We start from the raw sequence: 242,217 nt of genomic DNA, 5'->3' as shown, positions 1-242,217 counted from the left end.
AACTATGTGTATACATCATTAACATAAAATGAAACTAATGAAACTAATGAAAGTATTGTTGATGTGCCTATTTCTTATACGTCGAAACAATAATGAAAACGAGACGAATTAGGATATAAAAAGGATTCTTACATTTGTTCTTGCTCTATTCCTCAATTTTTTTTTTAAATTTTTGAATTGAATTTATTCCACGATCAAACGGTTAAATTATAACACATGTTTTTTTTATTTATAAATTTAACATTAGTTCTTAAACTTTTAAAGTTGGGTCTAATAATAGAATTTTGAAATTTAAAAATGTGTCTAATAAATTATCCTAAACTTTATTAGTATTGTGTTTAATAGGTTTCTAAACTTTCACTTTTGTATCTTAACAAGTTTTTAAACTTTCAATTTTTTGTATCTTAACACGTTTTTAAACTTTCAATTTTGTGTTTAATAATATGTAATTTATAAGACACTTTTTTTAATAAGAGTGTGAGACATTAGACACAAATCAAAAGTTTAGAAAGTTAGGAAGCAAAGTTTAGGTATTCATTGGAGAAGAATAGTTTATATGGCATCTTTTCAATTATATGAATTTATTATTATTATTTTTTTAATGATGAGAGTTATACAAATTTATTTAATATAGCTGTTAAAGTTCAAGAAACAAAATTGTAATTCAAAGATTAAACAATGTGCATTATCCTTCCCTTTTTGGCCGGTTGTGGGCGAGGAGGGATTCGAACCCCCGACACCGTGGTTCGTAGCCACGTGCTCTAATCCTCTAAGCTACAGGCTCCACCCCGTCTCCACTGGATCTGTTCCCGGGGGTACCCTAAAAAAAGGAACCTTTCCTCTCCCCAGCCATTTGCCATTTCGGGTTAAGAAGATGTGAAAGCGCCTCTCTCTCTATAAGAACGGTGCGTTCCAAGGTGTGAAGTGAGAGAGAAAAGTGGGAGAGAAGGGGTTTCATAATTGAGGTTTTGAATAAGACGACCTTTTCATTTGCTATTTAATTTTTATAAGAAAATTGTGATGCCAATAATAATTCAACTGATCAAGGTATTTATCTCGAACCAAAATATCTGAGTTTGAATTTCCGCTTCCACATATTGCACTAAAAAAATGGGTTGCATCCTTTTTTATTATATGTAAAAAAAAGTTTCTTAGATTTTTTAGGTCGACAATTTTGAGAGTGTGATCGAACTAACTATGGTAATAAATGTCTTATTCACTTAAATTCCGCTTAAATTGACACAATTCTGATTATATATTTGATTTTTAGATTTTTTTGTGATGTAATATTGTAAAAAAAATTGAATTAATCCTAGAGGGTTCTCAAACTTTTTATATAGGAATGTTACATTCAATTTTTTTTAATACGAATGTAATTTTTAATATTCGTAATGTTAATTAAATTTAAGAGTATCGTATTATACAAGTAAGATAACAGTTATCAACCATACGATGACGAGGTTGTGAGTTCGATCACCCACCCACATATTGTATTAAAGAAGCCCATACGACGATGAGAATTATAAGTTTGGTATTTAAAAAAAAAACAATTTAGTAAACACAATAATTTGGAATCTTTATTAGAAGGAAAAAAATTAACCACAAAATAGCTCCAACTTATGTGGTGGCCTACGTTTATTGACAAAAATGAGTGGCGATAACATATTTATTAAATATATGTGGCCTATTTTCTGCACCCGGATGTCAACATCCAAATTTCAGGTTCGAACCCTCCCGTAGTCAAAGAAAAAAAATTAAATATTACTTTGGTCCTAAATAAAAGAAAATGCTTTTAACATGTGAAGTTTAATAAATTATTCAAATTTCGTCTACAAGTTAATTTTTTCTGCCAAGTATAATAACAAAAAAATTGGGTGCAATGATGTAATTTTGTTTATGTAGTTTTTCCTTTTTGAATTTCAATAATATATTGGTTAGGGAGATTCGAACCTCTGACATATTAATCGATGATATATATTTTAATTAGTTAAGTTATATTGATTGCTCAGGTTGACAATTTTGCTTTGGTAGTATTTTTAGATCATGTATTATGTCTATAAAATTTGTTATTATTTATTTTAACTCTATATATTTCCTTTTCAAAAAAAAAAAAGACTCTATAATATATCTTTTGTCTCCTTCCTTTATTCTAAATATTTTTTTTAATGAAATCATGTTAAGTTATGCTCGCACATTTAATTTAACACTTAATTTAATCCTATAATTTTTTTTACCATATATCAAATATTTATGGCATAGTCAATAAATTATTCAATATTTATTTTTTGAACATGTATTATTACTTCTTTTTTTTAGATGTAATATTACTCCATTAATACTTATTACTTTCAATTAACTATTAGCTCATGATTAACGTCAATACATTGTTTAGACTTAATAAACTTTAATTACTGCATTTATATGTAGTAAAAAAAATTACTACGTATATAATTGATATCTTATATTATTTTAATAATTTGGTATTGAATTTTATTTCTTAATTAATTGGTCAATATTATTATTTTAATTAATTTATAATTTATTATTAGTTAAATTTAATTATTTTGTAAAAATAATGCTTCCAATCAACATCTTAATGTAATGTTATTTATTTATTAATTTATGATTTAAAAAAAGATATGGAGAGTAATTAATTACGCAGGAAACGTTTGTGAAACGTTAAGTATATGTTCAACTTCTATAATTTATTCTAATTATTTTACCTTTACGAAAAGAAAAAGTATGCATATGTAAAATATTTTGATATTATGAAAGCATGTAAGCAACTTTTCAAACTTAAAATAATTAGTTCAACTGGGTACGAATTATTTAAAAAGTTTAGAATTTCAAGTGATATGATCTTCCACTACTAATAATAAATTATTTAAAATCCATATTTTAATTTTCAAACTTATAATTAAGTATTGCAAAGCAATAATTGTACCCCAATTCTATGACCCAATATTTAATTATTTAAACATGTGACTTTTTTTTAATGGATATTTGTATTTATTATTCGCTGACATAATTCAACGATGAATGGATTATTTATCTTTCTGCTAAAAGAAAAAGGCTCATTTAATTATTTATTATTCGGTGACATAATTCTTATAATCTTATCTTATCCTTCAATGTCGATTCTCCCAGAAGAACGGTGGCCCATTCAGCAAGAAGAAGAAGATGATGATAGAAGGTAGAGAGAGAGAGAGTAGATATTGGGTAAATTTTGATTTAATTTTTTAAATATGAAAGTTAGAAGGTTTATTTTTTTTGCAATTGAAAGTTAGATCTACCATCTTCTACTGATGAAAGTTTGTAAGTTTAACTTTTATGATTGGAAAGTTTAAACATGCAACTTCTTCGTGAGTTGTGAAGATTTACCTTTTACCACTGAAAGTTTAGGGGTGTAATTTTTATACTTGTAAAAATTTAAAATTTAACTTTTACCACGGAAAGTTTAGATCTTCGAGGGCGTAATTGTAAAATCATTATACTCGAGGGATGATTTGTAGTATTTGCTCTTAAAAAAAACTAAAAAGAGCTCCTAAACACATTTTTATTTATCTTTACTAAAAAAGAAAAAACAATATAAATAATAAATAGGAAATGAGAAACGAGAAATAAAAAAAGAATCAGGAAGGTCACCTTACTCGATTTTTGACTGAAAACTCGTGTTGTGACAAAAATAATAAGTTGGAATTGCTATTCTCCCACCCAAGGCAAAGGGAGCCTACGAGTTAATGAGAAAGTTTGGGATGGACCCATAGAAGAACATAGAAGAGGGGTGATCCGACACTTCGACACCTAGTTGACTGGCGGCACCTCAGTGCTAGGCCGACCAGAGCTCGACGCTTGCCCGACCAGCGCCTCGAAACTATACCAATTAGCAACGCTTTTGTGTCGGCCAACCAGCCCAATAACAGATTGATTGCCCTATCTCATCTCATATGAAATGTTATCTATAAAGCCCAAACTATTAAAAAATAACAACTAACAAGATATCTCATCGAGAATAGAATTCGATTCTTATATCGAGAATAGGTATGCTAAAAACACTACTTAAAGCTAAGCTTCATGCTCCATTTCACCTTACCAACTCCAGGGAAACTCCGAATACAAACCTAGATCGTTTGTACAGACAGACTTTTGAGGTGCTAAGATCCAAAGTCGAGAGGGAAACAGCCCAGATCGTACGCTAAGGTCCCTAAACACCCTCATTGGTTGTCCACAAATTCCATTATCAAGAAGTGTATCCACGGCTTCTTGGACCAATTTCTCCTGACACATTACTAATTCTCCTGGCGTAGATCTACTTGTTGTTAATAGATCAATAAGAGTATTATTCCGACTCTAACCCGGGTAAGGTTCTAAAAATCGCTGATAATTTCCTGTTCACTGTACTGATAAGAACAACAGAAAGCAAAGGCTACACGGGAAAAGCCTCTTGTTTGTATAGGGTTCCAAACCTGCGCACCCCTAAACTAAAAGCTATTGCCTCATGTACGTGGCTAGCAGCACCACGTTGATATTTTACTTCTGCTTGTTTTGTAGATCTACGTCGATCTTTTTGGTGCAAATCTTTGGCAGATTCTCTGAATTAAATTTCCGCATCCACACTTGGTATGTCGTACTAATATATGGGTAGGTCCCTATAGGTCCCTAATAATTTGAGTGAGTAGTATCAAAAACCATCCCACGATGGGAAGCATCCCTAATTTCTGTGTCATATATTTAAAACTAGACAACGACCTCGTTGTCTATAATTAATTTGCAAGGTTGTAGCTTTTATTATTATTATTATTTCTTTTTTTTTTTTTACGTATTCGCTGGCATATTTTACAAAAAATATTTTCAGACAAAAGAAATTTCTTTGTTGTTCTTTTATTATTTATACAGCACATACGAAAATTTCCCATATAAAACTATAAATTAATTAACCTAACGTTAAATCATTTGTACATGGTATAAAGTTTTCAATACTATTGTGAAATTTAAAAACATTATCAACTACTTGTTTAGTTGGTTTGAAATTTTTGTATATTTTCTATTGAAAATGAGGTGAAAGCCTGAAATACATCATTTTATTCTTGAAGTATATACTATTTTTAAATTTTATTATTGGTATTTTAAGTTAAAAATTTAGTAAAAAATTTGTTAACGACACTGTTGAAATTGAATAAATAAACTGTATTTGACATTTAAAAAGATTATTTTAAACATGGCATTTATGAGTCAATGTTTCGTTGTACTTGGGTATGTAAATTTATTAAGAAAATTTGGCAAAATGTGTTTCTAGATTTGGAGTTTGTCCTACGGAAAGATAGATGGTTTTGATTGCAAATAATATTCAGGTGCTTACCGAGCAATGTCTATCTTCTTGCTTATTGATCGTTACCTAATAAAAAATTTACAATTTTTTAGTATTTTGGTCAAAACAGAAAAAATAAATTTTTTTCTACAATTTTTTCTCCTAATTATAAAAAAAATTAATAGTGCTCGATAAAAGATGGGTGTTAAACAATAAACACTCACATATTTTCGTACAATATATTTTTGATCAAGAATTTAAATGAAAAAATAGTAATTTAAATGAGCAAAGAGAGAGAAGAAGAATGAAAAAAAAATCCTTGAAGGTTTGGTGAACAACTAAGTTTTGCAAAGTCACATAAGTAAACAATTGGAGAGAAATGGTGCTTTAAGAGTGGTTAGAAATGGATCCCATGTCTTGGCAAATTGACATTTCTTTCTTTTTCATTTTGGATATAATAAATTATTTTTTAAATTATAATTTAAATAATAGAATAGAGACTCGAACCGACAACTTTCAAAATAGTTAACATAAACATAATTCAACTGATCAAAGCATATATCTCTAACCAAAATGTAGTGAATTAGAATGATCTCACGTATTGTTGTATTAAAAAAAATTGTAAAAGAGTTATATTAACATCTTAATTAATCGAGCTATTTTAAATAGGTAATAGAAAATATCTTTTAGATATTTTAATTATGCCATTTTATGGCCCTACGTATTTTAATCAATTTTTGTTTTTATATTTTAAAAAATAGTGAAATTATAGATAAATTAAATTCATCTTTCAATATAAAAATTTTAAAATTATTCGGACGTGACATGTGAATTTCTTTTACTTATATATATATATTTTTTCCCTATTTCAAAAAGCATAAGTCTCTCTCTTTTCTAGCTTCATTCTTATCTTTAAAAGTTTATAAACAAATAATTAAAAATCATTTTTCGTTTCTTTACCTAATTCGCAATATACCATGAATTAAAATTATAATGAAAAAATAAAAAAGAAAAATAAAACTCCCTCCCTCTCCACCACAAACCCAAACAACCCAAAAAAGTCATGCAACCTGACAGCTGGACACGGAACAGAAGAATAGTATTAGTACCTTTCAATTTTATATTTTTCAAAATTTAAATTCTAAAAAAAACAATTATTTTATAATTTCTATATTTTTTGTTTTCAAAATCTATTGCCAAACACGTTGCCTTTTCAAATTCTAGATTTAAGATCTAATTTTCAAATAATGCTATCCAAAATTCATTTTCAAATTCAGGTAAAAAAAAAAAGAAAACAATAAAAACATACCAATAAAACGAGGCTGAAAAAATTGTGGTTAAAAGTTTAAAAAATAAATTAATTTTAAGGTCTACTTATAAAGCTCAAAGTCATTGCAATGGTCACAGAAATTTATTAGTCCACAATGCTGAGCGAATCAGTAGAGGATAAGAGAATTTGACATGAGATGAAACTCATGTCTCTCTCAAAGTTATTTTCTTAATGCACTTAATTATTTATTACTTTGGTTTCAATGTATCTCTAGTAGAAAAATAATAATAGTTTGATCAAGAATTTGACCAAGTCTCCAAGTTTCGGATCGACAAGGACGGGCTAAACCATGAGTTTTGGATGCCATGCAAAGGACCTGTAAAACAGAGTAGAAACTCCGACGTTAAAATCAGCAAATACTCAAGTCAACTCGAGAGAGAATTGGTTTGATCGCGTACCTTGAAATGGGGAGGATGAGTCTATTTATAGGCGACTCCTTTGACAACCGTCCCGACAATGCTTCAACGACTCTTTAAAGTCGCCGTGAACCTCGATATGTTGTCGTAAAATTTGTTGGAGTATGGGACTGAACTGAGGTAAGACTACCAGGCTTGCTGAAGCAAAAACGACATACTAGAACGCTCAGATCGGCTCGGCCACACAAGGCGTTGACTCACATTGGAGTGTTGCACCTTGCCATGCATATTATTATCTGAAATCCAAACATCATAGGCCACTTGTAAGTGTGAAAATCCACCTCCAAAACACGTTATTTTTTAGAGGAAATATATGAGAATTACTAATTCTTAAGGTAGGTGGCTATCATGAGGTTTAAATTCATACCCTTTCAATTAATCCTAGTTCATTTAGACCAATGAGCCACTCATGATGGTTATATCTCTGTATATATATGTACATATATTTATTATGCTAATACTGGAAGACATTTATTTTATTTTTTGTTACAAAGTAAAATAGATTAACGTCTATTGATGTATGATTCTGACTTACGTGTCATGTCAATAGACCATCGCATACATTAAGTAGACATTTTTAGGGTTAAATACAATAAAGTTCAATTTTTATATTTTTAAAATAAAGAGAGAGATTATTTTTCTTTTTTATTTAATATAATATGAGGAGATAAGAATAAAAATGGAATAAACTCCAATTGAAAATAAACTTAACAGTAGAAATGATAAGGTGTAATGATTTCATTTGTTGATGGGTCTGCATGCGGCAGATCTGGGTGTGACGATATCGGGAAAGCCGACCTGTCACGTCGGCCTCAACGACGAATAGGTAGGGGAGCCGTACGATGGCGTGCCATGGAGCATGGATTGGACTGGTCATTGCAAGCGACCAGCGGTCCCTAACAAAGTTCCTCGTCGAGCAGGGAAATACGCTGATGGGACGTATATCTGCCCACCAATCGTTATAAATACACCATTCGATCTTGACTTCAGGTATGAAAAACCTGTATGATGCTTACCTATTAAACTCAGCTCGAATACTAACTTGGACGTCAGAGTGGTCGTCTCTTTGTAGATACCCAAAAAACCGCTTAAGGGTTCGAGGCCGACCTCCGAGGGCACCCTCCGATTAGCATCAACACCATTTATTCATTTACTTTTTTTTTTGGGGCTCTCCCATTTATTTATTATAAGTTGGATGATTTTTGCCCACTTATTTATTATAAGTTATGTTATTTTGGACCATTTACATTTTGGAAACAAATAAACTATATGATACCAAGTGGTTCTTTTTATGATTTGTGGGGATTTCTATATAATATATATATATATATATATATATCGCGTTTGTGGAAGAAACGTGAATATCCATTTCAATTTAATAATTTTTACTTTTTCTAAAAAGAGGACTAATCACACTCATTGATGTTTTAGTTCGTAAATCAACAATTAATGTCTCTATTATGTTTGTTTGACTTTTATTATTTTTCCAGTTGCTTACGATGACGTGCATTTCCAAATCGCCAAGTATTATTTAAAAAATATATATATATATAAATTTAAGTCCACTTAACATAATTGATTACAGCATATATCATCAATTAATATACAAGAAATTTGAATTGTGACTCGAAATATTTATTGTAGTAAACTTAAAAATGATTAAAGTATTTACATTTTAATGGTTATTTATTTTCTATATATATAATTTCGCCAATTTTTAGTTTTGGTACTTTATATTTATTTTTTTTAAATTGTGTAGGAGAAAATATGGTGAAATTATAAAAATTTTCATGATTACAGCATATATCATCAATTAATATACAAGAAATTTGAATTGTGACTCGAAATATTTATTGTAGTAAACTTAAAAATGATTAAAGTATTTATATTTTAATGGTTATTTATTTTCTATATATATAATTTCGCCAATTTTTAGTTTTGGTACTTTATATTTATTTTTTTTAAATTGTGTAGGAGAAAATATGGTGAAATTATAAAAATTTTCATGGATTTTTTTAGTACGACATGTTGGAAAGTGAATTCGATCTCACAACCTTGTACTAAGAGGTCAATTACCGTTGAGCTATATTCGATGAATATATTTTATATAATATATTATTTTCATTATCAAATAATATAAAGGAATATAATTTTTGTAATTAAGTGCTGGGATTATGGAAGGTCAGAAATAGAACTATTACAAATAAAAAACTTTTGAAAATTGAAGATAAAAAATAAAATTAGATGGCTATTGAATTATCTCGAGCAGATGGGCTAATAAATGAAATCAACGCTATGTGGCTTAGGCCTTCGAGGCAAGAACTATTTGATCGTTCCTTTACACGGGTTAAAAGCATATAAATAAGTAACACTAATAAATGAATAAACGATGGGATAGAAAAAAACTCAAAATTACAAGGATTATATAGGTTGGCTCTAATCTTGGAATTACATCAAGTCTTTTCAAGCCCCCACGCTCGACTTTCAAAATTCATGGGCCGTCTCGCGAAAATCTTCGATCTAAACCTTCGTATCGACTTTCTTTGTTAGTCTCAACCACGCCTTCGCTATCGCAAGAATATAGCGATCAAATAGCTATTACTCGTTCAGCTGCTTCGCGTATTATGAAAGTCGTATTGTCCAAAGGGGGCATACTGCAAGAGCATGAGTACAAATGAGAATATTACAATGGATATCTCACTAAATATATCGTTATACAATGACTATCTTGCTTATAAGTACTATCTAAAATTACACCATTGAAACTAAATTCATAGATACAAACTTATTTACATACACTACCCACTACCACTCATGTCTCTTTTATCTAGATTATATTTAAATAAAATCTTAACAACAAAAGGACTAAGCCAAATATCATAATCGTTATCGGAAAATAATATTATAATATTTACTTGTTGAAATCTGTAATAGTGTTGAAAATCTTTTTCTTCGTAGAATATGAGTCATTTATTTTGACTCCATTATCCCAACAGCACGTGACAAAATTTTAACCTTTTGGCTACTAAAACTACGACCTTAATGAGAGGCTAAAATATGTTAATAAATGAGTTGGGCCACGTTGTTTAATGTTAATAAATGAGTTGGAGCTGCCACTTTGGATAACCTCTCCCACTCCATTCATGGGGAATTTCACTGTTTCTTATTTAATCCCATGTGACATTTCGTTTTCTCATTAATAGAATTCATTTTTATTTAAAAAAAATATTATTTAATAACTCATTTATTATTTGAAAATTTCAATAATTTGACAATTCTATTATCCAAACACTAAGATACAATATAAAAGAAAAAAAATCGTCAACGTCAGATAAGATAAAAATAAATTGGGTAAAATACATTTTTGTCCATGAATATAAAAGTAAATTTCTATTTGGTCCTCGTCTATCACAAAGTGACAGTTTGATATTTGACATTTAGAAAATAGTAAATTTCTATTAATTATATTAACGGAATGCTGACGTGACATATATTTATTATTTTATATTATTTTTAAATTATATGATTTTTTTTTCTCTTATCAACCTAAGTTTTTGAGTTGAGTGTGATTTATTCATGTTTAACATGGTAAGAAGTCTTGTGTTTATATATATATATATATAATTTTTTTTTTTGAGTACAACGTACCAGGGAGGGGATTCGAACTCACAACCTTGTGGTTGGAGGTATATGTCAATTACCGCTGAGCTACGCTCGCTTTGGCTTGTGTTTGAATCTGTGCATTGTCGTTTTCCCTCCATTTTGTATGGTTTCCACTTGTTGGGTCTTGTTACCTGAAAAATTTGGTAATTCTATGTTATTCTCGAACTGATCGGAGCCTGTGATTTCGAAAAGGCCGTAAGTGGAAGGGATGGCCCGATTTCTGAGTTTTTGGGCCTCGTATGTGGGCCGCGAGGCCCATCATATGTAACTGCGAATAAACGCACGTGCAGGACGCGTGCCACGCCCGCTTCTCTTCAACTCAAAAAATATCGAAAATTTCCTGTCCTCATTGATTGAATATATCATCATATCATAAAAATCAACTTGAAGGATCAGAGTTTTTCCAAAAAGAAAGCACACTGAAAGACAGATCTCTCTCCGCTGAAACTAGTGAACGAGGCGCTTGGCGGGTGAGGCGTGCTCTCAATTTTTCTCTTCGTTTCTTCGTTTTTTTTTTATTTGTACTGTATCTGATTGAGTTGATTCCGGAAATAATTTTTTTTTTTTCGATTCCTCCGATCTCTGTTTCTTTGGAGTTTGTTTTTGTTGTAATCTTTTTATGATCCGTTTGTCTGCCGAGAAATTGTGGAGGCATCGTGTATCGGTCATCGTGAATTTTGATTTCGATTTGTTTCGAAGGGAGTTACCGAAGTAAGCTTGCCTTGCGAGAGTATCCGCCCAGTATGGATGTCTGTTGTTTTGTCTTTTGTTTGAATCGTGTGCTTGTTTTGAAACCAGAAGGGGAGTTTGAAGATAAGGAGGGTGGTTGTGAGAAATGAACATTTGGATGTGTTCCACCCCGAACCACTTAGTTCTTGATAACAGAATTGGGGTGGGGGGATTTCAAACGTGATGGATTCTTTGCTTCTGTTAATCTTTGCCGATTAGACTGTTCCTTTGTTAATTTAGGGTGGGTAATTTGATTCTTGGTGGATTAACAACTATCTTTGCTGGTTGCCTTCAAGAATCACTTAATACTTCATGTACTGTACTGATATTAAGTTGAGTAACTTTGGGGATTTCATGACCCAACGTGTCCATTTGTTGTGCCAAAGATCAACCTATTTATTGATTATTTTATTCCAACTCTACACATGTCTTTGGAATAAATATTACCGAAATGTCAACACATTGAAGGGGGCTCAAAGGGAAAAATTGTTGAAGCGTCATTCCCCCACAGAAATAGTATTAATAACTGCTTGCAAATGGTTTTGTTAGGGGGTTATATTTTGGTGATTCGTGGATTTTTTTTCCTTTCTAATTCCAGCTTGGGAAATGGGGATATATCTGAGCTCCCCCAAAACAGAAAAGGCATCAGAAGATGGTGAGAACAACAGGCTTCGATATGGCCTATCATCTATGCAAGGGTGGCGTGCAACCATGGAAGATGCGGTGAGTTCTGTCCACAGTAATTGCTTCCTTTAATGTTATAGTTGCATCATGTCATTGCTAAGTTGTTTATCATGCTCTGCTTACTGTGGCACATGCAAATTGATAATACATAGAATGAACCTACTTTAGACTATATTATCTCGAGGATGTTGCCATGTATGCATATTGTATACTTCTATTAAAGGAGGTACCCCCCAATACTTAATAAATAATTGCTTTCGGATTATCTTTTGGTTGCGGTACTGTGTGCTGTCACCTGTGTTCTTTATCAGCACATTGGATTAGAAAGTTTGCACCTGAAGATCTAAATGCAATTTAAATTTGTAACTTTAGTTTTACAATTGACAAAACATGCCATTGGATGGAGCACAGTGAACATTAGTTTTATACTTTTCATAATGCAAGAGGCTTTATCCTATGCATTGCTGGACAATGATTACATTTCTTCTCGAATCACTTAAAGATAGTGACTAGCTGTGGGGATGGTTCCTCTGAAATTGAGAATGTCATTAACATTGGAGTACAACTTTCTTTTGAAGTCTCTGAAATTGATCTGCATTGTGCACATTTTAAATGGAGTAGTTGTTGAGATTTATTACGTTTTGGCATTGTGTGTTTGTTAAATATGGGTTGTTCCAATCTCACCCTATGTAAGTTTCAGCATGCAGCCTATCCAGATTTGGACACATCAACTTCTTTCTTTGGCGTTTATGATGGCCATGGAGGTTAGCACTTGTTATTTGAGTAGCATCTCTCTCTCTCTCTCATTTTACCATTAATGATTTGTGATACTTGATTAAAATGTTCTTGCTCTTCTGTGATTTTTTTTTTGTCCTCTCATCAAGGTCAATTGAAATGCAGGTAAAGCAGTGTCCAAGTTCTGTGCCAAGTATCTTCATCAACAGGTGCTCAAGCATGAATCATACATGGCTGGAGATTTGGGCAGTTCAGTACAGAAGGCATTTCTCAGGTTATAATCCACTGGCCTTTTTTTTTTAATCTTTTATGTATCTGGTATCCTCAGTGGTCTCCTATTTTCCCGTTTCCTGGATTAAGCAGTTGGGAAATTCCTTTCTTTCACTGACAGGGATTAAATAACATGTGCATTATGTTTGTTTGTGATTTCTAGTTTCTACTGTTATAGCCTGCCCAAAGTTTTCTAGTTGTGAATTTCATTTGATGTACTAGTGATGTGTGGTCATTTGTTAAAAGAATAATTAACTATTAAGTAAAAGAAAATGGGAGTGAAGTCTCTAAATTCCAATATGATGTGGTTCTTCTTACTTAACCTCTTCCAGCTTTGATGATTGAAAGGCCTGTTTGTGTCAAAACTGCATGCCTGTAGCCTGCCTTCATATTTTGCCACTATAAAATGGTGCAGAATGGATGAGATGATGCGTGGACAAAGAGGATGGAGAGAATTAGCTATTTTGGGAGACAAAATGGACAAGATTTCTGGTATGATAGAAGGGCTTATATGGTCTCCTAAGAGTAATGAAGCTAACAATCATGTGGATGATTGGCCTCTGGAGGAGGTATTTATACGCACAATTCCCAGTAGCTATGGTGGATTTTCTTTCCTTTTCTGTTTTGAGGTGGACATGCGTTTATAGAAGAGGTAGTCCTCCTCTTTCCTCTGTGTCCAGATGGACGCAATTTGCAGTTCACTAACTGTATTTCTTTAGCATTACTTCTTAGTAACTTGGGTTAGTCTTAGGTTAAATTTTTTTTTTATGAAACAATTATACATTTATGATTGGTCATGGATTCAATTAAAGTGAGGAGGTGATGTTGCTAACTAGGGACCTCACTCTGACTTTCATGGACCAAATGCTGGAAGCACAGCTTGTGTTGCAATTATAAGAAGTAACCAACTTGTGGTGGCAAATGCTGGTGATTCGCGCTGTGTCATTTCCAGAAAGGGCCAGGTATGTGTCAAAAGAGATTTCTCTATTGATTTACATGCTCTTACAATTTACACTTGCTTATATCTTCCCGATTAAACTCTGAAAATATTAACCAATTAGATGGTGTCAAGATGTGATTAGAAGTCTGAGGACAATAACCAATCAGATCTGTCAAGATGTAGTTATTATCAGGCTTTTATTGTTGGTTGTATAATATATTTTCAAATTTTTTTGGTTCTATGTGAGTTTGGACTTGTGGCATTCAGTAAGGAGAGAGAGGTGAATAGGGACAGGCAGGCAATTAAATATGTTAATTGAAAAGATGTGGAACTCTCAATTTTCTGTCCCACTGTTTCTTAACCAGATTACTCCATGCATTTCTCACTTGAAACACAATTAGTTGTGAGTGAAGAAGTAGATAGATATGTGGATATATAATAATTCTGGTAGTAATACCCAAATATGACTTTTTTTTGTTTGTTTTTTTGGAGAAGGATATGATTTTTGTTAATGTCATGAAAAACACCGTAAAATATGGAAAATAATCTGAATAATCAAGAAATTTCATGGGCGTCTAGTGCTCCACTTAACTTCTTCTTCACAGGCATATAATCTATCTAAAGATCACAAGCCTGATCTTGAGGTTGAGAAGGACAGGATCCTGAAAGCCGGTGGTTTCATCCGAGTAGGTCGTGTCAATGGAAGTCTCAACTTGGCACGAGCTATAGGTATGCATATGTTTGAATTCTCAATACATATTGAGAATTTACTTCCTTCTCTGATTATTATTGATTTAGAATCCTGCTATTACAGGAGATATGGAATTTAAGCAGAATAAAACCATGCCCGCAGAAAAGCAGATTGTAACTGCTAATCCTGATGTAACAACTGTACGTGTTATAATGGCTTCAATAATTCAGTCAGAGTGTAATGTTATTATATGTACTTTCGTTATCGTTTTTATGCAGCTAACAACATTATTTTTAGTTCAAGATAGGCTCATATAGATGTAGCAAACTGGTAGTTCATGATTAAATTTTTGAGAATTTACATTAACATCAGTTAGGCTGTGCTAGATCATTCAATGAAGATAAAGATTCATTGAAGATAAACTGGTAGTTTATGATCATTTTTTACCGCATCATTTTTTCTCATGATTGCAACTTTTTAAATTATTAGGTTGAGCTTTGCGAGGACGATGAGTTTCTTGTTCTTGCCTGTGATGGGATCTGGTAAGTTTTGAGTTTTTTGCTTTTAGGGGCAAAATATAAAGTCCAATAGACTCAGAATAATTTTTATTTAGGACTTAAAAAGTAATTAGTTAGTTGAGGTGCGTGCAAGATGACATTCTCCTTCTCTATTACAGGGATTGCATGTCCAGCCAACAATTGGTCGACTACATTAGAGATCAATTAAAAACGGTAAGTTCTTGTTAAGAACTGCGTGTTAAAGATTTATACTGATTCCAATTTGTCAAATATGCAGGAAAGTAAACTCTCAGTTGTTTGTGAGAGAGTATTTGACAGATGCTTGGCACCTACAGCTGGTGGTGAAGGATGTGACAACATGACTATGATCTTGGTTCAGTTTAAGAAACCTTTTAACCAAAGTGCTACTTCTCCTGAGGAGCAGCCTTCATCATCCAATCAACCGCCTGGTCCAAGTGAAAGCTCTTCAAAGACTGAATAGACAGATGATACAAGTATACGACTCACAGGCTCAGACCTAGTTGCCATTGGTGCCGTTATTCGATGAAGCTCGCCGATCAGTTTAAGATTCCAGTGAGTAAATTTTCCTTGATAATGCACTTATTTTCCATTAGTCGATTGCTTGTTAAAGACTGAACTTGTTTTGTAAAGTAAAATTCTCTTGTGAAACGTCTTGCCAATTTTATCTCTATCTCTATCCCAGCAAATTTTCTCATTCCCCATGGCTTTTCATTTTCTCACGTATGAGAAGTTGAAATTTTTTGTCTTTTGTAATGGATAATTGAAGTGAATCTAGTGAATTGGTCACTTTAACAAACTTTTAATTGTGTAATGTTATGACTCATAATTAGTAAAAGTTTAATTTTTGAACTTCTCGCCTATGTGACTATGAACTTGAGTTGTGAAGAACAAGAGGATAAAAATTGTACCTTTATTTTCATCATTGATGTTTACTGGAAATGAATATTTGATTTGTTGGTTCTACGCAAAAACCAAAAATAAAAATTGATTTTTGTAAGAATATGATTTCCAAATAATATAGGGCTGTCATTTTAAACTCGTATCCCCTTCTTTTCAATTTCTTTTAATATTGCATTTTTATTTCGAGGAGTTCTACATTTAATTTAAATTAACTTTGATTTCAAATGCTAGTAATCCAAAAACTACTGCAATACATCTCGTTTGCTTTTGGTAAACATGACTGGAAAAAACATATTCCAAATTTTAAATTTCCATTTCAAGTTGTTTCTATTTTGATTCTTCTTCGCTCCTATTCTCATTAAGTAGACAATGGTAGCGCAAGTGTGCTCCAAAGAGATAGTTTCGAATATTTTGATAGAAATTTCGAGTTTTCTCCCATAGATTACCTTTTTTCTTGCTCTAAATTTTTGCTAATTCACTCCTACTATACCATGCAAGTTTATTATTAGTGACTTTTAATATTTATTGATGGTGAGAGATTAAATTAAAATTTGTTAAAATATTAAAGACTAAATTGAAACTTTTTAAATATAGTAGGAACTATATTTAAAAAAATTTATATCATAAATATTAAATACTAAAAGGGACTACCGTAGCTCAATGGTAATTGACATATATCTCCAACAACGAGGTTGTGAGTTCGATCTCCCATCCCACATGTTGTACTAAAAAAACTAGAAGGGACTAAAATGTATATTAATCCTGTGGTTTAAATTTGATAGTGAAGAACAATTTAAGACCAAGAAAACACTATGAGAGATGTGAATTTTGCAAGATACGAATCTGCCAACAAGCTGATAAAAGAAAGAAGTGACCTAGGTTCGGTATTATGGGAAGAACAGATGGAAGGAGCAAGAACTCGAGACTACTCTTCTCGTACAACATGTATAACTATGAGCTTCAATGTAGTATAACTATGAGCTTCAATGAAGATTTATCCACGCCTATCTAAGTATAGCTCAATCTATAATGTATCTATTACCTGTTTTAACTATGAGCTTCAATGAAGATTTATCCACGTCTATCTAAGCATAGCTCAATCTATAATGTACCTATTACCTTTTCCAAGATTTGAACGCTGATTGGATTGATGATAAAACATAATTCTAAGTCTTGACCAACGACGAAAGTTCGAACCCTCATCCCACCCCGTCCCACATTTGACATCTCCAGACCAGATCACTACTTTAACAGTACAGGTAAATGAGGGAAACCAAGGACGAAATTCTGCAGCTTTGAGGAGCTAAAAGAAAAGATTATAGAAATGCATGAAAGAAATGGTTAGATGTATATTGCAGAATGAACCGATGAAAAACTTAATACACTCTACACATCTTCTACAACTACAAACATTATCATCAAGTCCTTCAGTGTTTGTTACTTCGAAACTTTATTGTTGTCTTTCAGTTATAAACATCCAACTAAAATCTTGATTCTGAGCACACTCTAAGTGAACAGTTCCATGAAATTCATGTCAAGACAAAAACTAGGATAGAAAGGGGAGTATAAAGGGACTAGATCGTAATATCGTATAAAAAGGAACAAAAATTCGGTTCTTTATTGCATAACCATAAGTGTACCTTGGTGAGTATAACTTGCTTGTCCCGTTTAATGTCAGCAGAGGGAGGGGAAAAAATGCTAAATATAGAAGGAGCTATTACAAAATTTTTAAGCCAACCAAGTGCTCCAAAGAACCTCCTCTATCAGAAGAAAGACAAAAAGAAAGAAAATCATTTAGCTTGAGATGAACCTGAAGAGAGTCTCTGGCTTCGTGCTTTGTCAGCTCTTTCCATGTAATCTTGATGAGACTGATGTTTTGATCCTGTAAACAATTAAAGGGTGAGACCGATACGTCATTTAGATTTACAACCTCCTAGAAGTCGTATCCAATTCAAATAAAGACTTAGAACTATTGAACCACATTGTTTATAAATATATATATATATATATATATATATATATATATATATATATAAGGGTAAAGGCAAATAGATCTATTGGGTGTAGATCCGAACACTAAAAACGAACAGTTGTAATAGTTTTACTTGAGTAGGGGGTCTGAAAGATAGTTCTCATACTATGATTCCCAAACCATTTTTAAGAGGTATTTTGGGTGACTTCTACTGAAATTGCTATTCAAGAGCCTAACCTATAATTCTATCAGAAAGAAGAGCTTCAATTGAGCTAAAAACAAGTCCACCAAAAACGAACTAGAAGTGAACTGAGAAACAACTTTTTAAAGACATGATCACCCAAATAGGTTGTTGTAAAGCACCTCCCATAGAGCGCCAAGGCATCACTTTTTTTTACTTCTATGAGGAAGCTTTCTGAAGTTTGAAAAATCAGTATCAAAATCCTTAATGATATTGCCCTGATATGCTACCGTTTCTCAATCCAAATTACAGGAGCACCCAATCAGAGAAACCTACAATTTCCAAAACCTAACCCAGTCAGTGCCATGAGGCAAACAAGATTAAGCATACGCGTAGCCTATTGAAACTGCCTAGATTCTGAATCCCTAAAATTACACTTGGAAAACGTGAACATACTTCCAAACGTCCACTATTGCAATCCAAATTAAGAAGTAAGTTTAGAATATAACTCCATTCAAGAACTGAAATCTTCTTATTGCAAAATCAACAGAGGGTTTCACTTCTCCAATTCTCGAGAAAACAAAAACGATGACTTGAAAACTTCAGTTCTGTTTTCGTTTTCCCACGTATAGCCAGAAACAAAGGTCGAGTAACAGATACAAAAGTTAGTGAAGGAAACAAATAACGAACCTCGACTCATGAGGACCCAAGGGATGCCGAAAATTATGCTAATGACGGCGATGCCGGCCGCGACGTGCTTTTTGTCGCCGCTGTACAAGAAGTGCTCCATTCTCGATCTAAAACCAGCTCCTCCTCCTCCACTGGCACCGCCGATTTTGCCCTCGCCGCCCATTTTTTCCGCCTATAGTCTGTGGAACTCCTGCACTTCCGGATTGATTGCTCAATGCTCAGCCAACCTTTGGGGAGCGTTTGGTTACGATGATTTTCGTGTCCAAACTTGGGACTAAATTGACTCCATCTACCTTCTTCTATGTACCTGCCTAAGCCTAATTATAAAAATGTTAAATTACAACTTTAATCCTAACATTTATTTTAATTAATTTATAAAATTTTGATCTTAATTTTAAAGATTAAAGAGTTCAACAATATTATTTTTTCAGTACAATAAATGAAAAAAATTGAAATTGAAACTCGAATCTATATGGAAGAAGCAAAAGAATAAAATCCCTTGAATTAGTTAAAATAAGATTCGATAAAAAAAAAACAATAATAATGTCTCTTTTATAAGCATATGCCATCAATTATTTTTTATACCAACTTTTATTTAATCTTACTCGCTTTTGTATTGTGATTTCTAAAAAAATTTGGAAGTTTTAAAATTTATGTTCATTTTTATACCATTTTATTAGTAAGTTTTTCACTCTTCCTAATCTTGATAACATATTTGACCATTATCTATTTTTCCTAATTTTGATAACATATTTGGCCATTGTTATCCAAATTTAAAAAACAGAGACAATATTTTGAGACCTATTTTCTTTTCTTCAAAATTTGATATGAATTTTGAAAATAATTATTAAAACTATATAACGAAACAAATAACAAATAAGTGAAAGTAATGTTTTTAAGTTTAATTTTAAAAAACATAAAACTAAAACTTTGTCAAATCAATATTAAAATTAACCAATAATAAATTTATATTACATTCTTAGTAGGTTAGTAAAAAATTAGAGTAGGAAAGTCATTAATTTTTCTTTAAGAGCTGATACGAACATTGATTAAAGTATTTATCTAGGATCAAAACGTAATGAGTTCAAATTTACTAAAAATTTTTTCTAAGAAGTTGAAAAAAAAATTCTGAACTCTCTTTTAATGTGACCTAGTTATGTATCCAAATTCCGTGGATCCGACTTTCCCCACTATAAAGCTCTGGATGTTCAAATTGTGTACCCCAAATTCTACCGAGCAGCCATATTCTTCTGTATGTTGCATTCGTTTTCATGGTAATCCATGGCATATCTTTCTGCCATTTCAAGAAGGCTCTGCAGAAACTATCCATCGCCATTCCATCGACTCCTTCAGCTCATCCATTTCCACATCCCCGACTCGCCCTCTCAGGCATTTCATCGAACACTTCTCCTGCCTTCTCTGTCCGCTCGTAGATTCTCAGCCCCTCCATTTTTCTCCCAAAAACTTGACCACCCACTTCGAGGAAGATTCCGAAACCACCATCCAGACGAAACGCGTAGTAGCCAATTCTTCGAATTGGTCAAACGGGCCGCCCGTTCACCCTCGGAAGAAGAGGCTATTACTGCATTGGAGGAGGTTGAAATCCAGGCAGATCCGGATTTGGTGAATTCGGCAATTTGGGTGTTGAGGGATGATTGGAAACAGTCGTTTCTGGCCTTCAAATGGGGTGAGAAATGGGGCTCTGTTGATGGAAGTTCTTGTAACTTGATGATCTGGGTGTTGGGAAACCATAAGAAATTCGGTACTGCTTGGTGTTTGATTAGAGAATTCCTGGGTTCCTTGATTGATGCTAGGCAAGCAATGCTTATCATGATTGATAGGTAATATTTCTTTTCCATAGACATTCCTTTTTCGCCATTCTGACATGCCATTTTGTAATGTGCATTTAGATTTTAGTGTGTTTGCTGTTTGGCATGCTTATGATGGCTTAGTTAAAATTGGTAGTATTTGGTTAAAATTTTGAAGAGTGACCAATTAAAAGTTGTTTTAAAAATTTTCTATAATCCAGAGTGGTTTAAGAAATTCTAAAATTAGATGAAAATCATGCTTTTAGTGGAAGTATTTCACTAATTTTCTCCCAAAAGTTGAAAACACATTTTATACAGGGAAGTGATGTGGAGAGCAAGTTTGTGAGAGAATGACTTTGACTTGCTTCTGTAAGCTTGTATATATATGAGTCTTTTTTTTAAGTCTTTCTAAACTATGAACTTAGGAGACACTAATGTCTGCCTAGTTGGGGTTGTATTTTAGTTTTCCCATGAGCAAGAAGCTTTTGGTTGAATTAGTAGTAGCATTTCATTTTTAATTTGTGAGTTTTCTTAGATAGAAGGATGATTAACTATATTTCTGTGAGACGTGTGGAATAGGCTTTATAGATGCATTCTGTTAATTGGTTATTCACTGGTGTAAGTAATAAATGGGAAAATTAAGGGAGATTAACATCCATAGTTATTTTTCTTAGCTCTTGCTTTATTTTGAAATTTGCAAACTGCTAATTTTAAGGCTCTTCCTGGTTTAAGGTATGCATATGCAAACGAGGCAAGTAAGGCCATTAAGACATTCCATATGATGGAGAAGTTCAGATTGACTCCGGATCGAGAGGCATTCCATGCCCTGCTCGATTCCCTCTGTAAATACGGGAACATCGAAGAGGCCGAAGAGTTTATGCTTGTGAACAAGAAGCTTTTTCCCTTGGAGACAGAAAGCTTTAACATTATTCTTAATGGTTGGTGCAATGTATCTGTTGATGTGTTTGAAGCAAAGAGAATCTGGAGAGAAATGTCTAAATGTTGTATTGTGCCAGATTCAGCTTCTTACACCCACATGATTTCCTGTTTTTCGAAAACTGGCAACCTTTTCGACTCGCTTAGACTCTATGATGAGATGAAGAAAAGGAATTGGGTTCCAAGCCTTGAAGTCTATAACTCTTTAGCCTATGTGCTGACCAGGGAGAATTGTTTCAGTGAAGCTCTCAAAATCCTTGAGAAAGTAAAGGAAGTAGGTTTGCAACCGGACTCCACTTCGTACAACTCGCTTATACGTCCTCTGTGCGAGGCGGGAAAGCTCGATGAAGCAAGAGATGTACTGACCATGATGATGGAGGAGAGAATCGGTCCAACGACCGAAACCTACCATTCTTTTATTCAGGGTGCAGGTTTCGAAAGGGGCTTTGAACTTCTCAAGCAGATGAGCAAAGATGGTTTAGGTCCTTCTGAGGCTACCTTTGTTATAATGCTTAACAAGTCATTTGAATCAGAGCAACCAGACTATGCATTGAAAACATGGGAAGTAATGAAGCGATACGACGTATCACCTGATTCTGAACATTACTCAGTCTTGATACAAGGCCTAGCGACGTGTGGTCAGTTAACACAGGCCAGAGAATTCTATGACGAAATGATATCCCGCGGATTTATCGCGCATCCAAAGATTAAACTGCTCCTGAAGGAACCAGAGGTAGATAGCATTGAAGAAGCAAGGCAGCAAGTGGTGAGACAGAAGAAGAAAGGTAAGATTTTTCATCATAAAAAAGGGAGTATGATGAGATTGAAATCTCACAAAAAACAACCTAGAGAAGATGCATCATTTGAATAGTTAATTTACCTGTATATATGTGCACTTTAGTAGATTTTTCTATTTAATGATATTATTTATTCCGATAGTACTACTGTATATGAGCTATTTATCTACCTGATTTTCATTTGATAGGAATTTCGAGACACTAATAGTAATTGTATATTAATAATTAGTTAAGGAATTTGTCCCTAAGCGGGAGAGAAGGGATAAAGGCAAGAGCCTCATACTTGAATTAGGATAGCCAAGAGTGGGAGGCTCGATAGAGTTATTGTATTATTCCTTTATTTTAAAGAGAATTGAGGGTTGGAACGAGCTTATAACAAGAATTCGATCGTAGATTTATGTCTAACATGAATAAATATCACATCATTACGAAAGTACGGAGAAGAGATCTTGTTGTCTTAATAAATCTACTTTTTTCACTCGTGGAATTAAGAATGATTGAGAGATATTTTAACCACCTTATTCACAGTTTGCTTGTATAGAGGTAAGATTTCGACTCTTTATGGCGATTAAGAAGAGGTTCTTTTTGACGTCTTATTATACGGATCTTAGAATTGGTTTATTCATTTCTTCAATGGGGAGAATTTTGATAGTTGATCGAATCAAGATGGTTCAAGAAACGATTTTAAATTCTGTTATCTAAAAGATTGAAAATAATTTTAAATTATCTATTTGATTTGATACGGGAAGGATTTGAAATGAACTTGACTAAAAAAATTTATTTGGATGTCTACCCAAATTTTTGAGTACTAAGACCCTATGCCGGGGTGACAACTCTAAACCCATTTTTCTTCTCCTTTGATACACGAAGCTCGAAAATAAATGAAAATTAGGTGGGCACCACAATTGTTGAATTTCAAAAAAAAAAAAACACTAATATAGCATTTTAATTCTGATTTTTTATGCGAAATGTCAAAATTAAAATATAACAAAATTAAATTGGCAATTACCATAAAATTCTACCAACTTTGTAAAATCCGACCATCTTAACAACGGAAAAATATAATATAAAATTAAAAGTCAAACAATAGAATCCATTTCATTTTAAATTCATCCATAAGAGTTGAAATTTGAATCATTGTTCATATTATCCGACTAGGAATACGAATTCAAGGAAAAATCCTCGATACTAAAAAAAATATAGTTACATATATAAAAGAAATTATATTGAGAATAAAAGAAATAGGGTATTTCTATAGTACTAGAAATTTTTTTCTTTGAGAAAGGGAGGGAATAGCTGTTAAAGCATTCATTCCCTTTGACACGAAATTCTGTCAAAGAAAGACATATTATACGACAGCGTTTAATTGTGGTTGGTGTAGTAGTCGGATGACGACAAAGGTTGATACCTATGTTGTCTCTTTCGTAGATTCCTTTGTTGGATGGAACTCAATTGGCCATTATAAAAAGCTCATAAATTCACTACATGCACAACCTTTTCAAAGCATGGTAAGAAATTTAAGAGAATATTCCTATAAATTGAATTTAATGCATGAGTTTAGGATAGTACAAATGAATAAGTAAGAAAAAAAAAAGCTAGTTCATTTGGTTCAAATATTATATATTATTTCAAAAGATTAGATATTCGGATTTCAAATGTAGAGGATTGAGTTCTTTTTTAGTACAAAAACTATAAGAGTGAAAGATTGAACCTTCGACTTCAAAAAAAATAATCGATATCACCCACTTAACTAGGCTTAAAAAATGAATTTCAAAAGCTTAGATTTGTATAACTTTTGAAACTGATCTTTCGAGTCAATCCAAACATTTTTTTCTCTTTAATTTTTTTTTTCACCCTTTTGTTAGAAGCCTTTTTAAGATAAAAGGAAATAAAAGAAAAAGGAAAAAAGATGTTTATAGGGTTATAGGATGGTAAAGTGGTTGCCAATGCTTGAAGTATATACAAGAACATGGCTCACCTTTTACCACAAGTGGTTGCTTCTTTTTAGGATTGAAAAGGAAAGGCAATTGGCCCATCTCATCTCATCCAACAATCAACCAAAATTCAAACTCAAAAGGAGCCATTTTTCTTCTACCTTTTTGTTCTTTAACAAATACTTTTCAATTTTAGATAATGAAAAACCATGCCCCTATGTTTAGAAAAATATTCTTTTTATAATTGGTATCTAATTTTTTTTTGTTTATTTCATATACTAAAAAGAAGAAGAAGAAACCTGGTTCCCAAGGAATAGCTTGGATGGATCGAGCCATATGGACGTAAATACCCCATGTATTAGGACATAAAGGCCAAAGGGCTGCAAAATAGAGCAATGGATCTTCGGCCAAATTCGATAATACCCCATGTATTAGGACATAAAGGCCAAAGGGCTGCAAAATAGAGCAATGGATCTTCGGCCAAATTCGATTTTGAATGACACGACTCTTTCGATCTTTGTGCTGGCATTTGAGTTGTCTCTTCTCCTCTTTCAATCGACACACTCGACACAGATAGACTTCGGTGGCTCCGGCTTCTGCCTCTATCAGGCAGCAACAGTCCCACCTCCACAACCAATCCACTGTCGACTTCTGGGTAATAAAAAAATATATTCTAAAGAAACCTCTTTTCCAAATTATTTAAAATGCTCCAAAAACCATATAAGTGAAATTGAGTGAATATACGATTTGAGCATATTACTAGTAGTTATAGGTTTGAATCTCTACCGACTTCTTTTTGCGATGTAATGTTTAAAAGAAAAACATGGTACATTGTAAATATTTAGTAAGTTTTAATATAATATAATATATATATATATAAAAGAATTGACTTAGTTATTAACTAGTTAATTTATTTATTATACCTAATTATAACATTAATGCACTACCTAACTAATCAAGCTACACAAGTCATAAAGCTCTAACTAAATTAAGAAAATAATTGAATCTAATGAAAAGATTTAGTAGTTTAAAAGATGTTTAAAAAGTGCTTAAACCCAGCTAAAAACTTTCAATATCATCCGAAGAATCGGTTCAATTTGGTTCATCGGTTTTTCTATGCACCCCACCGTATTATGAAAAGTCAAATTTGCCCAAAATCAAGGGCTAGTTTTTAGATAATCTTGAGGGCTTAGACGTCCATATCAAACCATCATTATCTTTCATCATCATCTCACTTAATTAATAGAAAGAAAAAGTCTAGATGATAATATTTCAATTAATTGTTCTCTTCATTTTCAATAGATTTGAATGATTATAATTTGAAAATCCAGATAGGAAACTTTATAAAAAATACCACATTTCTCATTAAAAAAATTAATTGGATAAGTACAAGTTTATAATGACCAAAATTTTCTACTTCATTTCATCGAGAAGTGAACTTTCTGCTCAGTGAAGGATGGGAATAAAACTAAACAGAAATTTTCAACACTAATTTAACATCATATTTCCAATAGAGAGAGCACAAAGTTAAGAATCATCACGCTAGATTTCCAGCCAAAGGGAAGGGGAGAAAAAATAAGGTAAAATCAAGAGAACGGAACCTTTACGGCCGTTCAGTTGACAAGGGCTTAAGTTCTCATAATCATATTGGCTTAGAGGTCTAAGATTCGAACATTCTGGGGAGCTTAATACCAAAAATCCTTGAGTCTCCCGAGTCCAAACTTTGGAGTGGGCGCGAGTGCCCCTGGATATAGGGGAGCAAAGCTCGGACTCATGATTATTAAAAAGAAAAAAAAAACAGAGGCTCTACTCAGTATTGAGTTTCTGTTTTCTTCTTGATCTGCTGAACCATTTTGAAGGTGGAGAAGGAGAAAACTCAAATGGGATTTGTGGAAGCTCCATTTCTCCTTTCAAAATCTTCACAATCTCTCCTATTTCTGGCCTCATTTCTGGCATCTTCTGCAAACAAATTAAAGCCAAGTTTATGCATAAACTTGCTTGCTCCTTGTTGTACTCATCTTTCAACCGCTCGTCCACGAGCTCCAAGATGTTCCCCGACTGTGCCAAGTGCCTGCACCAGCTTATAAGGTTTGCCTTCTCGAGCTTCATCGGCGATGCCAGAACGTGCAACGGTCTTCTTCCTGAGACTATCACGAGGATTAGGACTCCCAAACTGTATATATCAGCCTTCTCCATCAGAAATCCACACCCACCATATTCCGGTGCTACATAACAAAGAGTCCCTCTCATGCTGGTTGTGCTGCTGAGTTCTCTGCTGTACAAATCTCCACTACACATGTCACTGCCTATGGATTGGCTGTTCTTCTTCTTCCAACCCCTTCTGAAGCTGAACTCGCCGTTGGGGTCGGATTGGTTCGAGTTCTGCTGTCCTGAGCGCTTTCGTCGAAGGAAGTAGAACCGTTTCCCCAAACCGAAATGAGGCAGTTGTAGGCTTTTGTTCCATTTGCTGCAGGCTGCGGCCTCTACATTCTTTGCCTTGTTGCTTTTCCTGCTTATCTCAGCAAAGTTCTCCTCCTTCCACCATTCCCTCATCTTCTTCTGTTTCTTCTTGTTATTCCTAGTTTTCGACTCTTTACAGTCCAACTCAGGTGGACAATTTTCGAACAACTTCGAACCACCGTTCACGCCATCCAAATTCTCCAATGGAACAGAACAATTGCAATTGGTTTTCTCAGGGTTGTTCTTACTCTCCTCATCCCAATCAGGGTTTGTTGTTGGGTAAATCTGGCTTCCAATCCACTCCATAACATAATCTTTACTACACAACTCGCCGCTCCCGTCCTGTCGCCACCACCAATCCTTCCCCCATTGTTTACCATTCCCTCCATCCCCAACAACACTCAAAGAAGCCGAAGAATTCAACTCCTTACCATGTTCAATCCCACAGTCATAAGGAACAAAACGATTACTCCAATCATCTCCATTAACATCCAAACTGGAAACCTCCTTCCCTTTCCCACTCCCCTGTTTCCCATCCCCCTCATTTGAAATATTGGCATTATAACTCAGAGAATTCAGATTCAAGGCCTTAACATTATAACAGGTTCTACTGTTTTTAGAAGAAGAAGAAGCCTGCAAAGCAAGAGCAAAATCTACCTCAGTGTTGCTCTCCACTGGAGTGCCAATGGCTGGAGTTTCAGTAGCCAAAGTCCCAGAATAGTCTTGGCTCTTCCACAGCTCCTGGCTGAACAAATCAACCCCAAATTCGCCTTCAACTTTGATTCTCGACAACCCAAAGTCCGAAATCTTGGCCCTGTGCTCCAAATCAAGAAGCACATTACTGGGCTTGATATCGCCATGGATGACTGGTGGATCACACCCAAGATGGAGAAACTCCAAGGCTCTGGAAACGTCTAAAATGATCTCGAACCTTCTTTCCCAGCACAATCCGCCATACCCATCTGAGAAGAGCGACTCCTGAAGGCTTCTATTGGGCATATACTCATAAACGAGGACTCGTTTGTTCTTCTCGACGCAGTACCCCAAAAGGGTCACCAAAAATGGGGATCTCAACCCACCAAGAATCTGCAATTCGTTTTGGAACTCTCTCTCTGTTTCGAGAGAAATCGAGTCCAATCGCTTAATGGCGATCGATTTCCCATCTCTCAAGACTCCTCTGAACACAGTCCCGGAGCCCCCCTTGCCGATTATGTTGGCGGAATCGAAATGGTTGGTGGCCCTTTTGAGTTCTCTGTAAGAGAATCGATGGAGCTTGAGAGGAGCACTGGAATCGAAGGGAAGGGTTTTGGCTCGGTCGACAAAGGAATGCCAGAGATGGTACAGGAAATAGAGGAGGGAGAAGAAGATGACGACGGAGGCGGAGATGGTAAGGGCCAAGAACAAGACCTTCGTTCTGGACAAGAAAACCGGCGGCGAGTCTCCGGCAGCGGCGGCGGCGGGGCTGGAAGCTAGAGGTCTAGAGGGCATTTTTCAGTGGTTTGTGCAAATGGGTCTCCTAGAAAATTGGATTTGATGGTATAAAAACAGAGAAATCGAAGACTGGCACCTCATTTCATCGTCCTGTTTCCAATTTTAACGAAAATTTCCCTCTCAATTGTGAGTTCATGGAGTTGGGTTTTTGCTGTAGAGTTGGATAATTCACAAACTTGACAGGGATTCGTGTTCGAACAGTTGAATTTTGGGGGGTTGTGGGATTATAATAATGGGTGAATCCGTGATTAGGAAATGAAGAGTGATGGTGGAGGGTCCCAAATCCAATGTGCTTTTGACTAAAGAGAGAGTATTTTTGCAGGGAAAAATCATCAGACTTTTTTAATTTTGAAAGAAAAAACCATGGAAATAAATAATAATGTCAGAAGGGGAAATGAAAATGGAGGGAAGAGGGAAGAGGGAAGAGGGAAGAGGGAAGAGGGAAGAGGAATATATGGATTACAGCAGAGAAGGGGACGAAGGTAAGTCTTTACAAGCAGAAACTTTGTCTTACGCGCCATCATGGTGTTGGCTCTCACACGTTCATTGGACCATGTTAAAAGTTTACATCTTTTCTTTTTTTAATAATTCAATCAATCTTTTCTTTTTCTTTTCAATATTTTTATTTAGGTTAAATTATAAATTTTGCTATCTACTTAAAAATTTACTAGCCAATCCAAGTTTAGCTCAGCAAATCCAAGTTTAGCTCAGCAGTAATTATTGGTATATGATTTTAATTAAGATATCATAAGTTCGAATCATCTCATCCCCACTTATTGCACTAAAAGATTTTTTAGATCAACATGTGGGTGGTAGGAATTCAAAATTCTGACCTTTTAATCACTTGTCACAACTCTCGATAAATAACTTTTTTTTTAAGTTGCTATAAGCTCGTGATGTTTCCTTACTTTCATTCAATAATGATTGAGACTTTCTTTACTATTTTAGAGCATCTATCATGCAGTGTACCGTAGGAGATAATCTAGCTTTAATCAATTTTCTTCCTCTAGTTAAAGATTAAAATATGGATATTAGCTCTGTTTTGCGTTAGTTGATAGTTCACTTGACTCTTCTATTAGTCTCTCGAGAACCTTCTTTCCATGCCTCCTTTTCTTTACACTACACGCCTCTGAAAAATATCAAATAGGAAATAGTTCACCACTAACAACAATAGGAAAGGGCTCTCTTTGAGGGGGAGGATTTAACTATCAACTTGAATTCCACTTTATCAAAGTCTAATCTTTATGTGATAGGCGCTCATCCATTACTTGAAGTGTTTTTTCTTGAGCTAATCCTCTTGAGTGTGATCTTAGTTTGTTGTTAAACAAAGACTAATACCTTAATTAAGTCAAGACACGATCTCTTTTCAATTGAGAAACGAAAAAGATCATTTCGTTTCAATTTTAGTAAGTAGCCAAAATCTAGACCAAACCACTTAAACACGACTTATGATTTTCAAAGTACAAAAGACTTATACATAAATTATAGAGAACTCTAGATAAATGGTAAGATGTACTAACCACACAATCCTTCAACTATGCTCGAGTTGGCATGTGACATATTAATTTTCAAGTTGACATTTGGTTTTATAATCATTCAACTGATAGATATATTGACGTAAAATTGAAGCTTTATAGCCAAATAAATTTTTTTCAAAATATATGTATTAATTGGACATTGACAGAACTTCTCAATTTTAAGTTTTTATTTAGGATGATTTTGGTTACTCTCCTTTTTCACTTTACTTTTTTGGATCATTTTAAAAATTTTAGTCCATTTTCATTTTTGATTCGTTAGTTAGAATCCACTGGTTCCTATACTAAAAGTAATAGTATAGATATGATATATAGTCAACAAATCATACCACATAAAATTTTCAATTACTAAAAAAAAAAAAATTGCGTGGACTATACATGAAATTTAATGGTAGTTCGTTGAAGGATTAAAATCAATATTTTAGAAGTTAATTAAAAGTTAAACAACGAATTTGGTTTTTATTGTTTGAGCTTAATTTTAATTTAGCGTCCATATATAATTTTTTTAAGTTTTAGTATTAGTTGCGCTAGGTTAAATCCTACCCCTCGAAAATCTTTCTCTTTTTTTTTTGAGTCTTTTATGAACTCTAATGTAATAGCAAAATAGACCATATTAGCTCATTACTATATTTGTAAAAAAATTGTATGGATTAGAGGTTTGACTAAATCATGAAGTTAAATTGAAATTTAGTCAAATCATCGAGATCATAAATGTACCTTTCTATGCTTATTAATTTTAGTTTCTAAACTTTCGATATTTTGTCCCATTGTTCAACAAAATGTATAAAAAAAAAACATTTGGATCCTTGTTATTAATTTTTTTTTTTATATAAATCATCAATAAAAGTTTGGACATGAATGTGCCGGATGATTAACAAGTATTCAAAATGATATATATTAGGCTAAGTTTCAAATTTTTATAATGAATAAATACTTGAATCTAAGCGAAGGTCATCAATTCAACATGATTCGTGTGGTCTCTTGATCTCTTTCTTAATGAACCGAATTTCAATACTACATTCATCACAGAGATACGACCATCGTCTCTTTAGATTGCATATCCCTTTAGATCGTTCTATTTATATTTGAAAATACCCTATTATTCTACTCGTTTTAAGAGACATTCTTAATGGACCTCTAAAAATGAACGTCCCATGGATTCTCGTTTTACCTTTCACTCAATATAAAAAAACCTTACCATTGTCTAACATGCTGACATTCCGACTAACAAACTAAAGTAATTTGTATCTAAAGTTGAGAGAAAAAAAAAACTTTAGGAAAATCGGTTCAAAATTTTAACTTTTCAGTAAAAAAAAAAACAATAAATTAAAATTGAAGTGAGTGATTCATGGCCTTGGATTCCTTAGTGCCTTTTTTACTTTGGCACTATCACATGCCAAAAAGCTTTGGCAATTGTACATTGAATAATTAAAAGGAATAAAAGGGATTGGTTGGGTCAAAGGATAGCAATAAATTCAAAATAGCCAAAGAGGATTTAAAAAAAAAAGAAAAAAGAAAAAATTTGCTAGATTTTCAATTATAACTCTTCAACATCTTTTTTTAGTAACAAGATTATGTTAGTAAAATAAGAAAAAAGTTAAAACCACTTGAAATAGATTTTTGAAGTTCAATTTCAATAAATGTTCAACTGAAAACATTCAATTAACTTAAATATATTTTTTGAGTTCAAATAATTTTGTTAAGAAAATAAAATAATTAAGGGTCATGTGGGCTATAAAATATAGATATAGACTTATTAACCCTATAAATATTTAATGATTTTACTTTTCAAATTCATCATCCTCAATCTCTTCTACCAAGGTTTGACATTGAATGTTGTGAAATTTTAAATAGAAGTTGTTGTAAATGACTAATTTTAGTTACAAAATAGTAATTATTCTAATTCTAAATAAATATAGCATTATTTGATAATTATAGAATTTTATTTAATAAAGAGTATTATTGATGCATCTGGTCAACCTACTAGTGTTTTCCATATGGGTCTAAATTCCTTCTATATATGTATATGTAATTTAATTTCTTTTAAATATTATATATATATACACTAAAATATTGTTGCATATGATTATTCATATTTATATTAATCTCTCACTTTACTTATAAATTCCAACAGAATTAAGTGGAAGACACTCGTTAATGAAATAATTGAACTAAAAAAAATCTCTCACTTTTCTTCTTCCTTCTAAATTTTTTCCCCTTTTTGTCCTTATCTATCCTAATATTGGCCCTCTAAAAAAAGCTAGACAGGAGAAAGAGATGAAGCATTGAAAGGAGAAAAAAGGAAAAAAAAAAAAAAAAAAGAAAGGACTTTTTGGGGGAGGATTTATAAAAGACTAAAAAAAGGAAAACTATATATAATAATATTAATCATTAAATCTCTATACCAAAAAGATACATATATCTTGAAAGTATAGGGCTATATAATCTTTTTATATAGAAGGCTTAAAACTCTATAAAGTTTCCTTTTCATAGCTATGATTCACAATGTCACATGTAATCTAGTGCTACGAATAAAGAAGAGAGAAATTGCGGCCCTCCCCTTAAAGCTTCATTTCTATTTGAAAATAATATTATTTCTCGAGAATTTTGTTCCGAGCAACATTAAAAATTTGACAACTATTTATTATTTTTTTAAAATGAAAAAAATCGTCAATTCAAACCTAGTTCAATAGATAAGACATTTTATAATCATTTTCAAGTTTATCGATGATTTTATGCTTCATTACGTAACCATCGAATTCAAAAGAAAAAGAAAACAACAAAAAATCTCTCTCCCCTCGTTGGATCAAATATCTTCTAGAGAGATGGTTTGGTGCCCCCTTTTAACCATCTGAGCAGATAAAAAGAAATTATTTAAACTTGTGGTATAAAGTAATCAACCTTCATTCAACCATGATCAAAACTTTTGAATGCAAACGGAAAGGCTTTAGATAACTTAACCGTAATTGACATATATCCACAATCAAAATGTTGTAAGTTTGATTTCTCACTCTATATGTTGTACTTTAAAAAATTAATAAATTTGAGAGTTCGAACATTCCAAACATTGAATGAATAGTATTAATACATTGATAATTTCACTGTTAACTTAACAATAAAATGTCGTATACTCAACTAAAAAACATTTGACAAAGGCTAGAACAATAAATATATACTCACAACTTTGAACTTAAGATGCATATCTCCGACCAAAAAGTCGTGAGTTTGAATTTCAATCTTACATGTTATTGTATTAAAAAAAGAAAAAAACTCTTTGTTCATTTTCGGGTTGGGTCCAGGGCACAAGAACATTTCCCCTCTCCTCCTTGGCACCTTTCTCCTCTCCTCCTTACCCATTTGTTGTTCTTTTCTAATTTTGTTTTGCTTTGTCGGGGTCTTAATTTATGTTGTAACTTTAAAGAAGACGATCTAATACGGGAAGTTGATGTTGATGTTGTTGGGTGCCCTTTGAGGTTCCCTCTCCCCTCCGACCTCGATTATATCGAATCGCGGTCTCACTTGCCCTCCGATTTTCTCGGGGCATATATGTGTATATATGTATGTACTCACAAAGTGGAAGTGCTAATAATTTCACTATGGTTAATAGTTACAGGTTTCATTCCTAAACTTTAAGAGTTTTATTTAATAAATTTATGAACTTTACGGAGTATCTAATAGATGGCTAAACTTTCAACATTGTGTTTAATGGGTCCCTATACTTTAAAAAATGTCTAACCAAGTAGGTGAACTTTTAATTTTGTATCCAATAGGTTCTTGAACTTTAAAAACTATCTCATAAGTTAGAAATTTATTTAAAACAAGATTGAAAGCTCAAACATCCATTCATCGTACACTTTTTAAATTCAAATACTTATTAAACACAAATCGAAAGTTCAAAAGCATATTAAACATTTTTTAAGCCCATGGCTAATTAGATACAACTTCATTTGAAGGTTGAGAATCAAATTTAAAATCTAATCTTTTTACTATATTTATTCAAACTTAAGATTTAGTCGGATGAAATAATTGAAAGTTGGAAGGAAAGAAGTAAAGCTTGAAAGAAGAATGAGGGCCCAGTAGGAATATTCCTTGGTGAAGGCAAGAAGTGATGTGAGGAGAATAAGGAGAATATGAAGTTGCTAATTCCAATTCCAAACGAATGGTTCTTTTTCTTTTTTCTTTTTTCTTTTTTCTTTTTTTTTTCTTTCTTATTGTCTGCTTCCTCTGATGTGTGCTTTGTTGGTAGTGAACAATAGAACATGCTTCTGCTCTCTCTCACTGCTCACCCAACTCAGAAATAACATGTTACCTGCCATTTTCATCAATAAATATATATATATATATATATATATATATATCAATCTCTCTCATGGGTAGTAAAAGAGTATAATTGGAATTAAGGTATCTATCTAGCTCGTAATTAGTTGATATATTCGAGGTTACAACTTGAGTCTATCAAGATATTAACAACCTCTGTTACAAGTGTTAGAGATTCAAATCCCCGTTATTTTTTATTTGAATTGTTATATATAAAGAAAAAGAAAATAGCTAGGCTTGGAGTCATTTTTTTAAGGGCGAAATTGTAAAAAGCTATTCGAAAAATTATTATGGGTTATCATTTACAAGATATTTAGATTTAGATTCTATATATTTTCAATCCAACATTGAGTGATCGTAGTTGTATTTATTTTATGATCTTTAAAACACTTTAGAAAAATGATATGAATAGTTGAGATGACGTGTCATTATTATATTTTGACCTTTTCAGGGTGGTGTGGGAATTTTTTCCCCTTGATCGATTAACACGAAAAACATGTACTAATAACCTATAGAAAATATGAGCAAATCAAGTGAAGATGGATATGGTTTGATAGGGCCAAATGAAATGTGACATGTTTGTGCAATTGGACCAACCTTCATGATTTTTCTTTTATTGGATAACTTTTTTATGATTTTATATCTCAATTATGTGGGAGAAAATATTTTATATATATATAATAGGGGAGTGGAGATTATAATTTATCTTTTTCTCTCTCTCTAACTCATAAAACCATGTGTCAATGATATAAGGGATGAAAGTGAAAGGTTAAAGTGAACCCATTAACTAATGTCTCTCAACTCTCAACCAATCCATAAAAGAAGGGAATTGAGATTCTTGCCCAAAATTTAGGCATAATAATTGATTTTCTTGCTAATGTTGTCTATACATCTTTTTCTTTTTACTTTACATGATTGATCCAATATTTGAGATAATTAATAGATATATAAATTATTCATAGTTGTTATAGGTATTTGCCTTTTTTCCCTTTTTACCGTATACATTTTTAGCTTGATTCCTAAATTTTGTGTATTCGTAGTCCTGTTAATCATTTATAATAACTCAAATTATTTATGAAAACAGAATACTTCACATAACCACCATGAATTGACCTAATAATTATTTAATGTGAAAACAAGTATAAGGACTTGGGAATGGTTTCAAATTCTAGTGGTCATCTGCTTAAAATATTAAAATGTTACTAATTTTTTAATAACCAAATCTTATTGGATTAAGCACTCTTCTCATGAGATTAGTTGTCCTACTTGTAAGATAGTATAAACAATTACAGATATGTTATAAAACAATAACCTAAAACCTAACTTACCTATGAGGCAGACATATAATAATCAGATAAATATATAAAAGATGGGCTAATATCGAAACTTTTGTTACATAATTTATCAGAAAAAGTCATAACTATGGACAAATAATTGTTTATAAAAATCATAAACTAAACATTAGGTAAATATTTCATTGGTCAAGCAAGAAGGTTATCTTTTTCAAAAATTAAGAAAATTAAGTAATTTATTAAATTTAATCCAATCATGTGGCATTACACATATTAATTGTACATTTTTTGTATGGGTTGTACATTTTAATTTTTGTTCTTTGTATTCGTGAATGAAATGATGATACACCTGCATGGTTTATGGAACAAGATTCCAATAAAATATGATATGTTTCTATCTCTTTTTATCAATTATCAATATTTTGACACTAAGGTTCTATTTACCTAACCAGAATCAAAATTTTCATTCCTCGATGATGATCACTAAATTGTAGGAACGAAATTAATCGCGGGACTCCCTCAAACTTTATAATCCCTTATTCTAAAAATGTGTAATCTAATTCATCTCCTCCCGGTTTATCAATCTCATTCTCGTTTCTTATTTGGTGAACTCATACATTTATATAATTACCTTACGACTTTTAATATTTAGTTTTTATTTATATGCCATTATTTACATGATGCATGACCAGATCATGGGTTTAAAATATCGCTCGAGATATCGATATGTCGTGAGGTTCCTCATCGCCAGCGTCTCGAGATTTCGAGATATCAACTGCAGCTCTACCGAAATTTTGCTCCCTTTAACAAAGTTAGGCAAAAGCCTTATGTATTAAGGCCCAGTTACATTGACTGAGGCCCAGTTTGATGATGGTTCGTAGAACAGAGAAGACTTGCAAATTTATAGAAGTTTTAACTCTCTCTCACAGTTACACACATTCTTCAATCTATTCTTTTTATTTTTTTAATTATTATTTTATGTATATATTTTAATTAAAATGCTATAATTTATTTGTTCTATTTTTCTCGTTTTGAGATACAAGAATTTAAATATCAATGTCAATGAAAAACTTGCATTAAACAAAAATGTCAATAGAAAAAAAAAACTCAATTTTAGAAAATATTTTTACCTTTATTTTGTTTCGTATCAATACACAAAATGATAAATAGAGAGCTACGTCCATATCTTAATTTTTCTAAAAGAAAATGGTATCTTAATTAAGAAACAACTATATTTCTTATTAGTTAATTCAAATAATTTTGTACTTAAAAAAATCAAATAATTTTCACTATTTTTTTCTATGTTATTTAATTTTCAGAATTATCGTTAACCATTTTTATATAAATGTATCTTATACATTGCGACTAAAAAATAGTTAATTATAACCTATTTAACTACTAGTAAAATTTCATTTCATGATTTAAATAATTTTAATCAGTTGCTTTAACTTTTATGATATTTCTATTTTTATCTTCAAATCGATATTTCTATAAAATTGAGATGTCTACCGGCCACACGGACCGAACCATTTTTTCTCTTTACTCTTTTTATCTTACAACTTTTCTTTTAATAATTAGTTTTTATGCGTTGATTTTCTTTTAACTGAAGTGAGTCAAAGTGACTATCATTTTTTTTTTCAATTTCAATTTATTCTAAAACTTTCCCTTTATTTATTTTTATTTTTATTATTATTATTTTTTTCAGAATTTCATCCCTCGCTCCACTCCAACAAAGCCGCCGCCCCCCACCGGTGCACCGTAGCCGTTGTCGCCGCCACGAGAATAACGCAGCCGCCGTGCCGCCACCGCCGTACTGCAACCACTTGGAAGTCACTGCCATGGTCGAGAAAGCTCCGTCGTCAACGGAGGTCGCGGCAAAGGACAAAAGACGCAAGAGAAAGAGACCGAAGAAAAATCTTCTATCAACAGATGCGGAAGAATCGGAACTTCGAAATCCAGTGAATGGTGAAGAAGAAAGAGAAGGAGATGCTGAAGGTGAAGTATCAGAGGCGAAAGTGAAAGAAGAAAAGAAGAAGAAGAGGAAGACGAAAACGAAGAAGAAGGGTGAGTTGGAGGAAAGACATGATCAAAATGCTAACAATGATGAGGGAGCGCATGATGTGGAAGGGGAAGAGGAGAAGGATGAGCAGAAAAGCAACGACAAAAAGAAGGTTAAGACTGGTGGATCGGGAATTATGAGTACCGTTTCATTTGATTCGCTTGAGTTGTCGGAGAAAACTCTCCGGGCGATTAAGGACATGAGATTTGAGCACATGACTCAGGTGAGATTCCTGCTTGGTCGATTTAGTGCCATATTTGCGAGAATTTGTAGTTTTCTGATGCGAGAATTTGTACAATCTACTTCTTGGCGTTGTTTAGTAGCTTAAATTTCATTTCAATTAAGGGAAGAACTTCTGCTAATAATTATTTATCCTGAAATATGCTTGTTGCAAGTACTATTTTGAGGTCATGAACGGGAATCCTGAAAAACATTTATGCGCGTAAACTCGTTGTATGCAGTGCTTTGATGTTGGCTACCCTCGAATATGTGTTGGAGTTCTTTTAATGAATTTTGCGCTGGTTGGAACATTCATTTTCATTTTCTTAGATGGTTATATTTTAGTAGCAATCTTATATATGGACTTGCATGTTCTCAATTCTTCCTGACATTGTGAATGCAGATTCAAGCCAGAGCAATTCCGCCTTTTCTGATTGGCAAAGATGTTCTTGGCGCCGCAAGAACTGGTTCTGGGAAAACACTTGCCTTTATTATACCAGCTGTGGAGCTGCTGCATCACATCAGCTTCACTCCTCGTAATGGAACTGGTGTTATTGTTATTTGCCCAACAAGGGAGCTTGCAATGCAGGTTGGAAAATTTTTCCTTGGCACGCATTTCTCTTTTAATATTAGTGCTGAAGGAGCTGCAAGTATTATTTTTTCTAAAATACCTGCTCCAGTTTGTATTAATTAAAAAATAAGTGTAATTTCATAAAGATGAAATAGTACACATAGCTATAGGGGCTCAAAAATGTAAATTTTCCCACGACTCAGGACCAACTCCCTAGATTTATCTTCAACAATTATATTTTTCTAGGAAGGAAACAAGAATTTCATTGATGATTTAGAAGTTCCTAGAAAGAAAATAAAAATCTCCCTTTAAGCACACTGCAGAAAGCAACCCACAAAAATAAAATCCATTGAAGAATATTATGAATGCCCCTCTTAGAACAAAAAAGGGAAAAAAAAGGATGTTTCTATGCTAAAAGGATTGCCCAAAAAAGCAAAGTCAAACGTGCTTTTAGTACTCACAAGAAGAAGCTTGATCATTTTTTTTTTTTTGAGAAGAAACAGATTTCATTAATGTAATGAAATAGAATAGATGTACAAAAGGGGAAGATCTCAAACCAATGGAGTTACAAAAAAGCTCTCCAATTGGTTAATAGAGAGACAAAGCTATAGTGCTTAAAGATGGGGAACATTTGCACCATGAAACAACCAAAGACACTATAGATTCAAAAAGACTGCCAGTAGGTTGCTCCCTTCCATGGAAAATCCGGCGGTTTCTTTCCAACCATGTCGACCAGAGCAGAGCCCTAACAAAATGCTTCCACAGGGTTTTTGCTTCACTGTTGAAGGGGTGTTCCACTAGTGTGGAGGATAGAAATTTCCATGGAAGAAGCTTGATCATTAAGAACCTTTTTCTTGTTGTTTCCCTTCAACCTTCCATCTCATCTCTTGATATTGTTACTGACCGACCATTTTTAATGATTCAGACACATGATGTGGCAAAAGAGCTTCTCAAATATCATTCACAGACACTTGGCCTTGTTACCGGTGGTTCTAGCAGACAAGCTGAGGCTGATCGTATTACAAAGGGAGTCAATCTATTAGTTGCAACCCCTGGTCGACTTCTTGACCATCTTCAACATACCAAGAATTTTGTATATAAGAATTTGAAGGTGATGTGATCTATTTCTCATTTTCCTGGTACTATTGATGTATTTTGGTGAAAATATTTTCATCTTCTACTGTGGAAAGAATGGATTATTGATGTATATAAAAAATTAGTGTTATGGCCTTGTTGCTTCCAAAATATTGTCCGCTTCTCATGTGCTCTGTTATTTCTTGTTTCTTTTAACCTCGGTTTTTTGGAAAAGAAACTATTTCATTGATAATAGGCTCATATATCAATTAAATCGGGTTTTATGATTAACGGGTAAAGAATGTCAAATTTTCATTTCTATTCTTAGTGACTTGAATTCCCATATTGTCACTCAGGAAATGTTTGGTTATTTACTTGTACGTCATCCTGAATCTTATAAACGTGTCATGACATTCTTTTCCCTCTGAACTTCAACTGCAGTGCCTCATAATTGATGAAGCAGACAGGATATTGGAAACCAATTTTGAGGAGGAAATGAAACAAATTATAAAGATCCTACCAAAGGTGAAATTGATCGTAGTTGCTGCCTTTTGCGATATTATAATTCAGTTTTTTTTTTTTCAAAACTGTAGTGTTAATTATTACATGTTGCCAGATAACCTCTTATGCCTTAGCAAATGGGGTTGAAGTAGTTAGGGTAGGGGTGCGTTATTGTTAATATTATTATTTATGGTGGTGGTCATTATTTTCCTTGTGAATGTAATGTGTAATCTTATTGTAGTGTAATTTGCATCTAACTTGCAGAATAGGCAGACTGCTTTGTTCTCAGCAACCCAAACACAAAAGGTTTGTGTATTGCATTCAACTCTTATACTTCTTAGTTCTTATCCCCTTGTGTTTTCTTCTTTCTTCTTTTCTACCATCGCTGTATATACTATTATCACTTTATGAACTTCTATTTCTTTGTTCATGTTGATTGATATCAGTTTACTCCCTCCCCACTGATCCTCCGAAAAAAAAAAAAAACAGGTCGAAGATCTTGTCCGCTTGTCATTTCAGTCAACTCCTATTTATATTGATGTGGACGATGGGAGAACAAAGGTAAAATAATCTACTGTTACATATATATTTATATTGTATATTTTTCCCTGCGTTTGGTTTATTGTATGACATATCTATATCTGTTGTTGTAGGTCACCAATGAGGGGCTGCAACAAGGTTATTGTGTTGTGCCCAGTGCTAAAAGATTCATTCTTCTATATTCCTTCTTGAAGAGAAATTTATCTAAGAAAGTTATGGTCTTCTTCTCGTCTTGTAACTCGGTAAAGTTTCACGCCGACCTTCTTAGATACATTAAGGTCGATTGCTTGGATATTCATGGAAAGCAAAAGCAGCAGAAGAGAACTTCTACCTTCTTTGCCTTCAACAAGGCTGAGACAGGGATCCTACTATGTACTGATGTTGCTGCACGTGGACTTGACATTCCTGCTGTCGTAAGTTATCTTAACTTTTAGTTTTGTCAATGCATTTCTCCAAATGAAAACAATTAAACAAGCGGAAAAAAAACCGTAAAAAAATGGAAATAATTAAAGTCGTATTACCTTGGTGTTTATATTATCTTACAAATCATGATAACAGTTATTTTTCGTACGTGATTGGATGGAAATAGCTACACTGTGCCACGTTCTTCTTATATTTTTGGCTTGATACGCGGGACTATATTTTAGCTTTGAGGTTCTTGGATAGTGGAAGTGTTCATACACACCACCGTTTGGATCTCATTAAATGAGCTTCTATTCCGTTAGCATAACCCTGAAAAAATGAAGAAAAGAACTAAATTTGTTTAAAGATTTCAATTATTATAGATTAGATAACATTTGTATTTACTTCATAGCTGGCATCTAGAATCTGCTTTCATAGTGGATCATCGTATTGAAAAATGCTCTTCTTAAAATTACTGAGACAAAGCATAATAATGGTGTTACATGTATCAAAACCATTTAACTCAATATGTGTGCTTCAATGTTTGCCCTTTGTATTTCGCAGGATTGGATTGTGCAATATGATCCTCCAGATGAACCCAAGGTGCGTGCTACTCCTTAATTGCGTTCACATCTCATTTAGTATCCTTGTAATTCACTTACATTTATTTCTTTTAGGAATATATTCACAGAGTTGGTCGAACAGCTAGAGGTGAAGGTAGCAAAGGAAATGCCCTACTTTTCTTGATTCCCGAAGAGCTTCAATTTCTTCGCTATCTGAAGGTCCGGTATTTGCCCTAAAAATTTATGTTGAATTGTATGCACTGTTGGTGTCATGTTACCTTCTTCTGAAGGGTTAAGTATTATCTGAGGAAGGGCAGAAACAAACAAGACTCAGAAGTCCATAGTTTTGTTAATGTCAAGCATGATATTTTAAACTCGTGCTCTTTAACCGAGCTCGATTGTTCATAGGGACTTGTTTTCATGTGGGGGATTAAAATGGTTTCACTAACATTCTGCCCTTTATAATCTCAAGTATTCTTCACGTTTAATTGTCAGGCAGCAAAAGTTCCCGTCAAAGAGTATGAGTTCAGTGACAAGAAACTAGCCAACGTGCAGTCTCATCTGATAGGTTCTTTTTATCCTCTTTCAGCCACAAACTCATATGAAATATCAAACAACTAATCCTGTGATTCCATTGATTCTAATCGTGGACTATCTTGAATGATGCAGGAGAAGCTTGTAGGCAGTAACTATTATTTGAACAAGTCGGCCAAGGATGCTTACAGATCCTATTTATTATCTTACAATTCACACTCCATGAAAGACATTTTTAATGTTCACCGCCTCGATCTGCAGGTACTGATTAATTTCTTGTCATATATTCCATTACAATTTCCAGTCAGGATTCAGTGGTGAAATCTTGGCATGCATGCTTATTGAAGTAATCTGTGTTTGTATGTACATCACTAGTAAAATCTGGAATTTGGTGTATGTTCACTTGTCACCTTAAAATTGTATGTGAACACGACAGGCTATTGCAGCTTCCTTCTGCTTTTCCAACCCTCCAAAGGTGAACCTTAGCATTGACAGCAGTGCCTCGAAATTCAGGAAGAAAACGCATAAAGTCGAAGGGAACGACAGGAATAGGTTCAGTGAAAGCAACCTTATGGGAGGAATGACAATGTCGAGAAGGATGAGAGACAATTTGTAAGATACTAGCTGTGAACTGATCTATGAATTGACTTTGTTCAAATTTCATAGTTGAGAAAATTATTATCCAGTCCTTAGTGATTCATTTATGTGCTGGTGTGTTCCTAAATTAGTCTGGTACCCAGATGCGATTTTGTATCCCAATATTCATAGCATAGGAAAAATTTTGAATATGTCAATTTAGTCTATCTCATGTTATAATAATTTAATTATTTGTGACTTTTTATTAACGTTAAATCAATTATTATTTGACTTAACCTAAGCGAATTTCAACTAGTTAAGCATCGATCTTCAACTAAAAGTTCGTAAGTTCAAATCTCTGTCTCCAGTTGTATTTAAAAAAAAAAACTTTTATAAGATGAATTGAAGGGATGTTGTAGTTGATTATTTATTGATTAAAATAAATTTGTGGAAAATTATTAAAATTTTAAAAGGAGACATTTCACATACCTAAATTTAAATATCCCGATCCATATACGCCCAAACCATCTCATTACTTATTCAACAAAATAATAATAATTATTATTATTATATTGGTCTTTTTTTTTAATTAATAACAAAGTCTGCATTTTCTCTTTTTCTTTTTTACCAAAAAAAAATGTCAGTGGTATTTGAATCCAGTGCTCTCACCCGAACCAGAACTAGAGTATGGTGCCTTAGACCACTTTACCATCCTGGCCATATATTCTGCATTTATTTGTTAATTAGATATTTAATATAATTAAAATTGGTTGCCAAAAATATATTACTTAACTGACTCGATATATGTGAATTAGTTTTTTTTTTTGAGAAGACGTTATTAGTTGATTAATGATATATCATAATCTAGTTGATGTCGTAGATAAATAAGACTACATTAGCGAATAATAACAGATTAACAGATGATATCATGTATTTAGTTATATTTTTACTTTTTAAATATAAAAAATAGTTAATCAATGTGTAGAGCAGTAAATCTATGATTGATACCAGTAAATTAATCATAGATAGAAGTTAATTAGTGATTGAATGTAAAATTCATAAACAAAAATTAGCCTGGAACAATTAGTTTAGAAGACATCAGCATAACTATTACTTTATCTTCTTAAAAACGAGAGGTTCAAATCCAAAAAAAAAAGTTAAATGATTGTATATATTATCATTTCATTCAGTTGAATAACGTGGTTCTTTGACTAAGATCAAACCCTCCAAAAGGCCTGATTTGTACTTTTCAAGCATAATATGGTGAAGGAAAATCAAACCCGTCTCGATGACGAATAACACAACGAAATTCATTACGACTAAGAAAATGTACAAGATTATTTTACCTTGAATTCCAGGGGAGGATGACTTGAATTCAAGTTTGTGTCAGTCTTCTGAAGCAGGTGGATTGAATAGAGATGTAGTTTTAAGATAGAAGTTTCCCTGCAGTGACTGTTCAAGAGAAAGCCATGAGAGTCTTAGAAAGAGGCCATCTGATAGAACAAGGAAACGTGATTGATATCTCATGTTCAGGGTCATCGACGCGTGTTTCCCGATGAAGATGTAAGTGTTTTATGAAAGATAAATCCACCCTCGAGCTGCTCAACTACGCCATGCCGAAGATAGTTCAGAGTCAACATCTTCTTCCCACCAAGTGGCAGCCTGCAAAAGGAGATATCATGAGTTACAAAACTATCTCCAACAAAGCCTGCCACAGTTTAAGGATTATTTTACTAAAAGAATGCACATATAACTGAATAAAAAACATAGACAGCAAAATAGGATGTGCAGATTTCTCCTTAAACTGCTGGTAGGTTAGCTCCATTGGTTTGATAATAATTTCGTTCTTAGTTTTCTGTTTTTAAAAGTTATGTTTGCTTCCTCACAACTTAAACACATTTGAGTTCTAAGCCAAATTTCAAAACGTTTTTAAAAGCTATTTTTGTTACTTTTCAAACTTTGGCTTAGATTACAAAAATATTAAAAAATGGTAGATAACGAACCAAAGAAACTCGGAGGTGATAGTAGTATTTATAAGCTTAATTTTCAAAAACATAAATAAAAAAACAAAATGGGCATCAAATGTGCATGAAGATTAACATTAGCAATAAGTTAACACCATATAGGTATAAGACAAATATCGAAAGGAAACCTTGTAGCCTCTGCGGAGAAATTCTAATGAGCTTCCTTGTTCCTCCTGTAGTCCAAGGACCCTTAATAGCTCATCTTTTGTCTAAATAACAAGCAACAGTTAGTCCAAAAACATCAGACAAATGGTTAATAGCTAAAACTAAAAGTACTGCTGTTTCTATACATACTTCACCAAGGGTGAACCTTGTCTCACTCTCTGCAATGCAAGCATAAGAATTATCTGCTTGTTTTAGCATCACTTGCCAAGGCCCTATTATGAAGGATGAAAAGATATAGAGATATAAAGATCACATGTTCCATAATCCATATCCATGAGAACAGATTTTTATGTGAAAATCCAGAGTGGAAAAGATTAGCTACTAAAACTTAAGTGTGCAGTGAACTGATTTAGGACCGATAAAGACATCGAGAAAACCAAAGAACAAAATTCTCTAACAGGCAGTTCGATAAAATAGTATACACACCAGGGTATAGACGAAACAGTGCTCCACTGTAATTAACAATATAAGGTGCTATTGCTACTGTCTTGGTACCCCTCCCCCCAAAGAGAACAAAGAGTAGAGAATTTAGTCAACAAATATAAGAATATAATTAAACAAGGATACCAAGATGAGATCCAAAACCTTAGAGTACTCTCTGATTCGAATATAGAACACTGGGATGAACTGAGAGAGAAATCGATGGTGCAAATCTTTGGGAGGGAATCCCAGTAAGCCCAAGTCTGCACTGTGAATTTTGAAACTTCTGATCAGTAGTTGCAAATATGAACCCAATATCTATCAATAATGGATGAGAAGGAGGACCATTACCGCAAGGTTTCAAGTTCTAGATTAAAAAGCAGGGTGGGTGTTGACGAAGCAAAAGTTTCCTGCACATCCCAAAATGAGTCACCTAATGGTGTAAAGACAGAAACCAATTGCAATAAGCCACGTGAAATTAACTTTAAAACATAACGTATTGTGTGTGGAAATGCCACTTAGAAAGTCATGAATAGATCTTAATTAGTACTTCCACACCCCAATATGCAAGTTGCTCAGAAAGAAAGACAAAAGGTATTATATAACCATCGATGCCACCATGAAGAATGGCATGATGGCACAAACAGTTCTGTCCTCCACAATATCAGTATTCAGTAGATAGCTGAATCATAATCAGTAGGAGGAATAAATTTTCAGATTTTTTTTTAATTTTTTAATAATTTGTGCTCGAGAAGACAAACTGAAATGAGAACATTATAACCATTTTGAGAAGAAAAAGATGTAACTTTTAGTCAGAAGCTAAATCAAGGTAGGCAACGGGTTCAAAAGTTGCTATCTTGCAATTATCATAGACATCATACCACATACTTCTCTATCAAAGCAAGTTCACGCGTGCTACAATTAATAAATATGTACAGTGATGGAGGGTCAGTAGATGTCCAACGACCTGTGATTCAGATGGATTGTAAAGAGTGAGAAATCATTAAATGATAATGGTAATCTTAGAAAGAAGCAGGTAATGAAATAAAAGATAACAATATAACATATAACATAGGACTGAAGGAAAAAAACATATGATTGAAGAAGAAAAAACAAGTTTATATCCACAAAAGTGAAGTGGAATACATAGGAAGAGGCAGGTCCTTTAAGTTTCTAAACAGTTTCCTCATATAATGATTAAATCAAGTTAATCACTCTTTTCTTTTCTAGTCAGTCCTTCTTTTCTTTCCCTTTGACTCTTTCTTCTTTTTCCTGTCATTTCACTTTTCTGCATCAAGTTTATTACTGTCTATGAATATAAATTGCAGTCTTGCCGTAATGGTTCAGGTCATTAAGATATGTCATATATTTGCACAATGCATTTAGTAGCGAAATATACGGCCATGACACGCACAAAATAAAAAATAAAAAATAAAAAAGAGAGAGAAGACAAGAATGTTTCTAACAGATCAAAATCAAGGGATCTGTTAGACCCATGTGTATATAACCAACCTGCATTCTCATCTTCAAAATCAAAATCAAGGGTGTTTCTAACAGATCTAAAGAAGGATGTGACAGGTCCAGCAGGCACATCATCCAGGGAACTTACAGTTATTCCATCAATCTGAACGATCAGAAGGGAAAAATAATATCAAATGAGCACATAAAATGGAGACCAAGATCTAAATTGTCTGGATAAGCATGCTATTGATTAACCACATCATTTATTACCAGTAATAATGGTGCATCATCAGATATCACAAATTTATTTATTTATATCTAAAATACACTACCGATCTATAAAATATTTGGTAGCTAGAACATCCAAAGTAAGTGGCATCAATTTTGAATTCATGACCTGATCTAAGTACCTCTGATAGTATTCAACACTGCTCGCCTTTATTCACTAAATGTTTCTCGTAATATCTAAGCTGAAACATTAGACTTTTGCCTTTTCTTTATGGCCGAAGCCACAAACTAATAAAGGGCCCCATAATGGTGTGAACAAATAAAAAAGCCCTTAAATGAAGCAGTTGTGGCTTTGGGATGGATGCTTTTTTCACTGTCTTTTGGAAGGTTTGACTTGAGACAAATAGAAGAATTTTTGATGGAGTAGATAGGTTTTTTTGCAGATCTTGTGATGTCCCTCTTCTTGGAGTGCTATTTCCAAATCCTCCAGACCTCCATAATTATTTCTCCTACTTCATAATTGCCAACCATCGCTATAAATTATAATATCTTCACTTGGTTTTCATCTTCCCTCACTTTTGGTACTCTTCTATTGTTAACGAAATGTTTTGCTTCTTACCAAAAAAAGTCAAGCAGTTGTGATCTGCATTAGACAAAAAATAAATACAAGTTTATAATAGTTAACTTGTTACCGAGTCAAGAGCTGTTTTGAATAGCTGTGAAGCTCTACGCTTCTCTGGCTTATCTGGAAACACCTAATGTCATCACACGAGATTTTAACGGCTGCACATACTTGAGAAGAGGTTTGCTGGTAATACAAATTTATATAATTGCTTACAATGCAAGATCTAGTTCCTCTATTTTCTTGAAGATTCCTTGCAACAGCCAGGGCAAGTTGAATATTGGCATCGATGAACTCATCTGAAGATCCCTTGACATATTTAGAAATATCCTCAAATCAAATGAACATGTGCTATCAACAATCCAGAATATAGAAAAGAACCTAAACTAACATGGCTTGGAATGTAACCACCAACACATCAACTGTCAAATCTCAGGTGAGAATTTCATTTAATGGTAACCTTTTACTCCCAAAATTCATTTCAGCTGTTTTCGCAGCAAGGAATATTATATTTTATGTTCACAACTTGCTCACACGAGAAATATGCAAACATAAATTCTTTGGACACATTATAAAATGGCCCTATGTTGACTGAGTTCATGAATTCAGGTCAACAACAACAGACAGTATGAGCTGCTAGGTTGTTAAATTCACGATTAGCTACTAAATAAGTAAATATGCAATCAGATCTGGTTTCCCTTCTTTTCTTTGAGGTTCGTTGCAAGCTGATTATTTGCATCAATGAAATCATCTAAGGATCCCTTTACGTACGTATAAATATCCTCAACACAAAAAAGAATGCGGTATCAACAATACATAATATGCAAAAATCTAAACTACATGATTCAAATGATAATCTGCAACACGTTGAGGTCGTTTATATATGTAAGCAAAAAATGCCTAGATGGAGAATATTTTCATAAATGAAAGAAAGAAAAGATAACGTTATGAGCAACGAATTTCATTAAAAACATGTAGGAGAAAGATACCTTATACGAGGAAATGTTGCTAGGCAGGGGACTGATGAATGTAGGAAACCCCACCAGACAAAAAAAAAACGAAATAATAAAACAAGGGTTAGAAAATAATGAAAAATCCACTCAAATGACTAATAAATTCTCAAACTAAAATTTACACACAGAAATTTGAACCTTACATTCCAGAATAAACTACGTTTCGACGCTAGAGCGAAGGATATTGTTACTTTCTTGTAAGCTTCAAAGACATTAAAAACCAATTCACTTATACAGACTACGCTAAGAATCTTAATTACCACATTCAATTTCTCTGCGAAAAGAAAACCCCAAAATAGAATCCACCAGATTACTTTACCAAATGCACCGATTAGCAATACTCGGGGCGGGGGGATTGAAAGAAACGAAGACAAACGTACTGCATGGTAGTATTAACCCTAATGCTAAGTAAAAGATTGTCGGAATGAGTAGTATCTCTCACAAGAAAGAGCAAGATAGTGCTGAAAATCAATAATTTTGTCACTTCAAATCCCACAATATTTTCCTCTCAGCTCCATCCCAACCAAACGCCACAATGCAAGAATTTAAAGAAACCATCAATATTCATATAGAAAGCGAGATATTACGGAAAATCAATCTCCACGCGGATCTTTCCATCTTCCAGAGCATAGGCAAGCGAATTCGCGGCATCGGAGACTAGAACCTCGTAGGTTTTAGGCTTATAAACCGGGACTCCAGCCTTAGGATCGGAACGCTGAGTAACCGGTGCAGCTCGTTCTTTATCAGTGCAGTGTATCCTAAAGCAAAATCTCGAACTCGCGAAAGTTTGAGCGGCAGATAAACTGGATGGAGTACAACGCCGTAGAGCACTGAAGGAAGAAGAAGAAAGTGGAGAGAGGAGAAATTTGTTTCGGATTAGAGAGGGACTGTGCAGTGGTGAGGAGAGAAACGCCATGATCGCCATGGCTAAGCTCTAAGAGTTCTCAGTTGAAGTTCAGTCGCCGGTCGTTTGGATGAGATGATAACGAACTTGAAGACAGCAAGCAGTCTACGACTTTCGCGCGGGTCCTCCTACATTCTCAAATATTTGCATTGACCCCTTCAACTTCTCGAAATTGCAATTGAGACACGGACCGGAATTGACTATTTTTTATTTTAAAATATATTTCAAACAATTAATAAACTATATTTAAAAATGTCAGAAGTGGGATTTGAACCCACGCCCTCTCACGAAGACCAGAACTTGAGTCTGGCGCCTTAGACCACTCGGCCATCCTGACCTTTGATTGTAATTTGACATATAATAATATATAATGTTAACATAAAATATCATAAATATAAATTCCAATAATAGAGATTTTTAACTATCTAAAAGGTATAAAATACTTGTTTATTAATTTAATTTTTAATATAAATATTTTTATTGCCATGATTTTTTAAGAATATCTATAATATTAACATTTTATCTAATATATAGAAATGTATTATATTATTGATAATACATCAAAAATTAATCAAACTTTACTCGTTTAAAAATTAAATATTGATATTGTATTATCCTGTCCTATTTTTATGAACTTCCCTTTTTAATTTTAAGAAGTTATTAGATATCTAACATGAACATAACTCGACAGTAAAAACATATATCTCTTTTTGTTGAAGTCGGAGATGTAAATCCCCGCACACAACACACCCTATATTTAATGTACTATAAAAAATGTTCTATAAAATTTATTAGTTAATAGAAGTATAACTCAAGTATAATATATATGTAAAATATAGTACCATTGTAAGTTTGCTTTTAAAATGTAAAAATATAGGGACCATTTGGCTGCCAGTTTTTGGTAGATTTTTTTTTTTTTTTTTTTGAGAAAAAAAGTGATTAGTGCTTCTAATTTTCAAGCTAAGTTGAAATTATTTGTAGACTTGTTATTTTCAAATGAATAACAATTTCAGTAATTCTTGAAAGCAAGGTAAAAGAAATCAAAGAAAAATAACTTTGACCAAACAGAACATATACAATTACCTCTCTTCTTCAATGCTTTGATATACAGTTACAACTGATGGTAACAGAAGGGGAACAAAATGAAAGAACACCATCAAGATGATATAAACAGAAATCTATGATGTCAACTCACTAAAAAGCAAGAGCTAGAGGCACTTCAAAACTCTGTATGGCCCTTTTAACCGTGCCCATATCGATGTCGATTAGTCGTCCTGTCGCTGATGAAACCGTGATGCATCTCTTTGACTCGGCATCGGGAACAAATAGTTTTGCTTTCTCATCAGAGGAAAACAAAGCAATGCTGCAAACAGAATGGCACCACAGACACATGTCAAGGACAGTTCCTTTTTAAACTTCTAGCAAATGGAAGATTTTAAGGTCAGGAAGCAAACTACTGAGTTCATGTGAAAGAGAAACAAATCAAGACCTCGGTTTTTCGCGAGCAATGGCGAGTTGGATAGCAGCTGTGTTGGTGGCTATTAGACCAGCCGAGTCGTTAATGAGAGCAGCTAGCTGCAGATGGCAGTTAAGAATGGTGTGGTGAGATCATTGACTTTCATCAACTGATTTAACTGTTAGGTGTTAATTCCCTTTCTTTCTTATTCAAGATCGTTCTTCTGCATCCATCTTTTTTGATACTTAAAGAAGATGATGGATCATCATCAATACCTGTCCCGGGGTTGTGATAAATAAGATGCCAGCATCATCCCCGACCTCTTCCTCGACATTCTCTCTTTCTTTTTCATGTGGGATGACAAAAACTGGTTTGAATCCCCTGTTTTTAGATTCAATAACAAAGTGTTATCATCAGAAAAAGAGTGAAAGGAGAAGCAGAATCATGTTACTTTTAATTACCTTCAGGTTATAAGTAAGGAACTGACATAATATCTACCTTATAGTACTGGCTATTTCAGCCCAGGCTTGAATGGGCAGCAAGCTATCAGTATCACCTTTGGACTGCATTGAGGCTTTGGAATCTGATTCGATCCCATGAATCACAATATATTTTCCTTTCTCAGCACCTGCTTTCTTATACTTCTCCTCTACAACCTCCTTCAGTTTTCTCGAAATCAAAACTTTGAGCGGAGGAACAGGATGCCTAGGAACGCTGCGAAATGGCCTCCCCAACCAATCAACCATTTGATGATACCTAAATCATGGAAATTAGCCTTCAAGACATGAAAAGAAGTAATAATTTGAGCTAGCTATTTCTCTTTAGTTCTTCAGTTTTAACTTTTCACTTAGAAACTACTTCTTGTTATCATGATAAAAGCCGTACCTCACTCATTTACTGGTAAAACGTACTCCACATATCAAGTAAGATTAGACGAATAATCTAATGTTTATGAATTTAGAACTTTAAACTATGCACTAAACCTAAAAACTTGGTATATACCAAACCTAAAAGCTTATACCAATAAGTTACGGTATATTTGATCTTTTATACGCATTATCGTTGCCCTCCTTCATGAGTTTGAAAATTATCATGATACCAACTATCAATATTAATTGGAAAGAAAATGACATCACAAAGAATTACTTTATACTATATAAAACTAACATCAAATATGTTAAATGTTAAATCACCTAATGAACCTAAAAGTTTAAATTTAGGGTAAATTTAATCATTCATAAGATATCTAATACTCCTCTCATTTGTGGGCTTGAAAATTTGCAAAAGGCCCAACAAGTCGAAATCAATATTAAACGAGAAGGAGATGACAACCCAAGGGTTCGAACACAGAACCTCCTACTCTGATACCATCTTAAGCATTTTTTTTTTGTTTTTTTTTTTTATATCCATGTGTCCGGCCAGCTTGCGGCCTTCCCTCTAAGCCCTTTGCTATTTACATTGGCCCTTATTGACCACTAGGTCATCCCATAATGGTTACCATCTTAAGCATATTAAATCACCCAAAAACTTAAATTGATGGATTCAGGCGAGGGCTTTCGAATCAAAGCATGGGCATCTGCAACTAAGAGGGAAAGAGTATATAAGATTCTTTTTGATGAATTCTTAGCAAAAACATAAAATATCCTCACATGTTGAACCCTCCCTCAGAAAGATTGGAGCTATCTGGTTTAAATGTTTCAGACAAGAAAAGCCCTGCTCCAGCAGCATTCACATCTGGGTAAATGTAGCTCACTCTATCTCTGGCTGTTGTCATAAACAAAAACACTGCATGCCCAACCCCTGCTAGCTTGGTTGACAAGACCATGTCATAGTACCTACTCTGCAACAAAAACAAGTTGCAGCACTCAAATCAGTCCCAATTTCCTTGAGAAATTTTCTAGTACTACAGTAATACATATTCTTTCCATTCACAATTTGACACATCCTCGTCAAGTAATGTGTTATTTTATTTAAGGAACCCCACACCTCTCTTGAATGCTATTGACATGAAAGTATTTTCATTATTTTAAGCTATCAACTTAAGTTTTTGGATTCATTGGTAATTTTATCATGTTTAAAATTGTATTAGAGCGCTTTTGGGTCCATCTGTGATTTAACATGCTACCATTGTACTGAAATTTTTCTAATTTCTTCGACCATCACAAGACAGGAGTCAGAGGAAAAGAAAAAAGCCATTAATGTCCATTAATATCTAAGTTAAAGAAGCTCAATCCCTAGAACCCGGCTTCAATTTCAATTTTCAAGGTCAGATGTTGCAGAGGAGATGAACCAACCTTGAGCAATCCAACCATGTCAGTGTACTCTGCTGGTTCAGGAAAATAATCATCCGGGTCGTAGACATTAGACCATCTCACATTCTTGTTTAGTTCATAAGTCTGTTTTCCCCTGGCCGAAGCCACCACGTCTATCTGGACTCCCGGGTACCGATCCTTGAGCAATTGAATGGCCGGAAAGAAGAGTAAGTTCTCGTAGACGCCGCCGGAGATCACGCAGCAGCACCGCCGGACATCTCCCCGGAGTTTCAGACCCAGAGAAGCGATCTCCACCATGTAGCCCTGAGGAAATTTCAAGAACCCATAGGGATTATTGGGGTTGTCGGGCGGCCGAGGGTCCTCCTCCTGCTTGCCGTCGGCGAAGAGAGAGCCGTATTCCATGTCCGGATCGTCTCCGTCGTCGAAAGGATCGAACCATGGGTTCTTTTTGGCAGTGGGGATGTGAGATTTTGGTGGTGATGGGGTAGTGGAGAGAGGAGAAATGTCGGGTGGGGCTAGAAAGAGCGGCTTGGTGAAGTGGGTTGAAGGAGAAGAAGGTGGGGAGGCTGAGCTTGGGAGAAATGGCGGGAGGGATTTGGTGGGTAGAGAAGAAGTAGCCATGGCCATGGATTGTAGCTCTTCTGAGTAAGCTTTTTGGTGGGTTTGAATTGAATTTCCATACCGTTTGCTATCAGGCCATGTGATCTTCAGAATGTGTGGAAGAAGGTTGGATAAGACTTTGCACTTCCACCCCTCTGCCGATTTTTTTTTTTTTTTTTTTAATCTCTAAAGCTACAATTTGATCCCCATCTTTAGAAACATATCCTCAAGGGAGAATTTAATGATTAAATAAAAACCTGTCATCAAATTTAGAGACTAAAATTGTATTAAATATTCTACCCGTAACATTTTAAAATTTTATCCGGTGAATAGCAGAAATCATATATTGTTGATATATTAGACTAAACATCTGAATAAAAGTCAGATGAATTTTATTAGATTTTGTTTTTTTTTAATTCATGGATATGTTAAACACCATTCTTAAAATTTTGGGATTAAATATATAATTTAACTAAAAGATATGGATTAAACATGATTCTATAATGAGTAATTAGCAAAATTAGATTTTGTGAGATTGGGTAGGACAATAAATCTAGTCAAACAGTAAGGTCACATGGGTTAAAACAATGACTAAAGTGTAATGGTTGAGGTGTGAAATTTGAATGAAGTTGATATGTCTTTCTTGAGTTGTAAGGTATTAGGGTTTGATGGTTGAATAAATGCATTTTGTGATCAACTAGTGATAATTGCAAAGTTTTTTCTTTTAAGGAAAAGGGTTCTTGAGTTCTCAATAATATTGATTTGAGTTTTGAATTCTCAAAAGGTATGCTTTTAACTTCTGAGTTTTTGGTAATAGGTTTAAAAATTCATCCACTAACGAATTTCTTAAATCATCAAAAGAAATGGAAATGGATGGAGCCAAAACAATAGAAGAGAATGAAGAAGAAATTAAAAAAAATGTTTGGGTGTTGTAGGGGCTTATTGGTCGAGAGCATAAAAATGTGGCGTTGTCATGAAATTGAAGGTTAAAAAAAGGTGCATGCGAATGTCAATTGACGCTGCATGGTCGTAGCGTATGTGATATTTTTTCTTTAAATATGTTTTTTCGTCTAGGTTTTGTTAAGCTGTGTATTAGAATTTGATTTGTGTAGTTGCACAATAATAGAGGTGACTGAGTCAGTGAGTTGGCAGTAGGAGGAGATCGAGATCTCAAGTTGTAGTGTATCGTCAATAACTAATTCTCATGAGTATTTGGTGAGGTTTATCATTCATGTATTCTTAGGATCGTAGTGTTGTAATTCCTAGAAGCTAGGGGACTTTTGTCGAAGTCTATAGAATTGAGAGATTGTTGTATGTCCATTGTACCAAACCTATCATAGTAGAACCCGCTTGTCACAGAATATTGGACATGACTCTTTCTTGTGAACCAATATAAATTATTTGTGTCGTTTTCGTATCTATATATTCTCTTAGTGTGTGGTTGGAACATAATTTTACGGGGTGAAATGGGAAAATAAGGTCACATTGGTTAAAACAATAACTAAAGTACAAGGGTTGATGTGTTAAATTTGAATGAAGTTGACCTGTCTTTCTTGAGTTGTAAGGGGTTAGGATTTATGATGGTTGAATCAATGCATTTTGTGATCAACTAGTGATAATTGCAGAGTTTTTTCTTTTTAAGGAAAAATATTCCATTGGACCTAATAAGATTGATTTGATTTCTAAATTTTGAAAATGTATACTTTAACTTGAATTTTTAGTAAATCTTCAAATGAAACGTGTTAAATCTCAAGTAAAAAATATATTTAGTTCTTGTAGCTTTTACTAGCAATGATTTAGTCTTTGAACTTTAATTTGTAATGATTTAGTCTCTATAGTTTAAAATTTGCAACGATTTAGTCCCTATCCTGAAAAATCTTATCAAAATTAAGTGTCAAGTTTTATCATATAACAATTTAATCTTTGTAATTAATAAACATTGTTGGTCCTGTATTAGTTTTATCAATCTATATATAATAAACTAAACAAAAAAAATCATGATAAAAACTAAATTTTTACGAACTTTAAATTGTAAGGACTAAATTGTTACATGTAAAAGTTCGGTGGCTAAATTGTTACCAATTTGAAAGTATAAAGACTAAATCGTTACTTTAACTAACGTAAATGGACCAAAAGTGTTTTTTAACCAAAATAGTCGCATAGCATATACATATATATATATATAGACACACACTCTCATCTTTAAATTTGACAAGATAAGTAATCTGGTTTGATACTTATTATATATTATTGATTTAAAATGTATATAAATTATTTAAAAAATGTATTTATTTTTTAGGATATAATAAAAATGTAATGAAATGTGATGATTGGTATCTTTGAATTCTTAAAGCATTCTTAATTATATGTAATTATAGCATATCACAATATGATATAGATATATTACCATAATTATGTACGAGATAGCTTTATTACTTTTGTAAATATAATTTTTAGATGAAAATAAAATTTTTTAGTTTTCTAAAATATTTTTTTAATTAACATATATTTGGGAAAAGATCAACCATCAACTTTATTATCGAAAGATCAACCATCAACTTAATCGACAAAAATAATAAATTTAGTCCATGAACTTTAATTTGTAATAATTTAATTCCTATACTTTTAAATTGGCAACAGTTTAATCCCGAACTTTTACATGTATTTTGGTTAGGTTTCTTATTTATAAATTTTTTTTAGTACAATATCTAGGGGTGGGGGATTGAACGCACACCATCTTCTTTGGAGATTATGCCAATTACCACTAAGTTATGTTCGTTTTGACTTCTTATTTATAAACTAAAGAAAAACAATTGTTTAAAAAAATTCTTATGGTGAATTTTTTTGTCAAGCAAAAATTTAATTTAATATTCTTAGTTTTTATGAACATTTTGCTTTGACAAATTTTTTATAACGATTGTTTTTTCTTAATTTCTTTATCAAATAATTAAAAATGTGTTTTTACCAATCAAGTAATTCAAAATATAATTGATAAAATTTTTGAATAGTTATCTTGTAAAAAAGTGTGAAAATTAAATATCAATAAAACACCCTGCAAATATATACTTTTTTTTTCTGGAAAGGGAAAAAAGGAAACTTCACTAAAAATAAGAGTGGTTGATTTTGGCTTCATTACACAGCTAATTAATTTGGGCATGACAGCTAAATAAAAATAGTTTGATATTAATTTACCAAACACGTTACTTCTTTTATTCTTTAAACTAAAATTTACTTCATAGTTGACGACAATTATTTAAGAAGTTAAATTAAACAAAATTGAATTCATTGGGCAGTTTTTCATCTTCTCTTTCTTTCTTTTTTTTTTTTCGTCGTCGTCGTCGTGGTACACTTGATTTTAGTATTTCTCTCTAATATTTCATTTATCCTATACTTAAAGATTATCCATGTATAAGAATTATTATTAACAAATTTCAAATAAAAACATGGTGTAAATTGATTAACTTGTCAAAGTTTAGAGTACATGCGGATTGAAATCTCACGACCTTCTAGAAGAATTCAAATTACTACCGATTACTTTTATGTGATTTGATTTTCCCCCATAACCATTGAAGTTTTAACAGACATGAGAGAGAAATGCAAGAAAATATAAATTTTGGAAAATTAGGTGGGTAGCAAAAATCTTTTATGTATTTTAAAATATGCGAATTATTTTTAATATTTTCAAATATATAAAAATTTTCACTTATATCAAATACTCGTATCAACAGTATATCAGACACTCATATAAATAATATATTATACATATTGCATATACACTCATATTAGTAGTATATCATAGATATATATCATTTGATTAAAGTTATCATTTTAAAATTAGACCTCCGTATATACAAGAAAGTGTTATATTTGAAAAAACTAAATGTAGTTACTATTTTGCTAAATTTACCAAATTTTTTTACCATATTTGCGGGTGCATTTTTTTAATATCAAAGAGTTATCCAAATTTGAAGTGTCATCAGACTGGCCGGTGAGCATCTACTTATTTCTTTGAGAAAAATACGTTTCATTGAGTGACGATCTATCTTGTGCTAACTACAGAGTAGATAAGTTTTTAGGAAATAATGAAGTGTTAATTTTTTTAACCGCGGGTCAAAACTAAGTATTATTTTATTTCTATAAAATTAGACAAATATCACCCAGCTCAACGCTCCCCCCACCCCACCGATTCCTACGTGGCAGTTTACGACTGGTCTGTTATTTTCAATTTCTCTCTCTCGATTCGTTGCTTTCTCCAGCAGGAAGGTCTCTCTCTCTCTCAACCCTCGAAAAAATTTTATCCCACTTTCCCATATTTTCCGTCTCTCTCTCTCTAGATTCTCTCTCTTGTTTCTCTTTTGATTTTCATACTCACAAACACAATCATGGCCGTTCCGAAAATTTCATCATCCACTTCCAGATAAGTGTTTCGCCCTTTGCTTTGAGCTCCTTTTTGTTCATCAATGTGGCTCCATTTTCCGGTCCCACCTAGGGTTCTGTTCTCTCACCTCACTCCCCAAACCCTACTGTTCAAACCCAATGAACTACACCCATTCTTTCTCATTTCTTTAATCTGAATCCAATCCCCAATTTGCCGAATTTTTTCATTGAAATATGTCAGGCCCTCCCAGAATCCGGTCGATGAATGTGGCGGATTCCGACTCCCGGCCGGTTCTTGGGCCTACCGGAAACAAAGCCCGACCTGTCGAGCCCAGAAAACCTGGTGGGAAGCCATTGAAGAAGCTTGAAAAGCCTCACCAGGAGGCTGAATCGAAGGACAAGAGGGTGCCATTGTCGCCGCCTCAATGCGTCTCGGTGCCATCGGTTCTGAGGCAGCAGGACCGCCACCAGGCGATTCTCAATCTCTCGATGAATGCGTCGTGTTCTTCCGATGCGTCGTCTGATTCGTTCAATAGCCGGGCGTCTAGCGCGAGAGGTACGAGGCAGCGCGGTCCCAATTTGAGGAGAAAGCAAAGTACGGTAAAGAGGGCTGAAAAGGCCGTTGAAAAGGTTGGCGTTGAAAGTGTGGTGGTGGTGGTGGATACAGTTGCTGGTTTAGAGCCAAAAAAACGATGTGCTTGGGTAACACCTAATACAGGTACAATGTGTTTAAATTTCTTGAATCTGCTTGTTCATTATGCTGGAACCATTTTTTCCTTTTGTTTCTGTTAGCTAAATGAGTTCAGGTGAAAATGGGTGTTCTTATGTTGACAGCATTGCTCTTTATTCAGAGATGAACAGTGTTGAGTTGAAATCTTCTGTTTAAGTACATGAAGGAATGAAGAACTGCAGTAATAAAATTTTGAGTTTGAATAAGCAATGTACAATTAGATCTTCGATTTAGGTCTAGTGAGTCATAATTTGCGGTTGACTCTAGCAGAGTATTTGCTATTCTGATCACTTATTTTCACTTATCTGGGAGTAGTCGATTCTCATTTCATTCTTCTTCCACCTCCTGCTATCTGATACGGCTCTTTATTACTGACTGTGCCCTGTACACTCAAAGAGAAATCATTGGGAATGGCGGCCATACTGTAGTTGCCACTTGCATGACTGTTACAAAATGTATAGTCCAAAAATCATTTTTTGATCCCTCAACTATGGGAATGGATTAGATGGCTGAATAATTTGCCACACCCTAGTGACCCTTCTCTACTTTTTATCTTCATCCTTACTGATGTGATATATTGTAGGTAATTTCAAACTGAAATCAATAATTGAAGGGGCTGATTTATGTGCTAGGTGTTTCTAGATTGTCTGTTGTCTTAGTTCAACTGTAATTTAGCCGTAAGTTACCTTTTCATTTTTGAAGAGTGGTCGTAATATCAACACTGAATCTTCTTTATCTTCCAAACTTTGTTAAGTCCTTTATTTATCAAGCTTTCATATAATCATATTACAATATTTGTTCACAATGGTTGGCAAAATATAGTTCGTGACTAGCAGAGGCTCTAGTTGTTGTAAAAGATACGATACGGGAATTATTTTATGTTTGTGAGAATTATTCACATATTTTCCCTCAACGCCTAACAATGTCAAGGTTGTACTCAGAAGGGTAAATTTTACTATCTTGTCTTTGTCTCTATCTTCTCTCTAATATAAGTCCATCCCCCTTCCCCCCCCAAAACAAAGAATTCATCTTGTCTCGATCTTCTTATTGACTATTCCAGCTTTTACACTTTTATCTTTTTTTTTTTGTCCATGGATTTTGTATCTAGTTTTGTATTGAGCAAATTTGGTTGCAATGTCAAATGTAATGTGCACCACGTAATATGTTGCTGGTTACTGCTGAAATGGCATATGCTTTACTCGATGCTCCCTTTTACATTCAGACTTTATAGTTTTAACTTCCATCTTTCTAAGACTTATCAAGTTATGTTGAGGCTCTAAAGCATGATTGCTTTTCTTCGTGCACCAGATCCATGTTATGCTGCTTTTCATGATGAAGAGTGGGGAGTACCTGTTCACGATGACAAGTATGTAACTATGTGATGAAGTTTCAGATTTTCTTCTTTCAATCCTTGCACTAAACTGCATTCAACTATTTCGATTTTTAACTTTAAAAAGATGAACATTTGTAGAAAATTGTTTGAACTGCTCTGCCTATCGGGTGCTTTGGCTGAACTTACATGGCCTGCTATCCTTAACAAAAGACATCTATTTAGGTATTACTTTACTTCCGAGTTCATTGTTTTTTCACATTATCATAGTACATGGCTTTTGCTGACTAATAATTATGCTATTTCCAATATTTCGTTGTTTTTTGAATTTTGACATAACCCTGTATAACGTGTGTACTTAAAGGGAAATCTTTTTGGACTTTGACCCAAATGCTGTTTCAAAATTAAACGAGAAAAAGATGGTTGCAGCTGGAAGTGCTGCTACCTCTTTACTGTCAGAACTTAAGGTGCGAGCTATCATTGAAAATGGTCGTCAAATGTGCAAGGTAGTTGCTAGATTCCTCTAGTCAAATTGTTTATTTATTCATTATGTTGCATAAAACGGACATATGGTCTATTTGAATCTGAAATGCGCTCTATTTGAGAACTCATGTGTCTATTCTCAAACCAATCTAAGAAGAGAGAGATGAGAGAAGAAAAGTCTTTAACTCTTATATTTGCCTCCTTTCCATTGTGCTGCAGGTAATCGATGAATTTGGTTCCTTCGACGTGTACATTTGGAACTTTGTCAACCACAAACCGATCATCAGTCAGTTTCGGTACCCACGCCAGGTCCCCGATAAGACCTCAAAAGCAGAGGTGATTAGCAAGGATCTCGTTAAGAGAGGGTTTCGTAGCGTGGGACCGACAGTCATCTATACATTCATGCAGGTGGCAGGGTTAACCAACGACCATCTCATCAGTTGCTTTAGGTTTCCAGAATGTATAGAGACAGCAGAGAGAGGAGAAAAGGATGGTGAAATCAAGCCTATTATTAACGAGAAAATACCAGAGGCTCTGAAAAACTTGGAACTATAAAGAAGCCATGGTCGCCTTTGGACCTTGCCTCAGTGTAATTAGCTACCAGAGTCCTTTCCTTTTTTTTTCTTCTTTTTTTCTTTTCTTCTGTAATGGCTTGTAAATTCCATGATGGGATATCTGCCACTTCCTCGGATGAGGTAAATTCTAGCAATGTTTTTGTGTATAAACTGACTCTCAGCTACAGAAGACAGCCTAGAATCAGTTCTGTTAGTTTACTACTTCAAGCATGTGGTTGGTTATTGCATTTAGAACCATGAGTTCTTGTTGTTAATATTCATTTATAGCTTGATTTTTGTACTATTAGGCGACGTTTGGATCGTTTTCTGCTATACAAGCTCGATACGACGAGGTGCAGAATGAGGATGAAGAAGGCTGAAGATAGTCCAAATGATGGTAGATTAATGTTCAAAGGTAGCAATTATTTGAGTTTACGGAGGCATGAAAACTTTGATATATTTGCTTTTCAGGATAAATTTTCATCTTATTCTATTGCTATTCCTTTACCATCATTGCAAAAGGAAAGGAGAACCTCTCTTATGAGTCTCCTTTTATATGTTGAAAGATAAAAAGGGGCTAACTTAAGAGCAATTTTCAAAAATAGTTTTCTAGTTTTGAAAGAAAATTTAGTGAAAATCTATTTTGTTTTTACTTCTTTTAATTTGCCTTTTTGAATGGCATATTTTATTAATAATTAAAGTTCTCTTCCTAGGAAAAGTATGAAAAGTGAATAATGATATGAGGTGATTATGACATTAATTTCATAAGTTACTTTATCATAGTTTTCTGGAAAGAAACAAAAAAAGAAGCTAGCCTCAATGACTAAAAAACTAATAACATTTCTAGAGATTGAAAGTTTAAATTATAATATTTTATTTAAAATATAAAATAAATGTTACATTTGAATTAAAAAAGTATAATAAACATCATAGCTTTCAATTTTGTATTTAATGATCATAGCTTTCAATTTTGTATTTAATGACCTATTTGACATTTTTTTCTTAACTAGACACAATAAAAAAATGTAAGATTCTGTCGGATAAAAAAACTCAATTTAATATTGATATCTAATAAGTTCCATAACTTCAAAAAGCATTGAATCTTTTAAAGTTGGACTTATGAGACTAAAAAAACAAATTTTAAAACTTATTAGATACGTTTTAACGTCCATTGATCTATTAGACACAATGTTAAATGCATATGATAATTTAACAGGCTATGATAACTATGAGCGGTTATAAGCATGGGGTAGGCACCAAACTTTCTCAAAAACATGTTCGGGGTAGTCCTATCAACTCAAGTTATGACCATGATCAATCACATATGGATAAAAATTTTGGATTAAACTTTTGAAGAGAAACTTGCTTACATGTCACATTCATATTGTTCAAAATAGAAACAACTTGTGACGACAACATTGAAACATATTAAGAGCTTATTTCTACATATTCCAAACTAAGAGAAGACTAAGATTGAATCTTAATGGATTCTGCTGGTTCAGTGCAAGTAGGAATTGGGAGGTGACCTTTCTCTTGCAGGCTCTTAACGGTGTCGTATAGGCACTGCTTCACTGGAGTGAACTCCAATCCCAACTCCTTCAGCTTCTTGTTGGAGAAATTGTATGCTTTTTTCCTTGGGTTCACTTCATCTGAGCACCTAAATTCGTATAACAAACAAACCTCAATTACATAAAACAACTAGCAACAAACTTCCATAATACCACTTTTACAACAACAAAACATACTATTAACCGGGTCTTCTACTTCATCTAACTAATACTTCAACCTATTTTTAATAAGTAACCAAATATGAAATAGAAAGGGAAATATTTTGGGAATCATTTTGTCGTTTTCTAAAGTCACTTGTATCTCAGGGACGAATATTACTATTTTAAATGAGAGTGATTTTAGCAATGACAAAAGTGATTTTGATTGTGCCAAAATCATTTTCAAACATGCTTTAATGTTTGACAATGAAATATAAGTGATTTTAGAAAATAGCACTGTCAAACGTGCCCTTGATCAGCTAAGAAAGCTCTTCCAAATTTTAGACTTTCACTCGAGACTTTGGAAACAGAGAGAAAACTAGACAAGTGTTCAGTTGGTGGAGGGTGGAGACCACAATGAAAGATAATTGGGAAGTCCAACTCCAACATGAAGTGATAAGGATCAGTAGGGAGGTGTTTGGTGGGAAGCTTGTAGCTCCACAGGTATAATATTTGAATATTCTTTGGTTTATTAGCAAACAGTCATCTCTGTCCAATCAATTCTTTTAGAAATTCAGATTAGGGGGTTTAATCATCAATTAATCAGAGTTGGTATACCTACTACACCCCACTTAACCCCAAGAAAATTCCAACACATACCAGTTCCTTTCAAAACCTGCCTGTTAAATTTCGTGCAGTTTACTCTGCCTCCATAGATAATAAAAAAATTAAGGATACGTTTGATAATTATGTTATTTTTAATTTAAGGTTTTTAAAAGATAAGTTTGTTTATTACAATTCTTGTGTGGTGATGATTTACCCTTTGTAATTGTCCTATGTTGTTGAAATCGGAGGCTATCTAGCTAGTTTCAAATTTGGGCCATCAAAACAACCTAAATGATCCCTGGATAATCTAGATTATATCAAGCAAACCTGAAACCAGTCTTTCCAATTAAAAGGATAATGTATAAACTCAGAATATAGACTTGCCTATGCCCTCAAAAACGGAAATAGAAGCATAATTTTTACAATTAAAATTTACCATTCATCTTTAGTATTTCAATCAATTAAATGAGTTTATGCTTGGTGATAAATTAAAACTTATACGAGTGTGTCTAATAGGCAACTTTTAATTTTATGTTAATAAATTCCTGTCACACCTACCTCACACTCTAATGGTATATTATTTAAGTGAACTCTAATTCTGTATTATTTCAGGAACAAAAACTAATATATAGACTCAATGAATCAGAGTTTTAAGAAGTGTTTTTTTTTCATCAATCTTAGCTAGATCCTATTTTTGTATCGAATGCTCTGATTTTAATACTATATTATATGAATGAAGTTCCATTGACAATAAGACAGTTATTTATATTATAAACCATTACTGTGTATCAATTGAACGGACAAAAGAGACAGAATAAGGAAGAAAACTTACTTGGTAGGAATAGGGTATTCCCGGAACAACTTGGCCAGAATCTCAACGACCTCTCCCCGGTGGAGCACACTCTCGGCGCAGAGATACCGGCCGGCGGCCGAGGGAGTCTCGTAGACGAGAATGTGCGCTAGAGCCACATCCTTCACGTCCACGTACGCCTGAACCGAATTGGCGTACGTCTTGGCCGATCCAGTCAAGTACTTGAGTATATGAATTATGCTAGCGTTAATGGTGGATTGCAACAATGGCCCCAGCACCAGCACCGGATTCACCACCACTAAGTCCACCCCCTTCTCCTTCGCCACCTCCCACGCCGCCTGCTCCGCCACAGCTTTCCCGTAGCAGTACCAATTCTGAAAAATCCAGATCGATTCAGAAATTAGCTAGGAATGGAATGTATTCGCAAATGTCTTGGAATGCTTCAATTAGAGCGTAATTGTTGGGAAATCGAACCTTGGTGTTCTTGCAGAACTCGAGATCGCTCCAACAGGACTCGTCTACGATCTCGTCTGGACCCCGGTTGGGGTCCATGTAGACTGCGCCAATCGAGGAAGTAAACACCACGCGACGGACATTGGCTTCGGCCGCCGCGATTATGACATTCTTCGTGCCGTTCACCGCCGGCTCCACCATTTGCTCCTGTAAAACAACAACACAACCGCCATTTCCATTACTTTACCAACTTAATGGATGGTTAGTTCCTTCTGATAAAAGGAAAAGAGGAAAATCATTCACGAATTACGACACACAAAATAACTACCAAATAAGAATTTGTAAACAAAAAAAATTGACAACAAATTCATTTTTATAAATTTTTTTATTTTTATTTTTCTCTTAATTGTAAATATTTATCGATCATAAGGACAATTTCATCCTTCCGATCAAGTATTATCTCGATCGATTAAATTACAAATTTTGTATCTAATTTCCCAAACCAAAAGAGAAATTAGAAATGTTTGATATATCTATCTATATACTCCCAATTTTGGATTCTCGAATTTTAAAAAATATAAAATTTATAATAAATATCCAATAAACAAGCTCAAATTCAATAATTATCTTTTAATTCAACGATGGTGGAGTAGGTGGACGAAGAAGAACCATCAACCGCAATAAATATTTTAGTTAGAAGTAGAATCAGCATATTTTTAAAAGGAAAAAAATCCAATTAGTAATCATTTTTAAATCTATCTGAATATAGTTTAATTGAATTCTTCGATTGGAGGGTTGTTAGTTCTAATTTTTATTCCATATGTTATATTAGAAAAAATTATTAATTATTTTTTTTGAACCTTGAAAACTAGAATAGATCTTAATTTATCTGATGAAAATAAACATTTTAAAATATAAAAGTTTTAAAATTGGTTAAAAGATTCATAAATCATAATTAAAATTACTTGTTTGGGCATGATATGATGTTGCTTGTGGGGCCCAGTGAGGACCAAAACCAAAAAACAGGAGCCAGCCCACTAATGAATATGAATGTGTGAAAGCATCGCATCACATGCACGAAAAAATAAGCTATATCTTCCGAGGATTTTCCATTTTCCTCCAATTCTAATTTTCCCAGGAACCAAACAGAAAACGAAAGCGAAAGCGAACGAGAGAAAATTATATATCACCGGATCGTCAGTCACAGGCGAGGCCGTGTGGAAAACGCCATCGCAGCCATCGATCGCCGCTCTCAGACTCTCGAAATCGAGAAGATCGGCTTTATGCAAACTCAGCCGCTCCGCCGCACCTTCCAGTTCTCTCAAATGGCTGTTCTTCGGATCGTCTGGTAATCAAAATTAACCAGTACAAAAACAACTCCAAATTAATCAAAACCTAAATCCATCGAGAAAAGATCATTTCCGCCGATAATTCGTCGACATTATTGTTTCGTAACATTCATATTGGCGATCGAGAAGATGAAGAAACCTGGATTTCTGACGGTTCCTCTGACGATATAGCCCTTCTCGAGGAGGAGCTTGACGATCCAGGAGGCAATGAAGCCGCCGGCGCCGGTGACGCAGACGGTTCCGGCGGAAGTTGAGGAGCCGTCGACGGGCATGGCTCGAGGAGGGAGGGAGAAAACGGTGTAAGTTAGTGGAATTTGGTTGGTGAAGCAGAGAAGATGGAGTACAGCGAACCACCAAGGACGCTCTGGTCCCCTTTTTATAAGGAAAACTTTGGCGCAATTTAATCACTCACCTAACCCCGGTCATTTTTTTCTCTCTCTCCATTTTTTTACTTCTAAAAATAGTTTTTTCTTTAATATATATATACATTTTTTTTTTTTGTCTTTTAGATTTTTTTTATTCAGTACATACGATTTTTGGTTGGGGATATATAAACAATTGAACCAATCAAGGTAAATTTGAATTTGATATCTATTTATCTTGAGATCAGTTCATAGGTTTGAAAAATGATTAAAAAACTTGGTTAAGTTGATTGATGGAAAAGGTAACATAAAATTTTGCAATGAGGTGGCAATATTTATTAATTTTGTATTTTGTTTATCATATGTAGCATGAATAAAGTTTTTTTTTACCGTGGACTGTTTTGTTATTTATTTATTTAGAATATTGCAAACGTTAGAGTTGAAATTGGAATGCTATACTCTAGTAGAGATGCCTATTAATGTTAGTTGAGCAAAGTATTATTTTGATTTGATTCAAAATCTTTTAAAATTCTCAATTCTAAAACCTAAATGTTTTAAGAATTCTCGATCATATTCTTCTATTAAAAATTCTGTTAATACTACATTAAATTATTATTTTATTAACATAATTAGGACATGTAAAACATGTGACTCAGATGCTACTCGATCTTGTCTCAACAACAAAAATCTATTTCTATTTCTCCCAGTGGTATGTTTGTATGTCTAAATATGCTAATAAAATAAGGTTAAGTTATAGTTTTGTCCTTGAATCTATTTCGAACCCACAATCTATTGGTTGGAGGTATATGTCAATTACTGCTGAGCTAGGCTCATTTTGGCAAAAAATATTTTTGGAGTTAGAAATTTTGGAATTCAATATAGAATTATAGAATTTTATATTATCTTTATTTTTTTGGAAAATGATTGGTACAATAGTCAAGTATTTTTTCTTCATTTAATAAAAACATTAGGTTTTTTGTTTTTTGTGATGGGAATTGCTTGGCTTAGGGCTACCAAAGTCTTAAGATCAAGATTGATATATATAAGTTGGAGTTGGTGGATGAGTGAGAGAGGAGAGAGGAGAGAGGATTCATGGTCTAGTTGTGGAGAAAATTATAGGAAACAAAAATGTGGACCCTAATTTGGCCAAGAACCTCTTTCTTGTTGGGATAACCTTTAAAAATCATAGGACTAAAATATTTTTTCAATTGACAGCATTTACTTTTTTGGTAACTGCTTTTGCTATGACCTAAAAATACCTTTTTTTTTTAATAAAAAAATTGTATTTAAAGAAAACATATGTAATAATGTATTTAATAATAGTTTATAATAATGTTTTTTTTTTCTAATGTCAAATCCTGTATGATAAGACAACAAAAAGATGTTAACCGTACCCTTTGCTTTTGATATTTGTTGGGTATTAACATATTCACTCTAGTTTTTTTTTAATTAAAATTAATAAAACATTCTTTTTTTTATTCATCAAAATTGAAATTGAAATTATGGTTAGCAATTGGATTGAATGAGACCTTCTTAAGATACTTGGACTATGTTTAGTAGTATATTTTTGGAAGTATTTTTTGCTATAATCAGACACAATATTCACTCAAAATCGTCATTTTTAGAAGAAACATAACTGAATAATTTTAATTAAAACAAAGCAAAAATTTGTATTTCACTAAAAGAAAACAAAATTCTATAAAGTGTTTTTAGTCCAAGTGTCTGACTAAAAAATATTTGAAACCACTTTTTTAAAATTATATAATATGATAGTTTAGTAATCAAGACATCAATAATTCTTTTTCTCAATAAATAGATGGTTGAAATTCTTACCACACTTGAACAAAACACAGGGGAAATAAAACAACAAAAATCAAAATTGAATATAAATATGAAAAGAAAACACATAGGAAATGAAACGACAACAAAAATCAAATTTGATTATACAAGCCTTAGTTTTTTATGTTTGTCACGTAAATGCTTATTTAGTAACGAAAAATAAAATTGCATTACCACAATATCCATGGATTCAAAAATTATTAAACAATGTTTTTATTTATGTTTTGAAACCATTAGACATTTTGGTTCTTATTTATAAAATTTTAAAACAAATTTTTTATACAATTAAAGTTTTTTAATATAAACCATTACTACATTTCAAAAAATATATTTAGTGTTATGTCGTGTTAAAATTGTGATCGAAAAAAACGATATATAAAATAAATGAAAAAAATGACTCCTTTTTAAAAATATAGAGACCAAAATAAACGTTTTGAAAAATATAAAAACTAGAATGAGACCAAAATTTATCTAAAATAAAAGGAAGAAAGAGACCGATCAAATTTGAAAGTATAATCTTAACTTTTTTTTTAATTAAAAATAACAAAGCATTCATCATTATTCATTTCGCGATGTGAAGACTTAAAATGATAAATTTATGGAAATAAAAATAGAGATATGACAAATAGACGTACCAGATTGTATTAAGAAGACAATCCAATGGCTGTGGTGAGTCCAAGAAAATGTATACTAAGATATACATTTGTTTGGTCGGAACTTAATCGAACGACCAAGATTTAGACACGCGGCGTTATCTGAAAGGTTGGAAAATTAAATATTTATTGTAATGGGAAAATGCTTCATTACTCACAGCCTTCATCAGATTGTTCCTAACCGTCCGATTAAAATCCGCCAGTAACCGGACGATCAATGATGTCCTTATAGCGAGTATCCTACGATTTCCCATTCTCGGGGGCGTGGCGAGGAGACTTGATGCCACGTGTTCATCATAAAGAAATGACCAACTGGTGTCTGCCGAATTCTAATCCAATCAACATTCAGCACAAATTTTAGCCATAAAAAAAAAGGAAAGATAATTAATTCAATTACATATATACAATAGTAAATATATGTTAAATTTTGGCCATAGAAAGAACAGAAAAAAATAGCAAAAACATGCATTTTGATATATAGCATTAATTTAAAATTTTACAAAATTGACATAAATTACAAATTTATACAGACCAATCAAAAACCACTTTTATGATATTAAAATAAAAAAGTACTAATATTTTTATAACTTCCCTTTTTTCATTCTCCTTCAGTACAGCAAACCCTATCTGTATTAATCGCATTATGTTTAGAATTTTACAAAAATAGTAAAATTCAAATTTTATTTAAAAAAAAATTCAGGACAGATTTTGGGGGTGTTTTTTTATTAATAATGTTAATAATAAAAGTTATTTTAAAAATATTGTATTTTAATTAAAAATTTTAAAATATAGTATGTTTTGAAATTTTTATTTTGCAACGTGGCGCCACGCTGGACGCCACGTAAATTTGTTTTAAATTTAGGAGGTAAGAGACGACCATCCGGTCGGTTCATTTTTGGAAAAAAATAAAATAAACTGTGTTATATTATATATTATTTAGTAGTTTAAATGTAAAAAACTGCTTAGTGGTGCAGTGGGTGTACGGGGATGGAAGAAATATTAGAGTAGTAGTATATCCACAAAACTACTAAATAATATATAATATAACAAATTTTTTTTTTTCAAAAAATGAACCGACCATAAGAGTTTTTTACGTTAAAACCACATGGTCGTCTCTTACATTCAAATTTTTAAAAATTTTACGTGGCGCCCATATGGCGCCACGTCTAAATGGTCGTCTCTAGACGACCAACCTTCTGTTTTTTAAAATTACAATATTTTTAAAATAAGTTTCAAAACCTACAATATTTTTAATTAAACAACTATATTTTTAAAATAAATTTCATTTGGAACAATATTAAAAAAAACCCAGATTTTGGCCATAAAAACAAGGATAATTAATGCAATTACAATATTAAAGATATGTTATTACATTTATAGCAATGTGTTTAAACTTTTACAAAATTAGTAAAATTGATTTTTTTTTTTTTACAAGATGTAAAATTTAAATTTAACTCTCTTTTTAGGAATAAATTCAACTCATTTAAATCACATAATGAAGATTTAATTCGAGTGCCTCCTAGTGAATAAGATATACATTACCCGTAAGTTTATAATTCAATTCCTCACCTTAACATGAGCTAAAAAAATGTTTATTAATAGTTTAGGCTTCATTTGATAATATTTTGCCTTTAATTTTATTTTTAAAAATTAAGCTTAAAAAAACATTGGCACCTTCTTTTCATTATTACTCATCTGCTTTGTTACATAATTTTAATAAATATTTTCAAAATCTAGTTCAAGTTTTAAAAATATAAAAAGAAAATTCAAAAGCTTTTTTATTTTTGAAATTTACTTAAAAATTCAAATATGTTTTCGAGAGTTGGTGAAAAACTTATCCATAAAATTGTATAAAAATAAGCATAATTTATAAAAACTAAAAACCAAAAACAAGCAAATGCTCCTTAATAAAAATAAAAACAAAACAAAACAGATGACTCTTTTTTTTTTCTTTTTTGAATTTGGTTTTTTAAGGAAATGAGTAAGATTCCTTAGCCTCATGGTGAATAAATTAAAAAGTTAATCTTAATTTGTTTGCTAAAAAAATGAATTTTAAGAACATTAATAATGATATAATAAATTTCAAATCCTATCCTTGCACGTTAACTCATGCATAAATATTACCCCTCTAAGTGTTTTTTCTTTATTTATTTAATTATGGATCCTCACGCTTTTAGAAAATTATATGTTTTACCCTCAAATAACTTTAATATCAAATCAAAACACCAGAAATTATAGCTTTGACAAAAGCAATATTGCTAGGGAGTTCAAATAAAGGATCTTCTTTTTAATTATTATTAGAGTAAAATATATTTTTGATCTCTCATGTTTAGATTTTATTTCTTTTTGGTCTTTGAGATTAAATTTAATTTCAACTTAGTCTTTAAAGTTTTAAAAGTGATATGGTTCAAATTTAGTTTCTAATTGGCCTTTGAAATTTGAATTTGATTTTTAATTGGTCTTTAAATTAAGTTAATCGATAGTTGACCTAACAATATTTTTTATTCTTTTTTGTCTATGTAGCAAAGTCTAGTCAATATATGTTTAACTATTTCATGTCATTTTATTATGTTAGCTAACAACCAATTCAAGTTAAGATTTGATTAGAAACCAAAATCAAACTTTAGAGACCAATAAAAACTAAATTTGACTAAATATGTTGTTTTTGAAACTTAAAGGATCAAATAGAAACTAAATTTAAATATCATGAATCAAAAGTGATGGTTTTTTTAATACATGAACTGAATAGAAACCAAGTTCAAACATCAAGACCAAAAATGTATTTTACTCTTATTATTATTCATAAAAATGCAATGTCAATTTATAATTTCAAAAAAATGGAAAGAATCGTGCACAAAGACATGTAAATAAGTAATAGTTTCAAGGTTGAATTGCAAGTCGAACTCTCAAACTTTATAAATACATAAAAATCTCTACCCTTTCAATTTTGTCTCATAAGCACGGCTCTTTTACTCTATTAAACTCCATTAATATAATACTTATACGACACATTATTATTTAAAGATTACACTACTGCGACTGCGGTGTGGCAATTTCAACTTGCCACACATGATAAATTGGGGCAAATTTTAGGATAAAGTTTAAAAAACAAGGCTATGGCAAAATTACTCCATCGTAAGGTATTTATTGAGATATCTATGTATGAATTAAATTTATCTTAATCCATCAATTTAAGCTTTTGGATTCATTGATCGTTTATTTATGTTTAAGATAGTATCAAAGTAAAAAATCTTATATTCAAACCTCTGTGTTATCATTTCCTCTTCATTTATATTCATTTTCACTCTCCCTCCTCAACCTACGCAGTTAGTAGACCCCTAATCTAATGAAAAAGATTGATTTAATTGACCCAAGAAAATAAATGACAGTTAGTTTTACCTGTAAACTTTAGTAACGTTTAGTTCCGATAGGTCGATTAGTTACTAATTTTTTACCAAAAACCAAACCGAACTGACTATTCACATCCCTAGCTGATAATGAAGTTCCAACTTGTCTCCATACTTTTGAAAGAAGAATGTGTAGGTTAGGTAAGGGCTTTGAGATCCAACGTCATATAAAAGATGACATGAACTTCTGTTCATTTAAAGTCGGACTCAATTGAAAATTATACTGTTTGAATGTAGCTTTATAATTAATTCTTACCAACCCAGTTGGGCCATCCATCAACATCCCCATTCTCAACAAGACACGAATAAAACTTGTTCTGGGTTTTAGAAAAATATAGGGCTTTAGAGACTTCAAACTTACATTCTCTGTGAAGCACAGGAACAGCCATAGATTCCGGTGAGGGAGCAAGGAATTTCGGTATAAAACCGCCCCGTTTGTGAGATCGGATCTATGTCAATGAATCAAGCATTATAACTTTCATTATCTGCAGATACCAGAAAGAACTAGCTTTGACATAAAACTGTCTGCTTTTGTTTCTTCATTCTACAACTGATTATACACATGGAGGTTTATATATTATGAAGGCTGTACTGCTTTTACAAGACTGGTTAGATTAGATGAAGAGTGGTTTCTTTTCTACTTCTAAAGACAAAAAAAAAGAGGAACTAAGCTTAGTCTATAAACTTTCCTAATTGGCAAAATGATGGTACGACGTTCTCGACATTATCGTACCTCTAATACTGGTGAATTTGTGGTGTCAAGACATTCTGCTTCGTTTACTAGGGCTTTACTCCCGGCCCAATTTCTGCTTGGACTTCAAAGTAGTCCTTAGTCTATTGTTTTTTATCATGTCTATGAGTTTGTCATTTCCTTTTGAGCTGTTATCAACGCTCCCTGAATTGTCCGGTGATTCATCAGAGATAACAGGCTTCTCGAGCATGGAACTATCGGCAGCTTTGCCACTTGCCGTCGCCGATTTAGCTTTAGAATTCCTCTTGGCTGAAGCTCTACCCCTATAATTCCATCAAAATTTGATATAACTTGGGGACCAAATAAGAATGTGTGAAATGAATAATGTAAACAATTAGCAATCAAGCAAGCAGGAGCAACCTTCTGGTTGAAAAACTGGTCTTTTCTTCCTTGGCTGCTGATTCTGACTTAATTTTCCTTTTTCTCTTTCCCAGTCTACTCTAAATTAAAACAAACTCTCATGTCATAACAACATAAAAAGTGGGGGAGAGAAAACATAGGTAATCAAGGAAAGGAAATATTTTAACATAATGCATGAAAAATATTTGTGTGGTTTAGTTATGGAAATAATTAATATAGCCACTAAAAGGTTTCAGAATTGTTAATGAAAAATCAGAGGAAAGATTTCAGATGTTTCAAGTTGTTGTACAGGGGAGGAAGCAATTTAGCTAACAATCACGGGAAGTCGATTTTCAGGTTACTTGCTTCCAAATGCCTAAAATGAACAAACGTCTTATATCAAATTATGATCATATAATAATGAAGCTTACATATCAGATGAAGCTTCAGGTTCTGGGACATCCATCTCCTCATCCTTTGTCAGCATAACAAGAAGAAATAGGAGAAACCAAATTTAAAATGGCAATAAACAACTCACAGGGAAAGATGCTAAAATAATTAAAAGTGAGACACCTACCCCAACTGGCAGAGCAGCACCGCCAATTAGCTCGTATCGCTGCTTTTTGAGGTTTAATACTTCCTCGTCACCATCATCATAAGACACCTATGCAAGAAATAAAAAGGAACGAAGAAATCAGAAACTACAAAAAGAGGAAATAGTGGAAGAGAAAAGAAAGGTAGCTTTTATGGAGGACATGTCAAGGTCCAGAATGGATGGTTCAATTCATCTGAGTATCATCCAATGATTGTTGCATCAGCAAGGAATGATTTTGTCCAAGTTGACATTACTACAAGGACAAAGGAGGGGCAGAAAGCAGTATGGTCAATGGATTGAGGCTGTGAGAAGAGAACGAATGACTGGTTACTTAACCAAAGGCACGGTTATATGTGAAGGTGTTCATAATATGAACTGGTTTACAAAATATGCAAATGCATACACTCAGAAACGAAAGGGCTTTACAAAAAAGAGACAAATGGTTGAACTTTGAAGGCAGGGTATAGGGTCATCTTGCCTTGTGCTTTTTATTGACAGGGTCAAAGCTATGAACAACACCTTCATAGAACCTGCAGGACAATAAAATAAAAGACAGGTTGATTGCTATATAGAAACTTAATTTTTATCAGCTATTGATAGTAAGGTAATGTTCTTTTATTGTAAATTGGGTAATGGTATCATGCTCGAAGCCAATGTTCTTATGTTACTTCGTTTCGTCTTCAATTTAAAGTTATGTAACGGATCTATTCAACTAGTGGTTCATGTAACTATCACAACTTGACAGGCTGGTTACATGATTTTTTGGCAGTGATCAATTGTAGTCTAAATTGCTAAATTTTTGTTTGAATTCCACTTTTCCAGGACAAGATGGTTCGGCAAGTTTGTGAAGTACTCACTTTCTGTCCAGGGGCCACCAAACCTTTATTCTTCTACCAACCAGTTCCTCTCCAGCAACTGATATGTCCATTACCTGAAACCAACTTAAAAAATAAAAGTTAGCAGCAACTACAAAACTAAATTTGAAAACCAATCTAAGACGTGCAATTGAGTGAGGAATAATTATATATTGTTTAAAGTCTAAGAAGCACCAAAACTTCAGTTTTTGAGTAACATGTTCATATCTGACACTACAACACTTACTGGACACTTGTTAGCCCATTATAAATATGCCTAGCTGTACGAAGTAAATATAGATCCAACACTTGATAGGCACGTATCAAGTATTTGTTAAAGCATAATAAATAGACATAAATAGTAATATACAATAAAATAATAAATCTTTAGAGAGAAATACATTAAACTCATTTTTTAAGCATAGAAATGCATAAGCTTTGAATTTCCTTCTAGTATAAAAATGATATATATTTTCTGAAAACTGTATAATTTAATATACATGTCCTTGCTGTGTCCAATGTCCATGCCCTAGATTTTTAAAAAATGGCGTGTCATCATGTCCATGTCATGTCGCATTCGTGTCTTGTTTCTATATCCGTGCTTCTTAGATGTTTTTCTATTATGGAATCATCAAAGTACGAGATGCATTCTTTGCGTGTGTTAAAGTTGAGGTACTACAATCCTTAAGCATGTGATATAATAGCAAAGCCTAAGTCATAATTTTCTCCGTTGCCACTGCAGGGTGCTCAAGTAAGCATTGCCAACAAACCAGAAACAATAGCCTTCTTAAGTTACGCAGCAAAAATAAAATTCTACAACTTAGGTTTCCAAGAATGGTACTTCAATCAAATTCTCACCATGAACTTCAGTGATGATGTCATATGAAAAAAGAAAACAGAGATAAAAAAATTCATTAGAAAGTACCCTTACAGCATATCAGTGCCATAGCTTTGAGGGAAGGTTCCAAAATTCTTACCTCTTTTTCCACAATGGCATCCTTCCTTGTATCATTTTCCTTGGGGGTTTCTTCCAAGCAATCATCACTGTCTAACTTGGTAGATCGGGAAACTTTCTTCTATTAAGTGGATAAGAGTGTGTAGAAGCACGATTAAGCAATGTCACAGAAGAATAAAGGAGACAGATTTTTAGTAAATGTACACTTCAAGTCTTAAACATGTAGTTTAACAATGAATAATTAATTAGGAAAGAAATTTTTGTTGTACCTCAAAGGTTGATGATTTGTGAACATTCTTATCCATATTAGTATCCACAGATTTCACTATAACATCCTTTTGGACTAATGACCCATCCCCATTGGTGCTCTTCACTCTCAACTTCATAACCAAATGCACTGGCCGTTTCTCTTTCCGATCAGAGGGAACAGAAACTTTCTCTTCTGAAATGACACATCCGGGATTAAGGGTTGCTTTATCCTTCTTAGACTTAACAACTTTAGATTTCCTTGACCTTGCCTGAGCTTTTTCTTCCATCTTTATCATGTTCTCATATACCACTTCATCTTTAGATTTTATAGGTTTTGCTTCAACATTTGCAGAAGACTCCTTTTCTACCAATGTTGGCAAAGAAGCCATTTCCACTTTTGGGCTGGCAGAATGAGAAAATTTAGTTTCATGGTCAATAGACTTTCTGCGATTAGATAGCTTGGACTTTTCCCGTCCTTTTCCAATCCAATAATGATCATAGCCTTCATCTGGGTTCATTAAGGAGTTGGGTTTCCTGCCTCTTTTTTGTGGGACGGAGTCTAATGTGTTTTCTGCCTTCGTAGAGTCTAAACTGTCCGGTTTTTTGGTTTCTATCATTTTTGACTGTTTACTATGTTTTCGTGATTTTCTTGAAGATTCCTTCATTGTGTTGTCATTACTAGCTGCAATTGTACCGTTGGATATCAATGATTCTGAAACACCATCAGTTCGAGGATTCTCTCCACAACTTACATTTGGTGTATGCCTCTCTGGCACCTATTTGGCATGAATATACATCAGTATGTAATGTTTAATTGCAGTTGCAGCTGATGCAGAGTTTTTTTTTTTTGTTTTTATCATGGTCAGAAAATATTGTATAACATATAGATAAAGAAACATACCGGCATTGACTCATTTGAATTTGTGCCCTTTTCTAAGCTCTTTTCATTTTCCTGAAGCATGCAATCAAATGTTAAACAAGCAGGAACCAAAGAAACTCAAATATCATAAAGTTACATAGTTCTGTTGTAGTTTCAGATGAAGATATTTCAGTTGGTCCATTGAATAACTTCTATTAGTTATTGCAATTAATTGCTAACGATGCACTGTTCCCCTTTAGTCACTATCCTTCTTTAGTTTATCTCAAAAACAAAAGATAAGGGAAGGTGGATGACCTCAATTTGATTTCTTTAGAATACCACGTTTAAATGAATGCAGATAGTTTTGTGGATAAAAAGGAAAAAAGACATGAGATCGGTTGTTCAGATAAAATATCTCAGATATTTCATTGTTTCTCCCTTCTCAAGCTTCTCACACAGTTAATGGCAAATAATCGGTAAAACTTCATTAGCAGCATAATCATGACATGAAATACACAGGTAATCTGGCAGATCTTAGTAGTGCCGAAGGCGGCAAGAAAATATAAAATAATTCTCTAGTATTGTTAAATTCAACTAATAAATGGTTTCATGATGAAGTTATAGTAGGCTTCAAAGATAATATGACAATTAAATCCCACTAACAATCGGCTTTATAATGCAATTCAAATGCATATGATAATTCTGAAAAGATAGCACCAATTTAAGTCCATCCAACTCAGAAAACATTTCTACATTAGTAGGTAGAACTCACCAAATACTTCCCAGCATCAATGCTGTTGGTTTCCTTTTGGCATATAGAACTGACTATAGGAGCATAGTCATCCAAAGTAGCACCAAGAGACTTAACTGCACCCATAAGATAGGGCTGGAGCTTAGTAGCACAGTTGGAGATGACCTTTTCTCCCAATTTCCATGAAATAGAAGCCGCTTCCTAAAATAATGGGTGAACCAATCAATTGACAATAATATAAAAGAAATAGTGTTGCAAATGGCCAACAAGGGAGATGAAGACAGCAAAAACAAAACAAGAAAAAAGAAAAATACCCAATTTTCCTTTCGGACACTAGCTAAAATAGGGCTGAGAAGATCTGAGGTGATTTCCTCACTTTCATCTAATACATTAGTCATAATTGCTTCCATGGCTGAAAAAACAGCAGGTGGATGGTTGGACCTTAGAATTTGGAGAAAATAAATCAAGATTAGAAGAAGAAAACAGAACTTAAAATATGATAAATATAACATCGAGATCTGAGCTATCTGACCAAATCAAAATGATATTCCTTCTCAGATCACTACACCAAGACATTCTGAATATTTGCAGGGAACATTTTACTCATCTCAAATTACAATCAATTCTGATAAATAAAGTGCCTAACCAATCAATCATCTTCAGTCAAAGCCTCCCTAAAGATCTAATGTAAACTTTCCATAAATGCCAAAAACTAATGTAAGATCAAGCATTTATTTTACCAACATAATAACCAATTCTAGAATATCTTGCATGCTACTCAAACCATGCTTGTAAGTTTAGTAATGTCTATATTCATAAAAAAATTCTTCATAAATAGTACATCATAAGCTAAGTTTATGGACACATTTTAAAATTAAGTCGCATAGTTTTGGTTTGCAGTGTTTTGTCTAAAAGAACAGGGAAGGACTCAAATCCTCGTTATAGAGGGCAATCCATGATTGCAAACAATAACATGAAAGAGTAAGTAGATGCTCTTGAAAGCTTTTAAGACAGGTTTGCTTAAGAAAAAAGTTACAGTTTTAACTGGTCATAAATTCCACAAAAGCTAACAGAGATGAAAAGAAAATTCTATTAACTACCAGGAAACTAGTTCGAGAAGATATTTGGCTAACTATGGTATAAGATTTTCAACATCGACCATTTTTATGACCTTTACCTGATGAGTTTTAGGAAATTATGGAACATCTCAAGAATCAAATTGTCACACTCGAGATCCAGCATCACCAAGCTGGAACGAACCTTTGCAACAGCATCGAGAATGGATAATGCCCTTGTATAACAGCGATCACCAGACACATTTGACAACTTTTTGAAAGCTTCTACAGTCAACTGAAAAATCACCTGCACAGTAGAAATGGAAGAAAGACCAGAACATGAATTTCAATATCGGTTATAACATGAATATGTTTTTGTGAGGGTTCAAATACTGGAGATAATTGAGCTCCCTAAAAGTTACCTTCATTTTTTCATCATCATACGGGGCATCTGGCGCTGTTATTCTTGTTATCTCAGTAACGCAATATGTTACTGTAACCTTCACATCCTCTTCTGAGTGCTTCAACAGCTTATTGGAAATTAAAGCCTTCATTAAGGGCAGCAGTGCATCTTGCATAGATTGTGAAGGTGACTGCTCCACATTTGTTAAGAGACATTCGGCTTTCTGGACAAATTTGCAGGAGAGGACAATTTTTGTGACAACCACTAAACTAGTATAGAGGACAGAACTTACGTAATTAGACACACAACCCCAAGAAATAACAGAAATGCTTAAACAAATCAAGTCCTAGAGCGAGGGGAAGCGTGGGGGGGAGGGGTGTTCAAACATATTATCAGTATGAACAGTAACAATAAACACTTTTGGAAGGAACACTAATGAAATGCTTCCTCTAACAACATTTTTAGGATTTTCAAAATCACTTACAACTACAAAACCAAATATCATTAAAATTTTGAACCTAATAACCACAAATTATATTCATGTTGAACCCACCCTTCATCTACAAAGCAGCAAAAAAAATGGTAGAGGCCCGATGACAACAAATTGATTTTATCAGTATTCTCTGTCTTAAACAAACATTATGAGAAGGTATAGCGCATCTATCACGAAAGGGATGATTATCTTGCAATAGTTCCCCCTTTTATAACATCTCACTTTCAAATTCTACAAGTCCTACTCGTGTATTTCCCACTTCTTCTTGTCCAAAACTATAATAATTACAGTGAAAGAGGCGTAACCTATTATTCTCCCAATTCATGTCAAGCCATCAATAGATACGAGAAGGCAGTTTCTTGTCAAGTGAAAGGCATAAAACCCATATGAAATCCTCATAAATTAACCAAACCCAGAAGAATTATGTGTAGAAAGAAACATACAGAGCTATTCAAAAGAGAAAAAAAAAAAAAAAAAGGAGAAACGCGTCCTTACATCGAGAGCCTTGAGAAGCGCCTCGGTGGAAGAAGGGGGTTTGAGGAGCTCACTCCCAATTTCCTTCAATTGCTCCTCGAGTTCTTTCTCAGACGAGTTCATTTCCAAAAACCCAGACGAAAAAATCTCTATTCAGGCGTCGAAATGGCTCATTTCAAAGCCCTGAGCAACCCACAACAGATACAGCTATATCTTCTGCACAGGTTTTTTCAGGCTAAGTGTTGGGCATGCAAGAAGAGACTAGCAGAGTAATGGGCAGTTTCGGATTTCTCCCCTTCAATCAATTCTAGTTCAATTTTTGAGCTTCAAATCCGATACTGTTGTGGGTTTCCCATCTCTGGTCCTTTGAAAAAAAAAAATGTTCTTTTTTTTTTCTTTTTAAATTCCCTCGTTTTCTCTCCCCCCTTGGCGCCTTTTTGGCTTCATTTTGGGCGCTGATTTTCAAGCCATTGTTGAATTGAACTGGAGTGTGACCAAATTCGAATCATACTGAATAAAATATCATTAGAATTTAGAACATCCACTGACGACAACCTTGATTCTTGAGAAACTAATTTTCATAATCGTTCTATCGATCAAAATGCTCCTTTTTCTTGTCTTTTTGAGCATCAAAATTTGTTCTGAATCCATGTTTATGTTTCCCACATATTAACTAAAATGGGTTCGGTTTATATTTTTGGTTCCATGCATATAATTTCATATGAATCGCACCATTTGTTTATCACCAAATATTTTGAATTAGTGTACGGCTGTTGCAAGTACAGGAGTTCATTCTTGTCGTGTGAATTGTTTTCATGAACTCTGAAGATTGGTTTTTTTGTTTTCTTTTTTTATTTTTACTCATGAACTACCACCTTTTTTTTTCATCTGAACAAAACTATAATTACATTCGAATTATACATTAGAGACTTGACAATTAGAGACTTGACAATTAGTTTGAAACTATCTCTTTGACCTCGCATAGTAAAATTTTATTCCTAAAATTTAATATACAAAAATTTTGTTTTTAGTTCAAAATTCGTAACCATTTAATCCTTTAAATTTTGTTGTATAAATTCATAATTAGTCCCTATCGTGTTATATATAATTTATAACTTAATCCCTTTTATAAAGTATAAATATTTAAAATTTTAAATCTAATCTACATAGATCAGTAATTCAATACTAATGTACTTTTAAACTAAATGTAACTAAATTGTTATAAATTAAAAATTGATAAATATAAATTTAATTGTTCCAAATTTTAAACTATATAAACTAACTCATTTATTATTTTTTCCCTTAAGAAAGAGACTAAATAATTATACATTAAAATATAAAGACCAAATCGCTATAAATATTACGGATTAAATGTTTAATCCATGAGTAAATTGCTCAATTAAAAACTAGAGATAATTTTCTCGGATCACATAGTCCAAGTTCGTTGTATTAAAAAGAGAAGTTACAATTATGTCAAAAAAAAAAAGTTACAAACAAATGCAGATGCAAATTCTTTCATCAAACAAAGGGAAAACAAAAAATATATACACACAGTTTTAGTATATAAACCCTGTCAAATTAAATATAAAGTTTAGATACTATTTTAATACTTTATACCTATGCTCTTAAAATGTTTATTTTATCTCGTATTTGTAACACAGTGAGTTCATTTGATTTTTTATCTCGCTTTTTCAAAAAAATTTCAAAATGATACTATGCAATATAGTAAAAGATTTCCATTAGGTATATAATATATTAAAAATTTCCAAATCATAAAAATAATCATCATTTAAAACAAAAAAACAGACCTTTTGAAAATAGGACTGAAATCATTCAAAGTTGAAAGTACACTAACCAATATAGTATTTAAACCTAAATATAAACAAAACCACAATTGATCTCAAATTAAATCCATACGAAATCTCAGTTGATCTTGGAACAACGAACTAATAAGAAATTCTATCAATTTTCAAAGGATTTCGTTTGGGCTAAAATTCTCAAAACCCCATCCTCCTTCAACAGCAATAATGGACCTTTTTCATTCAGTAAGCTTCCAATAAGGACATAATTGCCATTCTGTGACTCATTAGAAGCTACCCACACATAAACAATACTAGCAAAAAGAACAAAAAATAGATAACCTAAACAAGAACTCAGCATAAAGAAATGATAAAGATATCAATTCCACTTTTCCCTTGGCAAGGAGACTCTTGATGAATAAATTGTTCTGTTTGGCGGAATGATAATGAGCTCCAAATCAATGGACCTCAGAAGACAAAAACCAGTCTTTTCCAATCAATTTAACACAGAAAACATGTTATAGGATAAAGGTGCTAAGCAGCAACATCAGAGCACCAATCTCTAAACAAACTAACGATCAAAAACTTTCTAAGTAAGACCCAACCACTGTGGTCTCAGAAGACAGAATCAATTTGAACTCACATGCTTCTGGACAATGTGAAGTGCCTCGTGATCCTCGCCGAAGTCCTGGAGATAACAGATTTAACTTTCAAGTTAAACAATATCTTTTAAGAGATGAGGAATACAACATTTTATGTGGAAGTGATGGACAGAAGACAGAACCTTGACTACAACACAAGAGCAGCCAACAACCTTCCTTGCCTTTCCTTCAGAATCAATCTTGCATAGCTGCATTAGACCAAATATGAAGAAACTGACTTATCCAGAAAATTCACAAGAGCTTTTGGTTGTAATATTGGTAGATGTATATTGATTGCTCCTTGATATCATACTTAAACAGATGGTGTAGACTGCAAATATTAGAACTTGTTATCATGTAAGTTCTCATGGTGGTGTTTTTTTATATAAATGGGAGTCGGAGCTTTGCTTCCTATACCCAAAGACAACCACACCCACCCAGTTTTCATGGTGGTGTTAGCAGGACATTTTAGGTGAAAATCAGAATGATTTCCCTAGATTTTGCATAAAGAAATTGTATATATCTTTATATAATCTAGAACATTTACAGCATCTAAATAATGACAAGTGTAGGTTCAATCAAATGAGTGCAGTACATGACATAATGGTTGCAGAGAACAAGAAAGAACAAGCAAAAAGTAAAGTATGTCAAATAATTATATCAAGGTAGAATGTTAAGATATATTATGTCTAAATAAGATCAAAGACTTACACCAGCCCACTCGCCGAGGGTCTTTGCACTTGGAACTGTCATTAAGCTAACATTGTGCTCTGCACAAAGAGCTTTGACTAGTTTCACATAATCAGGCTGGTTGCAGTCTTCTCCCAATACACAAAGCTGAGCAGCATGCTTCTCAATAGCTTTAGCACTCTCGTGTAGGCCTCGAACAAGCCCACCGTGAGCTAATGATTTTCTAAGGACAAGTTGCAAAGCAGTCTCAATGTCCATTGGCTCACCTAGAGCTGGAGCCGGAGCCTCAACCACAACTGCACCTTCATCACTGCAAAAGAAAACAAAACGAGGGTTATAATATTCCTCCATGGCATCCTGCAATGCAATTTGCATAGCCATTGCAGCAAATGTTGAGCCACTAACAGAAGAAGCCTCAAGAGTAGTTCAAAACTAGACAAGTAACCAAGGGATCATTAATCCCTACGAATTATTAACAAAAATCAGCATACAAATCACTATTGAATTTCAAAGCTCTATAGTTCTTATGACCTAACCACAAAACATATAACAAACATCTCAAGGAACAAAGATCAATTGCTTCAACAATCGAGTTTCCACTAACGAACCTCTTTCTTATTCATTAGAACAGCCAGAACTTTAATAGCTGATTACAAGCTGCAGACTCTACTTTAAAAAAGTAAGGCATAAGCTATATCTAAGATATGGAAAGCAAGCAGCCAAAAACAAAAGAAGAGACAAATGCTCAAGAACTCAGAAAACAAAAAAAAAATTACCACCACTTCAATAATTCACACAGAAAAATGGCAATTAACACGGAAGTTAGAAGCTGGAACAAAAAAGTTTTCGCTCACCCTGACATTTTTCTTCTTGATTAGTTCTTTTTTCCTTCCTGACGCAAAAAACTGCAAAAAGAAAAACAAAAATTAGAAAAAAAAATCGATCTTTTGGCTTCGATAATCCACATAGAGGATCAAGAGACAGCATCGGGCATGACGAACTGCGGGAGAGAGGAATCAAGGGAGACGATCGGTGGATTTGTGGATAAGGAGGAGACAAGAGTGGCTGTGCGTGAGAACAACGGTTGCTTACCGGAGATTGAGAGAGATGGCGGCGGCAAAAGGACGGCCGGTGAATGTGGGATCAGTGAGCAGAGAAGAGAGAGATGCTTACCAGAGGAGGCGGCGGCGGCAGAGGACTCTGAGAAGGAGGGAGTTTGTGAAGAAGATTAGGGGTTTATGAAAGTCTTCTGTATAGCATGAATGGGCTGGGCCGTAGTATTGGGCTGGGTTAGTATAAAAGGAAGCTGGGCCATAAGTACTGGGCTTAGTATTTTCATACCCCATAATTGGTTTTGGGAAATCCTAAGTAATGGCCACGTACAAGATATCGTAATAAAATGGCTAAAGTATTTTAAATTGAATATATGGTCATACTTGATTTCCTGAATTTTATGGGAGGGGTAGAATTTCATATTTATCCCTCCACACATTTCATGCAGAGCTCTCGCATCATTTTTCCATTTTACCCTCAACCACTCATATCCCATAAAACAGCAAAATCTCTACATTCCAAAGTTACCAAATCTACATTATCAAACAATCGAATCTACCTATACAATTCAAACTTTTTTAAAATATTATTAATTTGTCTCCAACATAATCTAATTAAAATCTATAAGAAACCTAACTAATTGGGTAGTAAATTTCGTTGCAATCACCATCTCTTAAATATTCTTACACTCATCAATCCCCATTTTTTATCAATCCAACAATCTCAAATTCCTTGAGACATAAAGGGATCAACAAATTGAGCAGAATGATTTTTAAAGTTTGAGTCTCCGATTCCATGATCGAAATTTATTTGGTAAGCATTTAGATTATAAGAATAATTCAATTCAACAATACAAGAACTGAAGATTTGTTTTCTTTTCTTTTATAGTTTTCTGCCACAGTTTGTTGTCATATTTGTTCGAAGTGAATCTCTGTCTAGCTTGATTATTTGGATGTGCAAATTGTGTCATTTGAATATCATTTTAATTTGTGCATTTGAGTCCTAATTTGCAAAAATTAGAAGCAAACATTGGAAGAATTGATATTTAAGGTAATATAATTATTGAGAGTGGAGAAAAAGTAGTAGAAGACGAGGAAGATAATTGGAAAAGAAAACATGTCTCCTTTCTCACGAGACATTATAGTCATAATGAGCAGTCATATGATCTCATCTCGTCTTTTGCAACCAAGAAAAATTTAGGTATTGTGTGTAACTTTATTTATTCTGTCTATACGCCTCTTTACTTACTTTGTCTTTATTCTGTCTAATGCATCTTGTCTTTATTATGTCTATACACTTATTTTATATACGACGTATGAATGAGAAAATATCTTAGCTTCATCATCGTCTGGGTGTTTTACCACGTTTCTAGTTGTCATTGCCTTTATTTATAACTTTTTTTGTAGGTTCTTTTTTTATGACTATGTTTTTTGGTAAGAAGTAAAAATAGTAGATTTTTCAATCTTATTTTTTCTACCCATTTTCCACTTTTATTAGCCCATATATTTTTCATATTTTTTTGCATTTTAATTTTATTTTTATTTTTCAAAGTATTCATTTAACCTGTTTTATTTTTGAAATTTCTAAATCTAGATTTTATTTTTGAAATTTTGAACTTTAAAATTTTGATTCAATATTTTATTTCCAAAAATCAAACTATAGCAAAAAGTTGTTTCAAGGATATTTTTGCTCACAAAATTTAAGGGGTAATGTAGGATAATTTAACTATTTTGGTGGGAGTGTATATTTGTCTATATTAAATTCTACCATAACTGTTCATGTTGTGATATTAGATACTTTTGGCCATTTTTCAGGTCACACTATAGTTGCCCCATTTTTTTTAATCATACCTAACAAATAAGAATGATTACTTTCACTTTTAAATATTATATTTTAATTACAAATTTTTTAAAAGGGCAATTATGTCAAAATAAATCTAATTAATTGTAAATATAACAACAACATTCTAAAGATAAACAAAAAAATCAATCTTTGCCCTCTCACAAAAAATACTAAAATAATTTTGAAATGTTTATCAATCTATTACTAATAGATTCAATCAATGATATAGTTTATTGTTCATAGATTCGTAGCACTAATCTTAAAAAAAAAAAAAAAAGAGTACACTAATCTTAAAAAAAAAAAAAGAGTATCATTGATATACTTTGATTAAATAAATAATGTATGACGGTATAGAGGAATTACATAGATAGGCGAGCAAAAAACTCATTAAAAAATTATCACATTTGCAAAATCATAATCATGTCGCTAATATTGCTATATTTGGCACTTATTTTCGTAAAAAATTTATATCATAACGTGTAATATTTAATAGAAATATTGAGTCAACAGGGTACCATGACTTAATACTATGGTTTTATTAATTGAACAAAACTAAATATAAGATATGAATATTTTTTATATCGAATGAAACTTAAATTTGTTGTTTAATCATGCAGAAATTTAATTAATTAAACCAACAACTACTAAATAACTTTTCTATGAAATTATAAACATTGGCAAAGGTCCACATATCATTTTTTAGAAATAGTTGGTGTAGTATTGACAAAATTAAAATTAAAATTAAAAATAAAACAGCGAAATTCTACAGTGTTGTTTTAAAGTTATAATAATTAAAGGGGTCGAGATGTTAATTTCAAAACAGAAAATCCTAAATCATGCGACTAGATTTCATGACCTCTTGATAAAAACAGGTAGAATTTCTTTTCTTATAAGTGCAGCCCAATTCCTGTAACTTACCTCTATATATATATATTTGGTGTTCATATTTTTCTCCATTAACCCAAATTTGATCACATCGTAAGGAAAATATGTACTCACAAACTTGTACTACCCATGAGTGTTCCTGCAAAATCAGAGCCATGCCCTGAAACCACCAGCATCAGCTTATCAACAGACGAACTTCCATGGCTGCGACAAGTTTCAAAAGACATAAGCACAGAAGTTTCCCTCGATCTAAGGCTCTCTAATGAGGATTTGGTTGGGAGTTTGATGCCAGAAGAACTGAACCTTATTGATTCTTTTGATGCTATTTGTTTGCCAGGCACTTCTAGCCAAGGTAAAGAAGTAGCTAAGCCTCGAGTTTTATCGTGCAATTATTGCCAGAGGAAGTTCTTCAGCTCACAGGCACTTGGAGGCCACCAAAATGCTCACAGTCGACAGAGAAAACTGGCTAAAATAGGCCGTAAATTGGATCACGTGTCAAGTGAGTACAAATTCTCGAGCGTGTCTTCTATTTCTTTGCATGGCTTCAATAGATCACTTGGAATTCAGGCGCATACAATGATTCAAAAGCCTTGTGCTTCCCATGCACCCATTTTTGGTTCCTTTCATCCCTCTGAACTTGATGTCTGGGACAGGCAGCACCTTTACACAAAACTGGCAGCTGGACGGCCCTCGCCAGAGAGTTTTCTGTCGGGAGATTCATCGGTACCGTCGTCAAGCAGGGGAGCAGCAAGGTTTGATGGCGGTTGGATGCTGTCGCCGACTAGTGGTTCGTTGTTTAATCCAAAGCATAAACATGATGAACTGCACGAGCTAGACTGTTTAGACTTGTCTCTCAGGCTGTAACTGTAAGAAGATAGAACAAAACTTCCTCTCCCACAGTTGCTTTCCCCGTTTTGCTTCTTCTTTCCATATTTTACCAGGCACGTAAAATTCTTCTTTCCTCGATTTAGAAAATATTCCGCTGTCCCCTGTAAGGTTTCCTGTAACATGTGAGAAATCCATTTTAGAAATACCAGCAGCATTAGTTGAACGGTTACTTTCAAAACTCAGTTGAGAGTTGCCAAAAATCTAAAGCGAATAATATGAATTTGAAAGTATCAAACTTAGGACTATGCTGTAAACATCACTCTCTCTCTACTTCTACCATTTCCATATTGGAGGTTATAGTCATTAGAAGGAATAAACTTCAATACTACTTTCGATTACACAAAAATCAAACACGTTGACCATTTTTAAGCTGTAAGATTGACTACACGTGTCATCAACAATTTCAGTGGCTCGATGAAATTACGCCAGATCAAAATCAAATGCAAGATCATAGTCTGGATGATAGGAAATATACCAAGACAACAGTTATTTTGCAAAATGAGATTTGGTAATCTTTTCCAATTGGTCCGAATATGTGCATAAATCTGGATAATAGTAATGGACAATATAATTGACACAATTCTTATTCCATGACATGGACAATTACACTTGTGCGCATGGAAGGGGTTGTGTTTGAATGAAAATGGAAGACCCACCAGCAGTTGAAGTAACAGATCATCTCTAATGAAATCAAGCAAGTAGGTTTCTAAATTGCACAAGATCCCCCAGCTGTGCTACCTACCATCAATCATTTTCCATGTAAAATTGTTGTCAAGTCATTATCTCGATCTCACGCCTAGTATACTTTTCAGTTGATAAATCCACCGGTAAGTTCAAATCTAGCAGATATTAACCTAATATTCTTCCATTAGTAAGAAAATATCGTATTCTCGGACAATTCACAATAGAATGGAATAGCAACTGAAATAGTGTTATCAAGACAATCATTGTCATTAAAATCCCATATTACAAGGACTTCCATAGAATAGCAGGACATTGTCAGAATGACTTGAAAATGACTTAAGAAGACGACATGGGTTTTTACCTCATTAGTTGGGTTGTCCATTCATTGCGTTATACCATTCCTAGCTCCGTCATTTTCCCTAGCTATTTGCAGTCTTCCACATTGCCTCAGAGTTAAGAAAAGCATAATGAAGACATTTGTTTTGGAAGTTATCATCAGAGAAAGGTAGAGCCATAAACTTATTGAGTAGGTGAAAAACTAAAATGGTGGTAGTTGCCTGAAGATATGATTCTATTTAGAGGATTTGAGTGCTTCTCCTAATTGGAATGAGATATCACAGCATTATTTAAGTGTTGTTATATGCTGACATTGCTAGTTTGAATGATGAGGAAACCAAAATCTGACAAATTTTAATATACGCACCAACTTCATCCCCTTTATTTTTGTGTAAAATACCTCGTATACTGGATGGTCTACTATTACATTACATTAGGATCAATATTACATACCAGAAATAGATATCCAGTAGCGCCAACAGCAGACAACTATTATGATCTGGAAAAACTTCAGAATAAAAAATTTCAATTAATTTCAATGAATGATTTTACGGTTTCCATCCATCTAATGAACTCAGTTTTGTCTTTGTTGTTCATATATTTATGCAAGAAAACAGCAAGCTCATCGTCCACCCCCCTTGCTTCAAGATATTCATAGAGTGAGTTTTGCAAGTCATCATCCAATTCCCTGTGTGCAAAAAATCATCGTCTTATTAAACAGGAAGAAGATGAAATTTTGATAATTGAGGCAAGAGGATAATATTTAAATAAGAACAATATGCTGAAGATTGCCACCGACATGATATGAGAGTAATTATTTGTTATTACTGTTCATCATACTTAGAATCAAAATAGAGATAATATTGAGGGCCTTGGAAATCATACTTGAATTCAGGGCCAGCATAGGGCTGAGCTGGCATCTTTTCACCTCGACGTAAGAAAAACCTGTCAATTTCAAGACTATCTGGCCAAGCCGAGCACATGATCTCCAAAACATCACTGCTGTCTCCTTTGGTTATGTTGACGATAACAGTAATGTGAAGAAGCACATCCTCCACAGTACCACTACTGCCTCCTGATTTTGGAGCTGGAATAGATCGATCAAACATGGTCACTTCAATCTTTATATTTTCATTCTCCGCATACTTTCTTTCCAATCTGATCCACTGCTCGCCCAGCCTTTCATCAACTGTAAACGCGCCAAATTTTGTGACAGCCTGAAAATGAGAAGATATCTCAAAATCAAAAGCTGGAACCAAAGAAACCACGAGTTCTGAAAAAAGCATCGAAACAATAGTATGTGATCCCAGATCTCAAATACCCACTATTTACTTGCATTTTTACTGGCTGAAAATGAGAGAAATCTCACAACCACGTAACCGTTAAAAGCACAAGACTACAAGTTTCTTTCAATAATCTCCATTTCCACGTAGATGTTAGTAGTTCGAGAAAAAGTATGGCGGCGCCAGTTATTCATTCGATCTTCTACAGCCCTGCTATTCCCCAACTAAGAAAAAATACTGCGAAGGATTATGATCCCAAATCCAAATAACGGAAAACCTCGGAAGAACAACCACTAAATATCGGCAATGGTAAATTTTGGAATCGTTCGTGAAACCTTCGCAGGATGTTAACTCCGTGGCGCTCATGTAGTTAATGATGCTTAATTGTAAGAACGAAACGAACAACCGAAGGCGAAACCCATCCATACATGCGATTATTAATCTAGAAAACTCTTCCAAGTTAATTATAGATCTACCAAGACAAAATTCAAGGACAAAAATAACCCAGTACACCATAAAATTAGCAGTGTTTACAACTGATTAGATTTTTTATTACTTTCTGCGGCAGAGAGAAGAACAGAGAAGCAAACCTGGTTGGGAGGAGACCGTTCGAGTTCATATCGGATTTCGTTACGAAGAAGTCTGAGAATGTTGCCCTCGAAGGCGGATCTACGCATGTCAGATATGTAATGGCGCAGTGTGTTGGAGTAAACGCAGGGGTTTTCCGGTCGGAATGCGATGAGATTTTGTCGTCGCACTTGCGAAATTAGAGTTTTGTGAGAAGAAGAAGAAGAATACGAAGAAAACTGAAGGGATTTTCTCAACGATCGAATCACTCGCGCCATTGTTGCGATTATCTTGAATCGGGAAACAGGAGAGTGTTCCTCAGGGTTTAGGGTTTAAGCAACCGCCGGCGCCTGACGAAAAACAAACTTCCGACTTACCAAATCCTTCAAATGTCACAATATCAAGTGTCCCGTGGTAACTGGGCCGTGGGCCATGGTCCAAGACTTATTTTTCTAAATAAAATAATTGCAAATACAACTTTTTTTTAATAATATTAATTGACAATATGGTAGCTTTTATTAGTAAACCATTTTTATTTGCTTAAATAATAGTAACAAACTTTTTACGCAAAAAAATAATAATAATAGTAACAAAGTGTGTTTTTATTTTATTGATAGTTATTATTGAATCTATGTGTTGAGATAGTCATTATATTCATTTTTATTAAAAATAGGAAACATAAACAAAAATAATGTTACTCGGTCAAAACTATACCATGAAAAGTCTAACTAAAGTGTAAGAGGTTTCTTACCTATATAAATGATAAATCATTAATTGTACAATAGATGTAATTAATGATCCACTAAATTTAGGGATTAAATTGTTACAAATTTTTAAACGTGAAATCTAAATTGCTGCATATTAAATTTCCTAAACTAAATCATTGATTAAAATGAGACCAGTAATACTTCCTAAAAAAAAAAAAAGATAACCTTGCAACCTCTTAATTGGAGGTATATGCCAATTACCGTTGAAATATGCTCATTTTGACGAATTGATATTATTATACGTGTTTTATGTGATATGAAAATATGAGCAATTTTAAAATCTGTGATGTTGGCAATCGCGTCACTCCCTATATCCAAGCCAAACCTAGATTATGATAGTAGTAAAGTAGGTCCAATCTACACCGGAGATAATGCATAAATGTTAGCTAAATGTATAATTTTAGCAATGATTGTTGCCATTGATTATTGATTCAAAGATTAATCTAATTTGGTCGTTGAGAAGCGTTGTTTAATAACCAAGGAACATCCATTAATTACTTAATGCTCAACGAACAAGGCTTTTGCAAATTTAGATTTTTTTTTTCTTTCAACACACTTAGCAATTTAGTTTATTTTAGGATTGGTACATTGATAGGCCATATTTGGGAGATGATTATTATAAAATGATTCATTATACAAAATCTATATTTTTGTCATAAAATATAACTCATTTGCATTTTACCAATATATTATTTTTTATATACATGTAATTATTATTATCAAGATACCGAAATTCAAAATAGAAAAATAGTTGATTTTCGGTTTACATTTTAAATCATTAAATTGATGCACCTTTTCACGTTCTTAAAAAAAACTTCCCGAATATGTAGTTGTCTCTTCCTCTTTTTCATTAGTCTTATTTTCTCTCACTCTTCACCATTGTTTATGGCAAGTCATCTCCTCATCTTCTTAGTGTTATCCATTTCTGTAGTTACCATCTCCGGTAGCCTGTTTTTGATTCACTCACTTTTCACCATTGTTTCCGGTAGCCCGTCTTCTGTCGTTTGCGTTTTAAATATTCTAGGTTTGCTTTTTATTTATGATTTTGGATGTTTGATTTTGGGTATTTAAAAAGCATTCGATTGTAACGTCGTATATATTTGATTATGTAGGTTATTTGCTTTGTTTGTTAATTGTGGAGAAATATAGCCGTATATACTTTATAGTTCATATATAAGTTATAGATTATAACCAGATATAGTTTATATTCCACGTAAGTGTATGTTATAATGACTATAATTTATAGTCAAATATAGTTTATATCTCCATGTAAATGAAAATGTAAGCGATAAACTACCATTGTCGTCTTACCTCATTATGCTGGTAAGTTTACTCTCCTAAAATATAGTGTTATAATTTATAGGCAGACATAGTTTATATTTCATATAAATGTATGTTATAATGAAATATAAATGTATGTTATAATAGCTATAGTTTATAGTCGAATATAGTTTTTATATCCATATAAATAAAAATGTAGGCGATAAACCACCGTTATCGTCTTACTTCATCATGCCGGCAAGTTTACTCTCCTAAAATGTACTTCTATCAAGAGAATATTAGTGAGATTGAGCCAAATATTGCATTTGAAATGTATTGAATTGAGCCAAAAATTGGAATGAAATGAAAAAATATTTTGTAATAAATTTCATGATGTACTAGAATATATTAAGGAATAAATCGGGGATTATGGGATTATGGGAATAAGTGATTTGTGTCTCACAATAATTTAATGTTTACCAAATCAAATTTGGAACATTAATTTTTTTACCTTTAAACAAAAAAAAAAGACATATATTACATTTGGGAAAAGTTTTAAATCCATAAATCTAAAATGGTAAAATTTTAAAACATTAGACATATTATCTCTTTATTTTTATTATGTTTTTGTATATTTGCGAGTGTTGGGACTAACTTACACATACCTCTACTAATCTCTTACCCTACAACATCGGGTGGTATAGCAATTTAGTTTATTAACAACAGTAAAATAAAATATGACCAAATTTAGTAACAAATAAGAAGTGTTCAATTTATTTAAACTATATTACATTACATACCTTTATAATATAATAAAAAAAAGGACAGTAATTTTTTATACTACTCTGCCACGAAGTATTATAATATGTAATATTGTTTTCCAAAAAAAGAAAAAGGTATTATAATATTTGAATAACTATGAATTTAAAATTTTAATTGACAATTTGCAATATTAGTAATTTCATACAAGCTACATTCGAAAAGATAATTGAATAAGGTAAAAGATTACTCTAAAAGTGGAATGAGATATTCAATATCTCTAAGATTTTCGATTATAGTCAAATTATAAATAATCATTTAAAACACGTTACCTATCCCTAAAATTGAAATCTCGATATCTTTTATCTTAATCCTTGATCAAATATACAGTGGCATTAATGTAATATCAGCCAAAACCCAAAGCCTATGAAATTCCTATTCCTAAAAAGAATCGGCCGCGGTCCGGATCAATATATATCTACGGTGTTCAACAACCAGTAGCCGCCGGCGACGCCCGTTAGAATTAGAACTAAGAATTAAGAAACAAGAGTTTTCAATAATCTCTGCACGCATTTGAATTTCAAAATTTCCATTTATCGAGGAGATAGCAATGCGATTTGCTGCTCCGTTTGAATTGAGAAGAAAAATGTCGAAGAAAGCGATCAGTAAAGCCACCGGAGGATCCGAGCCGGTGTACTTGAATGTGTACGATGTGACCTCCATCAATGGCTACGCTTATCGGTTCGGCCTTGGCGCTTTCCATTCCGGACTACAAGGTCAGTAATGGCTTCACTTGATCTTCGTTTTCGACTGGGTTTTTTTCTCCACTTCGCTTTGGCTGAAGCTCTAATGCTCTGCTTTTGCGTTTCCGTGAGTGTAAAATATTAGAGAGTTCTTCGAATTTTGTGTGTTCTGTGAATCGGGAGATGCATCGGCTGAGAAATTTGGCATAGTTTCCGAAATCGTGTTTTTCTTGAATTTTCTCACTTGCCAAACACTTTCTCTTTCACTATCACCTATTTTTATGCGCGTTTTCGTCTCGATTTTGACTTTTTTGGTCAATTAGACTACGAAATAAGCTATCAAACTTTAGCATTTAGCCCGATTTGGCAGATGAATAAGTTTGCGGACTAGCCAGACATTATAATCTCTCGAGATTTTGGTTGGAACCAACTTATTTTCTTTACAGTATGTGAAATTAATGGTCCGATGCTGGTGGAGTTATTCTTCTGCTTCATCTGCCAGATCTTTCAGTTGAATATGCTGAATTCGATTTGATGTTTTTGCTGTGGATTTGAATTGCAGTTCATGGGGTGGAATACGCATTTGGATATCACGAATGCTCAACAACTGGAATTTGCGAAGGAGTGCCGAAACAATGCGATGGGTTTAGATTTAGGAAGACAGTTTTGGTAGGCAAAACAGATATGAAACCAGCAGAGGTGAGAACTTTAATGGTGGAACTTGGCCAAATCTACAAGGGAAATGCTTACAATTTATTCACCAAAAATTGCAACCATTTTTGCAATGATGCTTGCATTAAACTCACGGGGAATTCCATCCCAAAATGGGTTAATCGCCTTGCCAAAATTGGTAAGACAACACATCCTATTAATTCCCATCCTTTTTTGGCTTGTTTGGCTGATCAGATTCTTTTATCTGTATGTGCATTTTTACTGATTTGAAGAAGTTCATTTATGAGCTTAATCTAACTTTCTGATGAATATCAACACAACCCAAATAAGTTTTTGAGTTCATTTTTCTTGATTGTTAATCTGTAGTTATTTACTAGTAAATTGATATGATCCTGCTGGTTCTGGTTAAATTTCCTGTCATATGCTTTGATTTTGTGCTACAACATTTTGGATCAATTTGGGCTGTTTTCTCTTTCAGGCTCTCTTTTCAATTGTGTTCTACCAGTGGCCTCAAATTCCACCAGAATCCGGGACGACCATAGAATTGAAGAAGAGACTGTAACCATGGAGGTAAAGAAGGAATTAACAAGTGAATCAACCAAAACTCCCAGTTCTAATTCTTCTTCCTCTGCAACTTCCTTTCCTCGCTCGACGCTACGCCGAGGAAATTTCCAGACGAGACGAGCTCCTCCCCCATCTCCTCCGCGATCTCCACCTTTTTTTTCTCATTCTCATCTTTATCTCCATGAGGTACAGACATGACTGGAACCTCAACTCCTTGAAATTTTTTGCCATTTCCATTGGAAGTGCCTCAAAGAAGCCGAGACAGTCAAATTTGTTTATCTTTTCCCCTACTGTATTCTTCTTTGTGATCTTGGAAGATCAAATTATAAAATTAGAAGCATTCGTTTGTATGCTTTCAATTACCTTATTTATTTGGCTTATCTTGAATAAAAGATGTGCCTTTGAAATAATGTTTCTTGAGTTATTTCTGCCTCTTTTTTCTTTTGGCATTCATCAGCTCTGAGTGTTCGTTGAAATCACAGTTCATATTCTTGTAATTATAGAAAAAATATGGATTTTTGTTACTTGGAATGTAAGAAATCATAATCTTATTGTCATAGTGAAGAAAAAATCATGGCGTGCACTAACCCAACATTGGACAGCAAGTTACATCAACCAGGAGACAAATGATACATGGGTTTAATCCCTAATAAAATAAACACAAATAAAATTTTGTTAAGATGTCAATTTTCTTAAAATAAATCTAGAACTGAAAAGTTCCCCCCCCCCCCCCCCCCCCCCCCCCCCCAAATATATGTACTTTCAAAATGCAAAACATAAAACAGTAGAAGAATAGTATTTATTGAAATATGGGTTTGATCCATCTATTACTCAAGATGCAAAACATTAAAAAAAATAGAAAATATTAATTTTACATATAAGCATTAGGCAAGACAATCTTATTGATGCATCTATGACCAAGATACTTCAAGTCATTTTAAACTCGGCTGTCCTTTGGGGACTCGATAATCGCATGGATCAATAACATGTAGAAGTGTTAGAGTTTCATCGTATTAATCGTGCTACGCAATGTCTCTAACGCCCTGCAACCACGTGATGAATATCGATGGAATACTAATGAAATGAATGATATTTTCCAAGTCAGATATGTCACATCATCCAAATTATCTTTTCTACGTACTAGACTTCTAATTATGAAGGGGCGTAACGCCCCAAGCCCATGATTCATTCTGTAACGTCCAAGGCCCATAATTTGGAATTCGAATTCGGCATCTTGATCCGAGTCCTAGACTTGGGGCGTTACAGAATGACATCATAGCGAAACCTCTCCCAGTACGATATGGTTCGGGAACGAACCAAGCGGAAACTGGTGGGCATGTGACGTCCGAATAGAGAAGAGGGATACATGAATGAACTGATACCTTATCCGAATGGGAGAAGTCCTGAGATCATGAAAAAATGATCAAGAAAGACTATCTTTCCCAAATATTTTTCTACAAACAATTGAAAAGTTGTGTGGCGGTGAATTTTTACGATCAGAATATGATATTCTCTCTCTCTTTTTTTTTTGTGTCGCATCAGAAAGACGTGTTGTCGATCAAATTTGCCTATTCAATTATTAATTTATTACTTGTTTTGGTCTTCCATGGATGCTCATTTTTAATCACTTTATAGATATTTGAAGTTGCATTGGAGCTACTCTTTTGGCATTTGGCTATTTATTTTGCTTCCTTATTTATTTATTTATTACAATTAATTTTCCATAAATTTATCATTTATCCCATTCCTTCTCTTATAGAATCAATTGTTCTGGATTTTGTTTGGTCTCTATTGCCAAAGTTCTTTCTTTTCATGAAGTAACTGTGGATATTGTCTCAACTAATAGTAGCAAAGAAGAAAGGGTGGACGAAGTTTATAAAGCCCGTTTGAAAAATGTTGTTACTACAAAGTACGTAGAGACGTTAACAACATGATATATACGACAAAACAAACTCATTTTTATAAGTAAGTTGAGCTATATTCAGGTCGACGACAAAACAAACTCAAGTAATCACATATACATTAGTAGTATTATAGAATTACATAAATAGAATGAGTGATAAACGATGGCAGCAATATAATTACGTAGAAATGTTTAAATAGACGTGTAAATTTTTTTTAAAATTACCATTTTTGCCAAATTATTATTTTGTTACTATATCTATATATATGATATGACACCTTCATTGAAATTTTACTGAATAAATTTGTAAAAAAAGTTATTTCCAAAGTTTAGAAATAGCATCCTTTAATTATTATTAATAATTTTAATAAATTTGTGCATGACTTATTTTTCTCTAGGTGTGAATAACATCATTTTTACAACATATATGTATAAATTTAAAAAGTGAAAATAAATCACAAAAGTGTATTTTACAATTATCACTCAAACCACGAGGATATAATATCACAAATATAAGGGGAAACTTCACACATTCGAATCTTTATAGGAAATATGAATCTTTTAATTTAAGTTTGCTCGAATTATTTTATACATACTTTTAGAACAAGGATGAGAAAAATAAGCAGTACAAAACTAGGAAAAATAAGAATAGTAGAAAAATTATTTAAAAACACCTGGGCACAGGACCTTCGGCAAAACTTTGATTGAAAGACCTTAATATATAAAATATCGTCTAAATTTTATTTTTCTTAATTTTTGAGATTCATCTAAGTTTATTGATATATCATTTAAATGAATAATATGACCCATCTATTTAATCTTTCTTGTAACATAATAGGCCTTAAATACGATTACTTTTAATTTTTAAAAGCTTCTTCCAGCGGAAGCAACTATTGCTGGTATTGTTAATAGTATTCAATAAGAAATATACGTCGTTGGAAAAGCGTCTACCTTTATTTCTATAATTTAATATTTTTTAATAGGATAGGACTTCTCTTAATATTTTTAATTCAAAAAATAAATCTAAACCGCTAATATTAGTATCATCTTTTTATGTATTTTCAAGATTAATATAATATATTTTCATATTATCATCATTTAATGACTTTAAAAATTTCATGTCAAAAGACGTGAAATTGTTCAAATCTATTTTGAAGTGAAGAAATTGTTTAATCTATAATATAGTAAAAACAATCAATTCTAAAAGAATCTTGCGGTGATCGTGTTTCTTCAATATCATCATTCTCATCAATTTTTTTTAATCGCTATTTTTTCACGAAATATTGATTGTATTTCTATAACATTTACAATTTCCTTAGTTGAAATCATAACAGTTGTGAATCAATTTTCTCTATACTTATTCTCTAGTTTTTTTTTTCATGATTAGAGGCTTCATTTTCAAAAATCGTATCATTATCTACTATATATTTTTTTCATCTCTTGATTTGTCGATACCTATCATTTCTTCTATTATTTCATCATTTCATTACTTTTACTTTCAATAACAAATTTATTAAGAGCACTTTTTTGATATTCAATAAGTTTTTTTACTCTTCTTTTCTTTTAAGTTTTTCATATCCACCATATTTTTTTTAGACATATTGATAATCTAAGTAAGCAAATTTAAACAAATATCAGATATTGGGTTTTGAGCAATAAAAAAAATATAATTTATAAAAAAAATGTAAAAGTTTTCGTTGTGAAAAAAATAAATAAAAAGATAAAAGAAATATGGAATGTCTCCGGCCTCTCAAAGTAAACTTGGGAGGATTGTGATGAGCTTATATTAATGGGTCGATATTTTTAAGGAAATTTGAAAGAAACGTGAACAAATAGATTAAAGTTAACAAATTTGAAAGTTAAACTAATCAAAATTGAGAAATATTTATGAGCCTATTAATTGTGGATTTTTTGAGTAGTGTGTATTTTCAATGGTTGAGAATCCATATAGATAAATCAAATTTACACAGTCCATCAACTTAAACTTTTTGGTTGAGTAGTGGTTTATTCATCTTTAACATAGTTTCTTCACTCGCGTATAGCTTAATTGTCCCTGCACATGGGCAAGGGCAATATAATAATATATGAAAATGATTTAAAAAATCAATTAAAAACTTAAGAAGATAATTGGAGAGATTCATAATTGGGCCATCGCGATCCAATGGGCCGCGCCAAGCCCACGATCTGACAACCCAATTTCGCCTACGCTCTTTCTATTTTGTTCTGTACTGGTTGGCGCCTTTGTAATTCTGCCATTGCTCTTCCCTCGCTTTCGCCATTGAATTGTTCTTCTCTTTCTTTCGCTGGTACTCATTAATCTTTTCTCTCTTAATCGAATTATGCCGATTTGTTCTCTATTGTTTTTTAAGCAATGCGAAAATTGAAAATAGTAGGTCAGTTCATGTTTCCGAATCTCGTATTTTTGTTGTTACTGATTATGGTTTTTTGAAGTTATATTATAGGTCAGCGTCTACTTCGGCTGGCGCACTCCGATTCAGGCGAAACACTTGAGGTATGAGAGATTAACGTTCGGATATTTGTTCGTCTTCTCATTGTTTTTGAATGTGACGCAACCGCGATGTAATGCACTGTTTTTCTATCATTTCGTAATGTTTTTGACCTAATTTTTGTTTATTGTAGTTCTTCGTTGAGTTTTGTTAGGCGTGTATTATATTTTACTCTAGTACTCTTGGAAAGCTTGATTTGAATTGGAATTTGAAATGGCCCGTCCCTTCTGGCTTGGTTGGCGTGGATGATGATCATTAACTTAATTGTTCCGTTTCTGTTATTTGTGGAATTTAGATCGCGACTTCTTTTTAGATCATATTTTATGGCTGCTTTCTCTCATCAGTTATAAAATGAAAATATAGACATATACACGTAAGAACATTTTCATTTTGAAAAGTAAAACTATGCAACCTTTTAAGTCTAAAGTATGCAGTATTATATTATTGTAGAGATAGGGAGGAGTTTTTGTTCTAATTAATTATAAATACTTTTAACTATAATTTTTTTCTTGTATGAAGTGGCAGAGTGTCTCTTCAAACCTTTGCATATACACAGGGATACCCGTGCCCGTCCCAAGGTCCGGACCCAGAAGATATCTAGGATTTTTGGTATTAAGCTCACTAGAAGGTTCGAACTTGAGACCTCTAAGCCAGTATGACCAAGAAACTAAAACTCTTATCAATTGGACTGACCCTTTGGGGCTATGTTTTCCCCTTGTTCTTTAATGTTTTTCTTATAAGACGATCTAAAATTTGATGTTCCAATATTAGAATTTTCTAAGTATATCAATTTAAAGGGCATGAGTAGGTCCGCAGATGACTTTCAGAATTCAGCCATTTGTTTGTTTCCCATCCAACAGCTGAGGAATGGATCACATAGCATTTTTTTCCTTTGATAATCAGGAGTCGGAGCTTTGTTTCCACACACCCGAAGCCACCCGTGTCTGTCCCAAGACTCGAACCTAGAAGACATCAAGAGTTTTTGGTATTAAGCTCTCTTGAAGGTTCGGATTAGAGACCTCTAAGCCAATATGACCCAGAGACCCCAAGCCCTAACTGGCCTACCTCTCAGTGCGTAGTGGATCACATAGTAGCGACTTACTAAAAATTTTAATTAACCTTAGTGATATTATGAATTATTTATGCAATATGTGGATGGATCCCCTTTCTTTTCATCTTTCCCTACTCACCCGCCGCACCCACACATGCTTGTTTATCCAATTATCCTTCCTGCCTGTGTCTAGCCCTGAAATAGTTTCTTGTAGTTCTATTTGTTTTAAATCATTAAGTTCAACATTCTTCTCTTTTAGTTATTTTGATATGTTGATTCTACTAGAAACAAGTAATTGGATCATGGATGGAAGAACTAATAGCTATGCCAGCCTGATGCACAGTGTCAATAAGTAGCTATTCAACACCTTGTTGAGTCAATATCACAAAATGTGCTAACCAGGAAACCGAGACTTGCGTTAGTGTACTTGCTGGACTATTGAATTTGATTTTCCTTCTTTTTTTAGGTGCGGTTCAATTGAGGGAAGGGTTGGTGTCCGTCATTTGGATGATTCTAATGAAGTAAAATTACTTCTAAATGGCACGGTGAGGACTTAAGTTTATCCTGCCGACTCTTTATACTTTCGCCCATCAAGATAAAAGACTGTGGGGTTAGGAGTTGTCTTTGAATTTTGCTGTAGAATATTTGTCAAATTGACCAGGACCAATGCATATTGTTAACAACAAGCACATGACTTTTTATCTCCCTACATTTCAGAAAAGTGGTGTGAAATCTTATTTTATTGTCCTTTCTTCGATATGCATCTCACTACTTGCAACTTCTTGATCTGATGGTGCTTATACTTTTTAGGACAAAGTCTGCAAACACTGCTTTCAAATCTGAGCACTAATTTTTCTTGGCCACTCCACAGATTTGATGTTTTTCTTTGTTCCATTATTGAAGGGTCCAGTGTCGGAATCTGCTGTGTGGCGCATACACTAATGTCAAGCATTGAATCACCAATACCAAGTAGGAGAAATTAAAGTTGTTTTCTTCCTTCTATGTTTATATTTCTGTTCCTTTTGTTTTTGGAACTATATATGTTAGGCATGCATAAAGGAGGCGCTTTTACCTCGGGGGTCGTGAAAGTTTCTCCTTTTCCTCAAAATTTCCAAATCATTGAGCAATCTAAACTTCTTTTACAAATTATACTAGTCATATTTTTCTTCCTTTTTGCATGTGAATCAGCCTGTTTGTACTTCCTTTCCATGTCCCTAATCTGACCATTTTCCCATTTCATTTTCATCTTCTATCTGTAAATCACACTATACCCAAAATTTAATTTTTTATATATTCTTAACAATATCCATTCAGGATGATTGTTGGCCAATAGGTCCAATACCTCAAATTGATCCACGTGTATCTGAGATGTTCAGACTTGTATCATTTTACATGTATGTTTGTGCATCTATTTATGTATATATAATTTTGATTTTGTTGCCTTTACATGGCTTATAGTCATAGATGTATTATAAATCGTTTGAATTTAGTAGTGATTTAGCAGTTATGTTTAGATCTTATAGACATGATAGTTATTTCTCACCCAGTAGAGTTATTAATAATTAGTGTTCAGATTTTAAAGACATGATAGCTGTTTTTCCTTTGGAGATAGATTTAAGATGTGATTTTGTCTCTTGAAATGTTTAACAGATATTCATTTGCAATATTTTTTTAAAGAAAAGAGAAAAAAAAAAAAAAACACATCCTGAAAGTAAACCTCATTTTCTATTGTTTTTAGATGCTTTTTTTAGATGCTTATATGCAATATTTCGATCATCACTTTTTCATGTCATCCTTGGAATATAGATGTAGTTAGAGATGAGGAATCTCTCTATGTTTTATTTTTCCTTCTCTCTCTCCTTTTTATTTATTTCTTTATTTTATCGCAGCTAATCTTTATATTATAGCCAAATTTGTTATTTTCGTTATTTTTTTTTAAAAAGTCCGTTGTTATTTTCGTTTGTGAGGTTAAGATTGGATTTTAGTATTGAAAAAGTATCCCTTTCTTATCCTTGGAGTAACGGTCCAGGTCCATTAATTGGGGGAAGATTTTCATGTACATGCCTTTTTCAATTTATATTATTACAAAGTTGCTATTTTTAATTCTCTCATACTCATGACTTTAGGAGGGAAAATAAAAAATCAAATTCTAGCATGGCACTACACCACTACCTATTTTTATTTTATTTTTTAAATTTTAATAGTTAAATAACATGTGATAAGGATTTGAACTTTTGACTTGATGACATATTCATTAACCTGTTTAATTATGTTGAGGTTAATTTTTTTTCCTTCCAATTTTTGATTTAGCTATGTTTGTCTTTTTTTATAAAATTAAAGTAGTAATTTTTGGTTTATATTTTCCCCATTTTTTGACATGATTTTTTTTGTTGTTGCATATTTACTAGGCTTGTTCAGAGGTTGGTCGGCGATGAATCAACGAAACCAATGTTTGGAAATCGACATTTTTTTCTCTTGATATTTTGCATTAGTCAGTTTAGGATTAAACAAAAATTTTTAAATACGCTTTTGAAAGAGAGAGTATTGGTAGGTTTCTAGGAATTTTCATCGCTACGGGGTTGGCCATTAAGAGGTTGCTAGGGTGCTTGGTTGTTGGGAGGTATGTCAACACTAAGGGACACTAAGGGACTGCCTGTTTGGAGGTTTCAAAAAGGTAGTTTGGGATTAAGTTGTTTAGGAGTAAGATGCATGGGAATTAAAGATGTGTTTGGTTGTATATATACATTAAAATAAATGAAAATAATAACGAATCAATTATGTTGCCAATTTAATACAACGGTTAATTGAATAATTAATAATAAGTGTTTTTGAGTTTTTGAAGGGATAGAATTAATTTGTTTCTCAATCATCATTTATAGGTACGAAAGAAAGTTCAAGTTTTTGATAATAGCTAGAATTAAAAGAACAAAGAAACAAAAGGAGAAAAAAAAACCAACGAAAAACAAATAATAACAAAGCATCTAGAAAATTTTGATTTATGGATATGAAATAATTTTGAGCCTTTGAAACAAAAAATTAAAAGAACAGATAAGAAAAAGAAAAAAAAAAGAAAGAAAAAGCACCAAAGAAAAAATAAATAGCATAAAACTAAAGCACAAATCAAGAGAGAGGGCTCAGTTTTAGAGGAAAGAGAGTGAGAGTTTTCAAAGAGAGGGGTTATCAGAAATAGGTTTTAGGTAAATCATTTCAAACTTTCAACCAAACAAGACTTTATATTTATAAATCCATTCCCACCTTTTAAACTCTTAAACCAAATGGGCTCTAAGGGGATTGGGAGGTGTCATGTCGATGGGAGGGGGTTTGGGAGATAGTTGACGGGACGGAGGAGGACTGGAGGAGTCGTGCCACCGAGGGGTTGGGGTTTGAGAAACAAGAGAAAGAAATGGGTCAACCATTGACCGATTGTGGTTAAAAATCGATCAATTCGGTCGGTTTCGATTAATTGGATCAATTTTCTGATCACTTATACACCTGTATAGCTACGACATATATAGTTGCTATAAATATAATTTACTAGAAATTATTTAGAGGACAAATGTGAAATATAAAACCAACATTTTTAGCCTTTAAAATTTAACCAAGAATTCATTTTATTAGAGAAATATATTGCAAAACAGAGACAATTGTCTATAAATCAGCATGTTTTTTTTTTCTTAAATAGAAAACAAAAATCAAACCATTATGAAAGTTATATTGAGCCATTCAATTATTGACAAATAAATCAAAATACAACACTACAAGGATAAGGGACAAATAGATAAACCTAAAAATCAAAAAGTTATTGAAGAAAAGAAAAAGAACACAAAAAAAAAAAAAAGAAGAAGAAGAAAAAAAGAAGAGAAGAAATTCCAAAATAAAAAAAGGAAAGAAAATGAAGGAAGCCCACTCAGCCCAATAAGGACACAGGCTTGGGCCCAAGCTGCCAAGAACAATAGGTACATAAGAAAAAGCAATGGTCAAAGCTAGAAGTCTTAAAAGTAAAAGTGAAGGGTTTTGGAAGTCAAAAAATCATTAAAATCTATGAATGGGCCCACAGAATCTACCATTGTCATACAGAGCTGCATGCATACACAATAATTTAACAATTTTTATCCATTTATTTATTTAACTAACCCCCCCAAAAAAAAAAAAATAATAATTCAAAACCTTGTTTTTTTCTTTGTTTTGAGTATATGTAAAGGAAAGAACTTTAGAATTTTGCAAATTATTTGCATTTTAAAATTCAAGAAAGCGATTGCTTTCTTTGAACTTTGAAAATTTAAATGCATGCCACTGTATTTTAAAATGCCAATCAAATCATTCTAATCCTTTTTTTTCTTTTTAATTTTTCTTGGAATATGGTTATTCAAATTTGGATTATGCTAATCTTATCCAATTTAAAGTTTTATTAGGGTTTGATTTCAGTCTTTTTAGGCATTGCATTCCTCATTTTCCAATATACCATCCTTACTTTTACAATTTCAATAATCATGTCCTAATTAGAAACCTACAAATAAATACATTAAAAAAATTAAATTTATCATAACTTATCTGCATAAATTGGCTGGCCTAATAACAACTTAATGTGGTATATATCTAAATTTACAAAATCATTTTCTTGGTTCGATTTGTGGGAAGATAAAATTTTATCATTATTTGTTAATTTAAAAATTTCGATCTAATGGGTACTTTAAACAATGTCAAGCAAATGAGAAATTTTGATTGGAGTAGCATGATATTGAAAATTATGGTATTGAGTGTGAACTAAATCTAGAAACTTAGAATAATGTGTTAAATTTAAGATCATAATATATAAAATGATGATGAATACAATTTGATGATGATGACTTTTGATACAATAATTAATTATTAAAATTAAAAGCATGCAAAGAGCATACCAATACCAAAACCTCTAGCTGTCTTTTCAAGAGCTTGAAATGTTATCTAAATAAATAAATAAATAAATGTTTATCATTATTTATTAAATTTATTTTTGCTTATTTTAACATTATTCACTCCCTGCTTTTTTGGTTAGTCAAATTCAAACCTATCACTTTGTATTTAATTTTAAAAGGTGATCAAAAGATGAAATTTCTTGAAATTTTTTTGACAATTAGAGGTTTGATTAACAAAAGTTAATTTGCCATTGGCCACATGAAAATGAACTCAATTGGTTGAAATATCTATCTTGGACCATCTCAAATATTATATTTAAAAAAACCTTTTTAATTTGCATTTTTTTTTGTTGCTTTCTGTCGTGAGTTAATTAGGTTGATAAGTGAGTGTGATTTTTTAGAAATAAACTTGTTTGTTAATGGCTTTTTTTAAACAAATTTTCTTTTATGAAAATAATTTTAAAAAACTGTAACAAAATTATAAAGGGTAATTTTCTAAAGTTGTGCTTTTGTTGATGGGATCAAAATATTAAGGACAACCTCTTTTTAATATACTAATACTTGGAGGTTAAACATTCAATTCAACGTACATTCCATGTGATTATTGTTAGTAACATTGAAAAGATGTAGCTCTTGAACGACTAAGTTGCATATTAGCATATTAAAAAAAACGCAATATTTGTGAAAGAGGGCTGCTTTTATAATAGTAACCCAAAAGAATTAAGTTATAGTTTAATTAAAAAGGTTCTCAAAGTTAAAATACTCTAAAAAAAAAAACGTAGGAGCATTTTTTTTTAAGCTCAAACACAAAAATTTAATTACCTAAAAAAAAAAGCACAAAAATTTAATGGTAATTACCAAAACAATCACAAAAGTTTGGAGATCGAAATTTTATATTTAAAAATATAAAAACCAATATATATATTTTTATTTTTCTTATTTATAATTAGTTACCATGGTTTCTTATTTATTATTTGGGTAAAAAAGGTGAAAAAGGCCTGCAACTTTTACAAATTTTCAAATTTAACAGTAAGTATATTATTTTTATTCATAACAAACCAAATAAGTAGAAGAAAATGATTTTCTTTTCCTTTCTCCTCTTTTATTTGGCAACTGTTTCTTAGTATTTTTTCTCCACTTCCCAGATATATTCTCATGATATAATTTGAAAAAAAAAAGAAGCATTTTTCTTCAATTAATTAAGAAAGGCAATTATTATCTTCAGCAATTCAAGAAACCTTAGCTACAAAAATTTATATTTTTTATATAAATATCTGATGTGACAAGACTTTTTAAATCACAAATCCCTATATATTTTATCATATTTGATTCGTTAAGGAATCATTAAAGGGCCACAAATGACAAATTTTCCGAAAAAAAAAAAAGAATAATAATAATCTATAGAAGCCTCACATTAGAGTAATTAAATAAATATTAACATTATATTATTAGTCTATTAAGCAAAAGACTTGTTGGTTCGTACAAATAGAATATTTCCTTACTGTACTTTGAAGGTATGATTCTTTTCGTGGTACGTTATTGTCTATTTTGAACACAATTCTTACCATTTTATTTTTGGTGTCACTCAAAATATCTCATGTGAATAAAACTGTCTTTATCGATATATTATGGATCACTATCTTACTTAACTAATGTGAGACTTTTTCGGCCCACACCTTACAATCTCAACACGAGACCTACAATGAGATTATTGGAGAGATTGATGCAGGAGATATTTAACCAATAAGTAAGACTTCTTTGATAATAATTTTGTTTTTAATTTTCTTCCATAATTTCATCCGCATGTTCATAATTTTTTTATAAACACATTATTTGTTTTTTTACCTCAAATTTCAAAAACAAAACAGTTCTTAAAAACTATTTCTTTTAATTTAATTTTCAAAATTTGACTTTAAACTTTCGAAAACATTTGTAAAAATAGATCACAAAGCAAAGGAACACATATATGAAAGTGGTGCATACAAGCTTAATTTTCAAAAAATTAAACAAAATTTTTTTAAAAAGTCATCAAATTGGGTCTAACTTTGTCAATTGTACTGATTTCAGTTGGGAATGTAAACATATATAGTTTTATATTAGTTAAAAATAAAGATCCTCGATACATCAAAAATCATAACATTTTACTTCTAAACCCTAATATAAATAGAGTACTAAAAGCAAATCAATCAGACTTAAGCATGAAATAGACTAATATATATCATTGTAGGTAGAAATATATGAAGAGACGTATATATTATTTTTATTAGGTTCTTATTGAGCCTAAAACCTGCATGAATTTGATTTCTAGTTTTATTCGAGAAAACTTCATATTAATAGAGAAGCATGGTTGCGTTACTTATATTCCAAGAATCACATCTCGACCTATTTCTCGCCGACGTTAGGAATACAATTCATAGAGTTAACTAGAAAATGATGATAAAATGTGTGACATAGAACATGGAGAACTTAATTATTACAAGGGAGAGAATTAAAATGGAAAACATATGGAGGAAGGAAAATAGATGCAATATATATATATATATATATATATATATATATATAGGCTTGTTGGCCCCTACATGGCTGCTGCATGCGATGCGACGTCGTCTCGTGGTGGGGCTCTTTGCTTCTGCTGCCATATTAAATGCTCAATACTCAGTAGCATGTGGCTTTGTCCAAACCCCCCAACTGACAAAAAAAAAACCCTTTTGCAAAAAAAAAAATAAAATAAATAAGAAGAAGAAGAAAAAAAAAGACAGAAAATTTAACATTACCCCCTTTTTATCTATCCCTATAACTCAACATGAACATGTTCTTATTATAGCTCAACTTATTATAATAAAATTTTCATTAAATTACAAAATGAGTCGTTGGAATGATTTAGTTAAATCTCACAAATCACAGTTATCTTTAAACTAGATTCTTTGAACCGCATGAAAAAGTTCCTTAAATCTTAATTGAGTTAATAATTAGCCTAACAGAAAACATTTTTGTTCATTGTCACATGTGAAAAATGGGTCAATATGGTGACAAACGATGGGTGAAATTTGAGTAAAATATTGGGCCAAATTGAAACTTTAGGGTTTGAGCCAATTTTCTGTAAATTTTTTTAAATTTACTTCGGTCTATTTGGACCAATGAACCAAACTATAATGATTGTAAACCATACAAATTCAACCAATAAAACACTTATCAAAATCAAACTACAAGAGTCTATTTAGTGAGAGCTAGTTTGTTAATGTTCTCATTTATTGTTTCTGTTTCTTATTTTTAATAAAGAAAAATAGATTTGTATAGCCCTAACATTCATGAATTTAAGAATGATCAAATAATATTTATAATTATGTACGTATTGTAACAAATTGGAAACAGAAACAAGAAACAAGAAACAAGAAACTTGTTTTGATTGTTTCCAAAATTTCTATACAATTTTGAGAATGTTTCCAACGAATGAGAAACCAAAAACATATAATTTAGTTGTAAAATACTTAAGTGTCTTAATAACATTTAGAAACGAGAATAAGAAACGGTAACGTTACCAAACTGGCCCTAAGATTCCATTTCTTGTTTTTGTTTCTTCTTTTTTAAAAGAAAAGTAGATACAAGACTCTCCACATCCATAGATTCAAGAATGATAAAACAATATTTTTGTTTATGTTCGGAAACAAATAATTGGGAACGGGAACAAGAAATTACAAGAAACTTATTTTCACCGTTCTAAAAATTTCTATACCATTTTGAGAACGTTTCTAAAACATGAGAAACAAGAAACATAATAGTCGCAAAATATTAGATGTCTTAATAAAATTGAAAAAAAAAAACAGAACATTACTAAATAAATTGCCCAAAAATATAAGTCATGAAATTAGCTTAACCTATTCTAATTTGGCCAAAAGCAAGAGAAACCCTCATCTTTCTCTTTCTTCTTTTTCGTCCCATCTTCCCACTAAATTGAAAGAGGAAACAAATTGAGAGAATTAGGACTAAATCAAATATCGAAATTGGTGAAGGAAAAAAAATCAGATAATACAACAAAATTAAGATAAGGACATCCACAAAAAACAATACAATTAATAATGTTTAGAACATGGTGAAAACGAAATAAAATTTGATAGTTCAATTGATTTTAACAATAGTAAAAAAAAAAAATTCTAAGGAAGGGTATAGGATTGAGAGATTGAGAGAGACATTTGGAAAAACGACATGTTTGTCTGATTACATTGAATTGGTTCTTTGCAGAAACACACATAAGATTACATAAATGGGTCAAAAATAGCAGCTTTAGAGAGGGAGAGAGATTGAAAATAACATATGATAGAGGGATGTAGTTTGACACAATGAAATGTCATATGGAGAGGTTTCGTATGTTTAGAATGGAGATGATGTGAGCCACGAACGAATGTTCGTTACGAAGACAACGGGTACCCAATGATACTCTCAAGTATCTCTTACAATATAGTATGATATTGTCTGTTTTGGATATAACTCAGAACGATTTTATTTTTTGTTTCACTCAAAAGATCTCGTACCAATAAAGACAATTGTCCTCACCTATATAGCATGTCGGACAAGGTTTATTAGTGGATCTATGTCCAACATGGAGGCCCGAATTGGATATCAATCAATTCTTGTGTTTGGTTGTCATAGGGTTCTCTATCATTTGGTCATCTGACCCGAACAAAAAAAATTTGCTAGTCGCAAGAAGTTTGAACAAATATAAAGACAGATCTTTGTTGGTACGTTGTTGATGTTTGGATCTCAAAATTCGATCCCTCATTACCTGATAACCAAAAATAATAATATACTTCTCAGGGTCGGTTGTTTTATTCGCGAATAGGAGAATTCTTGACCCCATAACATTCAAAATACATCAAATTTCCATGAATCTAATTATGAAAACTTTACTTGATGCAGAGTGTCAAGTAAATTCATACTTCATTTTTTCCCCCTCTCACTTTCAAATAGATCATCCATATATGAAAAGGTTAAAAAACTGTAGCAACCAAAAAAAAAAAAATTCAAATGAAAATAAAGAACCAAGGGATAAAATGGGGGACCCATTTCTAATAAATTAAGAGACAAAAGGTTCCAATAAAAAAAAAAAGAGAGAAAAAAAAAAGATCTCTATATATTCATCTCCTTCAACTCCTATCACTCACTTTCTCCTTTTCCTCTTCACTTCCATCACCAACAAAACTCAGAGTTCTTCCGCCATTGCAGCTCCTTTTCAAGCTTCTTCTTCTTCTTCTTCTCCGCCTTCCGACCTCCATGGCCCGACCACAGCAGCGATATCGCGGTGTTCGTCAACGGCATTGGGGCTCTTGGGTCTCCGAAATTCGCCACCCTCTATTGTAATTCTCCTCCTCCACCTTATAGGGAGCGATGAGATTTTACCTTCTAACTATTTAGTATATGAGATAGAATTGTGGGGCAATTACCTCCTGCCTTCATTTTTATGGTTTGGTACTTAAAATTTTCTTGATTTTTTTTTTCAGGAAGACAAGAATATGGTTGGGGACGTTCGAGACGGCGGAGGACGCGGCCCGAGCTTACGATGAGGCAGCGCGGTTGATGTGTGGCGCGAAAGCGCGAACCAACTTCCAATTCAATCCCAATGATTCACAATCATCTTCCAAGCTTCTCTCCGCCGCGCTGATAGCGAAATTACACAAATGCCATTTAGCCTCCCTTCAAATAGCCAAAAAACACATCCACAAACACCCCGGATTCGACCCGAGCTACGCCCCATACGGCGGCTCTCCGACCAGCATTGTCGGGACCACCACGGACGGGTGGCCGCAAGACGAAACTTGGGTGTACTCCGACGAGGGCCAGACTGAGGCCAATAACAACATTCATCAGCAATGCCTTCAGCCTCTTGAAGATGATCATATTGAACAAATGATACAAGAGCTCCTAGACCTCGGATCTTTCGAAATTATTACATAAAATTTTACTTTAATAGTGTTGGGTAGCTCCAATTTCCCCTAGATTTTACTAATATATAAATATAAAAAATGACCCATCTCGAAATATGATGCATTTTGTCACGTTATGAAACTTTTTGTAGTAATATATGAATATGGATCATATGATATGTAAATTTAACGAGATATGTCAACTTTTTGAATGTGGGTTATTTGAAAGTTTGATAATTTATTTAGGAGTGAGAAAAGGGGAAAATTTGGGAAGAACATACATTGATTGATGATGAGTTAGTGGCTGCATTGGATCATGAGAAAGGAAAAAGAAAAGGGTAAAATGGGCATATAAAAATACAAAAAAATTACAAAAACCATTGAAAAAAGAGTAAGAGACAAAAGTTTATGAGAGAGAAAAAGAAAGAAAGAAACAAAAAGAGAGAGAGAGAGAGAGAAGGAAGCATAGTTAAAGAAAATATGGTTCTGTTGTCTCTGTTTTGAATGGCAGTTCAAGTTGTGAGAGATCTTCTGACCAAATCTAAATCCCCTTGCCACAAATTTAATTCAAGTTTTCGACACAAAAAATACTTTCTTTTTTTCTTCAAAGCAACAAATTCCGATTTACAGACATCCACTAGCGTAAGCCAGTCCACATCAATTTCGGGTGATAGAAGAAATTATGAACTCTCTCTTTTTGATTGGTTTATTTGTTTGTTCTGATAAAGTTTACAAGTGCTGCTGATCTCTCTCTCTTCATTCCTTTTGCTTTTGAATCAAGTGATCATATTAATGGAGGAATCCAAGAAATGGGAAATGGAGTGCGGCCAAATATGAACACATGGGGTTTGTCAACAGGAAACATGAAGCTTTCTTTTTAATATATAAATGCATTTTCCTCTCTCTTCAAGACATTCTTCTCTTATTTTATTTTGTTCTTCTCTCTCTCCTCTTTTTGCTTTCCACTTCTTGTAATCAACTTTACAGCTTTGCTTGTTCTTTGAGCAGCTTAATTCCCACCTTTTTGACTCTCTCCCCCACCATGCTTATCCTTCCCTATCAGACAAAGAGGGAAAAAAAAAATTCTCCAAAACGCAGTGTCAAGTTTCTATTTTTCTTCGTGTGTTAACCATGTCCCAAATCGACTAAATGAGAAAAGATGATAATATGAGATTATATATATATAGTTAGAGATACAAATATAATTCCACATCGATAAGAAGTGAGCAAAAAGAAAAAAAAAAGAGTTAAATCTAAAAATAAAATCATGATCATAATCGTTCGGGAAAATCGTGTAATGATTGAAGAAAGGGGATTGATAGATTAGATAGGGGAACAAAATCATCGAATAAAATAAAAATGTTGGTTTTGGAGGGCATATGAAAAAATATTAAATGGAAATGTACTTTGTCGGCTACTTTGGGAAGGGAAGGATATGTGTGTCTATGTAGATAATATTTATGTGTTTATCGATCAGGATTTCGTATTTTATTTATCAGCAGTAAATTTTTGAAATAGAAAAAATATATTTTTAAAAATATTTAAAATTTAGTATTTAAATATCTATTTATAGAAAATATTTGACTTCTAGAGTAGTGCAAAAAAATTTCTAAATAAATAAATTTTTGAATCGCGGTGAGGGATCGCAAAAAATTTTCCTTTATTTAGTGAGAAAAAATGATGCTTTTTTGGGAGTGCATTCCACTCACGCTTGAGAAACAAGTTCCAACAACATAGGACCCACATGTTTGTTTTTTTTTTCATGTTTTAGAGAAAACAAACAAAAAAAAAACATGTGATTTTGTCTTCAATATTTGCCTTCATCATGAATATGTCTGGATTATGTAATGTCACACATTTCCTTTCATTAATTTATATTATGCCCTAAGTTCACCCACACCCATTTCATTTTCCCTAACATAATCATTACTCTAAGATTCATTTTCCCCAATTGATTCATATTATTTTTCTATTTATTTGGGGATTTGCATGCATGCCCATGTTACTTAATATGCTCATCAATTATGGAGCTTTATAGAGAGATGTCTCATTAGTTGGAGTAATGATGATTTGCAATCATAGTGTAATTTTTGCGAGCTTATAATAAAAAGTAATTTGTCTTTTAATGTGTATATCATATAGTTTGATTCTCAATCAAAGAAGTGGCTTAATTTTAGGCGATTTTGTTGGAGTTAAATATGTTTTTAAGATTGGTATAGGCTTTAACCTACTTATGGATCAATCTTCTAAAAAGAATCATATATGGTTTTGTAATATAAGTTTATATATAAGTTTGGATTAGGATTTTGTGTTTTACAAATTATGTTTGTTTGTTTTTGTATTTTAATCTAATTTTATTAAGAACTGATCTGACCCAACTTTTAAAATTTGGCAAAGAAAACGAAAATTAATTTTTTAAATTTTTTTTTAAAATTAGCTGAGATTTTATTTTAGTGGAAAAAATGATCCGTTATCCAATGTGGTCCAAATGTTTTCCAGGTATACATGAATCTGAAAGCAAGGGGCGTTTTCATACCGTTTGGAGAAAGGAAACCACTTGAAAATATTTTGTCTCATATATATATATTTATTTTTTGTTTTAAAATCTGACTGAGAATTTTTATATATGACTTTTTAAAATTTGAAAATAGATTAGTGTATCAAAATAAATATGTTACGGGAGAAAAATTGACAGCCACGTGTCAAATAGCTAAGAGATATACCGACGTAATGGTGTCAGGTCGGCCACAAAAATGAGACGAGCGTAGATGATGAATTTGCATAGTCGATGACTGATTTACGCTGATCACCTCCTCCGACTATCGTTAACTTTGACGTTGGAGTGTTCATTTCTATTTTGTAGGTCACCAATCTAGTGGAAAGGATAAGTCACGTTTTATTTGGACAGATATATCTCTACACCAACAATTTTTTTTTCTTTCAGAAAGTATAATTCAAATTGATAGTTGATTTTATTTTTGTTGCGGCGTGTGTCACTCTCAAAATGGGTATGATGGATAATAATTGCATTATATATAGATAATGAATTAATATTGTGATGTAGAAAGAATATGTGTATATAAGTTCTTATCTCCCTTCACATGGCCTCCCATGTTATCAAAATACATAGCCACCACAAGCACATGGTTTTACCCTTCTTCCCTTTTGGATCCACATGTTCTCCATACACAAATCCTAATCAATCTCTCTCCCTTCCAAAAATATCCTTATAACTTTATTACACAAATCCCACTACCCACTCCTTCAATTCTAAAAATGAGAAATACCATTAAGATAGCAGAGGTTTTCTCGTCACGGAAAATGATTCTCAATCGTTTAAGATTTATTCTCAAGTGTCTTTAGACGAAAATAGATAAAATATCAATCATAAGATAGACTTAAATATGTGGCTATATCCTTGTTCTCCGTCTCGAACAGTGACTCCACAAATTTCCTTACCTCATTTAGGCGTCTAAGAAATTTTGTCAATTTATAGCGTGGTTTTCTTATGCCTTCTTCCTCCATTGTTTTTCTTCCACGTGGTCGTGTGAGCAACTATATGGTTCTATGCCCTAAAAGATTAATAAATAGAAAGATAATATATAGGGGCTCAAATTTATATTACCTATTTTGAACTGTCTTATCCTACCCATGATTTATTCCTAAGGACGGGCCTTAGAGTAAAATAACCGGGGTTTTTAAAGTCATGTATATTACAGGATTTAATGTACTAGCACACGTATCACACATTCACAACAAAATCAAGATTTTGAATTTGTCCATTTATGTTTTTGTTATAATTTTAAAAATAACTATTTAGTGAAAAATAAAATGGAAAAATAGATCCTACTAATTGTGTTTGGTATTTGTATGTGTAATGGATTGGGCCGACCCAACAATCTGGTGAAAGGCCATTAACTTCAGCCCTTCGTAGAATTTCGAGATCATTGTAGATTTTTTTTAATATGGGAGTTGACTTCTTAATAAAATAAATGTGCTAATTACCACTTAATTAAGCTTAGAATCACTATAACTGAGATACACTATTACAAACTAACACCTTTGGAGCCAAATCGAGCATAACTCGAGTGGTTAAGACACCTATCTCTTACCAAAAGGTCATGAATTCGTTAAGTTACCAAATGCTTATGTTTCTAAAAAATTTAAAACAAGAAATAAGAAATTAGGACGTTATCAAATGAACCTTTAGTTATAAAAAAACACATGCAAGAATTTAATAATGAAAAATAAAATTGGACCCCAACACCAATAGATTCAAGAATGATGAAACAATATTTTAATTAATGTTTTGGAACATATCCAAAATAAGAACCGCTAATTTTTGTTTCCAAAATTTATATACAATTTTGAAAATATTTCTAAAAGAATAAGAAACAAAAAACAAAATAGTTGTAGAAACGTTAATAAATAGGTCCTAAATGCCCTAAGTAGAGTTGAACTTATTTTTCAGTCCTATTACTAAGTAGCTGTCCTTGCAATTATTTTTGTAAAACTATAAATTAGGCCCCAAAAATATTGGACATAAACTAAGATTTTGGAAATATATATAGGCTTTGTCTATCAGATCATACACAAACTTCAAATAACAATTTTCTTTATAACTAAACAGCTACTAATTAAGAATGCAAGAGCCAAGAGATCTGCCTCCTCCTAATCACATATCTTCAAGAGACAGCCTCTGATCAAGATAAATCAGAGTTACATAAAAATGGAAAAACAGAAAAGAAGGGAAAAAAAACGCCAAAATCGATCTGCATTTCGACGACACGAGACAGAACATTTTTCTTTTCGACTTTGACCCGTGTAGTATGTGACTGAACCAAGCCACAGATCCAGTTTCCCCCTGTCGTCTAGCAGGTCGAAGCCACTTTCGGATGCAGTGGTTCGGTAACTCTTAGCGATCCTCCGAGCTCTACAGGTACGAGAGGGATGAGCGAATGCAGAACGTCGGTAAGTAGAGGTCGATAGCTCGGTTCTGATTGTACACATAGCACAGCTACAGCAGCAACCTGTTTGAATTTAGCAGCAGATCAGAATGGCTTGAAAAAAGGCAATCAACTGATTGAACAAGAGTAAAGCAATTAACAAACTTGGTATAAGTGCTTCAAATCCATTGTGTCCCTTATTGCGGGATCGACAATTTTCGGTAGCTTTGATCTGTCGCTAAGCTGCGGGATTGCCTGCATTCGGTTGGATGAGACAGTTTAAGACACTGATTGCAGTTTATGTGAGAGGATAATCTGGTGGAAAAAGAAAACATAAGCTACCCATGAAACTAGAGATTGGGATTGAGTAGATCCCATCTTCTCGACGGGCTTTTTACCGGTCAGAAGCTCCAAAAGAACGACTCCGAAAGCATAGACATCGCTTTTATCTGTTAGTTTACCTGAAAAATAATGGTCGTGGGCATAGTTTTTTGTATCAAAAAGTTGGCCCTTGAAAGGTATAGGAAACTTTATAGTTGTCACGGTACCAAAGTCGAAATGCTTCGACATCGAAAGATTGCATACCGTCTAAAAGGTATTCCGGGGCGACATAACCCAAAGTTCCAGAGAGCTTTATGTTTTTATTTTGAGCTCCCAAGTTTACAGTAAGTCCAAAGTCAGAGAGCTGAATCAAGCAAACTGATTGAATGAGAAACCTTTTGGAAGTTTTAACTAAGAACCAAAATTGGGAAGCTCAACTGATCATGTGAAGATCATACCTTGGCATTAAAGTCTGAATCTAGAAGGATATTCGATGACTTTAAATCCCGATGAACGACAGGACGATTTCGGTGCTCATGAAGATATTCCAATCCTCTAACAATGTAAGAAGATGGTGACACTATGTTGAATGTTGATACAGAGTAAAGACAGAGCAATCCAAGTGAATGGTGGATTTACCTTGCAACGTCGACAGCGATCTTCATTCGGAGATGCCAAGTTAAAGCCGAGCCATGAGAAGGTCCTAAGAGATGAAACAAACAATAAAAAGTTGAATCTAAGTCGAATAAGTTTCGAAATTCTCTGCCTTTGCCACTTCATATTTTCATTCTACAACTAAAAGAAAGTCCATACCGTGCAATTGAGACTCCAAAGATCCATTCTGCATCATCTCGTAAACAAGAAACCGCGTTTCGCCATGAATGCAGTACCCCAAGAGTTTGATAACATTTTGATGTCGTATTTTACACAGCCAGTTCACCTCATTCTGCCAAATTACCAATGGAGCTCTTCAAGAAGAAATTCACAAACACGAACATAAAGAGCAAGGAATTAATAAATCAAACTCAGCATATGATTCGTTAACCTCGAATTCTCTTTCGGCATCCGGTCCTTCACTGTCTATTCTCTTCACAGCTGCCAGCATTTTATCATTGAAACATGCTTTGTAGACATGCCCCATACCGCCCTCACCCAAAACATTGCCTTTGCTGAAGTTATCAGTTGCTGCTTCCAACAGTTTATAGTCGATGGTCGAAACGGAACCTTTAAAATTAGCCAACCTCAAGGAATTAAATCTGGCTATGATGGGAGTCATCGACATCCCTTTCGACACCTCTTCGAGTCGATCAAACACATATAAAAGAAGAGTACAACTGTATAAGTACACACATGATGCACATTTACACTAACTGAAAAGTACCAAAAGAGTTTAATCAGACTGAGAAGAGAATACCCAAGTTCTTTTGACATTTTTCATCATCAAGGTTCGACGATTTCCAACGATATATCCAAAAACATATGAGGAACAGCAGTACAGCTCCAAGAAGAGTGGAAGAAATAATCAATGCTATGAGAATTCTCTTGTTCAAATCTTGGTGGTGAACTACTCTAATCTCTGCAGCTCCTGTGTTTTTAACAAAATGAGCTACAAATAACAGAGAAGAAAGCCAGCCAAGGAAACACAAACAAAAACACTAAAATGGGGAAAACAAATTGGGTTTTAAAAAAAAATGCTGTTTTTTAAAGACATTTGGGACCAGCCAGAAACACAAGAAGTTAAAACCTCTTCACTCTATAGCCTCTCTATGTTTCTTGTCCAGATACAAGAACTGTCCCAAAACTTTTTTGACCTTTTCGTCTCGTGCTCTCATTTTGGAATTGAAAAGTCACAACATCCCATCTAAAGCCCCATGAGTAACACCAGTAATTTTCAACCACACCCCACAAAAGAGAGAGAGAGAGGCATTATAGTGGAGTTTCAAATTTCAAATTTCAAAGTTTCAAACTAAACCCAAGGCAAAACTAGAGCCCTGACAGAGGAAATGGAAACCCAGCTGAAGAAATCCATGAAATCAAAAGCATGCAACACAGAAACAAAGGCAAAAACAGAACAAAACAGAAGTAGAAACCTGGGGATTGAGCTTCCATTTTGGTCACAATGCGAGAAATGGGTTCTTCTCTCCCAGAAGCAGAAATGTAGAACCCAGCAATTTCTGGTCTGGCATCAATTATTGGGAACAAAGAATAGAAAACCCACATGGGTAGTAAAATACCAAGAAGATTCATTCCCCCACCTCCAAATCTCTCTCTACACTCTGATTTTCCAAGCTCCTCTCCTCCGTTCTTCAGCCTCTGCCCACAGAACAGACAAACCACTGCTTCAGGGAAACCAAGAAAGCACTTTATTCTTTATTTTTTAGGCTCAAAACTTTCTGGCAGTTATCAAAAGGGTAATTTTTTTTTTTGAAATGGCCATTGTGGGGGGCCCCTGAAAATGTGGGGTTTGTGGAGAGTGGACAAGTTGAAAATTAGACTGCATTAGATTGGTTCATTTCTCTTCTTTTTACTGCTCTATGGACCACCCATGATTTTGAAAAAAAAAATTAATAACATACATTAAATTAAATTTTTTTTTTATTTGTTGAATCTGTCTTCTTTGGTCTTTATTGATTTGTTATCCCCATTTTCTAACATGGAAAGTTGGATTTCGTTTTTATTCAAATTTTGAATTCGTATTAGCTCTCTTCATTGTGTTTGAGAAATCAACACTTAATGCTTAAAAAAGAGGATAAAGTTAAAAGCTTTTTCTTTTCCCATTTAATCACCATCAGTATCTTAAGACTTTACTGGTTCATTTTTTTATTACCAAAATTTGAAAGTTTTTGAACAAATGGTGTATTGGTGTATCTATGATTTAAGAAAACAACGATACCTAATCAAGACCATTGTCATGACCTATATATCTTACATGTACCTTTGCAGTGGCATCAACCTCGATCAAACATTAAACTATACTTCAAAGACATAGTCGAGAACGTTTAGTGTGCTTCTTGACCGTACCGACTCTCAAAGAAATGTACCCACGAGAACTTGTCAAGCATTTGACAAACTCACACCAGGACGATGATGGATGAGAACATACCTAAACAATACTTTACTTTACTGTTGTTCGGGACTTAAAAAACTTATTTATTCAAAAGTAGTAATTATATTTCAACTTTTATTGGGGCAAAAAATAATTAAGTGGAACCTACAATGGCATTAATGTCTGTTGATGAGAAATGAGATAATATGTTGCTTTTACTTGTGACATCTCACAATTCTCATGTGATCACTGTCTACTAATTTCACAACCCATGGCCCAAAATAATACCTTCAAAAAGGCAATTTTGGAGGCTCAAAAATAAATTTGCTTTTTCCCTCCTTTTTCTTTTTGATTTACAAGTATATCTAAAGTGATTGCTACTATAACTAAGAAAGTGAAATTTTATTAATAACTACTATATTAAAAAAAATTTAAATTTTATTTTAATACTCAAACCTTTAAATTTATCTCTGGTTAATCTCTAAACTTTTAAAATAATAATAATTTTGATTGTTGTTGTCGTTAATTATTGGTTTAACCAATGGATAACATTAATTCAAATATATGTATTAACATGAGAATCTACTAAAGTTACTAAAATTTACCATATTCCTTGCAAAAGAGTTTAATTTTCAAAACTATTAGTCAAGCGTGAGCGTCCAACCTATGAAATTTGAAAGGATTGAGGACGAGAATAAAATAAAGAGGGTCACTTCTTTTAAGAACGTGACTCATTCATTAACTTATTCATAAACTCGAGATTTTGTCCAAAATGACTAATCGGTCCGTCGAAAGATGCTTAGCTAAAGCAATGAAGGAGGAAGTTGTCATAAAATTTAGGTGTCGGGTGGCAATAAAATAACCATTACTAAATTAGTTACTAAAAGAATTAAAGACTAAAATAGATTTTTTTAAAAGTTTAGAAGATTAAAATAATTATTTTGAAAGTTTATCAAAATAAAACAATAGAGAGGTCTATTATTATTAGTTTGGTGGATTATAGAGATTGAATTTTTAAAAATATGAATGGGAAATAATTAGCTGGTGTGGGTAATGAAAAAAAAACAAATTAAATAATAAAAGTTGCTTGAATTGAGTGCAATTTACGTTAATAATTAGAAGAAAAAAAATAAAAAAATAAAAAAATAAAACCCAACAAGACAAGAATCTCAAACTTCCTTCACTGACAGATACGCAGTGGGCTACCTGCTCCCACTCAAGCTCTTTTTTGTCTCTTATTATTATTATTTTTTATTTTTTAAATTTCGTTTATTCATTACATTTTATTTATATTTTCTAATTTTAATTTTAATTTTAATTTTTTTTTATAATTAGAAAACATCCATGTGCTTATTATAAATGTGGGAATCTCATTTCATTGCATCATACCCAAATTAGGCTAAACCAACAAACATTTACAACTTTTTTTCCCCTCCATGTTTTGCCCTAACACTATTTCTTTGTGTCTAGGACCCTTGTTTAGGGATGTTTTTAGTAGAATAGACAAAAAGTTTGCAAACGTTTAAAAATTCCAAGCACACTGATTATATAATTCAACGTGCTTTGTTCGCGGGTGAATATAGGACTATAAGTAATATGTATTGTCGTTTGAAGATTATCATAAGTACAAAGCTGGAAGGAAGGAGTACAATGAACGTGTAAGTCTTGTGATATAATAATTCAACCGGATAAATTCACTTATAGTAAAAATAATCTCATATATTTAGTAGGAGTCGAAGAGATTAATTAGTTCTATTGTTGTAATAGGAAATAGAAATAATATAATAAATTTAAATTAGTTATATTTCAAATGGTAATAAATTATTTAACTCACTAATGACTTTCAAAGGGTTATTTAATTAATGGATGGGCAACTTTTATCTTTTGTTGTGTCATAATTAAATTTATAATTCAATTGATAAGATATATGTGCAATTATTAAACATCTTGGAAAAATGAATTAGGATGAGTGTACATTAACTCACTATTATAAATCATTTTAATTGATTAGACATTCAAATTTTCATTATTGTCGTGCATGTATAATCATTTTTTCTCTATTCAACCATTTAAGGTTGAAATTAAACATTCAATCTAATTAATAGGTGTCTTACTGAGTTATGTTCAAGTTGATAATTCATTCCACAAAAATTATCTTATCTTCAAAATATTAAAATTTCATACTATAGTTTTAATAGAGAAATCATTAACCGAAACTTGGAGATATTCTTTAAAAAAAAAAATCATTCAAGTGAAGAATCCAATAAGTGGGTTAGTACAATTTCACATAAATATAATTTCAAATGTATTGATATGAAATATACTTGTTCTTAAAGAAACTAATATGATTGTTTTTGTTAGAATTGGACAACCAAATATTACTTCATCAGAATGTTATACATCAAAACAAGTATATTTTACATTAATACATTTAAAGTTTAGTTTTAAGTAGAAAATATGACTTTATATATATATTTATAGTTTGATATTAGTTTGTTTGACTTTTTTTCAAAAAAAGAAAAAAAAGAAAAAAAATGAAGGTCTATATTTAAACAAAATGGGAGGTTTAGTTTTTCAAAATAAAATTTAGGGTCTACTTTTCAAAATAAAATCTAAGGTCTATTTTTCTTCATAAATTTTAAGATCTATTTTTCAAAAAATTTTATAATTTACTACCCTATTCTCTCTCTCCACCTTATATTTCTCTTCTTTCAACTTTTTTTTTCTTTTAATATCTAACCTACCGCCAAAGCGAGCAGTTCAGCGATAATTGGCATAAACCTCCAACCATGAGGTGGTGAGTTCGATCCCTCACCCCCACATGTTGTACTAAAATATATATATATAACCTACCTCTTTAATCAAATGAGGCTTGACGAAATTATTGGAGGACTAAATTGGACTGAAGGTAAAGAAGGCCCAAATATACGAAGCAGAGGTCAGGTGGTCTAGATCGACTAGGGCTAACCCGACCTCGTCACGCCAACCCCAACAAGGCCTCTCCAATTGTTCTGCGTAGCCCAGTCCAAACCTATCATGTCTTGGTGAAGTCCCAAACAGACCAACAACTCCAGGATCGGATCGATGGCCCACTACAAAATACATAGGTCCAGAAGGCATGATTTCTATAGGTATAAGATTTATGCAAAAAGAACCCTACTTTCATATTCCACTATACCGATAGTAATTTAAGCATCGGAGTCTGTGTGGCTCCATACTGGTATTCATTGCTATTGGTTTTGCAGGATCTACACGGTTCCCATTTCTTCGTTTGGTACTGGCAAAATTGGAAGAAGACTAAATTCGACATCAACCATCATCACACATTATCTTTTCAAATTTTGGTCTTTATTAAAAAAAAAAAGTAGAAATAAAGAATCAACATGTTTCGATTTTATATTTTTCAAAAACTAAAAAAATAAAATTAATCATGAAATACTTTTTGGTTATAGAAACAAACAAATTAAAAATAATTATTTTTGACAATTTTTAAGATTTGAAATGTGTCTTTTTTATTCTAACTAACTTTAAAAAATATATAAAATAATGCTTCATTATATTTTCCAATAAAAAAATTGAAGGTCTATATTTGTTTTTAAAAATTAGAGGTCTATTTTCCAAAATAAGATTTAAGGCCTATTTTTCAAAACAAAATTTGAGGTCTATTATCTTTTATAAAAAAAAGATCCATTTTCCAAAATTTTACAATTCACAAGTAATCCTCTTCTTTTTTCCAACTCATCTCTCTTTGTAACTTTCTTTTTTGTCTCTCATAAATGTTTATTATATTTTAACTATGAAATTTATTTGTGTTTAGGATCATAATAGGAATTTTATCCACTAAACTATATTCAGATTTTAAAATTATATTTCTATTATCAACTTGGAAATATCTCTGAATCAAATTAGGAGTTCAAATTGAAACTCACAAATCTTTCTTTCCGACACTGGTGCGCATTTGAGTCTGCTAAGTGCTTTTGCGATAAGGGTGGATGCATGGAATTTTATGCCATGTATGCTCGTTGTTTGCTTGTTTACTATCATTCATATATGGTCTAATGATCATATGTAAAAAATATTCATTCATTACGAAAGTTCCCTATCTTAGAAATGATAGTCCTTGTCAAACTCTGTCATACAAGATCTAGTCGAGTTCTTGCTATATACACCAAGCCATGGGGTCACTAGCCATACCAAGCCACATGGTGATAGGTTTTATTTTTTCGATATAATATTCTTTTAGAAAAGTTAAAACACAAATATAATATAATTACTTTCATCATCGATCCGAAACAAAATACAATTCAAAGACATCCTAACAAAAAATCCAATGATAGATATTTTTACCTACATATAAGAAAGCTAAAAAAGTACCTCTTTATTTCAAAACAAACACAACAAAAATAAAAATTAGAACAATTAGAGCCCTTGCCATACGCCACTTTGTCTTCTACAAACTACCATTGCCGTTCATGTCATTTTTGTAGTTTTAGCATATTCAAATTTACTTAGAAAATTTAGAGATGTGTTTGACAATATCTTACATGGTTTCACTAGATTAATCACATGTAGTCTGAATAGAAGAACTAATCTGTTGCGACCAACCTGTTTTGGTTGGAAATTTGCAACGATCACCATCATTGGCCTGACTGTATTTAGTCTATGTGGTCTTACACACATATGGTGCCACGTGTTAGACTAGATATTGACCATAACGAAGGGGAAAAAAGTTTTTTTTTTTAACGCTATAAAATTATGTAAAAACTCTCAAAATAAATACAAGAGAGTTGAACAAAATAGTTATTTCTAGAAGCAGGATGATTATTGTAATATTTGATCTATAAGAAAGGATACTAGTGACTTCATAATTAAGTTGAGTTATTAGCATAAAAAATTTACTTATACTAGAAAGTAGAAAATAGGTCATAAAACTAGTATGAAAAAAGTCATTAACTCCCATGTTGAAGAGAGATTAATTTGCCAAATGCCAATCCACTGGTTTAATTGCTTCTGATTTTGGTTAAACATGTTTACCCAATATGAAATAAACAAAAATATTATGTGAAAATTACAACACCCAAAAAGGGAAATTATTATTTTTAATCTGTAATGGGTATTAGCTTAATTAATTATAATTTGAGATTTCATAAACTTATTTTGATTGATCAATCTTAAAAGTTTCATCAAGAGAATTCCTCCAATTTGTCTGCAACACCTCATTATGCTCTCTCCTCCATTTCATTGGCTAGAGAGAGATGTCACTAAAATCACTTTTTTTGGAAATTTAACATAACCAAATTCTGATGGCCCACAAAAATTTTAAATTTCGACTCTTCCGAGTTTGAAGCTTCTTTTTTTTTCTGTGTAAATTATGCAGAGATTGCTCAAATGATCAAAGGATTTTTTTTTTTTCCAGAAGTAATGAAGATCAAATGAACACCTTTGAAATGAAATTACAGTTCTATAATTAATGATTGAAGAGGAACATTGAAATTTGTTTGCATTATCCAATAATTACAATGACTATCTGCAATCTCTTGAGTCTGAGATGTGGGAGAGGCTTGGCTCCAAAGAATATAAGCAAATGCAGATGGCTGTGAATGAATAATATAACAAAAAAGGTAACGGGATTTCGGTCTCTACACGGTTCTATCCTCGACATTTTTGGGTTACTACGGAAGGGAAAGTAAAGGAAAGATGTATGAATATGCATCTGAGAAAATTGGTTTTTGTAATTACAGTTACAGTAACTCAAGCCTATGACAGGGTTAGGATTTAGGAACTACATCTTATTAAGAAGCAAATGCTGTTGTTGTTGTTGATCTTCGTGTTCCTCTCAGTTATGGAAGCCGAATGTCGGTTGGTTTCGGTTTGAATTCGCCTTAGTTCATTCGGTATAAGACCTCGGGGCCAGAATCCTCTTGAAAAGGCAAATTAAGATCGGGTAATAAACGAACAGTCCCAAGAGTTCCCATCTCCTGTAGTTTGCAAGAAACGTTTTGCAGAGTTAATTGGTAGGAAGCATTGACATCATTGCAACCAAAACCAGCAACTCCAATGGTCGTAGTGTCGCATATAGATCTTGATGGTATCGAAGGTTGAGGTTGGTCGGAGTTCACCTCCTTCGAAGTGGCAGGCGATACAGCCGTTTCAGTCACTTGCTGTGATTGGAAATCAAGCTGTAGAATTTCAGAAACAACAATTTAGCTTGTGTCACACATAAAGATCACTAGGTAAAATCTATCATGTTCTTCAGGAAATGACAGTGTTTATATAAAGGCTTCCAATGTCAAAGTCAAACGATATCATGCATTTTCCGCTCTCGAACAAACGACATTGCATCGAACAAGAAAAAATGTGATGGATTGTGAATATGAAAGGGCAACAGTCAAAATCCAACAAGTATAAGTGAAAATAGCAATACACAAATAGTTCAACTTTGGTTAACTGTTCTTTAAAAAGTTACTCTTTTAGTTGTTAAAAGTCACATGTTTCCAAAAGCAACGAAAGTGATCATGGACTTGTAAGTAGTGATTTTATTCAAACAATAATCTTAACCTTTATAAGCTGTCCAATTAGAGCCATATCAGTGAAAAATCCGTTTAGAAAAGTCTATTAAAGAAGCTATTAGATTATCTACTTCAGCTTGTCTCCCAATCAAATGAAATTGCACCTCTCATTCCAATAATACGAGGCAGAAGTAAATGCATGTATCCTGAACGGATTCTATAAGAGAAAAAAGTTGATGCCCGAGTTAAAAACACGCATTCAAGCAATAAGATACAAGGGAAATATGAAAGCGTGGAGGGTTCACCTTCATTTTCTTCAAGCTTCCATTTATAGCCCTCTGTTTTTCCACAGAGAGCCGCAAGTTAGCCAAGGCCTGCACTTATAAAAGGAAAAACTTAGCAAGAAGGGCAGAGGATAGAAAACAACAATTTTCATATTCTTACAAAAAACATACATCTTTCAAGTTCCTCCTTTCCTTTAATAGCAAAATCTCCTCCTCTTTAAGTTCTCCCAGTGTCTGCCATCAACCATGAACACAATCAGCATTATCCAAAACACACTCAAAAGCTAATATGGGAGTGGCCCATGATGCACCCCCAAAAGGGAAATGAATCTAGAATATATAATATATTAACCAAAAAGGGCAGGAAGAAAAAGTTAAAGCAAATGGTGAAAAACAAAAGCAAGAAGAAAAAAAGAGGAATGGGAATGGGAATTTCTTTGGCTGATAAAAACCATACCTTTTTCTTTCTTGGCCTCTTCATTGTTGCTACAACTTCACTCTTACCAGCAATCTACACACACACACCAAAAGTCATGACTCAGACTCTCAGTCAACTTAAAATACAGAGTTTATGAATCATATCCACTAACAATACACAACCAAAACAAGATAAAAAGCATTAAGTTAGAGATGCCCCATTTCACAAGTTGGAATTTTTTTTTTCCCATTTGTGGGCCCCTCAAGAAAATTGATGGTGTTTGAAGATAATAAATCTATTAAACAAGAAGGATTAGTTCCCTAATGATTAAACACAAAAGATTGGGCCATTGGGGTGTTCTCTAAACTTTTGCGCCATGGCCGAAGAATTTAGAATGGGATTTCCGGACACAAAAATTGATGTTGGAAGAAAAGGGGAAAGTATAGGATCACAGGCTGTCATGGAAGAGAACTAAAAGCCCAATTAAATACTACACATCTTTTGACTGTCCCAACGAATCTAATTTCTCTTTAATATAATTATAAAAATAAATAAACAAAACTTTTGTCAGTTTTGGGGGGAAAAAAAGGGAAGGGTCGAGATGAAGCAAAATCTCCAAAACTGCGAACATCTGTCGTTTTAAAAGTGCGTCCATAGGAAAAGCCAAGGTGCGGCCGACCACACTGGAACCCAACTTTCCTTTTTCTTTTTTCTTTTTTTTTTGTTTTTAATTTTAATTATCTAAACCAACATATAAAGCGCACAACCACCAACACCACAATACAGACTTCCTTGCCACGGAAACACGCCACCGATAAAGCGGGGCCCTATTGGGGGGGGGGGGGGGGAGAGGAGGGAAATGACGAAAATGACCCTCCCGGGGACTCTAGGGTTTGACTATTATTTGGGGGATATGTCCGTCCAGGTGGAGTTTCTATTGGGCCAATGGAAGAGCCTTTGACTCCGACACTTTTTATGGGCATCTTTGCCCTCGTTTTGTACCGCCAAAATTACCAAAATACCCCTGGGCCCATTGGCTGAAATGGGTATTCCGGTAATTTTGAAAAGAATGATGGCGGCGGCCGGGAAATATACTGAGACGGTGGTGGTGGGAGGGGGGTAGATCCGTAAATCAATTTGAAGGAAGGGGGGCATTTTCGTCAACGTGATTTTTTTTGTTGGGGTAGCGCCACCGAGTCAGTTGGCGACACATGCCCCACTCAGTGAGTTAGTAAAAAAAAGAGAGAAGAGAAACCGAAACGAACCTTAGATCTCGCGGCGTCGGAGGCCTCAAAACCGTCTCCGAATCCGCCGCTGAGGGAGGTGGCGCCGCCGCCGCCGCCGCTCCAAGCGAGCGGCGTGGTTGGACTGGCTCTGGCGGCATCGGAGTTCTTCAAGGAATCTGGCGCATGCCTGGGAAGAATCGGCTTGGAGCGGGGCTGGCGGACGGTCCAGTCGAGGCGAAGCGGCGGAGCGAGAGGATTGTCCGGCGGAGGGCGGTTGAGACGGAGGAGTAAGTCGACGACGAGCAAATCGTCGGCGAGAGCCACCTGCAGCCATTCGTCGTCGGTCATGGTAAGAGATTGAGGTTCCGATGGCGATGGCGAGAGAGAGAGAAGAAAGAGGGTAGCGTTTGAAAAAAGTGGGGAATGGGGAAAGGGAGAGGTTTATATAGTTGGGCCAACTTTGCCACTGGATCGTCACGTACTTCTCTCTCTCTAAATTCACAACTTTCTCTCTCATATGGCCCCATTACGAAACGTGGCACTAACTCCATGTATTTTCTAACACTCTAAAAAATTAAGTTTAAAAGCATTATTACAAAGATCTCTCTCCAAAATATTGAAAGTTAGAATTTTCAAATCAAAAAACTAATAAAATATATTTTTAGTTCTTAAGTTTACCGAAATTTCAAAAAATACCATAAAAAAGGTAGAGAGAAAGAAGAGAGAGAGGAAGAGATAGATGAAAATAAATAAAAAAATTACGCATAATTTATAAATAGTATAAAATTTATAAAATGTCCAATTCATAGTTCCATATCACCATTCAATCCTGTAATTTCTTATAACTATTTTTTAAAGCTCGGAGACGAAACTGTTATTTTTTGAAATTTAAGAATCAAATAGAAACATATTCTCAAACAATGTATTTTATAAAAAAATATATATATATCAATTTTGGATTATTTTATTTTTATAAATACTTTCAAAATTTAAGTGAAATTTCAAAAAAAAAAATTGATCTTGCTTGAAGAGAAATGAAGTAAGATACAATTAAAAAGAAAAAAAAAACTAAAAAATGAGGGATAACTGGATTTTATATTTATTTGAGAGAAAAAACTGAAAAAGGGGAGAAGGAATATAAGAGAGGGAGCGGTGAGGGGGCATATAAATGTGGCGGGTGGGTGTGGTTTTTAAGTTCGTTACATATGAAGCGCGTGACTCCACTCTTTTTACACGTGCCGCTTATCTACTCCACACGTGCAACTTATCTTGCGCTTCGCTTATTCCCATTTTACAACTCTGCCCCTTGCTTCAAGCCTAAGGAGTAAGGCCTAAGCCTGTCCTGTAATCTCAACTCGCGAATGTGAATATAAATGGCAATAATTAATTTTATTATTTCTCTTTCTTTGCGGTTCTTTACATTCAATTCCCAATTATTATGGTGTTTGAGCTTTTTTTTTTTTTTTTTTTACTGGAATTTAGTGCTGGTAAACGGGATGATTTTTGTTTTGTTTAGATTTTACTAAGAGAAATTTTGTATTTTTTTTAATTCTTTAGAGATGCACATTAAATTTTGGAAATAGACCCAATCCACAGATGTATTAATGTGCACTCCTATTAACCATTGAGTATAGCAAATCGGTTGAAAGTTCAATCCGTCATATTCACAAATTGTTGTACTAAAGAAAAAAAGCACTATTAACTCAACCACATTAATAATCTCAAGTCCTACATTTGACTCTAAAGATGATTTTAATAGAAAGTATTTATAAATAGTAATAAATATTTTTCTATCAATTTTAATTTTTATTTTCCGATTACATGTATTCTTACAAAGAATTTCGTTTGCTTTCTATTTTTAAAATTCAATAGTATTTTGTAATCTATGATTTTAGAATCCCATTTCGAAAACCAAAATATTATTTTAAGTATACCAAAGTTCAAAAATACTTTCAAAAAGTAAAAGAAATTATTGATCAATAATTTTATTCTTAAAATTAAAGTTGTTAAGAAAAGGAATCTTTTCTTTCCTTTATGGAAGAACGGAAAGATTAGGGATTGAATCTTTTCATTTGGAGAGAGAAGATCTCTACTCCTCACATCTCGAAAATAGTTATAGCATTTAACAGCATCCACTTTTGTATAATTTCAAAAACCATATAAAAGTATAATTTTTTATCCTTTTTAATTCAACAATCTAAACATTGGCGCAAAACAAACTTAGCTCAATTCGTTACGGTTTAATGTTTCCCGAGTTAGGAAATTGAGGCGGACACGGATTCCTCGGATTATAAGGGTGGAAAGCTAAAGAGCCATCTATTACGGGTTTAGAATAGAAAATAGTTTCCACCATCTTTCTAATATTCCTTTCCATATATGGGGAATTCCATCTATACAATTACTTTCAAATATAATCTCAGTGTGTACATTCATACCATTATGAGTATAGCTGAAGAAAGAGGGGAATCTCTGAAATGAATTGGGTTTGAAGGGAAAGCAAAAAGGAAGCAACAACAAACTTACCAGACACTATTATAGGAGATGCCATTTAGATCCAAGAGAGATCCATCATTGAAGACCAGACATCCATGGCGCAAGAAAAGGTCCCTTTGATTATCAGTAGGAAGAAGAGAATTGGGTGCCATTATCTCCCTCAGAGATGGCCTTGAGAAAACCATCCATGGAAGAATACTTCCATCAATTTCACAGCAATCCCACAAGTTAATTTCCCTCAATCTTCTGCAATTTCTCACCACCTCCTTCACCCCTTCAGCAGTCACTTTTGAACAGCCCAGCAAGTCCAGATGGATTAAAGAAGGGCATCTTCTTCCAATCACTGCTAATGTTGAATCCTCAATTGCCAGTCTTTGTAATCTAAGTGCTTCCATGGCTGAAACTTCAAAGTCCATCTCCAAATTCTTGATTCCTGTACAGAAATTTAGTTCCAGATGCCTGATCTTGTTGCACACTCTCAGCAGTTCTCCAATGCCTTCTTCTGTGATTCCTGCACAGTGGTTCAGTTTCAACAGCTCCAAATTTGGGAAAATGGAAGCAATTTTTCCCACACCCTCGTTACACAAATTCCTGTTCCCAGATAAATCTAGAGACATAAGTTGAGGGTGGGATAAGTCTGTTGTGTAGTCTTCGTCTTTCTCGAGATTTACATTCTTCATTTTTACCTCAGTTAGAGCAGGGCAGTTTCTTGCTAGAGAGAACAAGGAAGAACAGGTCAGATTCGAGCAATTGCTGAGGTTTATGAATTTTATCAGTGGAAGAAATTTTGATAACTCTTTTACAGACTCATCGGTCAGAAAATTGGCCACTTCAAGATCTAGCCATTCAATCAGAAGATTTTTATACAACACCAACGAAATCCCGGACAACGAGAAGTTGTGGCAATGGGAAAGAATGAGCTTCTTCAATGGCAGACGTGCATTTGCTACTGAATGCAGCAACTCATCCGAGATAAGTGATTCCGAAAGATTAAGAGAAGTCAAAATTTTCAAGGAATCAATAAGATCCGGATGAAGAGAGGGAATTCCAATCCAATTTGCGGAAATTGAACTCAGATTAGGACTCTGGCGCAGGGCCTTAGCAATACCTGATTGAGTAATGAAATCGCAATCACAAATTGCTATTTCCTTTAGCCACACACAGTTCGTTGATAAATCTAGAAGTGACTTATCAGAAATGAACGAATTGCCAGATAAATTTACCTTGCAAAGGCGCGGCAGCCCCTGAACCAGACCGAAAATCCCCAAATCCGTAACCTCCCCACGACCATCGCAAGCGAGAGCGTTCTTCGGATAACTGATATCGAGCTCTTCAAGATTCGGAAACGACCTAGCAATAACAACCAGATCGTCGTCCGGCAGAAATCCAATCTTCGAGCAAAGCAAAACCCTCAAATTCCGCATCTTCGAGCCCAAGACCATCAAACCAGTAACCGGAATTCTCTTCTGATTAGAGATATCGAGCGATTCAACATCCAATCCAGATCCTGCGATTCCAACGAGCAGGCCATCGAGGGCGCCCTTGAAATTCTGAAGATCAATCTTCTTGATTTGCCGGAATCTCGAATAAATCCGGGGAAGTACTGGAACCGTTAATTCGGAGATTCTGAATCTAATTCGAAGCTTATTGGTAATGGAAAAGAATTGCTTGCAGACGAGGGATAGGGATTCGAAATGGTGGCCGTGACGGCGTAGGAGGAGGAAACTGAAGATCAGTTCCCAGCATTCTTCAGGCAACGATGCGAAATTGTCCTCCATCGTCCTCCTGCAACTTGAATTCCAGAGCAAAATCAGAGTGGAAAACAAAAAAAAAATGGAGAAATTTCTTGGAGGAGGTTGAGATTTGAATCTCGAACGACGGAATCGAAGAAGGGAAGTGGGTTGGCGGGCTCCACTGTTAACAATCCCACGATTTTCGCTTTAAGAAAACTGATTCTTAAAATAAAAATTTTAAATTTTCAAAATGGAGCGCAAAAGATTTATTTATTTATTTACATGAAATTTTTATAATTTCTTTTTTTTTCCTGAGTAAATGAAAAACTTTATCAACGAGGGACACGTCATGGTTACATTTGAATTAGGACCTCTACCGACGGATGTAAAAGTCAAGTGCGAAAACACCTATTCGAAAGGATATCAAGGTCAAAACGAGAAGCTCCTTTGGTCGAAATATCAACCTGTGATTACGACTAATCTGAACAAACTGAAGCTCATTGAAACACTTCCAACTCCACAATATCCGACACCAACAGACCTTCCTCCTTTCAAAACATCACCTTCCTATTTACAAATTGAATACCCTCCAAACAATCCGATCAAACCACTAGATTCTAAAAGTTGAGATTGGTAGCCAGACGAAGAGCCTCCCAATTTTTATAATTTCATTCTTAAGAGGAGAATACCAAACCTCAAAAAAATTGGCCAAAGCCAGATCCCAAAGATAAAACTAAAATGAAATAATAGTCTTTTTTTATAGACCATAGTAATAGTATAACTTAACTGGAATTTCTTCGAAATGCTCATTTGATCCAAAGCAGACGAGATTTTTTTTTAAATAATTACTTTTTAAAAACAAATGACAAAAGTAGGGTAGGATCAAAACATATTCCAAAAATAGGGTAGGTAAATCGCAGCCAACGACCGTGATTTCAGAAATCGCGGTCGTTGTGTGCGATTTAGCACGAAATCGCGGCCATAGTTTGACGTGGCTCCACGTGGAGCCACGTCTCAGAAGGAAGAGGCTGCGACTTCCATTCTGACGCGCTGTGACTTGCTAAGGTTTCGATGGGGACAAAATTGTCCCCACCCGTGACCCCTCCCCCATTTTTACTTGTTCTCTCTTTCTTCCATGGTCCCCCCTCCCTCATCCTCCATTGCCGCCGCGTGAGCTCCGCCGCCTCCTCCACCGCCGTCGCCTCCTCCACTGTCGCCGCCTCCTCCTCCTCCACTGTCGCCGCCTCCTCCGCCTCTGTTGCTCCATTTCTGCCGCCGCTGGTAAATTTTTTTTTTTTTTATTAAGTTGATTTTGTTGGTAAATGTTTTTCTATTAGTTTGTTTTGTTTGTATATGTATTTTTTTTATTAATTTTGTTTTGTTTGTATACGTTTTTTTTTAATTATTTTTGTTTGTTTGTATTTATATGTCTTCTTTTTAATTAATTTTTTTTGTTTGTTTGTATTTATATGTCTTTTTTTTATTAATTTTATTTTGTTTGTATGTCATTCTTTATTTGTATATATATTTTTTGTCATGAATTATTTAATTTAGACATAGATGGATTAACATTGGATTATGGTTAACTTTTTTAGATTTATGTTATATGTTATGAATATTGTTGTATGTTTTTTTTTAAATAATTCGTTAACATAGTTATAAATATTGTACAGTTATGTCATTAGATTGTGATGAAATTGTGATACTTGAACCTGGAAATGGATCCGCTTCTGATATTGAGGTGGAAGTGGATGAATTGTTTGGAACTGAATTGTGTTTGAACATTCCAGTAAATTTGAATCCTCCACTCCTAAATGAGGAAGCACCTTCACCGATGTTTACTGAAATAGATTTTGAGATTGTAGACTCTATATGTGAAGAAGGTTCAAAGTTGGAAGAAGGGTCGATGTCTCTAGAAATGTGTGTGGATAACATACATATAGGGTCAAAATTTAGGACCAAAGAAGAACTACAACTTGCTGTCAAGAAATATTGTATTGCACAACATTATCAATTTGTTGTAATTGAATTGAATCAAGATATGTGGTATGTAAAATGCAAACAGTGGAATGATGGTTGCAAGTGGAGACTTCGTGGTCGTCGACGTAAATCTCATGGGATGTTTGAAATCAGTGTACTTGAGGAGATTCATTCATGTTTATATGCCGAGCTTACACAGGATCACTCATAATTGGACTCAAATTTTATGTGCAATGAAATTCAGAATATTGTACGATGTGATCCTATTACGTATGTAGCTTCATTACAAGAAGTCATAAAAAAAGATTTTGGATATTGTGTGAACTACAGACGTATGTGGCAAGCTAAACGAAAAGCACTAATTAAAGTTTTTGAAGATTGGGAAAAATCATATGAAGAGCTCCCATACTGGTTGAATGCTTTAGTGCATTACAATGTCGACACTCGAGTACTCTGGGACTTGATACCTTCGAATAATCCTGGACATCTTATTTTTAGGCGAGTGTTTTGGTCATTTGGTCCTGCAATTGAAGAATTTAAACATTGTAGACCATTAATTCAGATTGATGGTACACATCTGTATGACAAGTATAAGGGAAAATTACTTATTGCCACCACAATTGATGCAAATGGACATATATTCCTTATTGCTTTTGCTATTGTGGAAGAGGAAAATACTTCTAGTTGGTCGTGGTTTTTGTGTGCCTTGCGAAATTTGGTTACCGACCAAGATGAAATTTGTCTAATTTCTGATCGTCATGGAGTTATTTTGGCGGCTATGAAAAATAAGGAAAATGGCTGGAGTGAACCAAGAGCACATCATCGATTTTGTCTCCGTCATGTGGCTAGCAATTTCAACAAAAAATATAATTTGAAGCCCTTAAAAGAGTTCGTGTATCGTGCTGGGTGTCAACACCAAAAGCGTAAATTTGAAAGATATATGAGGGAGTTACAACAATTGAATCCAGATTGTATTGATTTTTTTACTCGTATAAACATTAAAAAATGGACACAAGCACATGATCAAGGGTTTCGATATGGATGGATGACAACAAATCTAGCAGAGTGTATTAATGGTGTTTTCAAGGGAGCTAGAATTTTGCCAATTACTGCATTAGTGAAGTTTACGTTTTTTAAGACTATTACTTATTTCCAGAAACGTAGAGATGATATCAGTGAAGCAGTGGATTGGGGTGAAAAGTATACAAAATATGCTTTAAATAAATTGAGGAGGTGGGAGAAAAGAGCGACAGCACATTCAGCGACTTCAATTGATCGAGAGACACAAACTTTTCAAATCGAAACAGGAATAGATATGTTCTCTCCTTACAAAGGCCAACATACTCAAGTAGTTTACTTGAAGGACAATACATGTACTTGTAACAAGTGGCAATCTTTCAAGATACCGTGTTCTCATGTAATTGCAGTCTGCAATCATGTTCACTTGCCATATTTGCCTTATGTCGAGAAGTATTACGAATTGTCACGGTACCAACTTTGTTATGCATCTCGATTCTACCCTATACAACATAAGGACTATTGGCCGGAAGTGAAGTTTGATGTTATTCATCCGAACTCAAATTTGTTGAGGGAACATGGACGCCCAAAAACTTCTCGCATTCACAATGAGATGGATTGGCGGGAGACGGGTACGACAGTTCATTGTGGAATATGCAAAAAAGGACATAACAAACGTACATGTCCAACTCACAACTCTGGCGCTTCATCTTCGAGACAAATGGGTGATTAAGGTGGATTTCTTTAATTATTTTTTTAACACACTGTTACAAATCTATTAATATTGAAATCAATTCTATATTTTCTATATACAGGTTGAAGCATATGCGGTGATATCGTTCTCAATTAGTGTGGGATTGTTGCTTTGTAATACCTTATATTTTATCACTTACCTGGATTCGTGCTTTGTAATACACTATGCTTTATTGAATCATTTTTTGCTTTGTAATAGTTAGATATTTGGAATTGTAATGTACTATACTTTATGTCATGTTATTTGAAATGAACTTTGATTATAATTGTGTTATTTGTCTTATTATATTTCAGCATTAATTATGGATCCAGGACCTTTGGATTCGCATCAACTATACTTACAACGATCACATCGTTCACAATTAGTGTGGGATGATGGATCTACCATAGTCTTGCAATGTTGAAGAAGAGAGGTCGTAGTATCTCATAACATTTGGCTAGATAATCGTATAGTGTCATATCTACAACAGTCTGGATTTTGGGAGGTTTCACAGATAGGCTTTACTCAGTTAGATTGACATCTTATTACTGCACTGGTGGAGCGATGGAGGCAGGAAACTCACTCGTTTCACATGCCTGGTGGAGAGTGTACTATTACACTACAAGATGTTGCTGTGCAGTTAGGGCTACCTATTGATGGAGAACCCATTACGGGATCCTTGCAATACGATTGGGCCCAGTTATGTGAGGACCTATGGGAGTACGACCTCCTCAACTTAAGGGATCTAGGTTGAGTATTCCTTGGCTAGCGGCACAATTCATTGAATTACCACAAGATGCTGATGAGGTTACGATACAGAGATACGCACGAGCATATATTATGCAGCTTATCGGTGGATTTTTATTTCACGATAAATCTAACACATTAGTTCATCTCATGTTCCTTCCGCTACTGACTGATTTCGAGGAAGCTGGACGATATTCATGGGGTAGTGCATGCCTCGCATGGTTTTATCGAGAACTCTGTCGGGCTAGTCGAGCTGATGCCCTGGATATAGCAGGTCCGTTGATACTTTTACAAGTGTGGGCGTGGGATAGGTTTCCTACAATTGCTCCACAACACCATGTACTTACTCCTGAACAATATGCTGGACGTCCTCTCAGTGCACGGTACATTCATTTCCATTTATTTATATGTGATTTTTAAATTATATGTAACTTAATAAGTTTTACATAATGCAGATGGAATGAAGTTTTGATAGCTTCTGAACAATCTACGAACATGTTGGTTTAATATCGAACATGTTTTTATCGACTTAAGCCCAACGATGTATATTACTTAGAAATAAATAATTATAATTAACTTAATAATAATATTAATTCTTATTTATTAATGATTTCAAATTATCTGGACACCGTACAATCACGACATTATGACTCTATTACCTGAATATTGTCATAATGGGCGAGATATTTGGTTGACTTCAAGCCCTCTTATATGTTTTCATATTATCGAGTGGCATCTACCGAATCAAGTGTTGCGACAATTTGGGCTTTTACAGAATAAACCGTCATATTGTAATACTGACACGAGTCTACATCAGATCGACCTACGAGGAAAACATGATCACAATTGGCAACGTCAACATGCAGCATATATATCATTATGGCGTCAGCGTCGTGAACGGTGTGCATTTAGTGATGCGACAGATATGTCGACCGTGTCAGATGATTATCAACAGTGGTATGATTCTATTACAAGAAAGTATATCACACTTGAATGTGCTTATCACGGTTACATGGTTAGTATTATATTTCTTATATTTTTTAATTACAATATTTAAATCAAATTTAATATTAATAATTATTATATCAATTACAGGATTCCTTTATTAGCAACGTACAAGATTTTGCAATACAAAAAAATCTACCTATTATTAAAAACAATGTGTGATACTTGCATTAGCATAACTGAATCAAATTAAGTTTATCCAAGAGTAGCTTCAAACTTCGAAATGAGGCGTCCTCGTCGTAGGCGCAATCAAGCACAGCCAAATGAAGAAGTTCAAGAAGAAGCACAAGAAGCTGAACAAGTTCAGGAACAAAATGAAGATGCTATAGGAGATGAACAGATTATGAATACTCCTATACAATCACATTTTCTAATGATTCCTACGCCGGGAGTTCATTTAGACACCGCATCTACTTCAGCTCTTCAACCTGACCCATCACCTGTTCAACAAGAACCTTGTCGTGGACGTCGCATAAGAAGGCCACGACAATGTGGTACATGATTATCTATGTTTTGTAATATGTTTAAAAGTTTAAGACAACTTTTTGTATCGAATATGTTTTAAAACTTTTATGCAAAAGTACTTTTAGTTTAATTTCAAAACTTTAAACTTTAATCACATTTTAATCAAAATTTAAAATATAATAACAAAAATTAAAATAATTAATTGCATCTTAATTAAAAATTTCGCAATATTAATAAAAGTAACAATAAAAAAATATATGAAAACTCAATATTAATAAAATAAATTTTACAATATTAATAAAAGTAACAATAAAAAATATATATGAAAACTCACTAAAAAAAGGATGAAAAATGTTTGGAAAATGCATGCGACTTCAGCGGAAAAAAAACAAAGAAAAATGTGTGGAAGTCGCGTGCGTTGGACGCGACTTCAATCAGGAGGAAGTCGCGTGCATTAACTGCCATTTTCGTGGAAGTTACGTCCATCGCCTGAAGTCGCGTCCATCATACGTGTATGTAGATTCATAATAGTATTCATATGACTTGTAATAGAACTTTTTCCGTTTTAAAATTTGAAGTAACTTTTTCGTTTTTTTTATTTATGATTTTCGTTTTCGTTAAATATATTGCCGCGCCGCAACTATTCTTCCTTGGGCCACGGCCCATTTTCTACATAGGCCCAATTTTAAATTTTTTTCCCTTTTTTGTCGGACGCCACTTCCATTTTCACTTTTGAGTGATTTTTACTTGCATTTAATTTTTTATTTTTTTAAAATCACATGTTTCGGTAAAATATCATAATCAAGCAAGATTTTTAAATGTCGATTCCAGATTATCAATTTACCATTTCTTTTACAGTAGTGAAATATTTGAGGTATATACATAAATAGCGTAAACTAAATATATATTTTAAAATATACTATAAAGTTTATATTTTTACCAAAGTAGCATAATCCAAATTATTAAATCCAAACCGACGTAAATATATATGTATACTAGGAAAACTTATACTTATATTATATTTGAAAGATATGAATATTTGTGATTTTTTTAAATAGGAGTGAAATTTCTTGATATTTGTTAAAAAGAAAAAAAAAATCTATTTTGACTCTTTATGAACTACATTCCTTAGCTTTAGTCTCTAATTTTTTTTAGTTCAAAAACACTTTAATAGTTTTAATTTCTTGAAGATAATGAGAGTAAAGTTGAAAGTTATTATTTTTAATTTTTTATTAAAGAAAAATCAGATAGTTTAATGTAGTGTGATGTCGTCGTCTTATTACGGAGAGACGTTGCTCCTATCTTAACATGTTAAACTTTGCTAAAAAAAAAGGTAAATTTCTAAGTTTTTATCTTTCCAAATTTCAATTAATCTCGAGGTATTTCTAAGAATCTTTCACTCCACATATCATTCTTCCACTCAAACCTATGATATAGATTAACCATTTTACTCTATATTTTGAAGTTTGAATTATTATTATTCTTCTTTTTTCTTTTTCTTTTTATTATTATTCTTCTTTTTTCTTTTTCTTTTTTTTTAGAGATTGTATTATTCATTTGATCAATGCAATTTTGATGCAACATATTCAGAAAATGTATTACTTTTTTATTGTCCCTTCGTAATAATACTTTTTGATCTTTTAATTTTAATTTGTTGTTTGGAGTCCTTTCAAATCTTAGAAGGTAGATTTTGGCAATCACAATGATAGAACAGCTTGGAGTTAAAAGTAAATTGTTATTATAATAATTAAACCTTTTTTTTCTTTACTTGAATAAAATGTTAAAAAAAGCTAAATTACAAAAAAGAAAAAAAATTATCAATGAAGTTTGTCCTTGTTTTAAAAATATCTTTATCCTTTGAAAATTTCAATATTATGTTTGCACTTTTATTAATGTTTCAAAAATATCTCTAGAGCAAACATCAGAGTAATATTTTGAACAAAAAATTGACATTGAAGAATTTAAAATGATGTGATCGATTAACATAGTAAATTGAAAGTCTTCTTCCTCCATTGTCAATAGAATTTGCTTCTCCATTGTGTTTACTCAAATTTGTCCTAATCTTTATTTTAAAATCCATACCTTCTTCCATATTTCTTTTTTTTTCATATTTATTTATTATATTTAATAGCCACATCATTTAGATTTTGAAGGTATTTTTGAAACGTTTACAAAACGTCGAGGATATTATTGAAATTTATAGTATATTTTTTAAATAAATTGCAAAGTGGATAGGTATCTTTTTTGTAATTTAGCCTATATTTTTATATTCCATGTTCTTGAATTTAAAATTGACATCCGAGACAAAAGACAAAGAAAAGGGAAATAAATGGATGTGACAAATAATTATTAGATGAGAGGGAATTGCATAATTATTATTATTTTTTTTTTGAAACAGATTGAATATCAGTGGATACACTTGAGATGATTTGGGTTTGTTCAATTTTCAAAAATTGTTTAGGATATTTGATTTGAAATTATAGACATGAGGCTTGAATGATTGATAAAAAAGCAAAATTTATAAGTATTTTTTATTTCTGAAAAAATAAATCAACTCAGCTACAGTTTATAAATTGAATTTGAAAAATAAAATGTGTGTGGAGAGAAAATTGTGGGAAGCAAAAAAATAATAATAATAATAAAAAATCAAATCAAATCAAATGTCAATTCTAGGTTGCTTAGAGGGATGAAAATCAACCTAGTTATCCATGCAGGGATTCTGCTGTCCCTTTTATCCCTTTCTTTTCACACCCCAATATCTTTCTTCTTGGATCCCTTTTCTTTTTTTTTTCCTTTTTAATTTCTCTCATTTTATTCTATATTATTTCCCAACAATTTTTCATTCCAAAATATAAAAACAAAGTGTAATTTTGAAAAAAAAATTACTAAATATACGTTTTAATCTGAATGTTCCAGTGTTTTTTCAATCTAACCCTTATTAGTTATAGATTATCAATTTAGTCCCTTATATTTTAATATTTTTAAAATTAGTTACTTGTTATTGGTCATAATCCTTTGTGAATCGGTAGAAATTAAGAAATAAAAAGCTCTAATAAGTATTGATAGAATTTTCGAATTTTTTTCCTCCCGTTGATCTTTATTCTTATCTAAATGTCCACTAATTCATTTAGTATAAGGTAAGGTAAGTTTATTATTAACCGTTTTTAACATCCACGAGCATCAAACACTCATAATAAATTGAATTAAAAAAACACTTAAACATACCCTAATGAATAAAAAAAAGTAATTTAATAGACTGGATAGAACTGATCAATTACATTTTTAATTCCTATGAGTAAGGTATGGAATGAAACTACATCGTGTTAAATTAAGTTACTACAGGCTAAATACTTTTCCATAATATCTTTCTATTAACTGATCTAAGAATAATTACGTAAAATAAACATGACAATACATATATATATAGAAATAATTTTTTTTTCTAGTTCAACGACATAAATAAACATGACCAATACATGTATAGTTGTAACATTTTATATTCGATTTTTGAATAAAATATAAATCAATAGTTATAATTACAGATTTTCCTTTTGAAAAATAATAATAATAAATTAAAAAATTTTAAAATGGTGAAATAGAAAGGGATTAGGAAGCGTGAAAGAATAGAAATGGGAGATCAGTGCAATTATATACTGACATTTTTATTTTATTTTTTGTCTAACAATAATATTAGGAGACAGTGACTTTGAAATGATTTCTATTGGATTTCCAACAAATTCAAAACATCACTTTGCTAAAACTTTCAAACTCCCTTCTGTCCTTTTTATTCTTCTCCCCTTTTTCCCTTCTCATAAAATAAAGTACACAACTTTTTAACTATACATTAGTTTTCATTTTTTGTCTCTAATATATTTATATTTTTTAATTGCAAAATATAAAATTTGAAGAGAATTAGAGAAATTATTAAAAATAAATAAAAAAAAAGGTCCTACCGGGAGTCGAACCCAGGTCGCTGGATTCAAAGTCCAGAGTGCTAACCACTACACCATAGAACCAGATGTTGACCTTAGTGATAAATTGTAAATAAAACTCTATATAAGTAATATTGCGGCAATTTTCCTTTTATTGTTTAAAAGTAGTTTTTGCAAACCTTTTTTTTCCTTTTTTAGATTATCTTCCAATTTAAACAATTTTAATTGTAGTCGTTATTCCGCTATGTTACAGATGTCCGTCTAAATCAGTTCATCGTGTCAACTCAATCATAATTCAATCGGTTAAAATATTTAGTTTTAAGAAAAAAGTCGTAAGTTCAAATTCTGATTTCACATATGTATTGTACTCATTTGTGACGTCAACATGAACAAAGTTCAGCGGTAATTGATATCTATTCATTCATTTGAAATTGTAGGTCTGAACCAAACACAATTCACAGCAAAATAACAACAAACATCAAAGTCCTTATTTTATGTTATATATATATCATCTTCTATTAGTTTGCTATTCTTCAAAAAGTGCCAATATAGTATGGTTAAAGGTTAAATTACAAATCTTTAGTCTTTAAACTATAAGAAGTGAATAATAGATCCTCCAAATTCAAATTTATAAGTATTCCATAAGTCATCTTTAAAATTAAATTAGTAAACTTTCAATCGATTGTCTAACTCCATGTAGGAAGGAGCGTTATGGGAAATCAATGTTTCGGACCGAATAGAACTTACCTCCGACACTCGACTTTCTCCACTGACTTCTGGTATCACTGGAAGGATCAAAACCACATTCAGGGATAAAGGAGCGGCAAATATGTATGTCATATCTATATTGAATTATATTGATTCTTATCGAGATTTAATTTATTTTCTTGTGGGTTTTTTCTCTTTGTACTTGAAAAGAAAAAGTGAAAGTAAAACTGTGAGGCAAGTTTGGCAATGATGTGGTGTTGATTTTTGCCCAGTTTCGTACCATTTTGCAACTCTCTTCACTATTTTCCATTAATTACTAAACGCCAATCTCTCTCTCTCTTCTCTCTCTCTAAACTCGAAACTAAGAAGAAGAAGAAGATGACGATGATGATGAAGATTTTAGAGGCAAATTCTAAGCCCCGCTTTTCATGGGGGTCTTCTTCTGCAAAAAACAACCCTAATTCCCTCTCTCTCTCTCCTCTTTCTCTCTCTTCTGCAACTGTGTGTCATGGCTGATGGCGACTCAAACTGTCAATTCCCCAAACTTATTTCTCACAATCATCATCCCCCAAAACCCTAATTTCCTTCTACCACTTCCATGCATTTTATATAATATACTTTAATTGTCTTGATTATTCCAAATTTGCCTCTAATTGTTTTTACCAATTTAAATTTTCAATAAAGATTATCGAATCATTAAGTCCTCACATTCTCCATATCTTAAATTTAATCAATTACCCTCTTTTTTACCTCTGTAAAGAATCAATTACCCTCTTAATTCTTAAAGTTACAAAATTATACTATAGTATGCAAAATGTGAACCCAATTCTCTGTTTTGAAGTTTGAAGAACTAAAAAATATTTAGATTAAATTGTACATATCTATGAATTTTATCGTAACCCTTTTTTTCTCTGTTAAATGTCAAGTTAAACTATTAAATATTTTCATGACCAATTCGAGATTTAGAGCAAAATTTTGAACTTCAAATGTTACAGAGAGAACAAAACACCTAATGCAATTGATATAATTTAACCTATAATTTTACTCAAATAACCCCATTTTCCATTTCTTCATTCAACCCCCAAAAAAAAGGCAGAAATATTCAAACTCGTACCCCTTTTTCTCACTACATTCACATCCTTATCCATTTCCAGTACTATTTCAAAGATATTGACACTGAAATTAAAACCCATTTCAAAATTCGTAAAAAAAAAAAAGAAAAAAAAAAGAAGAAGAGTTGAGAAATTTTCATATGGTCCGACCGCCATTGTTGATGCATGAAGAAGCTTCGGTACTGAACAAATGTGCCACCGACGTAACCACTGAACATTTCCTTCCGTTTTTCTGCACTTTCTTCAACTTATTATTATTAATATTAATATTTATATCAGGATTCATTTTCGATAACGTGGACGACGACGATGACGTGGACTGAAGTGGGACAACCAGCGGGATTTCGAAGTTCGTTCGCGCCTTCGATCCCCTCAACCGCCTCGCCGCCGCGTCGTACGCACGCGCCGCTTCCTCCGCCGTGTCAAACGTCCCCAGCCAATGCCGGCACCGTCCGATTCGGTCCCGTATCTCCGCCGACCACCGTCCCCACGGCCTCTTCCTCACTCCTCTGTAGCTCCTCTGCCCCGTAGCCACCGCCGCCTTCTTCGACGCGCTCGCTGCGGATGAAGCGTCGTCGTTTTTGCCCGCCCCGGCGCCGCCTCCACCGAACAGGACGTGCCGCCCGACGACGGCGGCAATTCCGTCGAGCTGCACCGGCGGTGGCTCCGGCAAGAATTGGGTTTCGAAAAAGGCTTCGTAGAGAGACTGAATTGCCATATCGTTAATCATGGCGGAGATGGAGACGAATTGGGGGAGATTAGTGACCATTTTATATTGGAAAATAAAATAATATAATAAAAAAAACATTAAATTTAACTTAATTTTAAAAAAATTATGAAAATATTATTTATAAAAGTCCTATCAATATCGATGAGACCGCAATCTCTCGCATTTATATACTTGTCTTTCCTCTTGCAGGAGGGATATACCCACCAAAAGACGGAAATACCCTTATAATTTGGTGGAAATTACAATGATTACGGTGTTTCTGTTGAGCCATGGAACGGCGTCGTTTGGGAGCTGAGATGTCATGGAGGGTATTTATGGGAATTGAGGAGAGGGATGATCTCGAGGGGGGGAATCGTGGCCGTTGGATTGGGAGAGCGTCATGGTGGCGTCAAGGGAAAAGATTGTTTGACTGCTTGGCTTAATTTGTGGGTGTATTTAAAAATTTAAAGACCTGTTTTTGGTATTAATTAATTGTGATTTGGAAGTGAGATTTGAGTTGGGTACGGGAGAGGCGCACCGTAGTAACCGTGTGGAACCATGTGATGGACCATCATGGAACTGGATGATGCTTTGAATCTGTGATGGACCATAAAAAAATATCGTATATATTTATATGTATATTTAAGTGATTATCGATCGGTACTCCTATTAGACTGAAGAAATATATGGATCGGTAAATATTTAAGTATAGATGCAAAGTGAAAGATTTATGTTGGTCTTGTTCGTTTGCTCACCACCATTGGTCCACTTGTAAGGTAATCAAAATTTTATTGAAATCTTATTTTTTGTCCTCGTAAACCTCTGATTAATCAAAGACTCATTAAAAGTGACAATTTTGTTCACGTTGATATGTTGTATATTAATTGATCACTACAAAATTACTACAAAGGTGGGATGAGAATGAGCACACAGGCTTTAAATATTGACATTAATCACAACACATTTACGAAAAATTAATAACTAAAATGATCGTCTTTTAAAAGCTCCAAAAATAAAATATGCGTTTTGAAAATATATAAAGGGATCTAGAAAAGAAATAGAAATATTCATTTAAACTTAAAATTATCTAGCAATTTATTTTTGTTTGATTTAAATTTCAATTTTTCTTCAAATAATTATATTCTTTTTGTAGTGAAAATTGATTTTTTGTAGGGTAACTATTTTCAAAGAGTTGTGTTTCTTTGTATTGTACCTGAAAATGTACCTTTTTAGAATAAGTAAAAACTGTGCTTCCATTGACAAATGTGAGCAGTGAATAGTAGTTTGAGTACACAGTAACTATATTTTAAGAGGGTCAATTTTCAAAACACAATCCCATCAATTAAACATTTCTCAAAAATATTCTATCAATTAATTAGTTATTATATCTGTTGTTTTATTTTTAACAATATTTTCAAATTAATAAGCCAAAGTTTAAAGAACTAATTATTACTTGACTAGTAGGGTTATTTCACGGGAAATTGGGATTTTTGACCCCTTTCAATAACCACTCTGGATTTTTGACCCCCTTTTGTTTTTTACTTATTCATGACCCCTCCCCTTATTTTATCATGTAAATTGACTAAATTGCCCTCATTTCATAATAAATGCATTTATGATATAATAAATTTCCAACAAACCCACCAACCACCAACTTAACAATTCTCACTTTGTTTTTTCAACTCCAAATCACCACACACACGCAAGTCACGTTTTTTTTCCAATACTCAAGATTTTCTCCACGTGATTGTTGGCCCACATTATCCAATCGATCGGTCCCCACATAATCCGTTATCTCGAATCCATTGTTTTCACAATATAGGTATGTCCATTTCATCATTTTAGAATATTGTACTTCTTCAAACTTGTAATGATACGAAATTTTATCATTTTTCTAGAAAAAAACGTTATTTTACGGAAAACAGAAATGAAGTCTAGAATTTATCTTGGACCGGGATTGGTACGGGATGAGGCCCGAGATGGAATCCAGAAAGTCCATCCTTCTGGAATGGACTTTCAGGGTTTCATCCCGGTCCTAAATCCACCGGGCTTAAAGCCGAGATGGAACCCTGAAAGTCAAAAATTAAAACAAAACAATGGAAGCAACAATAAATCAAACTTCATAATAACCTTGGCTACTTCAGATAGAGCCGAAGTTTGAAAGCTCTGATAGAGAAATTACCTCAATTAGGGAAGGGGGAAAGCTTTGATAGAGACGAAGTGAGGGAGACGAAGAAGAAACGACGGAGATGAACTTTCTTGTTGTGAGGGAGAGACCGGGATGAAGACTGGGATGGACAACGAGATAGTGAATGAGGGAGGGGAAGGACCGAGACAGGGAGGGAAAGTAGGGGAGGGCTGAGTTTGATTTCTTTTTTTAAATTGAGGGTAACTTGGTAATTTTACCAAGCAAAATAAGGGGATGGTTCAAAAATTTGAGGTGGAGGGATCATAAATAGGTAAAAATCAAAAGGGGGTCAAAAGTCAAAGTAGTTATTGGAATGGGTCAAAAATCCCAATTTCCCGTTATTTCACCCTACTTATTAAATAGTCATAGATTGAACATAATAAAACATTAATAATTTGCCAAACCCAAAACTTTCCTTTTTACTGTAGAATATTAAAATACTAGAATTATTCCATTAATCCTTAATTTCTCATTTTTTGTTGAGTGGGTCGACATAAATTGTCGTTCCAGCATTGAAGTGCAGCATTTCCGATGTGTCGTTTCGGAAGAGTTGGTTAAAGCTTTGGGGTTAATTAATTAATTAATTAATTAATTTGACCTTCTCAAAGCATAGATTAAGAACATCACTTTGGAGTACGGTTTAAGAGAATGGAGGGCCTCGAAAATCTAAATGATGTTTTCGGTTTAACTATTGTTTTAATCCTCATGAGTTCATCTTAGTTCAATTTAATTTAATGCTTTTAGTATAAGGTTATTTGCCATATTCAAGGAATATGATAGGATGCATAACATATCATTAAAATAAAATGTCACATCTATTAATAATCTATCATATTAAACAGGTTAAGACACCTGTGTATTACCAAATAGTTATCAGCTCGATCCCGTCCACACGTGTTATACTAATATATATGTATATATATATTATGTTGATTTTTCATAATACGAAATTTAGCTATGAAAAATGTATCTCTTTACTTTTATGTTCTTCCAATAGATCATTTTTGTTAGTACAACAAATTTGATGTATCTAATAGATTCTTAAACTTTAAAAAATGTCTAATAAATTTTTAAGTTTTTAATTTCGTATATCTATTGGATTTTATATATTTAGGAACATAGTGAACCCAAATTACTTAATAAATCGTTTAATTAAAAAAAATCTAATAAACTATGAATCTATTAGACATGAAATTAAAATTTCAGAGATATATGGGACACTTTATATTAAAAGTTTGTTTTAAAGTTCACAAAAACCTAACACCCTTCCTAGGTCCATTTGGGAAACTCCAATCTCTTTCTTTGTCAACCTTAGGGATTCCACATTGATAAAAGAATGGACATTACATAGGTTTATAATAGACATAAACACCTCTCGTTATCAATTGGTTTTGAGATAGAACCTCATAAATATTGATATGGTATCAGAACTCGGTCAAGATCGATGAGTCAAAAGAGCCACGATCTTGAAGGGGTATATTAAGAATCCCATATTGATAAAAGAAATGACTCGGAAGTTCGATTCTCCACCCACATCGTCAAGCTCAAAAGAAGAAAAAAAAAAGTGTGGGTTTGTGTGTGCGTTGAGGAGAAACATTCGGCACAACACAAACACAAGACAGAATGTCTGTGTAAGTGATCTAAATGAACAGAGCACTGTTTTCGATTTGAGATTTTAGAAGAACACGAAAGACAGTGTTGTTCCCAAGAGAGAGAGAGAGCACGCGAGAGGATGCGTTTGGACTGGAAGACTCTTCCATTTCTTCTTCTTCACCTCACAGAATCCCAACAACAAACAAACAAACAAATTAAGTATGGTATCATTATATCTTTATCATTTTTGTACTTTGGTGTTTGTATTGAATGGTGTAACTTCTCTATTGTTAGAGACTTGAGATAAGAGAGATTTGTTCCTTTGTCTTATTTTGCAAGTTTTGAATTGCTTGTGGGGAATTCATATCTTTTCTGTAATTTGCCCAATACCACCAAACAAAAACTATGTTGTCTCTTAGAAGCTATGAGAAGCCAATGGTAAACTACTTTCATTTCATTTCATTATCTCTCTCTCTCTCTCAGTCATGTTCAGTACTTGTTTAACTCAGGGCCATATGTGATTTGCTTTGGTTCCAACTGGTTTTAGGACAATGTGATTGGTGGTTTTACGTGAGAGGAAAAGATTATAAAACGGGTTTCGAGTTTGTGTCGAAGGGTTATTAGGGGTGTGATAGTGTGCACTATGTCAACTTTATATTTCATTAGGATTAGAAGTGGATTGGTTTGTTAGTTTTCGTATTATTTGTGATTGATGTACACACATAAAACTATTTCGTAGGAATGAATTATCGGGATAAAATGATACATAATTGGATCAATTTGAGAAAAATCAAAATTTAAGCTAGTAAAGAAGAGTACAAAAAACATAATCGTGACCAAATATCTGAAAGAGTAGTGCCGAGGCACCCAAAAATTGGCTATGGCACCGTGCAGGAAGGTTTCCTATCACACGGCTCACCAACTTGATCTTCCACGGGATCTTAAAACTACAACTTATTTTTAATCTCGTCCTTTTAACTTTACCATTATTTCAAAGCACCCCTCATGCTGAGGACAAAATTGAAACATTTTCATCATACCTACTTCATGTTTTTGTCAAAGTTCTTGAGACCAGAATAAAAGATACACATATAATACAAGAACAAAAACTATGATTTAATCTACATGTCATACTTTATACAATGATAGATAAGGATATTTTATTAAAGTAGACTTTAAAACTAACACTAATCATTTCAAAGGGTAACACAAACAGAGTACTTGCAAAAGCTTCTTCTTTTTCCCCTCCTTTTGAGACCACCAAATGGACAAGATAAAAGTTTACTTCAAATCATTACAGTACATACAAGACTTGGTAAGAATTGTCATCTGGTATAATTTTAGATCAGCCAAGTACAGAGATGCAATCCAGCAGAACATTAGCAGCATGCTCCAGTTCTTGCTCTGTGATGATCAATGGCGGCACCAACCGAACAACGTTCCCCTTACCCGCGGTTAATATCAACAGACCGCAGTTTCGACAGGCGTCTACGAGAGGGCCTGCAGGCACATCCAGTTCTATCCCCAGAATAAGCCCTTGCCCTCTCACTTCTTTGACATGTGAGTTTCTTCCCAGCTTTTTCCTCAGCAAATTTTTCATGTACTCGCCTTTGTGGGAGACGCTGAGCAAGAACCCGGGATCTGAGATCTTGTCTAGGACAGCGATTGCAGCATTGCAGACGAGGGGCGAGCCTGCAAAAGTGCTTCCATGGTCTCCATAGTTTATTGCAGCAGCGATTCTTTCGGTCACTAGTACAGCCCCAATCGGGAGACCTCCGGCTAGAGGCTTGGCAAGGGTCATTATATCTGGAAATAAACCATAGGTTTCATGTGCCCATAGATGACCAGTTCTACCCAACCCACATTGAACCTATACATACAGAAGTTTCTTAGTTTTCTCCCCAATTGATCAACTACAGCTCATGCTTATCATGTATATCAGTTCATTTACAAAGCAATTTGCTAATATAACACAAGACATTGCAGTAGAATCAAACAGTTGTTCAGTAACTGTAAGATTAGTCAAGTTATATGGAATTCAACTCAGAGAGCCAACAGTTACAAGGAAACTAGATAGCACTTAGCAGAACAATCAATGAATCTTATAATGATTGATCTATTAACAGGATTATAAGTGTCAAGGGAGATTCTGTTGTACCTCATCGAAGACTAGAAGAGATCCAGCCTCATCGCAAGCACTTCTCAAGGAAAGCAAGAACTCCTTTGTGGCACTGTGAATGCCACCTTCACCCTGGAGGGGTTCGACGAAAACCGCTGCAATTTTTCCTTGAAGAATCAAGTTTCTTGCAGCCTCAATATCCCCGTATGGTAAGAAAGTAACACCCGGCATAACGGGCTCGAAAGGGGCCCTGTAATGCTCTTTACTCGTTAAGGCAAGAGCACCCATTGTCCTGCCATGGAAACAATTGGAGAAAGCAATGAACTCCACAGGAGGTTGTTTGGCATCTGGATGAGAAAATCTCTGAAACTTCCTGGAAAATTTGATGGCCGCTTCATTTGCTTCCGTGCCAGAGTTGGTGAAAAACACACGATCCGCAAACGATTTTGCCACAAGGCGTTTTGCAAGTTCCACCTACAGCAATGAAACAGATTTCCCAGTTCCACTCATGAGCAAAACAAAAAAAAAAAAATCATTCAAATTTCCATTCATCTGGAAATTTAATATAGAAGCCGTTTCACTTTCAATCTAAAAAAAAAGAAGATACTGACCTGAGGGATGGAATAAAAGATGTTGCTAACGTGAGAGACGGTATTCGCCTGCTCAATCACCGCCCGCAGCCAATCGGGATCACCGTGACCTAGGGAATTCACAGCAATCCCGGCCGCCATATCCAAATACTCTCGCCCTTCGAGATCATACAGTTTACAGCCCTTGCCGCTGGAAAGAACAACCGGCGCTCGAGCATAGGTTCCGACCAGAACCTTACGGTCCAAATCGATCACCTCCTCGCTCGATAAACCGATTTCCCCCTTTCGGTGCTTCGTCGAGCTGGGTCCCTGCACCTCGACGCCAAGGCAGGCGCGAACTCTCCAGCCATTGATGGGAGCACGAAACAGGACTGAACCGGGATGGGAAGAACAGGAGCAACCGATGAAGGACTGAAGTGAGGCCATTGGGTTTCTCGCTGTGAGGGAAACTGAGACCAACGGAGCTTAAAACGATGGAATTTAGGATGGAAATGGAGAAGATGAGTGATTTGGTTCCTTGGGAATGGAATCGGAGAAAGAATATAATAATCAAGAGCAGAAATTGAACTGATTCGGATTCAATTTCCGGAGGCGTGGCTGCGAATGAATGGCGATTGAAGAAATCAAAATGGAATTTGGTGTCAAGGGTTTAGAGAGTGAGAGAGTACTGCCATTGAAATTTATGCTTCTTGTGGGAAAAAATGGCTTTCGAGTTTGAACAAAAAAAAAATGGCCCTTTGAATAATAGAATATTAAAAACCATTTTGTTACCTTTTTTTTATTTAAACAAAAAATATCTACTTTACCAAAACACCCCTCCCTAGTTCTGCTGTAGATTTTTAAAATCTTTTTTTAATCAATTTCCCATCAATTTTTAATAAGATTTTTATCTACTAAGCAACAAGTTGACAAATTCATACTCTACGTTGAAGATGGAAATAGAATTAGATTAACACAATTTGTAAGGATGTATTTTAACAAAGGAAACATTTTGTCATAATTATACTCAGTCAAAATATTACTTACTTTGATAGAGATCAGAAGTTCAATATCGCGCGAAAACTAAAACAACAAAATAAACGAAACATTCTAAATTTTAGGTTAAAATACTATTAAAGTCTTTATACTGATAACTTTCGTTCATTTTGGTCAAAGTATTTTCAACTTTTGTCTATTTTAGTACTTTTACTTTCAACGTTCATTTTTATCTTTGTACTCTTAGAAATGATTTCGATCACAATTTCTACATGAACTTTATACTCAATATATTTTTTGAAATGCATCCATTATTTTATATTAAAATTTTATCTATTGTATAGAATTTGTGTTAAAATTTTGAAAACAAATACCAAAATTGTCACATCTTTAAAGTACATGGAAGACTTTGAAAGTACGTAGACTAAAATAAACAAAATAAAATACATAGATTAAAATAAACAAAAATTTAAAATATATGGACAAAATAAATATGTTAAAAGTAGAGGGGGCAAATTAACCGAAGATAAAAATACAGAGACAAAGTAATATTTTAATATAAAGTTTAATAAATAAAATAGTAAGATAAGATGTGACCAAAAGAAATGTAACATTTTATTTTATATCTAGAGGGGTACTTTCGTCAACAAATGGGAATTTGAAGATGGGATATGACGTTCCCAGCCAAAAAATAAAAATAAACATGTAGTGGTGTATTGGGACCATGATGCAAGAGATGACGTGGAACTTAGTTGCATCATCAACGTCAGCATCAACTCCACGTCAGACGACTAGCGAAAACCACTATGACACAATTAATAATGCAAATAAACAAAGAAAACCAACACAAATATAATTTAATGTTCTTAGTAAAAAAGAAAAAAACAGTTTTCAATTTGTAAAAATGACTTTACCAAGGACTTGTGAAAGCAACACCAAATCATCTCTTTCTAATTTTACATACAAGCAATAAGCATACACAAATTATTTGACAAATGGATGAGTCCAGAATTAGACAAAATTTGAAGTCTCAATACATCCATGACAGGTCTTGCCTGAACGATATCGTTCTCGCGGCGCCATGGACGCCCCTCTCGGAGATCTGAGGGCAGTCTTCCACGGCCAACGATTCGAGTTTGTATGCATCAACTAGTGGCTTCAGCCCATCGTCTGTGATCCCCAAGCATTTGCTCAACCGTAGGTAGCGCAGCTGAGGGAACTGGCTCACCAGCTGCAGCCCCTCGTCACTTATCTCTTGGCATCTTACGAGCTCCAGAGTTTCGAGATAGGAGGCCGAGCAGAGAGCTTCCAACCCCATGTCGTTGAAGGAGTAGACGTGGTCGAGAGCGAGCTCGCGAACTGGGCACATGTGGACTAGAACGAGGATCCCGTTGAGGGAAAATGAGGAGAGTGAGGGGAACTCACCATCTGCAAATGAGATCCTGACTGATTCGAGATGGGAGCAGTTCTCGGCTAAGGCTTTTAAGCTCTCGTCTGTTAATCTTAATGTGTTGTTGGCTAACAATGGAAGTGAAAAGTCTGATGGAACTCGGAGGGAGATGGATCGGAGATTATGCGATTCTCGAGCCAAGCTTATTATATCGCAATCTCTCACTCCAACACACATGTCCAAATGAACTTTCTGCAGATTCTTGCACTTTCCTAACACACAGGCAAGTCCTTTCCCTGGACTGATTATGCAGTTCACCAAACTGAGTTCCAACATATCATCACATGGGATCCACTGCTTTTGCCATCGATCAACGGCTAACCGATCATAAACCTTCATGTATCGATAGTTTGCATCGACTTCAAATTGCAGCCGCTTCAACTTCCGCCAACTATGGCCTAGCTTGATCAGATCACCTTCACCAATTGCTCTACAGTTCCTGATCGAGAGATCTTCAAGCGTTTCAAGCTTGCCGAGGTATTCGAGCCACTCAACACTGCTGACATTCAAGCATCGGATAAGATGGAGGACAGTGAGGTTTTTGCATCCAACAGCGATTGAGAATACACCACAGCCAGTTATTCTCGGGGTGAAGTTCAGCTTTAGAGCTGAAAGATTGGAGCAGGAAGTTAAATGGCGGAGTCCTACGTCGGTGATGAATGTGCAATAGCTTAAGGTGAGATCAGTTAGAGATGGACAATGGCTTGAAAGGATAAAAAGTCCATGATCATCCAATTGCTTCCCAAGTTTCGACATCCAACCCGAATAAGTGATCTCAATTCGTGATAAGTTGGGAAACCTGAGACACAGAGATGTCAAAGCTTCATCAGCAGGGTCTAATCCGCAACCAACCCGAAGAAATTGTCTGTTTTCCTTGTCCAAATCGTGAAGGCGCTTACACGATAATGACAGAGAGTTTCTGTCAACGGTTTTCTTAACTCTATTCAGTATTTCCCAAATCAAGACTTCTGGTAAAGCATCCATTGTAACAAGCCTCTTCTGCAACACAAGACAATAATCTATTAGCAGAAACTGCAAAAACTGTATAAATAACCGAAATATCCCGAAGTCTTCTCCATGGCTCTCAGACCACATTCGCACCTTGGTCAAGGAAAAGATCAAAAAGAACATGGTTTAAACTCAATGAAAATCTGTCAACTCTCATTAAGAAGTCAATTTGTGACTCACATAATCAAGATTCCAAACCAGCCATCTATCTTTCATATAAACATCATAGAAACCAAAAAGTAAACAATGGACTACTGCTCACATAAGTAACAGGGTTGAGGGAAAATTTTCCACAATGGGTGCCAAATACTTCCCATTAGAGAAATTGAATAATTGATCGAAATACACCCACCACATGAATTTGAAGCTAGCCAATGGACTTTGAATATTATTACTTGGTTCACATTTCAAATAATTCTGCTTTACAGAGGTTTTTCAAAATCAAACAAACATAATTTAATTCATTGAAGGAACCAAACACAGAATATACAGATTCAGAAGAATGCCCAATATAAATGAGAGAAGGTACCCAAGAAAAAAAAATCAATTCAATAGAACTGGGAGATCATCAAGAATTGTTCCATATAATCAGGAAAACGAAGGAGAGAACAAGTAATCGTGTTAACGAGGGAAAGAAGCAAGACACGATGAATTCACCCTCATAAACAGAGACGAAAAAGCCCCAATTTAACGAATACTTTCAAAATTCATGAACAAAATTGAAAATCATTCGAAGCGGAGATGTATCGACAAAGAAGAATTCAGAAACCGCACCTGAAAAGATGAACTGAGAGAGGTAGAAGCTATATCCTTCGGATTACAGTAAAGGGATGCTGAGATTCGGGTGATATTTTAACGGGAAAAGAAGGATAGATATTTATTCAGAGAAGGACATTCATGATTCAAATTCAATTCAATTCAAGTTCGCCCCCAAAATATCTCTGTATCCAATCCACAAATCTGTACCTGAGATATAAAATTAAATATCTACGACCAATTTCGGAAAAAGGGAAAAAGATCGATTCCGTTGCGTAGCGAAGAGATCGGGGGTCGAGGGTTCGTACTAGATTTAGATTTTAAGTAGAGAAACAATCTGAGGATTCTTTGTTCTTCGCAATTTCGATCGGTCGTGAACATTTCCCATATTATCGGTGGACATAACATTACACGTAAATCTATGTACCAATAATTTACTAATTTAGTCTATACTAAAATACGTCGCACTGTACTAACAAAATAATAATAATAATACTTCTTTTTTTTTAACCAGAGAGAAGAAAGACTAGATGTCTTTACCGTTAAGTTATACTTGTTTTAATTATACATTTTCAAACTAACTTGTTTTAATTATACATTTTCAACATATATTATAGTTTGGATGGAGTAAAACAAGAGGTAAGATTTCGAGTGGATAAAAATAGTTTAAAAATAATTTGTAAAGTTTGATCGATAGAAATCAAATTGAACGTATTATTATTACAAAGACTAAATCCAAATTAAGTTCAAAACAGTAAACCAAATTGGAATTTTCAAATAAAAAACTAAACCATAGAGGCTGAAAGTTTAAAAACTATAAAAAAAAAAACCTAAATATTTGTCTATGATGAATCACGAGTTGTTTGTTGGTCAGCATGATTCTAGTTCAATACATTATAAAATCTCTGCTAAAATGTTGAAATCTCCTCTCACCCAAAAATATATACATATATATTTATTTATTTATTTTAAGAGATTTCTTATATGAAAATATAATCGTTCGTATAACATCAAGTTAAACAATTTACTATTTAGAAATATTGACAATAAGAAAAAAAATCATCTCTTTCATTTATTACTTATTACTATTTTCATGAGTTCAACGACATGCGGAATGGAATAGATGTTTTAATCGAGCACATATGTTCATGTTTGTCAACAAAAGAAATATCTATTAAATTTTTTAAAATTATAAACATGAACCAAATAACCAATAACCAAACCAAAAATTGAAAGAAGGGTGGTTATCTAGCTAAGAGCTTAAAAGGTGAGAACTCTCATCTTTTGAAGAAACATTCGATCAAGTCTTCCATGGCACAATACAAGTAACTAGACCTTTTATTGCTGCAAAAGTATTTCTCACTTTACTTACAAGGGCCTTAATTGCTAACATTGAATACTGTTGACAAGTTCATCTGGGAGTGTTTATTTACAAGCTACCACGAAAAAGTATAGAGTTGGAATCGTCGGCGTCGAGTTTAGCTTCTTCTCTTGTTGTTGGACTTGGAGCTTCCTTTGCCATTGTTCTTAGTAGATGGCTCTGCTGCTGATACTTGAAGAAGACTGGCATCACTTGCCTCACTTGATACTGATAGTTGCTCCATCTGCTGCTGACCAGTTTCGAGGTATGTCATAAGTTCTCCAAGCTGAGTGTGGCATCAAAAATAAACTATTAATTCAAGAAACCAAACTGTTGAGATCAGAGTCAATGAGCATAATTTCTGAAGGAGAGAGGTCAAAAGAGAGAAGAGGAGAGAAATTGAGAGGTCGAAAACATGCATCACCTGCCCTTCTAAATCCTGTATTTTGTTGTCCTTTGCTTCTAAAGTCTTTTTTTCCCTGTTTCAATCAAATATCTCAGGTATTTGAAAATAAAAATTGAAAGAAACAGTACTTAACCACACATCGATTAGAAGGAGAGAGCTCCTACTCACTTCCTAACGTGGCATATATTTATTGACTCAAAAGTTTAGTTTTAGTTGGATCCACTTATCTATAAGTCAGTAGTAACTCTTACTAGCCGGTGTGCGGGCCAGTATTTTCTAAAATGAAAAACAACAATTATCTGCTGCCTTGTTCAGCTACTTAATTTTGGGATATAGTGGTGAAATATGAATTGTGTTAATTCCCTGAAACTATTCAATTCACATGTAGATGTTGGGGCTAAAACTTGCAATGATTACTGCAGAACAGAATTTGCTCACAAGATTTATGAGAGGATTCTGTCATCATACACTATCCAGTATGTGTTAAAATTCAACTAGCAGGTCATCTAAAATAAGCCATAAAGAAAATAAATTTTGAATCTGAACCAGGCAGCACAGTTTCAAGTTTCAACACCCAGATAGCTTAACTGAGAATCAACGGGATAGACATTTTACCTTTCTTCCATTTCAACGATCTTTGTCTTCCATATCTCCTGGTTTTTCAAGAGATTCTCATTCAGCTGCAGGCAAAACAATAAACATCATCAGCGCTCCCAGCAAGATTGTAGCATTTAAATAGATAATGTGTCTCAACTATCACGTCTTCCAATACAAAGAAAGTGGCTTAAACTGCAATATAACATAAGTAGTCACTAACATCATCTAGAAATTTTTTTTCCTTGATGCACCTATCCAGCTTAGCCTGCAGCTTCTGCAGTTTTTGATTGATGGCCTTCTCAACAGCTATAGATTTTTCTCTTTCAGTATCTTCTTTGACTTCTTGTAGCAGTGACTCAAAATACTAAAATTGAAACAGAATAAACTGGTGAAAAATGGAAAAATTGCAGCAAAAAGGTTGAACTACAAAACCACTCATTGGTGGAAAGAAGTCAACAAGGAATAGAAGACATACTAGTTTTTGGTTCTCAAGTTGACTGGTAAGCAGTTCATTGTACTCGTTGACAATCTAATGGTATCATCAGTCATCACAATTTGTTAGCACGTATTTTTCAGAATATAACCCAGATCAGTAACTAGGTACAAGGGATAAAGCTATTACAAGTTCAACTCTACTGTTCAAAAGAGCCTCACTAGTTGCAGCATCTTCACCACCGCAACTCATGCACCCATCATTTGCATGAGCACAATATGAATTCAACTCAACCAGTTTCCCATCCGTTTTGGATTGGATCAATCGATGGACATAATTATCTCCCGCATAATCCCATACACGTTGAGTTTCTAATTCAAGAGAATAACAGTGCTGCGTATCTTTCCAATGTACTATAGCATGCCCTTCTTTATACCTGAACCCGATTTAACAATATTTTAGTATTCCAACCAATACACAACTTAAAAGAGGGTGAAACATTGATAATGTGCCAGTGATAAAATAACAGAGAATGAAAAATGAATCAAAAGAGAAAACATTACTTGCCACAGCCAACAAAGCCACAGATGACACAAATCCACAGGTTTTCAGAAGTCTGGCAAACAAAACATACTGATTTCTCAGGCTGCTGCTGACAATATCTACACACCTGGAAATTATCAAACAAGTTTATTAGACAGAAACATATTAGGTGACGCACTACTTCCAAACTAAACTGATCAAAAACCAGAGGGAAAGTGTTAGAATAAGAACATCAGCTAAGAGTTGAAAAAATCACCTACCGGACAAGAGGAATCAGTCCATTTTGAAATACATGAACAATGGAAGGAATGATTGCAGATAGTGGTGAGAATTCCACTTGTATCTTGGTCCAATCTATCTGCGTCATCAGGAGGAAAACGGTGGGACCAAACATGAATAAGCAAATCAACAAGGCACCAGTGCCAAACATGCCTTGGGAATTTTGTTAGTGAATGGATAAATGGAATGGAAAGGGCATGAGAGTCATATGCATGATGTAAGAGGCTAATATTGTACAAAAGAATGTAGAGCTGCATAGAAAATATCTAATTGACAATATGCTTAAGAATTATATAACAAAGTGCAAGATTTAAAGCATTTCTATCTACACTTACCCAGGCAGACCGGACATGTTGGCTGCTCAGTTGAACTTACAGGAGATGCTTGAGCATGTTCAATTGAGGCTGTGTATTGAACATCAACCATGAAAAGCACACGACAAACTTCTGCCTATATGCAAATGGAAATTTTTATTAAACAAAAGGCCATAGTCCCTAAACAATCCTTCCAAAGCGGATAAACATGTTAGAAACCAAAGCTAATGCCCAACCTCCAGTGATGAGTATCGCCTCTCGTTTAAATGCTTGTAGAAGTTATCTGCTGAATCTTGACTGCGAAATCTGATTAGTATACTGTATCTGTCCTCCATCCCATCGCCTCTATCCCACACAAAAACAGCAATAATAAAGAAATTAATAAAACCAAGGTGAGATTCAGTAAATCTGTAGAAGAATACCTAAACACTATTTAAACAGGAATATTAGTTGAGAAATTACACCTGACAACTCGCATCTCCAAAATTTCTTGAATGAATGAACCACAAAACTGGCAAAAGTCAGCATAAGTCATATGATTTGGCACTCCAAGAACACAAACAAGAGGCTTCCTCTCGACCTAATAAAACAAACTATTTGTTCAGTGACTTGAGCACATACAAAAAGAGAAGCATCGAGTTCTTAAATCAAGCCCAATCAAATCTAGGAAAGTACGGATATGACAATAGTTGAACAACATTTACATCTCAATTCTTTTTAAGGGAAATATTGATTCTCATCAAACTTCTGAATGTATTCTTCATATAACATGCAGACTAAATACCGTCCATGGTTAAATTTGCGCTCATTCCAGCCCCTAATGGCTAATACGTGGTAATTTTTCCATCAAGAAAATGAAGGTTAAATTTGAACCAACCAGAAATAGTTTCAGAATCGAAAATGAACTTTACATACAGAAAATCCCAACTGTGAGGTCATAGTTTTACTTTAATATCAGGCAACAATTGAATTTAAGGTTCGGAATCAGAAGCCCTAACTGCATTGCTGAAGGATGACAACCAACAATGATGTGACCTTTTCAAATAAAAGTTGCTTCGCGAACATTTTCGGTAATTTCGAATCGTTTAAGCTTCATAATCTCTCTTTGAAACAATCGTGATATAGGAAATTGAATAAAGGAGAATTTTATTTCAAAACTTTTCATTCTGTGATACATATAAGAGCTCAATTTTAAAACAAGGCTGACTTCTTGCCGAGAAAACCCAATACTATAAATTATCCCAAACAAGAGAAACCGCCTTGAAGACCGACAAATTGAACTTTCATAGAAACGAAAAGCAAGAATTAAGGATTGAAGAACCGTAGCTCACATGGAGACTAGAAGGCGAGGTCGAGGAAGACGAGAAAACTTCATCTCGGAATAGATGTACGACCCCTCTGATCTCCTCGATTCTTGGGTTTCCAGAGGAGAAATGGAAGGCCTGAGTCACACCTGAAATGGAAGAGGAGGAAGAAGAAGAAAAATCGCTAGGATCGCCTGAAACCATGGCCGATTTCGGAGGCCGGAATCCTTCATCGGAACTTGCCGGTACGTCGCTGGTCGAGCTAGTCGACATGCCGGCGACTAGTTGTGATGGCAAAATTGAGTTTTCGCGGGTAAACAATTTATGCGCCGATTACATCATCGATAAACTAGCAAAAACATCAGTTTTAGCCGGGTTCAAAATGTCGAGAGATAACATACTCGTATCGGGCAAAAATCGATTTATTCCCATGTCGTGACTCAAATATCAACCTGTCTTTTTTTTTCTAGGTTATTTTATTTTCGACATCTTTCTACTATGTCACTACAATCTATAATTTCTCACAATCTCGATGATTATAATCTTAGCTGTTTAATGAAATATTCGCATTCTAATACTGTATAAATTATAACTAATAAGATTTGAAATTTGTTTCGTTGAATTTCTAATCCAATTTAGTTCTTAGTTACACAATTGAACAATATAAGTGAAATATTGACATATATAAAGGTTGAAATAATTTTAGAATTTTTAAAAAATAAAATATTATTATATACAAATAGTGGTGAAACATAAAGTAGAATTGGTAACTTAATTAATACCAAAAAGATGATCTCATATGATCTAGTACACTATATTACTAACTTTGATATAAATTACAATAGTTCTCCTATATCGTCCTACATTGAAAGTTTTGAAGGTAGTTGCTCAAATGACTAGAATATGAAACACATATGGATCCTATTAGTAGATAATTTGGATGATTTGGATGAATGACACAATCACGAGGTTGAGGTGTTAGAAAATTGTGTAAATTTGATTAGAAAATTTGATTGATAATTGATTTGAAAATATGTAATTCAAATTTGAAAGGAGAAGTAAGTAAAAAGTGAACAAATACGAATTAATTAGAATTTATAGATGTGTTTGAAAACCAATTCGGTAATTATCTCATTTCCAAATGAATCCTATTATGAAAAACACTAAAGAAGTAGTCAAAAGTTTACAATTAAAGTTTACTTTACATATTCAAATAATTTCCATCGATCTTCATTAATGGGAAAAAAAATTCGATATTTCTATCAACATCGACATTTTCATAAGTAAAATGGTCATATTCTTCCATTTAATGTTAAATGTGATCAATTATAGGTTAATTAAGCTACAATTCAAGTTTTATTTGCTAATTCAAAAAAATTTCATAAATTTCCACGATTTCCATTATTTTTCTCGAAATATCCATCGACATATCCGTAAAATTGAGACCTCGACATTTTCATCGACATCAACATTTTGAACATCGGCAACAAGTAGAAAATTATATTTGTCAACAAAAAAGAGTAGAAAATTATACAAATTATATTAAATTATAAATTTAATTTAGTTGCTTCATTTTTATCATCCAAACTATTTAATCTCTTGAATTTAATTGAATTGTGACTTATTAGAATAGGTATTGTATACGTTACGGTCTACATGAGTATAACTTAAAGTATTAAGATATCTACCATTTGAAGTTCAAATATTAACCTCACATTGGTGTTGTATTAAGAAAAAATCTATAAGTTATATCATTGTTGCTAATTAATAATAATATAATATACATACAATTGAGTAACAAACTAGCTGATAGAAAAATATTCAATCCTACTTATTTTTGCATTAAATATCCTCCACAAACAATTGGATCCTCTTCGAATTAATAGAGGAAACATGCAAGACAAATTGTGAGCACTTCAATGCTCAAGTCAATATATGTCGGAATATGTATCAAGGTACTTTTGTCGAGATTCACTTACTCTTCATTGTGTGCTTACTATTTTATCTTATAGGCGAGTTGGGAGAGTGTTGGCAAAAATATTCATGTGATGCACGTCGTATATCGTGGGACGTTAGAGGATTACATACGATTTTTAACCGCATTTATTTCCTTATTTGGATCACAGTGTCATAGGAACATAGTGTGTTGTTGTAGTTTGAGATAATTGTAAAAACTATTATCAAAATTCATAAAGAAAATTTTGGAAGCTTCCTACACACATATCAATTAAAGACAATTTTAGATGTTTTTCTTACTTATATATGTTGTTATAAATCTATTATTTGTCAACAATGTCAACGAAGTATGTTGTAGAAGGAAAAAAAAAGAAAGAGAAATGGAGGAAGTAGCAGTGTCAACTTGGATGACAGCACTAGCCAAGGTCAAGAAGAAAAGAGGAAAGAGAGAAGAAGAAAGGAAGAAAAAGGTAGAATAATAAGCGAATCCATGTTACCAAATCAGCAAGTTCAATAAATTAAACTAGTAATTATTATGTAATTATTTTTGTTAGTCGATTAAACCACTCCAAGTATCATTTAAACAAATTAAAGTGAACATAGGTCAGCAGCAATTGACGTATATCTCCAATCAATAGGTTGTGAGTTCGAATCACTCAATCCACCGAAAAAACCAAAATTTCGTTATTTACTATAAAATAAAAAGATGAAAGATAAAAGCAAAAGTTGACGCAAAATTCAGGCCCAGGCCAAAGCTTTGGGCTTCAAAGCAGCTGACCCGCGGGCCCGTTCAGCCCAGTCACTCAATTCGCGGTGCCTTCAACTCTGAACAGAACCAGAAACTCAAGACCTCTCCGATTAGAAACATCGGAAAATGCTTTCTTCACTCGCTTCCCGCCGTTTTCCTCCGTTTATTCTCTCTTTCTCCGAAGTCCTCCTACCGCCGGGGAATCTGTTATTTTCCACCAAAACAGCCGCTCCCATTTCGGAGCTCGATTGCAAGTTCAACAGCCCGGAGCGTCGCCCGGTACAAACTAATTTCGACCCTTCTACTGTTCGCGAGGCGCTCGATTCTTACTGCAACGACTGGCGGCGTTCGTTTGAGTTTTTCAACTGGGTCGAATCAGAATGTAAGTTCGATCACACCACCGAGACCTACAATCGAATGCTCGACATTCTCGGTAAGTTCTTTGAGTTTGACATTTCGTGGGTCTTGGTTCAGCGGATGCAACAATCTGCATTTGCTTCGCCGGATCATGCGACGTTTCGAATTTTATTTAAGCGTTATGCGTCGGCGCATTTGGTTACTGAAGCAATTGCTGCTTACGAGAGATCGCGGGAATTTAAATTGAGGGATGAGACTTCGTTTTGTAATCTCATCGACGCACTTTGCGAGTACCGACATGTTGTTGAAGCTCAGGATTTGTGTTTTGGTAAGAACAAGAAGGTGGACTGTAATGCGAGTACGAAGATTCATAACCTAATTCTTCGTGGTTGGCTTAAGATGGGATGGTGGAGTAAGTGCAGAGAGTTTTGGGAAGAGATGGATAATAAGGGTGTTCGTAAGGATTTACATTCATATTCGATATATATGGATATTCAGTGCAAGAGTGGGAAACCATGGAAGGCTGTTAAATTGTACAAGGAGATGAAAAAGAAGGGAATGAAACTGGATGTTGTGGCTTACAATACGGTGATTCATGCCATTGGGATTTCAGAAGGTGTTGATTTTGCGAGTCGGGTGTTTCACGAGATGAAGGAAATGGGGTGTAAGCCTAATGTTGTGACTTGCAATACGATTATTAAGCTATTTTGTGAGAATGGAAGGTTCAAGGATGCCCATGTGATGCTTGATCAAATGCTTAAGAAGGATTGTCCACCTAATGTTATTACATATCATTGTTTTTTCAGGTCTTTTGAAAAGCCAAACGAGATCCTTATGTTATTTGATAGGATGATTAAATTCGGGGTTCATCCAAAGATGGACACTTATGTGATGCTTATGAGAAAGTTTGGAAGATGGGGGTTTCTAAGACCAGTGTTTTTAGTGTGGAATAAGATGGAGGAACTTGGGTGTAGTCCTAATGAGTCTGCCTACAATGCTCTAATTGATGCTCTTGTGGAGAAGGGCATGATAGATATGGCTAGGAAGTATGACGAAGAGATGGTAGCGAAAGGTCTTTCACCTAAGCTAAGAGAGGAATTGGGGACGAAGATGGTGAATGGGGGCTATCATGCCAATGTGATATGCAACGAGTAGGTAGTATGTGCACTTCTTGGGGTTTGTAGATGCATCTGATATTGCAATATTTTAATACCCATATTAAGATGTTGCAAGGAAAATTGAGGCTAGCAAGTGGGATTTTGATCTGGACAATTCTGTTATACTGAAATTTGAGGGGAGAGACTAGTAGAGCAGATGGTAACAGTTTGTTAAACATCTGGTAAACTTGATCAACATGATGTTATTGGTTCAGTTCTAACCTAGAAAGTTGAAGTTTGCCCTTTCTTCCTGAAGACTAGATATAGCGGTGGCAGGCCATTATGATGTCTGGATGAATTTTCAGTTTCTAAGAGTTAACGGAGCTTGCTGCAGATGATTTCTAAGATTCTTCATGTTGGCATCAAATTGTTGATCACTGATTAGCACATACGTTTAACGAATCGATTGAGAACCGTATTTTTACGCATTGTTTTTTAAAGCTCGAGGTGCACTATTCCACAGTAGTCCTCTAAAGCTTAAGCTCGAGGCGCAAAAAAAAGCGTGAGGCGATATTGGATTATCTCCAAGGTATTCATCTCCATTCATGACTCACAAACCGGATTTAAATCTACTTTTTCCCCCCACAATGGGATGAATTATGTAACTTTGTTTGCCAGAAAAAGGAAAGTGGTAATTTAACTATCCAGCTTTATTTATATCATTATATGCATTCAAAGTACTTTTAGTGGCTAAAGAACTTATTGATGCTTGGTGTACTATGTAGTTTGGGAGTTGCTGTACTGGGAAATCGGCATGCAAGGCTTTCATGGTCATATTGGTTCAAGAAAGTTCTGTATTATCAAGTTGCTCTTGCTTATGTGTTTACCTGGCTGATAAATGATAATCAATGTTTCACAGGTCAGCAGAGTATCTTTATTTCTGGGCCGTGCTTATATTTTCCTATGAAAAAACAACTATTTTGGCTTGTCTTTACGAGTAAATTTATAGCACTTTAATTATGTTGAATATTTATCTAGAGAATGCAGGTTTGGTGAATGAAATCTTAGAACAAATTTAAATACTTCAATCTTCAATTAGAACCCTCCTAATTGACCCCATTGTTTTCTTCTCTTCCAACTCGATTATTGTGTTCTTCCAATATTTGATGAGTTTAAGGTTATATATATACTTGCACCTTAACTTAGCTTAAATCTTAACGGGACTGAGGGAAACTAGAAATTAATACGTATTACAACTTAAACACCGTTGGCAGACCAGGTTAAACACAACTTGGCCCACAAATAAATGGTTTATATTATTTTCACTTGAACCAAACCAATAACGCTATCACAAATAAATGGTAATTCCCTTGCAATGATATATGTGGTATAGTTTTTTTTGATATGCAACAAGTATTCCATTGATGGTATGAAATATACAAAAGGCCACATAGACAATTACAAAAACGCCTTCCAATTAAGGATAAGATCGTTGAGAGTGTAACAATTGAAGGTATAGTTTAAATCAGTATTTTTTCCCTTCTGGTAATAAACATTTTTTCTTGGACAAATATAATTAGAAAATGAAGCAAAGAAAAACAACCTAACAGTTGGGATGGAGAAAACCATCTCCGAGAGAAAACCATTAGTAAAAAGACAAAAGATTTCTCTTTATCTTGGAAGATGTCATACTTCTTTTTTCTAGCCATAAAATCCAAAAAAAGGTTCGAACCACACATTTCCAAAGCACTTCGCTCTATCATTCTGATTCAACCACCATCCCAAATAGAGCTTCGGGTGGCCAATTATCAATCTTTTCTGGAATAGCATAGGAGTTTAAAAATCATCATCAGTAATTGCCAATGGGATGTTAGAGCATCCACCAAGACTAACCAAAAGGATGAAATTTGAAAAAAAAAAAGAAGAAAAGAATGAAGGAAAAAAAGAATCCGTTCAAAGTGGTGGATATTTGATAAGGGTAGTAATTACAAAACTCTATTCAACACCAATAATAGGCTACTAAAATAGAAGTTCCTAAAAAAAAAAAAACCTCTACCATTCTCCTAAAAAAGATTTGCTTCTCTCTAACAACAGCAAAGGATATCATTTACCAAATTACTCCACAAAATCTTGCCTCTCTTTAAACGGCAAACTTCCAAGAAACTGATTGAAAAACTCGAAGGTAGCAAACCTTGCCAAAACTGTGCAGTAATTTGAACAAACATCTCCGAGCAGAGGGGTATAGTGAATGGGGTAGTGAATCAAAAAGGTAAATTAGTACTTGATTTGTAACTTTTGTTTTTTATTTTCAAGTTAGAACACCACATTTATTACTACATCAATGAAGCGACCTTTGTGCTCTGTTTCTTATCAAAATAATCACACTAAGAAACTGACTAAGGTTTACTTTAACATTGTTTTTGTTTGTAGTTAATGCAGTTTTATTTAGACAATGAGATACCTTTAGTTTAGGGTCCCTTCTTATCCCTGGGGTGTGAAGCATATTACATATATGACATGGCGGTTTAACCTTTTTGATGTCTTGGTGACGAGAAGGAATTAAATTAAAAAAATAAGAACCACATGGGTCTGCTTATATGACACACATGATTATCTTTTATGATGTAATTGTGCTACCAAACAATTGCTTTTAAAATGTAGAATAATATCCTCTGTGTGGGACAGAGATTATTAAAACGTGTGATTCTTAGATTATGTGGTGGGGAGATTATTTTTAGTGGCATGTGAAAGGCAAGTCTGGCAATGATTTTTATCTTTGATTAAGTCAAAGGAACAAAAGGACAATATATCATGATAAATATGAAAATTACTCTTCTTTTCCTGACTTTGATCTTTGAAAATTATTACACCTCCACATCCATGTAGTAGGAAACTAGTTGCCTTTCTTTTGTCTCCATTGTTATTTCTGTCTTTTTCCGATCTTTAATAATATCATACATTAGAACACGTTTATTATGTTATCTAAAAGAAAACTTCATTGGATCTATAATGCTAAACCAAGATGGAGGTGGGGCTATGTTTGGTGAAAAATCACTATTAGATGAAAGTCTGAGGATGCATTAGCCTTGACGAAAGTGAACAGAATTATTCATTAGTGATGATGTTAACTGTTTGGATGCTTATAAAATCCTCAACTTCCTATTTGCTTGGTACCAATCAATTGCAGAAATAATTACCAGTACTCACCATGAGTTTCTCCAGCAAATCAAGATTGCATTCTCTTCCTGCTGGAAATTCTTGGGGATTGACCTCAGCCTTTGATGAGGAAAAATGGGTCATCCAAATTCGTCAATCCTTAGATGATAGGAGCTTGAGGATGACATTGGAACACCAGTATGCATATTCAATGTCCCCAAGTCTCTTATGGCCATCGATCCTGATTCCTATACTCCACAGGAAGTTGCAATTGGTCCATACCATTACTGGCGCCAAGAGCTGTATGAGATGGAGAGGTACAAGATTGCTGCAGCGAAAAGAGCTCAAAAACAGCTCCAAAGCCCCAAGTTTCACAATATTGTTGAGAAATTGACAAAGTATGAGCGAAAGATCCGATCGTGCTACCACAAATACCTTAATTTCAACAGCGAAACACTCTCTTGGATGATGGCCATTGATGCTTCTTTCCTGCTTGAGATCCTCCGAGTTTATACCATCAGAGAAGAGAAGAATCTCTCAAGGGTTTCCTCAAAATTGTCAAATTTGGTAGATTATGAGGGATGGAAGTCAGCATATAATGCCATCCTAAGAGACATTGTTATGCTTGAGAATCAGATACCTTTATTTGTTATGAGAAAGATGTTGGAACTCCAATTTTCTGCTCTGGAACCAGCAGCAGATCAAAAGTTGCTTTCTATGTTGCTGGGACTGTACGAAGATCTCTCTCCTTTCAAGGTGATGGAAGACTTGGTGAATATTCAAGCATCGGTCTCTGAATGCTTTCATTTGCTTGATTTTTTGTACCGAATGATTACTCCAAAGTTGGCTGACCCATTGGAGATAATGGAAGATGATCAAAATCAAAAGGAACCCACCAGAGAAAACATTGAAAGCGCTTTGAAACACTTATTCAGTCCCTTGAGTAAACTGGGAAGTGAAATTTGGAAGATTCTTTCAAAGCTAAACAGAGGTCCGGTACATTTACTCAGAAGATTGTTGAGCTCTAGACCTTTACAAGTGATCTTCAAACTGCCATGGACAGTCATATCTAAACTTCCTGGAATTGGGATTCTGATAAAGCCTCTTGAACACCTATGTTTGCAGAGACGAGGTAAAGAAGAAAATGATCCAGAAAAGGGGAGTTCAAGGTCAGATGGGAAACCAAGACCTCCATTGTTGGAGGAAATAACAATCCCTTCAGTGTCCCAGCTGGTAAAATCAGGGGTTTGCTTATTGCCCATCGATGGAGGCGTCTCGGCCGTTGCCTTTGACACGAAGGCAGTGATATTTTACCTTCCCACCATTACTCTCGATGTGAACTCTGAAGTAGTATTGAGAAACTTGGTAGCCTATGAAGCTTCAAAACCATTCGGGCCTTTGGTTTTCACCCGTTTCATCGAACTAATGAATGGCATCATCGATTCTGAGGAGGATGTGAAACTGCTCAAGGAAAAAGGAATCATTATGAACCATTTGAAGAGCGATGCAGAAGTTGCCGAGCTCTGGAATGGGATGAGCAAATCCATCAAGTTGACGAAAGTGCCATTCTTGGATAAGGTAATTGAAGATGTAAACAAACATTACAGCAGCAGATGGAAGGTTAAAGCTGTAAAATTTATAGAAAAGTATGTGTTTGGATCATGGCCACTGCTAGCTCTATTAGCTACCATTTTGCTTTTGGCCATGACAGCATTACAAGCATTTTGCTCAGTCTATACCTGCTCTCAGGTTTTCTATCATCTCAACACAGCCAGGACCTAGTTTGTCATATCCTTCTCATCTCCAATCCCTTTAAGCTTATTGTTTTCTTAACGTTATGGTTTGTGATTTTTATGATTCAGCTCGGAATCACTCGGTTCTTGAGCTGTTCGTTATCGTCTCTCGGTTGGTGTTTGGCCAGCCTTAAAGAGAAGAGAAGGAAGGCTTTCTTCTCGAACTGTCCTCAGTCTCGGGTGAGACAAGAACTTTGTAGGTAATTTTTTAGTTGTTCTTTGATGTAAAATAAAGAAATTGTTCTTTGATGTACAATAAAGAAGAAAGAACGGTTTATTCTGTAGAGTATTCTTCTCTTTTGAGTATAACAAAGGTAATAATATGGAGATTTGAACCTCTGACTGGACGATGCACCAAGAAGATTTTTTTTCTTCTTTTTTATTGTTAGGTCCAAAACTATTTGAAAATTGTAATTTGAGTGCTCTCCTTTTCACATTCATAAATAGATGGGAACTTTTCTTTCAAGTGGGAGATGGCGACATAAAGAAAATTAGAGGGTCGAAGTTCAATGGTAAAATTAAATAGAATTATAATATCAAAGGTTTACTAATTTTTAATTGAACACTAACAAGTAACACCCATCAATAATAATAATTATTTTTGGTTGGAAATAATATGGTAAATTATATAATTTATTCAAACAAAGTTAAATTACAAGGTCTTATAATTAGTCTTAGATTTTAGACTTTTTTATCCAAAAGGTCTCCCAAATATTATACTCTTTTTTAATATTTATTATATACAAAATCAAAAGTTAAAAAATCTACCGTATATTTTGCCTTTGCCTAATTATATACCATATATTGATAAGTATCAAATATTTTCATTTTGGTTCAAATGAAAATCTTTTGTTAAAAAAATATTAGTTCCACCTATTTTTTTTAGTACAACATGTGGGGGTGGGGGATCGAACTCACGAGATCGTGATTGGAGGTATATGCCAATTACCGCTAAACTATGCTCGCTTTGACAGTATAATCCATTAGTTCCATGCTACAAGTGGAAAGAAGAACTTTAAGTTAATTTGATGAGTGGATACCATAAAAATGAATAATAAATATTTATTTATATCCGTGTGATGTCTTAACCAACTTACATCCATCTAAATCTTACTTAGTCGAAACAATGTAACTTTTTCTAACGAATGGATCGATTAGATACAAAATCGAGAGTTATCTGTTAAATAAAAATAACTACTTTGTCAAGCATCAAACTAGAAGATATTTCGGTGGGGACGAAAGATATTCTTCGAATGAGGGAAAATGGGCCCACCATAAACCATTCGCAAATTCTAAAGTTCTAAACCCTAAACTAAAAGCTGAGAGAAAAAAATTGATTTCGCCGGCCTCGTATATGCGCCTTCTATCTTCTCTGCTATTATCCTCATCGGCTTTTGTTGGTCACCATTTCAGGATCATCCTCACCCTCCCCCTTCACTTCCACAATTTCCCGCGTTCAGTATCCATGGATTCCTCCGAAGGATCGCTGCGAAATGCCCTATCTCAGAAGCAGTCAGCTGTGGAAGCTCAAGGCAACGCGGTCCGCGCCCTCAAGGCTTCCGGTGCTGCCAAGCCGGAGATTGACGCGGCTATTGAAGCTTTGAATGCCTTGAAGCTCGACAAGGCTTCGATTGAGAAGCAGCTGCAGGCGGTTGTTTCTGGTGCTGGCGGCGATGGCGGCCTCAACAGGGAGTCTTTCCGTCAAGCTGTGGTTAACACTCTTGAGAGGCGCCTGTTTTACATTCCGTCGTTTAAGATTTACCGTGGGGTTGCTGGATTGTACGATTATGGTCCTCCGGGTTGCGCCGTCAAGTCGAATGTCCTTGCATTTTGGCGTCAGGTATACAAATTTAACTTGATATTGCGTTGATTATTCGTAATCGTTTTGTCGGAATTTGATTCTGAATTGTTATGAAGTGGATTCGACCCGTTGTTACTGCATGTATGGAATCGTGTTCAATAGTAACCAAACAGACTGTCTTAAAGGGGTTTTCTTTTCTTTCTTTTTGCAGCATTTTGTTCTTGAGGAGAATATGTTGGAAGTTGACTGCCCTTGTGTGACGCCAGAAGTTGTCCTGAAAGCATCTGGTCACGTGGATAAGTTCACCGACCTTATGGTCAAGGATGAGAAAACTGGGACCTGCTACCGTGCAGACCACTTGCTCAAGGATTATTGTAATGAAAAACTTCAGAAAGATCTTAGCATATCCGCTGAAAAGGCTGCAGAATTAAAGCATGTTCTCGCCGTTTTGGATGATCTTTCTTCTGAACAGCTGGGTGCAAAAATTAAGGAATATGGTATTACAGCTCCGGATACCAAGAATCCACTATCTGATCCTTATCCATTTAACTTAATGTTTCAAACATCCATAGGCCCATCGGGCTTGCTCCCTGGGTGAGTGTTTAATCCAAATTTACTTTCATTTTCATGAACTTCATTTCCTAATCAGTATGTTGTAAGAAGTTTTCTGTTGAAGTTATGACTCTTTGCCATTTAATTCATCATTTAAATATATATATATATATATATATATATATATATATATATATATATATATATATAGAAGAGAAAATGGTTGACTTTTTCTTCTCATGCCATGCCACCTTTTACATTAATTTGTTCTTATGTGACTCTTGTTCAATGCTATAAGTTATGTGATTAACTTAGATGTGAAAATATGTAAATGCTGCAGGTACATGCGCCCTGAAACAGCACAAGGCATATTTGTCAACTTCAAAGATTTGTATTATTACAATGGAAATAAACTGCCCTTTGCTGCAGCACAAATTGGTCAAGCTTTCAGAAATGAGGTTTTTTTTTACATTCTTAATCATATTTACGCATTACAAATGAGATTGTAGTATTGGAAGAATGGCCTGTATTTTAGTTTGTTTTGCATTTCCATGTCTTCTACTTAGTGGTTCTTTTGTGACTGTTGCTTCTGAAATGATTTTCTTGCTAGCACTTGTCCGAAGCTGATCTGTTTTGTTCCCTTTCCTGTAATCTCAATTCCCAGTCTATCTGTTTTACTACAGATATCTCCTCGTCAAGGGCTTCTTAGAGTTCGTGAATTCACACTAGCAGAGATCGAGCACTTTGTTGATCCCGAAGACAAATCTCATCCGAAATTTGCTGATGTTTCGAATTTGGAGTTTTTGATGTTTCCAAGGGAGGAGCAAATGTCTGGCAAATCTGCAAGAAAAATTCAATTGGGTGAAGCTGTTGCAAAGGTTTGTGTATTGACTATATCTACCTCCCTCCTTCTCACCACCGTGTCTCCTGTACCTCTTTTACTAGGTTGACATGTCACATTGTGATGCAGGGAACTGTAAATAATGAAACTCTAGGCTACTTCATTGGGAGAGTATATCTTTTCCTAACTCGCCTTGGCATAGACAAAGATCGTTTGCGTTTCCGTCAGCACCTTGCAAATGAAATGGCTCATTATGCAGCCGACTGTTGGGATGCTGAGATTGAATGTTCTTATGGTTGGATTGAATGTGTTGGTATTGCTGATAGATCTGCATATGATTTACACGCTCACTCGGTATGAATATGCCCAGAGCTTATCTTTTCCAAGTAATCGTAATTCCAGATTATATCTTTGATTTGATGGAAGAAATTTCAAAACTAGTTTAATCTTAAGAGTTTCCAGATTATGTCTTTGATTTGATGGGAGAAATTTCAAAACTAGTTTAATTTTAAGAGTTTCCAGATTATGTCTTTGATTTGATGGAAGAAATTTCAAAACTAGTTTAATTTTAAGAGTTTCCAGATTATGTCTTTGATTTGATGGAAGAAATTTCAAAACTAGTTTAATTTTAAGAGTTTAGTTAACTGTTCTATTGTTTGGTAGGAATTTATAAGATGGAAGTGTTTTATAGTTTCAGGTTGCATGTTAGACTAGACTCTCATGTTTTTCTTTTTCATCTCCTTTTAATAGGAAAAAAGCGGTGTTCCTCTTGTAGCACATGAGAAATTTGCAGAACCGAGAGAAGTTGAGGTACTGCTCGTCCTTGTTTTATCATTTGAGATTTGTAAGTGTCATGACAAAAAAGAATCTGTTTTAATGCTTTACTCATGAAATTAAATTCCAGAAATTGGTCATCGCTCCTGTTAAGAAAGAACTTGGCCTTGCATTCAAGGGAAGCCAAAAGAATGTGGTTGAAGCTTTGGAGGTAAATTATGGAATTTGTTCTGCCCGGGTTCTTATTTCATCTGTCACTTATCGAAAAACTGAAGTGGTTGTATTGCATTTTATTTTAGGCAATGAAGGAGAAGGAGGCTTTAGAAATGAAGGCAACTCTAGAATCCAATGGAGAGGTGGAGTTCTATGTCTGCACACTGGGGAAAAATGTCTTGATAAAGAAGAGCATGGTTGCAATTTCCAAGGAGAAAAAGAAGGAACATCAGCGGGTTTTCACACCATCTGTGATTGAGCCTTCTTTTGGTATTGGACGAATTATCTATTGCCTCTTTGAACACTCTTACTACTTGAGACCAAGCAAAGCTGGGGATGAGCAGTTAAATGTATTTAGATTTCCACCCCTTGTGGCACCTATCAAGTGCACGGTTTTCCCTCTTGTTCAGAATCAACAGTACGAGCAGGTTGCCAAAGTCATTTCGAAGTCGTTAACTGTAGCTGGTATTTCTCACAAAATTGACATTACAGGTATATGAACGAACTTTTAACTTTGTTTTGTTTTTCTTCTGGTGTAAAATTGACTTAAGTTCTAAGAAGTTGACTGACAGGTGAATGGAGGCTTGGAGATGAAATGCAAGAATTTCATGCTATATAAAATTGAAGCAACTATATTGATGCATATAATCATAAATTTAGATGAATCTAAGGGTTTTAGTATAACAAGTGGTGGTGGGTATTCAAACTTACAACCTCATGGTTGGAGATAGATGCCAATACCGTTGAGTTAAGCTCATGTTGGTGTATTATAAAAAAAATTATTGATTACCATTCTGTTTGTGAAAATCACTTCTCTTTTTATTGATAATGTTTGGTAAATTAGAAAACTAATTTTACGAAAGTTTAAAATCACTTTAAATTGATTTTCAAGGTATCAGCCAGTGATTTTGGAAAAGCAATTATACTTAAATCTTTTTTTACAATTCTACTGTCACTCCCAAACACCTTATATTGGTTTCTTCATAGTTTCTTTGACATGCTCTTTATTTTTTTAAAACTATTTGAATTCTTAGCAAAATTTTAAAACAAAAACAAGGTTATAGGACTACTTTTTAGTATTTTCAAAAAATTGTCTTAAATTTTGGAAACATTTTTAAGCACATGTTGAAACAAATAACAAAGCAAAGAAACACGAAGGTGGAACACAAAGGTAGAAGCGCTGCTAAAGTAGAAGTAGTTATAAGCTTAATTTTTAAAAAGGATAACAGAAAACAAAATTTTATCAAAAGGACCTTAATTCTGTGACAGATTTCTGTTCGATATTGAGGATGAATGATAATATTGTACTGTAGGTTTCTTGGTGGTTCATTTGTTACTTCCATTTTCTGTTTAAAACCATGGTTCTCATCTCATACTGATTATGTTTGTCATTTGCTATAAAAAATGTTAACAGGTACCTCAATAGGAAAACGATATGCACGAACAGATGAACTCGGTGTACCTTTTGCAATCACCGTCGATTCAGCATCTTCTGTGACGATTCGAGAGAGGGATAGCAAATTTCAAATTCGTGTCAACGTGGAAGAGGCAGCCTCGGTTGTGAAAGACGTTACCGATGGCCTTAGGACATGGGACGATGTATGGGCCTCATTTCCCCACCATGTCTCTGCATCTGCGGAAGATTGAATCAACTACATTTAGCAGGTTCTCCAGTTGAGTTTTTTTGCCATACATATCCATTTGGAAGAAACAGCATTGGGTGCATTTTTGTAGTTGATTGAAAAATCCTTCTTTTAATCTACAAAAGCATTTACTATGGATTATACCTGAAGATTCTCAATCTTGATGAAGGAGCAATTTTTACTGTGTTTAATCTAATGTAACACAGGCAGCTATTGCCGCTACTTGACAAACCTACAGCTTTAGCTGCTGGATCATTGTGCAAGTTACTTGAATTGAACATGTAAATCTTCCAAAGTGTGCCTTTTGGGGTTGAAATTTGGTAGGTTACTGTTTGATTTGATATTTTTTTAGTTTAACAACTGGGGAGTTGAGAATTGAGCTATTAACATTTGGTAGATAATAGGTACGTTATTCATTGAGCTAGGCTCGAAGGAGCAGTTTGATTCTATTTAAGGTTCCATTTTTAAACCAATATGTGGTTCGGTATTGGTTTCATGAATTTCTTTATTAAAAAAAAATCTCTATGATTTTTATTTTTTCCTTTTCTTTTGTGTGTGGCAATCATGCCTGCTAAGATTTATTGTTCACCTCCTATATTTCTTGACATCGTCACTGCCTATGCGGCAAAAATAGACAAATGCATAATATCTATTGTTTCTAAAGAGAGATATATTTGTTCTTATATTATTTAATTTAGTAATCAAGAGATGTTTTATGACAATAACCTCTACATAGATCAACTGATTAAGAATTAAGTTTGCTTTTTCGTTAAGAATTAAGTTTGCCTTTTCTTTTTTCTTTCTGATATATTAGTTTCGTTTGGATGGAGAATCAAGTCAATACTAAAAAAATACTACGGCCACATTCTTCAACTCAAGATATTTTTTTTTTCTTGTTAAACTTCATAGCTCATCCGAACCAAATATTTGATTGATTTTTTGAGCTCTCACAGAAAGAGAAAAAAAATAGTTTATTAATCAATTATTTATTGATATGACTTTGAAATGTTAGTCAAATTGCAGAAAAATTAAAATATTACTTCTCCTATCTCCTAATTCTTAATTTCACTAGAATTTAAAAAATAGATTAACACCAAGACCAACATAATTTAATGTGAATTAACTTTGAAAGATTCAATTAGTTAAGTTTTTACGTTTGTCTTTAACATTCTGCTTTCCCAAACCAAGGGCAGAGCAACACTCTATGGGCAAGTACGCTAAAAAGACCAAAAAGCCACTGCAACGTCACGACAAAACAAGCGAGAAGCAAGGACATAACAGGAAAAATAAGACAATTACACATTTACCCCTCACACGTGGCATTACGGAAGCTTAATTCCTACGGAAAGAGTTCAATTAAAGCGCCCAAAAAGCACCACTTAACCAATCCTCTCTCACATGCAGTTTTAACATCCCGTCTTCAATGGCGACCAAAACCGCTCCCTCCTCCGCCTCCGCCTCCCGCCTCTGCCTCTGTGCTCCGACCACCCATCCCGGCTCTTTCCGGTGCAGCCTCCACCGCCGTCCGCGTAAGGCCTCAGACAAATCCAAGGCCGCAGCCGCGAGCGGCGGCGTCGATTGGAACAAGACCGATCTCGTTAAGGCGTTTCTGATGCAGATCATCAAACCGTCGAGTCACGATCTCCAGAGGAGGAGGAATTTCCAGCCGAAACCCTCCCGATTCTGTAATGTCGGCTCCGGTGGATTGGCGGTTTCTTGATTTGGATCGTCAATCGCGTACGTAGTTAAGTGATCTTGATTAATTAGCGATCGTTTTCTCTTGTGTGTCTGTTTCTCCGAGGAAATTTTTTGTGCGTTGTACAGGGGAATCGAGAGCGATTGCGCCTTCACTTCTTTTTATGACGTGGTGGACGATGAATTCGCTTGTCGAATCGTAGAGTTTCTCTTTTTTGATCTTCAATTAATTTATTTAACTTTTAGGTTAGGATTATCTGAGACTGATCAGTTATTTTGTTTCTGTGTTGATTGAACTTAATTTTGTTTTTGTACATAATCAGCGAACGTCTCTTCTAAATAGTGAGCACGATTTGGCGTTCTTTTTCACTGGCAAGACGATGCTAGTCAATTTGAGTCTTGAATTTGACAAAATTTTGATGTTCTAAAACTTGTACTACTTCCATCTCTTCATTTTTCTTCATTTTTATTGGTACGTACAAGAGTTAGAAAGGTCATTATGCTCATTTCATTTCTTCTTTCTTTTAACATTGATGATTCAAAGTTGTTGAATGACGTTTTGATGTGATGCTGAGTCTCATGGGTATTTTGAATACTTAAATTTGATATATTGACTAGCCTCAAAAAAGGAAAAAAAAAAAAGTGTGGCCAAACATTATACCTAGACGCTATGTTTTAGTTAAACATTGTTTAATAATATCATAAATATCAAATCATGCAATGTTTAAAATCATCCTTTTTTATACAGATTTGTTATTTCTAAATATTCATTTTTTACTTATTTATACATTATTTTTCTACTAAGGAAAAATGTTACGAAAATTGGATGAAATTATTATTATTATTATGTCATGGTGAATATGTACATTATTTTGTCAATAAATAACATAAGAGAAAATTTGGTTTAAATCATTCGATTTTGGTTCATTTTAATCAATTTACTTTCAGGGTATATATTTCATTTTAGCTTTCTTTGACTTTTGAATTATCCATTTTGATTCATAAATTTTGAAAATCAATTTACTTTCAGGGTATATATTTCATTTTAGCTTTCTTTGACTTTTGAATTATCCATTTTGATTCATAAATTTTGAAAAGTGATTATTTTGGTCTCTTCATTTTAATTTTATATAATTTTTTTCTATTATAGTTTTAACATATACACTACCTACTAAATTTCTTCATTTTAATTTTATCTATTTTTTTATTATAGTTTTAATATATACACTACTTACTAAATTTACTAAATTTCTTGAAACTTAGCCATAAAAATAGTTTTTTTTTTTGTTGTGCAAGAAATTTATATTAATTTTTTTAAAATAAGAATCAAATCATTTATAAAAATACACATATTAAAAGTATACAAATTAAAATAAATAAAAGCACAAAGTACAAAGATATTAGTAAAAGTAAAATACTTGCTCCTTATTGCATCAATCTTCTTCTCATCACCATCGAATATTTGACGAGAAATGCAAATATTGAAAATTTGAGAACAAGATTTAATCCTTATTGATAAATAGTCAAGTATTTTTCATTAATAAATAGATCAAAATAAAGTATTTTAATCAGAAAATTATAAATTTTAAGGTATTCTTCATTAGTAAATAGAGCAAAATAAAGTATTTTAAGCAGAAAATTATAAATTTTAAAGTATTTTTTATTAGTAAATAGAGCAAAATAAAGTATTTTAACCAGAAAATTATAATAATTTTAATTGTCGGGTAAAAATTACGGACTAGATTTTGAGGAAATTTTGCTCGGGTCAAATCCTTTGCCGCGCCGCCTCAAGTAGCCGAAATTTTTCCCGATCTCCCTCCACCAGTGCCATAGTTTTTTGTTTTTTTGACGAGTAATCGGCGAAGAAAGCCGCTTCTTTCTCCAAATTTTCTGTGGTGAGGGTTACAGCGCCGCCCACTATGTTCGATGATACGCCGTCTTCTTTTTCACTTCCGCCGCATCTCCACTCTCCCAATAACGCAGGACAACCCCAAATCGTCAATCGTTTTCCAATGCAACAAATCAATCCTACAACTCACCAAACTCGGCCGACTCGCCGAGGCGCGACACGTCTTCGACTCAATGTCTCACCGGGATTCAGTCTCGTGGAACTCGATGATCGCTGGGTATGCGCAGAATGGACTTCTACACGTAGCGCAAGTGCTTTTCGATGCGTTTGGAGGGAAGAATGTGAGAACGTGGACGATTTTGCTGACGGGGTATGCGAGACATGGGCTTATACGCGAAGCTGGGATGATTTTTGAATCGATGCCGGAGCGGAATATTGTTTCTTGGAATGCAATGATCAGTGGGTATGTGCGAACTGGTGATTTGAGGACTGCGCGGAAGCTGTTCGACGAAATGCCCGAAAGAAATGTTGTGTCGTGGAATCAGATTATTACTGGGTATTGTCACTCCGGAATGGTTATTGAGGCTCGCGAGCTTTTTGATCGGATGGAGGAGCGGAATTCTGTATCGTGGATGGTTATGATATCTGGGTATGTAGAGATTGGTGAGTATCGGGAAGCGTGGCATCTGTTTTCTAGGATGTCGAGGAGTGGGGCGAGGCCTGATCAAGCAATATTTGTGGTTGCTTTCTCAACAGTTACTTGGTTGGATAATTTGGAGTTGCTCGAGAGTTTGAGAACAATGGCTGTAAAGACTGGATATGAGAGTGACGTTCTTGTGGGGACAGCGACTCTTAACGCTTATACAATGAATGGATGTTTAGAGCCTGCATATCGGTTCTTTGAGACAATGCCGGAGAAGAATGAATATTCGTGGACGACAATGATCTCAGCTTTCTCTCAGTGTGACAGACTAAATGACGCTATTGCATTGTATGAGAGAACATCTGAGAAAAGTGTTGCTGTTCAAACAGTGATTATCACTGCCTTTGCACAGAAGGGAAGGATTCAAGAGGCCAGAAATAAGTTTGAGGAGATTGTGAATCCAAATGTGGTTGCTTGGAATGCTATGGTTGCTGCATATGCGCACAATGGTATGCTTGATGAAGCGAAGGATACTTTTTTGAGAATGCCTGTGCGAAATGCCGTTTCCTGGGCCGCAATGATTGCGGGGCTTGCACAAAATGGACAAAGCATCGACGCTTTGGAGTTGTTTGCAGAACTCCACAGATCAGGTACTGTACCAAATCATTCAAGCTTCACTAGTGCTCTCTTTGCTTGTTCAAATATTGGATTTGTAAAGGTTGGCAGGCAGATTCACTCCCTCTCGATCAAAATGAGGTGCCAGTTTAATTTATTTGTGGGGAATGGATTGATCTCAATGTATGCAAAATGTAAGGGCATAAATGATGCTCCTCTGTTATTTAACACGATGAAAAATAAAGATACTGTATCTTGGAACTGTCTCATCAGCGGGTTTGTGGAGAACTGCATGTTGGATGAAGCACGGAAGATTTTTGAAGGGATGCCAGAACGTGATGTTGTGTCTTGGACTACCATTATATCAGGTTATGAGCAAACGGGCCATGAGGACGTTGCATTCATGTTGTTCCATGACATGCTTACTGTGGGGACGAAGCCAAACGAATCAACCATTTCCTCCCTTCTCTCTGCCTGTGCATCCCTCTGTACTACCAAGCTTGGGGAACAGATTCATGCATTGACATACAAACTTGGGCTAAATTCTTGTCTGTTTGTGTGTAATGCTCTCATAACAATGTATTTCAAGTGTGGCAGTCTAGAAGGCCTTTCAGTTTTCAAAGAGATGAGCAGTCGAGACACGGTTACTTGGAATGCAGTGTTAGTTGGTTGCGCACAGAATGGACTGGGGAAGGATGCCATTGCGATTTTCAAACAGATGGAAGCTGCAGGAGTTTTGCCCAATGAAATTACTTTCATTGGTGTTCTGAGTGCCTGTAGCCATACTGGATTAGTAGATGAAGGCTGGAAGTATTTTAGTTTCATGAATGATCATGGAATTACCCCATCAGTTAAGCACTATACATGCTTGGTTGAACTCCTTGGCCGGGCTGGAAAGCTTTCGGATGCCGAAGCTCTCATCGAAAACATGCCGGTAAATCAGGATTGTGTTATTTGGGAGGCACTCCTTGGCGCTTGTAGGATCCATGGTAATTTAGAACTTGCTAAAAAAGTTGCAGGAAGGCTACTTAACATGGGAACTGGCAGACCTGGAACCTATGTTATATTATCTAATGTCTACGCGTGCAAAGGCCAGTGGGAGAAGGTTGCAGAAGTCAGAAAAACGATGATAAACAAGGGGGTCACAAAAGAACCAGGAATTAGTTGGATTCAGATTAAGGGCAGGGTACACTTTTTTCTTACCAAGGACGATTCTCACGATGAAATCGGAGAGATTCATTCGTGCTTGAAGGCGTTGTTAAAACGTCTTACCACGGCTGGTTATGTGCCAGATACAAATTTTGTGCTTCATGATGTGGGAGACGAACAAAAACAAGATGAGCTTCTATATCATGGTGAGAAGCTTGCTGTTGCTTATGGGATCTTGTGCACGCCAAATGCGATGCCGATTAGAATCATGAAGAATCTTCGGATTTGTGGAGACTGTCATTCCTTCATGAAATTTGTCTCTCAAGTCACACAACGAAAGATCATCATAAGAGATGGGAATAGGTTCCACCATTTTCGTGATGGTTTATGTAACTGCGGGGATTACTGGTAAGTTGGATGTACAGAAGATGGAAATCCAAATTTAACTAGTGCCTTCAAACTCATTCTTTTATACCATTCTTGTATTTAACGGGGGTTTCGACAACGAGTTGATTGACAGATAAATGGAAGTTTCAACTCTGAGGAACAACCCTTTGCTATATTCTAATGCATCATGAATGTCAAAAAGCATACCTATGGTGAAGTTTTTGAGATACGGACTGAGGAAAACAACACCACACAGAAGAATTTGAGTCTTTTTATTTTCAATGTAATGTGCTTTCTGTATTGATAGAAGATCAGATTGTAAACCATATACATTTCAAATTGTATGATCAGAAAGAGTTTGCATTGAATAAAATTAAATTTACCTCCGAAGTGCTGAATCTTTCTCATTGTCCTTAAATGGGGATTCCATGAGTTGAAACATTGACCAGATAGAACTTAATTCCTTCCTATTTAAAAATGGACTTTTATAAGAGAGATTCAATACTGCAAAATTGCAGCAGCTTAATACAATGGCAAAACAATATCAACTTCTAGGTACAGAGTATATTATTGAAGAAAAAATTGACAGGGTTCCCCCTCACTAAATTATCTATGCAGTGCAGCTCGAGGGTAAGATGCAATACCCGAACGAGTTTTCTCCTGCAAAAGCTGATAACATAACTCCTTAGATAGTCCCATAATTCTCGAGCTATGCTGCCGCAAAACGAAACTATCCTTCTCATACCTCAAGTGATGTAATTTGCATATTAGTTCTCGAACTATGCAGGCGCCGCGCGCAAAGACATCACCAGATAAATCTAGCTCCTAACGTGAATTGACGAGTATTAAACAAAAGAATCTACTTTCGAATTACTTCGAAAACGGTTACTAGGACTGATTTCTCAAGCTGTAAATATTTCCAATCAGTCCAACAACACCAACAATGACAGCCAGCCCTAACATCAACCATGATAGGATCCTTTCTGTAGCATTCAAACTTCCCTGGCCACTCTGCTTGCTTAGCTTTAATGCAACAATTGATGGAAAAATGAAGCCCAGTGACACTGCTGTTGTTGCCCCTGTAAATTTGAAGGCCGTCCAGATGTTGGGAATCATGGTAGAACCAATATAAATCAGTGCCAATAACACGACTGTCAAGGCGAGAGACCTCTTCCTACTCTCTGGAAGGGGTGCCGATCCCTCAAATATCAAGGTGTCGACGGTCTGCCGTAAGGAGAAATGGATAACTGGAAAAACAAGAACTAAATGAAGAATGTAACCAATTCGAACAATGTAATTCAGCGCGGAGCTGAATCGAATTCCTAGGTCCCTATCAAAATTTGTCAGCACATCAGGCTCTGTATCCCGTCCAAAGAGTAAATAACCAGATATGGCAGTCAAAGCATAAACTACAATGCAGATCACAGTTGTGATCCTCCCCACCGCATTCATCTTCTGGGGAGACCTTGCTTCGAGCTCATTGTATATGGGCGGGACATTGAAATGACAGACATACGCATTGGTCATGATTGGAACCACCACAAGGAGATCTAAGATTGCCTGCTTGGATCCGAAATCGGGACTCATTCTCGGAGGCTCGATCAGTCCTTCTACAAGTTTAATTGACGCTATAGCACAAGCAACAATAACAAAGACAACTGCGAGAGCTACCGATGCAGCAGACGTCAAGCTCAAAGAGTCAATCTTGTTGAGGGCACAAAGGGGAGCTAGAAAAACTACCAACACAGCCAGAATCAGAAGCTTCCTATGGTCCCAGAAGCCATGCCCCAACCACTGATCAAAAACCCCAATATGATGAACAGAACCAGACATAACATCACCCATAATAATCAAATAAACAACCAATACACCAGCATTGTTCACAATTATACAGATTTCAGTCAGAACCCTCATGGATTTCCCAAATGCACACTGAACAACCTCCCCATACGACGAAGACTTGGAAATAACCAAAAATCTCACTAGCAATTCAACACTAAACTCAGACAAGATCCCAATCAAAACTATCATAACACACCCGAGAACCACACCAAGAACTTTCATGGTGGCAGGAAGAGCCATGATCCCGGCTCCAATAATCGAGGTCGTAAGATTAAAAACAGCCCCAGAAATGTGGGATCCGCCTCGAGCCTCCCCAGTGATGAGGGGATGGCTATCGACATCAAAATCAACATCATCGAAGAGATCATCCTTGCCATTGCCGTTGCCATCGACATATACATTCAATCTCTTGGATCCTACCAAACCTTCCTCGTCGAGGAAATAATCGGCACTCTTCGGGGCGGGCGATCTGGGGGTTTGGGATTGCAATTCTACATATCTGGTTCTACTATCCATTTCGATGCATAAACATTAGAAAATTTATGCAACAACACAGATCAAGGAAGAAAACAGCGTTGACATTTGCCAACCCAAGGAGGAAAACAATTGAGAAATTGATTAAAGAAAGGATAAAAACTTACTCCAACAAGAAAGGAATTGAATGGAAACTCCCCCTTTTTGCGATAAAATCAAACGGAAAATACCTAAATCTCAGGGTCAACGGTCTGTCGCCGTCTGTTTCCCGTCGTTGGCTGATCAAAATTGAAGAACGACGACAATCAAATTTTGAGGATCTGATCTGAGGGCTCTCTTAATTGTTATCAACAACAAATCGCCTTCAACATTTATTATATATAGTCGTAAATCAAAACAAAAAAAAACATTTAATATATAGTCTGATTTGGACTGTTAATCTGGAGAATGACGTGGCACGATCTTACTGGCTTTTATCCCCTCAAAGATATTGATGTATGATGAGATCCAAACTAATTCTTTTACTTTACCATTATTTTTTAATTCAACTAATGCATGAAAATTCAAACTTTTAATACATGGAAAATCGAACTTTCAATTTTAGAGTTTTGATCAACATTAACCTTTTTTTTTTAATTCAATTCAATGATATTACTAATTCAGCTACGTTAAAATTATTGATTTAACAGAAAATAACAATGAAAATGAAAAAATTATCTCATTAACCAACATTTTTTAGTGACATCATGAAATTTGAATCATTCCATCTGAATCATTCTCTCTCACAGTTATATATCATACGTCAATTAGGGATGGCAACAGGGCGGACGGGACGGGGGCAATCCCCATCCCCACCCCGTTGAGGATTTTTTCGCCCATCCGCGACCTCGTCCCCGAAATTTTGGGGGCGGGGATGGGTTCCCTTTTGTAATTTTTAAATTTAATTTAAAAATTTTTAATTAATTTTTGTTATTATTGGTATAAAAAGTGAACAAAAAGTTGCTAAATGAGGGGTTAACTTGCGTTTTTTTAAAAAAATTAAAAAGTATTTATAAAATTAATATATATTAATATTATTATATAAAACAATAGAAATAGTAATAAAAAATTAAACGGGGCGGGGGACCGATCCCTGTCTCCGCCCCCCATCCCCGTCGGGGAACCCGATTGGGATCCCCGATTTGACCCCGTCCTCGGTCAAACTGGGGAATCCCCGACCCCGATCAAGTCGGGTACCCGTGGAAATCGAGTCCCGCAGGTATTTTTACCATCCCTAACGCCAATATACCATTTTGCTTAAAAGAAAAATGAAGACTAAACAAAAAGACGAAGCCTTAACTAATTGAGCAATGCAGTGATTAACCCTTATTAAATCAAATCGAACTAAGAAGTTATGAAGATATAGTTTCAATAGGAGTGATATAATCTAATAAATGCAAAGAAAAATAAAAATGAAACCGAAGTTACAAGAATATATTAGTAGATGACTAAAATAGAAATTCATAAATTAAAGTAGAAGAGCATCCATTTCCAGTTTTGTACATGAACAGAGAAACCAAATAACTTAAAACTGCATTATTCACATTCTCTACTGCCTTAGCAGAGAAGATATTTACAAAAGTTTTCTTCTTTTCTTTTTTTCTTTTGTACCCATTTTTCTGCCATGGCTTGCAAGCTTCTACAATTCTTATTTCTTATCCAATGAACTAAGATTGAAAAGAAAGCTTTTTAGACTCCACTAAAAACACTTGGTCTCTTAAAGCTCATGGCAAAACAAATCCCAAAACCAAAACTATGTACAACAATTTAGAAAGGTCTTGCTGCCTGGATGATATTATTATTTACAAGTCTGCCTCTATGGCAGTTCGATCACAGGACGTCTTCTTCTTCTTCACGGCTACTCTGGGCGGAAGCTCACTAGGTTCGGGAGGTCGGTCGATTGAAGCTTCTTGATGTCGTTTGCTGAAACCCGGCAGGACTCCAGCGTCAACTGCTTTAAATTCTTCAGAGTTTTCAGATGCCGCAATCCTGCAGAGGTAACTCGCGAATTCGAAATGTTTAAAGAGACCAACTCTGTTAAACCTGCATCATACATGGGAGTATGAGACTTTAAGACATATATTCAGACATTTTAACCAACTTTCTCTAGGGAGAATGCATAATGTTCAACAATTTGTTTATCATAAGCTAGTGGATTTGTAAGTTTGTAACTAGAACTGGAATTTGGGTATTAAATGTTATGAGACAACAGAAGAGAATGCACAACAAAAGTAATAAAAGACTGTTGCTAAATTTAACATGAAGTACCGGAAATTAACTCCAAGGTTTTATCAGTCAGATTGCAATTTTGTGATAGATTGAGCACCATCAGGGAAGACAGGTCTTTGATGTTCTTGACACCAGCATCAGTCAATCCTCCACCACATATTTCCAGGGACTGTAGGTTCTTAAAGTCTGGTAAACAAAATACAATGAGAATGAAGTGGAGATCTCATAGATCAAAAACATCCCATGACAAATAAATCTCATATTTAAATGGTAATTAATCAATAAAACTACCTTCAAAGAAGTAATGATAAAGCTCAATATTAGTTAAAAAGGATATAGATGGCTTCTGGTTTTTCTGTAGGTGTGAATTCATTTAGGAACTCCTAAAAAACTGCTAAGAGATTACCATACGTTGAGTACTCCGCTAACCTAAACTTTTAAACTTTTCGAGGTTTCGCGAGTCAAATATCGTAATAGTTCAATCATGAAACAGAGTGAATTTTACTGTGTATTTGCACATACTTCGCAAATAGTTTGTTCCGGAGTCGGTAATACGAGCTCCGAAGAGATCCAGATGAGTCAATCCTACTAAACCTGCAGAAGAGGAATAAAAAGGCCAATCATACAAAACAGGAACTACAAAAGACCTCAATAATCAAAGCATCCTTCTAAGCATATTTACCAGTTAGGGAAGCAAGTCCGATGTCTGTAACTTGGCGAGCATCCAAATTTAGAGATTTTAGAGATGAGAGTCCAGACAACCTTTTTAAACCAACGTCTGTAACTATGGTGAATGAGAGATTTAATTTCTCCAGATTAAGCAAACCTACAACATAACGGATTGATGGTTGTAAAAGCCAAACTTAACAAAGTTTAGATGATACTGGAAAGTCAGAACAAAATGAAGGCAAATTATCATTTATTTCTTTTAATAGTGGCATCCGATGAATCTTGCAGCCTGACCTGTCAAGAGAAACCACATTTTCAACATTTATAACTTACAGAAATTAATGAGGACACCATACTCATGAACCTTTATTCAATCAAATTTAAATGGGAAGACATAAATAACATTCCCTTCTACTTTTTCTTTGACCAACAGAAATCCACCAACTTTTTCCTGTTTATAGGGCCAAATAATTGAGACACCATCAGACAGTTCCTACAAGATTCTGGACCTGTAATTCTTGGTTGAATCTAACAACCTTAACCACTTAACCCAACTTTCAGCAGTTAACTTTTGTTTTCCATATATTTAATTGTTTCTCAAATGATTTTTCAAATTTCTATCTAGAATCCAATATTAACTAAAACTCATTATGTTTCATTACAAAAAAGTACTGCATAAGATCTGCTAGGTTCATTCAAAATGAATTGACCAGACATTAAATGAGAAAATAAATATCCAAAAAACGAGGTAAACTTCTTTGTGAGTGCTAGAAAAATAAAATAAAAAAGAAAAAATAGTATACTGTCAGGATAATATCTAACCAGAAAGATGACGTAGACCATTGCTTCCAACATCAGTGTCAGACAACTCCAAACATTTTAAACGGCGGAGTGCTGTAACAAGCACTCAATAAAGTTATGAGAGAATTTCAGCAACTAACAAAATACAAAAAAGACACAGAAGATAAAAAGAAGCCATAGGGATTGCACTAGGGACAGAACTATAAGCAGAAATATCTGTCGTTAATGGTGAGATGTACTAGACTAGACAACATGAAGTTTAAACACGCTGTAAAATTAGGTATAAAGCATAAAATTAATAGGTCAGGAGCAAGGTAATTCAAATTGTGATGGACCATCTAACTTGCTACTTATTGTACTAAACTGCAGTGATGCATACTAACTTGTGCTAATTAAAATTGAGAAATCGAAAACTAAGAAAAGGAACCAGAAGCATGAAACCCTAAGCAATTCATCTTTAATAACACGTTGAAGAGGAAAATTCATAAACAAATAGTTTACAAATGACCATTTTTGAGAACTCCAGCCAACAGTCTGCACCAACGTCAGTGAATCCTTTTACATGAATAATTAAGGCAAGAACATATTGTAAAATGGGGTTGCCAAGAATGACTGTTCTAATGGGAATTGTCATTATCAAAAATAGTTTATGACATAATATATTGCCAAGATAAACTACAGTTATTGTACTGGTAGTGAAAATTCCATCACTGACCCTGCAAACTTGAGGTCAGGAGTTTGCGGCTACAGGATTTACTAAGGAAAAGTAAACAACTTCAGTTGATGTAAAATCTTCAAAAAATAAAAGAGAGAAAAAATTGCAACAATGCCCAAGAGAGATGTTCGAAGTTAAATAAAATGTTCACCTTTCAAATTAACCAGCCCATCATCCTCAATCCTGCATGAATCCAAGTTCAAGCTTTCCAAATTTGTTAGACCTGCTTCGTTGACAATTTCATAAATTTAAAAAGTACATATATTTACATTTATAAAGACGAGCGCAAAAGAATGACTTGCAATATGATTTCTTGGTACATTCTTCTTTTACCTTTATGGACTTAGCACCATTACATGGTAACTTCGTCCAGTACAGAAAAAAAAATCAAACAGCTATTCTTGCAGCTTTATTGTCATTAAGAAAATAACAAATGAGGCAATAAAAGAGAGGTCAAAAAGGATTCAGATAGTAACCCACCTTTCAAGTGAACCAAACAATCATCTGTTATGTCATTGAACCCCAAGTTCAATACTTTCAAGGCCCCAAGCCCTGTAGAAAAAGCAGTTCGTCATAAGTACGATTGCTCATACATTAGCACAGCGAAAACATAAAGGCTGAGGCAGCTATTTCATGACATGAATCTTTTAGAAACTTACTAGAAAATTTCTCACTCCCTTCATCAGTTATATGACATCTGCTAAGATTCAAATATTGTAGGGCACCCAAAGCTGACCAAAAGATCACCCAAGTTAACTACGATATAATGAACTTAACATAATACATATTTTGGCTTTCCTTCCAATACTGAAAATAAATTTATAAACAAAGGATGCAGTGTCTATTGTTGACTTGTATTATATTGATCAAATATGTCGTGTAGAAACTTCAAAAATAGATGTCGTGTAGAAACTTCAAAAATAGACCAACTCAAATTCATTTTACATTATAAATTACTAGTACCCTAAAAAGGCTAGGTATATGTCAAGAATAATAACCTGACAGAGTGTTCAAACAAGAAGCTGTAACTGGACAACCCTCTAAATTCAATAGTGAAAGTTTGTGCAGTCCTGCAATTCAAAAAAATGTAATTCACACCACCATTTATAGAACCAAAGCCATAAGGCCAAGCAAAACAAATATAATGGATAACCCGTTATAGAGATTATAGAACATTTGGGATCAGATCGATGAATAGTTACCCTTCAGGAAATAGTTAATATGCCATCACATAAATCAAAAGGAATAGAACATGAGACAAGAATATGTAAGCACTGTGAATGTAAAAACACCCTTATATTTGGCATGTGAATAAAAATAAAGGGGATACGATAACTCCTACCTTTCAAGAATGCAATACCAGTATCTGTAACCTTACTGCAAGAAATTTGTAATGCTGTCAAATTTGTTAGGCCTGGAGGGTGAAAGAAATAATCATTTACAACATGAAAATATGGAAACAAAAGGTTGACGGACAATTTTAATCATAAAGCGAACACCACATTTAAACAAAGTTATTTTAAAAATATAGCAACTGCAATGCTGCAAATGAACCTCAACGTATGCAAACTCATAAGAATTAACATCTACGAGCAATTGCAGTTGAACAGAGATTTACATCAATATATAAAAAGAGAACCTATGTTTAACCAAGTAGAGATGAAGATTCATAAGGAAACCAATCTAAGCAAATCACTCGTTTGTATTTTGCTTAAATAAGCAAGAACTGGAACCGTAAACCAATATATCTACTACACCTAATAGACAGTAAACTTGTCATTACCGGCGAGAGGCTTCATATCAGCATCTGTGATGCAGTTACACCATTTTATATTGAGAGACTCCAACTTTTTTAATCCTGAGAAATTGTAAATATCAAAATCATGAGCCAGATATTCATGTTATTGAAAAGCCCACAAATCTGATAATTGATTCCTCAACATTTTCAAGCTGGAATCACAGTGCTCCAAAACTAACATTCGATAGTCAAAAGAACACTTCAACTAGTAGAATGGTAGACATTACCTTGGAGGTGAATAAGTCCGCCATGAATGCCAGGACATTTCTCTAGGTCTAATCTGATCAAGTTAACAAGATGGGCAAAGACACTCATCCCTTGAGCAGTAATTTCATTGTTTCTCCTAAAACTTAAACTTGTCAACCTCGAGAAGCCTGAAAGATATACCCATGGTTATACAAAGAGCCCGAAAAAAGCCCCTCATAGAGGTCTCCTGTCAGCTATGTCAAAATGAGAATGCGATTGAAAATAATCAGGTATATACCTCCAATATGCTCCAGCCCTCGATCTGATATATGTCCACAGAAGTTTAAATTTAAGGATTGGAGATTTGAGCAATTCCTGAGGTGCATCAATCCATCATCAGTTACATCTGAGCCAGAAAGATCCACAGAAAGTACGGAAGATCCTTGTGAAGAGATGACATCTATCCAAGCATCGTTCACCCCTGGACATTCTCCAAAGTGAAGATCCTGAAAGTACACAGAAGTATCCCTTGCTTTATATCAATTTAACTGGTATGAAAAGGGGAAAATATTAACTAGGACAGAACGCCAACTGATGAAACAGTTGACTCTTGGTTACCTGGAGAGAACAGTCTCGAAAAGCTTCAATTGAAATATCGTTTAAACGCTGGGAGTACACCAGTTCATTAAGGATCAGCTGAGTAATATCCCTTGGGAGCATGCCGAAGTTTTCATATCTATCAATATCCTATTAGCAGAATGTGAACAAATAAATTAGCCATGATATAGTAAGACGACTACCACACGAACAGCAGAAAACTAACATCACACAAAGAGGCAGTGAAAAAACTAAGCACCTTGCATATTCTCCGGATGCCCAAGTCCAAAAGAGAAGGGCATTTCCCTCTTCCAGGTTCAATGTCCATAAAAGGTCGAGAAAATGAAGTTGTCAACCACTTGGAACTCCCACTTTTGCAATATTTTCCAGATACTCCTCTGGGCAAACTATAATCATGATCTTGCTGGTCTCTCTTCCTAGAACAAGCTCCCCCCATTGAGAAGTTATCCCGTAATCAATATATGTCATAAAAACTTCAGCAGAACACTATTGTAACCCATGCAATAACCAAAAAAGGAACATATGCACGTTACTTCCCCCTGCCAGAAATAGAGCATAGCAGACTAAATTCATTAATCTTGATAAAAGATCTCCAATTGAAAGCATGACTATAAGAAAGCTCAATACATTGCAACTTGATGAATTATAGTAAGGCTAGCTGCCACAAAACATGATTATACTCATCTGGTGTTTCTAAACATAGCAGGATTTTTTGTTGTTATAAGCAAAATAACAACAAGTTTCCAGATATTTCCACACCGAAAAGTGTCATGTCATATCCAAACTCAACAGAAAAGGCTAAAACACGCTGTGGACTTTTCTTCATCACGAAAATACAGAAAAATTCGCAGGTTCAAGCTCACGCGGTGGCCAATAGTGAAGAAGAGAGAAAAAAAAAACCCCCGAAAACTGAATGAGAAAATTAACAAGAACGTCAAAACCATTAAAAGATGGAGTAAAACAAGAGGAAACCCCTGATCGCAACCTTGCTTTGAGAAAGAATTTTCATTTTCAACATAATATAAGAAAAAAGAAAATGATCCCTCCACCCCACCAACGAAAAAAGGGAAAATAAAAAACTTGTCAAAAGCAACTGATCAACAGAAAACGAACAAGGGAAAAAAAAACCATCTCCGATTGCAAGAACAGAACACGATCATACCTGAACATGATCAGATTGAATAAATTATCTGAAAAACAAACGATTCTCAGAAGAAGTTATATGAAAGCAGATTTTTTTTCCTTCATTCTTCTCCTTTGGGAGTGGGGAGCTACAGAGGGAAGAGTGAAGGAGGAGGGGCCGGAAAAAGAGAGGAAAAAAGTGCGAGGTGTCACGTAGCCGAGCCGAAGTCCGAAGCAACGGATGATGGACACGTGTAACTTTGTGGCTCGGGGTTAGGTGTGCTTCGGATGACGAGATAAGAAGGCAAAAGAGAGGCGCCGGTGTGTGGGTCCCACTCTGGAAAATTTTGGGGAGATTTTTTCCTTTTTTCTGGCTTTATATTATATTTTTATAATCTGTACTCGACTTTATCCATTCGAGTGTGGGCCCACTGAGGTGGCTTCTGGATATTGGCCACGCAACGTTTTTGGTTCTTGGATTAATTAATTCAGGTTATATTACAAAAATAATAAATAAATATTCATAAAATTTAGCATTTTGTTTAAAAAATACTTCTATTAGTTTAATACTTTTTCGTAAACGTTCAACAATAATCTTTAAGCATTATTATAATTTAGAACAATGTGACAATTAACATAGAAACTTACTTGAATTGTCTATCAATTTTACACTAAAAGTTTGCAACTCTATTATTTACTCAATTTTTTTAATATCTTTTTTAAAATCGATAACTTCTTTAACATTTTCGTTAATTTTCTATTCAAAATGTTAATATATATTTATTTAATATTTTTAAGAACTCATGACCTATTAATCAGAGATATGTGTCTTAACCACTCGAACTAATGTTGAAACTTTTTAAATGTTAAAAGAATATTTTTATAAATAACATGGTGGTGTTTTTTGTAATTTAGCCATCAATTTACCACTAATAAGAAACTTTTATAAGCTAGTGGGAGATTTTTTTTTCTTTTAGTTTTGATCTCCTGCGGTCGAGTCTATTGTAGAAAGATGGGTTTGTTTTTTGTTTTGACTTTAGCTGGTCTCATTCTCATTGGATTGTCAATTGCGTCAAGTAAAGTATCTAATGAATGAAAATATAGAAAAATTATTTTAAATTACTCGATTAAAAAATTAATTTTTTCTTTTATATAGAAAGATTAAGATTTGTTTGTTTAAAAATTTTTGTATGGAATAGATGTTTGCTAGCAATTAATAAACTTTTGTAATTAGAAGATACAAATTAATAATTGACCTGAACTATTTTAATTTTAATTTTGGAATCTAAAAACAATTAAATATTAATGATAAATACTAACGTAATTAAAAAAATCAAATTTAAATACTACAAAAACACACTAAATTTTTAATTTGACTTTATTTTTCAGGTCCTTTTTGTTTCGTTTCATTGAAATATCTATACTTTATATTATTTTTATCTTAAAATTATAGTGGTTTTTTTTTCCTTTTCAAGAAATTTGATGGATTTCGTTGTTTTATAGTTTTCAGTGCATAAAGGTAGAAAATGACCTTTTTGGCCTGTTGAAATATGTCTTATTCCATTAATAAATTATTAAGGGAATAATAAAATAATAATTGTAATTTGTGAGAAGGACATCGGTCCAATCACATTGGTTGATTTCGGGTCCACTTAACATATCACAACTGATGAAAAAATGCATATTGCCAATGTGGGGTTATTATTGTTTTTTTTAAAGTTGTTTGAAAATATATATATATTATTTTGTTGGGTCTACTTTTAGTTTTTTCAGTACAACAATATGCGGGGGCCGGGGTTCAAATATATGACCTCTTAGTTGACAATATCTGATCCAAGATTTTATGTTAGTTTAAAGTTTCGAAGTCGTTCAAAGCATGATTAGACAGACTGAGTAAGCTTAAAACAACGACCAGACAATATTTCATGATGGAAAAGTGTATACAAAATATACACTCTTTAATACAAACTTTACGACTATTTTCAAGAAATTTAGTTTGTAGATTGTCATGTTAAAATTATGATTGAAATAAATAAGATAAAAATGAATAATTAAAACAGTCTTTTTTAAAAGTACAGAAACCAAAATAGATATTTTAATTTTAAAATTAAAGAAATCAAAAAAAAAATAAAAGTATGACAAAAATACTATTTAAAGGAAAAAAGAAATATGTACCATTTGTAAATGAAAAAATAATAATAATTGGTTTTTATAAGTATTTTTAATCTTCTAATCAAATAAATAAGTACTAATGCCTACTGTTACTTGCCTTCTTAAAGTTGGTATTTCTTTGTGTTGTTAGAGGGTTTAATAGTAAAATGATTCAGTCAGAAATTAGGATTGAATTTCCTTTTCATTTTTCAATACCCATGAATAAACTCGAAATTAAATTTAAGGGGAAGTCATTTAGTTGGTATATGGAATTTCAAAATGTTGATTTCAATCTTTTGACTTCTAGGCCTGTTTCATTTTGGTATCTGAATTTTTAAAATATTTATTCTTTTTCGTCTTCATCTTTGTTTTGCTATTAACAAAATTAATAATATAATTTCAAGTATGTATACTAATATGTTAAGGCGAGCATCTGTTCAAACTACAAAGATTCTTAGACAATTATTGATGAGTATAAGTAGGCAAAATAATATCGCAATTTTTTTTTAAAGTTCATAGACCATAAAAAATATCATAACCAAAATAAATATTTCAAATCATTATAGACTAAAACTAAACAATTTTATTTTAATTTTTACGATAGCGACCCAACAAAGCTACTATTGTTGTTGAAAAGTGTTTGAAATTCTATTAGTAATAATGTGGATATACTCCCTTGCATACTTATAATGATTTTTGCTAAATATATTCACTAGTATGAACAAATTTCAAAACCTCACCTTATATTTACAATTTTGCTTAGATTTTTGTTAGGTATCTCTTGGTTCAAAATTTCTATGGAATATTTGAAAAAGAAAAATCTAATATTTCAAAAAAAAAAAATATATATATATATATTTTATAAATTAGGTAGGTACAAAATACATGATTTGTCTTTCTATTAGCTAAACAATGATATAAAGTTGCGTTTAAAAAAATGATACAATATCGAAATATATTAAATAAAAGTTTAAAGATATAACTGAAATTAAAATTTACGGATTGATTTGCTCAAATTTTAAAGAGAATATTTTGAAGCTTAACCGGAAAATATTAATTATTAAATTGACATAACTTAATTATCATTTGGAAATCAAATATACGTATAATATTTGAATAAAAACAAACGGAAGAAAAATACAATTTTCATGAACTTGGAGGTTTATTAAATTTTATTACAAACTTAGACTCCAGTGTTAACATTCTTACCTTTTTTAGTTTGTGATAAATTAACCTACTAATTTAAAAATCTCACTCGTTTCCACAGGTACAAAATCGAACTACCAATATACAGGATGAACGGTTGAATAGGTCGATTAAAAGTTACATGTTTCAAACACGAATCTAATAAATTTAGTGTCATTTTTTCTTAGGTCCCATCAATTACTTAATATAAATATGTCTTATAATTCATTAAATGAAATTGAGATATTTTCTTGAACAATTCGTCGAACGAAACTCATTAAAAGAACAAAATTGCTTATACAAGTTTAACATAAAATTGCAACACTACCCGTTTCATTCAATGAAAATGAAAGTTTAATATAAAATTTGAGACTTGCGAAATTGAGATATTTTTTTGGAGGGCACAATTAATATTAAATGGAGAGTAAATGACAAAATTGAAGCTTCTGCTACCATCTTAATCATGTTAAATTATTGATGAATCTCAAGCTTAAACTAATTAGTTTAGTTTATAGAATATGTAATGCATATTTTGGTATTGTAAGCAAAATCAGTAATTTAATTTAACTAATATTTTTCTATGAAAAAAACTAATAATAAATTTGTAAAAATCAAATAATTATCTATAGCAGATTGTAAAAATCAGATTTCTTAATTCGATACTAATTTATTTTATATATAAAAAAAGAATAAAAAATCGATACTAATTGCTCCACTGCCTGCTGATCGACGGCGTTACACCAGAACTTCAGGAGACCCCAAAACCGCGTCGCTTGTTTCCGCCGACTAGGGCGGCCGCCGATTTCCTCCTCAGAAACCCTCTCGCCGGCGCCGACCAAGCTCGCTCTGTGTCTCGGATATTCATATCACTTTCTCCGTTTTGTTATTGTCCGATTCCTGAGAACGAAGAAGAAGAAGAGGAGTGATCTGCTCCCCTTGTAAAAGGTTCGAGTAAATTATAGCATTTTTTGCCTTTCGATACTGTTTGTGGGTCTTATTATCGAGTCATTTGACTATGAAGCTCTTCGTTTCATTTATTTGATTTCAAATCCGTCTCTGGGTTGCTCTAACTGAAAAGGGGATTTGTATTTCGATGACCTTAATCGGAATCTAGCATTGACGAATCCAATTCGAGAGGCTTGTTCTTGTTTGTAATTGTAATCTACATTTGGGTTTTGTCGCTTAGCGATTTGTAAGTGTTACCTGCGTGTAATACTTCATTTGGGATAGAAAATTTCACGATTTCTAGGGCTAGGGTTAGCTGCGACGTGCTTCGGGATGAATTTCTTACACTTATTTTACTATTTTTTGGTGTAGAGAGGGGATTCTGCGATGGATGTGCAAATGAAGGACGAAAAGAACATAGAGGAGGAAGATGAATATGTTGAATATGTTCCTGTGGCAAAGCGTAGAGCATTGGAAGCTCAAAAGATTCTTATGCGCAAGGGAAAGGCTTCTGCTCTTGAGGAAGAGTTGGAGAAGTCAAGGCTTGCTGAAGCCAAGCCCAGTCTCCTTATAAAGGCATCTCAGATGAAGCGTGACCAGCCCGAGGTCAGTCCGACCGAGCAGATTGTTCAGCAAGAAAAGGAGATGATTGAGCACTTATCTGATCGAAAAACTCTAATGTCTGTTCGGGAACTAGCAAAAGGAATAACTTACACGGAGCCACTGTTAACTGGATGGAAGCCACCATTGCCTATCAGGAGGATGTCGAGAAAGGCGTGTGATTTGATTCGCAAACAATGGCACATAATAGTTGATGGTGATGATATTCCACCGCCAATTAAAAACTTCAAGGACATGAGACTGCCAGAACCAATTTTGAAGAAGTTGAAAGAAAAGGGAATTGTGCAGCCTACTCCCATTCAGGTCCAAGGTCTTCCTGTGATTTTATCTGGCAGAGATATGATCGGGATTGCATTTACGGGCTCGGGAAAGACCCTGGTTTTTGTTCTTCCTTTAATAATGATTGCACTACAAGAAGAGGTCATGATGCCCATAGTTTCAGGAGAAGGGCCTTTCGGTTTGATTATTTGCCCTTCAAGGGAGCTTGCAAGACAGACTTATGAAGTGGTCGAACAGTTTTTAATTCCCATGAAGGAGGCTGGATATCCAGAACTAAGGCCTTTACTTTGTATTGGTGGAGTGGATATGAGATCACAAATCGAGGTGGTGAAGAAGGGTGTTCATATTGTTGTTGCAACTCCTGGGAGGTTGAAGGATATGTTGGCAAAAAAGAAAATGAACCTTGACAATTGCAGGTAAAAGATTTTCTCCATTTTCTATCTCATCATTTGGGTTGGACTCTCTGAAAAGAAAACTGAAATGGACTCATCAATGATAGCAAGAAGTAATGAAGGTTTTTGATAATGTTCGTATGTTTTGTGGAAATTGTTATTTGTTTGGCAAAGAAAAATCCATGCTTGATTGCATCCTCTAGGATCTTTTCCCCTAAAGTTATTTTTGATTATTTGTTGTTAAGCCTCTACTCATTTCCCATTACTTCAGATGATGCAAATTGATGATTGTTGTTTTAACCTTCTGACTTTAGTGGTTCTCCTCTTGGTTGGGAATAATGATATACCAATTTTTCTATTGCCACAGGTATCTTACTTTAGACGAGGCTGATAGATTAGTGGATCTGGGATTTGAAGACGATATTAGGGAAGTTTTTGATCATTTCAAGGCTCAACGCCAAACTCTCTTATTCTCTGCTACAATGCCTACCAAAATTCAAAATTTTGCAAGAAGTGCCCTGGTAAAGCCTGTAACCGTCAATGTGGGAAGAGCTGGAGCTGCAAACCTTGACGTCATCCAGGAAGTCGAGTATGTGAAACAAGAGGCAAAAATTGTTTACTTGCTTGAGTGCCTTCAGAAAACTCCACCTCCGGTGTTGATATTTTGCGAGAACAAAGCCGATGTTGACGACATCCATGAGTACCTCCTCTTGAAAGGTGTGGAAGCAGTGGCAATTCATGGAGGGAAAGATCAGGAAGAGAGAGAGTATGCTATATCATCCTTCAAGGCGGGAAAGAAAGATGTATTGGTTGCAACTGACGTTGCATCAAAGGGTTTAGATTTCCCAGACATTCAACATGTTATCAACTATGACATGCCAGCCGAAATTGAGAACTATGTCCATCGGATTGGTCGAACTGGACGGTGTGGTAAGACGGGAATTGCAACAACTTTCATAAACAAGAATCAAAGCGAAACGACTCTCCTCGATTTGAAACACCTTCTGCAAGAAGCAAAACAGAGGATTCCACCAGTGTTGGCCGAGCTGAATGACCCGATGGAGGATGTGGAAGCGATCACGAACGCAAGTGGGGTCAAAGGTTGTGCTTACTGTGGTGGACTTGGTCACCGTATCCGTGACTGCCCCAAATTAGAGCATCAAAAAAGCATGGCAATTGCCAGTTCTAGAAGAGATTACTTTGGATCAGGTGGTTATAGAGGAGAAATTTGAGAAAGCTAAGAACAGAGTAAGAATCTTTTTGTTTGATTTCCCATTTTGCTCTCCGCGGATTGTAACTGTATAAACTGATAAATTAGTATAAGGTTAATTGTTCCAATGAAATCAGTAATTAACTTGGTGGATATGGAATGGAATTTGTTGTTTTGCCTGCGTTGACATTTGTGAGTGTGTCATTGCTTCCATCTCAGGGACAATGACAGACGATTAAGACTCAATGTTGGTTAACCTCAAAATAATAAATCATTAATTGACATTATTGACAGTCTTTACAAATATGAAAAAGAAGAGGGTCTTCTTTGGAAATGGAGTATAAAAACTGTCTTCCGTTACAATTTTCTGTCACAGAGATGAACTGAACTGAAGCGGATGTGAGCATTCTGGTCCAAGTTCTGAAAGGAACTTTGTGTTAAACTTTTTCTCTGAAGGTAAATTTGAAGGTCCAGCTTAACAGATCAACAACTAGTCAACTGGAACTTCTACATCCATTTTTATACCTGAATTACCAAGAACCTGCGAAATAATGAAGAGTATAAAGCTTGATAAATCAAGAACCGCACAAAAACTTACAAGTTGCTCAGTAGTTTCATGAACTTTTTTCAGATTACTACTTTCATGAAAGGCTAGAGAAGTTTATGTTGGTTTCTTCTCTCTTTATAGTACGCTAAAGCAGCAAAATACGTCATGTCGTTAAAAGTACCTTATTGAAGTCGTCGAGTGTTAAGTGAGAGTTTCTTGTATAGCCTGCTTCTTGTAATAGTTGGCACAAGACTTGCTGCAAGAGAAAGAGGAGAGAAATTATTGTACTCCTGATCTATCCTAATTCCTAACAGATAAGTTCATTTATGAAGGTGAAATGAATAATATGAGCACGTATTTTCCTTTCGATCAGCGTAAATTCAGTTGATGTATATGCTCAAGCAGGCATATCATCATCAACGAATCAACCTTGATTCTAACGATGCACCTAATGGATTAATATCTTAGAGGCTTTATTAGCTATGTATTGATGCTAATGAATTACATTGCAATCTCAGATAACAGTAAGTTGGAATGGCAATGAAATAGAAAACTAAGGGAAGGAGGAGGCCATACCTCTCGCTGCTCATCGGAGATGAACGGACCGGACAAATCACGGAGCACTTCAATGATGTCGTCGAAAGACACCTTCCCATTGCAATCCGCATCATATACCTTGAAAATAACTGAAATAAAGAGACACTAGCAACTATCAGTAAGGAATAACTATCTTAAAGTGAGCTTTCTACAGTGACAGTATGACAGGAACTCTTTGATAGGGCATTTCAAAAGTTTGACAGCTTTTGAGTAGAAAGAGTGTATGACAAGTTCTCCCGTTCCTTATATTACATGGCTGACCTTAAAATTAAACTACACAACTGAGAACCAAAAAAATAATTGGCAGGGATCTGTGATGTTTCAAATAAGAATTAATTTTCAACTAGAACCATTGACAAAACCGGAAGAAAATGAGCATGCAGCAGAAATACAAGAACTTACATTCAATCTTATGGTGCGTACTAGCTTTAGCACTGAATGCTGACAAAAAAGCCACAAAATCCTTAAAATTCAAACCATCAACCATCTTGAGCAGCCGCTGAAGAAAACAATAGAACAAAGACCATAAGTCACCATTGATATTTTCAAAGTTCAACAAGAAAAAGTTTCAATATAAACCTGAGAAAGTGGATTCATTGCGAATTCAGGAACTGATAGGAATTCATCAGCTGAAATGAACCCCTTGGCACTTCTATCAAGTTGGCAGAATCTCTGATATAAGGACACTATTTCCTGTTGGGAGACTATTACACAGCCAAAAGATAAGAGAAAGTAAGGCAACTAAATCAAACACAAATATAAATAAAGACATCAATCAAGGCAAGAATAAAATTAACCCACAAAGTTTATTGCAGTGTTCTTGAACTTCTTCAATATCATATTGAGTGAGCATCGATGAGGCATTCCCCATGAGTTCTCAATCCAAAACCCCAAATGATGCTACGAAACCGATCTGATGAAACGAGGAAAAGAAACCCACAAAAACCCATCAATCAATCTTCAAATACCGAGACAGAATCAGAACAGAACAGGAAATACCCTCAATTTTAATGGGTAAACTGAAATTCAAACGATTATGTTTCATATATTCAGACAAATTGGAAGGATTCTCAGAGCAGACCTGAAAACCAGAGCTGATCTGAGAATGGCCGATCCCAAATTGGGTTTCTTTTACTTACCCGCAGCAGATTTAGAACCAACCCGGATGAAGATTTCACCTGGACATCATCGAGACGCTAAAAAGTAGACATAAATTTGAGACCCCTTTTTTTGTAGTCATCGAAGGCGACGAAGAAATCCCCTTTGATCCTATCCTATGAGAATCAAGGGCATCGCTAATCTAGATGCTAATTTCGTTAGGAGTAGGAATTTGTTGGTGAAATTTTGTGAATTTATATGTGGGTTGGTAAAAAATTAAAACTGGATTACGAAAAGCACGAAAATTTACAGAATTTTGTTGAATTTGTGAATGGAGGAACTTCAGGGCTACTGTACTCTTTGAACCGTGATGATGTTAGGTTTGGTGAGGGAACGAATTATAACCACTTTATTTGTCATTTAATTTGAATTGATTAACTTAAGAACAACAATGAATTGTTTAATAATTACTCCAAGTTAGTTATTAATTAATTTCTTGGTTAGATTAGAAATTAAAATTGAGAACTATATACATAAATTACTTAACCAGGCCAGGTTGATAGGATTTAGCCAAATTTAAAACTAACAAAGTTGTCTTTTATAGGATTCAATTTTTGTTTGTGTAAATTTAACTAATACTTCAAAGGTTTTATAGTCTATAAATTTTCACAATTATTTTGGTGGAGGGATATGGTTTACCATATGAGAATCTTATAAGTTTAAAAAATGATTTAAAATAGTCTCTGTCATTGGTTTTTTCTTTTAGATATATAAATTTTTTATTTTTATTTTGTGAGTGTTGGGCTGGAAAGAAGTTCAAACGAAATTTGTTAGGAAAATGAGCATGGTATACGAGTGATGACAATTATCTTTATTGTTATGAAACCTTTTAGAGTTATTGTCAGAGAACATATAAGTTTGTCCATCAACAATTTGAATGTGGAGTGATTCTTCGTAAACTTTTAGCTTATAAACGGTGAAATTCAGTCTTTAGATGAATCAAGTATCTAGAGGAGTGATATTCAAACTATTGCTCATGAGTTTTTCTCTATTTAATTTATGCACGTGAGAAGAGAATGGAATATGATCGTCCATAGTTAATGTTTTAATTGATGTGATCTTAAAAAACACTCGAAAATAAAATCTTGCAAAAAAAAAGAGTTAGCACTTCGAAAATCTTGTCAACACAGGACGTGAATAAATTCAATATAAGTTTTTAATCTCAAAGTTCGCGTACTTTCTGATCTTTTTAACTTAAGAGGTCATTTGTTTCGTCGAAAATTGAGATTCCCGTTGGACGGGCACATGGATTTCCAAATTTGTTTTGCGGGAATGTAAGATACTTGTCAATCTTAAGATGCTTGAGTATCCTAGGATGAAAAAACGGGAGACATTGAGTTTTGGATGCTCTTTTGAAACATGAGTTTCCAAGATTCTCGTATCGAGGGCATCTACTTTTTACATTTTTGTTCTTCATTTTTTTTCCATATATTTTCTTTCGTCAATTTTTTTAAATTTTCTTCTCAAAAAAATTATTTTTTTATTTTTAAATTTATAATTAAAATAAATTAATGTTCTCATCATCTAATAAACAACTTTATGAAAGTATGTTTGTACATTAGATTTATATGTAAAATAAATTGTAATTAAATTATATAATATCTCCATTTATTTTTTATATTTGGAAGGAATTACATTATTTTAAAATTAATAATTTTTTATGATCAATATACCTGTGATATTTTTCTTTCTTAAGAACATTTTTGGAACCTTCTACCAATATTTTCGAAGGGATGGAGGTTTGAACTCTTGAACTCTTGGTCAGATATGTTTTAACCACTTGCACGATTTGACCGTTTTTATCAATTTAGTTGCGGAGACTTCTTCTTTTTCATGAATTTTGTGGTGGTTTGATTTTCCGATATTTCTGTATCCCATGCGACTTTTACTTTTTTTTATTTTTTATTTTTAGTACCCCTTGTGACTTCTAATTCTTAATTTAATAGAATTTGTTTAAGAAAAATAAAGTTTTTACAAATGACCGTTGTGGATTTCAAAACCAAATTAATAATTAGGTAGGCCAATTATAAAAAAAAAGATAAAAAAATCACTAAAAAAATTTATTTAATCATTAATGTTAACATATTGGATCTTAATTATTCTTTTACCACGTATATTATGTTATAAATTAATTATAATTATTGTCCCATATCAGTGAGCTTACAAGTATTAGATGAGATGAAATTATCCATTTTAGGATATCTGATCCGTCGAACCATGCTTGAATTGACCAAAACACGAACTATTAATACTAAAGCAATCAAAGAAGAAATATCGTTACAAAGAAACTATCAAATTTTATCCACTGAACCATGCTTGAGTTGACCAAAATATGAACTATTAATACCAAGTCAATCAAAGAAGAAATAAACATTATAGAGATTTGAATTCAATCGTCTCCATTATTGTTGTATCGAATATGTGACATGTAACTTAGGTAACAAATTAAAAATTGGATTTTAGGTTGATTAAAAAAAAATCATGGAATTATTTCAAATCAAGAGGTAAATCTAAATATAATGGAAGTTGATGAATCAAATGGAAAGGACATTACCTTAAGAAATGCTCGAAATAAAAGAGCTGGGTTTTGAAAACGAGTGTCATGGAGATTTGGGCCCATAGGCCTATCTCTATATATTGTACTAAAAAAAGTTTTTTGATTTTGATTTTGTTTTTGTTTTTTTTCCTTTTTGTTGGATGATACAAAAGAGTTTGAAACTGAATCTTAATGAGATTTGGAGTTAGTGTCCATTTGGTCTATAACATTTCAAAAGTGACACTTTAGTACTCGAAGTTTAAGAAATAGTTCTAAATAAGCATTTTCTTAGTGGAAAAACTAATCTTCGAATTGAGATGATTGAATTCCCAACTCCAATTGTTCAACCTGCATTTCAAAATATTCTAACTCACTCTAATATCGTTCCTGCTCAATAACAACCCACCAAAAACCTAAGTATATATTGTACTAAATAAAAAAAAAAAGAAGACCTAACTATATATTAAATGCCAAGTTCTAAAAAGTCATAGATTTGGTTGGGAGGAGAAATTGTGAGATAGTAATCCATTTTCAAGTTTAAAACCCAATTTGAGTCAAAAGTAGGTGCAATATTTCACGAGAGACAAATGAATCAATCATTCAACATCTTACATCATAACCTTATTCTCTACAATAACCTAATTAAAATGACTTTTCTTTTTTTTCTTCCAAAACATATGTAAAGAGAAAACTTCCACATGAGGAAGAATATTAAGATTCTCCAATAAATATTTAATAATATATATTTTTTAAGATAGCAGTAGTTACTAATTAAATATTCAGTTCAATCTAAATATTATTGATTAATTTATTGACATATTTATTATAAATTTTGTATAATTATTATTTTACAATATTATATAATTTATAATACATTGTATTTTCAATATTATAATTTTAACAAAAATAAAATGAATTTATAACTTTATCAAAGTTTGTATTTTTTTTTAGTGTAATTTTATATTTTAAAATTTAAAATTTGGAAACACTGTAAATGTAAATATAAAAAATGTCGTTCCTAGAATTTCCATTATTTGGATCATAAAATTCATAAAGAATTTTAAAAAATAAATCAGCCAAACGCATATTCAATAAATTAGTTTGATTTAGTTAATCTAATAAACAATCAATCAATTTTCTCAATTGGACTCATTAATTTTGTCTACTTCGACATGCTTTAATTGTCGCATATAGTTTTTAATTAACATAATCAATATGAGTTAACAGTAAATATTTATAAACTAATTCATATAGTTTTTTTTTTCAAAAAAATATTTAATTTTTCCCTAAAATGGTAAATTTAAATCCTCGCGTTTTCACTTTTGTTGTACTAAATCGAACTCATGGCACAGCGCCACAGCGGTGGGGTTGGAAGTCCAAGTCCTACCATCAAAAGTCAAAGTCAACACTTCGAAAATGTCGCCGGATGCCACGTGGAAGGTTGAATATTCCGACGTCGTTTTGGATAAAGATAATTGCGGAGGCCAAAGTTGTCTTTTTCGTGACGTAAGCCTGATGGTGATGGATCCACTTCGTACTCTCCGTCAAGGTCAAATCCGTGATTCTCAATTAAAGTTCCACTTTATATATAAAATTCCTTTATTTCTCTATTTTTCATTTTTGAAAATAACAAAGCCAATATTAATAATTCGTTTGTCCTTTTATCATCGAAAAGAAAATAAAGAGAGAAAACAAGATGGAGAATGGAGATGTTATAACTTAACCACAGAAAATTTAAAATAAAATTGTTGTTGGTTTTTCTAGACATTTAAAATAAAATTTGTTAATGAATATGGTAACGTTTTTATAATTCTTACTTTAATCTTTTCTTGGTTCATAAATTGCATATCTAATATCAAAATTAAAATAGCATAATTTCTGACTAAAATTTATTTTCTACAAATTAGTTTTAAGTAGGTAATAGAAAACAAAATTGATTATGAATGCATATTAATTTTTTTTAAGTAAAACGGAGAAGACGTCATCGTGTTTTTAAAATCCCTTTTTTATTCTTTAAAATTTTTTTTAGAAACTCAATTTGTATTTAAAAATTCAAACACGAATCTTTTTTTGTTAGAGATTTGCGGTGGATAAAGAGAGAAAAAAAATCTTTAACTTATCCAATGGACCATCTTTTTTCCTTTTCGTTTTTTTTAATGTAATTTAAAAAGAACAAAAAAGAATAAGATGGTTCTAAATTCTAAAATTCGTGAAAAAATGAGATTTTTTCTTTAATAGAGAAAAACATGAGATAGTTTTTGCCAAATGAAAAGAAAAATAGAGGCGGGACGGATTAATTTAATTAGTCTGTTAATTTTAGAGTTTAGTCTTTATAATATTAGAAGATTTTTTAGTAAAATTTTATAAAATTGCCAATATCAACTCAACATAGTAATGATTGACATTTGCCTGATATGAATTCGAACCTCCATATCATTTGTTAAAAAAAAATCATAAAATTTTCTTAATATTTTTTTAAGAGAATTTTCCTTATCATTTTAAATTTACGTACCAAAATTGAAGAAACTAACTGTGTCAATTGTATTAGAATATAGAGTTGAATAAAAAAAATAATATACCATTGTTTAGACAAAAAAATAGGATAACTAAATCATAAGAACGGCCATTGAAAAAACTAAATCATAAAATAAATTTGAAACTAGTAAAATCAAAGATTAAATTAAATTAAATCAATAATTTAAATAAAAGCCTGACCTAAGCAAAGCATATATAGATAATTCGAAGGTTTAAATTGATGTTCCAGTTTAACAGATTATAGATAATTCTTGGAGAAAAACAAAAAAGGAAATACTACGGCTTAGGTAAAATAAATGGACAGCTAAATCGTATTCAATATTAAATTATAATCAGGTTATTATTAAAAAGAAAAAAGAAAAATTAATTTGGTGCTATTTTTATCCATATGTTGGGAAATCGAAATCAATTTATTACATTTTTAGCATTATCTTCTCAATCAAACCACCAATTTCTACAATAAAGGATCCGCCATGAATCAGGAGTGGAAAGTCGTAGCGATCCCTATTTAGGTTCCGTCTTCTCGATCTCAAATTTTCTCAGATTGAAGAATTAGGTTAAAATTGGGAACTGAAGATTTGAAGAAGGCGAAACGAAGAGAATGGCGAAGCCAGAGGATGTTTTTGTTGGCTCGATTGATCAAGGAACCTCCAGCACCAGATTCATCATCTATGATCGCAATTCTCGAGCTATTGGATCTCACCAGGTCGAGTTCACTCAGTTCTACCCTGAAGCCGAGTGAGTTGCTGCTCAGTACTACTGAATACTCCTTCTATTTTCGCTCGATTTCTCTCTTTTGAATCTGATTTGATCGCAGATGGGTGGAGCATGATCCGGTGGAAATTATGGAGAGCGTGAAGGTGTGCATGGCCAAAGCCGTAGATAAGGCCACCGCCGCGGGTCACAATGTGGATAATGGGTTGAAGGCGATTGGTTTGACGAATCAGAGAGAGACAACTCTGGTATGGAGCAAATCTACTGGCTCTCCCCTGTATAGAGCCATCGTTTGGATGGATGTTCGTACTAGTTCTATTTGCAGGTACCCTGTTTTTCCCCTCTAACTGTGTTATTCATTTGAAACTCTGGCATCTAGCGGATTGATATCAATTCATTGGGGTTTGTTTAGATTATGAGTTTTTGATCAATTCCATTTGCAGTAAGATAGTGTAATTTAGGATTCAGTTGTATGTTTCTTGAACCACAATGGATTTAGGAGGATATGTTTTGAATCTGTTTTTATTTTGATATGGTAGGAAATTGGAGAAGGAATTATCTGGGGGGAGAACTCATTTTGTGAATACTTGTGGTCTGCCCATAAGCACCTATTTTAGTGCAATGAAGTTGCTTTGGCTGATGGAAAACGTGGAGGATGTTAGAGAAAGTGTAAAGAAGGGAGATGCTCTATTTGGAACCATAGATACTTGGTTAATATGGAACTTAACTGGCGGTGTTAAAGGAGGATTACATGTGACAGATGTTTCGAATGCATCTCGAACAATGTTGATGAACCTCAAGACTCTTGATTGGGACAAACCCACATTGGAAACACTAGGAATACCTGCACAAATCTTGCCTAAGATTGTTAGCAACTCTGAGGTTATTGGAAAAATTTCCCAAGGTTGGCCAATCACTGGTGTTCCCATTTCAGGATGTTTGGGCGATCAACATGCTGCAACGCTTGGTCAAGCTTGTAGGAAAGGTGAGGCTAAGAGTACATATGGAACAGGTGCTTTTATACTTCTCAACACAGGGGAAGAAGTTGTTCAGTCCAAGCATGGCCTTCTGACCACTTTGGCATTCAAGCTTGGCCGTGATGCTCCAACAAATTATGCTCTCGAAGGCTCTATCGCCATTGCAGGAGCTGCAGTTCAGTGGCTTAGAGACAGTCTTGGGATTATTAGCAGTGCTAAGGAGATCGAGGAATTGGCATCACAGGTTAAGTCCACTGGTGGGGTTTATTTCGTACCTGCCTTTAATGGGTTGTTTGCTCCGTGGTGGCGAGACGATGCTCGCGGAGTCTGTATTGGGATCAAGAGGTTTACAAGCAAGGCTCATATTGCTCGAGCCGTGCTTGAGAGTATGTGTTTTCAAGTGAAAGATGTTTTGGATTCGATGCAAAAAGATAGTGGAGATAAGGGCGAGGACAAGAATAAGAAAGGAGAATTCGTGCTCAGAGTGGATGGTGGTGCTACTGTCAACAATCTTCTAATGCAAATTCAGGTTTGGGATTTCTGTTTCATTTTGTACGTGATACAATTTGAAGTAGTTTGTGTATCTTTATCGTTGGTGTCATTTTTGTAGGCGGATTTGTTGGGAAGTCCGGTGGTGAGACCGGCCGACATTGAAACGACGGCCCTTGGGGCAGCGTATGCGGCGGGATTAGCTGTCGGAGTTTGGACGGAAGCCGAGATTTTTGGGTCAGGAGAAAGAGTTAAGTCTGCAACCACTTTCAAACCTGCATTAGAAGATGAGTTGAGGAAGAAGAAGGTGGAGTCATGGTCCAAAGCTGTTTCAAGGACCTTTGATTTAGCAGATCTCTCTCTTTGATGCGTCATCTTCAACCTTATATTACATATATATCGTCTTCTCTGCTTCTTCGTTTCTTGTACAATTTATTTATATGCATGTCCAAGAATTACAGTCACCCACGATACATTTAAATTAAGTGAATAATATTGTGGAATAAATTTCCTCACTAGCTACTATTGGATTCATGTCATGTGTGATTAGTTTGTATTCAGATGGCTTGGATTTCAAGGCTTCAAGGTTTTCATGCATGTAAATCAGCCTAAAACAATTTAATCTACCACACTCATTTTTATGTACTTTTGCATCTAACTGTGAACAAATTAGAAAAGGAAGGCAAGCGACTAAGAAATTACATAACCTCATCACTCTAATCAAAGTAATCAAACACACCAAGAAGAAAGCTAGCATTTCAGTGACTGATTTCTCAAGTCTGACACAACAGTGGAAGAATATATTTCAAATACACTTGCAAAAATAAGAACAACAATCTTCAATAAAATAAAACCATGTCTCACGCCATTGAGGGTTGATGTACAGAACTACGACAAATCCCATAAGTATGGTAAAATAGGAGGTAACAAAACTCCAACGAAATGCTTCTATATCAACGAACGCTTCATGTTCTTTTCCCAACTTTATAGATGGATTGTCTGGTAGTAAAATAGGGCTTGAACATTTTTGTTCGATATATGACCCACAAAGATGAGAGTTACCATAATAGCTGCTTGCAGGATATGTTGAGAAGTGTGGCGATGTAGGGATCATACCCGACAAATTATTGTATGACACATTGAAGATGGCAAGAGAATTGAGTCCAGCTAGTTCTGAAGGGATGTTTCCACTCAAAAAGTTATTGGAAAGATCCAAGCTCTCCAATTCTTTTAAGTTGGAGATTTCCTTTGGTATAGGTCCGGCCAACTTATTGTGCGAAAAATTCAAGGCATGAATCTGTGGTAAGTCTCCAATTTCCAGTGGAATATTCCCTGTTAGTTGATTACATGATAGATCAAGACCAGACATATATTCTAGAATATTACCCTTGTAAGTGTCAAACCTACTTTTGGTAGTAAAGTCCACTTCGATCAGCCCCATAATATTCAAGGTTATTTCTTCTAGGGAATATCTGTGATAACTTCCAAAATACGTAGGTAGAATACCAACATTAGGAATTTTAGGATTTTCTACTTTTAGAATAGTCGAATACTCACTCCCCTTTATTGTCCCAAATGTCATATTATTTAAGCACGAAGGTATTGATCCACTGAGTTTATTATTTGAAAAATCTATAATACTCAATTCTTCACCTTGACATAATTGTCGAGGAATTGAACCTTGTAATTGATTCATCTTCAACAAGAGAACTCGTAGGCTCGTAAGTTTGTGAATCCAATCAGGAACAGGTCCTGAAAAATGGTTGTAGCTGAGATCAAGAACTTTCAACTTTGAACCATTTGAAAATGCCTGTGGTATATGCCCTGAGAGGAAATTCTCTTGCATGTATAAGTAAACCAACGATGAAGAGTTGAGGCAAGAGGGCACACCAAATAATTTATTTTGAGAGACATCCAAGAACCGAAGTTCACGAAGAGAACAAATTCCGCCAGGAAGTTCACCTTCAAATAGATTTTTTGATATTCGAAGAAATTGAAGATTTGTCAAACTCCCAATCCAGTTGGGAACTTTCCCTGAAATCATATTGTTGGATATGTCCACCGCAACCAAATTTGCACTATTGTTCCAACCATACTCGATGTTTCCACTAAAGTTATTATTTGCAAGTAGCAAACATTGTAGATGAGACATATTATTGAAAATAGAAATTTTCAAATTTCCAGAAAATTTGTTATCCGATGTATCCAAGTAGAATAGGTCTTTCATTTGTTCTACAGAAGAAGGAAGATTACCTTCAAAGCTATTGCTTGATATATTGAAGTAAGAAACTCCAGGGAGAAAGAGACCAACATTACTGGGTAGTTCACCATTAAAATTGTTGTCAGAAATTTGCAGATACTTCAAATTCTGTTTCCAAGTGGGGAATTGAAGAGTTCCTGTAAGTAAGTTGCTACTCAAATCTAAGACCAACAATCCAGAGTTGTTGAGTAACAACCAAAGAGGAAATGTTCCAACCAATTGGTTATGAGAAAGGTCAATGAAGTTCAAACTTGACTGTGATAATAGAAAACTAGGAATCTTGGATGTAGTTTTCTTATTAAGTTCACAGTTTTTTAGTATAAGGATCTCCAACTGAAACATGGGTACCCAATAAGATTTTTCAGTATCCACTTGTGTTTTCGATAGCTTAAGAAACTTGAGATTCGTGGAGTTAGCCAAAGAGGATAATAAGAATGGACCTTCGAAGTCATTTTCAACCAGAGATAAGTACATAATTGATGTGAGGTTGCTAATGGTGGTTGGAATTTTTCCACTGAATTGGTTAGATGAGATATCAAGATATTGAAGCTTAGTAAAGTTTCCGACACATTGTGATAATTGACCTCTAATATGATTATTCTGAATCCGCAACTCATAAAGACTGTTTGTTTCACAAAATCCTGCACGATAAAATATGAAAAGTTTCAAATGTTATTGCCTTCGAATCACACCAGATTATGAATAGGGTGTGGAGATTCCATATAAATGAATTATATTTTCTTTAATGAATTATATCATTGGGATGTATGTCATTCATATCTTTTTTATATATTATATTTACTAAATTTTATTTTAAATAAAAATAAAAATGAGTCAAAGTGAGTTACATATCTCGAGCGGTGAATCTCACACCATAGAATGTTGCCAAACTAACTCGAAATATTTTGTTGTTTTATAATTTGATTTTGTAGATTTTAAGAGCAAATAAAAAAGAAAAGCAACAATGAAAATTAAGAATTGAAATTCTGTGGTTCTCAATTGTAAGAGCAATTACCTTGTATTGGCATGGAGCCATTGAATTGATTATATTTTAGGTCCAGCACCGACAAGTTCTTCAAATCTGTTTGCCATTTCATATATTTGTTATATGAAATTGATAAGATCAAGTAAAAAATATATATATAACCAAAAAGAGAGTGAAAAAATGAACTCTTTGCCATAAAATTGAAATGGAGAGATCATATTTACCTTGTAAGGGTATTGCTCCATCATAATAATGGTTGTGGGACAGATCCAACATCTCCAAGATTTTTAATTGTGCAATATCTGGCCAATCAAATACTCAAATAATTATATTATATATAAAAAATTTAAAACAAAACATGAAGGGGAAGGGCAAGAGAATCTTCTGTTTAGGTTCATTCAATCAAATGAGTTGAGTGAATTTGTTGTCAGAACAGAGTTTTAAATCTCGATGTCGAGGAAGATATCGATAAAATGTCGTTGTCAATAGATATTTGTTAAGGATCCCACATTGAAAAAAAAAACACCTTACAATGGTTTAAAATATACACGAGCTAGTCCTCTCATAGCCAATTGATTTTGAGATGGATCTACTCCTCCCATAGCAATTGGGTTTGAGATGGAACCCCGTGAATATTCATAATAAGTTAAAAATGATTATATGTTGTACTCAATAAAATAGCATCCCGTTTTCATACCATAATATTTTGAATATTATAATAAACTAACCTTGGGTAGGAATGATGCCTCCAAGATCATTACAACAAAGTAACAAATTCCTTAACGATGTAAGTTCCCTCATAGACGAAAAAATACTATTGTTAAGCTTATTTCCATGTAGAAACAAAGTCTCCAATCTTTCCAATCCTATACCAAAGATCAAACAAATTGCTTCAATGAATCATTATATATAATAACTTCAAATTATAAAAAAATTAAACTCGTCATGATAAAATTAATACTACCTAAACATCCATTTCTTACTTAAACTAAGAACGTAATCTCGAGATGAGATTAAATTGTTTTAATTTGAATTGAGGAAATGTTGAATAAAGAAAATGAATTAATGAAATTTAGAGAGATTATAAATACCTAATAGTTAAATTAAATTTGAATCATTATAATAACATAACATTAAATCTTCTAATTAAAGATGTACAAAAACATGATTCAAACTAATTTCTTAAATGAAATCATGGTATAGTGGAAAAAAATTCTACATGTAATTAAGAGTATTGATTTTATTTAACTTGATTTTGTATATTAATATATATCTTTTCTAGAGTACAACAAATTTTTAAGTATTGAGATTTGAACACACAATCTTTTAATTATTGGAGGTAAGTATCTTAACCAAATGATCAACTATACTGAGGTTTGCGGATAATTGAGTATGTTAAAGTTTGCTTTAATTTGATATCGATGAAGTAGATGAAATTTTGAAATCATATTAATTTGGACAAAAAGAATATTCTTTAATGATTTTTAAAATTGAAAGTAAGATCCAGGAATTCCATTTTTTTGGGATATTACAATATTGGATAATTGAATAAAAGAAAAAGGTTAGAACTGTGATATAAAATTGAAAAAACTATTTAAAATAGATGTATGCATGAGAATAAATTTGGTATAATCCAAGAGTTCAAATTCTTTAAAACTAATAGTGAAGATTGAGTCCTAAAAGGGGCAATTGCTATTTAATTACCTTGCATTTGTACCGTACCGTTCAAGTTATTCATACTTAGATCTAATTCTCTCAAGTTTTTCAAACCTATGTTGACAACAACACAAAAAAGAACAATGAACTATGTTAGTTTGAATTATAATTATCTCCAACTTGTTCAGACTCGAGACTGCATTGAATCCTGAGGAAAAAAAATAAAAAAATTTTCGTTACTTAAAAATAAATTATATAGCAATATTTTTATGAAAGTTTAATCCACGAGTTAAATTGAGAGGAGTAAGCTAATAAATATATATACATACCTTATAAATCAGCAAACCAAAGATAATACTTTTGAAAGGGTTTTTTTTTTTTTTGACAATAAATTCATAAGATAAGTTAAAAAACTTCGAAATATAATATGAAAAAACATTCAAAATATTCAAATATTCAAATTTGCCAATTAAATATTCAAGTAATAAACTGCAAAATAAAATGATAAAAGAAAAAAAAGGACATTGAGAGTAAGTGCATCATTAAACTCTTCATACATTCATATAAATTTCGATGATTATCAATTTAAGTATAATAATATAAGAGAATGGATAATATATATATATATATATATAAAAGAGAATAAATAAACACTATCTTTTCGCTTAAAAAAAAAAAGAAAGAAAAACTATCTTCACCAATTGGGTTTAATTTTGTGAGTTTGAAGTAAATACAATGATCTATGATTGATGGAGGATAAAATTGGAACTACATATACATCACCGTGGAGGGGAACTATCCATATAATTCTTCGAACTAGTTGTCAACGGTGTCAAACAATCCGTTTGACAATTGTATCAATATTTTATGGGTTCCATCTCAAAATTGTTGGGATAATGGAACTAAAACAGATGACCCGTATTGATTTTCAACTGTTTTCCTACTGATATTGAGATATTTGACCTTTTATAAATAGAACCACTTTATTAAGGTTTCATTTTTATAGAATTTCAAATAAGAGCGACTTGAGTGGTTGTGGGCAATGTGTGAAAAAAGAGTCTGTAGGTTTAGTAAGGACATTTTCAATTGTGAAATGGTACACATTGTGAGGTACTTAGAGTAATATAGTAATATATTGAGTGAGATCTCCATTATAATATTCCCAACTATATAGTAAAACCTGTTCCCAAGATAGGGTTAATCCTTTGGTGTTAAACTTTTCCATCCCTATCTCTTATCCGTTTGTTATTGTTACTTAATTATTTACTTTTAATATGTGGAAGGGGAAAATCAAATAGTTCCGATTTGTTGAAGAACTTACGAGATGATCGTTCCAACAAAAACCAATTGGTTATGAAAGATAGTCGATGGCTATTAAATTGCTCAATTAGACCACTATCCACTTTACTGGTTGACTCACAGCATGGTTGTTCAGGACATACACCGATTGAGAGAACTCACAAGGAGCCTAATGGTTGACAGCTAATAAAGCTACTTACAATAAATAAATAATGCAGCAAAAAAAAAGAAAAGAAAAGAATAGCTATATATAGAATATTCCAATTTCTCAATATTATAGTACCTGGGAATTGAATAAAACGAAGATAGGTTCTTTTAAAAAAAACCACATGATAAAGTGGAAAATCTATTTAAAATAAATGTAAAAAAATAGATTTGGTATAATCCAAGAATTGAATTAGTTTATTTTCGAATTTAAAGTAATAATCTTTTAAAAAAATTAAATGGTAAGCATGATCCAACTTTGATCTCAATGCTAAAATAAATGTTCAATCAACTAACCGGATAAATTGATAGACCCTCCCAAACCAGCCTGGCCAAGCAACAATGTGTCCAATGATGTAAGTCCATTGAAGGATGAAACTAGCTCACTCCCCAAGTAATTTCCCCTCAGATTTAAAGTCTCTAATTTGTTCAAATTTGGAAATTTTTTTGAATCCTAAAGGGAAGGAAAATAATTTAATCATTATGCTAATCATGTAATAAAATCAACATGGGTAAATTGAAAGAAGTGTTGGAACGTACCTTGATTGTCAGTGATACCAGAGAACATATTATTAGATAAGTCGAGAGTTTTTAATTCTTTAAAATTTTGGAATAGAGAAACATTCAACCGTGGAGGGTTCAAATCACGATAATCTAACAAGAGGTTGAGCAAGAGCTCCACAACATGGGCACCAGAAGTGAGATTATTACAACGAACTCGATCCCAATTGCAACAATTAGCTCCAACCCAAGAAGCAAATGGATTCGCAGAGAATTGGTTGATTTTGTGGGATGAAAAGAAGGACTTGATATCTAACAAACCCAGTCTTTCATCTTCAAGGCACCCATTGGATACCTGTATAGAATCACCAAGAACAATTAAACTCACTATTAGTAACAAGTATTTCACCTTAAACTTGGACTCCATTCTCAAAAACATCAAATTATGAGGCTTTTCTTCGTTTGTTAAGTTATCAAATTATTTCTCCATTTATATACAAGATCCCAAACCTACCTTAAACTATGTCAATAATTAGCAACTTTCATAGATGTCCACATAAAAGCTAAGATACTTGGATCAACTTTCTTTTTCTCTTTGAAAAAAGTATTTCAACAAAATAAAGAAAGACTAAGATTTTTGAATTAACAATGACAAAGAAATATTTCAACAAAATAAAGAAAGACTAAGATTTTTGAATTAACAATGACAAAGAAATATAATATAATGATCACTTGACTTGACTTGAAAAGTGATCAAATTATCATTTTCTTTTGTGATATGATTGTTTTTGGAGGATGATAACTAGCTAAAGATTTTAAGGTCTAAGAATTTAGGGGCATGTTTGCTATATATGCAAATTCAAATTGATTTTTTTTTTTCAAATTTAACGAATCATTCAGTAAATTGTTTCGCAAATTTGTTTTGAAAATTGTTTTTTAAAATTATTTTCAAATTTTGAATTTGAAACTTTAGGATGAAGAATTACATTTAAAAAAATAAAGACTTTGATAAATATATTATTTAATGTTATAAATTCATTTCTTTTTTTATAAAATTAAAATATTAAAATACAATATATTATAAATTATATAATATCGTAAAATAATAATTCTACCAAATTTATAACAAAAGTGTTAATCCATTAATTAATATTATTCTCGATTTAATTAAATACTCGATTACTATTATTAGTTTACAAATATATTATTACATGTCTCAGTGTTTGTATTTTCCCGTGGAAGGATTTGTGCATGGAAATGCAATAAATTTATTATCTTTTTCATTAATTAATGCCCCCATTGCCTGAACTTTTGTTAATGAATTTTATATGTAAATTTAATTTTATTAAACGAATAATTCCTTTATATATGTTTGACAAAGTTGGATATAACTCAAATGGTTGAAACACCTATTTTCAATGAAGAGTTCGAGTCCTTACTTCTACTTTTTCTATTAAAAAAAATTGTTATTTTTAATTTCCTTTTATAACTTATATTAAATGAACAATCCTTTTAAATGAATTATGTTAAAACAAAATATTTAAACTTAGAATTTGCAGGTCTATTTCATAAGCATCTAGAATTCTTACTAGACAAACACGACCTACTTTATGATTTAATATTAAATCACATAATTATTTTTCATTAAATGTGATTTAAATTTGTCATAAAGTATAAACAAGTGGGTGGGTGAGATATATTTTATTTTCGCAAATGGGGTGAAACATATATTATTAAAATAACATTGTACTTTTTAATTTTTTTCTACAACATTGCCTGTTTAAAACTTTTCAAAAGTTAAATATTTTTAAAAGAAAAAGAAGTAATTGGATATAATATCATGACCGTAAAAAATAATATAAAAAAGTGAAGTAATTGATATTTCTTATAGAATATATATGCACGACTATTTTTTTTTTTTGGGAATTTTTATTTTAAAGTGAATAATTATATAATTACTTTAGAGTGAACCACCATGCTTTTTCTTAACATGGAAATGAATCATTATCTGAACTACCAAATTAATTCAAATTTCAACTAATATAAATTAAGTTGAAAGGAATAAGATAATAAATAATGAATAATGAATAAATAGAAATATGTGTATCTTCATTTTCCAGTAAAAGCAATAATGAGTTAAAAATATAAGTTGATTCTTTTTAATTCTTTAAAATTTTAAAATAAAGACATTCAAATATTTCTTTTTCATCTATCAATTTAATTTATTAAAATAGTTGAGTATTTTTTTTATGAAATATATATTAGGAGTTTTTTTTTCTTTTAACGAAATTTCACTAAATAAATGTGGGAGTCCACTTATATACCCATTCCACAAGTGTAAAAATTATCATGAATTAAATAGTGTCTTTGTGATTTAATATGCAATCACGTAACTCATTTTATATTAACCATGGTTAAGATTTATCCTTTTCAAATAATAATAATAATAATAATAATAATAATAATAAGAACAACAACAGTAATAGTAATAAATGGTTAAGATTTATCATGAAATTATGGTAGGTGAGACGTTAATTGTCAAAAGAGGAGGAATATATTCAATGCGTTAGTTTAGAACTTTTCTAAAGTTGTCAACTTTAGGAAGAACAAAAAAAGGTTTACTTTATATAATGTAAAATATTATAAATGTGTGGAAAAATATGAAAAGTGTTATGTTTGTTAATATTTTTCGATAGAGTAAGTATGTGCAGTGGTTGGATCCAAAATTCTTTTGTTTAAGAATTTGTTTTACTAATTATTATATTTAAATAATTTTAAATTCATATTTATAGTACTTGAGGTAAAGTTAAAAGAAAAATAATACCTGAGATAACTAATCTTCAAATTGTCGACTTTTCTCTGAAGAAAAAAAAATTTGTCTGACTTTTTTAGATTATGAAAAATTTGAATTAAAAAAATTATATAAAAAAGACAATCAAATGTATAAAAAAATTAGACATCAATTAGATAAAAAAGACTACAAATTTACATATATAAATTGAAAATAATTTATTTAAGGTTCAAAATTGTAGGACGGTGACTGCCATCATTTATTAAAAGTGGTCTAGAAGAATCTTACCTTAATTAGAGTTTGAATATCCTAACAAAAATATGTGTATATATATATATGAAATAATTGACATATGTGATTGTAAATTTGAATCTCAAATTATATATATAAAAACTTTTTTATATTTATATCTTTTAAAGGAATAAAAATACACTCCGATGCTATCAGAATTTGGGGTGTTATTGTTAAAGCTGCATGTTTGAGACCAATTTAGTTTTCGTCAGCATATTTTGCAACAATTTTCGATTCTTATCGCATATTTAGATTTCTATTTTTCAAAATCTTATTTTCTTCTAAATACTTAAAAGTTTGTTTTGTCTTTCTCATATTTATCTCTAAAAAATTTCTTTCCTTCTCTAAAATTTTTTTCTTCTTAATTTTCTCTCTACAAAATTTATTATTTTCTCTCTAAAATTTTCATATTTTGATTTGTCTCTCTCTCAATTTTTCTATTTTATTTTTTATTTTCTTTCCACTAATACGTTTATTTCTCTTTCCAAAAAATTAATATTTTTCCGAACTTTTTTATAAAAAAAATTTATCTTTTATAACTTTTCCTTCTCTTCCTAATCTATCTTTTCTCGTTCAAATTTCTTTCACTATAACTTTTATTTATTTTTGTATTTATCTATTTTCTCTAAAAATTATATTTTGAATCTTGTTTTTATCTCTAACTTTTTTCCACTATAATTTTTCTCTTTCTTTCCAATTTATTTATTTTTCTTTACCTCTCGACTTTACTTTTTCTCTATTTTTTTCTTTTTGTCTTTTAACTTTTCTTTCACTAATTTATTTCTAAAATTTTTTATTTATTTCTCGAAAATATATCTTCCAAAAGTTTATTTGCATCTCTCTAAACTTGTACTTTCATGTCTTTTACATTACTGATGACAAAAATTTTCATAGGGTCAGGCCCAAGAATAGGAAATGCACGTCCCAACCCCAACCCTGTCCCCGATTCAATTTTTTAAATAATTAATATATATTTATTAAACTTTTTTATTTTTTAAATTCTAAAAATAATTAAAAACAATTATAAAAACGATAATTTTTCTCAAGAACATCTCTCAGATCGAAGATCGAGGTGGAGACGGGGATTAAAAATTTTCACCTGCACGAAAATGGGGGAGAGCATCCTCACTCGCACCCACACCATTGAAATCTCTAGTCGACATAGAATTTTTTCTCTCTAATATGTATTTTCAATTTTCTAACTTTTCAAAAATAAAAAACTAAAAATGATTACCATTTGGTTTCTTGTTTTTTAAAAATAAAATACAAAAATGGTTATCAAACATATATGGTTTTTGTTTTTTAAAAACATAAGACCAAAAACTAAAAATAGAAAAATAAAACACAAAAGATAGAAATGATTATCAAATGGCTCTTAAATTTTCTAGATATTACCCTATGAGAAAACGGAACAAAGAAGAATAGGAAGGTCTAAGATATAGTTTTGAGTTTCTAATTTATATTGGTATAAACCAAAAAAAATATATAAATATATATCATTGACCGAACTGTATCCGGTAGAGAGATACAGATCCTTCCATATAAGTATGAGAAAGTGATAATTTGCTGGAAAGATATAACTCCATTTAAGATTTAACAATTTCTTACAAAAAAAAATTAACAATTAAAATTACCTCACTTTGTAGCTTGCTATTAGATGAGAAATTGACTCAAATGATCTTAAAAAGCCGGTAGAATGCTCAAATGACCCAACCCTTCAAAATGTGCTCAAATGATCTACTAGAATATTTAATTAATTTTAAAAGGTAGCGAAATTACAGTACTACCCTTTGTTCAGAAAATCAAACCATTTGCTACCTTTCCCCCTTCCTCGTCGTTTCCAGCCCCAATTCGTCTTCTCGATTTTTCTTCGCAGTCCCTTCGAATTTCTTCTGAATTTTTGTTTCTCTTGGCGATTTGCTTCGATTTTATGTGTGTTGAGGAGTTGAATGGTTGTTTATTTACGTCGATTCAGTTTTTCGATGTTTAGATGAACGAATACATGTATAATATTGCATCAATTTTGGTTTTTTTTTTTTCTGTTCATTTTGTTTTCTGGTATTCTTCTTTGTTTCGTCCTTTGTTTTTTCTTCGATTTTTCGTTTATGTTGGAATTGAGGTATGTGGCTGCGGGAGTTTGATTTGAAATGTTTGAGATGGTGTAGTAGGAGGTTGAAAACGAAGAAGTATTTTGGGTGAAGTGGGATGGACCTCAACCGAGGTTGAAGAGATTTGAAACGTCGCTCAAAGTTTGGTAAGCCTCTATCATTTTTCTCGGGTTCGACCTTTCTTGAGGTTGAGCCTCTTTCAATTACCTCGGGCTCAACATCGCCCGAGGTTGAACCCGAGGTAATTGAAAGAGGCTCAACCGCCAAAAACCTCACTAGAGGTTGAGCCTCTTTCAAGTACCTCGGGCTCAACCTCGCCCGAGGTCGAACCCGAGAAAAATGACTGAGGTTTAGAAACCTCAAGGTTGCGTCAACTTTTTCTATCACCAACTGTTGACCTCGGGCGAAACCTTCGAAACCTCGCCCGAGGTTCATCATTTCTTATGAAACTCAGTCGGGAAACCATAACTCCCGCCCGAGGTTCATAGTCAACCTTAACAAAATCATGTCGAAATACGAAACTAAATTTAAAAATGACAACCTGTTTCAAAATCAAAGCAAACAAAAGCAAACAAATTAGCAAAATTGCTTTTCAAATGTTGTCCAATCTTAAGAAGAAATCAAAAGCAGCAAAATTAAGGGCAATGGTTGTTGTGAATTAAATGATTCCCGGGTGAGAATTAATATGACCCTGGTCGAGGTTTTTTCCAGCGGTCATGTCTTGTAATTAACGACATTTTGGTCATTTCATCTCCTCTAACACATCATTAATGCTTAAAGTAGGTCGTCGGGTCACATTTTGACAGGAGTGGGTCATTTGAACATTTCAAAAACTTTTCAAGATTATTTGAGTCAATTTCCCCTGTTAGATCCATGTCTTTGACTCAGACAAATAAAAAAGAATGATATACTGTGATTTTAAAGAATTATATACTACATTAGAGTCTGGTTTATTTTTGTGCATTTGAAGTAGATAAAATTTTAAAATCATAGTAATTTGGATGAAAATAATAATTTTTAATGATATTTTAAATTGAAGTTGTTGAGATACTCCCAAATGAATTAAATTTATCCAACCCATCCGCTTTAATTTTTGGGTTGAGTGGTAGTTTATTCATTCTAAATTAAAAGTTAAAAGAAATTGAATTTATTGGAATATCACAGTTATAGGCAATTGAATAGAAAATAGATTGCTTAAAAAACCATTCAAATTGGAATATTACTTTGCATATGTAGCGAATGTTATTTAGATACAATTCTCTCAGGCTTTCCAAACCTATCATTGACAACAACAAACATAATTAAAAAAAAAAAAAACTACTGACACAGTTAGACTTGGTTGATACTTGATTTTGTGCGTTGGGAAACAAAAATTTTAAATAGTTTTAAATTGAAAGTAAGAGGAAATAATTCGACTTTCTCGATATTGCAGCACAAATATAACTAAAGATCATAAAAGGATTAAGTTAGTCTAAGAAAGTTTGAAGCTTCTAATTTATAATGGTATAAACAAAAAAGAGTGATTAATTAACTAAACTTACCATTCCAAGCAAGTGGAAGAAAGTGACAATTGCTTCAAAAATGTAGAAGTCCACTCATGACAAAATATTATTACATCAACACCAGATTTAATGCTTCTAATTTGTTAAAACTTGAAAATTCTTTATATCATTAAAAAGTAAGGAAAAGAAGCAAAATTTTCATTATTTTGAAAATAATTTATTATGCTAATAATAATTCAGTTCTTATGATCGCCATGGGATGGAGATGCCGATTATAAGAACTAAAGTGAGAATGAGATGACAAATTAACTCAAGGAAAGAGAGATATCAAAGCTATTAGTATTATATAAGATTCAAAAAAAAAAAAAAGGTCTTCATCTAATTATTTTGAAAACGAAAACGTTACCAAGGCTCTCAACTTAATTATTTTGTACTTGTATCATGTTGTTCAAGTTATTGCCACGTAGATCATATAGCTCTCTCTAATTTTTCAAACCGATCTTTGATAAGAACACAGAAAAAAAAAGGAAGAAGAACAATAAACTGCATTATAGAGTTAGGTAATTTTATTTTTTTGTATTTGAAATGGACAAAAGTTTAAAATTATGGTCGGTTAGAAAACTAATAATCTTTTTAAAAAATTAAATTGTAACTGTAATAACCCAAGAATTCTTATTTTCTCAGATACTACGAACTAAGAAATTGAACAAAGAATGATAGGAAGACGTTGAAGAATAGTTTTAAGCTTGTAATATCGATGACTGATCTGTACGTAAAATAAAGAGTAAGCAACTAACCAGGTAAAGTGATAGATCCTTCCAAGCGATTCCAAGAAAGTACCAAGTTCCTCAACGAGGTAAGCCCACTCAAAGATGAAAATATCTTATTTCCAAAAGAATTTAGGGAAAGATTTAAAGTCTCTAATTTGTTCAAACTTAGGAAATTTGTTGAACCCCGAAGAAAAAGAAGATATTTTAATTACTTGACAATAAATCTATAGTATATGTAAAAGGTGGGATGAGGAGAAACTTTTTAGGTCAATTTTACCCTTCTTTAATAACTCATTTTTATAAAAGTTTGATGGCAAATTTGTCATTTACCTCTCCTACTTTCTTCCTCTCTCATTCCCACACCCACTCCCTCATTTATCTCTTTTTTTTTCTTTGAAAAGATTTTATCTCCATCCATACAAATTCCTTTTCTTGCATTCATTTATCTCACTCCTCTAAATTCCCCTATTTTCTCTTATTAATCTTCTCTCTCTTAATTATTCTTTCATTATTTTTAATCTTTATTTTTTTTAACTCCTTTCATCTACCACATACCCTCCCCCAATCCTTTCATCTTCCTAACCCCCTTCCAATTATCACATATCCTCTCCCAATTCTTTCATCTTCCTAACCCCCTTCCAATCCGTATATAAATATGTGTCCTCTCTTTCTCATGCCAACCAAAAATGAAGAGGTGGTGGATGAAACAAAGTAGAAAATTTTCTAAGTGGTGTGAAGGTATGAAAATTACTCTCTTGCTTTAGCAACGACAACAACAATGCACATATAGGTGATCGAGAGGATAATGGATAGTGAAGAGAAGCCAAATTAAAGCTGATTTGATGACATTATTTCGCTTTCTCCAAATTTATCATTGTTCAGATTGAAAGAAATTCTAAAGTACGATGTGTCGAGATGGTGGTCAATGGAATCGAGATCAAGCAAAATTCGATCATTCTCATAATTTGGATAATAAGAATGCTTATGAGTTTGATTTTTATTTATTTATTTTTTTAAAGTGATGCTTTTGATTTATATATGTGAAATGTTGTAATTATTTTTACAAAGTTATGGCAAAAAAACAATTTTTATCCCTCTCAATATCATAAGGTTGGACGTTTTAGGGTTTACTCTTTCTCTCATTCTTACCTTTCTTTTTCATTCTAGAATGAACAAACTTAATGATTTAACGTCACACAATTTAACAAAGATAAAATGTAATATAATAATTTATAATCAAGAAAATTAGAGGTAAATTAAGAACTTTCATTCATTAAAAAAAAAAAACCACGTTGGTGCTTTTTCATCTTTCTTTACACTTCAAATTTGTACTTACTTTCCATGCTAATCTTTCATATCTTCTTTTATTATAACAATATTATACCTTGAATTTATATTTATATATAATCACTTTCTTTCTTTAAAATGATAATATTATAAACTTATTACTGGTTTAAATTAAAAGAGGTGTTTAAGATGTAACAGAAATAGATGTACCTTGATTTTAAGTGAAATCAGAGAATCTATTGTAATATAAGTCGAGACGTTCAATTCTTTAAAATTTTGAAATATAGAAACATTCAAATGAGTTGGATTGAAAATGATCAGTTCAGAGAGCCAGAGGTCCACCACGTGGGCACCAGAAGTGAGATTATTGCAATGAACTCGATCCCAATTGCAACAATTAGCTCCGATCCATGAAGAAAATGGATTCTTGGAGTATTTGTCGATTTTGTGGGATAAAAAGAAGGCCTTGATATCTAACAAACCCAATCTTTCATCTCAAGGCACCCACTGGATACCTGCAGATGAGCCACAGCAATCAATATTTTTGTTAGTAATAAGGAGAATTTCACCCTAAACTTGGACTCCATTTTACAACATATCAAATGAGTTTTTTTTTTCTTTGCTAAAATGATCAAATCACTTGATCCATTTATACATGATTTCAATTTGTCCTACTCATTTGCATCCGTGCAATGTAATTTTCAAAAGTAGGGTATGCAGAGTGACTTTTTTAATTATAAATAATAATGAAAAGACAAGACACAATTTAAATAATAGTGACGTGACGTGAAAATTTGATTTGAAAATGTTCATTTTTCTATTGGGATACTATGTTTTCAAGAAAAAACAATGTTTCATTGACTTGACTCTGGCTTTTTTAACATGATATTTTATGTTCTAAAATTAAAATGAATAATGTTAGATTAAAGATGATCTTAAATCTTAATACTTTTAAAATAAAATAAAAAAACGTTTCAGAAAGCAATATGTTACTTTTAAATTGGCTAAGCATAAAATCATAATGGAATATGTTATACAAAGAAAAACGACAAAGCAACGGACCAACCGAGTAGAAGAGAATCAAAGAGAATACAAGATGAACCGGACGAAAAGGATCGAGTTGAGCACGGCTCGGTCCCGACTCGGGCTCGGCCTATTGCCAAGCCCGATACTCATTCTCTTATGATCTCCATGCACCTTGAACCCTGCAACAACGAATTAGGGCACATTAGAAAGATCTTGAACCTACCGAGCGACTATAAATAAGCCATGTAGCCTAACCCTAAAGTAAGTCAAATTCTACTCTTGAATTCTATTACTCAATTACTCCCCTTGCTAACTTAGGCATCGGAGGCCGTGTGACAAGAGCCACACCGATCTAGCCTTGTTCGGTTTTGCAGGTCTCCGAGTCCCTGATAATCAAGCTTGGTGAATCCACGCACGAACAGAATAAAATTTTAAAACTTAAAAACATGCCTTAAAATACATCAAACATGCAATTCATGTGAAAATTTTGAGACAAAAAAAAATGTTATTGTTCAAATTAAGTAGGTTAAGATATAAAATTTCAATTTTCTAAATTTTAAAAGATTTAAAATTGAATAGAGAAGAAATTGGAAGGGGTGAGAAGTAGTTTTAAGCTTTTACTTTTCACTAGCCTAAATATAAAATAAAGATCAAACAACAACTATGTAGATTCTTTCAAATTGTTGTTAAAATTAAAAAGTTCCAATTTAGTTTCATACTTTCTAATATTTTTTAATTATATCCTTATCATTGATACTAAATGTTAAACATTAATTCATGGCATGATTAGAAATTTAGATTAGACATTAGACCATCAAAAAAACAAAAATTTTTATCTTCCCCTCCAAATTTCTAAGAAGTTTGGCGTAAATTTCTTTCCTCATTTAAAGTTTCACACAAATAAATCGAAGGCTATACGGATCCTCGGTCAACTTGAGACATGATATTGTTTTGGATTTTCTTTTTCCAAAAAGGAAAAAAAGAAAAAGAAAAATCCCTCTTGGTGGGCCATTGTATAGATCATATATATATTTTGTAAATCTTTGTCGGACCCTTTTTTTCCTTTATGTGGGATCCTCAACCATTACCACAGTTTCTATGGAATAATTTCAAATGACTAGTGTTTTTCTAATTTCCCATTTATACACAATATTTCAATTTGTCGGTCAATTATGTACATTCATGCAATGTAATTAAATAATAAAACTAGACTATTCAACTAATAATTTAAGTGATGTGACAACATGAAAACTTGACTTTAATAATGATATATCAAAATTCATCTTCTCTCGAGTCCCTAGGTAAATTTCTAAGAAAAATTATTCATCTTTCACATCATATTTGAAAATTTGAAACATAAATAAACATCGTTCTTAATTATTTATAAGAGTTATTCATGAAACATATTGTAGCAAAAAATATTGAAATTAAATTGTGTTTTGTTTTGTGAGTGAAATGCGATAGTTTTTTTTAGCCTTTCGTATATATATTAAATTTAACTTTAATTAGATTCAATAACTCAACTTAGATAATTTTAATATTTCATTTATAATTTATATTAAATGGAGAATTTGTATGAAATTTGTCAAAATAAATTCTGCTGGGATTGCACCTCCCAAATACACCAAGCTCTCCTTTAGAACTAAAAAATCTTATCAGGGTCTCTTTAAATGATAAAATGATAGTGTATCAAATTTTCCTTTTTTTTTTTTGTCTTTTAACATCATAAAATTTTAATTTAATAAATAGAACTAATCACACAAATATCAAATTTCTAACCTCCATTAACTTGGCTAAAAGGTGACTAGCACTCGTGAGTTCGATTCTCTACTTCACTTATTGTTATATTAAAAAAAATAAAATTAATAAAGACAAAAACAAAGTAATTTAAATTTATTTAACCAATCATTCATGAGGAACGAGTCCACATGACCACCAATAATGATGGCTATTGAGGATATAACTTTATTCCAATCAAACTCCATTCCGAGGAAAATATTGAAGCATTATTGAAGCTACAGTTGATAATAGGAAAAAAGAAATAAATTCAAAACCTAATAATCACTTCTCGAACAACTTATTGTATCCACATAAATTTAAGCCACACCCAAATAAATATTACAAGCGATGTCAAGCATTTCATTCTAAATTATTGCAGATTCCATTTTTGTAAGATATCATTTAAGGTTTATTTGATATGTATACAATATTTAAAATTGTTTCTACTAATACACCCTGTGGTATGTAATTTTTCCAATAGTACATGCAAAGGTTGTGTAAGTTTTATAGTTAAAAAAAATAATGGCAAGTATTTTCAAAACCGTGTCTAGTAGATCTTTTTTTTAGTATAATATGTGGGGTAGAAATCGAACCATAAATCTCTTGGTTTGAGATATACGCAAATTATCACTGAGTTATGCTCCATTTGATGTGTAGGTCTTTAAAATATTTAAATGTCTTTAAAGTTTTAATTTTATATATAATAAATTTCTTACTCGATCTATTATATTTAAGAAAAAGAAAAAATTTAGGGATCTAGTTGAAAAGTCGAAAATTTGTTAGACACGATATTAAAAGTTTAAAAACTAATTATATTTTTTAGAAGATACCATTCTTAAAATTGTTTGAGTTGAGTGATAATTTATAATTAAAAAGCTATTTAATTTAAAGATATTTTTCTTCTTGATACTAAATATAATTATATCTACAGAGAAAGCCAAAATCTTCTACCAATAATTTGGATTTCTAAAAGTGCAACTTGGAAGCAAAGAGATTGAAAACACAACCAAACAAAGCAACCAAATTTGACTGTAATCCTCCCAACACAACAAGATTCCTAAGTGTGTCAAGTACTTATGTATGACTAATTTACTAGTTTACCTATTAATGCCCTTTACTTAATTTTATTGTTAAATTTATTTTATTTTTTAATTAAATGAACAATTTTCCCTATCAACTTATATGATTTAAGTATCTTTTTTTATAATTTATATTAAATGATTTTTTAAAAATGAAATATGTCAAACTAAAATTATAATTTCATTGCATCCTCAAAATCCCACAAAGCTCCAGAAAAAATATTAAAAAAATAAAAAGAAAAGTACACATTAGGTATGAATGGAGTGTTTTATTATTATTTTTAATACAATAAATACGTACCTATTTTCTTAGTTTTATCAATGGAGTTACTATTTCAAAACATGATTTGACTATGTGAAGTGATATTCTACATGGTAGAAGAATACAAGTTATTGAAAGTCAAAATTTGGACATTGGTCACAACTAAGATCGAGTTGAATTGAACAAACCGTATTTTTAGTACATGTGGGGCGGGGTTCGAACTCATGACCTCTTGATTTTAGATATATGTCAATTACCGTTGAGGTATACTCGCTTTGGCTAAATTGAACGATCGGTTCTCACACTTATTGTAGAAATTATGACTAGCTAGATTCACACAGTAATGTCTAATAAGCGCCAAGTGGGGACTCACATATCAATCGTATAAATACGAGAGAGAGTAACCTTCGTACGCAAGTGCGCATGTTTTTTAGTTGTTCAATTCGAAAAAATTTCCTCGGATTATACAGACTTTCAGTGTTAGGAGCTTGTTTCTTCTTTTTTTGCAGGACTTTCTCTCGTTATGAAACCTCGTCCAAGAAAAAAAAAGCATAGTATCGATAGAAAAAAAAGAAATATGTCAAAAAGTTGTCATCGTCAATTTTGAACTATACTTAGTGAGTTTGTATATAATCTACAATCTAGATCATATCTTGCATAGAACAACTTCAAATAGTAGGCTTTTTTCCGACCTAATAGCTAGAGTTTATCAAGAGTTAGAAAGAGAGAGATTCCCAAATCAGATTTATTTAGCAGATAGATTAAGAATCAAAAATGAAGAATATAACCTTAGAGCGAACTTAGATCCATCTTCCTTCCACCCCCAGATTCAGAGAGGAGTTTACTCCATGAGAAAGAAAAGAAAGAGATAAAGAGTCGAGTTGGCTCTGATACCATTACGGGTCGAGGCCAAATGCTATATATAGAAGAGAACCGATAATTGTACCAGGGCACAATTATTGATTTCTTACTATTGTCTTGACACTTGTCTCAACATAATTTGATACATCCTAAAGAGATAGAGTATGGCCGACAAGACAAGTCCTTGACTGGCATCTTATCTCTTTGGAATCTACTTTTAAAAAGGTAAAGATAAGCGTGGCCGACAAGAGGGTTTAGGGTTTAGGGTTTAGGGTTTAGGATGATTTCTTCTGCAAGTCTTTCACAAAAACAGACTGAGATAGTGATGATAAGATCGGAATACAATGATCTTATCGAAAATTTAAAACGAAATTTAAACAAATTAATTTACATAATAAAAATTAAATTAAACAATTGAAATATCTAGTTCTCAGCTGGGCTGTGAATCTAGATATGGGTCATTGATGTCGTATCTGTCGAAGGGGTCGAAGTCTTCTTCTTCGTCTACGGCATTATTGACAGATGCAGAAGAATCTACATCTTTTTGGACATCGTCGGGGTCAGAGATCTGAACTGCGACGGTATTGAGGACCGAGTTGAAGTCGGCTTGAGATCCGGCTCCAGCAAGTGAACTCATGATTGAATTCTTCGCCAGAAGGAAGCTTTCATCTTCTTGCCTTGTGACGTCTTGTAGATGAACGTTGGTTTTTAACCAATCCTTCATCTTGTCTGTTTCTAGGTAGGAATAATCGAATTTTTCCCACCATTTGACGCGGAGAGCTTTGCTCAACGCTTTGAAATTTCCACTGGGTCCTAACTGGAAATTCCAGCAAAGGATCCATGGTATTTGAAAATACAAAGCGAATCTAAACGTCTTGGAGAGAGGAGACGAATAGATACTTTGTTGAAATAGGTGGTAAGATCTCTGAACTTCTACCGGAAAAATCTCTTCGGAGAGTCCAAAGTAAGTCCACCATGTTTGAAACCAAATTGGAAAGTGAGACTTGTAAGCTTGCTTACAGAATGTCACAAACCAGGAATGATTATAGCCTTGCAACCAGAAGACAATATACCACGCTTTCATGTAGTCGCGGTAATTGTAAGTTTGCGGTTGGAAGGTTACTGACAGTCTCTTCCCTACAAACATTCCCTATTTCCAAGAGGAAGGGGTAAGAATGCGGAAGATCCTGAGCTTTTAGTAAATGGTCCTAGAAGGATCATTTCTGTCTAGAACATGAGTTATTTCTGCAGACTTTGAATCTACTAGAATAAACTCATAATATGTTCGGGTTTTTTGAATATCCTCTGGCAGGTAGTTGAAGCCTTGAAGAAATATTTGCTTGCAGACTTCTTGGACTGAAGGTCCGTCGAACTCTGGTTCAATGATTGAATCTACTAGGGTAGTCTTGGTGAAATACCCAGTGATTGGAGGCCTTGGCTGAAAAACCTTTGGCCTAACTATTTGAGAGAACGAGGAAGGGTTCCTCGGAATCGTTGGTCTGGAAGTGGCGGCTGTCGTAACAGGGTGCCTATTCCTCGTTGTATTGCCGCGAGGGCGTAACAACGTGCTTGAAGATGTTGGAAGGCTTGGACGGCCTGTTTGAATAGTCAAGGCTGTTTGGGAAGAACCTTGCTGACGCCTGGATACCGTTTCAAACTGGATATCCATAGCATAATTTTCTGCACTCATCGGAGATGGTATAGATGTTTGAGTGACGGGCCTTTTGCCTTTTGAGATGGCAGCCCTAGAAGAGGATGCTGCTGCTTGAGGAGAAATGTTTGATTCATTTCTCGGCGACGGGGGTCGCTGATTGTTTTGCGGCGGAGGCCGCTGGGAGTTTGGCCGTCTCCGGCCGGGAGGAGGTTCCATCTTGAGGAAGGGATGTCAGAGCTGATTTTGGTGTTTTCAAGAGATGTTCTCTTGAGAGGTAATCAGCAAGGGAGTTTTCACTTCCTTTTATAGGCTCGATTTTGAAATCAAAGCAAGATAATATTGCCTGCCATCTTGCGAAGATTTGCTTTGAGACAAGATTTTTTACATCTTTTTCGAAGATGTATTTGCTTGCTTTTGAGTCTGTTCGTACAGTGAAATCCTTGTTGATAAGATCTCCCTGGAACTTTTGAACGCAAAGAACTATTGCCAAAACTTCCTTCTTTACCGTGGAATAGTTTTTTTGGGCACTATTCCATATTCCTGAATGATAACGGATTATGGAAATTCTTCTGTTAACTTCCTGTTTGAGAACACCGCCGTAACCGATTTCTGAGGCGTCGGTGTCAATAATCAGGTGCGCCTGTTCATCCACTAAGGATAAGCATGGGATGCTTTTTGCCAGCGCTTTGATGGATTGGACTGCGCGTGTATGCTCTACAGTCCAAGGCTTTTGATTCTTCTTTAATCTGTCATATAGTGGCCGACAGATTGTACGGAGATCTTTAATAAAGTCTCCAATATAATTCACACAACCCAAAAACCGCTGTAGTTGTGTTTTGTCTTGTATTACGTCTGGAAATTTATCCACAAATTCCAGAGACCTTTGGATGGGTTTGATGATTCCTTGATTAATATCATAACCGAGGAACCTAATCTTCGTTTGGAACAATTTAATCTTTGGTTGGGATACCACAAGACCATTTGCTCGGATGATATTGAGAAACAACTGGAGATGCTTGAAGTGCTGATCTACAGTGTTTGAGAATACCAGAATGTCATCAATGTATGGCAGATTTACCATATGCTTTTTTCTGTCCCAAAACGCATTCGGGATGTTTGAACAAACTTCCTTCTCGAGCTTTTTCAGGAAATTTTGTATTTTTTTCTGAACGGATGGCATGTTGATTTGAATTGCCACCTTGCAAGTCTTTATATCGTCCTGAAGGAATTCAATCTACTTTTCCTTTTTGGCGATATTGTTGATGTAAAGACTAATATCTTCTTCAATGGACGAAATATACCTTGGAATTATTGGCTGACTGAATTCGAAGATAATTTCTTTGTTGAACTTCTTTGAGACAATTCCCTTATCAGTGACTGAAAAAGGATATAATTGAGTCAAAAAAGGGTACCTAGAATCACTCCTTCATTGAGGTTTTTGACCAGGATGAAGGTATCGATAAGGCACACGTCGTCTTTGCAGATGTGGACCTTTGATAATTTGTATTTGATATTCAACGGATTTCCACCGGCTCCGCTGAGACTTTCTTTGGTTTTTTCAAAGTATTTTGAAGGGACCAATCCCTCTTGAATAACGTTCTGATCGGCTCCAGAGTCGATAAGAGCGAGCGTTTCTAATTGGAAGTCTCGGATTTTGAACATAATCTTGGACATCCACTTCTGATTCTGAACTTTACTGATGTAATTGATCCCGCTTGGTGAACCAATCTGTAAGGTCTGTTCAGGTCTTGAAGAGGAGGTTTCTCCTTCTGTTGATTCTGACTCTTGGAATTTTCCAAAGGCGAATTCAAGAGTAGAAAGTCGTTGCTTGTTACTAGCAACTTCTTTTTTGAGATTCTTCACTTCAGTGTGGAGATCTTCAATTTGGATTGGCTTCTTGGCTTCTCCTTTGACCATTTTTAGAATATCTTGGAAAGAGTATTCTATTAGGTTATAATCAGGTTTCCTTTGAAGAGTTTCTGCTTCAAGGCTCTTCCGAAGTTTCACAAGGCACATTCTCTTGGATTCTTCGTCGGGTAGTCTATCAATTAGATCAAAGAGGGCCTCTTGATCTCTACTGATGACATTGATATGGCCATGGCTTCTTCCTGCGCAATGGCCAGTGCAAGGAATAATTCCATCTTCTTCAGAGGAATCACTTTGAGAATAGAACGTCTCTTCATCAGAACCTTCTTCGTTTATGAGGTTGATCTCATCATTGTCGGTAGAAGATTCGAAACTCAAAGGGCTTTCTTCTTCGCTTCTGATGGCATAGAGAAGAGATTGTCTTGTCTCTTCATCTATAGTCAGAGAGTTGATTTTGTCCTTCAAAGGGCACTTACTGGAGTAGTGTCCTTTGCGGTTGCATTTGTAGCAGACAACAGAGGACTTATGAGGACGATTCTTAGAATAATCCTTCTTTCCTTTGTTCCTATTGTAATATTTCCGTTTACGCCTTGGTAATTCAGAATCTTTTGATTTACTCTTGTTGAAGAGTCGCTTGTTGGAAGATTTCTTCTTCTTCTTCATTTCTTCTTCTGGTCTATTATCAATACCATATTGTTTGCAAAAAGTTCCCAATTCCTTTCGGTAGTCAGGATCTTTGATGACTTTGGCTGTATGCCTATTCTCGAGACAGAGATTAACGCATATCTGTTGAATCGTGGCGTTAATGTCTCCGAATGTTAACTCCGCCCAATCGATACGATTAGTTGCAGAGTTTACTACCGCAGTCTGGTAGTATTTTTGAGCAATATAATATGGAAGTCCTTCAACGAACTTTTGCTTCCAGATATCTGCTCCACATGTCGTGATGGAGTAAAGACGCGCCAGGAAGGTGTCTTTATACCATTTGTAGTTACTCATTTTTCGGCATCGAAGGCTTAAAAGAGCTTCGGCATTGAGATCTGAGTATACTTGACTGCTACCAATGAAATTCTTGGTCATAGCATAGATTAATTGATTTACCATGTCTGGCTCATCAATCTGCATAGCATTAGAACCTTCCTGCTTGACAACAGATCTAGTTGCCGTCAGGATTTTTGTTCTATCTTCGTCGGTTAGCTGGTTATGCCACCAGCTTCTTAGGTTTCCAGAAAGTCCAGAGATAAGGATTTGGGCTGTCTGTATAACCGACTTCTTGGTGCTGAAGGCAGTGGCTGCCATCATCATTTCTTGAAAAGTATTCATCATTTGAGCTTCAGAATACTCATCGATATTCCAAGTAATTATAGAAGATCCGTCATAAGTTCGTTGGTCATGGCGGAGATCGTCCCATCCCATATCTGGAGGAGATGGTCTTGGATAATGATTCTTTACTTCCGTGTGCATGGTAACCGGAAGTATTGTTGAGGATGTAGCCTGTGAAGTAGTGGGTATGGTGGTCACTACATTTATACTTTTGGCTGCCTCGGGTTTTTGAGAAGATTCTCCTTTGTTGAGGGACAAAGAAGAAAATCTTCTGTTAATTTCAGCAAAAAGATCTGAGGGGTCTTCTTTGAGAGGTCCAATCTCAAAACTATTTGGTTGAAAGATTGGCTGGCAGGGGTCTACAGGAGGGATTCCTGGAATCTTAGAGACGGTAGGAAGAGCTGGATTCTCAATTCTTTCTACAGCTTTAGATACCTCAGAGAGGATCTTGTTTGAGTAGTTGAGTTGATGCTGGATATTTTTGATTTCTCGAACACCAACTTTCTGGACTTTGTCTTCATCTATTGTTTTATAGGGTGAAGACACCATCTTTATGGCAGGTACCACCGGGTGAGAGAAGGTCGCTTCTTCTTCTGGGGGGAATGTGAAAGCTATTTCTTTGCCTCTGGCAGTTACCCAAACAGTGCCATTTCTGATGACCACTACCTGTCCATCAGCTTGGAGTCTTTTAACTAGAGCTTCGTTCTTTACTAGCTCTTGGTTTTTTATCTTTGAGGTGAAATCGCCAAGGGTCATGACGGGTATCCTAGTTTCTTTGGGAGCAGCAATCCACATGTCGATGTACTTGCTGTATAATTCTTTATAACGTTCCTCTGTTTTTGAGATAACGTTTATTTGATTGAAGGCATGTTCAGTTCTCCTTTCCATATCGGATTGGGTTGGAGAGAGTGATCCTTCTTCGTATTGAACGTCAGGGATTGGATGTGTGAAATCCACTGATGCTCGCATGGATTCAGATCTTTTAAAAGATCTATTAATAGTGCTCACCGATCTTGCATCTGAAGAAACGCTTTGGCGGCTGCTCATAACTTCTCTAATTCTGGGGTATTTTGCCTCAGTATTAAATTGTACTTCGACATTTCCATCTGGAAATTCGGTAATTGATGCTTCCGTATTGATTCTTCTGGCGGGGGCTGAAACTCCTTGAAGTCTCCAGATGGTATTTCTAGAGATTTCATCCCAACGAAGTGTCTTCGGAATAGTCATTGAAGATTTTTCGAGATTGACTTCCATTAGCATGGTGTACCCTTTCGGAGAAACACCGAGTACTTTTGGAGAAAGGTTGGTATGCATCAATTTGTAATAGATGCGATATGAAACAGCAAACGGAGGAGATCCGTCTTTCAGCTCCAGTCATTCGGAATGAACATCTAGACATAGCACGTCCATAATGTTCTTGTCTTGAAGGGAGACGATAAGTCCTGGTTTGCAGTTGAAGTAAACTGGTCCTTGAACCAGATTTGATTCGACGATCCCTAGAAGAGAGGGAGTGAAGTTGAGATGTCTTTTATCCCGAAGAGCGAGATAAACTGGGACATCTAAGCCTTCTCTAAAGAGAGGTTTCAAGGCTACTTGAACACATCCAATATGGAGGTATTTGAATTTGTTTCTGACTTTGAAGAGGGTTTCTTCAGGGAGAAGAGTGATCTCTGTGAATTCATCCTTCATAGCCACGTTCTCCTCGGTGATGACGATGACGTCTTGCTGGGTGAAATTGAAGGTATTTATTTTGTATACCTGGTTTGGATCTATCTTAGGGATAGACCAATTTTTGAGTCGATCTTCGACCTTAGCCAGATGAGCTTCAGCTGAATTGTGATCGGCTAAAATCTTTGAAAAATCATTTTCTGATTTTTGCTTGCTTGAAGAAGAAGAGGAGGAAAAGGAAGCTGTGTCGACGATGGGTTGAGAATGGGGAGAGATCTTAGAGAGGAATTTCGAGAGCATGAGAGAGGGGGAAGAGAGAATCTGAAGGTATCTAGGAGATAGAAATAAGATCTTACTAAGTTCATATTCTTTTAGATTCATGGACTCTCCCTTTCATTATATGGATGGATGTTCGTACTAATTTTATTCGTAGGTACCTTTTTTTTTGCCTCTTACTGTGTAACTCATTTGAAACTCTGGTATCTAGTGGATTAATATCAATTCATTGAGGTTTGTTTAGATTATGAGTTTTTGATCAATTTTCCCGTTGCAGTGAGATAGTGTAATTTAGGATTGAGTTGTATGTTTCTTGAACTACAATGGATTTAGGAGGATGTGTTTTGAATTTGTTTTTATTTTGATATGGGAAAATACTTGTGGTGTGCCCATAAGCACCTATTTTAGTGCAATGAAGTTGCTTTGGCTGATTGAAAAATGTTGAAGATGTTAGAGAAAGTATAAGAGGATTACATGTGACCGATGTTTGGAATTCGTCTCGAACAATGTCCATGAATTACAGTAACCCACAATACATTTAAATTAAGTAGTGAATAATATTGTAGAATAAATTCCTCACTATTGGATTCATGTCATGTATGATTAGTTTGTATTCAGATTTGAAGGTGTTCATGCATTTAAATTAGTTTAAAACAATTTGATCTTGCACTCATTTATGTAATTTTCATATCTAATTTTACCACATTGGAAAAAAGAGAAGGCAAGTGAGACTAAGAAATTACATGAGCCAAGAGCCAATCATTCGCTAACCAAAGTATGTAATCAAACACACCAATAGAAAGATAGCATTTCATCCGTGAGTGATTTCTCAATTATTTTGACACATAAGAGTGGGAGAATATGCATCAAATACACTTGCAAATATAAGAACAAAAATTATCGATAAAATAAAACCATGTTTGACGCAATTGGGGGTTGATGTAAAGAACTACTGCAAATCCCAACAATATTGTGATATAGGAAGCACCAACACTCCAATAGAAAGCTTCTAAATCCATGAATGCTCCATTTTCTTCTCTCAACTTTGTAGATTGGTCGTTTCCAGGTAAAGCAGAGCTTGAACATTTTTGTTCAATATATGACCCACAAAGATGAGAATTACCATAATAGCTGCTCGCAGGATAATTCGAGAACTGTGGTGCTGGAGGGATCATATCTGACAAATTATTGTATGACACATTGAATGTACCAAGAAAATTGAGTCCAGCTAGTTCTGAAGGGATATTTCCACTCAAAAAGTTATTGGAAAGATCCAAGCTCTCCGATTGCTTTAAATTGGAAATTTCCTTTGGTATATGTCCGACCAACTTATTGTGCGAAAAATTCAAAGCATGAATTTGTAGCAAGTCTCCAATTTGGGGTGGAATGTCACCTGTTATTTGATTTTGTGACAAATCAAGTCCAGACATGAATTCTAGAATATTTCCTTTGTAAGTGTCGAACCTACTTTTCGTAGTAAAGTCCACTTCGATCTATCCTGGGATATACATGGCCGGCTGTTTTGGGATACAAATGAATCGAGTTATAAAATATGTATGTTGTATACAATTGGGTGGAATCATGCGATCTTCTACTTTTTCAACAATTGAATACCCAGTGCCGTGTATCATACCAAATGTCATGTTATTTAAGCATGAAGGTATTGATCCACTTAGTTTATTATTTGAAAAATCCATGATACTCATTTCTCGAACTTGACATAATTGTTGAGGAATTGAACCATGTAATTGATTCATCTTCAACAAAAGAACTCGTAGGCTTGTAAGTTTGTGAATCCAATTAGGAATAGGTCCTGAAAAGTTATTGTAGCTGAGATCAAGAACTTTCAACTTCAAGCCGTTTGAAAATGCATGTGGTATAGGTCCCAAAAAGAAATTATCTTGCATGTATAAGTAAACAAACGATGAAGAGTTGAGGCAAGAGGGCACACCAAATAATTGGTTCTGAGAGACATCCAAGAATCTAAGTTCAGGAAGAGAGCAGATTCCGACCGGAAGTTGACCTTCAAATAGATTTTTTGATATTCGAAGATATTGAAGATTCGTCAAAGTCCCAATCCAGTTGGGAACTTCTCGTGAAATCATATTGTTGGATATGTCCATCGCAACCAAATATGTGTTATTGTTCCACCCATACTCAATGCTTCCACTAAAGTTGTTCCTTGCAAGTAACAAACTAACTAGACGAGACATTTTGTTGAACATAGAAATTTGTAAACTTCCAGAAAATTTGTTATTTGATAGATCCAAGTAGTATAGGTCTTTCATTTGTTCCATAGACTGAGGAAGATTACCTTCAAATCCATTGCTTGATACGTTGAAGTTAAGAAGTCCAGCAAGAAGGAGACCAACATTATTAGGTCGTTGACCAGTAAAATTGCTGTCAGAAAGCAGCAGATAATACAAGTTTTGTTTCCAAGTGGGCAATTGAAGAGTTCCTGTAAGTGAGTTGCTACTCAAATCTAAGAACACCAATTCAGATTTATTGTGTAACAACCAAACAGGAAAAGTTCCAACCAACTGGTTATGGGAAAGGTCAATAGATCTCAAGTTGCCTTGTGATAATAGAAAGCTAGGAATGCTGGATGTAGTTTGCTTATTAAGTTCACAGTTTCGTAGTGTGAGGATGTCCAACTGAAACATAGGTACCCAATAAGGTTTTTCAGTATCCACTTGTGCATCCGATATCTCAAAAATCTTGAGATTGGTATGGTTAGCCAATGAGGATAATAAGAATGGGCCTTCAAAGTCATTATCAACCACAGACAAATACTCAATTGATGTGAGGTTGAAAATGGTGGCTGGAATTTTTCCACTGAATTGGTTGGATGAGGTTTCAAGAAATTGTAGTCTAGTGAAGTTTCCAATACATTGTGACAATTGACCTCTAATGTGATTATTACGAATATCCAACTCAACTAGACTCTTTGTTTCACAAAATCCTGCACGGTGAAATAGAAAAAATTTCAAATATTTTTACCTGAAAGATCACACCTGATTGAAAAGCATAAAAAGCTGATAAATTTCTCTGATTAATGTACATAAATTGTGGTAGATAACAATTTTTATTATCAACTCACAAATGAAGTTGTAAATTTTATTTCTATTGCTTCAAATTCAAAATATCTACACCTAAGTTGAAGCGCCACTTTTTATATTGACATGACAGCAATTAATTAATTTTATAATATGATAAATATTAACCAATCAATACACAGATGAAAGGGAATAAACAACAAATAAAATTTCCATTTAGTATCACCCTCTTTTTATTTGATTTCCTTCTTAGAAAATGTTGGGCTAATTCATGTAAATAAAAATTTCAATATATCTCAAAATTCTTCCTCATGTGTGGCTTTGAATATTAACATCCATAATGATCATACCCAATATATAGACATTATTAAATAATAAATTGAAGAAGAAACATCATTCTAGGCTTTTAAGTTTTTTGGTTAAATTATTCATTTAGTTTATATATTTTAAACAATATATCTATTTAGTATCTAAATTTAAAAAAACAAATCTTAATTAATTAAGTCCATGAACTTTGAATTTGAATTGTGTCGCCAACTGGAGCATAATTAAGACACTTATCTCCGACTAAAAAGATTGGAGTAAAAGGTCACGAGTTCGAGTTCTCACCCGCAAATGTGCTACTAGAAAAGATAAAAATAATTAAAAAAAATTTAAATTTTGCCTATATTTTTTAAATACCGTACCTCTATTTAGTCTATACCATTAAATATTATTAATAGAATGTTGATATACCGCTGTTATAATTTTCTTTTTTCTTTTTTTGAAAATATTTTATTACCAATTTCTTTATTTTTATACCATATTAAATCACCATTAAATTTAAGAGTAAAATCTAATAGACAATGATAGATCTATAGTTTTGAGTACAACATCTGGGGTGGAGATTCGAATTTACGACCTTTTAATCAGACATAGGTGCTTTCAACTTTTGCTCAGGTTGGTGATACATCTATGGTTTATTTTGTGATTTTAAGTGTGCAATATTGAAAAATAAAAGCAACAATAAAAATAAGAGTTGGAGTTTTCTCATTATCAATTGTAAAAGCAATTACCTTGTATTGGTAGTGAACCATTGAATTGATTATTTGATAGGTCCAATACCCTTAAATTCTTCAAATTTGTTCAACAAAAATTCAAAAGACAAATACATAGATGAGATTAGTTGCGGTTGATTCTATATTTCTCTTGAAATTTATGTAGTTTCGAAAAGATTGGAGAAAGAATATAATATATATATATATATATATATATATATATTATTAACATTTTTTGTATAATAAATACATGTAGCTGGTCACTAATGTTATAAAAATATGAGAATTTTTAAGTTTGACTCACGGAATATTTATATGAATTCAAGTTATTATATTTTATAAAAAAAATTTATGAAAAGAATCATACTTCAAAATAAAAGGAAAATTTGAAGCACTTTATCATTTTTTCAAAATCAATCAATTTTTGTTTTGTAGTTATAAATTAAATTCTGTCTTTTTTACTTTTTTTTTTTAAGTTGGAATATATTGAGAAGGATATGTGACATATATAACGAAAAATTTGAAATTTTAATTTTTATATGATCTTTGATGAGATAAAGTTGTTTTCCATGTATAATCAAAGAGAGAATGATTTTTATTTTTTATTTTTTGGTCACGAAACTGAAATGGAGAGATTTTGCGAAATTTGAACATATTTACCTTGTAAAGGTATTGCTCCATCATAATAATTATTGTCCGAAAGATCCAATATTTCCAAGCTCTTTAATTTTGCAATATCTGGACAATCAAATACTCAAATAATTAAAAAAAAAAAAGTAGAAAACAATACAAGTATGATCTAGGGAAAAAATTCTTAATTACTATTTTTTGAATTGAATAACTAACCTTGTGTAGGAATGATGTCTCCAAGATCATTTTCATTAAGTATCAAAGTCTTTAAGGATATAAGTTCTCCCACAGATGAAAATACACTATTGTTAAAATTATTGTATCCGAGAAATAAAATCTCCAATTTTTCCAATCCTGTAACAAAAATCAAGAAATTTCTTCAATGAATAATTATTATACTAACTTCAAATCACAGTAAATTGCATCACGACAAAGTTAATACTACCAAACATCTATTTTTGAGTTATTTAACTCAATCTTGGGATAAGATAAAAGGCATTTTAATTTGAATTTAATAATATTGAATAAAGAAAATAAGTTTATACGAACCAACAAATAAAAATTAAAGAAAATGAATTGCCAACTCGAATAAAGCTCAACTGATTAAGACATGTATCTCTGACCAAAATAGGGTGAGTTCAAATTCTTACCCCGAAGACTTATTTTAAAAAATGAATTTAT

The 242,217-nt window shown here is 33.5% G+C and overlaps 34 protein-coding genes, 1 long non-coding RNA gene, 2 other non-coding genes and 2 pseudogenes across 53 annotated transcripts in view; 17 read left to right on the top strand and 22 right to left on the bottom strand.

The window, feature by feature from the left end:
* The first annotated feature begins 11,043 nt into the window (after positions 1–11,043).
* Positions 11,044–15,999, top strand: LOC111018154 (putative protein phosphatase 2C 60). Its single transcript, XM_022294121.2, has 11 exons — positions 11,044–11,187; positions 12,045–12,169; positions 12,831–12,894; positions 13,031–13,139; positions 13,551–13,704; positions 13,972–14,097; positions 14,681–14,804; positions 14,890–14,966; positions 15,256–15,308; positions 15,443–15,497; positions 15,562–15,999. The coding sequence occupies exons 2-11, from the start codon at positions 12,053–12,055 to the stop codon at positions 15,763–15,765; spliced, it is 1,083 nt and encodes a 360-aa protein (XP_022149813.1). The 5' UTR covers positions 11,044–11,187; positions 12,045–12,052; the 3' UTR covers positions 15,766–15,999.
* A 1,793-nt stretch (positions 16,000–17,792) lies between these two features.
* Positions 17,793–19,341, bottom strand: LOC111018966 (uncharacterized). Its single transcript, XM_022295246.2, has 2 exons — positions 19,049–19,341; positions 17,793–18,087 (listed from the first exon to the last, which is right to left on the bottom strand). Exons 1-2 carry the CDS (start codon positions 19,209–19,211, stop codon positions 17,996–17,998), a joined length of 255 nt encoding a protein of 84 aa, XP_022150938.2. The 5' UTR covers positions 19,212–19,341; the 3' UTR covers positions 17,793–17,995.
* Positions 19,342–20,205: 864 nt separating this feature from the next.
* Positions 20,206–22,730, top strand: LOC111015151 (Tetratricopeptide repeat (TPR)-like superfamily protein). The gene is made up of 2 exons (XM_022290088.2): positions 20,206–20,889; positions 21,589–22,730. The coding sequence occupies exons 1-2, from the start codon at positions 20,330–20,332 to the stop codon at positions 22,661–22,663; spliced, it is 1,635 nt and encodes a 544-aa protein (XP_022145780.1). The 5' UTR covers positions 20,206–20,329; the 3' UTR covers positions 22,664–22,730.
* A 3,272-nt stretch (positions 22,731–26,002) lies between these two features.
* Positions 26,003–28,899, bottom strand: LOC111021654 (Protein kinase superfamily protein). The gene has a single exon (XM_022298683.2). It carries the CDS (start codon positions 28,469–28,471, stop codon positions 26,330–26,332), a length of 2,142 nt encoding a protein of 713 aa, XP_022154375.1. The 5' UTR covers positions 28,472–28,899; the 3' UTR covers positions 26,003–26,329.
* An 8,413-nt stretch (positions 28,900–37,312) lies between these two features.
* On the top strand, positions 37,313–42,926 carry LOC111021550 (ATP-dependent RNA helicase HAS1-like). The gene is given in 13 exon segments (XM_088117323.1): positions 37,313–37,900; positions 38,300–38,485; positions 39,393–39,578; positions 39,983–40,066; positions 40,307–40,348; positions 40,532–40,603; positions 40,696–40,995; positions 41,549–41,587; positions 41,662–41,766; positions 42,043–42,111; positions 42,217–42,342; positions 42,518–42,644; positions 42,647–42,926. Coding segments are annotated over 13 exon segments (1,839 nt in total). The 5' UTR covers positions 37,313–37,456; the 3' UTR covers positions 42,706–42,926.
* An 874-nt stretch (positions 42,927–43,800) lies between these two features.
* LPA3 (Low PSII Accumulation 3) lies at positions 43,801–49,592 on the bottom strand. 2 transcript variants are annotated; one of them, XM_022294298.1, is made up of 12 exons: positions 49,178–49,590; positions 48,567–48,597; positions 47,794–47,886; positions 47,648–47,710; positions 46,779–46,890; positions 46,148–46,233; positions 45,618–45,676; positions 45,432–45,534; positions 45,273–45,333; positions 44,976–45,058; positions 44,810–44,890; positions 43,801–44,319 (listed from the first exon to the last, which is right to left on the bottom strand). In XM_022294298.1, the coding sequence occupies exons 1-12, from the start codon at positions 49,513–49,515 to the stop codon at positions 44,260–44,262; spliced, it is 1,170 nt and encodes a 389-aa protein (XP_022149990.1). In that variant the 5' UTR covers positions 49,516–49,590; the 3' UTR covers positions 43,801–44,259. The 2 variants fall into 2 exon arrangements, with proteins under 2 accessions (XP_022149990.1, XP_022149999.1); XM_022294307.2 differs by lacking the exons at positions 47,648–47,710; positions 47,794–47,886 and having other exon boundaries at positions 49,178–49,592.
* Positions 49,593–49,747: 155 nt separating this feature from the next.
* On the bottom strand, positions 49,748–49,831 carry TRNAL-CAA (transfer RNA leucine (anticodon CAA)). The gene has a single exon. It is a non-coding gene; the product is annotated as a tRNA-Leu (tRNA).
* A 718-nt stretch (positions 49,832–50,549) lies between these two features.
* On the bottom strand, positions 50,550–53,975 carry PNSB1 (NDH-dependent cyclic electron flow 1). The gene is made up of 6 exons (XM_022289309.2): positions 53,245–53,975; positions 52,600–52,790; positions 51,449–51,706; positions 51,226–51,331; positions 50,984–51,069; positions 50,550–50,857 (listed from the first exon to the last, which is right to left on the bottom strand). Exons 1-6 carry the CDS (start codon positions 53,848–53,850, stop codon positions 50,689–50,691), a joined length of 1,416 nt encoding a protein of 471 aa, XP_022145001.1. The 5' UTR covers positions 53,851–53,975; the 3' UTR covers positions 50,550–50,688.
* A 4,118-nt stretch (positions 53,976–58,093) lies between these two features.
* Positions 58,094–61,552, top strand: LOC111022341 (DNA glycosylase superfamily protein). The gene is made up of 5 exons (XM_022299510.2): positions 58,094–58,918; positions 60,239–60,296; positions 60,402–60,485; positions 60,625–60,766; positions 60,963–61,552. The coding sequence occupies exons 1-5, from the start codon at positions 58,435–58,437 to the stop codon at positions 61,296–61,298; spliced, it is 1,104 nt and encodes a 367-aa protein (XP_022155202.1). The 5' UTR covers positions 58,094–58,434; the 3' UTR covers positions 61,299–61,552.
* Positions 61,553–62,622: 1,070 nt separating this feature from the next.
* LOC111020774 (cinnamoyl-CoA reductase 1) lies at positions 62,623–66,579 on the bottom strand. Its single transcript, XM_022297547.2, has 5 exons — positions 66,362–66,579; positions 66,064–66,218; positions 64,895–65,080; positions 64,442–64,794; positions 62,623–62,954 (listed from the first exon to the last, which is right to left on the bottom strand). The coding sequence occupies exons 1-5, from the start codon at positions 66,492–66,494 to the stop codon at positions 62,765–62,767; spliced, it is 1,017 nt and encodes a 338-aa protein (XP_022153239.1). The 5' UTR covers positions 66,495–66,579; the 3' UTR covers positions 62,623–62,764.
* A 6,358-nt stretch (positions 66,580–72,937) lies between these two features.
* LOC111016321 (sister chromatid cohesion protein PDS5 homolog D) lies at positions 72,938–80,590 on the bottom strand. Of its 10 annotated transcripts, none has more exons than XM_088117665.1 (14): positions 80,283–80,578; positions 79,314–79,517; positions 79,014–79,198; positions 78,151–78,277; positions 77,858–78,037; positions 77,128–77,178; positions 76,247–77,002; positions 76,000–76,098; positions 75,026–75,099; positions 74,647–74,698; positions 74,151–74,237; positions 74,005–74,048; positions 73,595–73,674; positions 72,938–73,497 (listed from the first exon to the last, which is right to left on the bottom strand). In XM_088117665.1, the coding sequence occupies exons 1-14, from the start codon at positions 80,382–80,384 to the stop codon at positions 73,337–73,339; spliced, it is 2,202 nt and encodes a 733-aa protein (XP_087973791.1). In that variant the 5' UTR covers positions 80,385–80,578; the 3' UTR covers positions 72,938–73,336. The 10 variants fall into 10 exon arrangements, 5 of the variants coding, with proteins under 5 accessions (XP_087973791.1, XP_087973793.1, XP_087973794.1 ...); XM_088117667.1 differs by having other exon boundaries at positions 73,595–73,669; positions 79,314–79,563; positions 80,283–80,572; XM_088117668.1 differs by having other exon boundaries at positions 73,595–73,669; positions 79,314–79,558; positions 80,283–80,572.
* A 1,830-nt stretch (positions 80,591–82,420) lies between these two features.
* LOC111020127 (small ribosomal subunit protein eS12) lies at positions 82,421–84,665 on the bottom strand. 2 transcript variants are annotated; one of them, XM_088118118.1, is made up of 5 exons: positions 84,565–84,665; positions 84,246–84,296; positions 83,413–83,701; positions 82,845–82,910; positions 82,421–82,748 (listed from the first exon to the last, which is right to left on the bottom strand). In XM_088118118.1, exons 2-5 carry the CDS (start codon positions 84,251–84,253, stop codon positions 82,689–82,691), a joined length of 423 nt encoding a protein of 140 aa, XP_087974244.1. In that variant the 5' UTR covers positions 84,254–84,296; positions 84,565–84,665; the 3' UTR covers positions 82,421–82,688. The 2 variants fall into 2 exon arrangements, with proteins under 2 accessions (XP_087974244.1, XP_022152391.1); XM_022296699.2 differs by having other exon boundaries at positions 84,484–84,588.
* Positions 84,666–87,148: 2,483 nt separating this feature from the next.
* On the bottom strand, positions 87,149–91,315 carry LOC111014400 (Mitochondrial glycoprotein family protein). 2 transcript variants are annotated; one of them, XR_015787000.1, is made up of 4 exons: positions 90,953–91,315; positions 89,965–90,296; positions 89,105–89,767; positions 87,159–88,172 (listed from the first exon to the last, which is right to left on the bottom strand). XR_015787000.1 is itself a non-coding variant. In XM_022289117.2 (3 exons), exons 1-3 carry the CDS (start codon positions 91,205–91,207, stop codon positions 89,605–89,607), a joined length of 750 nt encoding a protein of 249 aa, XP_022144809.1. In that variant the 5' UTR covers positions 91,208–91,315; the 3' UTR covers positions 87,149–89,604. The 2 variants fall into 2 exon arrangements, 1 of the variants encoding a protein (XP_022144809.1); XM_022289117.2 differs by having other exon boundaries at positions 87,149–89,767.
* Positions 87,301–88,035, top strand: LOC111021988 (zinc finger protein 1-like). The gene has a single exon (XM_022299138.1). It carries the CDS (start codon positions 87,301–87,303, stop codon positions 88,033–88,035), a length of 735 nt encoding a protein of 244 aa, XP_022154830.1.
* A 2,755-nt stretch (positions 91,316–94,070) lies between the features above and the next one.
* On the top strand, positions 94,071–96,118 carry LOC111019161 (PPPDE putative thiol peptidase family protein). The gene is made up of 3 exons (XM_022295484.2): positions 94,071–94,491; positions 95,021–95,308; positions 95,609–96,118. Exons 1-3 carry the CDS (start codon positions 94,326–94,328, stop codon positions 95,890–95,892), a joined length of 738 nt encoding a protein of 245 aa, XP_022151176.1. The 5' UTR covers positions 94,071–94,325; the 3' UTR covers positions 95,893–96,118.
* A 3,714-nt stretch (positions 96,119–99,832) lies between these two features.
* On the top strand, positions 99,833–103,952 carry LOC111015263 (uncharacterized). 2 transcript variants are annotated; one of them, XR_002602010.2, is made up of 5 exons: positions 99,833–99,903; positions 100,060–100,109; positions 101,622–101,700; positions 102,059–102,124; positions 103,564–103,952. It is a non-coding gene; the product is annotated as an uncharacterized LOC111015263 (long non-coding RNA). The 2 variants fall into 2 exon arrangements; XR_002602005.2 differs by lacking the exon at positions 103,564–103,952 and having other exon boundaries at positions 102,059–102,468.
* A 7,242-nt stretch (positions 103,953–111,194) lies between these two features.
* Positions 111,195–112,821, top strand: LOC111021997 (ethylene-responsive transcription factor ERF003-like). Its single transcript, XM_088117744.1, has 2 exons — positions 111,195–111,401; positions 111,546–112,821. Exons 1-2 carry the CDS (start codon positions 111,319–111,321, stop codon positions 111,997–111,999), a joined length of 537 nt encoding a protein of 178 aa, XP_087973870.1. The 5' UTR covers positions 111,195–111,318; the 3' UTR covers positions 112,000–112,821.
* Positions 112,822–116,504: 3,683 nt separating this feature from the next.
* Positions 116,505–119,609, bottom strand: LOC111013718 (Protein kinase superfamily protein). 2 transcript variants are annotated; one of them, XM_022288228.2, is made up of 10 exons: positions 119,326–119,609; positions 118,650–118,820; positions 118,281–118,531; positions 118,049–118,181; positions 117,875–117,938; positions 117,694–117,790; positions 117,500–117,599; positions 117,257–117,375; positions 117,080–117,169; positions 116,505–116,998 (listed from the first exon to the last, which is right to left on the bottom strand). In XM_022288228.2, the coding sequence occupies exons 1-10, from the start codon at positions 119,480–119,482 to the stop codon at positions 116,840–116,842; spliced, it is 1,341 nt and encodes a 446-aa protein (XP_022143920.1). In that variant the 5' UTR covers positions 119,483–119,609; the 3' UTR covers positions 116,505–116,839. The 2 variants fall into 2 exon arrangements, with proteins under 2 accessions (XP_022143920.1, XP_087972954.1); XM_088116828.1 differs by lacking the exon at positions 119,326–119,609 and adding an exon at positions 118,980–119,210.
* A 6,359-nt stretch (positions 119,610–125,968) lies between these two features.
* LOC111018802 (uncharacterized) lies at positions 125,969–129,082 on the bottom strand. The gene is made up of 5 exons (XM_088116920.1): positions 128,758–129,082; positions 127,532–127,585; positions 127,246–127,308; positions 127,096–127,164; positions 125,969–126,460 (listed from the first exon to the last, which is right to left on the bottom strand). Exons 1-5 carry the CDS (start codon positions 129,064–129,066, stop codon positions 126,164–126,166), a joined length of 792 nt encoding a protein of 263 aa, XP_087973046.1. The 5' UTR covers positions 129,067–129,082; the 3' UTR covers positions 125,969–126,163.
* A 1,935-nt stretch (positions 129,083–131,017) lies between these two features.
* Positions 131,018–133,161, bottom strand: LOC111014200 (RNI-like superfamily protein). Its single transcript, XM_022288856.2, has one exon. It carries the CDS (start codon positions 132,987–132,989, stop codon positions 131,238–131,240), a length of 1,752 nt encoding a protein of 583 aa, XP_022144548.1. The 5' UTR covers positions 132,990–133,161; the 3' UTR covers positions 131,018–131,237.
* Positions 133,162–134,619: 1,458 nt separating this feature from the next.
* On the top strand, positions 134,620–136,674 carry LOC111024473 (uncharacterized). The gene is made up of 2 exons (XM_088116968.1): positions 134,620–135,078; positions 135,169–136,674. The coding sequence occupies exons 1-2, from the start codon at positions 134,620–134,622 to the stop codon at positions 136,672–136,674; spliced, it is 1,965 nt and encodes a 654-aa protein (XP_087973094.1).
* A 322-nt stretch (positions 136,675–136,996) lies between these two features.
* On the top strand, positions 136,997–138,928 carry LOC148208845 (serine/threonine-protein phosphatase 7 long form homolog; annotated as a pseudogene).
* A 3,907-nt stretch (positions 138,929–142,835) lies between these two features.
* TRNAQ-UUG (transfer RNA glutamine (anticodon UUG)) lies at positions 142,836–142,907 on the bottom strand. The gene has a single exon. It is a non-coding gene; the product is annotated as a tRNA-Gln (tRNA).
* Positions 142,908–144,549: 1,642 nt separating this feature from the next.
* On the bottom strand, positions 144,550–145,427 carry LOC111022048 (Integrase-type DNA-binding superfamily protein). The gene has a single exon (XM_022299214.2). The coding sequence runs from the start codon at positions 145,410–145,412 to the stop codon at positions 144,780–144,782; it is 633 nt and encodes a 210-aa protein (XP_022154906.1). The 5' UTR covers positions 145,413–145,427; the 3' UTR covers positions 144,550–144,779.
* A 4,798-nt stretch (positions 145,428–150,225) lies between these two features.
* WIN1 (HOPW1-1-interacting 1) lies at positions 150,226–152,563 on the bottom strand. Its single transcript, XM_022296450.2, has 3 exons — positions 151,864–152,563; positions 151,292–151,726; positions 150,226–151,003 (listed from the first exon to the last, which is right to left on the bottom strand). Exons 1-3 carry the CDS (start codon positions 152,266–152,268, stop codon positions 150,479–150,481), a joined length of 1,365 nt encoding a protein of 454 aa, XP_022152142.1. The 5' UTR covers positions 152,269–152,563; the 3' UTR covers positions 150,226–150,478.
* Positions 152,564–153,653: 1,090 nt separating this feature from the next.
* Positions 153,654–156,438, bottom strand: LOC111021310 (RNI-like superfamily protein). 2 transcript variants are annotated; one of them, XM_022298215.2, is made up of 2 exons: positions 156,050–156,438; positions 153,654–155,368 (listed from the first exon to the last, which is right to left on the bottom strand). In XM_022298215.2, the coding sequence occupies exon 2, from the start codon at positions 155,360–155,362 to the stop codon at positions 153,848–153,850; it is 1,515 nt and encodes a 504-aa protein (XP_022153907.1). In that variant the 5' UTR covers positions 155,363–155,368; positions 156,050–156,438; the 3' UTR covers positions 153,654–153,847. The 2 variants fall into 2 exon arrangements, with proteins under 2 accessions (XP_022153907.1, XP_022153916.1); XM_022298224.2 differs by having other exon boundaries at positions 153,654–155,266.
* A 900-nt stretch (positions 156,439–157,338) lies between these two features.
* On the bottom strand, positions 157,339–161,650 carry BRIZ2 (zinc finger (C3HC4-type RING finger) family protein). The gene is made up of 12 exons (XM_022288172.2): positions 161,295–161,650; positions 160,428–160,543; positions 160,200–160,308; positions 159,985–160,099; positions 159,631–159,728; positions 159,391–159,497; positions 159,017–159,263; positions 158,870–158,923; positions 158,615–158,758; positions 158,413–158,477; positions 157,816–157,870; positions 157,339–157,677 (listed from the first exon to the last, which is right to left on the bottom strand). The coding sequence occupies exons 1-12, from the start codon at positions 161,538–161,540 to the stop codon at positions 157,510–157,512; spliced, it is 1,524 nt and encodes a 507-aa protein (XP_022143864.1). The 5' UTR covers positions 161,541–161,650; the 3' UTR covers positions 157,339–157,509.
* Positions 161,651–164,057: 2,407 nt separating this feature from the next.
* Positions 164,058–167,476, top strand: LOC111017413 (Pentatricopeptide repeat (PPR) superfamily protein). Its single transcript, XM_022293166.2, has 2 exons — positions 164,058–166,014; positions 166,211–167,476. The coding sequence occupies exon 1, from the start codon at positions 164,098–164,100 to the stop codon at positions 165,481–165,483; it is 1,386 nt and encodes a 461-aa protein (XP_022148858.1). The 5' UTR covers positions 164,058–164,097; the 3' UTR covers positions 165,484–166,014; positions 166,211–167,476.
* LOC111017403 (putative UPF0481 protein At3g02645) lies at positions 166,211–170,658 on the top strand. The gene is given in 3 exon segments (XM_022293155.2): positions 166,211–166,344; positions 168,613–168,748; positions 168,751–170,658. Coding segments are annotated over 2 exon segments (1,728 nt in total). The 5' UTR covers positions 166,211–166,344; positions 168,613–168,633; the 3' UTR covers positions 170,364–170,658.
* Positions 170,659–171,676: 1,018 nt separating this feature from the next.
* On the top strand, positions 171,677–176,514 carry LOC111017072 (glycyl-tRNA synthetase / glycine-tRNA ligase). The gene is made up of 9 exons (XM_022292732.2): positions 171,677–172,214; positions 172,387–172,769; positions 173,068–173,185; positions 173,411–173,605; positions 173,698–173,922; positions 174,319–174,378; positions 174,473–174,553; positions 174,642–175,047; positions 175,970–176,514. The coding sequence occupies exons 1-9, from the start codon at positions 171,729–171,731 to the stop codon at positions 176,200–176,202; spliced, it is 2,187 nt and encodes a 728-aa protein (XP_022148424.1). The 5' UTR covers positions 171,677–171,728; the 3' UTR covers positions 176,203–176,514.
* Positions 176,515–177,621: 1,107 nt separating this feature from the next.
* On the top strand, positions 177,622–177,918 carry LOC111019381 (uncharacterized). Its single transcript, XM_022295762.2, has one exon. It carries the CDS (start codon positions 177,622–177,624, stop codon positions 177,916–177,918), a length of 297 nt encoding a protein of 98 aa, XP_022151454.1.
* Positions 177,919–179,559: 1,641 nt separating this feature from the next.
* On the top strand, positions 179,560–182,926 carry LOC111017187 (pentatricopeptide repeat-containing protein ELI1, chloroplastic pseudogene; annotated as a pseudogene).
* A 51-nt stretch (positions 182,927–182,977) lies between these two features.
* On the bottom strand, positions 182,978–185,731 carry LOC111017197 (Transmembrane amino acid transporter family protein). Its single transcript, XM_088116966.1, has 3 exons — positions 185,654–185,731; positions 185,020–185,186; positions 182,978–184,886 (listed from the first exon to the last, which is right to left on the bottom strand). Exons 1-3 carry the CDS (start codon positions 185,729–185,731, stop codon positions 183,425–183,427), a joined length of 1,707 nt encoding a protein of 568 aa, XP_087973092.1. The 3' UTR covers positions 182,978–183,424.
* Positions 185,732–186,336: 605 nt separating this feature from the next.
* On the bottom strand, positions 186,337–193,226 carry LOC111016036 (Leucine-rich repeat family protein). Its single transcript, XM_022291283.2, has 16 exons — positions 193,070–193,226; positions 192,146–192,446; positions 191,908–192,036; positions 191,588–191,795; positions 191,331–191,477; positions 191,089–191,163; positions 190,648–190,719; positions 190,304–190,375; positions 189,965–190,036; positions 189,786–189,857; positions 189,457–189,528; positions 188,612–188,683; positions 187,803–187,946; positions 187,643–187,714; positions 187,160–187,306; positions 186,337–186,934 (listed from the first exon to the last, which is right to left on the bottom strand). The coding sequence occupies exons 2-16, from the start codon at positions 192,341–192,343 to the stop codon at positions 186,750–186,752; spliced, it is 1,737 nt and encodes a 578-aa protein (XP_022146975.1). The 5' UTR covers positions 192,344–192,446; positions 193,070–193,226; the 3' UTR covers positions 186,337–186,749.
* A 3,844-nt stretch (positions 193,227–197,070) lies between these two features.
* On the top strand, positions 197,071–199,967 carry LOC111017080 (DEAD-box protein abstrakt). Its single transcript, XM_022292744.2, has 3 exons — positions 197,071–197,310; positions 197,683–198,626; positions 198,970–199,967. The coding sequence occupies exons 2-3, from the start codon at positions 197,698–197,700 to the stop codon at positions 199,832–199,834; spliced, it is 1,794 nt and encodes a 597-aa protein (XP_022148436.1). The 5' UTR covers positions 197,071–197,310; positions 197,683–197,697; the 3' UTR covers positions 199,835–199,967.
* A 97-nt stretch (positions 199,968–200,064) lies between these two features.
* LOC111017088 (uncharacterized) lies at positions 200,065–202,353 on the bottom strand. Of its 2 annotated transcripts, none has more exons than XM_022292757.2 (7): positions 202,038–202,353; positions 201,758–201,869; positions 201,536–201,660; positions 201,359–201,455; positions 200,936–201,045; positions 200,541–200,615; positions 200,065–200,353 (listed from the first exon to the last, which is right to left on the bottom strand). In XM_022292757.2, exons 2-7 carry the CDS (start codon positions 201,825–201,827, stop codon positions 200,303–200,305), a joined length of 528 nt encoding a protein of 175 aa, XP_022148449.1. In that variant the 5' UTR covers positions 201,828–201,869; positions 202,038–202,353; the 3' UTR covers positions 200,065–200,302. The 2 variants fall into 2 exon arrangements, with proteins under 2 accessions (XP_022148449.1, XP_022148457.1); XM_022292765.2 differs by having other exon boundaries at positions 202,096–202,352.
* A 5,244-nt stretch (positions 202,354–207,597) lies between these two features.
* NHO1 (Actin-like ATPase superfamily protein) lies at positions 207,598–209,899 on the top strand. Its single transcript, XM_022291916.2, has 4 exons — positions 207,598–207,923; positions 208,003–208,224; positions 208,439–209,405; positions 209,487–209,899. The coding sequence occupies exons 1-4, from the start codon at positions 207,787–207,789 to the stop codon at positions 209,730–209,732; spliced, it is 1,572 nt and encodes a 523-aa protein (XP_022147608.1). The 5' UTR covers positions 207,598–207,786; the 3' UTR covers positions 209,733–209,899.
* Positions 209,900–210,145: 246 nt separating this feature from the next.
* On the bottom strand, positions 210,146–216,748 carry LOC111016477 (receptor-like protein 1). Its single transcript, XM_022291903.2, has 7 exons — positions 216,309–216,748; positions 216,067–216,221; positions 214,315–214,380; positions 213,339–213,476; positions 212,835–212,912; positions 212,641–212,706; positions 210,146–212,266 (listed from the first exon to the last, which is right to left on the bottom strand). Exons 1-7 carry the CDS (start codon positions 216,707–216,709, stop codon positions 210,171–210,173), a joined length of 3,000 nt encoding a protein of 999 aa, XP_022147595.1. The 5' UTR covers positions 216,710–216,748; the 3' UTR covers positions 210,146–210,170.
* A 20,845-nt stretch (positions 216,749–237,593) lies between these two features.
* Positions 237,594–242,217, bottom strand: part of LOC111022377 (receptor-like protein 14) — a 10,300-nt gene continuing 5,676 nt past the window's right edge. The window contains 3 exon segments of the mRNA XM_088117276.1: positions 237,594–239,775; positions 241,567–241,644; positions 241,753–241,890. Of these exon segments, the coding sequence (XP_087973402.1) occupies positions 237,680–239,775; positions 241,567–241,644; positions 241,753–241,890 (2,312 nt within the window). The 3' untranslated portion in view covers positions 237,594–237,679.

The sequence above is a fragment of the Momordica charantia genome, assembly GCF_013281855.1.
Source record: "Momordica charantia cultivar OHB3-1 chromosome 9 unlocalized genomic scaffold, Mcharantia_2.0 BLBB01000009.1, whole genome shotgun sequence".
Classification (NCBI taxonomy): Eukaryota; Viridiplantae; Streptophyta; class Magnoliopsida; order Cucurbitales; family Cucurbitaceae; genus Momordica; species Momordica charantia.
Note: the sequence above shows the minus strand (reverse complement) of the source record. Positions and strands in the feature narration are given on the sequence as shown.

Coding starts and splice junctions, on each gene's coding strand:
- LOC111018154 (XM_022294121.2), top strand. CDS start 12,053: ATGGGGATATATCTGAGCTCCCCCAAAACAGAAAAGGCATCAGAAGAT. Junction 13,140..13,550: donor GTACAGAAGGCATTTCTCAG/GTTATAATCCAC, acceptor AAAATGGTGCAG/AATGGATGAGATGATGCGTG. Junction 13,705..13,971: donor ATGATTGGCCTCTGGAGGAG/GTATTTATACGC, acceptor GTTGCTAACTAG/GGACCTCACTCTGACTTTCA.
- LOC111018966 (XM_022295246.2), bottom strand. CDS start 19,211: ATGGGCGGCGAGGGCAAAATCGGCGGTGCCAGTGGAGGAGGAGGAGCT. Junction 18,088..19,048: donor TTGGGTCCTCATGAGTCGAG/GTTCGTTATTTG, acceptor AATTGTTTACAG/GATCAAAACATCAGTCTCAT.
- LOC111015151 (XM_022290088.2), top strand. CDS start 20,330: ATGGCATATCTTTCTGCCATTTCAAGAAGGCTCTGCAGAAACTATCCA. Junction 20,890..21,588: donor ATGCTTATCATGATTGATAG/GTAATATTTCTT, acceptor TCCTGGTTTAAG/GTATGCATATGCAAACGAGG.
- LOC111021654 (XM_022298683.2), bottom strand. CDS start 28,471: ATGCCCTCTAGACCTCTAGCTTCCAGCCCCGCCGCCGCCGCTGCCGGA.
- LPA3 (XM_022294298.1), bottom strand. CDS start 49,515: ATGGCGATCATGGCGTTTCTCTCCTCACCACTGCACAGTCCCTCTCTA. Junction 45,334..45,431: donor GAATCAGAGAGTACTCTAAG/GTTTTGGATCTC, acceptor AGGGGTACCAAG/ACAGTAGCAATAGCACCTTA. Junction 45,059..45,272: donor ACTGTTTCGTCTATACCCTG/GTGTGTATACTA, acceptor CCTTCATAATAG/GGCCTTGGCAAGTGATGCTA.
- PNSB1 (XM_022289309.2), bottom strand. CDS start 53,850: ATGGCCATGGCTACTTCTTCTCTACCCACCAAATCCCTCCCGCCATTT. Junction 52,791..53,244: donor ACATGGTTGGATTGCTCAAG/GTTGGTTCATCT, acceptor TTTTTGTTGCAG/AGTAGGTACTATGACATGGT. Junction 51,332..51,448: donor GAAATAGCCAGTACTATAAG/GTAGATATTATG, acceptor ATCTAAAAACAG/GGGATTCAAACCAGTTTTTG.
- LOC111022341 (XM_022299510.2), top strand. CDS start 58,435: ATGTCAGGCCCTCCCAGAATCCGGTCGATGAATGTGGCGGATTCCGAC. Junction 60,486..60,624: donor AACAAAAGACATCTATTTAG/GTATTACTTTAC, acceptor GTGTACTTAAAG/GGAAATCTTTTTGGACTTTG. Junction 60,767..60,962: donor ATGGTCGTCAAATGTGCAAG/GTAGTTGCTAGA, acceptor ATTGTGCTGCAG/GTAATCGATGAATTTGGTTC.
- LOC111020774 (XM_022297547.2), bottom strand. CDS start 66,494: ATGCCCGTCGACGGCTCCTCAACTTCCGCCGGAACCGTCTGCGTCACC. Junction 66,219..66,361: donor AGGAACCGTCAGAAATCCAG/GTTTCTTCATCT, acceptor TTTGATTACCAG/ACGATCCGAAGAACAGCCAT. Junction 62,955..64,441: donor GAATACCCTATTCCTACCAA/GTAAGTTTTCTT, acceptor ATACGAATTTAG/GTGCTCAGATGAAGTGAACC.
- LOC111016321 (XM_088117664.1), bottom strand. CDS start 80,384: ATGAACTCGTCTGAGAAAGAACTCGAGGAGCAATTGAAGGAAATTGGG. Junction 79,518..80,282: donor CGCTTCTCAAGGCTCTCGAT/GTAAGGACGCGT, acceptor AAATTTGTCCAG/AAAGCCGAATGTCTCTTAAC. Junction 73,498..73,594: donor ACCAGTTTTTCAACCAGAAG/GTTGCTCCTGCT, acceptor ATGGAATTATAG/GGGTAGAGCTTCAGCCAAGA.
- LOC111020127 (XM_088118118.1), bottom strand. Junction 82,911..83,412: donor CCCTCGGCGAGTGGGCTGGT/GTAAGTCTTTGA, acceptor GGTCTAATGCAG/CTATGCAAGATTGATTCTGA. Junction 82,749..82,844: donor GCTCTTGTGTTGTAGTCAAG/GTTCTGTCTTCT, acceptor TGTTATCTCCAG/GACTTCGGCGAGGATCACGA.
- LOC111021988 (XM_022299138.1), top strand. CDS start 87,301: ATGAGTGTTCCTGCAAAATCAGAGCCATGCCCTGAAACCACCAGCATC.
- LOC111014400 (XM_022289117.2), bottom strand. CDS start 91,207: ATGGCGCGAGTGATTCGATCGTTGAGAAAATCCCTTCAGTTTTCTTCG. Junction 90,297..90,952: donor AACGGTCTCCTCCCAACCAG/GTTTGCTTCTCT, acceptor TCTCATTTTCAG/GCTGTCACAAAATTTGGCGC. Junction 89,768..89,964: donor TATGCTGGCCCTGAATTCAA/GTATGATTTCCA, acceptor TTTTGCACACAG/GGAATTGGATGATGACTTGC.
- LOC111019161 (XM_022295484.2), top strand. CDS start 94,326: ATGCGATTTGCTGCTCCGTTTGAATTGAGAAGAAAAATGTCGAAGAAA. Junction 94,492..95,020: donor TTTCCATTCCGGACTACAAG/GTCAGTAATGGC, acceptor TTTGAATTGCAG/TTCATGGGGTGGAATACGCA. Junction 95,309..95,608: donor TAATCGCCTTGCCAAAATTG/GTAAGACAACAC, acceptor TTTCTCTTTCAG/GCTCTCTTTTCAATTGTGTT.
- LOC111021997 (XM_088117744.1), top strand. CDS start 111,319: ATGGCCCGACCACAGCAGCGATATCGCGGTGTTCGTCAACGGCATTGG. Junction 111,402..111,545: donor GAAATTCGCCACCCTCTATT/GTAATTCTCCTC, acceptor TTTTTTTTTCAG/GAAGACAAGAATATGGTTGG.
- LOC111013718 (XM_022288228.2), bottom strand. CDS start 119,482: ATGAATCTTCTTGGTATTTTACTACCCATGTGGGTTTTCTATTCTTTG. Junction 118,182..118,280: donor ATGCCGAAAGAGAATTCGAG/GTTAACGAATCA, acceptor GTAATTTGGCAG/AATGAGGTGAACTGGCTGTG. Junction 117,376..117,499: donor CCCGGAATACCTTTTAGACG/GTATGCAATCTT, acceptor ATTATTTTTCAG/GTAAACTAACAGATAAAAGC.
- LOC111018802 (XM_088116920.1), bottom strand. CDS start 129,066: ATGACCGACGACGAATGGCTGCAGGTGGCTCTCGCCGACGATTTGCTC. Junction 127,309..127,531: donor AGAGGCCAAGAAAGAAAAAG/GTATGGTTTTTA, acceptor GGTTGATGGCAG/ACACTGGGAGAACTTAAAGA. Junction 126,461..127,095: donor GAAGCTTGAAGAAAATGAAG/GTGAACCCTCCA, acceptor GAAATTCTACAG/CTTGATTTCCAATCACAGCA.
- LOC111014200 (XM_022288856.2), bottom strand. CDS start 132,989: ATGGAGGACAATTTCGCATCGTTGCCTGAAGAATGCTGGGAACTGATC.
- LOC111024473 (XM_088116968.1), top strand. CDS start 134,620: ATGTCATTAGATTGTGATGAAATTGTGATACTTGAACCTGGAAATGGA. Junction 135,079..135,168: donor ATGGGATGTTTGAAATCAGT/GTACTTGAGGAG, acceptor AATGAAATTCAG/AATATTGTACGATGTGATCC.
- LOC111022048 (XM_022299214.2), bottom strand. CDS start 145,412: ATGGTCACTAATCTCCCCCAATTCGTCTCCATCTCCGCCATGATTAAC.
- WIN1 (XM_022296450.2), bottom strand. CDS start 152,268: ATGGCCTCACTTCAGTCCTTCATCGGTTGCTCCTGTTCTTCCCATCCC. Junction 151,727..151,863: donor TCTTTTATTCCATCCCTCAG/GTCAGTATCTTC, acceptor TCATTGCTGTAG/GTGGAACTTGCAAAACGCCT. Junction 151,004..151,291: donor CTCTTCTAGTCTTCGATGAG/GTACAACAGAAT, acceptor CTGTATGTATAG/GTTCAATGTGGGTTGGGTAG.
- LOC111021310 (XM_022298215.2), bottom strand. CDS start 155,362: ATGTGGTCTGAGAGCCATGGAGAAGACTTCGGGATATTTCGGTTATTT.
- BRIZ2 (XM_022288172.2), bottom strand. CDS start 161,540: ATGTCGACTAGCTCGACCAGCGACGTACCGGCAAGTTCCGATGAAGGA. Junction 158,924..159,016: donor TGAACAGTAGAGTTGAACTT/GTAATAGCTTTA, acceptor TGATACCATTAG/ATTGTCAACGAGTACAATGA. Junction 158,759..158,869: donor AACTTGAGAACCAAAAACTA/GTATGTCTTCTA, acceptor TTTCAATTTTAG/TATTTTGAGTCACTGCTACA.
- LOC111017413 (XM_022293166.2), top strand. CDS start 164,098: ATGCTTTCTTCACTCGCTTCCCGCCGTTTTCCTCCGTTTATTCTCTCT.
- LOC111017072 (XM_022292732.2), top strand. CDS start 171,729: ATGCGCCTTCTATCTTCTCTGCTATTATCCTCATCGGCTTTTGTTGGT. Junction 172,215..172,386: donor TCCTTGCATTTTGGCGTCAG/GTATACAAATTT, acceptor TTCTTTTTGCAG/CATTTTGTTCTTGAGGAGAA. Junction 174,554..174,641: donor ATGTGGTTGAAGCTTTGGAG/GTAAATTATGGA, acceptor ATTTTATTTTAG/GCAATGAAGGAGAAGGAGGC.
- LOC111019381 (XM_022295762.2), top strand. CDS start 177,622: ATGGCGACCAAAACCGCTCCCTCCTCCGCCTCCGCCTCCCGCCTCTGC.
- LOC111017197 (XM_088116966.1), bottom strand. CDS start 185,731: ATGGGCGAAAAAATCCTCAACGGGGTGGGGATGGGGATTGCCCCCGTC. Junction 185,187..185,653: donor TGTTGCCATCCCTAATTGAC/GTATGATATATA, acceptor AACAATTAAGAG/AGCCCTCAGATCAGATCCTC. Junction 184,887..185,019: donor TCAATTCCTTTCTTGTTGGA/GTAAGTTTTTAT, acceptor CGAAATGGATAG/TAGAACCAGATATGTAGAAT.
- LOC111016036 (XM_022291283.2), bottom strand. CDS start 192,343: ATGGGGGGAGCTTGTTCTAGGAAGAGAGACCAGCAAGATCATGATTAT. Junction 192,037..192,145: donor GCATCCGGAGAATATGCAAG/GTGCTTAGTTTT, acceptor TTCTGCTAATAG/GATATTGATAGATATGAAAA. Junction 187,715..187,802: donor CGGACTTGCTTCCCTAACTG/GTAAATATGCTT, acceptor CCTCTTCTGCAG/GTTTAGTAGGATTGACTCAT.
- LOC111017080 (XM_022292744.2), top strand. CDS start 197,698: ATGGATGTGCAAATGAAGGACGAAAAGAACATAGAGGAGGAAGATGAA. Junction 198,627..198,969: donor ATGAACCTTGACAATTGCAG/GTAAAAGATTTT, acceptor CTATTGCCACAG/GTATCTTACTTTAGACGAGG.
- LOC111017088 (XM_022292757.2), bottom strand. CDS start 201,827: ATGGGGAATGCCTCATCGATGCTCACTCAATATGATATTGAAGAAGTT. Junction 201,661..201,757: donor AGAACACTGCAATAAACTTT/GTGGGTTAATTT, acceptor GCTGTGTAATAG/TCTCCCAACAGGAAATAGTG. Junction 200,354..200,540: donor CACTCGACGACTTCAATAAG/GTACTTTTAACG, acceptor ATTATTTCGCAG/GTTCTTGGTAATTCAGGTAT.
- NHO1 (XM_022291916.2), top strand. CDS start 207,787: ATGGCGAAGCCAGAGGATGTTTTTGTTGGCTCGATTGATCAAGGAACC. Junction 208,225..208,438: donor CGTACTAGTTCTATTTGCAG/GTACCCTGTTTT, acceptor TTGATATGGTAG/GAAATTGGAGAAGGAATTAT. Junction 209,406..209,486: donor ATCTTCTAATGCAAATTCAG/GTTTGGGATTTC, acceptor TCATTTTTGTAG/GCGGATTTGTTGGGAAGTCC.
- LOC111016477 (XM_022291903.2), bottom strand. CDS start 216,709: ATGTTTTTGAGAATGGAGTCCAAGTTTAAGGTGAAATACTTGTTACTA. Junction 212,913..213,338: donor AGGCATCATTCCTACCCAAG/GTTAGTTTATTA, acceptor TTGATTGGCCAG/ATATTGCACAATTAAAAATC. Junction 212,267..212,640: donor TGGCTCCATGCCAATACAAG/GTAATTGCTCTT, acceptor TTTATCGTGCAG/GATTTTGTGAAACAAACAGT.